The following is a 246844-nucleotide window of genomic DNA, read 5'->3' as shown; positions in this document are numbered from 1 at the left end:
ATGTGGCAACAGCAAGACAGCACTTCCAATTATAAAAATACATTAACATTACCAGTTTTCTTGAGCTCCTCAGTGCTGGCATCATTCTTACATTCAATAGTGTCTTACGTGTTCATTAACTACTCAGCTAAAGATGTCTCTTGATGTAGTTCCTTCAGCATCAGGGTTTAACTTTGCGTGTTCATTCCTATTTCATCAAGCAGCAATACAGTTCCTACACTTTCAGTGTCCTTTGTGGCATACACGTGCTATGCTGCAATTTCAGCAATTATCTCTGACTTGGAGAAATGTTGGTCAAGGTATTATTGAGCCTCTTGTTCAGAGGCAACTCTACCAAAGAGCTTCCTTAAAAAAACTAGCACTGTAACAAAAACATACTTTTGATGATAAACAACACACCTTAAAATATGAAAGCATGAATTTTACATGGAGTAGGGAGAACTTGCAAAGTGACACATAATGGATGGAGGAATCAAATCCTGAATAAAGACTGCAGAAGTGGACAGTGGCTCACTCACAAAGTTTTACAGACATAGCAGGCCTGAGTGCAGATGCAAGAATAAATGGTGGTTTTCTTTGTGAAAATGGAAGGACCAATTCAATGTGGTAATTTGCCTTAAATGGGGGACCCTTTAGGACAAGAAATAAGATTTGAGTACATCTATAATTAGTGAATGAAGTGGATGTATACAACTGCTGGTACTGGTATATAAGTGCTGGTGATTTATTTAATCAAATTGGAGAGCAGGAAAGCTTAAAGCTGCAACCACTACAACATTCGATTGAAGAGTTGGTAGTGGGGGCAGTGGGTGTGAGGAGCTTGAATATACCTGATGCGAGCCTGTTTGCTCAAAAACCTTGCTCCTTGTGCCAAACACAATGTGGGACTTTCGCCAACAATCTGAGAAAAGTCACACTATCTTCACATCAATGGACACCTCCCTTTTTGGGCTTAGAAGCACAGATTCTTACAGACACTTGCCATAGCAGACATTTCACTTTCAGCATGATTTCGTACATCCAAGGCAGTCCCCACCACCCTCCAAAACAGCTTATATACCTCAGTGCACACATTATGACCTCCAAATGGGAACCCCCTTTTCTCTCTGCCCAGCATCAGAAGTAGTTTATGTATTTTATGTATATTTCAGTGTGCACTTAGATGTAACTCCCAATACATATGAAAGAGAAGGGTAATGAAACCTAAAGAAGTGTAGACAACAGGAGTATCGACTGTTATTTTATTCAACTTCAAGCGCTGACTTTGCATGGCAAAAAAGCTACTTGCCCAGAAGACAGAGAGATACTGATAACCTGAAGAGGCACATGCACACGTAGCAAAACAAAAGTGAATACAGTTCACTGATCTCTAGGGCCCATCATGCTGCTTTTCATTTACCAACATAATCCATGAAATATGTTAGTACTGCTGTAAATTTATAATTTACTGCATATAGAAAATTATTGCTTTGACTTAATGTAATATTTAATTTAACCTGCTGATTGAAAAGTGTCATTTTGCTTTTTAAAGAAATACAATACTGAAGTGATTTTAAGCAGAGCTGAAGAGCATTTTTAGAAAGCCACTCATGTCACAGTATCCCTTCCGGTCAATCTCGTTCCTGGCAGAAAAATTAGATTCTGCTTCATGTATTATTTTATGTGCCTAGATGATTGAAGTGTGCTGTTTTGCTTTCACTAATAAATACTGAAGCAGATTCCTCCCCTGCAGCCATATAACTCTGGGGTGGTTTTTTTTTTTGTGTTAGATTAGAAACATACGGTAACATTGAGAATGAAAATATATTTAGACAATATATTCTATTTGTGCCAAGAACTTATTTTACATTCACTCAAGCTGTAAGACTATCTGTGGCTTTTGGGTTTAGGGCAATAAGGATGTGTTACCAGGATGCCAAGCTGATGGGCCATTAGTGAGAGCTAAAAGATTCAGACACCACTTGGAATGCCTCGGCAGTTTTGTAAAGAAAAAATATGAAGTGATTCTAATGTTAAAACACACATAACTGTCCAAAACATTTTTTTTCCATCTTAGAAATGTTGGAAAATTTAGATGTTTTTAAATATACAGCATACTGAGAAATTAACATTTATTTCTAGCAGGACTGACTACTGCAATCCATTATTCATTATTCAAATCATTCTTCATGCGTTACACCCCTGCCAAAAATAAGAATCTATATCTACAGGTATATATAATTCACTAAGGCAAGACAACCATGGAAAGCAGATTCACTGAGCCGCCGACAAGTAAAACACCGATGGCGCACGCAGGAAGGAGCCACGCCCACCATTGGACCTTATCCAAGACCATTGGATACGACAATAGCTTGCAGAGCCACGCCCACCAACTCGGACGCAACGACACAGAAGAAACGGCGTCATTTATATTCGTCTGTCGTAGAGGCCACATGCTCCTGCATGTTGATTGTTCATAAAGGCATGTTTCTCGCGGAGGTAAATCGCCATATGCAGCGTGTAAAACGGTTTGCGAGGGGTATCCCATGGGATCTTTAAAACAATCCTTTACAACTGAGGTTAAAACACAATGAAGTAAGCAGTCTTTAAAAACCGAGTTTTCGGTTACGACGCACGACCGCGTGAACCATAGCAAACTGTTTTACACGCTACATACAGCAATTCGCATCCGCGACAAACATGCGTCTTCTTAGATGCTCCTGCAGAAATACAGAAGACGTTTCCCTGCCCACTAACACTCCTTTTTCACCGGCCCGCTTCTACCCTCGCTCTCTAGGCATTCACACTGCCTGCCCATGTGCCCGGACGCAAAAACTCACCGACCACCCAGTTAGCCCCTTTCGTCTGTGCTAGGAGTCCACATGCACGTCTAAGCCACGTTGACTTTTCATTATTCTTTTCGGTTTCGACACCCAACCACGTCCACCATGAAAAACCATGCGAAAGGAACAACGAAGCCCCGCCCAGAAACTCTACCCCTCCTCCCACGTGCTCAGGAATGCACCTCAGACCACTGCCCGCCAAATCAAACAGCTCATCAAACACATACTCACTCATTTTGGTCTGTGCTGCGGTCCAAACCCAGCTGTGAGCCACGTTGACTATTCTTTTGCCCTCCATGGCTACCGCTTCAAATGTATTTCATGGAAACAACACTTCTTTCAATGTTATAGAAATTCCTGCTTCAGGTAACTGTTTGTTTTTGTCAGTCAGGTTTTTTTGGAGAAATGTCATTGACGAAACTGTTGCTCTCAAACTTTGTAACATGGCTGTTAGCTTTATTTGCCAACATTGGGATAACTTCGGTGACGTGATGTCCGTTGTTCTTAGTCACAGAGGCATTGTTAAACAGTCTGCTCAACAATACACTGATTACATGAATAAGTCCGGAGTCTATGGTGGCAAGGCAGAAATTGTGGCAATGTCCCAAATCCTTCCAGCTACTATCAACATTTACTTCCAAGAACGTCCTCATGCCTTTCCTCGAGTTTACAATCCGGCCCAGCGTCTCTTCATATCCCTGCTCTTTAGCGGTCCTTTGGATCATGGGCATTATGTGGTTCTCATGCCTCTCAAATACCCATGTGATTACCTTCTGGTGACATCTTTGTCGGTATGTGCACACCCACTTGCTCACCACACTAATGTGACGTCACCTGCCCACTCTCCTCTTCCTGAAAAACATTTAAAGACACCCTCCCCTGAACACACGCATTCCACGCAGGACTTTCAATGCACCTTTTGTTCCAAAAGCTTCAGAATGCACAGATGTCTGAACGCACATTTGAAAAAACACAACACTAAACGAATGATACAATGTGAACATTGCCAACAATACTTCAAGACAACTTGCGCTCTCAAAAAACAATTACGAACTCATTCCATTCTCACCTTCAATTGCACATTTTGTAACGAGGACTTCACAGGTGAGATGGATCTCCACAACCATATGCAGATCCATTCAACGCAAAGATTTGTATGCAAAATTTGCGACATACACTTTCACGCACGCAAATACCTTACTAACCATCTCAAAACACATTCCCTGATGAATTCTTTTCAGTGTCAACACTGCTCCAAAACCTTCAAACGCCAGAAATATCTCAAAGCACATTTACACACCCACTCCACTGAACGAACGCATTCCAAAAAGATCTTTGAATGCACGATTTGTTCAAAAACGTTCCGAGTGCAGAGATTTATCAACATGCATTTAAAAACACACTCCACTGAACGAATTATGCAATGTGAACATTGCCAGCAATGCTTCGACACAACTCATTCCAATTCCCTTCAGTGTCAACACAGCACTAAATCGTTCATGCACAAACATCGCATTCACTTTTCTGCGTCTTTTCAAGAAGATACCGCCTTTCATGTCCAAGATCATAACATTGGCCTACCTACCGCACTATGTGCTTCCTGCAATGCTCTTCATTGGCCAGCAGAGGTCAACAAATCCGGACATTACACTAAGTAAGGTCATGCCGGCAAGGTGTCTTTGCCACCGCTATCCAAGCCCCCTCTTTTATTGAAAGACCTCTTGACTGGCAAGAACCCGTTGTCCCGAAATTACTGTGATCATATCAGGGAATACAACTCTGCTTTAGCTTTCGCGTCAATGGGCGCACACATTGCTCAACCATCTGGACAAGGACCGTATGCTTTCAGAATCCACAGTCAAATTTATCACCAGGTCTCTCCTTTATATAACAATCCTGGCACATCACCACAATTCGGTCAGCCATATATCTTCGATTCTGCTGAGGCTACCAGTCAACGTTTGCAAAAGGAATGTAATAGTGCTTGCAGTGACATTTTGTTGCTTCAACTAGACAACATGGTACGCCAGGTTAATCCCTTCGCAAATTCTTACATGCAAATGCATGGCATTATCACTCACGGTTACTCTGTTACTGCTGTATGAATGGTGTTCATGGAAAATCCAGGTCTGGATATGAGAAGGTATAACGCTCCGTCCTGTCAAACTGATGTTGCTGCTTTGTAGGTGAAGACGGGGAACCTCCTGCATAACGCGACATTTGCATACACTCACCTAAAGGATTATTAGGAACACCATACTAATACGGTGTTTGACCCCCTTTCGCCTTCAGAACTGCCTTAATTCTACATGGCATTGATTCAACAAGGTGCTGAAAGCATTCTTTAGAAATGTTGGCCCATATCGATAGGATAGCATCTTGCAGTTGATGGAGATTTGTGGGATGCACATCCAGGGCACGAAGCTCCCGTTCCACCACATCCCAAAGATGCTCTATTGGGTTGAGATCTGGTGACTGTGGGGGCCATTTTAGTACAGTGAACTCATTGTCATGTTCAAGAAACCAATTTGAAATGATTCGTGCTTTGTGACATGGTGCATTATCCTGCTGGAAGTAGCCATCAGAGGATGGGTACATGGTGGTCATGAAGGGATGGACTTGGTCAGAAACAATGCTCAGGCAGCCCGTGGCATTTAAACGATGCCCAATTAGCACTAAGGGGCCTAAAGTGTTTCAAGAAACAATCCCCACGCCATTACACCACCACCACCAGCCTACACAGTGGTAACAAGGCATGATGGATCCATGTTCTCATTCTGTTTACGCCACATTCTGACTCTACCATTTGAATGTCTCAACAGAAATCGAGACTCATCAGACCAGGCAACATTTTTCCAGTCTTCAACTGTCCAATTTTGGTGAGCTCGTGCAAATTGTAGCCTCTTTTTCCTATTTGTAGTGGAGATGAGTGGTACCCGGTGGGGTCTTCTGCTGTTGTAGCCCATCCGCCTCAAGGTTGTGCGTGTTGTGGTTTCACAAATGCTTTGCTGCATACCTCGGTTGTAGCGAGTGGTTATTTCAGTCAAAGTTGCTCTTCTATCAGCTTGAATCAGTCGGCCCATTCTCCTCTGACCTCTAGTATCAACAAGGCATTTTCGCCCACAGGACTGCCACATACTGGATGTTTTTCCCTTTTTACACCATTCTTTGTAAACCCTAGAAATGGTTGTGCGTGAAAATCCCAGTAACTGAGCAGACTGTGAAATACTCAGACCGGCCCGTCTGGCACCAACAACCATGCCATGCTCAAAATTGCTTAAATCACCTTTCTTTCCCATTCTGACATTCAGTTTGGAGTTCAGGAGATTGTCTTGACCAGGACCATACCCCTAAATGTATTGAAGCAACTGCCATGTGATTGGTTGATTAGATAATTGCATTAATGAGAAATTGAACAGGTGTTCCTAGTAATCCTTTAGGTGAGTGTATATCCAAGGGGAGATGCTTGCAAGCGTATCTCTGTTCTCAATATGAACTGTGACCCCATGGTTTTCCACTGCTATTCCCTTTCGGAGATCCAGGCTGGCACATACAATTAACCCATGTTGAGTAAAAGTGAACCGCGAAAAGAACGCGAGTCACACAGCTCCAATTTTATGCTTTCAGGCTTGCCATGAGATCTTCATTTAGTGTCTTGCATTCCAGTGGCAAACTCTTCCAGCAATACATCGTCGACGCATCTGTCAGAACAGAAGGCGCGCATCTACATTTCCTTCGCTCACATCAACTAGATTGGTCCGCCAGTTTTCAGTCACGGACGATTGTGTGTTGGTTTGTTCCGTGCATTGTTATAATGTTGCATTTCTTGCTGATTTATTACATTACCGATTTTTCAAATGTTAATTTTCTCTCTGTGCTTAAAAATCATTAAAAAACTGGCCTTATTATGCGATGTATGGTACGCCACGGGTTGGCTAGTGGTTAATAAATCAGACTCAACACATTGTTACCTCATCTCAGGTCCTTTCACTGGCTCCCTGACTGATTTGCCACCTATCCCTCCTCTTCTGTCTTTTTGATGGGCTTTGACTACTTAAAGACTAAAGTCCATCCATCCATTTTCTAACCCGCTGAATCCGAATACAGGGTCATGGGGGTCTGCTGGAGCCAATCCCAGCCAACACAGGGCACAAGGCAGGAACCAATCCTGGGCAGGGTGCCAACCCACCGCAGGACACACACAAACACACCCACACACCAAGCACACACTAGGGCCAATGTAGAATTGCCAATCCACCTAACCTGCATGTCTTTGGAGTGTGGGAGGAAAAGTTGATTTCTTAAATTTATATATAGAGCTTAAAGCAAGCATTTTCCTTCGCAAATTAAATGCCATATTAAAGCACTAGGTAAAAAAATATATTTCATGAGCTATAAAATATTCTGCTCTGTTTAAATTTTAAAGAATATCTGCCTTAGGAGAATAGTGTTCTTTCTGAAATTCAGAAACACAACCAACAGAATACATTCACAAAGACGTGGAACCCTATGGATTGTAAAAGATGTAAAGGAGGCATAAAGCACACTATAGAGGAGCTGTATAGTACTGCTATCAGCAGAGAGAGTGCCCAATAACTTTCACTTCACCAATTTAGGATACTTAGCTTAAAATAAATAAGCTATAGTGCAAATGCTAACACAACTTTACTTTTAGTTAAACAGAAAAAAATGTGGAAAACAGGAACATATCCAAGGTACAATGTTTTCATCAATTTCAGTCTTTTTGCGGTCATTTTGGAAAAGGTTCAGACTTAAGTTCAGACTCTTCCAATTTCTATCTAGTGAGTCCAAAACAAAAAAAGGTTAATGTATGCATGACGTAACATGTAGATCAGGGGTGGCGAACTCCAGGCCTCGACTGCCGCAGTGGCTGCAGGTTTTCATTCTTATCATCTTCTTAATTAGTGACCAGTTTTTGCTGCTGATGACTCCTTTTAATTAACTTGACTCAGGCCCCATAGTTGTTTCTTTTTCTTTAATTAACAGCCAAACGATAATGAGACACAAAACAAGCCGCCACCTGACCAGCGCTCCTGTGCCCATTACACAATATCTGAAGTTAAACAGAGGTTATGGTCTTGGTAACTGATCTCTCAGGTCACCAAAACATTTTGATGGTGCTCTTAGAAAGAACAGAAAAACAACAGTTTTTGAAATGTGTGCTGTGGCAGAATGAGAGCAGCAACAAGCCATGGAATTAAATAACAGGTTTAATTAACAGCAAGAATTGGCCTCTCATTAAGAAAATGGTTAGACTGAAATAGATTGGAGTTTAAAGCCCCAGTTTAGCTGGTCATCTATTAGCTCGTTTCACATCTCATTTCTGCTTGGCTGTTATTTAATGAAGAAAGGAATCAATTCAGAGGGCTGAATTCTTCTAACAAGGCTATTAAAGTGATGGGGAAAAAGTTAATTAGCAGTGAAAACTGGTCACTGATTAGGAAAAGGATTATAATGAAAACTAGTAGCCACTGCGGCACTTCAGGCCTGGAGTTTGCCACCCCTGATGTAGATGAATTTAGGGACCTAGTTAACTGATATAAAAATTGGAATGTTTTATATTTCTTTTTTTGGTTGCATCAAAGAGTCAGTTATCACATATTTGTTTATATTCAAAAACAACAGAATGTAATGCCACATGATAGTAGACTTCATTAAACAATAATTTGCAATGTCATGTAGTTAAAAACGGAGCAAAAATAGGCTTATGGAGGCTCAATATCTTTCAGACAAAGAAGATCCCATTTCAAGTGATGTGAAAATTACATCAATTGATATGCTGCTAATTTTTGTGGAAGATCTGTGACTAATTGAAGTTTTTTCCCCCCAACAACAAAAGTGATCCCAAAAAGATAAAAACTTCAATAACAGCTATGTAGTGCAGCAAATACAATCCCCATTTTCTCAACCTTTGTAATAATACCAAACCACTTAGTTAAACTAAAATAGATAATACACCCAAATTATAAGAAAAAATAAAATGAGTGTGACAAAAATACCATTAACTGCTTAAGTAACAGTCCATCTTGCATACATAGGTGACTCCCTGACATTGCAGTTATATGGTGGAAGAGATTTTAAATGCAAAGTTACCAGAGGGATGCACATTTTTTGGCTAAAATAATTTATATGTAGGACATTTATTTCCAAAACTTCCAATCAAACAATGATGACAAGGCTAAGAGGTTGGATCTTACAGCATCAGATTCAAAACTGGAACCAGCCCTGGATTGGGCACACTAACACACATTCAGCCCCATTAGTTTATTTTAAACCAACATTTACTATAACAGTCTTTATATTATGAATGAAAACCAGAGTCACCAGAAAGAACATGCATGGTGAGAGCTTTCTAAATCAACAGAAAAGACACACTGAATGAAAAATCAAACTAGGGCCCAAACATTGGTGGTGGTCATCTTACCTGCTATACCTTGTACCTCAGTGAAGTGATGAGGCTAATGCTGTAGCTACTAATGTTAAATCTTTGCTTTTCCTAAGCTTTAGAAATTCTTCAGCTGTACAGAATAATAGTATTGGATTATCTGCAGTTTGATGTCTAAAAAAATAGCCAGCAAAATAGCTACATGGACATCCAAAACCACTCAGCTCAATTGAATGCTCTCTACGAAAAATAAAATAATAAGAAAACAAATATTTCCTCCAACTTCAGTGGACCTCAGCTTTCATCTAAGATTTTTAGTGAGCATGCAATGTAGAGGGATATTGTGTTTTTCAGAGATTTGATTTTGAATAGAAACACATTAAAACCATCCTGAAATCATAAGCCAAATAAAACATGTCATGTAAGACTTCAACTTTACCATCCATTAGGAACTTGCTGGCAGCATTGGGCACAAGCTCAAAAACAAATTCCTTAACACGAATGAGAGAAAGTCAGCATTGTGTGTCAGTGTGCTTTCCTTTCCAAAGCTGTGCAAGGAGTTACTAAAATTGGAAGGGGTCTAAAACTCTGCTGATAACTTAACACTGGAGCTTCAGCAGGAAATTTGTTTATTTTAGAAACCAAGACATAACCCTTTAGTAAAACTCCCAAAGTAGACTAACTAGGAAGTGATTCAGGTCATGTATGGACTTCCCAGGCTCATACACATGGTTTATGCCATCACAGAGGATACCTCCTTGTTAAATACAGTAACATATGTGCATTTTTTTCATGAGGAGTCTAATTGTTATAGAAATATCTGTAAGGAGTCCAGCTTGCTGTGATTCTTGCATTGAACAAATACCAGGCCAAAGGATATATTTTACAGGAATTTGATTTCCTTTACTGGTTTATTAATAGAATTAAGTAAATAAATTAATATTGCTATATTAGGGCGGCACAATGGTGCAGTGGTAGCTTTGCTGCCTCGCAGTTAGGAGATCCAGGTTCGCTTCCTGGGTCCTCCCTGGGTGGAGTCTGCAGTTCTCTCCGGGTATTCCGGTTTCCTCCCACAGTCCAAAGACATGCAGGTTAGGTGCATTGGCAATTCTACATTGGCCCTAGTGTGTGCTTGGTGTGTGGGTGTGTTTGTGTGTGTCCTGCGGTGGGTTGGCACCCTGCCCAGGATTGGTTCCTGCCTTGTGCCCTGTGTTGGCTGGGATTGGCTCCAGCAGACCCCCATGACCCTGTATTCGGATTCAGCGGGTTAGAAAATGGATGGATGGACTTTAGTCTTTAAGTAGTCAAAGCCCATCAAAAAGACAGAAGAGGAGGGATAGGTGGCAAATCAGTCAGGGAGCCAGTGAAAGGACCTGAGATGAGGTAACAATGTGTTGAGTCTGATTTATTAACCACTAGCCAACCCGTGGCGTACCATACATCGCATAATAAGGCCAGTTTTTTAATGATTTTTAAGCACAGAGAGAAAATTAACATTTGAAAAATCGGTAATGTAATAAATCAGCAAGAAATGCAACATTATAACAATGCACGGAACAAACCAACACACAATCGTCCGTGACTGAAAACTGGCGGACCAATCTAGTTGATGTGAGCGAAGGAAATGTAGATGCGCGCCTTCTGTTCTGACAGATGCGTCGACGATGTATTGCTGGAAGAGTTTGCCACTGGAATGCAAGACACTAAATGAAGATCTCATGGCAAGCCTGAAAGCATAAAATTGGAGCTGTGTGACTCGCGTTCTTTTCGCGGTTCACTTTTACTCAACATGGGTTAATTGTATGTGCCAGCCTGGATCTCCGAAAGGGAATAGCAGTGGAAAAACCATGGGGTCACAGTTCATATTGAGAACAGAGATACGCTTGCAAGCATCTCCCCTTGGATATACACTCACCTAAAGGATTACTAGGAACACCTGTTCAATTTCTCATTAATGCAATTATCTAATCAACCAATCACATGGCAGTTGCTTCAATACATTTAGGGGTATGGTCCTGGTCAAGACAATCTCCTGAACTCCAAACTGAATGTCAGAATGGGAAAGAAAGGTGATTTAAGCAATTTTGAGCATGGCTTCTAAATTTTCCCTGGTGTGTGCGTGCCCTACAGTGGGCTGGCGCCCTGCCTGGGGTTTGTTTCATACCTTGCACCCTGTGTTGGCTGGGATTGGCTCCAGCAGACCCCTGTAATCCTGTAGTTAGGATATAGCGGGGTGGATATATTAAAAAAATACTCTTGAATTAATATATTTTAGTATTTATACACATTTCTTCTTCCAATTCTTTATTATTCTCAACACTTTAAATCACAGAAAATAGACGGGAACAGGTGGCACCAAGGATGTTATTTTCCATTTTAGGACACATACAGTCACTCTCACTCCTTTATAACAGGGTGGTTGAAGGATGCCAGCTAACCTAACTTACAGTTCACGTGTTTGGGATATTAGAGGACAATGAAGAACATGCAAACAAACAGAGGCAGGGCCAGATACTGAACATGGGCTCCAGATAGATATACAGACAACTTCTTCTGTGCTTCCTTATCAGTGCCATCTTTCAAAACTCAACACCTGACAAGGTAAAAGTTGACAATGTAAAAGTTAACAAATAATGTGTTGCTAGCTGTGAAAATAAATTCTTCCATGTTGGAGTTTCAGGATATTGATGATCAGGTTGCCAAATATGTAAAAATACCACACAGTTGGCAATGTAAGAATTACACCTTTGAGTTGGAGTGCATAAATTCAACAATCAAAACTGTTAAACAAATATAACAGTTTCCAACATTTTAAACTGTATGTATTAAAATTAGGAATGAAAGGGAATTTACTCATAAAACTGTTTGCTGGCATAAGGACATTAACAGCATGTAATAGCTTATCTATTCTCTGGGCTACTCATTAGTTTTATAGGGAAAAAAAGTTACATTTAAACCAATTGTAATGTTTACCTCCAACAGCACTTCAGTCATGCAGGGGAAACTAAACAGTGTATCTGATGTTTTGTGATAGTTCATCCCACACAGAGTGACATTATGTGGAACATCATGAAGACCTGGGTATAGAGGATGCTTGGAAAGACATCCCACTGGATGAGCGACACTGAGATTTTACGGAGAACTATATAAAACAATTTCCTGCAGGTCATCTGTTATGGCAAAATTAAGGACTTACCAAAGCTGCAGAGGCAGATAAGATTGCATTTAAACCACTAAACGAGGTTCAAGATACTGATTAAGGAAAAATTAGAACTATAAAGTCATGTCAGATATGGGTACATTTACTAAACAGGATCACTCCTTGGAATTATTAATATTTTAAAAAATTCGTAGTACATTCCAGGCCTCAAGAGCGGACAGTGAAAGAAAATTCTGTCTAAAGAACAATATAAAAACAAAATATAGATGCAGAGTAATTGGAAAATTTGATGAGAAATTTAAAAATTTTGCACAGATTTAATGTTCATTGAGCTTATAACTTACTGAGAACATAAAAGGTCAAAAGTGAAACTGAATATGCAGTGAAAATTTTGAATTTTTTTTTATAAAAAAAAACACGATTCAGTTATCTTTGATATTTAACATAAATATGCAATACAGTAAATTATGTGACCCCTGACCCCCCTACACACACACACACAGAAATTCATTACCAAGACTGGCAATCAAAACGTGTTCATTTTGAGCATACAAAAAAAAGTGAACACAGCAGGCCTATTGATAGAAGGGAACATTATGTAGAGTACGCTATACCATAGGGCCATCTTAACGCATGGGCACACTGGGCAGTAGCCCAGGAGCCCGATGCTAATCTATGTATGTTGTGACTTGCTGAATGGTTGTGTAGGTAGGGGCCCCAGTGCGCTGCTTTGTCCGGGGGCCTATAATGCTTTTAAGACGGACCTTCTACACCACAGTTCTTTAGGTCCAAAACATTCAAAAAAAGTCAACAAGAAAAATAATGTGAAATGTAGGGAAAATATAAAAAATGACCCTTTAAACAATTTGGTGCCATATAACACTGCGTGATGGGAGATTAAAATTAGGGTTTGACACTAAGAACTATGAGCCGAAAGCTATTTTTATTTTGATTTTTGTGTTAAAGGCTACACAAAAGATCGAATGTTTCCAGCCTTGCTTTGCGCAGTAGATGTTGCATAAAACAACAAAAATGGCGAGTTCGAGTATCCGAAATTTTTGTAAGTATATGTATCCAAACTAAATGGATAATGTGACGTGCCATAGGGTCTTTCCCCAACAACAGAAGGTTAAAGATACCACATGGTTATGGATCTGGCTCGTATGATGAAGTAACAGATGAATCAAGAAACGGCAGGACACCAACTTAAGACGGGGCAGCTGTAAATATTAAGGAACTGGATAGCGAGCGGTCCCTTAATCACGCACCTAGAAATAAGTCTCCCCATTTCAATGAAAAAGACGTCCTAAATAAAACGCCACTTGACGGTTTTCAGCTAGGGGTTTATCACTATCGTGCGCTGCCTGTGTGCTGAAGACAAACCGCCTCCTTCAGCTTTAACTTTTTCAAGAAGGCAGGTCTCTTCTGCTAAAGTTACAGGCACCGCTAAATTAACGCTTGTTGATTGTTCTATTGTACTAGAAAATAAAGATCAACCCTGAACACAACACTTCAGAATTTGTTCATACAAACTATGTAATAAAATTCCACACCGTTTTAACCCTAATTAGTCAAAGTATTTTGCATTAGCAAAGCTAAGTCTCGAATTGCGTGTTATTTATAGGTTCCTGGAGTGGAATAAATGTCGATCAAAGTCGACTTCAGCGAATCATGCTGTCGCTAACGCACAATAATTTAAAGTTAATTTGTCTGATTATTAGTGATCTGGAGTTATCTATCAAACTTAATTTCAACCAATGTCTTTGCGGACCCTTGGTCGAGGTCCCGCCTGCTTCACGGTTCCGCCTACTTACAGAAGTTCCTTTCGTCGGGATTCACGGGGATTCAAATAGATTTAATTTCGTCATTTTCGTCATTCTCCGTCAGTTCCACCTTCGGCGGAAGCGGTGCTTAGAGTGAAAAGGTCTCAGGAGATACGACTGTTGTTTTTATTTTCTGCGCGGCGGCGAACTGACGAATTTACGGTTTGGCATAATCTGAACTGTGAATGGGTCAGAATAGCGGGTATTAGGGGATAGTGATGGGATGAGGGAAGCCTCACGAAGCACTGAAAAATGTAAATCAATTTTGTCAGAAATAGTCTTGAGCCTTCGAAGCACTTACCTATCTAGTGACATCTCCTGGTCATTTGTATTAACGTTACTCAAAAAGTTCAATGACGTCTGCTAGATAGACTTTATTCTTTTCGCAGTTACGGATTGACAAGGAAGAGAATGATTCGTCATCGGATTCCAATGTCTGATGCCTAAAAAATATAACTAACGCCTACAGGTGGAATGTACCATACGACAAACAAGAATTTGAATAAAACAAAAAAACTTCTCGGTTATGGAGACCCAGCTGTTTTAATAAAATCGTCCCCTTTTACATGTTATCAGTATTCTTGCTCCTTTTATTATTATTATTATTATTACCACTCATCTTTTCTTGAGATCATATTTAATCGATCGTCGTTCAGGGTTCCACTGTCCCAATATTATAGGTGTAAAAAAATCAAAAGGTGCTTCAACATTTCTTCTCAAATATTTCCATTGTTGTGACTTATTTAAATAAGTGCTTAACCCTCTACTTTGCCTTAAAACAGGCGAGCATATTTGAGAAAGCAGATGAACAGACGTTATTATTTAATCAATCAATGAGATATTTCAAATATTGAAGCTTTGTATTGGTAATATTTAAAATGAACAAGTTTGCCACGAAGACGCATTACCATCACCACCACTTATGCTGGTTGCTTTTTGTATTGTGCGTGTAGTGCAAATATACACCACCGTATTCTTACTAATATAGACAGGTTTTCTAAAGCAGCTCGTATCTATCCTGCTTAAAATGATCCCTATAACCACAGATTTAATGCACCTATTTACTGTATTCTGAACTATTTAAATTACCATGCTATTCCACTTCGCTATTGTCTGATTGTGGACCAAAACCTATTTCTCATTTTTTTAATATTTTTTTTTTTGTTACAAAATAGAAATAATACTTAAGATGGGGATATCAGGACTTGGCTGATCGTCACGTCTGAAAGAATATATGTGGTTTAGTATTAGTGACAGAGATATTATTCCATTGGTGGGTTTTCTCGGAGCACACAAAGGTCAAGTGCTACTAGCTGATTATTCTCTGAAAAGGGTTTGTTTTTATCCAAACTTCAGAAAAACAGATCTTAAACATCCTGACTGCAATCGTGATGTCACATGTTGGCACTTCTTTTGGTCATGTGGCAGCAATAGGTGCACTATTGCGAACAACAAAAGAGCCACTGCCACTGGAAGTAACAGAAAATGGCGATGACCATGCTCCTAATGACAACATAAAATGCTGACATGGAAATGTCACAAACAAAAACAAGGTTTAATCCACAAAATATTCTGGAACAATTACTGGGAGATGTCCAGAATACTAAAATCACCAGGTCAGAGATACATTGGTCTTTTTAAGATTATAAAATAAATAGGGCTAATAACATGCATACTGATTTGCTATGAGTTATTTTCTCCTGCTCCTCTTGCATTGATAGTGTTACCTCCCACCCCATCCATCCATCCATCCTTCCATTATCCAACCCGCTATGTCCTAACTACAGGGTCACGGGGGTCTGCTGTAATCCCAGCTAACACAGGGCACAAGGCAGGAAACAAACCTTGAGCAGGGCGCCAGCTCACCGCAAGGCGCACACACACAAACTCCCACACACCAAGCACACACCAGGGCCAATTTAGAATCGCCAATGCACCTAACCTGCATGTCTTTGGACTGTGGGAGGAAATCCTCCCACCCTAATCATTTTAAATCTCTGCTACTATGACACATTGCTAGAAGACTGTGACACAATGTTATCCATCTTATTTAAGAGTGACCTACATGCCTAGTGATTGTTTGATGTTTATTTCAAAGGGATGAACTTTTGCTTGTCAGTCAATTTCTTGTCAAGGTTCTTTTTGACTTTTAGTTTTGAATTTCTTTTATTTACTATTTCAAGTTTGATTAGCCACTTTGTTTTCATTATTAATTTCTAAACCTTTTTGAATCAGCCTCTCCTCTGCCTACACTATTTCTATTTTTATACTCAAAAATGACCTTTGGCTTACTGTAGTAATAAAACTGACTGTCCCAGTCAACATTTATTAAGAGGTCAAATTGGTCAGGACAATTTTCATTTGTCTAATTATTCATTTGTAATGTTTTCCAAGACTCCATGCAAGTCAATCAGCTCATCACTGCCTGGCTCTTCTTCCTCTGCTTCCTATCTTGCAGATGACCCCGAGATTTCTCACCTACTTTGCAACCACAAATTCACCTCCTGTGCAGTGGACCGCAGCTCATTATATTTCCTTTAGTCCACCTCACCTTCTTTGATTTTTCTAATGATTTTTTAAAGCTATACTGCATTAAGATACATTTCCAGCAAACATCATAATGTCTCATGCAACCCCTATCCCATAGATGCCATGTAAATCAACTGCTACTGAGAGTTACTATCCTGTTTCCTTTCTGTCATTTCAAACAATGATACTGTAGCATGTTGTTCATAAACAACTCACCTTCTCCTTCCCCCCCTTGTTGTCAATAAATCGTAATATCTTCTTTAATTTAGTTTACCCAAAGACAACTCCCCAAGGCTGTTCTATTTTCAGTTATAAATACTCTTGGCCCAGTTCAAGGAGCTTCTCTTTCCATTACTCTTATTCTTTTTGTTCTTTTATCAGCTTTTAATATACTTGATCACTCTTGGCTTATCTGTTCCTTCCTTAAAAAGGGAATTACAGTTTCTGCAATGGACTTTCAGAAGGTCTACCTTTCAGACCAGTCCCACAGTGTATTATGGTCTGACTTGCTATCGTGTCCTTTCTCAATGCATGTGCATCAAAAACTAGTACATGGTCCTCTTGTCTCCTTTGTCTACATTTGTTCTCTAGACATTCTTATTTCTTCACATGATGTTTCTTACCACTTCTATGTCAGTGATGCAAAGATCATTTATTTCCTTTTATTTCATTCTATCGACTCACAGGTTCCAGCCCAAATCTCCATCCCCTTCTCTGTTGTCTGATCATAAATGAATTAACATCTTAAATTAAAGCATTCCAAGTCTGAGATCTTCTACTTGCCTCTCATTTTACAATCCACACATCCTTCTCTAGACATTTTTTCTGAAATAACTCTGTCACTATAGGGTTCTTTCAGAAACCTTGATGTGACCAGATCTGTTTCCTTCTCCTTCAATCAATGTTTTCATTGACCACCCAGATCTTTCATTTCCTTCTTAATATCATTTTTATGATTTGACTTTTCGTTAAAGTCTTTGCAACTCAACACATTATTCGGGCTTTTGCTCTTTTCTCGGTCAAACTATTGTAACTTTCTTAGCAACTGCTTTCATATCTCTCCAGCACCTCCCAAATGCAGCTATTTGACTGATACATTCAGTTTCTCATTTCTTCCATAATACTCTTCTGATTTGCAAGTAAGAATTGAATCTTTGCACATGACAATAAACTTGAACTTGCTCTGCTCCCTTCACTGAATTCAAGTTTCAGCAAAAAAACAGTTCAAAACACATGCCTTTCCCTGGATGGCCCTGCTACTGAACACCTTCAGTCTCAAGTTTGTCTATATGGCCTCACAAGAAGACTTTGTTCTGTTTTAGCTTGTTTAACTGTCCCTTCTCATGCCAAATATGCTAAAACTGGACAATGCTTCTTATTTGTTGCTCTCAAACTGTGGAATAAGTATCTTGTGACCATCCAAAGTTTCCAAATCTGCTGATATTTAGTAATAACATGCTAAAATGTCTTGAGACTGCTTTTTAACCTGTAGTTTCCTGTCACTCAAAATGTATTTATAGTGGTATGTACTTGTACAGCACATCTGATAACGGTGTTTGCTACAAGAACAATAATAACATAGGTCGAGTAATTGGGTAAGGGCATCTAAATCAACAATACTAATTAGAACGTTAGAACACAGGAATAACATTTGGCAAGAGCAGGCCATTCACCCCAACAAAGCTAACCAATCTTATACACTTAATTCCTACAAAATAATGTCAAGTCGAGTGTCCCTAAAGTACTACAGTTCTTGGTAATTTATTGCATGTGTCTGTAGATCTTTGTGTGAAGAAAAGTTTCCTAAAGTTTGTGTAAACTTTACCTTTAACAAGTTCCCACTGTGCCCCTAAACTAATTTCTGCATACTAATTTACTATTATTTTTAAAATACTTCAATCATGTTAATCTCCATTTGCTTAAATTGAAAAAGTTCAAAGTTTCCACATATAACTCATACCCTGTAGTTCTCTAATCTGACTAGTTGCTATTCTCAGGACTTTTTCCAGTGCTGTCTTTTTGACATTTTTTGTATCCCAGAGACCAAAACATTAACCAGTACTCCAAGTGATGCCTCTCTATTGCAATACAAAGCTTAAGCATAGCCTGCTTTGACTTGTAATCTCCTCATTATACTATAAAACCTAACATTGTTAGTCTTCTTAATTGCTTCTGAATGCTTCCTGGAAGTTGACAGTGACAAGTCCACTATGTTTCTTAGGTCCTTCTTATACGTATGTGGTAGTTTAAAATTTCAGACCTTCCATTGTGTATTAAAATCTGACACTTTACTTTCCAGGTATAATACCTTACATTAACCCAATTCTGACAAGGTTCCTCTCACCAAACCCATCTGCTTTCTATATTTTAGCCAATTCTGCACCCATCTCTCTGCATGCTGAACTCCCACTTCTTTTAGTTTGATGATCAACCTCTCACATGGGATGTTATGAAATGCTTCCTGATAAAAGATAAAAAATATCATACGCACCAATCTGATCATATCATTTTGCTTCTTCCACACAGAATTAAAGTATATAAGTAAAATACAACCTCCCCCATAAAAACTCATGCTGACTCTACCCTAAAACTTGCCATGTGCTGTTCCATCTTCTCCTTAATAATTCCTTCTACTTATTTACCTGTGATACATGCTAAGCTTATTGACCTATAGCTAATTGGATCTGCCTGATCATCCTTTAATATAATGGAATCATATTTGCTATTTTCCAGCCCATGAAAGTTCCCCTGTGCTCAGTAACTTTCTAAAAATATGTGTCAAGGATTTATATATATACTCAAAAGCCTACTTAAGCACTCGAGGACAAACGTTACCTAATCCTGGTGATTTGTTAGGCTTTAGCCTATTAATCTGAGCAGTACTTCTCCCGCTACAATTTCCAAATCACTCGGTACCTCCTTAGCAGCCCTTTTTATGGCTGGGAGGTTATCCACTCCCTCACATGAGAAAATTTCAGAAAAATGCAAGTTTGGAACATTTGTTATTTCACTGCCTATATTTTTTAATTCCCCTTACCATTCCTGATACACATCACCTCCTCCCTGACTGTTCTTGTATAACTAAAATACTGCTAAAATCTCTTTGAGTCATCCTTCTTCCCCTTTATCTTTAATATTTCTCTCCCTTTATCTCTTACTCTTACACTGTTTTTTCTTATGTGAGATTCTCAGAAGATCCAGATAGACGATATGTATATTAGCAACACTGAGGTGGAAGACAATCATTCAGCATGTCGAAAAACACATTTATCTTACATCTGATTTAGCTATTCTAATCCAATCACGGCAAAAAAGTCCTATCATACATTTTTTAACTAATAGAATTCTAAATGTTGTTCTCTTTATTCTTTCTGAAATGTGCCAGAAACAAACCTCTAGTATCATTTTTTTCTAATCCACCATTTTAGCCTAAGGTTTATTTTTAATATATTAAGCTTTGACTATTTTTTTCCAGGTTGGTTTTGCCCCCTTCTACTACTGGTATCCACGATGAAGACCAGTAAGAAATGCATTGGGCATCACTGAATAAAAAAAAAGAGGCGCACAAAATTAATGGAGAAAGCAACTGCAAACTGCTTACATTAAAGGCCAGAAGCACAATACAACTCGGAAAGAGTAAACAGACTGCTGGGCAAGAATTCGTATTTTGTCAACTGACTTGTTTTGACCCCGTCCAAATTGCTCTTTCATCGTTGAATCACCCACCCTTCTGTTTAAAGGTCTTCAAGCTCGTCCGTTAGTCTGAAATGCTGCATCTAATTCCCGAGTGCAATGCGTAATATAGGGCGCCTTCATCGTGTAGCTTTTTTTATGTTATTCATATACACGTTTAAAAAAGGCACTACTATCATGGTAAATAAGTTCCTAGGAGCATATGGCCCTTGTTACAAAAAGGCTAAAAAAGCTTAAGAGCTCTTTAATCCATTTTAGACAATTGTCGGCAGAGGCAAAGCGACGCGAATTTCATTCCGCCCACCTCAAAAATGTCCACTTAGAAGAAAGGGATAAGGTGATTGACAGCAGTGGTTTCCAATGCTTGCGCCTTTTCCTGGTGAATGTTCCCGATAGCAGATGGCCCTTCGCACAGTGCCAGCTGCTACGGTGGTGTTCGCATACACCGTTAAGAGCAAAACCGGGCATACTATAGTGAATGCGTCTTTTCCCAAGTAACAGTTTCATTGTAGTCTTCGTCTTTATGAGGTGAGGCATTGCTTTTTTTTATTCACCTTATGATTCTACGCGATTTCCAGTTAAATTACTGGTGGTTCTGAAGAGCTGCAGCGCCGCAGGAGATGCTACGATTTAGCATGTTAATAAAACCGTTGTTGTGTAGCTGTTTGTATTAACTAATATGGCCTGCATTGCTTGGTCAAGAATTGGCTCTTTTTCAATTGTATTTTCTCAGTGGCTTTTTCGTTGCAGAAGCAGCTATAATGTTGCTTATGTACAGTTTTATTTCTGTGATTTTCCCTACCTTTTACTTAAATTTCCTTTGGTCGGCTTTGGCAGCGCATCGCTGCCAACTGTATCATCTGAGGGAGTCTCAGCTCAATTGCATATCATCGGGGAGAGCTTGAGCAACTTCCTGTATGTTGTCGTTGTCTTGTGGTTATGGGGGGGTTGGGTGGGAGTAGTGGTGAGAACGGATTGTCAGTTACGTTCGTGTGTATTTGTTTTTAAGGAGACTGGGCTTTGGTGAGCTACTTCATGCTTGAGTTTGGGAATGGTGTGCAAGGGTGCGTGCCTGTGACAACGTACATTTGCTGCTGTGCAGTTATGCCAGTGTAAAGTTCACCGTGGGAATTGCCCGTTTTAAAGTCCCACTCATAGCACACGCTGCTTGGAATGTTGTTGGCTTTTATAAAGAGCGTTTTTAAGCTTAATTCTTTCTGAGCAGTGGTGAAATAAATACGATATTTACCAAAATGTGGCTTATAATGAAATGCATAGACTATGTAATGAAATGCATACACCATATACTGTACTTAGATTTTGTCTCATACTTTATATATGTATATATTTTATAGTGAGTGTAACAGAGTTGTTTAAAATTGCTCAGTTTGCTAGATATTGTCAAACTGGTAGTATCCTACACAAGGCCGTTACCAACCTGTGACTTTGTAAAAATTGTGCGTATTGAATTTTATTACACTATGCTTACACTAAATTTGCAGTGTCTCCATTTCATGGTGAGTTGTATGCCATTTATTTTAGAGTGTGTAGGCCTTTCAGCATATAATCTATGCACTTCAGTAGACAGTTTTTCAGTATAAAGTGTATGCATTTATATGGAGTGCAGTCACCTCAGTGTATTGTATTATGTTTTGCCTTTCGGTATACAGTATGTTAAAATACAGTATATTAGTTTCACTATAGTGTTTGAATTTTAGAAGAGAATGTGTTTTAGTATTCTGTTTATGCATTTCAGTGAATTGTATATACAGGTATAATATTAAAAACGATTTATGCCTTTAACATCGTGTATCAGTTTTAGCATGCAGTTTATGTGTTTCAGCATTCAATATTAAGAATGATTTGTTATTTAAGACAGTAACAAATTATTTATGTCTTAAACAGCACTTTTTTTGGCAGCTACTATGAGGGAACCCCAAATTCTACACTTCTGTTTACCCACAGTTAACCGTTACTTGGTAATTTCTGAACATTTCCTTCAATGCAGCTTTGAGCTTGCAGTTCCAGGCTTCACACAAGTGTGGCCCAGTTCCTTCTTATTTGCTCCATTCCTATCACTGGTTTACACTACACTCGAAAATGTTTTCAGAGCTAAGGGCAGCCCCCCACATTTCAGAGAAAGAAACATTGTAGCTTTAGGTTTGGAGTTAAGTACTCAGATTTGACTGATTTTGTTGTGGAGTTATTGTTACTGTTAATATGGGGTTAACATTTTCACTCCTAACAATTTTAAGGCTTGGGAGCATTTTATATTTGTTGTAGGAATATTGGGTTGTCAGTCTCCAGTTTATGGAGAATTATCTATGGGTCTTTCAAACAGAAAGCTGGGACTGCCACCAAAAGGAAGACATGTAGAAAGTAAGTAAAAAGAGAATGCACCTATGAGTAGCACCCAGAAAAGTTACTGAAACAATATTGCCATATGCAGCTGATCACAACAGTTAATTAAATCGACCTGTACACATGTATAATCAATTGTACATTTAGTAGTTCATTCGGACATGGTACAAGTTGGACTGTCAAAAATGATCACATGTAGAATAACAATTTTTATAAAAGTAAGAGATAAGGATTAAAAGGAAGGTAAACTGAATAAATATCTAACTGTACTGATGCAAACGGGAGCTGGTCAGTTCACCTTCCTTTTGTGAATATCATGTTTTTCTGTCCTTTTTTCCCCATTTTAATGCTTATCTTTTGTTTTTATAAAAAAATGTTTTCTGTATGTAGGGCTTTGTTTCGACAGTTTTAAGCAAGTTGTTGCAGACTCGCATTAGAAGATTCTTGAAAAAGCAACCAATAAAATTCTGAAATGTTTTTTTCCTGATCAACTTACAGCGGTGATTCATATTCAGTCTAGAATGTGATATGTGTGTCCTGGCCTTCTTTATCTGCAACGGAAACATTTTTACATCATCCAGTAGACTTTGTGGGATCCCAATACTCAGGTGAAGATTTTTTTGTTTTATGTTCATTCTCCAGATCCACAGTCTACTGGGTGGCTTTGGCATTATTCTTTTTCAGACTTTATGGGTAGTGATTGGTATCTTGAGACATTTTTCCCTGCGGTATGACATGATCTGTTTGTAGTCAGTTTAACTCTATGTGATTAATGTAATGGTAGGGCTATTTTTCGGTTTCTGTTATCCATATTTTTTATTGAGATCAGTTGTATAAAGAACCATGCACTTATTGGTATATAGTAGTGTTTTGATGGGATTCTGATTTCCAATATCCCATAATTATCTTTTAAGTAATAGTGAGTCATTATTATTGTTTATTCTCCTGTATGCCATTGCCGTTATGATATTTACATCCTGTCTTGGAGTCCTTTTTCCTTGTAAGTGGTGAGTCTTCATCGCTAATATTTTGACTGCTGTGTATCATTAGGTGTTCTTTTTTCATATGTGATCATTTTGACTGCCCAAGTTATACATATGCAACTGATAACTTTCTTGTAAGCTAAATTGAAAACTGAAGTAAGTTCAAAATTCTTTTGATTTTGTTAGAATTCTGAGAGAAAATGCCAAAAAATATTACTTATTTTATACATATCAGATCATCTCTCCTAGTGGATCAACTTAATGTTATTCACAAGTTTTTAAGTTAAAAAATGAACAACATAACAACAACAACATTTATTTATATAGCATCACATACAAATGATGTAGCTCAAAGTGTGTTACAAGATGAAGAAAGAAAGAAAAATATGTATAAAAATAAAATTAAAATACTATTACTGTTATTAACATTATTACTATTACAATAGGGCACAAAGCAACAAATAATATATTGCTGGTGCAAATTTGATTTCAACATTTTAGCGATTACTCTTATCACTCCTGATTTTGTATTAAGAATGGTTAAAATAAAACCTCTGTTTGGTCATGGCCCTTGGGAAAAGTCTAGAGCAAAGCTAGTTGGTTAGCTGATCTGATTTTTGTAATACACCACCCTATAGCCAGTGGTACATTACACAGTTTCCATTCTGAAGGTGTGTCAGACTAGATGACTTCAGCTGCCGATCTCATCACCTGAGTATATCAGATAGCACAATAAGAATTCTCAGGGCATGACATATTACATAACTCAGTAGTAATTCTTCATCACAGTTTCACATTTCCAAAGTATTACAAGCTGAAAACTTTTTTGACAGCCAATAATATGCCATGTGCCAAAGCCGGTGCTTTATGAATGCTTTCAAGATACTGTGATGGTATTCTGTCATGGTACATAAAACACGAGACATCAGACAAATAAGCCTCCCTTTTGTTTGTGAGGTCCAAAATGTAAACTTTCCGAATTCCTTGTAGCTGCATTAAATGTATTTTACTACTGTGCCGGCAGTAATTGGTTGTTAACTCTAGCATGTGCAAAGAGCCTACCCCAAGGAGTTGCTGGGACAGTCACCCTACACACTAATGGTGGTTGCTCACTTGACTTACAAAGATAATCTAACAGGTAGCCTGCCACTGACAATTGCTGCAAAAATCATGTAATATGACAGGGTGTTAAGTAAAGTCAGTGAGGGCATGTTTCTGAGGATAACAGGGGCTGAATACACAGTATAGTAAAAAATCATATTTTTGGCAGTAGGTTTGACCCAAATTACCTTAAATTGATATTTTATTATGAGTAGACATTTTGAGAGCAATAAAAAAGTTAAAACCTTTTATTGGTGATATGGTCAACACTTAAAAGTAATACTGAACAATTAAATGCATTTTTATCACTTTTGTAATAAGTCATTTATGCGATAAACATATCGACTACATTAAGCGTATAGCTGCGATAAAATTAATCTGCACTTAAACAAGTAACTGAACTACAAACTAAAAAGCTGTTAGTGGATTTATTTTTATGCTACTGACGCTCCCTGCAAATAATTGCGTCATATGCGTAAGAGGAGAAGCTCAGTGTCTGTACACTCGTTTACAGTGAAAGCAGCAACATCATGAATATACCTTAAGACCAGAAATTTAGGCAGAAAAGCAGAAGATTTGGTCCCTAAACAAAGTAGCAAATCTTTCATATGGCAGTAATTTAGCTTCAAACAGGGAAACCACTTACTGACTCAGGTAATTTGTAAATTATATCACGCAGAAGTGGCTTTTTTGAGAGGAAGCACAACAAACCTGCTCCATCAACACACAATCATAAAGAACAGTACAAAGAGTGCTGTTCACAAATATGTGCAAGCATCATGGTTAGAATGAAGACAAAGTTTGGACCACCTTTAAAGCAGCCATTAATTTCCAAGCATTTTGAGTGCATGTCACATGGGAATGATATTGAGGGGCTCAGTCACTGCATTACATACTATATTAACTTTTGTGTCGACACTGTGGTGCCCTCAGAGACAAGGCATTGGAAAATGATGTAGACAAGGCATTGGAAAATGATGTAGACAAAGCTGAAGCCCTGAATCAAACTTTAAAAATAAATTTTCCTTCCCACTACCACCTTCTTCCAAGGACTAGTTCCCATATATTAACTACATCAACAACTCCTACCACATCAACTAGAATGGCCAGTGACGACTATACCTCTGACCATCAGTATGGCCTTGTCCATAAATGAAGACCAAGTGAACAGACAACTGAGGAAGGTAAACATAGGAAAAGCAGCGGGATGAGATGGAGTCAGTCCTTATAAAGTTTGTTGGGTGCTGACGAACTTTGTGGTATCCTCTGTCACCTGTTCAGTCAGTCTCTAAGGACCAGAGAGTGCCGCTGATGTGGCAAACAGTTTGCATAGTTCCTGTTCTAGAAAAGGCATGCACCTTTTCACTCAGTGGCTACAGACCATGAGTATCTTTGAGTGGCTGGTCGTGGACTATATCAGTCCTCTTGTAGTGGACCACCTGGACCCACTGCAGTTTGCCTAGCAGACAAAAATTGGAGTAGAAGATGCAATTATCTGTCTGCTGCCAAGGCTTGTTCTCACCTGGACAAAGCTGGCAGAACTGTAAGCTTAATGCTTTTTGATTTCTCTAGTGCCTTCAATATTATTCAGCCACCATTGTTAAGGGGTAGCTTCAGAGATATGCAGGTGGATGAGCCTATGGTATCTCGGATAATGGACTATCTGTTAATAACACTGCAGTTTGTGAAATTCGAGGACTGTGTTTCTGATATGGATGTGAGCCACACTGGAGCACCACAAGGAACTATCCTGTCTCCTTTTCTCTTTACTCTGTGCACCTCATACTATAAACATAGCATAGCTAATTAAAAAGGCAGGCTCAGTTATGGGATACACTCTAGAACCCTTGGTGGTAGTAGTGAAGAACAGAATTAAAACAAAACTGAGTACCATTATGAACAATGCTGTACATCCTCTCTCTGACATACTAATACTGACTACTTTCTGCCAATGAATCATTCAGCTTAAGTGTGTCAGGAATTTGCTGCTGCAGCAATACTCCTGCATAAATGCCTCACTGTTACAGTGACTGCGAAGTAAGAAGTTTTCTTTGTTTATAATTTTCTTCCTTTTTAGTTATTTTGACGTGTATTCAGGCCATAATATGTGTCTATCTATCTGATGCATTTCCGTAAAAAGCCAAATTATCACTGCAGACAAAGTTCTATCTAATCTATTCTAATCATACAAGTCTGGGTCCCGGCCTCAAAAAGATATAACACAGGCCATTACACACTACCTGCCTTAGGACTTAATGCCAATAAATACTGCCCAAAAAAAGGTTTTGTATACCTTATCAACAAACTTGATCAATGATACTAAATTTAATTTTGTATGCATTTACCCAAGTCGCCATCCTGGAGATGTATGAGCAGTGTTGCAAATGGTTGCTGGAAGCAGTGAAAGACATTGAATTTTTTGCATGCTGTATTGATGTTTGGTCAAACAAGGCAATGGGTCCTACATGATCCTGACAATTCACTTCATTGACTTCATCAGCAATAAAAAAATGTTATTACCTGTTACAAAAACGTGTAAACAACAAAAAGTCAACATAAATACATTAGGAAAAGTATGCCTAGTGTCCAGTGCTGTAGTGATGCAGATTTAGTAGATGTCCTTCATGTGGTATGTTTTGAGACAGTCACCAATGCCTGATGTCTTAGAGGGGACAGCAGAAGCATGTTTCTTTGTGCACTATTATAATATTTATTCTGTTGCTTGAGCATGAGAGGGTAGAATGTCAGTGCCTGAACCACACAATCGATGCTGGCATTTGGGTTAATGTAGGCTACCACAGCACATGGCTTAGTGACTTCCACATTTCCTCTAAAGTGAACGACAATTGCTGCATTGTGACTAGTTCTTAAGGGTCTAACATCTTTCTTGTCATTCTACTTGATTACAATCATTTTGCCTTTTACCATGCACTTACTTGTACCACAGGGAACCTCCAGGTGATCAAATTTTCAAGACATATCATGGCTGTCTGGTCTTATAGTGCCATATGCATCAGCTCCACTTTCCATGTTAACATCCGATGAACAATTCACACTGTCATCTCTATCTCTTGATTCAACTAATGATTCAGTTTCAGTTTTTTCTAAAACTGCCTTTATCGCTTCTTGTTTACACTCCATTGAGTTTTGGTAGAGTTACTTCAACATGGCAAAATATTAATGATTTATTGCAGCATAATGTTAATAAATCCACTAAATGGCAGGAGAATACTCTCCCAACATTTATTCGGGTTTAGCGTTTTAAAGCAGATCCTTGCATGTCACTCCAACTCTGACTCTGGATTGACCATATTTATGCAGAATTCTGAACCTGAGCCACAATTGATGTTAATGCGAAATTAGTAACATGACTTGTTACTGAGCACTGTTTTGGGAAGCAAAATCCGAATTTGTTATGAAGGAATAAAACCTTTTATTTTTTGAATAGTGTATTTGTGCATTTATGCAAACATTGTATGTTTTTAAAACTTTATTAATCGGTGAATCAAAGTGGTTATTCAACTAAATAATCAATAAGTTTCAACGCCTAGAGAATTACTATAGCCAACTGTGATAAAGAAGGCTTGTATACTTTTAATAATAAAGAAAAAATTGTTTCCTGCTATACTCAGAACTTTAACTGTCTCAAAAATAAGTAAGCATTCTTGGCCATTACAAATGTGTTGACATCCCAAATCAGCATTCTAGAGGTTTTGGTGCCCAGAAACGTATAATTTTCCATTGCCTTTGGGACTTGGCCATTGATAAGTAAAAAAGAGTGTGATCTTTTACTTCACTTAATTATCAACAGCTTTTATAGATCCAATGCCGATTGGTGGAGGCTGATGTATTAACTTCATACACATGTATTCTTATGTCAGCAAGAAGGGAGTGCAACACATATTTACTTGTTGCCATAGTGATGTGAAACATGAAGCATGCACACAATACATGTAAATGGTTGAAAAAAGTGAGACACGTTTAATTGTACCTTCTCTGGGTCTTTGTTAGACAGAAAAGCCAATCAATATACAGGGGCACTTAGAAAAGCTTATATGAAAACTAGCTGTGACATTTTTAGTTTCTCTTTTACATCAGGGACAGTTAAAGAAATGCTAAACGATTTGGAAATTAAAGAGATACAAGTGCTGCTACAATCAAAGTTTACAGATATGTGCAAAATCAGCTAAAGCAGAGAAAACAAAGGGTTGTGTTCTACCAAATGAGGTAATGTTAATAAAAATTATGTTCCTTAGGAATCAGTCCTGGGGTCATTTTTCTTTTTAGTTTATATAAATTATTTTCTTAAAAATGTGAATAGTAAGCTGGTTAAGTTAGTAGATGAAAAAATAGGTGGAATGATGGATACCCAGTCAGATGAATCATGACTGATGGACCCGGACTGAGTTTGAGACCTAAAACATTTTAGATGAGAACAAGCCATTTAGCCCAACAAATCTTACCATTTCTAATCCATTAATTTTTACAAAATAACACTGAGTTACGCTTTGAAGTTCCCCAATGTCTACCAGGCTACTTGGTGACCTGTTCCATATGTCAGTGCTGCTCTGTGTGAAGAAAAACTTTTCTGTAAAATTTATCTTTAACAGTTTTCCAATTGTTTCCACTTGTTGATGAATAACTCATTTTAAAACAATAACTTGGATCCACAATACTAATTCCTTTTCATTTGCTAAAATTGAAAATGTTTGTCTCCTTCAATCTTTTCTACCAGAGGTCATATCTTGCAGTCCTAGAATTTGCCTAATTGCTGTTCTCAAGACTTTTGTTTTTGCAGTACACAGTACTCCAAGGGAGTCCTCACTAGTGAGTTACATAACTTAAACCTACTCCACAAATTGTGCTATGAAATCTAATATCCTATTACCCTCCTTCTGCACACTGTCTGGGTATAGATAGTAACAAGTCCAGAACCACTCCTATGGTCCTTCTCATGTCTACTTTCAAGATTCAAATCTTTCTTTGTGTATTCAGACCTACACTTTACATCATATGTATAATATTTTACATTTACTTATATTAAATTTCACCTAACACAAATTTGCCCTAGTCTGGACTCTGTCATTCTTCTTCTGTAATTATTTGTTTTTATTTTAGATTATCTGCCATTCCCCCTACAGTAGGTTTAACGATCTGGCTTAACCATCATCTGAAGACTTAACTAGCTTGCACTATATATTCATATCAAGTTCATTTATTATTGGGCAGATACATAGCAGATACAATTTAAAGAAAATAAAGAAAGGTCTTGGCTTATAGGGTCTTACAAATGGCAACTCTGCAGAAATGAATAAGCCCAAAACACCACAAAAATTTCTTTTCAGCTGAATTTGAATTAGTTTTAATCTAGTGATTAAAACTGGGTTAATTTTAATCAAAATGATTATTAGTAATTTAAAGAACAGTAATATTTCTTCACTGTTATTTAATTAACACATATGATATTTTATTCTGTAAAATATGTAACAAAGCATTATTTTTTGCCAGTTTTTCGATTTAGGGCCAATTTCTGTTCCAATTTACAAACAAAACGCATTATGAGTTAGTCTAATTCCTGCAGATGTTTGAGGCCTACTCATAATTGTAAATTGTTACACAAAATAAAAACCTGATATGGTTACACAATGACACTTTATTTTTAACAGTATTTTTTATATGGTAGTTTAGCTTTAAACAGTATTCTTTACTTAACCATTCAAGCAAGTCAATGTATGCCACAATTGTGGAAAAATGTCTCATATTTCAATAATACCTGACATCCTTTAAAAACAAGTCAATGCAGACTGTTTTCCTGTGTAGTTCCTAGTTAGTGGAATGAGCTACCTGGATCCATCTGTAATGCTGACTACCTTAATGTATTTATGAAGAAATTGAAAACCCATCTGTTTGGTGACTATGTGTCAAATTGATTAAAAAGGTCAAAGTTTATTTCAGGTTGTTGTTATTGTTAAATATCTCAGGTGTCATTGCCTCCACATGTTGCATTTAATTTTGTAACAGGCCAGTAGGGAAGAGGCAGCCAGTTGGCTGAGGTCTCCAGGACTCTGACTGTGTCTGAATCGTCTCTGACTCATTTTCTACAGCATGGCCACAATTCTTCAATTAACTGATCAATATCAGATATTAGAACATTAGAACAATCTAGATGAGAGTAGGCCATTCAGCTCAACAAAGCTAGCCAGTCCTATCTATTTAATTCTTCTAAAATAACATCAAGTCTAGTTTTGTAAATCCCTAAAGTCATACAGTCTACCACACTACTCTGTATCTTATTCCATGTTTCTATGGTTCTCTGAGTAAAGAAATACTTCTTAATGTTTGTGTAAGATTTACAAATTTCCAACTGTGTCCCTATAGACTTGATGAACTCATTTAAAAAAAAACAGTCTCTATCCATTTTGCTAATTCTCTTCATAATTTAAACACTTCAGTAATGTCTCCTCTTAATCTTTTTTTGCATACATTGAGAAGGCTTAGCTCTTTTCCTCATAATTCATCCCCTGAAGCCCTGGAATGAGCCTAGTTGCTCTCCTCTGGACCTTATCTAGTGCTACCATATCTTTTTCACAGCCTGGAGACCAAAACTGTATACAGTACTCCAGATGAGGCCTCACCAATGCATTATATTGATATATTGTTGTTTTTCATTTATGTTAATTAGTTTCTATTGTAATTTTGATGAGTTTTCTCAATATTTTGGTGATTTTTCTCAATATTTTGAAATCTCTTCTGAAACATTTTATAAATGCTTGATTTAACCCTTTGATTCATACAATCTCATCAATATGATTATTCTAGCAGTCCCTGCAACATGTGCCTGCATTAAATCATTCTTGTTTATATCTATTAGTGGGTTCTATTAGAACTATTTTAAACTTGTTTACAAAACAGGGGGAAATCACAACCAAGTTAAATTTAACAGAACATTATTTATTCAAACCTCATAACTGAACACAAGAAGAAACTATTCAAAACTACATAAATTAAACTGTACTATTTGTGCATAATGTTTGTGACTACAGGTCAATTCACTGTAACAAACACTGCAGAACAATGCCAGTCACATCACATTACATTAATGGTAATATGATGATAACCCACAATGTTAAAACAACAGCTTGATGTGACAGAACAAGCTATATTACTTTCAGTCTTGCCATTGTCATCATTTTCTACTGTCCATTATAAGGGCCTAACGTTTTTAGCATCTGAAGCAATGCAAAAGAACAATTCACATGATTTTCACTGCCTTCCCATCAAATGCCCTGCGTCTCCCCTTCCCAGCAGGGCTCTCACTTCTGGTTTCAATTGCCTGAACTATCTCAGGCATCATGCATCTCGTTCTGGGGACAGTGACAGGTACACCTGTCACACTGTAACGCAGATGTCCTAAGGTGAGCTCAGAGAGTAAAGAAACCTCCCATAGAGTAGAAAGGCAAAAGCTCTCTCTTTGCCTACTTGTAGTGCTCTGCGCATACTAAGCATCCATTGTTTTGAGTTGATCTCATGCTGAAGTGCAACTGAAATCCTTTCTGTTTTCTTCTTGAAACCTAGAAGAAAAAATAAAGTTCACCTGCACCAAAAAAAAAATAGCATAGGCTGGTTACCCGCCCAACTGGATTGTGACAGCACAGAAGTGTAGCAGCCTTTCACGAACATGCATGATTTAGAGAGAAGAGTAGTGTAACAGTAGTGTAGCATACCAGGTATGCACAGGCCGTTATTCAGGTCAGCAGGGTTATGATGATAGATAAGCAGGCCATTATACTGGCCTTTCGGGTGTATACCACTATGCAGCTGGCCCAAAAACCAGCCTGTTGGGTTCAAAGGGTTAAAAAACATATGTGGCAATTTGTGCTCGATGTGCACAATATAATCATTTACTAAATTCTACGTAGAATAAACCGCAATGCATCAAGTAATTTTGATACATCTCCTAGCCCTAATTGCATTTTTTTTCTAAGGTGGTAATCATAGTTGATTACTTGTTTTCTGTTTTGTATGTTGTATATACCCCATTTTTTGACACCACTGATACTGTTTAACTATCCTATAGTCTCATCTAATAAGGGCTAAAAAAGAACATCGGAATATTGTTTTGTATTTCCTGTGCTTGTTTAAAATAATAGTCTTTTTGTTTTGCTGTGATGTTGTATGGTGACATGATTAATGTGTTCATAATTATGAAAGGAATTAGTATTGAGTCTGTTACTTTGATGAGTATGAAATGAGTTAAACAAGAACACAGGGACACAGTGGGAAAGGGTAGATTTTGCAAACATATTTGGAAGTTTTTCTTTACACAGAAATCCATAGACATATGGAATAAGTTACCAAGTAGTGTGGTTAACTGTAGGACTTTAGGGACCTTTAAAACTCAACTTGTTATTTTGGAGGAAGTGGATAGGCCTTGCAGGCTTTGTTGAGTCCAATGGCCTGTTCTCATTTAAGTCATTGTTATGTTCTAATAAATCGCTGCATTATTAAAGCAAGCCATGTATTGGGGAATATTATTTTTAAAAGTAACTTAGTTACATTTACTTATTACCTAGAGACAAACAAAGTAAATATGTTTAAGATAACATAAAAATAGTAACACGGAAATAACATAGTAAATAAAAAAAATAAGACAGTAAATATCTTATTTTAATATGTGATGTGTTACCAACAATGTATTCCATTTCTGTTTTCTTTTTCTCTTTTAGTATGAAAAATTGAACATTTCACTGGCCAGAATTTGTTATTGACTCCTATATCCATATAGGAACCTTCATGAAACTGACCAGAAACACAATCACATCTGATAATTTTCTTGTGTTTTATAAATATGTTTACTAATTATTGTGTGGTAAAGTAAATAGCATCCATTACCATTTTCTATTGTCAAACACAAGACCCTGAAGTTACACACTATGAGCACTTGCCGCAGTGCCACCACATCACACTATTTCAAAATAATTATAGCAAATAACTACAGTAGATTAAAACTAAACAGATACTTTATTGTTAGGTTTTTGTTATGCTGGTAATACACTCACACTGCATTATATATGTGCTCAAAAGGTACAAACATGTTCGGTCTGATTGACATGCCACAATGTCTATGTTCACACTAAATGTGTTCATGGCCACAACGACCGATTTTACCTGTTCAAAAAAAAAAAGGATAGCCATAGGCTTTCAAATGTCAACAAAGAGAAGAGCTGCATTCCTGGCTTCTGCCGTAATTTGCTCTGAAATTATAAAGAAAACAAAAAAGAGTAACTGGACACATGGATATTTGAGGGATGAATGATATGGTCTTTCTATTTTATAGAGAATATTAGAAGTATGTAGTCCATGTAATTTACCACTGCCTGAGTTTATTCCAGGTTTATTACTGGTTCTTCTAGTAAAGGTTTCGTAAAATGCTTTTGTCATTGGCCATTTAGTTGTATGTTTGTTGTGATATGATATTTAGATTTTTGAAATCAAACATGTGAAAATAATCATTGCAATGGCAATACCCAATGTGCAAAATACTGTGATGCACAATAAAACTTTATAGTGATATCAGAAAATCAGTTTGTGGAACTGCTCACACTTCAAGACACCTGAGTGGAACTTCTGATATTACAAAAATTCTTGCAATTGTTCGGCAGTTCAATTATGAGATGCAATCAGGCATCACAACTTCTCTCATACTGCATGTGAAACAATGGCAGATGAAGCTGTAATTTGGGCTGACTCAGAAAATCATTTAGTGACTGCAAATCATAACTTAAAATTGTTCTAAAGTCGCACAGTAAATGCCCAGTATCAATGGATTGCATGCAGCACACTCTTTTCTGCTTGCCTGTACAAATGTTGCCCTGTGATGGACTAGTGCACCATGTTTTCTTCGGGCTTACTCTCAGTGCTGCAGCAATAATTATTGCCTTATTGTGATCCTAAAGTGGTTAGATTACATTTATCCCTCAACACGTGCAGAATTAAATGTGTACCTATAATTTTTACATCAGCTCTTCTTACTTGATTCTAAGCTACTCATTAATTTAACTTCTTCCTTGCTAGCCGTCACAAAATGATCAGATCACACACTGGCACCATGTTACACAACGGCACGTAACATCATTCTTATAAGCTTTCATAGTAACACTTATTAGCTTTTTCTTAAGTTTACATTTTTTTTTAAGACAGGAGTCCCATGAGACCTGGCCTAACACTTAGAATGTATGGGATATAATTTTGTTGCTGTGGGCAGAGCTGAATTTGTTCTTCTGCTTTAGCAGGTGTGCTAAAAACTTTAACATGCAGGCAGGAGTGAGATTAATAAAAATCAGTCCTTTGTACCCCTAGACTGAAGATTGCCAAGAAACTGTATTAACCCAAGTTATCAGAATTTAAAATATAAAATAATCATTAATATTGTGTTGTTGCAAGTCCTACTTACTAAGATAATTACATTTCAGAACTTCAAATACATTTGGCTCATTATTTTAATATAAAATAAACACATTTTTTTCCGAGAGATGGACAGACAGACACGCACGCACGCAGGCAGGCAGGCCAACACGAGAGACGGACAGACACGCATGCACGCAGGCAGGCCCACACGAGAGACGGACAGACACGCATGCGCGCACGCACACACACACATACACACACACAGGCAGGCAGGCCCACGCGAGAGACAGGCAGACACGCACGCGCGCACGCAGGCAGGAAGGCCCACGCGAGAGACGGACAGACACACCCGCCCACCAGAGAGACACACTCACACACACACAGGCAGGCCCGCATGGGGGACAGACACGCACGCACACACACACGCAAGCCCGCGACAGAGACGGACACACAGGCGCACGTGTGCATTGTTGCAATGTTACTTTTCTTGGTTGTTTATTAGATTACGGATTTTTCAAATGTTCATTTTTTTCCCTGTGCTTAAAACTCATTAAAAAAGGTGTTTTTAGCGAGCGGGTCGTAAGGCTATAGCGCGAACTGTTGCAGTGTTAGTTTTCTCTGTTGTTCAAGGTTTTCTTAGTGTTATTCAATGTTTTTACATTTAGTTTAATATTACGCTGTGCATTCAATGGTTTAATCAACTATATTTGTGTTTAAAATCTTAAATATATATTTATATATATATATTTACATACAGTTCATACGGTCTGGAACAGATTAATTGTATTTACATACAATCCTATGGGGGAAATTACTTCGGTTCCACTGTATTATTTTCCGACAAAATTACAGGCATTTTACGGAAATAGAAACCAGTATTACTGAGAGAAAATTAAAGGCACACAATACAGTGACACATATTACAGCCACATACAAGGTCCCTTGCCATTTAGTATAGACTGTTCATTCAAATGTTTATGCACTACTGTTCTAGCGCCCGTTATTGTAACGGGCTTAATGTCTAGTAGTACATAATTAAAGGTTTGTTATTTCAAAAATGTTTCTTATGCCAAAACAAATACTGTATGTGAATAATGCAAAGAAATAATGAAGTCTTATATTTATACATCTTATAACGGTATTGTTTTCATAATGAGCAATTTCTCAACTATTTCCTTCTTCGGGTGCACAGTAGAGTCCACCACTGTATGCATCATATCGTGGTATGCCACCCTCTTAGTTCATGAGTGTAAACCACTGTTGAGGCTGGTAATGGGGGCAGAGAATATTACAGACAACCAACTGCCTACCAACATATATAATGCACACTGCCTTAGATATATACTTGTGTGTATGTGTGTTGTGTCCTTTGTTTGTATGGTATTATTGTCATGTCTGTATTGCAGACATGCAAGTAAGAATTTCATTGTACTATGCGCACATGACAATAAACTTGAACTGAGTTGAACTGAATATGACAAGATAATTTTCTCCTGGTGTTAATTGGACTACAGAATGACCAAAATAAGAAATACGTTAATCTTTAACTGCAACAAGATTCTTCTCCTACTGGGCTGCACTGACGTGTAACATACTGCATGACCTGTCTTTCAGCTGTAAGCCATTTTCTTTAATTAATATGTTTGAGTTACTAGTTTATGCTGTGCAGTCTTCCTTGAGATTTATTTTAATTTTAAATTCTGAATATTGTGGACCACATCTTTGAATTTTTATCAGTGTGCATATAATGTTTGCACAAAATCTCACATTTAATGCATCCTTATGACTACCATTGTATTTATCCTTATACACAGTTCTCTTTGTCACATACTGTAAGTGTACAACTATTGAGTGTTGCAGTGATTCTTGGAACTTATGTTTAACTCTGTTTAATTTTTGTTGTTTCTTCTTCAGACTTGCCAACTCATATGACTGAGGTGAAATGTCCTGTGGGTGTCTTGTTTGCCATTCTCCTCCATGGTAAGTCATTGTGCATGAATTTAAAATCCATTAGTGTTCCGGTCAGTCATGTGTATTTCTGGGGGTTGTGAAAACATTGCAGTGTCTTAAATCATAAATTACAATGTAGGAGAGACTGGCATTATTGATTTTGCAAGGCTGGAACCCAAATCCTGGCTTAATGAACTGCTGTCAGACACTCTTATTACCAGCTAAAAGTCTCAGTTTGCCTGTACGAGCCTCCATTTGGAATGCAGCATCTGCAGCCTTTTCTGATAAGACGATTTATACCAGACTATGTAATAGCCCAGGGCATCTCTCTCTAAGTCACGAAATGGACTATGTTCTAAACAAAGGACCATAAATTCAGGATAAAGTAACATTGATGGACAGAACTTTGCACCAGTGGTCATCCAAGTAGATGGACTTATGTGCATCTAAGAAGCCAATGACAAGACCTCTGTTCCTAGCTATAAAAACCCTTGGCCATAATTTGGCTGCCCATGACAGAACCCATAGCTGGTAGGGTGTGGCTGCAACAAAGGTTGTAGCAATCCCTTTTCTCCAAAGGTAAACTGTACTAGACTAAATGTGTAAAATACTTGTTTTTTGTTTGGACAAGCTTGCCATTAGACCTAATTTGCTGAAGGACAGCAAGGACAGGAAAAAAAGGGAGAAAAATACATAAACCATACGTTTCCCATGGTAGCAACGGTCATGATCATCAGTTGACTTAGCAGGCATAACTTTGCTAGTCACTGAGGACGGCGTGTGTTTAAACACTTAAAGAGAAACTGCAGTACTATCCAAGAAGGTTTGTCTAAAGGCAATAAAGAAGACGTCCTCTACAAAGGAAAGAAAGTGCGCTGAAAAATCCTTCTATGTGTCTGCAGAAAGCCAACCAGGAAAGGAACAAACCATAACTCACCTCAAACCATAAGTGCATTTTGAACAAGAACTATTAATTGTAATTTAATATATAGGACAAAACTAGCTAATGTTCTATGGTATTTGGTGTAACTTATCTTTAGATAACAACCTTGTGAAGGATACATTCTGGCTATTATGAGTTTCTCAACCTAAATCCAGTAAAAAAGGGCAGAATAGCCCGTCTGCAAACACACACACACTCATGCATGCACACAACAAAAGAGAGGGTTCAGTGTGGAGGGAGATGGCCCTAAGCCAGAGCATAATCTAGCTGCTGTGATTAAATGAATACCACTTGCAGGCAATATAAAATTCATAATTAGCAGGGAACTTATTCCTCTTAACCACATGAATTGAAAAATCAGGATTCATAAGTTGTGTGCCTTTTTCTATAAGAGAGGGAAGTTCAATCTAGCCAAGAGATAGATTTAAAAAGTTATGTGTCTATTTCTATAGGACCGAAAAAGTTAAACTAAGATTTTGTAACGTTTTATGTTGTTTGTTAGTGTCTTTTGTCTATTGTGAACTTTGAACTCTGGACATAGACAGACACAACATCAGATGTCCCCAAAGACATCCTCTTCACAACACAGCACAAACACAGTGCCCAAAAACTCACAGTTCTTTTCCACTCCTTTCTCTCTTCCTTTTCTTCTGCTGCCTTCACTCCTCCTGTCGCAGGCTCCGTCCTCTGCCTCCCAACTCCAGGTGCTTCCTGATGATCTTCCGGCAGCACTTTCTGGTGTGGCGGAAGTGCTGCCTTTGCAGCCAGAAGCACTCTGGGCATGCCTGGAATCTCTTCCAGCAGCACTTCTTGGTGTGGCAAAAGTGCTGCCATCCAGGGCTCCATAATAGTCCAGGCGCCCCCTGGCGGGGGCCACTGGCCTCAACAGGGATGAGCTTCCAAGCTCTGATCCCTCAGCCCTTATGTAGACCAGGGCAGCTGCCCTCTCATGATCCAGGGGAGGTATTGTCCCTCTCCTGGTCCTTCCAGGTGTCCTCTCTGGGCAGGATCTTTAGCTGTCCGCCACAGTATATATCTATATATCCATCTTGTGTTAACCTTTTGTTATAAATTAATTGCATTATTTTGCTTATCTAAACAAGCCTGTCTGGGTTATGTGTGAAAGTAAGTCTACAACCATGCTTCAAGTAACAACAGAGAAAATGTAAGTGTTAATATAGACTTTCGCTGATTTATACACCTTGTTCATAAATTGTACAGATCTCATCATATTTTTGGCATTCCAACCAGAAGGTGAAACAGAGATCCAACACCCCATTACCTACATTAATGTGCCGTCCCTGGGGCAGGCAAGCTGAAAATTCATTTTCACTTTTTCCCACTACAGTAATAATAGAAAGTGATTCAGTTCAAATGGTGCAAGCAATATTGCAATAGTCTAGCATTTGCGCACCGTATTAATTTAGCAGTTTCAAAAGTATCTGTGAGGTCAAGGAACAGAAGCATAAAAGGTACAACCATCATCATCATTTTTTTTGAAGAAAATAACGTTCCACATGATCAAGTCTAACTTATACAACAAAGAAAATCATTACATACAATCAGGTCAAACTTACTCAATCTGTGAGCATCAGTCTTTCACTAGGCTATATGTTTTGGGAATACATACATGCTGTATATATCAAACAGCCTAGGTGTTATAATCACTCCTAATCTAATAATAGCAGTATTTGTTGTACACCTAGATGACATTAAACTGCATCAGCATAAATTGACTGTATTAGCCTGTACCACACTATTAGCACGCAGACTTATCTTGCTCAACTGGAATAATCCCAACACAACTTCTATAACTCAGTGGGTGGATGACATTCTATATTTTCTTAGATTAGAAAAAAATAATATTTTCTCTTAAAGGATATGTTCAAATTTTTTTTTTTACTAGATGACAATAATTTTTTTGTATTATTTTAGAATAAGCATGTTAGGTCTGTGATTCACTCTCTTATGTTATTGTTTAAAAAAGACAGAAAAGGTTTTTCCTTTTTTTCTAGTGTCTCTATTCTTTTTCTCTTTCTTTTGGGCGAGTGTTTGTTGTGATGTGAAATTTTGCATACAAGTTGATAAATATTTTGTATGTCTTTATCTGTAACTTAGACAAAGTAATGTAATATTAGTGTTACATTATAGATAATAACAGCAATGGTTTGATGGTTTAAGAACCCCTTCCCCCTTTTAGGAATGAGTCTCTTTGTAATTTTACAACAGGGTTGGGGGAACTACCTCAAACAAGTTTGGATAATATTTCTTTGCTAAAGTCTCTCAGTCAGCCCCCACAGGAAAGCCAGACTGCCTAACTGCCAAGCTTTACCTTAACATATGGTTTGAAGGGCAGGTGTGAAGGATGGTCTGAAGTATGGCTGTTTGGAACTGACTTGTATCAAAAGCCTTTAAGTACCATGACGCCCTATTGACACTAGGGGTTGGACAGAAAACCTATGCATTTGCTTGCTTTACCTCGCTATCTCTCTCTTACCAAACTGATGAAAGACCATTACACACCGTGAACTGAGAAGGACAATACAATGAAGAGCACAGCTCGGCAGCCATATTGAGACAGGCATGCGACCTGTTCTAAAGAAAGCTGACCACAAATGATGCCTTAACTTGAGACATTTTAAGTAACTAACAAGTCTGTGTGCTACCTGAAACTACACATCACCATTTATTAGGTTGTATGGTTGCCAATATTCAAATGTACTTTGTATATTGTTATTATTTATGAATATTATGAATAATACATTGTTTAAATTGTAACTTAACTCCTGCTTGTCTTTTACTACACCTAAGTGCCTGAGGTTATACATGTAGAAGGGAAGGTGGGGAGAAATTATATACTACAATACCTTATAAACAGTGGTAAGTCTGTGAGATTTGAGGCATTCTGACAAAGGCTACATATTAATAATACAAAAGGGGAAAGTAGAGTAAAATATTACTCTACCAAGACAAAACAGTGTTGAATCTTACTTTGCTTTCTTTTGCTTTTTTGTAGTTCTTTTTTTTTGTTTTTATTTTTGTGTTTCAGTTGTATCTGTTAATGCTATTATTATTTGTTTGATTGAGTACAATTCCATTGTAATGCTTTGATTTTTGAAAACACAAAGTTAAAACAAAATACTGTATAATAGACCCATTTCAAACTAATTAACATAAACAGATCCTAACAATTTACATATGTCAATATTATAGTTTAGATATTTCAGTATATACCATATTGCAAATTTTAACATTTAACAATTAAGTCAAGCATGTGGCTTGATTTTGGGTTTTATTATACATAGAACAGTGAGGAAATAACTTCTTATGAAATGTACGGTTTACAAGCATTGTCCTATTATTAAAACAAAGACTTCTGGGGACAAAGCCACCTAGAACCGTCTTTCTAACTCCAGCTGACAGGAATGCTTCATTTCTGATTTACAGTATATAGAATTTAGAATACTCCACAAAAACAAACTAATTGTAATCAAAAGGAAAGTACAAAAGAAAGATACCTCAGTTGACATGTCTTGTCAAAATGGTCTATAGAGAAGAGCCACCAGCAAATGAAAAGGCTAATGCTCAAAAATAAAAGGTAAAAGGATGCAAAGCACTATGCTTAACTAAACTTATTAGTTTTGCTTCTATATGAAAGTTCAATTCATTGAATATTTTTTATCTATCAGGTTATGATTTCAGCTTTAACATTAGTCAAATAAAAGGGTAATAATTCACTGTAATATATTGCAATATTAAATAATTACATGCATTATTTTAAAACAAAGATTTGCAACATATTATTATCTTAACTGAATTATGTAGATACTGTGGTACTGTTTGGACCCTTGCAACATCCCATACTTAGTGCTCCTTGGGGAATGCTCTCTGAGTGAGACAAATACATATTTGAAGTTGATCAGCATTATTAAATATTTATTAGTAGTTTGATTATATGACTTTCATTGATAGAACATGGATGTGGGAATGGTTGCTTCTTTGTCAATAGGATGTCATTGATTTGTTATTTATTGATTTATTAGTCATTAGCAGGCATTTCTCTAATTTATCAGCTTAGTATATTCAGTATAATTGGAAAATGCTGCATACTAATCACTTGAAACATTCTTTACCTTTTAAGAACAAGTACTGGGAACACTGAATCCTTGGAAAGATACGAACACAGACATGCAAGCACTTTCTTCCTGTGCATCCAACGGTTTCTGCAAATGTAAGGATTTGTAAAATTGTTGTACAGACAATATAACCCTAGAAGCTAATTTGGAAAGTAGACCAAAAGGTTGTAAGTTCAATCCCAGCTCTTAACTCACTGTGTAAACATGAGCATTTAAAAATATATTCGCTAAGCATAAGTGGTGGCTTGTTAAAAAAATTTGGGCAGAGGCACAGTTTTTGGTATTGGCTTTCACATCTATTTATTATATAGTGCCTTTCACATATACTGTATATTCCACATGCTTTCATGGTCCTCATCAAGATGTCTATGTATATCTTGGCCTGTCCAGTAGCAGACCCATAGGACAAATCCAGGCTAAAATGTATTATACTATTTCCATCATGTTGCCCAATCTGAAACCAGCTTTCCATTTGTACTGTGCTCCAAACCTTCAGTTCGTGACATTCACAGTCCCCTTATTCTTCCCATAACTTGCCCTACAGATCTGGAAAGGAACAGGTTTCACCTGCCACCCAAATTATATACTACATCTGTCTCTAAATTGTCCAATCCACTGCCAACGTGCCCAGTTCCCTAACTCTGCCAAAACTCACGCCATAATGTCCATATCCCCACTTCTTTAATCTTCCAATAACATGGACATCCATCTGTCCTATGACATATGCATAGCGTCCAATCCAAATCTAAGTCCAAACCAAATTTTATTCTGCCTCTGCCAATAGAGTTCCCAGTCCCAGGCCATTTCTGCTGTATTCCATAAATCCACATCATACTGTACAATCACTACTCTTGCATTTACCACACCCACAGAGTCATTCCCTCCATAATGTTATTCTATAATTGCTTGCCAGTCTGCCCGGTCCAATGAAAATGTGTGCCAGGCTTGCCATTGAAGCATAACTGCTGAGCATGCTGTTAATATGAACTTGATTTTTATGGAAAGGTACAATAAACATGTAACACATTGTTTTGTGCTTGTTTGTTTTATTCTTTTTTTTGGTGGAAATAAAAGGTTTAAGATCAAGTTTAGAGAAAGGCTGCAGTAACACATTGTGTCTATTATTGTGTCACATAAGTGATAATAATATTTTGGGGATTATAATATTTAAGCAAATAACATGTATTGCCATTAACTCACACCACAAACCATCTCAGTTCACAGATGTACACTGTGGTAACTACCATCTTGTAGTGTGGTCCATATATTCATGTTCATGAAATCTTCTCAGGATACATACACGTTTGCCTCCTGAAGACTGTTTCTGAACTGCCAAATAGGCATTTGAGGCTTTTTCGTTGCTGTAATGAGGATTCTTCTGCTGCCAGCAGTGAAGGTCTTCCTTGGCCTACCAGTCCCTTTACGATTATTGAGCTCACCAGTACATTCTTTCTTCTTAAAGATATTACAAGCAGTTGATTTAGGTCATCCTAAGGTTTTACCAATGTCTCTAATGGTTGTATTATTGGTTTTCAGCCTCATAATGTCCTATTTGATTTTCATTGGCACAGTTTTTGTCCTGATGTTGAACAATAGCAACCTCATACTCCAAACGGTAGAAGAAAGCCTAGGTATCTTATGCCTGCACTAATGAAGCAATGAAACACACCTGAGAAATCACAAACACGTGTGACGCCAATCGTACCAAACATTGTGGTGCACTGAAGTGGGAGGACAATGTAGAACAAGTGTTGTCATTTCTACATGGTGTGACCAAAATGTATGCAGATACCCTTAAATTAAAAGTCTGCATCGTGTATTTTAATCACATCTGAATTATATGATTTTTAATTTTAAACTGTGGAGTGGAGGAGGAAATGAAGGAAAAAATTATCATTATCTCAGACATTATGGAGGGCACTATATATACATTCTTTGCTTGATTCAGAGTGTGTGGCTACAATATTTAATGCTTTTCTTATTTTCTCATACTAGTTATACTTCATACCCATTGAAAGAACATGCAAGAACCCACAAACGCTTATCAATGTAGACATTTTGAGACTGACTTAAAAACATGAGATTTTTCTATTTATACTGCAGGTCTGTAAGGAAAGTAACAACTGTAACAGCAGGCTCAGGACCAGTTTACTGAGGTAGGAATCCTTATTTATCATTGTCTTTGAATCACTTAGCTCTTGAAAATTATAAGTATTATCCTGGAAATATCTGTATATTTTTTATGCAAGTGATATACACTGGGAAACGCAAAATGTGTATATTTGGTTCTATGAATCAAAATGGTTCTGTCATGTGCAACAGCATAATTTATCCTTCTCGTGACATACTTCTCCATGGTAACAGCTGCTCTTAACTGCTGGTTGTTGTAGACTTGTTTTTAACATTCATATGGTTCTTGTCTTTCACTACTTTAATTGCCCTTAGAGCTTGTGTCACTGATCTAAAAATATTCTTGCTTTTTATCATGGCTTCTTGCAGTTCTCTGTTCAGTAAATATAATTTCTTACATTGCAGTGGATGAAATTATGTCCTAGAAGATTAGTTTGTCTATTGGTCAATGGCATTATTTCATTTTTATATCACTGTGTTTGCATAGGGACTGAGTATTGTCTCATAATTCATATTTATCTGATATAAAATGGTGGCAAAAATTAAAAGAAGAATAACCTCTGAGCCTAAATGTAACTAAAAAATGCATTTTCAGCTGTTTTCGAAAGTGGTAATTTTCCTAATATTAACTTAGCTGCAGTAGTTCAAACTCAATTTACTATATACTGTATGCTTTAATGAGAAGTAGGAAAAATAGCTCTTTAATTTTTAATTCATATTGCAGGTTTTCTGTTAATTTCTGATGATATTTTGTTAGTGACAAATGCAGGATTGAGAAATGTTAGTTCAGCGGCTCTCTACATATAAACAATGTATGTTAGGGTTATGCCATGGTTTTATGTGTCCAAAACTAACAATTACAGATCAAATTGTCATATTTCACACACCTGAAGAAGTTGATGGGGGCCATAGAAATAAACTGTCAACATTCTTGTTTTTGCCATAAAGAGAAAAGAGGAAAAGACTTTAAAACACTATTTCAAGTAGCATCATACTAATAATATATTGTAAACAGAAGTACTATTAGCTGAAGTACCCAGCATTACTATGGCATTTGTATAATGGTTTAAAGTAAGAAAGAAAATATTTGTATATCTTTTAAATGTTGACACTTTTCTCATTACTGGCTGAAATGCAAGTATCCCATCCACATTTATACTACCTGTCAAATCAATTTTTGTAATTTCATGAGTCAAGAATGTATTCTTTTTATGTGTGATTGTATTCCATAATTGCAGTAACTGCTTGCTGGGTTGGAACCATGAACAATACTTCTTTGTATTTACTGGATTACTGTGCTTTCACAAATAGATGTTTAATCCCATATTAATAAACCGAAGGCTTATTTAATAAATAAAACATTGATATAGTATATAAGCTTGGCTAAACTACCAGTTTTTTGTGTTGTTCCCCCTATTGAAACCTTTATGCATGCTAAAAGTTTTGAAACTCCATTACTTAACACTCTATATGTTAAATTTAATTAACTGTAATACACATGCTAAAGTTCATGGAAATCCACTAAGCTGTTTTTTAGTAATGCATTGTTTTTGTGGTGTTTGCCCTCCTTTTATAACTCCACAGTGAAATTCTTGAAACCCCATGAAGCCTATATTTTAAACTGCAGGAGCAATAATGTAAATACACAATTTTGCAAAAATAGACAGAGCTGTTTTGGAGTCATACATGATTTTTGTGTTGGTCCCACTTCACAATTACTCCATTCCACCACCATTGTTTTCATTGAATCACAGGTTAAGAATATAGCCTACATTATAAGCAGGGCTAAACTTAAACAGTGCCAATTTCATTTACATAGTCTAAATCTGTTGGGCATGAAGATGCAGTTTTGGCTTTGCAACATTTCAGAAACTTGGGAGTACTTCCGGTGTCACATCTTTGTGACCTGGGAATACTTACATGTAAGATTGGGACCCTATACACAAGGAACAACATTCCCTGCAGCACCACTGGTGTACTCCAACTCCCAAAATGCCTTGTGGGAATCCATGGAACCGTGGCAACCCAGGGGGGCTGCCTACTAAAGATTCGGGGGAGGCAGTGCCCTTCATAAGCAACCTCCCCCTGTCCTGCCATTTTGGGGGAGTCCCGGTCACCTCTTACAATATATATATATATATATATACACACACACATACTATCCCACTCTTGGTTCCTGAACTATAGGGTTATTTTCTTTTTTTCTGTCGAACCTAAAGAGATGGTTATAGAACCTGTTCTAATTGCCACAATGAGAAAAGGCTCAACTTGATCGCTTCACTCACTACGAGTGGATACATGTTCAAACATAGACAGTTTCTTACCTTTGAAAAATATCGGAGTGCAAGAGTGAACAGTTAGTTAACATCAAGTTTCTTGTGAAACTAAATACATTTGCAATGGAAACTTTTCAATTACTGACTGAGGTTTACCATGAAAAATGGAAACCAACTATCGATTGGGCTCAAAGAGGTTCTGGCTAACCATGAGGCGACTCAGAAAGGGAAGGCAAGAATAAACCCAGGCTGTTCTCAGCAAGGGTGGAGAAGTGTTGACCTAGACTGATAATGTTGTCTAGTGGTGGAAGGGAACACTTTGAGGAACTCCTGGACCCAATGGACAACACCCTCTTTGGAGGAGTCAGAGCCAGAAGCTTATGGGGGATCAATGCCCATTTCCCTGAGGGAGGTCACTGAGGTAGTTAAGCAACTCCAGAGTGGTAAGGCCTCTGTGTTGGTGGAGATCCACCCAGAAATGCTAAAGGCTCTGGATATTGTTGGACTGTCATGGCTGACATGCTTGTTCAATCCTGTGTGGCCACTGGGAGCTGTGCCTCTGGGGTGGTAGACTGGGGTGGTGGTCACCATTTTTAAAAGGGGGACAGGAGGATGTGCCTCAACTATTGGGGGAAATCGCACTCCTCAGCCTCCCTAAGAAAGCTTATACCTTGGTCCTAAAAAGCAGAGTCTGCCCTGTCATGGAACCTCAGTTCCAGGAGGAGCAATGTGGATTCCGTCCAGGTTTTGGAATGGTGGACCAGCTCTTTATCCTCATGATGATTCTGGAGGGAGCATGAAAGTATGTCCAGTCGGTCTATCAGTGTTTTGTAGACTTAGAGAAGGCGTATGACTGTGTTCCTCTGGAGATGCTGTGAGGATTTCTGGAAGAGTATGGGGTTCTGGGACCCCTAATAAGGGCTATTCGGTCCCTGTTTAATCACAGTTAGAGCTGTGTCTGCATACTTGGAAAAACATCAGCACCATTTCCTGTGTGTGTGGGACTTTACCAGGGCTGTACTTTGTCTCCTGTTCTGTTTGTGGTTTTCATGGACATGATATCAAGGTGCAGTCGGGGAGGGGAGGGTATCCAATTTGGTGAGCTTAGAATCGTGTCACTGCTTTTTGGACATGATGCGGTTCTGTTGGCTTCATCGGACTGCGAACACTAGCACGCATTGGGACAGTTTGCGACCAAATGTTAAGCAGCAGGTATGAGGATCAAAACTTTCAAATCCGAGGTCATGTTCCTCAGTAGGAAAAGTTGAATTGTCCTCTCCGAGTGGGAGGCGAGTTACTGCTTCAAATGAAGGAGTTTAAATAACTCAGGGTCTTGTTCATGGGTGAGGGGAAAGGGATGGTAAAACTTACAGATGGATTGGGGTGGTGAACACAGTTATACTGATCTGTAGTGGGGAAGAAGGAGCAGAGTCAGAAGGCAAAATTCTCGATTTACCAGTTGATCTACATCCCTACCCTCACCTATGGTTATAGAAAATTTAAATTTAAGGATCAATGTGCTTTCAATCATTAGCTTTAGAATTATTAAAAACTTTTGTTTATATTTTATTTTAAATACCTTAAAAGCTCTCATTTCTATGTCAGTGTAAAGGCTGTTTTAGAGTTTGCAAGTGGCCTGTCTTCCTTTCTTGCTGCTAAGTTTAAAACATCAGTAAGATAATGAAAGTCAAGGACACTGTGCACTCTAAGAGAGCTTAATAGCCCATTGTCTTAAAATACAACGGCTCAGAACTAAATAGGCCGCTATTTTAGAAAATATAGAGAGAGAATTTAAATCTATGTATGAGTATTTTTATATCAATACTTTTAATCAAGTTAAAATAAAATGTGTTATATTAGCTAGCTTTAAGTCATATAGATGTTAATTATTAAAAGCTGAGCTAAGAAAACTACCTGTGTTTCTCTACTCAAGGCTCTTGCTCTGTCTGCCAGGTTGGGCAGTAGCATGAGGTGATGACAAACCAAGGATAGTGTATTCTGTAAGAAAACTTAGCACCATTGTTTCAGAAGATGCAACTGCCTAAGAACAGCATTGAGGGATGCTTCTGTAACAAAAAACTATTCTTTAAAGGTAACCCAGTATCTTAGTTGTTGGTCCTTCTGTTTCCAACTTAGTAGTAACAACTGTTTGATAAACAAATTTCAGTCACTTGCATGGGGTAAGGAGTAGTCTTTTCAAGTGTTGGTCAATTGATGGACTAAGTGCCAGGTGATGGGCATTAGATAATGGTGGGCTGGAACATTAGGTAATGGTGGAACCAGAACCAGAAGCCGGAGAGTATTTTGCATGAATGATAAGAATTGTAATATAAATAAACTCTCGCCAAACTGCTGGCTTTCACTTCATTGAGCTGAGTCGGCTTTGTGCAATTTGCAGGAAATTCTTATTCTGATTGCTCAGCCAGAGGCTCAGTGTTTCTTTTTCTAAAGAAGGATTTCTCCATGACATGGTCATGAGCTTTGGGTAATGACTGAAAGAATGAGATCTCTTAATTTTTCCTTTTTTTAGTTGGCAGAGTTTACATTTTGAGATTCCAGTGTGAATAGCCTAGTCAGTGCTAGCTTATATTGTTCAGCATCATTCATAAAAGGCAGCAGCATTTCCCTTTATCAGCTATCATTTTTATGTGGTGATTGTCGTATTCATCATGCAGAACATTAAATCATTTGTTGAGGTTTCTAGTCTTCTAGCAGTTAATGTTTAATGCCTCCTAGGTGTGAAGGTATCTGGCATAGAGGCTAAATTGGACCATCTAGTTGATGATAATGCTGTATGTCAACACTAATGATATTTATTTACAGAAATCTGAAACATTAAAGGGAACTGCATATCTCTTTGCACCAAAGCAAAAAGAAAATGTTGGACATTAATTGTGTCTGGCTCCTTATATAGAGTGGATGTGATTTTATAGTAGACTAGCAAAATACCCGCGCTTCACAGCGGAGAAGTAGTGTGTTAAAGAAGTTATGAAAAAGAAAAGGAAATATTTAAAAAATAACGTAACATGATTGTAAATGTAATTGTTTTGTGACTGTTATGAGTGTTGCTGTCATCAAGGATTTGATTATCATTATTTCTTTCAATCAGGTTCGTATTTGGAGGATGTGTTGTGTTCAAGTTACATTCCGTGTTTGTCAACCGTTGTAAAGATAACAGGTTTCATTCATCGAAGTGTTCACTACCCAAATCTAAGTTAATCTAAGTTAAGTTGTGGATTTGCCTGCGAATATTTAGCGGCAGCGTGTCTATGAACTTAATTTAAACTTAAGCTTTACACCTTGCTTTCCTATTGATATGTTTACAAAGGCTTGTTCACCTTCAGAGGGTTGTTCCTTTCTTACTGCATCAATAAACAGCTCGTCTTCCTCTTTATCTTAGACATCATACACTGCATGCACGGGTTTACCTTTCCCAGTCCTGCAAACTTCAGCGAAGTGGTTCAATTTAGCACATTTTTTACACTGTCTTCCTTTAGCTGGACATTGATTTTTTCCACCATGTGCTTTGTTTCCGCAGTAGCTGCACTTATGAATATGCTTGTATGCTTCACTCGCTTCATATTCTTTTGATGCCTTCTCAATTGTGTAATGCGTTTTGTGTTCAGAGCTCTTTGGAGCTCTTGCTTGTTGTCTGCGTACTGCGTTCACAGTCAGTTCACATAAGCCGCTCAGAGTACATGCATTGAAGGTTCTCAGCTGTGCTTGTGCTATCTCGTGCGATCTTGTTATGTCCAGGGCTTTATTTAATGTTAGTTCAGACCCGGCACTTAAAAGTTTCTCTCACACTTTCACTGAGTTTGTGCCAAGCACTAGTCTATCCCTGACCATCTCATCTTCATTTGCATAAGCGCAGTCCTTCACCAGCAATTTTAACTCCATTACAAAGTGATCAAAAGTCTTGTTTATACCCTGCGTCTTCTCATTAAACTTGTATCTCGCGAATATCGTATTTATCTTAGGCATGACAAACGTCTCAAAACGCTCATAATAAGTTTTCAGTACCTTGGCTTCCTCCTGGGTGAGAGTCCATTTGTTAAAAATGTCTCTTACTTTTTCCCCAGTCCACAGGAGCAGGTAGATGCATTTCTTACTCTCGTCTTTGCCTTTTAGCGGGCCAGAAAACATCAGCCCCACGTGCTGTCAGAACTTTTTCCATTTTCCCGGCAGATTAAGAGAATCCCAGTCAATTCGTGGCGACGGAACTCCAACAAAATCCATGACTGTCCTCTATTCTGACACCATGTCTTGTTTTCACAAATTGTGAAAAATGAAATGATGGCGAGACTTCCTTTTAAAGTATGCAGGGGAACTTTATTTATTACAGCTCTTACATTCACAGCATCCGTGCTCTAAATTAACTTCCATAATAGTAACCCTGAGGTCCCTTTTTCTGGTGCCTTCCTGATGACACAGGTGCCTAAACCATGCCTGATAAAAATACATTTCAATGACATATAAATATTACAGTGATCACCTCGATAGACATCTCACCACCCAAATCGCTACTCGTGAATCTAAGATGTTTAACAGGCATTCCCAGTATTAACTTTTTGATTTGCCTGTGAACATTTAGCAGCAGCGTGTCTATTGGATTGCTGCTGACGGACGGCCTTATATGGGCAGGCACTCAATTACGTGCGAGGCATGGGTATGGGGTATTGTAATATAGGGAGGCAGCCAACTACGTGGGAGGTGTGGTGATGGGGGATGCAACTCCGCCTCACACGGTGACCGAGCTTCAAGCTATGGCCGTATATATGTACGTAAGTAGGATTCAGTTATGACCGTTATGCGTAGAATTTCGAAATGAAACCTGCTTAACATTTGTAAGTAAGCTGTAAGGAATGAGCCTGCCAAATTTCAGCCTTCTATCTACATGGGAAGTTGGAGAATTCGTGATGAGTGAGTGAGTGAGCGAGTCAGTCAGTCAGTCAGTCAGTGAGGGCTTTGCCTTTTATTAGTATAGATTGTCTTCCCATCATGGATGGCTAGAGACCTGGTTGGCAAATAAAAGCATAGCCTTTGTGAACAGTTGGGATGATTTTTGGGAAAGACCTGCATTTTTCAAGACAGATGATTTTCATAATAAACTGGAGAGGATCTTTCGTTTTATCCCATAATATGGCAGCAAAACTGCCAAGCTGACTGTTTAGACCTCCATCAGGTGTCAGTCTTGTGATCTTAAATCACAGACTGTTGTTTATCCCACCTGTTTCTATTCTATAGCTGTTATCCAGAATCTCTGATGTGAGGCATCTAATAAATGTAGTCATGATACAGACTTTAAATTGTTTAATAACCAAAAATAAGGAGCATAATTACACCAAAAGATAAAACTAGATCCTACACCAAGTTACCCGTAATAGTAACATAATTCAAATTAAAACAAAAAATACATCACCAATTTAGAAACATCTTTGCAGTTTTAAATGCTTCTCATTAAACATTAAGTCTCTTGGAAATAAAGCTGCTTTGGTAAATGATACTATATTAAGTACAAAATCTCTGTTTTCTCAGTGAAACCTGGCTTAGGAAATCCGACACTGTTCCCATAGTTGAGGCATTACCTAATGGACATACATTCTTTCATAAATCTAGAGACACTGGTTGAGGAGGTGGCCTTGGAATAATATATTGTGACAAAATGCAAACTGCTTCTAAAAATTAAGGTGAATTATACACCCTTTGAGGCACTCGTTTTAAATATTAAAAGATTCTAGCACAATTGGAGTGCTACTCTACAGATCACCATATTCCTTGTTCATGACTGAATTTGCCAGTCTTTTATGTGATGTAGCTATAAATTAGGATCGTGTAGTGCTGATGGGGGATTTTAATTTACACATTGATGTGGAAACTGACTTTTTCCAAATATTTTATTTATTTGTTAAACTCAGTAGGATTTTGTCTGATTATCAACAGTCTAACTCATAATTATAACTATACATTAGATCTAATTATAACTAAAACAGGTGAAATTCATAATTTTAAATTACTCTATTAAATTATTTCTAATCACAGCTTAATTACATTTGATTTTGTTCTGTCCTTGCCAACACTCACAGATTAAAACAAAGATGATGTGACATCTAGATTGTAACTCTGCTTCAAATTTTGTGGATTTGTTGAGTAAGTCATGTGTAATCATGGAAAACAATATAGATAACCTAACATCAAATTATAATATGATCTTGAGAGACGCTCTGGATACAGTAGCTCCCCTTAAAACAAAGGTGATTAAAGCACATAGAAACTCATCCTGGTTTAATGAAAGTACTCAAGCTCTTAAAATATAGTGTCAAAAACTGGAACATAGATGGCAAGCACCAGAGCTGCAGGTTTTTCAAATTGCATAAACAGAGAATGTTAAAAATAAGAAAAGCTCTCTTTAAAGCCTGCTTTGAGTAATATTCTAAAATAACACACAGCAGCAAAAATAATCCTTGTGTACTATGTGTAAAATCAAAAATATGCATCTCAGCATCGCATACTAGTTTGGTAAACCCTGTCTTGCCTTGCATAAACCACTTGAGAAATTTTAATCTTGTAACAGATTACTGCTACTTGTGTACTGGACCCCATCCCCACCACACTTCATAAATCCTGCCTTAATGCCATAATCCCAACTGTTACAACAGTAATAAATACATCCCTTGATATTGGCTTTCTGCCAGACACTTTTAAAATCGCTTCCGTAGCCCCAATGTTAAGTCTTGTCTTCATGCTGACAGTCTTAACAATTTAAGTCCTATTTCTAACTTGCCTTTTCTATCAAAAGTTCTTGAGCATGTTGTGGCCTCCCAACTCACCAATTACTTAACTTCTACTAAATTGATGGAACCCTTTCAGTCTGGTTTCAGAGCACAGCACTGCTGGGAAGCTGCTTTGCTTCGGGTAACTAATGATTTGCTAATGGCAGCAGACTCTGGACAAACCAGCATTTTAATTCTTTTACTCCTCAGTGCAGGATCTGACACTGTCCAACATGACATTCTACTGTCCAGAATGGAGAACATTCTGGATATCTCTGTCGCTGTCCTCTAGTTGTTTAAGTTCTATCTGACTCGGTTTATCAGTCTTTGCAACAGCAGATCCAGTTTAGTGTGCCAGTCACACAAGGAGTTTCTTAGGGCTCTGTACTCGGCTCTCTGCTCTTCTGTATCTACATGCTTCTCCATGGCCATGTTATTTGAAGCTTTGGACTAGTTTATTATAATTATGCAGATGATACTCAACTCTATTTCCATGTTAAAAGTGAATCTTAATCAGAGCTTTCTCAGCTCACAACTTGCTTCCCTGAAATTAAAACCTGGGTGGAGCATAACTCTAAAATTAAATTGCAATAAAACTGAACTCCTGCAAATTGGCACTAAAGCACAATTTAAGAAAATTAGCTCTTTATCAGTATTGGAGACAATCTCATCAGACCTTCTTCAAATGCAAGGAATCATGGTGTCATTTTTGATTCTCCTCCTGTTCTTATTCCGACCACATAAGCCACGTTAAGAAACTTTATTACTTCCAGTTCTGTAACATATCCCATGTTCACTCGTTCCTCTCCTTTTCTAATACTGAGATGGCTGGCCATGCTTTTATCACATCACACATCGAAAATTGTAACTCCCTACTGACAGGTAGGTGCCCTATCAAATCTTATATCACAGCTCCAGTTGATTCAAAACTCTGCTGCAGACGTCCTTTCATGAACCAGTAACAGTGAGCATATAACCCCCTTCCTGCTTTGCCTTCACTGTCTCTCTGTGTCTTACAGAACTGAATATAAAATACTATTAATAACCTACAAAACTATAAATGGCCTTGCACCAGACTACATCAGTGAACGTGTCCATCGCTATACTCCTGTTCGTCCACTAAGGTCCTTTGATTCTGGCAATTTTGTTATGCCTCACACTAACCTGCAGTCTATGGGTGACAGGACCTTTAGCTGTTTAACACTCAGACTTTGGAATGATCTCTGTAAATTCATTTGATTAGCTGACTTAATTAGTTCTTTTTAAAAATAACTTCATTTACTTATTTAGCTGATGCCTTTATCCTAAGCTACTTACAACATTTGAGATATAATTGGTTACATTTCTTTTCCTAATTGGAGCACATGCATTTGCTCAGGCTCGCACACTGTCAGTGGGGGGGGATTTGAACCTACAACCTCAGGGTGTGAGGTCCACTGTCTTAACCACTGCACCACACTGCCTGCCCTTAACTTAAAGCTCATCTGTTCAGGAAGGTGTTCACTAATATTCTGCCCCTTCTTTCAATTTACGTTTCTGTCCTGATGCTGAGGGTAATTTGTGTGTGTTGTGAGCATTATCACACAAATTATTTTATTTGTTCAGGCTTTTCGTCTATTATTGAATTTAGTATTTTACTTAGGTTTATTGTGTTTTATTCTATTTAAAACTCTGTATATACTATATTCATCTGTTTTACTGTTATATGCAGAAAATATTATATCCAATATTACATATACCCTGTGTTCTTTCTGAGACTCCATGAAGCACCATGAGCATGGGAAATTTGCTGAGTAAAAGTTTATTATTATTATTATTATTATTATTTATTATTAGTATTATTATTAACAGAATGGGGAGTCTTAATTTTAATTTACAAAATGAAACCTACTTCTTGTTCCACTGTAATAATGTTGTCTGATTTATGTTGTTTGACACCATTGACCATTCCATTTTACTACACAGGCTGTATAATGACATTGGGCTTACAGGCACTGTCCTTGCCTGGTTTAGTTCTTCTTTATCAAATCAATTTCCGCACGTACAGAGATATGGTGACAGTACTCCATCATTATACACAGAAATGAGATATGGTGTCCTGCAGGGCTCAGTACTAGGATCTTTACTGTTTTTACTCTACTGTACATGCTTCTTGTGGGAATTATCATTAGTAAACATAACGTTAAGTTTCACTTGTACGCAGGTGACACACAGTTATACCTTTCTTTTGTCCAAATGCCATTTCTCCAATGTTGTCCTTAATTTGATGTGTTAGTGAGTTAAAGGAGTGGATGGATGAGAAGTACTTGTCTTTGAACACAGATAAAACAAAAATCTTAATTATTGGAATGATGCTGATAGCAACAATATTTTGTCATTATTTAACTCAGCTGGAATTGCCTTTAGTTTTACTGAATCAGCCCATAATCTAAACGTTATCTTTAACAATAGCATATTGTTTAATGCCCACATTACAAAACTATGAAAAACATGTTTTGTTTCTTAAAAATGTTGGAAAATTAAGGTGTTCTAATTATGCAGGATACAGAGAAATTAATCCATGTGTTTTTTTCAAGTACATTTGAGTACCGCTTTCATTTAATTCAAAATGCTGCTGCAAGAAGTATTAAACAAACAAGAAAGTAGGCTTACTTATCTCAGCTTATCACAATTTACAAACAAGAGTGCACAATAAGATCTCAAGATGACAGACTGCCTGTGTTTCCAAGGATTAACAAAATAATAGTGGGAGGTTGAACTTTTAGCTACAGGGTCCTGAAGCTGTGGAATAGTCTGCCCGCTACTATAAGAGATGCCCCTTCAGTCTCAGTTTTTAAATCCCAGCTGAAGAGTTCCTGCTTCAGTTTAGTATGCCATGAGTAGAGCAGCTGATTAGCTGTGCATACTGCATCTCTGTTAGTCATTAGTACTAAAATGTAAGTAATACAATGTTTGAAAACAGTGATTAACCCTCCCCTATTCTCTTTCACTCTTCGGTATCCTCATGTGGTACTTGGTGCCACTGCTCTACTGCCATGTTGTTTGCCTTCCTATGGAAAAGGTACTTTTATCAGATTGGCTGGCCCAGCGCTGACTAAGCTGTAGAATGGGCATTAGTGGAGCGGCGGCTAGTTTGCAGAGATCTCTAGGACTACAATTAGCTGATGGTGTTGTTTTCACATGTTGATTAATTTCTACTTCTTTTCATGTATTATGCGCACAAGATGCATATGGCTCACCAGGCTGTCACTGGTGACTCTTATACCATTTGCAAGACTTACAATATTACAGTATGTAAAATTGGCTTTAGTAGTACATTAAAAAGCTAACATCAGTTAAATTATTCAAATAACTGTTTTTCTTATCCACTCAGTGGCATTTTAATGTTATTTCAGCATTCCCTTTGGAAAGCAAAAATCTGTCACCATTCTGTTAGCAGTACTGGCTGCAGGCTATTTACTATACTCGTTGGATGTAGCATAGCCTTTGTGTATGGCTTTTGTGAGTAGTGAGTAACTTACAATGAAATACGGTGGTTGTGTTAAAAGGTTGTGTCCCAGAAGTAGTCCAAATTGTAAAATACAGATTTTCTTAATTGGGCTGGCCTTTTTAATTGACATCTTATTGTACCTGAATACACAACTTTGAACTGCAAATGACTGAATCCTGGTAACATGCAACATGTGATGCAATTATGCTAAAACAAAATAGCAGCTTTGTATATATCTGATAAAGAACACATTAGTTTCCATAATTGAGAGCAACCACAGAAAACACAGAACTGAAGAAGTATTACAGGTACAGTGGAATTGTGAAGGGGTTGATGGATCTGAGGCCTGAATTTCAGTGGTGATTCCAGAATGGGATGGAATGCAAGGAGGTTTTCAGTTTTATTGGTAAACCCCTTTCATGCAACTGTATCCTCCCTCAGCAACGTCATCCCTCACCTCTGTCCTGCTGATTGTGCCGTATTAGAAGATGATATTGTCAGGCTACTGTTGAATGCCATTTGGAAAGCAAATGCAATTGTTGGTCACATTTGGAGCACTGTCTGTGAAAGACTTTTCTAGCATGAAAGCATGTGCAAAACCATGTTGTTTCCAGCACATATAATCAGTATTTTCTATAATAAACATGGTAAACAAGCATAGGAACAAGTTGACAAATGCATACACAAACTAACAAGAATTGTCACAATAGATTACAAATGCAACATTGTAAATGTCAAGCAGATGCTTTAAGGTGGGCCTATTTATGGTCTGACCTGTATTGAGTGTTACATTAGCATATTATATAAGTAAACAAATAAATACCTAATGGCAATAACAATGTCATTTACATGGTATTTAATTTGTTGTAACCCAAAAAACCTACATCCAACATCTCCAAATTGTACTTGAAGAATACTCATTTTCTATGCAACTGTTTCCCTGTGTCTGTCCGTTAATCTCCAGCTCAATCACACATAAAAATCACAGATTTTTCTCTTGCATTTTAATCATCTATATCAAGATTTGCTTATTCTGCACTGTATTTGCTTAATCTATACCGTACTGTTTCTTCCTCTAATCTACTCTTTTGTGAAAAATACTTAGTAGACAAAGAAGAGTTTTGAGCCATCATTATATATGAACTCCTGGATGGATGTACTTTATTTACATCTGGCCAGGTGTAACATGACTGGTTAGTCGTAGAAGAACAGTTCCTTCATTTACATAACATTTAAATATATTTAAATTTACTTCAGTCAGCATGCACATAAATAGTATGATCTAGTTTTTTAAATTCCCAAAATAGTTAAACGTATTAAAAGACCCCAAAGATTCAAACTCTGTGAGCATAATTATCCTTCCAGCATAGCAGACTTTTCCTTCGCCCACATTTAAAAGACCAGTGCACCATTATAATCCACTAAACTGGCTCATTTCCTCTTTACCCATTGACTTGAACGAATTACGCAGAGTTCTGCACAGTTTGCAAACATTTCTGTGATTTTTTCAAACTCGAAACGAAGCAAATTCAGCAAGGTTTGCTCATCACTATCACTTATTCATTTTTTTTGTCCTGCTCTGTTTTTCATCATTCTTCTATAGATTGCCCTCTTGCTTTCTTTGTTAAGAACTTTGTGATAGTGTACACATTAAAATGGTATGTATAAAAAAGATTAATTAGTGCTGCAGTGATCATGCAATTGCTTCAAGAGTCCAGCATAACGGGTTTAAATACAGTTCCTGGTCACTGTCTGCGTCTGTGGGAGTGTTCCTATACAAGCCAGCTTAATTGTCAGCTCTACATTGGCCCTGTGAGTTTGAGTACATAAAGGGTTCGTGTGATGGACTGATATTGTCCAGGGCTGCCCAAGCTTGCCAGGATATGCTTTGTCTCGTGATTTAAATTAGTTTAAGAGGCTATGTTACATATGTAGATTTTTAATGAATCTGTGTGAATGGTGTTAAACTGCTTGTGAGGGATTTTCTACGAATGAATTCTATGTTGTCTTAGCACCTGTTTTTCAAAAAAATGAAATGACAGACTTAATTTGGGCCTTGTCTGACAAAATATGAATATGTGGCAGGTAGAAAGGTAATTGGCAAAGTTGCATACTTCTTATTCATTTAACATTTCCTTATACATACAGCACAGTCAACTGGTTTGCATTGCCTCTAGAGCCTAAATGGGGAGAAGTTTAATATGGGCAATACCAAAAGCTAATAAGTGCTGCCAGGTTCTTTAATTATGTTAGCAAACAAAGGCAAAAAAAACTTTGGCACCTTGAATGATTCAATAGAGATACACTGACTGTAAGAAAAAGAAAGGAGTTAGTTGTGGGTGCGTTTTGAGACAAATGCAAAGACTATAATGTTAAGTACATAACAAAGTGTGAGTAAAGTAGATTTATAAATGATCCAAACTTAAGCACTGCTTTGAATAGACAGATCATTTTAAATACAATCATTAATTAAAGCAGTTTTAAACAAAATAAGAACTTATTCTAAGTGGCGTACGTTGACTACCAGATGTATATGGCATTGATCAAATAAATCTTGCTAGCAAACATTGCATTTAAAAATAGCAGATTGGCATCATGCTGCAAATTTGATGGAAAGAAATGTGATAAACACATCACATAAAGGTGCAGAACATTCATTCTGTATGTGTGATACTTCTTTTCGGTTTTCAGCTTCATTTAGTTTGGAGGAAGATGCTACCTAATTTCAACTGTGGCAACATGAACTCAGATCATTGCTGTAGAACTGAGTGTCTTTGTTTCAGTTAAATGGCAGAATTAATTCTTTGTAATCAACTCAGTCATTGAAAATACTATTTTTCTTTTAACAGCAAAATAGCAAAAGCTGGTGGATGCATTGTAGTGATGAATAGTTAAAAGTAAAGAAACAATGATTCCCTATTGTCAGTGGTTGACTTCAGAAGAGAAGGAAAGTAAAGAGAAGGGCTCCATTGTACGTAGGCAGGCGACTAGCCAATCAGGGAAAAATAGTAAGAAATTAACCAGCAGTGGATATTCAGTAAGTGAGTTTTTCTTAGTATGAAGGAAAAAATGAGTAATAAAATGTGCTAGATTGAACAGTTGTTAGCAGTCAGGAAAGCACAGCAGTTAAGAGGACAACAGCATAAAGGTTCATTAATATTAAGGAATACAAATGTTTGAGTGGAGAACTTTTATGTTAGAAATAAGAGGGATACAAAGTTAGGGGAACAGAAAAGTTAAGCTAACCTCATAGAAGGAGCAGTGCTTTAATCTAGTTTTTTGGCTTGAGCATTTAAATTAAATCCTTTAATTTTAATTAAAAAAGAGTTGAGCAATTTTAGTAACACAAAGTCGCATTTTAATAATGAGCCCCATTGCAAGTGCAGTACAATGCAAGTCCTGTTGGATGTTGGACTCTTTAGAGGATGGCTTGGAGAAGCCAGTCTTCTATGAGGGCCACATGTGCAGGAGATGCCAGCTGATCCAGTAGTTCGAGCTCAAGTTTGCTGAACTAGAGAAGGAGTCAACTCGCCCTCGTTGTAGCTGAAAATTGGTAGACCTGGCCCAGATGTCCTTTAGAAAGATAGTGTGCACCCCTAAGGTGGTTCAGGAGGAGATTCCAGACCAGGAAGTTATAAAGAGGTGGGTCATGGTCACAAGTCGCAAGGTAAACGGTGCACACTATTTGGGGGCATCAACACCAGTACTGGAAGCATCAAACCACTTTCAGGTTTATGTGGAGCTGGATGGTGTCTTTGAAAATTCTGAGGTGGTAGGCAGGCATGAGGAGCCCCAACGAACCACCTCAACATTAGTTCTCAGAAAGAGAGAGGTAGTGATAGATGGGGACTCAGTCATTGGGGTGATTGAAGTGCAGGTTTCCTCCAGAAACAGAGAGTCTTGTATGGTTCCTTCTGGGTGCAAAAGTGGGACACCTCTCTGGAAGAGCTAATAGGCTCTTAAAGTGGTTGGATCTAGTTGTCATTGTCCATGTTAGAAAAATGGCATATATGAGGACAGTCTGTCAGTTCTGCAATCCAAATTTAAAGAGTTAGAGAGTTAGGTGTCAGGCTGAGGAGCAGAACTGACAAGATAGTCTACACCGAAGTTCTGCCTGTGTCATTCACCAGTCCATGTAAGACTGAGGAGATTAGAAAGCTTAACACGTGGCTCAAATATCAATGTAGAGTAGAAGGGTAAGGTTTATAGGGCATTGGGACTCTGTTTGGACCTATTACATCTGAACCAATGTGTTGAGGAGGAGCATGAGTAGGTAAGTTAAGCATTGTTTAAACTAAGATGTTGTTGGGCAAGGAGTTTAGGACAGGGCAGGTTTAGAACTGTACATGAAAACAAAAAAATGAATAAAGATAAAAATTGAAAGTAATATAAAATGAGTAAAACATTAAAATTGTCTTTATGCTAGTACCATCAAAAATAAAACAAGTAAGCTGGAGTTGTATATAGCGGAATGTAATTAATGATATTATAGCAATATCAGAAACCTGACTAAATTAAAAAAAGATGGGGATGATAATAATATACAGGGATATACAGTTTTTGGAATGATAGACAGAACAGAAAAGAAGGTGGGGTTGCGTTTTTTGTTAAACAGGATTTAAACACAAGACCTCTTCAATTGGTCCTATGAGCCCTGCCTTAGTGGGGACATCTGGCTTCGTTTGGAAAGCATTTGGGAAAGAGGCCTTTTTAAGAGTGTGTTAAATGCAGATAGCATTAATAATATTAAAAAAGCAAGTTTACAGGAGAGTATTATGGTCATGGGGGACTTTAACTACTTGAATATTAACTGGAATAACCTTGTAAATAGCGGAGTAAAAGAGCAGGAGTTTTTAGAAGTAATCAGTGACTGTTTTTAAAACAGTATTTTAAAGCACCAAGGCACAGGGGAAGCCAGTCTGAATTTAGTATTTTGTAATAAGAAGGATAGAACTGAGACTGTAGAGGCAATTGAACCATGGGGTCAAGTGACTATAATATGATACACTTTTTCAGTGTTTTGGAAAGGGAAATTTTTAGCAGCTGTGGCAAAGTCTAAGGATTATAGACTGGGATAAGCTTTTAATTGTGGAGACAATCGAGGAGCAGTGGGACAGGTTTAAGAACATTTTAACATTTTACTTATAATGCAGGATTGGCACATGCCTAAATTTGGAATTTGTAGGAAATTAAAAAAAAACTCTCCAATCAGTTAATAGAGAGTTGAAAAAGAAACTGCAAAGTAAAAACAGCTCCTGTGTATACATAGCTAAAATGTATAAGACTAATAACCCCAATGTGAATCGTTGGCCGCATAAGAACATGAGGGAAATGATTGAGAAGGATATTAGGGAGGCTTAAAGGCACTTAGAGAGGAATATACCACATAAGAGATTCTTTCAGTATTTTAGTAGTGAAAGAACAATCAAAGAGGAAGTGAAGTGCAACAGGAATAGTAAAGGGGAATTAAAAAGAATAGAGAGTGAAATAACAGATACTGTAAACTTGCATTTTTCTGAGGTCTTCACATATGAGGAAGTAGGTAAACGTCCTGTGGTAAAATGGACTTCTGAGGAGGTACTGAGTGATTTGCAAATTGTAGAGGGAAAAGTGCTGCTTAAATTAATTGGCTTTAACTCAGACAAATCATCAGGAAAACATAATATTTATCCTCAAGTAAGGAGGTTAGCGAGTATATATATATATATATATATATATATATATATATATATATATATATATATATATATATATATATATATTATGAGGTGCCAAACAGGCAAATACATTGATTTTCTGAATATATAAAGTCGGTGTCAGAATATATAAAGTCAAAACTTGAATATATAAAGTCAATCCCGAATATATAAAGTCAAAACTTGATTATACAAAGTCACTGTCGAAATATATAAAGTCAAAACTTGAATATATAAAGTCAGCGCTGGAATATATAAAGTCATTCCCGAATATATAAAGTCAAAAACTGAGTATATAAAGTCAGCGTTGGAATATATAAAGTCAAAACTTGAATATATAAAGACAGCATCGGAATATATAAAGTCAGCGCTGGAATATCCATCCATTTCCCAACCCGTTGAATCTGACCACAGGGTCACGGGGGTCTGCTGGAGCCAATCCCAGCCAACACTGGGCGCAAGGCAGGAACCAATCCTGGGCAGGGCACATGCATCATTTTCAAAACATTAACCAAACAGTGTTTTTTTAATTTATTTTTCTGAGTACGTTTTTGTTAACTTATTTCAGTTTTTTTAGTTTACTAAAAATGTGCCTGAGTCGTTTCAATCAATATATTTTGACTTTGACTTTATATATTCAGGAATGATTTTATATACCCCGATGTTGACTTTATATAATCAGGAATTACTATAAATTCAGACGCTGACTTTATATATTCAGGTTTTGACTTTATATATTCCAGCGCTGACTTTATATATTCAAGTTTTGACTTTATGTATTCAGAAACAAGTTTTGACTTTATATATTCAAGTTTTGACTTTATATATTCAAGTTTTGACTTTATATATCCCGGCAGTGACTTTATATATTCAAGTTTTGACTTTATATATTCGGGAATGACTATATATTCTGACGCCGACTTTATATATTCAGAAAATCAATGTATTTGCCTGTTTGGCACCCCATAATATATATATATATATATATATATATATATATATATATATATATATATATATATATATATATATATATATATATATATATATATATATATATATATATATTTATAAACCCTTGACGCATATTTTAGGAAGTCACTGTCCACTCTGGAAATTTTGAAAGACTAGAAAATGGCAAATATCATCCCATTATACAAAAGAGCAACCTAGCAGATCTAAGCATCTATAGGCCTGTAAGCTTTAAGTGCAACACAGATAAATTAATAGGAATCAGTAAGTTAAGAATTAAGCAACTCAAGGCAAGAAGAGGAGTTTTACTGATAGATAGATAGATAAATAGATAGATAGATAGATAGATAGATAGATAGATAGATAGATAGATAGATAGATAGATAGATAGATAGATACTTTATTAATCCCAAGGGGAAATTCACATAATCCAGCAACAGTATACCGATACAAAGAAACAATATTAAATTAAATAGTAATAAAAATGAAAAAAATTTAAATAAAATTAATGTTAGCATTTACTCCCCCGGGTGGAATTGAAGAGTCACATAGTGTGGGGGAGAAATGATCTCCTCAGTCTGTCAGTGGAGCAGGACAGTGACAAAAGTCTGTCACTGAAGCTACTCCTCTGCCTGGAAATGACACTGTTAAGTGGATGCAGTGGATTCTTCATGATTGACAGGAGTTTGCTTAGTGCCTGTCGCTCTGCCACAGATGTTAAACTGTCCAACTTTAATCCTACAATAGAGCCTGCCTTCTTAACAAGTTTGTCCAGGTGTGAGGCGTCTTTCATCTTTATGCTGCCACCCCAGCACACCACCGCGTAGAAGAAGGTGCTCACCACACCACACATCTTACTGCAGATGTTGAAGGATGCCAACCTTCTCAGAAAGTATAGTCTGCTCTGACCTTTCTTACATAGAGCATCAGTATTGGCAGTCCAGTCCAGTTTGTCATACAGCTGCACTCCCAGATATTTAAAGGTCTGCACCCTCTGCACACAGACACCTCTGATGATCACAGGGTCCATGAGGGGCCTAGGCCTCCTAAAATCCACCACCAACTTTCACTAACTTTCTGTACTCCTCCTCCTGCCCACTCCTGATGCAGCCCACAATAGCAGTGTCATCAGCGAACTTTTGCACGTGGCAGGACTCCAAGTCATATTGGAAGTCTGATGTATATAGATTGAACAGGACCGGAGAAAGTACAGTCCCCTGCGGCGCCCCTGTATTGCTGCACACAATGTCAGACCTGCAGTTCCCAAGACGCACATATTGAGGTCTGTCTGTAAGATAGTCCACAATCCATGCCACCAGGTGTGAGTCTACTCCCATCTCAGTCAGCTTGTCTCTAAGGAGCAGAGGTTGGATGGTGTTGAAGGCCTAGAGAAGTCCAAAACATAATTCTTACAGCACCACTGCCTCTGTCCAGGTGGGAGAGGGATCGGTGAAGCATATAGATGATGGCATCCTCCGCTCCCACCTTCTCCTGGTATGCAAACTGCAGAGGGTCGAGGGCGTGGCGGACCTGTGGCCTCAGGTGGTGAAGCAGCAGCCGCTCCATGGTCTTCATCAGATGTGACGTCAGAGCAACAGGCCGGAAGTCATTCAGCTCACTAGGACGTGATACCTTTGGGACAGGGTGATACAAGATGTTTTCCAAAGCCTTGGGACTCTCCCCTGTTCCAGGCTCAGGTTGAAGATGCGCTGTAGAGGACTCCCCAGTTCCAACGCACAGGCCTTCAGCAATCGTGGCGATACACCATCTGGACCCGCTGCTTTGCTGGCACAAAGTCTTTTCAGCTCTCTGCTCACCTGGGCTGCTGTAATTGTGGGTGGGGATGTCTCACCTATGCTGGTATCAGCAGAAGGATGGTTGGAGGATGCAGTACTCGAGGTGAGAGTGGGTTACTGTGAGCAAACCTATTAAAGAAGTTGTTCATTTGGTTTGCTCTCTCCACGTCTGTCTCGATGGCGGCACCCGCTTCGAGCTGCAGCCAGTGATAATCTTCATCCCATCCCACACTTCCTTCATGCTGTTGTTCTGCAACTTCTGCTCCAGCTTTCTCCTGTACTGCTCTTTCGCAGCCCTGAGCTGGACTCGGAGTTCCTTCTGCACGCCTTGAGCTCATGCTGATCACCACCTTTAAAAGCCCTTTTCTTCTGGTTCAAAAGGCCCTTGATGTCACTTGTAATCCATGGCTTGTTGTTAGCATAGCAGCATACTGTTCTTACTGGAACTACAATGTCCATACAGAAGTTGATGTAATCAGTTGTGCATTCAACAGCCTCTTCAATGTTCTCACTATGTGACCCAAGCAATATATCCCAGTCTGTAGTTCCAAAGCAGTCTCTCAGAGCCTGCTCTGCCTCAGGGACCACTTCCTGAATGAGCGTGTAGTTGTAGGTAGCCCTCACTCTTGGTTTGTATTGAGGCTGAAGCAGAACCAGGTTATGATCTGCTTTCCCAAGCGCAGGCAGCGGTGTGGCGCTGTACGCGTCTTTAACGCTTGCATACAGTAGGTCGATAGTCCTGTTTCCCCGAGTGTTACAATCCACATACTGGGAGAAGGCAGGTAATGTTTTGTCCAGCGTTACATGGTTAAAGTCTCCAGCGATTAGCACAAGTGCCTCAGGGTGCTGCGTTTGTAACTTAGCAACTGCGAATGGATGATGTCACTCGCCATCTCCCCGTTCGCTTGAGGAGTGATGTAAACAATAACAACAATCACGTGTCCAAACTCTCTGGGCAAGTAATAGGGGCAGACTTACGGCCAACAGTTCGATGTCCCTGCAGCAAGTGGAGATTTTAACGTTTACATGTCCTGAGTTGCACCACTTTGTATTGACATAGAGAGCGAGTCCTCCTCCTTTCTTCTTTCCACAGGTACTTGCGTCTCTGTCCGCTCTAACTGTGCTAAACCCGGGTAGCTCCACGTTAGCATCTGGGATGATAGACGTTAGCCACGTTTCACTAAAACACAGCAAGCTGCATTCTCTGTAGGTTCTGACATTTTTCACCAGCACAGCCAGTTCGTCGATCTTATTTGGTAGTGAGTTTACATTTCCCAGGATCACAGAAGGCACCGACGGTTTATAACGCCATTTTCTCTCAAGTTGTCTCGATTTAATCTTATCTTTTATCTTTGCGCCAGCTCGACTGCCCCGATATCAACTACTTACCTCGTCAGGTAAATAAGGAACCACACCGGCATAAGCATTTCTTCTCAGTGCTTTAAGCTGAATACTTGAATAGGCGATTCTCGGAGTGTAAAATCCATGTCAAATAGTAAAATAGTAAAAAGTGTCCAGGGAGCAATTCCACATAAAAGAAAGTGGTAGAAGTGATCAGTGAAATAGAGAAAAATAGAGATAAAAAGGTAAAAAGATAAAGTCATATATGGAGCTGCTGGAAAGGCTGCCACTCGGATGCGGCGCCGGAAATAGAACATATACTGGACAGTCAGCATGGGTTCAGAAGAGGGAGGTCATGTTTTACGAACATGCTGGAATTCTATGAGGAAGCAACAAAAGGATATGATCAAAGTGGATCATATGATATTATTTATCTTGACTTTGAAAAAGCATTTGATAAAGTGCCACATAAGAGGTTGGGCATGAAGCTAAAACTATGAGCTCAGAGTGTTAATTTGTAGATGGGTACAAAATGGGCTCACACGCAGGAATCAGGAGGTTTTGGTGTGAGTAACCCTATCAGAATTGGCCGATGTTTAGAGTAGTGTTCCACAGGGGAAAGTGCTAGAGTCACTATTATTTTTAATAAATGCAAATGATATGGAAAATAATTCAAGTAACAAGCTGGTTAAGTTTGCAGATGATATCCAGCTAGGTGGATTAGCAAATAATCTAGAATCCATTGAGTTCATCACAGGAAGAGTTGAACAGCATACATGCTTGGGCAGATTTGTGGTAGATGTAATTTAATGTAAGTAAATGTAAAGTATTACATGTAGGAAGTAAAAAATTAGTTTTGAATACACAATGTGAAGTCTGAAAATCAAAAGTACACCTTATGTGAAGGATTTAGGAGTTGTAGTGTATTCGACACTGTCAACTGCCAGACATTGTTCAGAAGCCATTAAGAATGCAACCAGAATGTTATATTAAATAACAAGATGTGCAGAGTGCCTGTACAAGTCCAAGGAGTTTATGCTCAAGCTGTATAATGCATTAGTGAGGCCTCATCTTGAGTACTGTGTACAGTTTTGGACTCCAGGCTACAAAAATGACATAGCAGCATTGGAAATGTCCAGACAAGAGTGACTAGGCTGATTCCAGGGCTACAGGGGATGAACTATGTGTAAAAATTAAAATAGCTGAACCTTTTAAGTTTAAGCAAAAGAAGATTAAAAGAAGACATGACTGAAGTGTTTAAATTATGAAGGGAATTGAATTGCGACTGTTATTTGAAAATGAGTTCATCAAGAACACGGGAACATGCAGAACATCCAGAATTGCCTTCGGGTTTGTACCCGATGCTGCCAGTATAGGCCATGTGTACTGACAAACCTGCAGTGAAGTAAATACAATACAATACAATACAATTTATTTTTGTATAGCCCAAAATCACACAAGGAGTGCCGCAATGGGCTTTAACAGACCCTGTCTTTTGACAGCCCCCCCAGCCTTGACTCTCTAAGAAGACAAGGAACAACTCCCAAAAAAAGCTCCAGTAGGGAAAAAATGGAAGAAACCTCGTGAAAGGCAGCTCTAAGAGAGACCCCTTTCCAGGTAGGTTGGGCGTGCAGTTGGTATCAAAAGGAAGGGGGTCAATACAATACAATACACAGAACACAACAGAACAAATCCTCAGTACAGTACAAAAATAACATTATTTAGAAGTACGTAGCAGAATTTAACAATGGATGACATCACATAATATGATTTGGATTTGTTTATAGTCCTGGAGACCTCATCCATCAAGCTGCCTCCCCCATTTGGCCATTACACAGCTGAAACTGAAAAGTGCTGGGCCGGCCAACCCGATGAAACGACCTCTCTTTCCCATGATTCCAGCGATCCTCCATCAGGGATGACTTTACCATAAGCACACAACAACTTGGCAGGTGGGCCATGGCACCAAGTGCCACATTTGAGTACCGAGAAGAGAAACAGAGTAGGTGAGAGTTAGTATCAAATTATAACTATCATGTTACTTATGTTTTAGTGCTAATGACAGACAACAGAGATGCAGTCTGTACAGTAAATCAGCAGCTCTAGTCATGATATGCCATACTGAAGTAGTGAGTCTTCAGCCGGGATTTAAAAGCTGAGACCGAAGGGGCAACTCTTATTGTAGCAGGCAGACCATTCTGCAGTTTAGGGGCCCTGTAACTAAAAGCTCAACCTCTCACTGTTATTTTATTAATCCTTGGAATCATAAGCCGACCGGCATCTTGAGATATTAATGTGTGCTCTGGTTTGTAAGTCATGATAAGTTTAGACGAGTAACCCGGACTATGGCCATTTGATGCTTTATATGTTAAAAGGAGGATTTAGAAATCTGCCCTAAACTTAACCGGGAGCCAGTGTAAGGATTTAAGAACTGGAGTTATATGTTTGTATTTTCTTGTTCTTGTGATAATTCTTGCAGCAGCATTTTTAATTAACTGGAGGCTGTATAAAGAACAGTTTGAACATCCAGTGAACACCTTACTGCAGTAGTCAATCCTACTAGAAATAAATGTATGAATTAATTTCTCAGAATCCTGTTTATTTAGAAAGCACCTTAATTTCCTAACATTTAGAGCAAATGAGTTTAGAATTTATGGATTGATTGATTGATTGATTATTAGTATAAAGAAACTAGTGAGAAATAATTTGTCTGTTATGGCCTAGAGAGTTTCAAAGCATAAAGTCCAGAAAAATACTCAAAATGCCTACTAGAGGGGGAAACTGCCAACCCCAGCTAGTCACACAAAAAGAGTAGCAAAGTAACTTTACAAATAAAAGATTTATTTTCAGAAAGTGCTCTGTTGAACAGTGAAGCTTCAACGAGCACAAAAGGCACATCTGAAAATGCCTGAAATAGTGAAGCCAACACAAGGGAAAAACATTCAGAATACAAAAGAAAAAAAATCCAGAATAGAAAGTTAAAAACAGAGTTCAGGTTTAAAAAAATCCAGTAAATCACAAAAAAGCTCAATAACAATAATCAAAAGAGAAAGTCACCGCAACTAAGCTGTGAAACATCATATTTAACTTCTGAATACTGTATAAAGGACAAAGTAATGTCAGTACACTTTGGTACATACTGAAATTGATGTGAGGGCCCAAAGTAATTTTCTAGCCTATGACAAAAAAGTGGTCAATGGTGTCAAAGGTTGCGCTTAGATGTAAGATATGATTTAAATAAACACATAAAGAAATAAGTAATAAAAAAACATTTACTGTATTTAATGACACTTTTGATTATTCATGATTAATTTTTAATTTGGTTATTTACCGTCACATTTCACAATTAATTTATTTTATTTTTACATATTATTTATATAGTGTCCTTACATTTTGTTTGAAACATTTCTCCATAGCTCCCAAGATGTAATGCATGCTTGCAGTGTGCTATGCTTCTGCTCAGACTTTTAGAAGTGATCTAACTCCACATTTGGATTCCTCACCTAGTCAGTGTATGTGTGAAGTTTGCATGTTTATGTGTTTATATGGGTTTTCTCTTACTGCTCCAATTTCTGCCCACATTCCAAAGATGTGGTTAGCTGGTGACTTAGGTTAATCTGAATTGAGTGCAGTTCATGGTTATTATAGTTTTGCTGTTTTATATTAGTTTTTATTTCTATATTTTTACTAACCTTACTTGGAAATTCAGTTTAGTTTTATTTTTCTTTCATCGTGTAGTTTTAGTTTTTATTTAGTTTTTATTTCACAAAGACATTTCTATTTTATTTTTATATCTTATTAGTTTCAGTTTTAGTTTTAGTAATTATGGTATGGCTAAAGAGCTACTATGGAGTTTATTTTTGTGTCACAATCAGACACAACTGTACACTTAACAGATTTGAATGAGTTTAATGTTAGTGGAAGCTTACTACACTACATCATTTACTGTCTGGTTTTGTTTTTGTCTAGTAAAAACAAGCATTATCAAAACCAGATTCCGAATATGAACAATTTTATACAATTTTATAATTTAAAAAAATATTTTCTGTGTCATTTGTGCTGAACAACTGTGCGATGATTTTTGGCACTTTTTAACTTTTTTTCCTTCTATTGACCAGAATGGGACAAATTGTAATTAAATTTAGGTGAATTTTAAGGTTTGAGGGTTTTTTTACTCTAAATATCTATACCATGCAACATTTCCTGCTCCAAGACAATGTCCTTATAGTTCATGCCTTCAATATTGCATTGAAGAATGTCTGATTCCACAGAGGCACATACCATTTTTTGACAGAATGTTTGCCTCCTGCAAGCCTGAAAAGATATCAAAAATCAGGAAACAGATTCTATTCTGTTCTAACAGGTGTGATCATGAAAATCACGGGGGCTTAGGAAGAACAGGGGTCGTAGGCTTGAATCAGTGTGCAGACCCCACTTAGCTATATTAAGGGAAACCAAGAAAAACAAGCATTTAGTGTCAAGGTTAGGGTAGTGAGACTTGAATAGCCCATTATAAGAACAGTAAATCCTTAATGAGCAGAGTAAGAGCAGGTAATAAGAGTGTGGACAGCCAGAAAATGAAGGGACAGCAACTGAGACATAAGAACAATATATACATTATCTAAACCTATTTATTTATCCAGAGCAGGATGGCAGGAAACCTGGAGCCTACCCCAGCAGGTTTGGATGCAAGGCAGGAAAAATCCCTGGTATGCAGTATGTATGATATGGCTGATGTTAAGAACAAAAAGAATATGATATTTCAACTATCTATTTTGAGAAAGAGAAATTGAAAAAAGGGGGACAAATATTTTAAAACATAATTCTGTTACTGGATTACTTTCACAATATCAGGTATTTTGAGCAGTGAATATAAACTAAAAAAAAGATAAATTAATAAATATAGGATAAGTACAAAAACACATTAGTATGTTTAGTTTTCAGCAGTTGGCAGACTCTCTTCACCTACCTACTTGTAGTTCAGTAGAAACATTGCAAACTCAGGAATTTTACAATGCTTGTATCGCTTCGTTGTTAAATGACTTTTTTAAAGCAGAAGTGATTGGTCAGCAACAATATGCTGATCTTGTATGATGACCTAGACAGTCTCTCAATCAGTGCTGCTTTATTTTCAGAAAGGATTTCTACCGTGCGAAGTGGCAGGTGAATTACTGTCAACAAAATGCAGGCACCTGAGAAATAAACTGAAACGTTATTTATGATTTTTATGTCCATACGGTAAAGGTTTTGTTGACCAGCACATTATGATTTCAGGCGTTTAAATTACATCTTGATATACAACAAGCGCAAAGAAAGGCGGTGCAGTAAATCGCTTTCTATTTCACACGCTTAATGCGCCCGTAGTCAGCTTGTTCTGTCACCGCAAATGCTGTGTGAACACCCATCCTCCGCGACCAGCCGCTGTTCACTGGATGAATATATGTGTGCGGCTTGTAGTGGATTACTTTCTGTTTTAGAGTTAAAAGTTGCAAGAGTTAAAGACTAATGGTAAGAATATTCATTAAGAAATGAAAATTAAATATATTTTTAGTAATTATTATATTATTTCAGTTAGTCTTTCCATCTACTTCTATATTTTCATTTAGTTTTAGTTTTTCATTTCAGGTTTGTTCATTATTTTATTTCAGTTTATGAAAATATTTTTTTAATAGCAGTTTCAGTTTTAATTTTAGTTTTCCTTAACTATAATAACCTTGGTGCAGTTGCATACATATACGTTTCTCAGGATACACTGGCATAGATGAACTAATTAAGAAGGCATGCTCAGTTATGGGATGTACTCTGGACTTGCTAGGGTTAGAAGCAGAAGAGAGAAAGAGGGCAAAACTAATGGCCATTATGAATATTACTGCACATCCTCTCCATTACACACTTTCATTATGTACTTTTACCCAACAAATCATTCAACAGAAGTGTGTTTTGAAGCACTAATTGGTAATCTGTATACCCACAGCAATATGCCTTTATAATGCTTCACTGTGGCTGCACTCTTATTACTCTTATGCATGTTTGGGGGATTTTATTGTTTGTTATACTATATCTGTATTTCTTGAAAACAAATAATCATCTATCAAGTTTAGTTTATTAAAAAAAAGGATTGAATTATCACAAGTATTTATACTTACATTTATGCCATCCTTTCAGTGTAATAATAATAGTAAAACTATTTATACTTACATTTATGCCCTCCTTTATCTGTAATAATAATAGTAAAAGTAATTTCTTTACATTTATATAGCACTTTTCTCACTACTCAAAGCACTCCCCACACAGGGAGAACCCTGGACATTAACCCATGATCTCTTTACTGCGAGGCAGCGGCGCTACCACGACTCCACCCTGTGTGGATAGTTGCATTGATGGTAAAAGGAAGGAACAAGTGCCATTTTAAAAGATGTGTGTAACCAGAAAACAAATATGTTTTGTGAATTGTTTATCAATTATTCAAATGATTTTTAACATTCCTTTGTGCATCTCCATATTACTTTTGGCTAACTATTGTTTAAATTTGTATTGAATAGCACCAAAGCTTTTTGAAAACCAAAAAGGAAAGAAAATTTTGATCATTTGCAGTAATTTCAGGAACATTCCTAGTTCCTATCACATTGGATGAAAAAACATCTCAGAAGGGAAAGTGTGTGTTGTATTGTTAGTTAATATATTCTTGTTATTGTTGCCTCTGCAGGTAGTTTTTTTTGGGTGAAACCTCTCCCCAATCTCTTGGTCGCTTTGTAAATCACAGTGATGCCGCCTCCATCTGACATTGTGAAAGTGGCTATCGAATGGCCAGGCGCTAATGCCCAGCTAATTGAGATTGATCAGGTGAGTGTGGTTTACCAGTCTCTTACTCTACTGTGAGTTTTGTTTAGTATCCTCATGGAATTGCTGTGTCAGTAATGATATAGGATGGCTTTCATAATGATGTATGTTTCTGTTTTCTTTATTACACTTCCTTTAATATTTATATACTGTATCTTTAAAAATAACAAAAAAAAACAAACACTCCAGATGGACAAGAGTAAAAAAAAAACAATTTGCTAGGGTCCAAAGGCCAAGAGACCACCCGGCACCCACTAGACATTAAACCTAACAAGTTATCTAAGTCAATCCTTATAGCTTTCATGCTTCACATGCAAGAATTAGATGATGATGGGCATGTGGACATCTGGCCTTCAATCCATCAATGTAGTGACTGCATGATGTTTTGATCAGGTGGTGGTGGGGCTGGTCGCCATCACAGAAAACCAGAAAAACAACAGCAATGTAAGTAGATCTTAGTGCGGATTGTGAAGCCATGATTAAAATGATAATTCAATGCACATATAGCTTGACAGAGATGCACTAAAATGTAGGCATGACAAAGCCATGTTAAAATAATGCGTTTTTAGGAGTTATTTAAAATGCTCCTCCATATTAGCCTGGCAAATTTCTATTGGTAAAATATTCTGGATTTTATGTGCATAACAGCAGAAGTCTACCTCACCACTTTTTTTAAGTTTAGCTCTTGGAATTATACAGTAAGCAGACACTCATTCGAAGATTAAGGTTACGACTTGGAGTGTAAGGTGACAGGCATTCCAAAATACAGGATGGAACTAGCTTATTTAAGGCTTTGTAAACGGTTAGCAGTATTTTTAAAGTCAATTCTAAATGGCACGGGTAACCAATGTAGTTACATCAAAACTGGAGAGATGTGCTCAGATTTTTTTTTCCTAGTTAAGATTCTGGCAGCTGCATTCTGCACTAGTTGCAATTGATTAATGTTTTTTTTGGGTAGTCCTGAGAGGACTGTGTTACAGTCATTTAATCGACTAAAACAAAAGCATGAACTAACTTTTCAGGATCTTGTAGAGTTATAAGGGGTCTAACTTTTGCTTTATTCCTTAAGTGAACAAAATGATGTCCTGGTAATCTGATTAATATGTGATTTAAAATTTAGGTCAGAAACAATAATTAACCCGAAATTCTTTACCTCTGTGTTGCCTTTTATGCCTAATGGATCAAGTTCATTTCTAATACCCTGACTATATCCATTTTTTCCAATAACTAAGACTTTTATTTTCTCTTTATTTAGTTTGAGAAAATTACTACTCATCCATTCTTAAACACATGTAAGACATTCGGTCAGGGTCTTCAGGTGCTATTGATAAATACAGTTATGTGTTCCCCTTAAATAAATTTAAACACATTTAACAAAATTAATCAAACAATCTACAATGATCTAACAAAAATTAAAACATTAAAAATTTGCCACCCAACACCAGTAAGTAGCAAAGGATCATTCAGTCCCACTCCAACTGTTTCTCCACCATGCTACCACCTGGCCTTAAATAGCTGGCACATTCCCCATTTAAAATACTCCTGGGTCTTGGTGCCCCTGGGCTACATTTTGATTGATAACTATTTGTATGTTGCGCTCTTTGATGTTTTGAGCCGAGCACTGCTGCTGCACTGGCTGTTATGGGCTTAGCAGCTTTTTCATATTCACACACACAAGTGTTTTTCAGGTGTTTAAAAAGATTAGTGATGGTTCCACCTTTAGACACCACAGCATGACAATATAATTTGTAGATTATTATTTCTTAAGTCAGAAACTCTGAAACCAAGCCAATTCCAAATAACTGAGGACCCTTATTATGAAGATATGACATTTTCCCTTTTTTTAAAAAAAAAAAACAATTCTGTGATTTTTTTTTGTTACTTTAAAGGTATTCTCGAAAATATAATTGTTTTCTGTTCTAGGAAACAAAATTATTTACTTCTCTACACGACAGGAGCTAAGGCAAACAAACAAGCAATGGTATAGGAGAGCAAAAACAAGCTCTGATTTTCAGTTCTCTGTGTTCTCTCTCAAGGGAAAAAAAATATGCACTCCAAACTGAGTTCATGCATATGCAAAAGCATGTTAATTAGTTAACTTTATAAATTCTCCATTGTAGATCAAGCTGATCGGCTTCTACATGTGATCAGATGTAATCATTCTGATTAATTCAGCATAAAACAGCTATTCCTGGAGCATTCCAGTACTTGGAAGTTCAACTGAAAGCAAACAAATCATCATGAATGGAAGGCACTGTCAAAAGATCTCAGGGATAGAGTTGTGAAGAGGCACAAGTCAGGAGATGGATACAAAAAATTTCAAAGGCTTTATTAGTTCCTAGGAGCACAGTAAATTCAATAATCAAGAAGTGGAAAGTGTTTGGTACTACTAGGACCCTTCCCGAATCAGCCCATCCATCCAAACTGGATGGAAAAGCAAGGAGGGAACTGGTAAGAGAGGATACCAAGAGACTTATGGCAACTTTGAAGCAGTTACAGGAATTTTTGGCAAACAGTGGTCATTGTGTTCACAACCATATCAAATGCTCCACAGATGTGGCTTATATGGGAGGGTTGCAAGAAAAAAGCCATTCCTCAAGAAAGGCCACATTAAGTCTCGATTGAGCTTTTCCAAAATTGCTAAACCGTATATGTGGCGGAAAGACAATACAGTTTCTCATCCAAAAGCCATATTTTCTTTTCTTTTTATGTAATATGGAATAATATGATAATATTTGCCATTCTCCAGTTCTTTCTAATATCCCCCTGAGGGTAGTGACTTCCTAAAAATATGCAACAAAGGTTTATACAATATATTTACTCATTAACCTTTTTAAGTACTCGAAGATAAATATTATCTGGTCCTGGTTCCAACTTATTTAATCTAACCATTACTTCTCCCACTACAATTTTCAAATCACTCGGAACCTTCTTAGTAGTCCCTGTTACCACTAGAAGGATATCCACTTTCTCACATGTGAAGACCTCAGAAAAATGGGAGTTAAGATACTCTATTTCATCCATCCATTCATTATCCAACCCGCTATATCCTAACTACAGGGTCATGTGGGTCTGCTGGAGCCAATCCCAGCCAACACAGGGTGCAAGGCAGGAAACAAACCCCGGCAGGGCGCCAGCCCACCACAGATTCTCTATTTCACTCTCTGTTTATTTTAATTTCCCTTTACTATTCCACACATGCTTCACCTCCTCTGTGACTGTTCTTTTACTATTAAAATAATGAAAGAATCTCTTTGGGTCATCTTTCGCCTTATCTGTAATATTACTCTCTAACTGCCTTTTAGCTTCCCTAGTATACTTCTTAATGGTTTTCTTCATGCTCTCATATGTCCTATAATTTGCATTGGTTATTATTAGTCTTATGCACCTGTTTATTTTCTATGCAGCTTCTTTTTACACACCTTATTAACCCACTGCAGAGCTTTTTTTAAAATTTCCTACTAATTCCAATTTTTTGGATGTACCTAACCTGCATAAAACATTTTTAAACCTGTTCCACTGTTCCTTGGCTATCTCCATAGTTAAAAGCTTATTTCGGTTTTAGGCTTTGCTGCATCTGTTCAATATTTGCCCCACCAAACATAAACTTAACAGTTTTAGTCTTTGCATGTGCACTCTTGCATAACACTAAGAATTATGTTATATTATGGTTACTTGACCCTAGTGGTCCAATCACTTCTACGCCCTCAATTCTATCATGATTATTACAAAATGCTAAATCTAGACAGGCTTCTGCCTGGGTCTGTGTTTTAACATGGTGTGTTAAAAAACAGTTGCTGATTATGCCTATAAATATGCCTGCACTTGTACTCTGCTATTTGCAAGGTTAATCCAGTTAATATTTAGATAGTTAAAGTCCCCCTTGATTGTAATGTCCTCCTATAAACTTTCCTCTTTAATATTACTAAAATGATGTGCATTAGAATTACTGTCTGCATTGGGGTGTGTATATAACACTCTTGAAATAAGGCCTCTTTCCCTAATGCTTCCCAGATGAATCCTCACTAAGATGTGACTCATCATCCAACTGAATAAGACATGCATTCAAATTCTGTTTGATGCAAAAGGCTGCCCCCTCCTTTTCTGTTCTATCTGTCCTTCCCGAAAGTGTGTACCTTCATATTATACTCATCACCATCTTTGCTGTTTATACATGTTTCTGTTATTGCTTTAATATTATAATTATGCTCAGCTACCTACAACTTCAACTTACCTATTTTATTTTTCATACTTTTAGCATTAAGGCAAGCTATTTTTACAGCAGTGACTCTGCCTGCTACACCATTGTGCATATTCACTGCATATTTACAACAAATCTATGTGACTTTCCTGTATATTTTGAATTGTATGGCAACTTAAATAATACAGCAAATCTGCCTTTAATGTACTTACCAGTTATTTTAAAAAATCCCCTTCCTCATCCACTCATTTACTTTATGATAATTTTCAAAATTTGCCGTGTGTACCTAGGTTGATAGACAATTGGATTTCGTTTGCTTTGAAAGCCGCAAAGAATGGAAAGATTCAGACATTGTTTTTAGCAACAGATGATGGCGCTTTCTTTCTTGTAAACCTTTTTCGTCCTTGTTTTTTTATAGAAAAAGTTTCTTCCTTCAACTGTTTTCTTTCTTCTTTCCTTTCAGAAAAAGCCCCTTTCTTCAATTATCCGAGAAGTCTGTGATGGGTAAGGACAGTTCATGACTCTTGCTTAATTTTTTCTAAGTAGTGTATTTGACTGTTGGTTTATCTGCTCCTCAGGATTCCTATCCACATAATTATCATAGACTGTGACCCATTGCAATCAACATTGTACTGTACTTATTAGAGCAGAGATACAGAAATGATAAACTAACCTTGAATTCAGAAAATGATAGCTGAGTCCCTGCAAAAACAGTTTTCATTTTTACCTCCATTTATTCATACATTATCTGTAGCTGCTGTGTCTAATTCAGGGTTGCTGATGATGGACCTGAACCCTACATCATCATGTTGATGCAGATCCTGAATTATTGGTTAATGATTTTGAAAGGGAAAGTTAATTTGTTTACCCAAGTATATTGTAATTAATGTGTTATGTAATGGACCATCTTAACAAAAATAGGAAAATTCTGCAGGTTTTAGAAGCCAATGTGTGTAAAACTTTTAAATAGGTTAAACCCTACAAAGCTTCCAGCCCAGGCAGTATGCTATCCTGTGAAGGTATGCAATACCCAACTTTTACGGGTGTACAACTTCACCTTGTCTCTGTCTTTATGCATGGTGCCACAGTGTTTTAAAAAAAATACAGTTGTGTTTGTGCCAAAGAAATATGCAGTTTCTTGCCTGAATGACTATCGGCCCATTGTGTTAACCTCCATGGTGATGAAGTGTCTGGAGATTTGTTATGATCCAAGTTAACCACATACCAGCATAACAAATCTCTAGATGATTTCATCTTCCTTCTCCTCCACACTGCTCAGGGTCATCTGGAAAGGAAACCACCTATGTCAGGATATTGTTCATTGACTATAGCTCTGCCTTCAACAATATTGTGCTTTCCAACCTTGTACTACATCTCGGACACCTTGGTGTGAGCAGCTCCTTCTGTGGCTGGGTGTTTGACTTCCTGACAAATAGGCAAAAATAACTCCTCCATGCTGTTTGTGAACTCCAATGTTCTTCAAGGCTGCTCTCTGTGCCCACTGCTACACAGTCTATTTACCTACAGTATGACTGTGTAGCAAAGCATAAGGGCAACAGCAACATCAAGAATTCAGGCAACACCACTGTGATTGGCCTTATTTCATTAATGATGAGGTTTACTACAGGCAGGAGGTAAAAGACATGAGGGTAAGGTACTATAATAGCAACCTCTCCCTGAATCTCAACAAAACAAAGGAGATTATTGTTGACTTCAGAAAGAATAAAGGCAGTCACACTCCACTCCACATCCACGGCTCACCTGTGCAGCAACTTCTGGTTCCTGGGTGTCCGTATCACCAACTGACTTTCATAGTATGACAGCACCATCTGTATACTGATAATGTTTCAGCAAAGGCTCTTGTTCCTGAGGAGGCTAAAGGGTTTTGTGGTCAATATCAAAACCCTAATCAGCTTGTAATGTTGCACTGCTGAAAATATCCCAACAGTATGCAGCATGGTATAGCTAGGGAATCTGAAATGCCAGGATAACAAACTCCTCCGAAGGACTATCCCTACAGCTTCTACAAATTTGGGGCTGACCTTTCATAGCTTCATACCATTTACTCAAACAGATGTCTGAGGAGAGATGACTCTATCATCTTTGATGACAGCCATCCAACTCTTCTCCTCTTTTCATTTCTGCCTTCTAGAAATTGCTACCAGAGCCTAACCACTTGCTTAACAAACATCAGGGACAGCTTTTCCCCCTACCAGGTCACTGAACTCCCAGTAATCTTATCATATCTGCCTTGAACTGTGTACTATATCTATCTGATGTTTTATTCTGTTACTTTTATTTATTCATGCATCACTTCAGCTGTGCAACAAGAAATTCACTGTGATCATTTGGATGAACTGTCAGTGAAGCGGCAATGAGCCAGTAAAATAGTTTCATTACCAAAATGGCATGCTTCCAAAATAAAGAGAATTTTTCACAATTTTTCAAAAAGATTATAAATTGTTGAATATTACGATTAAACTTGAGTCAGATCACTTTAGAAAATGATTTATACTAGGCTGTTGACAAACATTTAAATTTTTCATTTCCTGATAGGGAAGCAGCTGTGATCATATTGAAGACAGACAGAAAGTCAGTGTATTTTGTCAAATGACAATATTCACTTTTTCAGCGTTCAGTTTTAGCATTTTATACTGTATTTTAATGTATGCCAATTGATGCATTAATCACATTTTACCAAAGCAAAACTAAATATGCTGCTTTCCAAGAATTAAATCACTGACTAAATATTATAATTATGTTTTTTCCTTGAAGATTTATTTGTTGCCATTTGACTTTCTCTTTAGCTTGTTTCACACTGCAAAATGATTAATAATGTATGTTCTTGATATACTGTAGATATAGATGTACTGAGTCTCAAAGTAGTTGAGTTTGATGAAGCTGGATCTTTGAAGTGTTCCCCCACTATGTTTCAGAGAAAATTAGCCTATTTTGGGAGCAATGTTAATGATTTCCTTTTTATTACAATGCTAATGAATTTTATTCATATCTTTTAAAAGTTGAAACTGAATCAAGAAAATTTTTGTAAACCTTGTCTAAACAACAAAGTAGCTATGGAATGTAATGTTTCTCTCATAACATTTTCATTACCTTTGTGTTTTTCCCCCTTCAATAGTATATAAACCCATTTTTAGCACGCAATTGGTGTAAAATAAAATGTTCCTTTCTTGTGCAACTAAGAGTTACTTCGGAATAGTATTCATATAAAATAGGATAGCATTAGAAATTTCTATGTGTCTTTTAAAAAAGGTGGAGCAATGTTAAATAGATAACTTTTGAACTGCCTGTGTTTCCAATATAATGAATGTTGTTGAAAATGGACAGATTTTAGTTATATAAAAAGTATTTGAATATTGTCCAATAATATTGTTAAAAAGGTAAAAAGTACTTATCAATATATTAATAAAATATCACAATGAAAAATATGTAATTGTTGCACTTCGTCAGATTCCTCCACCAATAGATGGATGGTACAGTCTAATATGCTTGTCATTCTTTTTTATTCTTTTATTCATGCATTTACTGGAAATTCTTCATCAAGAATGGCATTGCAGAGACTGAGAGGTCCTTTGAGACCCACAATTAAATCTTTTAAGTTTGCCCATGACTGCAAAGTATGTAGGTTGCCATTGTAACTTTTAAAGTTGGAAAAGAAACCTTAAATTGCATAGATACAAGGTTATGTAGGAAGAAGAAAACTTTCTATTGTTAAAAACATGTTTATTAATTGTTTAAAAACAGATCAGCAGCAGTGTGATTTAAAAATGTGTGGAGTTAAACTACTGTGTAATTACATGATCCATAATAATAACACCTGCTATATAAATGCCAAGAGTAAGTCTTAAAAATCCGCACCCAAAACAATCAACATAAGTAAAATCTATATTCCAAAATTGTAAAACAAGATACAAAATAACTAAGCTAAAAGTGTGTGGAAATGTAAACGTATGGATATGAAAATAAGTGAGGATAGGTGTTTGTTATTCAGCACACCAGTCACACAGTCTGTCTCATCACTTTCAGCTGTGTTGCCCTTTTTATAATATGTGGCACTTTTAAAGTATGTTTCTTATGTGGATGGGTGAATAATTTCATTTACAGTCTAAAAAGTACTAGTGTGCCAAGGTAGATGCCTCTTCTGATTCTCTAATATACAAATTAAAATTCAGTGCTCGAGGGCAAAAAATCAAAACAAAATAAGCAGCCTTCTTAGCCAGGAGAAAAAGGCTTTAACTCTTCAGAGCAGGTCTGTCACTGTGTGTTCTGCCCTTTGACTAAGTCCAGGTCCATATAAGACACCAACATCATTAGGTGTCTGACCTTTATAGCACTGCTGCTAGGAGGAATAGGGTTATTTTCCCCCAAGGGGCATCTTCTTCCAACTGCAGCAGAAGAGAAAAAAAGACATGGCTGTTAGCGACAGTGACTCCTCTCGCCCCAATGGGGTATTGCATACCTGTGATGAGCCAGGAGGATATTCCGCTGATGTACATGTGTGACACCTAACAGATAAGATTGTCTCCTGCTTTTGAAGATGGTTTTGGCAGATTTGGGTAATGAGTATTTAACTTTTATATTATTTTCACTTTCTTATTCATATTTAATAACCATTTTTATTTATGTAACATTTTGGTGTTTACCATGACGCCATTTGTTTTTCTTTGGGAACTATAATTATATGATGTTGTCTTCAAGATGCAAAAGTTTGGTTTCTAAAGGTTTGCTGATAATATAAAAAACATCTTCAATGGCATAGTGACATCCAAGGTTGTCTGTAAAGCAAGAGATAGGTCTTTGTTAGTGTTTGCTTTCTGACCATCTGTTTAGTTTACTAACCTTGAAATTAGCTCTGTGTTTTTGATTTGTCCCAAGTGTTGTGTTTTTTTTTTTTTACTTCCTGGTGTTGTCTTTCACTAGCCTTTTTGACTATGTTAGTCTCCCCAACCTTTCTAAATCTCAAGCCCTCTCGTGGCTTGTCACTTTCCACAAGTTGTGGCAGAACAGTCCTGGTTTAGTAATCTGATATCAAAATTAAAGAAACTCAAGTATATTACCAGAAAGGCAGCCAAAGTTAGTAGACTGGATGTAACTGCTAAAAAAAATGTGAGTCTTGGAACCACCTGCTGCACCTAAAAATATGTTAGCTATGTATTGGCCTTATTTTAGGAGTGGCGTTATAGACCCTCCAATGCAGACAGTAATTTCAGTACACATCTTTTTAATAATGTTAAAAAGGCAAGTTTACAGCAGGCTATTATAGTCATGGGAGACTTTTAACTACCCAAATATTAAATGGGCTGTCTTTGGAAATAGTGGAGTAAAACAGCAGAATTTTTTGCATAGTCCGTGACTGCTTTTTAACCCAGCATGTTAATGCACCAACACTTGGAGGAGCCTGTCTAGATTTAGTATTTTGTAATAACCAAGTTAGAATTTAGGGTGTAGAGATGATTGAACTGTTATAATCAAGAGACCATAATATAACACTATTCTCTGTTTTTGAAAAGCATGAATGCAAAGACTTAAACTGTTAAGTTTAACTTTGGTAGGGCAAATATTGAACAGATGTGGCAAAGTCTAAAAAAGATACTAGGATAAGCTTTTAAGTGTGGATATAATTGAGGAACAGTGGAATAGATTAGAAAAGGTGTTACACATAATGCATGACCGGTACATCTCAAAAGTTGTAATTAATATGAAATTAAACAAAACTCATTTGGTAAGTAAGGAGAATATAACCCTAAAGTATTTAATAGTATCTATACTAATTAAAGGCAAAGCCCTCACTGACTGACTGACTGACTGACTCACTCACTCATCACTGATTCTCCAACTTCCTGTGTAGGTAGAAGGCTGAAATTTGGCAGGCTCATTCCTTACAGCTTACTTACAAAAGGTAAGCAGGTTTCATTTTGAAATTCTACGCATAACGGTCATAACTGAATCCTACTTACGTACATATATACGGCCATAGCCTGCAACTCGGTCGCTGTATGAGGCGGAGTTGCGTCCCCCATCACCACGTCTCCCACGTAGTTGGCTGCCTACCTATATTGCGTCCCCCATATAAGGCCGTCGGTCAGCAGCAATCAAATAGACACGCTGCCGCTAAATATTCGCAGGCAAATCAAAAAGTTAATGCCGGGAATGCCTGTTAAACATCTTAGATTCACGAGTAGCGATTTGGGTGGTGAGATGTCTATCGAGGTGATCACTGTAATATTTACTGTAAATACCCGCATATAGGATGATACCATGTATAGGACGCAGTGGATTTTTGACCCTAAAAACCATGGAAAAACCTGCGTACCTGTTTATAGGATGCATCCTGATTTTGAGTTACTAATTAAAAGCTGCTGCCGCCAGCACCAGTGATTGTATCAATGCGTTTGTGTTAGGCTGGAGTCTCTCTGAACAACAACAAAGAGCGAGAAACATACTAGATGACGAAAATGACGTATCGGTGACGTGAAAATTCAAAATAAAATAATTTACAAATGTTACAATAAGGCATACAGGTGGATGTATTGTAAAATGAGCTTTCAAACGCCGTGTCATTCTCCAAAATCGATACAGTATTAGTGACGCTGCACCTGAAAAATACTTTCATTTGAAATGGTGTGAAATACCAGTGTGGGGGCAATGGCTAATCACGCGCGGACTGTGGCATACCTCGGTAGGTAAAATTGTGGCACTGCTAACTGTCGCTTGAAAACAAACCTTGAAATTCAAATTGGATTCAAACCACTCGTCTCTGTCCCCGTCACACAGCCATCGAAGGCGAAGGAGAGGCACTGACACATGTGCACACGATCATAAAGTCCAATGGACGCTCCCATCTACGCGCCGAGAGCATCACGCATTGAATAACACTGAGAAAACCTTGAACAGCAGAGAAAACTAGCACTGCAATAGTTTGCGCTATAGTGCTAGGAACCGCTCGCTAAAAACACTTTTTTTTAATCAGTTTTAAGCACAGGGAAAAAAATGAACATTTGAAAAATTCGTAATTTAATAAACCACCAAGAAAAGTAACATTGCCTCAATGCACACTATGAACCGATCACTGTAAACAGAACTGAAAACAAAAACGAGCCTTTTCTACCTTATGCATCCAGTCCTCCCTCTCTCGCTCTCTCTTTTGCGAGCCTTAGGCGCCTGTGTGTGCCTCTCTCTAGCGCGCGCCTGTGTGTGTGTGTGCCTCTCTCTCGCGCGCCTCTGTGTGTGTGTGTGTCGCGCTCTCTCTCTCTTGTTCGCTCGCGCTCTCTCTCTCTTGCTCGCTCGCGCTCTCTCTCTCTTGCTCGCTCGCTCTCTCTCTCTTGCTGCTCGCTCTCCCTCTCTTGCTGCGCGCGCTCTCCCTCTCTTGCTCGCTCGCGCTCTCCCTCTCTTGCTCGCTCGCTCGCTGCACAGGAAATGCACAGGGAGAAACTGAACATGTACAAACCGAAAGACAACCTGTATCCATGTATAAGACACACCTGGGTTTTTAGGCCTACTTCTTAAGATAAAAAAATAGGTCCTATATGCGGGTATTTACGATATATATCATTGAAATGCATTATTTTCAGGCATGGTTTAGGCACCTATGTCATCAGAAAGGCACCAGAAAAGGGGACCTCAAGGTTACTATTATGGAAGTTAATTTAGAGCATGATACCATGAATGTAAGAACTGTAATAAATAAAGCATAGTTTAAAAGAAAGTCTCACCATCATTTAATTTTTCACAATTTGTGAAAACAAGACATGGTGTCAGAATAGAGGACAGTCATAGATTTTGTTGGAGTTCCTTCGCCACAAACTGACTGGGATTCTCTTAACCTGCCGGGAGAATGGAATAAGTTCCGACAGCACATGGAGCTGATGTTTTCTGGCCCGCTAAATGGCAAAGACGAGAGTGAGAAATGCAGCTACCTGCTCCTGTGGACTGGGGAAAAAGGAAGAGACATTTTTAACACATGGACTCTCACCCAGGAGGAAGCCAAGGTACTGAAAACTTACTATAACCGTTTTGAGGCGTTTGTCATGCCTAAGACGAATACGATATTCACGAGATATAAGTTTAATGAGAATATGCAGGGTATAAATGAGACTTTTGATCACTTTGTAACAGAGTTAAAATTGCTGGTGAAGTACTGTGCTTATGCAGACAAAGATGAGATGGTCAGAGATAGAATAGTGTTTGGCACAAACACAAACATTCTGTCGCAGCGAAAGTGCGACAGAAACTTTTAAGTGCCGGGTCTGAGCTAACATTAAATAAAGCCGTGGACATCACAAGATCGCACGAAGACACAAGCACAGCTGAGAACCTTCAATGCATGTACTTCGAGCGGCTCACGTGAACTGACTGTGAACGCAGTACGCAGACAACAAGGAAGAGCTCCAAAGAGCGCTGAACAAAAAACACATTACACAATTGAGAAGGCAGCAAAAGAATATGAAATGAGTGAAGCATACAAGCATATTCATAAGTGCAGCTACTGCGGAAACAATGTGGTAAATTGAAACACTTCGCTAAAGTTTGCAGGACTGGGAAATGTAAACCCGTGCATGCAGTGTGTGATGTCTCAGATAAAGAGGAAGACGAGCTATTTATTGATGCAGTAAGAAAGGAACAACCCTCTGAAGCTGAACAAGCCTTTGTAGACATATCAATAGGAAAGCAAGGTGTAAAGCATAAGTTTAAATTGAGTTCATAGATACACTGCCGCTAAATATTCGCAGGCAAATCCACAGCTTAATACCGGGAATGCCTGTTAAACATCTTAGATTCACGAGTACCGATTTGGGTAGTGAACACTTCGTTGAATTAAACCTATTATCTTTATAACGGTTGACAAACACGCAATGTAACTTGAACACAACACATTGTCCAAATATGAACCTGATTCAATGAAATAATGATAATCAAATCCTTCCTTCATACTATATGCGTCAGTGTATTGTGTGCCTGTAATTTTCTCTGACAGTAATACTGGCTTTGATGTCCATAATATGACTTTAATTTTCTCTGACAACAGTGGACAATCAGCAGAGTGTCCCCAGCAACTGATGTAATGTGTGGCGTGCAGTTGATAATTGTGACTGTGTCATCTCCCCAGCAAGTACTGTGCAGTTCCCCAGCAAGTATTTAAATCTGTGCTGCCGTGTAGCTGATTATTGTATGTGTGGTGTCTCCCCAGCAACGGATTTTCTGTTCGCGGCCACGACTACCTAATCAGCAGTCTCCCCAGCAATGATATCTTTTATTTGCTTATCCCGGCTAGGCCATTCACTGTGTGCCCAGCTTCCAGTGTGTGTGTGCGTTCACAGTGCCGTGCGCATGGGCGGGGCACCGTGCGATGTGCATTGCGGCCCCGAGCATGCACACTTCACCAGAAGACAGACACACACACGGACACCTGGACACACACAGGGCTTTTATTAAAGAGGATAACTGGGAAAATTTCTATTGTGTTCTTTTTAAAAACAGAGACCACCACCTCAGTTCGAAGTAGTATGTTAGACAAAACTTTCACATAATATCTAGATATTTTAGCATTTCCAGCTGGATCTTGTGCACTCCTGTCTTTTTAATCCCTGGAGTGACCTCATTCACAGACAATGACCCAACCCCAAATGCTTCTGTCATATTCTGTAGGAGGAAGTTAGGTGCTTCCACTGGGTTTTGTAGTTCATTATAGTGCTCTTTCCACTTCTGACTGATATCCCAAGTTGACATATTTTTTTTCCAATTCTTGCATAGAAAAGCCTGGGTAAAATATCACCTACCCTTTCTAGACTTCTCATGATTTGCCAGAATCGCTTAAGGTCATGTCAAAGTCATTCTCCACAAGCTTACTAAACTCCTTCCAAAAACAAGATTTCACTTTGTGTGCTGCTGTGGCTGCCTTCTTTTTGGCCTTCTGATACCTCTAAGTCTTGCTAGCATTGCATGGAAGGCCACCTTCTGCAGCTGGACAGTTTCTCTTACTACTCATGGTTATCTTTGGGTTGCTGTTATGACGTACTCTATATCTTTTTGTTAAACTCGGCTAGTTTTCTTCAATTTGGTGCAGATGACTTAATTAATTACCCACCTATTGAGTTGAATCTTTCTTCACCAACAGAACTGTGGAGCATTGGTGAAGAAAGATTCACGGATCTTGACTTTGCTGATGATGCTATGATCTTCGCGGAGTCAATGGAGGCTCTGATCGGGGCGCTCGAGAGACTGAGCAAGGAGTCTGAATGTCTGGGCTTGCGAATGTCCTAGATAAAAACGAAGATCCAGGCTTTTAATGACCTCATTCTTGGGCACAGCCATCAGCAGTGTGTCTGTTTTCGGAGAGAGTGTTGACCTTGTCGAGAGGTTTACTTACCTTGGCAGTGACATTCATGTCTCTGGTTACTCTTCCTATGAAGTCAGTAGACGGATTGGGAGAGCATGGGGAGGTCATGAGGTTGCTGGAAAGGGGTGTGTGGCACTCCCGATATCTATGCAAAAGGATGAAAGTACAAGTCTTTAGAGTCCTGGTGCTTCCTGTCTTGCTATATGGTTGTGAGACATGGACGCTATCCAGTGACCTGAAACGAAGACTGGACTCCTTTGGTACTGTGTCTCTCCGGAAAATCCTTGGGTACCATTGGTTTGACTTTGTGTCGAATAAGCGGTTGCTCATGGAGTCCCAGATGAGGCACATTACCTGCATTGTTAGGGAGCGTCAGTTACAGCACTACGGCCATGTGGCGCGTTTCCCAGAGGGTGATCCGACTGGTAAAATCCTCATTGTTGGGGACCCGAGTGGCTGGACCAGGCCAAGGGGTCACCCACGTAACACCTGGCTGCAGCAGATAGAGGGTGATTTGCAGAGGGTGGGACTGGACCGCGCGTCTGCCTGGGGGGTTGCCAACAGGGATCTCTCATTGTTTCGTCGTGTAGTGGCTGCCGCAACACACTGTACCAGTGCATGCTCCCCAACTTGACTAGACGATTTGAGTTGCCCAATGTTATTAAATCACCTGGGTTGTGGGTGGGCTGTAAGTTATAAAAAGAAGCTTGTTTGGGTTTTAGGGTAGATAGAGAGTGTGAGAGGAGAAGGATTTGGGTTTCATAGAACAAAGTATGGAGGGTTAGGGTGGGATGGCCTGGCTTTGGGTTTTTGTTTCTTATTGCTTATTAAAGAAATGTAATTGTTGTAAGCTAGCCATCTATGTGACAAATGTGGATAGTGTGTATTTAGCTGTGTAAACTTTATTTAGCTAGATAGCTAAATTAGTGTTGTCCTCCTGCCTTGTTTCTGTTTTGTGTGTAACGTCCTCCATATTTTGTGGAGGTTTTTCTTTTTGACAATAAATGGAGAGTGTTTTTATTTCGTTGTTTTAGTTTTTTCTGTGTTTTGTCTTCCTCTCTCCCTCTCACTTGTATACGTCCTATTTATATACCCCTAGACCTTTTGGTAGGCCATAACATATATATATATATGATATAGCGGGTTGGATAATGGATGGATGGATAACATATATATCATATGTCATCATAAACACAATAATCTTTTGGCTACAACCACTTCCAGATGCTTGCACTGCTGAGATTTTTAATGCTGTCCAAACGGGCTCTATATTCCTGACCTTTTCCAAGATATAGGAGAATCACTTTTTTGGAGGTGGAAATTAAAAGAATTCTGAGCACATGCACATTCTTATTGTTCCCAGCACAGCCTCACACTGCCTTTTTGGGTCTTCCAGATTTGTCTAGAAAGTGTTCCATTCACCTAGGCTTGCTTATCACCTAGTGATGATGAATCAACAGTGTATGAAAGTGGCGTTTGCTATTTTCATAGAAATTAATTAACTATTCATTGCCTGGATTTACATGAGGAACTCCATTTCTCCCTATCATGTAGTTAATGCATTCACATAATTATTTTTTATATTTTGATTTTTTTATGGATTCCACCAAATTGAAATCATGGAAGCCATAATATGAAAAGATGGCAGCACATGACTTAAAACTTTTTAATTTTTTCAAATACTCATGACTCCATAAGGCTTATTTGCTTTTTGAATTCTGATTTAGGGTTCTTGCTTTGACTTTTTGCAAAGTTGCTTTTTGACTAAGATTGTTGGTTCTCTTGACTGATTTAAGCTTCAGTTTCTTCAAACCTGCTGTTACAACCTTAGCTTGCTGTTAGGTGATTCTTTTGCCATATCTCTTTTTGACATGTTCAAGAACAATCCACATCCCAAAAGCATGTTTACCTTGTCAGGGTGTAAGGATATCTGGAATATTTTCACTGTTGTCTGTCACAACATTAACTCTGCACTTAATCCTTAACACATGCATGTCCACAAAGCTGTTTTAGGCTGAGCCTGACTGAGATATATCTGTCTCTTGACCACAAATCAGTAACTAGCACACACATTCTAAGTTAGGGTCCCAGTATTCTGTCTATTCTGCACATTGTTCTAATCAGTTTAATTAGAACCTTCATGAAGATTAGTTGTGGATAGCCCTTTGCCCAGATCTTCATCGTAGATCTGTTTGCCAGAGATAATCTTAACTGGAGGGTTTATCTCAAGATTACACAGCTATAACATGTCCTATTTCCAACATCAGTGGCCTCAAGGCAGTAGTAGCTGCTATCCATAATACTTAGATTATTCCACTAAAAGTTTGGTGAAGAATACCTGGAGTCAAATGCTGTAACAGTTCAGTAAGCTTTTGTAACATTATTATTTGGTAACACTAAAACATAGTGTTTTCCTATATATGCTTTCCCTACAGCTGGTCTCTTTCGGGTTCTGATCAGTTTGCTCTGCGTTATGCGGATGGCCCACAGCTGTACATCACTGAACAGGTGAGTCCAGGGGATTGCTTGTTCATTAAGACGTGAGAGGTTGTCTATCAACAATTTTACAAAAATAATCAAATGATTCCACTTCACATTGATGGTTTGGCATCTGAGATAATCCAGTTGTAAACCTGAATTCTCTGTATTGGCTAAGGTTAAACAATATGGTGAACTTCCCAGAGAAAACCTTTATAGTTTCATTTTATGTTGTTTAGTTTTGTTTTGAGAAATCCACGTTTCTTTTTGCAGTTTAGCAGAAAATATTACAGTGCTAGATAACTTTAATACGTTATTTCTTGTTTTGAGTCTAAGTATTTTTTCATTGTTCTAGATGTACAGTTAAGTACTTTGCTCACAAATATGAAATACACTGATATTTTATATAACTTGCTTTTGATTCCACTAGTAGTTATCAAAGTTTAACAAGCAAGCAAGTTTGATTCTAGGAATATGATTTTCTCTTCAGTTAAAATTTATCAAAGAAAAACCAAGAAGAGGATGCTGTTACTGTACATTATCATCGACTTTTTATGTATATTTTAGTATTTTCCTAGGATATTCAATTTAGGGTCATAAAATACCGATTTCTAAGCTACCCTGAAAATTCCTAAAAAGGTGCATTTTTAAATACCTAGCTTGTACATTAAGATCTTAATCAAACAGATGCGAAACTACGTGTACCAGCCATTTAGATCAGTATGTGCCACTTATTTCAGAACTTCATTTTGGCAGCTGATGTTGCCAGTCCACAAATATTACACAAGATATGTACTGGTGATTCGTTTGACAGGCTAATCATCAGTTGTTAAAATAAAGAAAAAGTCTTCAGTGTAAATTTGTGGATTTTCTGGGTGTATAAACATAAGCATGTCACATTGACACTAAATTAACACCTGCTGAAATACTGGCATGTGCCTTGAGGGTGTGAAAGCAGGCAGATACAGCTAGCTTTTCTCAGACATTAGAAATTATAGGATAATCATATTTAGGCACTATCTCAGCATTCAAAAGATTACATACTCTTATGATACTTCAGTTTTGCAGGTTTCTTTCTGTAATTATATAATATTGCTATTTTCTGAGTTTTAAGTCATTTGGATATTATGATTATATTATTTCATTATTAGTGTAATGTTAATGTTTTATGTGTACCTAAAATTATACTGATTTGCTAAGGGGTAATTATGTGCTACTGTCATAACAGTTGGAAGCCCCATTATGATTCCTTTTTTGTCTATTGGTCCAGCACCATGTCATCTTCTTTGTCTGCCGTTTTTTCTTCAAGCCATGACTTGTACTGTTTACTGGGATAAAAATATATTACTGTAATGTCTAAAAATTTTTAATCATTCTATTTTTTTCCTTGCTGCAATGTTTTTAGTTACTTTGAATACTGAGACATTTGAAAATGTGTGAACTGTTAAATACTGAATTATTCTGTCCACCATTGTCATATATTAAAATGTATGCAATTTGAAAATGATAAATTAAAAAGGGGTTTTAAATTTAAAGTTTACATCTGGATCTGTCCTACACATTATCTCACTGATATTGTGCCTTTTGCCTTATGGGTGGTGTGCCCATCTTTCCTTTATTATTATGGTGGTTCTAATCATTTTATGTGAACCATTATGGAAATCTGTTTTTCTGTCAAAATGTATTCTGCCTGTACCCTTATACTAAATCGAGCAGAGGTATTCATGTCAGAAGAATGTGCATCATGTCTGAAGACGTGCATTACTTTTGCTCCGAGGATTCTGGGGTAATAAAATCCCTCCACCAGATCAACATCAGATTTTTCAAAGAGCAGACGCTACAGGTGGGTGTGACTATAATGACTAATTTCTAGCTGGGTGCCATACAGTTGAAGTCTGTACTGATAGGTTAGAGTTGTGATTAAGCACAACAGTTAGCCAGATCCTGATCTGTGTAATGAACATTAGTTACATTTTTTTGTTAATTATGTAATGTCCATTTCAAACATTATTTTCGTATACATTATAAGATAATCAAAAGACAATGATAAAGAGTTGAGGTACCACCCCAGTAACCCCATATAACTGGATATCAAGCAAATAGGAAAAACAAGCAAATAACTGGCAAAGATGGCAGAGCTTCCAGTTTTTAGACCATCTGGCAGAAGGGGCAGGTCCGGGTGGACTGACACCAAAAGAGACATCAGATATGTTCTGGCCATCAATCATCTACTCTGCAGAGTGAAGAAGAGAGAAAGGCATTAAGACACAGCGCCAGCTCCAGATGTGGCGGCAGAATTACAGTCGGTAGAGCCCTTCAGATGTGCCGTTTGCGCATGCACTTGACATAGTGATTGCTGATAAGAATAACTGTTACTATAGCATTTTTGGCCAAAATCCAATTATAACTTTACTGGCATACCAGATCTTAAGCTGAATGTTCTATAAGTTTAGGTGAACAGAGGTCCTGAACTGTCAACTGACTTAGCTTGGACATGCAATAAGAATGAGCTGAAAAGATTATGGAAGAATGTTGTAGTGCAACACACTCTTCATTAAAGGGGGATGAGTGTCAATGACATAGCGTCTGAATAGACCTTATTCAGGATCTCATTAGTAGAATTGTTAATAGTTGGCAGGTAGTTGGTGTTTATTATGACAACATGCCTGGAGTTTTTTGGTCAAAAACCAAAAGAATTGTCTTTTTAATTAGTCAATCAAAGAACAGAGCTGTGCTGAGAACAGCAACTACAAAATCATGCCTGTACTTTCTCAAAAGCAATGAGCACAAATGCAACAATGGCCACTTATTTTTTTTTAATAATGCTTTTAAGTCTGCTCGGTGACTTTACTAGCAGCTCTTTTTATATTTATGACTAGTCATGTTGAACCTGTGTTTCAGAACCGCAGTGAGATAAAGAATGGGACTATCCTTCGTCTGGCAATTTCACCTGTGAGTATAATTTGCTATAAGGTACAGACATTATCAGATTACTTGAGCTCACATGGTTTGTTGGCAAATATGGTGGTTACGTTCTTTGCATGCATGATAAGGATCAAACCACATTAAAGATGTTGGTTAGACAGTAGAAATAGCAGTCTGCATTAGTCTCTTTTTTCAAAATGCACGCAGACGCATTTTCATGTGCTGTTATGTTTTATTTACTGTATCTTGCTGATTTTAATGTTTTTAAGTTTTATATGTGTACTTCTCCCTTTGGGTTTGTGAATCTAGCTTGCTGCTCCATACTGTGTGTTGCTTTGGGTGAGTGAGGATAGGGTGGCAGTGTTTCCCCAATTAATGTTTTGTTAATGTATGTGACTCTGAGAATGTGGTTGCATCATCCAAAGTCAGGTATATTGACCTTTTATGTGTCTAATGTATGCCATGACATGGCCGTGCCGATACTGTGAAAAGTCTCTAGCTCTGCAGGTTACCCTGCATGGAGGCCCCTTTATGTGCAGTGCAGATCGTGGCGTATGAATAGCCCCATGACTGTGTCCTCCCCTTGCAGGCGCGTGCAGCCCGACAACTCTTGGAGAGGGTGCAGTCTCATGGAATGGACGCTCGACTGGAGGCACTGAAGGAGCTCGCTAAGCTGTCGGCGGACATTACGTTCGCCACTGAATTCATTAACATAGAGGGCATCGCGGTGCTGGCGCGGCTAGTCGAAAGTGGCACGCAGTGAGTTGTGGTGTGCAGTTGTTTTGGGATGGGGTGATTTGTTTAAGATCCTCAAAAGAAAGAATCGCCTTGAGCATATTTAAAAAAAAAAAATAGGTGAAAGTTAATTCCAGGCTGTCACCTATTTTTGCATTTGTAGAAGTACACTTACACATAACCTAGCTTAAACTTTAATATTATAACATTAGCTTGAAAAAAAGAACATTAAGTCTAATTTACTTACAGACAGGGGTGCACATTTTATGAAGTCAAATATTGTAAATATAGTTGAGTAATTTTAGCTTTACATTTAATGTTTTAAATCAGTGAATAATTAAATGCTGGAATATACATCACTATTAGGCATATATTATGTAAAAAAGGGGAAGGGAACCAATAGATTTGCTAGCCTAAATTTAAATGATTGTATATTTTAGTCAACTCTACTTTATTTTAGCAAATATTGAATAGCTGGTACATCAAAAAGCTTGATCAGATTTTAATTTATAATTATTATAGTTACAGAAAATTGCCCATTAATATTATCAAGTATAGAAAACAGGAATGTCCTAAAACAATCAAGTGAAAAAAATGAGATGCATGTATAAATTTTGTATTGAGAGAAAGAAAAATAAAATAGTAGTCTACATACAGTATTCTAAAAGGAAAGCATATACTGTAGATATTTGTTTTCTTTGGAAAATGTCTATGTTTGATTTTATTCGCTAAACATAGTATTGTTAAATACATAAACTTAAAGCAAATTACAATGGCTATTCTGAGTAAAGTATACACTTTCTCTGGTTTTATGAATTTAATATACTTTATTAATCTCTGAGGAGAAATTGTCTTTTTGCATGACCTTTGGGGGTCAGAGCACAGGGTCAGCCATTATACAGTGCCCCTGGAGCAAATTTCAGCTTACAGGCCTTGTTCAAGGGCCCAAGGGAGTAGGATCCCTTCTGACAGTAAAAGGATTTGGACCGACAACCTTCTAAATACCAGTGCAGCTCCTTAGCCCCAGAGCCACCGATGTGGTCTCCAGGGTGGCTGCATTTCTATAAAAAAAAATAACATTAGTGAAAATTTCTTCCATCAGAATCAAGCATTTGTTAATACCATTAAGTTTCAGTTTAATAAATTGTGAACTTTAATTTTCGAATTTAATCATGGGGTGCATAGGAGGAGCAACAGCTGGTACAAAGCACCAGTCCATCACAGGGTGAGCATGCAGAAACACACACTAGGGATGATTTAGTAATGGCAATTCCCTATGTTGGGATGTCTTGGACTGTGGGAAGAAACCAGAGTACCCAGAGGAAACCAACAAGGACATGTAAACTGTACATAGGTGGTTTGGTGTGAACCCTGGACTCCTAGTTGTGAAGCTGCCCACTGAAGAACATCTATTTATGAAACATTTGTAAGACAGTAAAAGTAAGAAAGGTAATGTCCAAATTAATAAACAAATGTGGAATGGTCAGATGACCAGGGAAGAGAGGAAACAGAAACTCTGGGCAGCAAGGATAGACAAGAAAAGAAACTTCATGGGTTTCCAAGGCCAAAACACCTCCTAGTCCCTTTTTAAATGTGTCAACAATTATTAATAACAACAATGCAAACAACTTCTTAATCATCATTCAAGGTGGAACACATACTGTGTATAAAAGAAGACAAAGTAGAAAATAGTACTACTTTGAACAGGATTAAGTAAATTGCACAATATAAATAAAAACGTTATACATTAGTTGAGTGGTTGTGGCGAGTATATTAATACTACTAAATAATGCATTGCTAAAATAGCATTTTACCTTCAAACCTGATTATTGTTGCAACATCATCAAACATCAACATCACCAAATTCCAAAAATAAATGTTTATGCTATTTTTTGGTTTGGGCAGTTTTGGTAAAGTACTTTAAATTTATAAGATAAGGATCTTATGTTGCCTTTTCCATTTAAAATAAAATCAATACCATAACTTTTTTAGAGGTGATTTACTTGTGGCTTTTCAAGGTTGAAATCCTGTTTCTACAGACTAAGACATTGCAGCAGGGGCAGCCATAAGTTGCGAAGATTAGAATTTCTTACTAGAATTTCTTTGAAATGTCAAGGATGAGCAAAAGCACAAAGTATACATTTCAATGGAATTCTTAGTTTATACTTTTACTGCTTCCTTACTAGTTGACTATTTTACCCATATTTCCCCAAATGTTTTTGTTTCCAGTTTAGCCTTCTCTGATATAAATAAAATTATACTAAATTAACTTAGTAACCTTCACATTCTCCTGCTGACTATGTGCAGTATTAGGTCATATAAGTAATCAGTTTTTGATAGTGGCATCTACTATAAAAGACCATGAAATGTACAATTTTTAAAAGTGTGCTGCTCTTTCAGGGACTGGGAATTTCCTTTACCAAGTACTACTAGGGTGGTTTGTCAGATTATTAAGCAAATGAGTTTTCCTGTGGTTCTTTTACACTAAATACTGTTACAAACTGGTTTACAATATATATGATATTTTATAAAACAAATCAAATAGTTTTGCAAGACAATACATCAAAATTTAAAATGAAGGCAATAATGTCAGTTTCAGAGTGAAATTAAGACATTATTATGGGTAATGGTGGTTTGAGATCTCCGTAAACTCATTCCTTTTGTTTTATAGCATTATTTTAACATACAGTATTAGGATGTATCCATCATCTTCCCCTATTTCATTCTCTGAATGTTGCTTTGCTTGAGAGTATGTGAGTGTGTGAATGGTGTGTTCTTTTTGCAGCTTTGGGGAGATGCTGGCTTTTACTCTGACGGCTTTTCTGGAATTAATGGACCATGGGATTGTGTCCTGGGACCTCATTTCATTTTCCTTCATAAAACAGGTGAGATGTTGGGTCTTGTTCAGTGAGTATTGTGGATGCACCATATTTTGAACTAACTTTTGGGTCTGAGATTGTGGCACATTGATATTAAAATGTCATTGCCTGTTTGTTGCCTATTGCCAATACTAAACATAAAACGTTTATTTCAAAGAGAGTCTTGTGTGACTTGAACTGGGAAGTTATATCAAAGTAAAAGCACACTGCAGGATTAATTAGGGGTTTTCCTCTTATACAGTGTAAAAATGCTTCTACCTTTTCAAAAAGACGTACATAGGGTCAACGTCTGACATTATAATGATAGACCTGTGCCAAAGGAATTAAATAAACTTTTGCTGATGAGTTTGGATATACCAAGTTTATTGATGCTTAGTGGCCTTGCTTTGCCTTAAAAAACAGTTGATGAGAATTAATAAATAGAGCTCAGACCAAAACAGAGCAGCCATTGAAACTGTTAATTCAAACTTTCTTCTATAGGAAATATTTTTTTCCTACACAAAAGAAAGCTTCTCTTTTGAAGCATTTTCAAAAGACTAAAATTATTGATGTCATTAGTTTTAAATTTACTGCATCAACATATTGTAAATGGATTTGGTCGATACAAGCATCTGAGTTTGATAGGGCTAGATTTCTGGAGGTCGAAAACTGTGTTGTCATTGACATAGCAATATAAACAGCTGCCATTTTGAAATTTCCATTGTCCAACATGGTGGACTCCTTATTTTGGGCATATTTTCTGTAGTTTATTTTATAGCTACGGCTTTGTTTTGCTCTCTCACTTGGTTATTGATAAGCTCTGTTAGTTTTGGTTCTTAGAAATCTTAATAATTAATAGTTTGTACTGGTTGTGCCTTACATGCCCACTTCTGATCCTTGTATAACTAACCTCCCTGTATTCCCAGAACAATGGTACATTTAGAGTATGGTAAGGTTATATAAGCAGTCTGAATAAATTAACTACTGTACTCCATTTCTGTCCATTTGTGAAACTGTTTACTTCACTGCACTGTCACAGGGCAATGGAGCTTTTTTCAGGAAGCATAAACCACAAGGGAGGAACCAACTGTGTGATGAACACAGGTGATTCAATATTAATCCATCACAGAAAAAACACACTCCTATAAACTCAACAATCAGTTTAAAAGTTGCCAGTTAACAATAATCTCACTGGGACATGAAAAGAAACAGACTACCCAGAGAAAACAAGAAGAATATGTAGATTTCACACACATTTACTGATAGTCAAATGTATTCCCCTGATTCTGTGAGACAGCCATGTTAACATTTATGTGACACCCATTTGATTTTCATCAATATCTTATCAGTAGATAGTGTCTTATTAAAGAAACATTTGCATTTTATGTTGTTTAATGCAATGAACCAGCAATTAATTAGTTTTATGTGTTGTAATAGAGAGTACCACAGGGTGTCATTTGATCCCAGAATAAAGTGCCCAAAATAAGAAAAATTGTATAAAATATGTACAAAGAATGGAAAAAAAGCTTTATGAAATAAATTAACAAAATGAGATTATAAAGTTAAACTATCAAGCAGAACACACAGTTCTATAGCTCTATTGGAATATCATGTACACCACAGAGAGTAAAAGGAAGAGAAAGTAATAGTAATAGACATGGGAGGTGAGAGCAAAGTGGTTTTGGTGCCATCACAATGTAGTTTGGGGGTTGTCAGCATGGCGACCTACAATGACAGACAGGGGTTCCAACCTACATAGGAAGGCCCAGTATTTCAGTTGTTTCGTTGTTAATTTGAGTTTACCAGTTACTTGTGAGATTTTAGGAAAATAAAGAAAATATTTGCCTTAGCACTTCTGTATTACAACTGGCATTTAAAACTTAAAGTCTGAATTAGGGTAAGCCACTGTAATTTAGACTGTTTATAAGAAATGTAATGATTTATTTCATGAGAAGTATACAGTATAATAAACAAGAATATCTTAATCAAATATCTAAAATATTAAAATGTGTGCTTCAATTTAAATGTTTAAAGTGTAAACCTTCTCGATTCTAAGACAAATGTAGTGGACTAAATCTTAAGTAAGGGATCAAAAATAAAAAAAAATAACATCATATTTGAAATCACTGAGCTTAAAATATTCCCCCTCATGCTTATGCTTAAAATTTGTAATTTTTAACCTTCTCGAAGATGCTCTTAGAGGGCTAGAACCATTGGTAAAGAATTAAATATCAAAAATATTATCATATTCATAATCAGCAACCTCAAAATTTTGTGAAGTGAAGTAACTTTGACCCCTCATATCCTATTATGGAGTAATTTTGGGGTCAGTTGATGTGGCATGTGCAACTTCAAGTCCTTTTGATCAGTTTTGCTGAAGACAATTATTGGTTTACAGTATATCATAAGGGTGTAATTAAACCCAAAAAGTACATTTTGCATAACTAGACATCAAGGTGCATCGAAAGGTTTATCATATTTGAGGGTTTTTCTGTTAATGAGGAATGCTCCATTCAAAGGCCATGTGGTAGCAAACACCAAGCTAGACTGAAGATAAGCTGAGAGCTGTCTATAGACACAAGATGCTATGCTACTTAGGCTGTAATGGTATATTTGTCACACTCATTTTATTTCTGCTTATTATTTTGTGTATATTGTCTATAATTTTTAACTGTTTTAAAGTGAAACTCTTTCTCCTGCTTGTTCTTTTACTCCATCGAATTGCTTGAGAGTGTAGATAAAGAAGGAAAGGGGGGAGGAAGTGAAAAATACAGTAACTGACCATAGAGTGTTGGGGGTTTGGAATATGAGGCATTTTGGTAAAGTCTACACAATAAAGAGTATAAAGTGGAAAACAGGGTCTCCTAGGACCCTATACGACAAAACAACCATCAAAGAGGAATTCCACAGAGTTACTGGTAGAGCAATCATATGTAAACAAGTGAGGCATTTCTGAGCGATAATAACTGGTAATAGACTGGCTGGTGGAACCAGCTGCCACCTACAGCCCTTCTGTGGAGCCCCTCGCTTTTTAAATAAATGCTTCTGAAGACTCTCCTCTTTAGCAGATACCAACTATCTTGTTAATGCAGCTTCAATTTGGCATTATGTAATGGAATAAGGCAACTATTTTACTTCTACACTGTAATGTAGTTCATTTGGCTGATGGCTTTTATGAATGAAGCGCACAAGTACCGTATTTCCCCAACGAAAGGCCGCAGCTTATACATTAATTTTACAAAATGAGTATTGGGTGCCGGCTTGCTTAAATGGGGCAGCCTATGTAAAAACATTCGATAACAGTATAATTCAGTGCACAAAAAGACAACATACTCAAATGATTCATTGAATTTAAATTTACTTGTTACTTCAAAAAATCAGATAGTGACGATGCTCATAGATACAGTTAAAATAACTAAGTCCACAGTTTGAAAAAATATGAATTATGAATTGTCCAGTAGACAAAAAAATGATGTCAATTAATAATGACGCCATCATAAGTTCAGTGATTACTTGGCGCTGCTGCATCTAGCCTCTTCTTCACAGGTTTGTTGCTGCAATGTAAGAATTACATTTTTTCAAGGCTTTATTACATTACATCCTAGTATATAATACAAGCTAGTAAAAAAGCAAAATTTAACAGAAATAAAAGGAACAAACGTTTATTGTTGGCTGGGAAAAGACAAGTTTTTAATTTTCGTTTGAACGACTGGAGGATGGGGGTACTGCAGTACAGCAATGTCAATCATCTGTCTACACGTAAATTCTTCATAATAAAATTAGCAACACTGAAATTAGGCTTACCTTTCTTCAAATCCTTCAAAATCAGATCCGTAATCATTGTCATCGCTGCCAAACAACTCGATTGTGACCTGTGCTTCTTTGCTGTTGCTGATGTCGGACACGCTTTGTCACTGGTATCACTCACAGATATTGCAGAAGTTGCTTGTGCTGCTGGTAGGCTTGTAGGTGGAGATAGGATTCTGGCTTTGCGAAAACCATTCTGTATGCTTTCTGGTTTCACGTTGTTCCATGCCGAAATAATCCATTCACGAGCTTGACTGTACGTCGCACGTCGCTGCCGGCCAGATGGAATGAATGTATGCTCACCATCCGTCATCCATTTCTTCCACTTGATACTTACAAGACACTTAAATGCATGATTGACAGCAATATCAAGTGGCTGCAGTTTGCATGTAAGTCCACCAGGTACTACAGCGACATGACCACCAACCTTGTTCACTGCCTTCTGAACACTATCCATAAGATGAGCAGACATAGAGTCGAAAATTAGCAAGGACTTCTTCTTGTTAAAAAATCCAGCTCCAGGCTGCCTTCTGTAGCATTTGTCCACCCGTTCCACCATAACCTCTTCATTCATCCAGCCCTTGTTCACTGAGACCCCAGTACCCTTGAGTAGTTTTTCCTGTGGAATTGTCACCCTCTTAAAAATCACGAATGGCTTCAGCTTTTTGCCACTTGCCGTGCAAGCTAGAACAACCATAAAACTTGTCCGCTCGTGACTTGTGGTAGTTACTGATATGGTCTTTTTACTAACCTTATTGACAGTGCGTGTTGATGGAATATTCATCTGCATCGGGACCTCGTCCATGTTGATGACGTCATCCAGTGTTAGTTTCAGTGTCTCGATTTACTTGCTGACAAACTCTCTAAAACTGTCAAGTTTCTTCTCCCAGTCGTCTAGCAGTCTCCGTCCCACAGTCGTTCTGACTTGGATAGATAGATCATTTTGTTTCATGAAGCAAGAAACCCAATTATGACCCCCTTTGAAGCCTACAATTGCCATTTCAGTAACCATTCCTCGTGCCTTCAATTTGATGACTATTGTCGAAACTATCCAATTGTTCTCACACTGCGCGAGAATCCAATCTTTAAGTTGCCTCTCCAAGTTTGGCCATTTTGCTTCAATTGTATGCCTTGCACGCCTACGTGGTGGAAGCGCACGCAGAGCTTCCTCATCTTTCCGCCAGTTTCTCACTTGTTTTTCATCTAATTCAAAGTGGCATCCAACTGCACGATTGCCGTTTTCTCTGGCGAAAGCAACAACCTGGAGCTTAAATTCTGCAGCATAGGACTTGCGTTGCGGCATGATCTCAATAAGTGCAAAATGTTATCGATTTAATTGTTCATGCTCCACTATAATGTCACTATATAGTTGCAAATGCCTACAGGGGTGTGCCAAATTAGATGCTTTTACTTCAGATTGGTAAATTCAGTAACACTGCGGCTAATAACATGGAGCGGCTTATCTTTGAGTTTTAAAATATAAATGAGCATTTTCTCCGGCTTACAGAATGGGGCGGCCTCCAGTGTGGGGCAGCTTTTCGTTGGGGATTTACAGTATATATATCAAATACTCTGTACAATTATCATTTTGCCCTCTTATCTATTCTTAAAATAATATGACATGCCTCACATATAATTACTGTTCAAATGTGAAGGCAAATATCCTGGATCTCAAATTTGGACAAGGTAGGTAAGTTACCATTCAAAGAGTGGACACTGTGAGTTTTCTGTTGCAGATTTGTACATGACAGGAATTAACCTTTGGTTGCTTTTGGCATGTAATTACCGGACAATTCATGGTTCTGTGCAGATAGGATAACTTTCAACATTTATTACGGTAACGACTAGAACAACTCTATGTATACTGAACACTTAATGTTACTTTTTTGCTATCATTCATATTACAAATACAGAATATAATGCTTACTTCAAGTTGAATAATATCATCAGGGATATATTTTGCAACAGTTTTAACACACAAAGTTTACACGGATTCCACTGATTACCTGTTACTCTGTCAGTGATACTCCTCTACACCTTTTCCTTTGCAACTACGGATGTATTGCATTTCTTTGGAAGGATTTGCTGATAATCTTCATGCACTGCCACCAGCATCTCTTGCTCTGCTGGTGTAAAGATTGTAGTCCATGATTGATTGGCTCTTCAATGTTTGATTGGTAAGGACTTGCAAATTTTGCCAAGAGCAATGTGTTAATGCAGACAACCTATCCAAAACTGTGTAAACTGATTGAAATCCAAATGTTGTGGAACTGGGTAGTCCACTGGTGCAAAATCACATTATAGCAAGATGGAATTCATTCTGAGATCCATGGATTATCTAATTTCTCTCTGCAACAGCCCCCAGAAGCACGCTTCTAGTTCACTTCACACCACAGGCGAACTGTCTCAGGCATCCTTTTCACACTCTTCCCGTGTGGCATGTCTTCCATGTTGTGGAGGGTGATGATGGGACGTTGTGCTGAGTGATTGGGTGCCTTTTTTAGTACAGTCAGTCAATATAACTCTGCCTGCAGCAGTGGTGTGTGTTATTTTTTGGTTAATTAATGTGTAATGTAACATGTACTCAAAGGGAGCAGTTTCTAATTTCTAGTTTGTTGAGGATATCAAACGCTGCAAAGAAGTCAATAGAAAGAGAAAGAACAAGAATACAGATTTGTTGGTAATATGGTTTTAATCAGTATGAAGAAATTGACATGATTTACATGATACATTAATGACATTTGTTTTCTATCTGTGCTTCCACCTGCTTAATTAGCTAAGCCCACCATAAAGGCAAACACATGTTTTTTTTTAGATAATCTGCAGTAGGCCAGGTTACATAGTGTTCCTTGGGACATAACTCTTTTCATGATTTCACATGTACCCAACATGCTGTTTTATTTTTTGTGTAGTATACTATACTTGTAAATTGAATCATGTGACCACTTCCACAAAATTTAACCAATTAAGTATTAAGGCAATAAACACATCTCTTATCTTGATAAATATTATCTTTAGTTTAGGTAGTATCTTAGGTGGTAATATAATTACCTTTAAGTCTTCATATTTCCCTCCGTCTTATAGTTTTTTCTTTAGCTGTTTTTAAACTTGTAGCACATCATGTTACTTAATCTTTCATATACTGAATAAATTGTATTTACAATACTTTGTACCTTTATACTATACATGTCTGGGCTTTGTATAGTTCTTACTTCTTAGTACTTCCTGTATACAAATCTGGCAGGGATACATTTCCAAGGCCCAACCGGTATCTGCCAGTAGTAACAGAAATCGTTTTTTATACTGGTCAATAATTAAAGATGCCATTATATTGTAATCTTAATAGCACATTGACATTGTAAACTTTTTTTTCTACAGATCACAGTTACTGCAAAATTAAGGGGTTGTCGATATGCAATGTATAAAAAGGCTAGTCGTTCATTTGTATCAAATTGAACTATTATAATGCTTCAATGTCATGCTCTTCAGAGTCACTTAATTGTTGCCTTAGAGTTACTTCAAAAAGTAGCAGTATGAATTATAACTCAAACAGGAAAGTACAAACATATAACTCCAATTATGGAAAGACTATGTTCAAATCTTGCTTTAGAAATATACATTCAAAGTGGGTTAGCACTATATTGATAAACTGAATCTATAAATTTCTATACTTCAGGGTATACAGGATTAGAAGGTGCAGATGTTCAAAAACGTACTATGTTATATAAAGCTACTGTAAAAAGAGGAATCTTTAGCTATATGGCCCTTAAAGTCAAGAATGGGTAATTTGACAGCATTAGAGATGCCTTAACATTATCTGCATTTACATTTAAAACAGTAGACCTTTGACTTAAGCATAACATCTGTTATTGCTGCTGTTGGAGAGGTTGTTCATGTTGCCTTTTAACAATTCTGGCAATATGTGTATTACTAAATCTTTTCGATTCTTTTATTTTTCTTCAAATCAAGTTGTGAAGCTTGAAATCACTTCCATTTTTATTCACTTGTTCCCAGTTTCATTGGAATGAGAGTACAATATGTCATAATTTGTAACACGGACTTTGCTGCCATAGTCGTGTGTATTCACCTGTGCTGTGGTGAGGAATGTCAGATGACTAAATGGCCAAGGACAGATGGATCCTTTGCAGACTGTCTATCCAAAATGCATATGAAAATATGCATATGTACAGTGGTGTGAAAAACTATTTGCCCCCTTCCTGATTTCTTATTCTTTTGCATGTTTGTCACACAAAATGTTTCTGATCATCAAACACATTTAACCATTGGTCAAATATAACACAAAATGCAGTTTTTAAATGATGGTTTTTATTATTTTGGGAAAAAAAAAATCCAAACCTACATGGCCCTGTGTGAAAAAGTAATTGCCCCCTTGTTAAAAAATCACCTAACTGTGGTGTATCACACCTGCATTCAATTTCCGTAGCCACCCCCAGGCCTGATTACTGCCACACCTGTTTCAATCAACAAATCACTTAAATAGGAGCTGCCAGACACAGAGAAGTAGACCAAAAGCATCTCAAAAGCTAGACATCATGCCAAGATCCAAAGAAATTCAGGAACAAATGAGAACAGAAGTAATTGAGATCTATCAGTCTGGTAAAGGTTATAAAGCCATTTCTAAAGCTTTGGGACTCCAGCGAACCACAGTGAGAGCCGTTATCCACAAATGGCAAAAACATGGAACAGTGGTGAACCTTCCCAGGAGTGGCTGGCCGACCAAAATTACCCAAGGCGCAGAGACGACTCATCCAAGAGGTCACAAAGACCCCAGGACAACGTCTAAAGAACTGCAGGCCTCACTTGCCTCAATTAAGGTCAGTGTTCACGACTCCACCATAGAGAGAGACTGGGCAAAACGGCCTGCATGGCAGATTTCAAGACGCAAACCACTGTTAAGCAAAAGAACATTAGGGCTCGTCTCAATTTTGCTAAGAAACATCTCAATGATTGCCAAGACTTTTGGGAAAATACCTTGTGGACTGATGAGACAAAAGTTGAACTTTTTGGAAGGCAAATGTCCCGTTACATCTGGTGTAAAAGGAACACAGCATTTCAGAAAAAGAACATTATACCAACAGTAAAATATGGTGGTGGTAGTGTGATGGTCTGGGGTTGTTTTGCTGCTTCAGGACTTAGAAGGCTTGCTGTGATAGATGGAACCATGAATTCTACTGTCTACCAAAAAATCCTGAAGGAGAATGTCCGGCCATCTGTTCGTCACCTGAAGCTGAAGCGATCTTGGGTGCTGCAACAGGACAATGACCCAAAACACACCAGCAAATCCACCTCTGAATGGCTGAAGAAAAACAAAATGAAGACTTTGTAATGGCCTAGTCAAAGTCCTGACCTGAATCCAATTGAGATGCTATGGCATGACCTTAAAAAGGTGGTTCATGCTAGAAAACCCTCAAATAAAGCTGAAATACAACAATTCTGCAAAGATGAGTGGGCCAAAATTTCTCCAGAGCGCTGTAAAAGACTCATTGCAAGTTATCGCAAACGCTTGATTGCAGTTATTGCTGCTAAGGGTGGCCCAACCAGTTATAAGGTTCAGGGGGCAATTACTTTTTCACACAGGGGCATGTAGGTTTGGATTTTTTTTTCTCCCTAAATAATAAAAAACACCATTTAAAAACTTCATTTTGTGTTTACTTGTGTTATATTTGACTAATGGTTAAATGTGTTTGATGATCAGAAACATTTTGTGTGACAAACATGCAAAAGAATAAGAAATCAGTAAGGGGGCAAATAGTTTTTCACACCACCTGTATATGCTATAAAAAAAAAAGGATTACTTGGATTTTGAAAGGAGTGAGTACAAAGCTTTATGTGCATGGATCAACACACAGTCAAAACTTAAAGCCATTTTTCAGTTGGGTTCTGCGCAAGAAAAGGAACATATGTGGTACTGAGAATTAATTTTCAAACAGCTCTATGTCTGCAATATTGCCCTTTGCTGTTCAATATATTAAATATAATGGTTGCCTTATAAAATATGCCAAACCTGATTCATTGAGGAGAAAACAAATATATGTAGCCTTCATTCAAATAAAAATACAAAATCAACATTACACAGTGATGTTACTGTATATACTCAGGAGGCTGCATTCTGTCCAACCTATGCTGCTAGAGCATTTAAATAATGATGTTATCATAAAGAAATACCCATGTACACCTTTGCACCCACTTCTGGCAGAAAAACCTGCTATAGTGTGATAGGTAGAAGTAGCAGTGCTGCCCAATGTGGTATCAGTATGAGAAGTAGCATCTTCACGTGTACAGAGTACAATGAAATTCTTGCTTGCATATCTTAGCAACATGGGTGCTAGATGAATTCCTACTATTATAGAAATCAATCAGCCTTCTGCCACTGGCCAGCAGCCAGCAACCCTTCAGCTTATTTTAAATGGATCACAGAAGTGGGTTCCTAATTAAGGAAGGAAGTATTCAGTTAACCTTTATATACCATGCCCAGATAGCCAATTATAAAAGGAGTTTAAAATGCCCATCCCTAGAATGAAGAACAGTGTTTTCACCAAGGGTATGCTGAGCAAGAAAACTTTACCATATTACTTTGCTGTGATGAAAATGTTAGATGATATAACATATAAAAATACATATTTGGTTAAACATAAGCAATTACAGTAACATAAACAGATCCTAAGGTTGTTTATATTCTAATTGGGATATAGCAGATTGCATGACACTGTTCCTGAAAGAAACCTTTTACTAGCACACCATTTTTGTAATGAATCATGCTATATTTATATTTTTAAGACAGAACAAAAATAGGAGTGGAGGATGTAGGAAAGCAAAATCGGTCACAGGTATCATTTATAGTGAAGAAGAGAGCTTTCCTTTTTACATAGGGTTATATAACAGAAAGCATTGTATTGAAAAGGAATTTGGAGATATTGGTCAGCCAGGGATCCTAATGTATCTGCCATTACTGGCTTTGTCAAAGTAAAAAATGGCACAAGACGGACAAATGAGAGAGAGACTTTTCAATCAGACCCAGCCATCCAAAGTAAATGTTTTAGTGTAAATCCAGCCCAGGCTATAATATAAGTGTTAATGCAAAGTGTAGATCACCAAACTTTTAAATCAATTTCCCTGTTAATCAAAATAAAAATGACATGAATACATTCTAAATCCTTTTTTCAGATTTCTGAAAAAATAGTGTGGAGAAATCACAATCTGAATATCTCTAACACACACCCTACTCCAGCCAGCCTTGATCTGGATGAATGGATTTGTAACACCCTTCCTCTCTCTGACAGCTGTTAGCTGTTTTGGCATTGGCCTGTTTTCCCACAGTCAGGATGATCCCTGACCCCTCCTTCACTATTGTTGCCAGAGCATAGCCTAAGGGGCCCTTCTGTCACCTAGCAACCCAGGGAGTAGTGCAGAAACATTGACCGGCACTAACCCCATGGACTTGTATCCATTTTTTAATTGTAAATACCTAGGAAAAATCTTAACGAAACAACCAATTATGAGCATCTAATATGCCTTTGCAAAAAATTTAATTCTTACACTATAAAAAATGTTCTCATGTGTTGTTCTGTCAAGATTAAAAAACAATTTAGTAGTGGTATTAGAAAAACATGTTGGAAGGAGAGGAAAAACTTTCATCTTTTCCCACTCAAATCTTTGGATCTCCACTCCACTCAACTTTATAAAAAAAAAAAAACCAGGAGACTACTCATTCCCATGGAGATCAGGAACAGCTATATAAACATGCTGCAGATGGCCCTTCAAAACTTGCAGGTTGGAGTATATTCATATAAGATAAGATTTTTAAATAATCTAAAATCATAGTTTAAAATGAATGGTTACCTATTATTGTTGCCACTTTTTCAAAAAGCCTTCACCCCACAATCCATTATGCCCTAAGGGTTTTTTGCCATTATTGAGCCTAAATTGCATACCCAGAAATAAATGGCTATTTTCTGCTTATGTAATGAAGGAGCTGCAAGTGGCTGAAGAGTATTGAGTACAACACTCCAAGTTTTTTAAAAAAGAAAGCATTTATACAGTATAATTAGGAACCTTTGATTACCAATATCAACTAAATAAAACATAGAAAAATATGGAACTTCTCTTCAAAAAAATTAACTTTACAGTACATAACTAATGGAGTGTAAAGAAGACCTGTAACACACAGTATATTTGCTGTCTATTACCTGCAGCATGCATAAATAGATAGATAGATAGATAATGTCAGTAGCATAATTAAACATATATATCCATAGTCTAATTAAAATACAATGTTAAAATGGTATAAAATAGTATAAAATACTATAATTCTATTAAGAGCTCCTGAGATGTCTAGTGTTTGTTTGCATAAAATCTTGCACGTGCCAATTTCAGTTTAAGGCTGTCTTTCTCTTTTCTACAGAGTTGCTGTTTTTTTAAATTTAGACAATTAACCATGCCCAAGCCACAGTTTTAGTGATGTCTGCTTTTTCTGCCCATCTTGATATATAAGGGATTCTGAAGAGCCAGGCTGAGAGTATTATTCAAAGGGCTAAACTATAGTTATTTTTTACTTTTTGCATTTTAGTTGTTTATTGTCACTTTATCACATAATAATACAAATTGTTATTTTTTGCCATGAGGGTATGTTAGAATTCTTATATTTTATTTTTCCTCATTATAGATCTCCAACTATGTCAATCAGCCAATGGTGGATGTGTCAATCCTGCAACGCTCACTAGCCATTCTAGAAAGCATGGTTCTTAACAGCCAAACCCTATATCAAAGAGTAGCACATGAGACTACTGTGGGTCAGCTCATTGCACATCTGCAAGTGTAAGTAGTAATGATGCCACCAGATTGTAGTAGTTAATGGCTACTTTTTAACATTAATCTCCTACAAGTGCAATATTTGTAAACCAGCCAATATGCTTTGGAATAGGTCAGAGCAATTGTACTCCTCATTCATTTTGGAATGTATGGTACTTTTTGTTTTTTATAGTTCAAACCAAGAAATTCAGACCTATGCCATAGCGCTCATCAATGCCCTTTTTCTGAAAGCTCCTGAGGACAGAAGGCAGGCAAGTATTGGACTATCATTTTTGTCTTTACAAAGAGGACTTACCACTGTCCATTTTAATGCTTTATTGAAATCCAATTGTATTGATTTTAGTCCAGATAAATTTATTATTATGTCCATTGTATTACAAAGAGTGTCATATTCAGCCAATCCAGTGCACTGCACAAATGTATGTTACACTTATTGCACCACATAATCATGTGCAAGTGTATCAAAATTTGCTGTCCCATGCAGAATCCGCAATGTGTCAAAGAGAAGAATGGGAGGGTGTGATGGCTTGTGCACTATAGAATCTAATGGTTATTGAAAGGGAGAGTGTGGTTTAGGGGGATTGTTCCACACAGTTTAAATTGTGCCTCACTGCCTTGCTACAAGCAGAAGTTCCCATTTGAACTCTGTAGTGCAGAAGTTCATAATCTTTTTTAATCTGAGGACCAAAATTAGAAAATCAGTTCAATACTGGGACCCAAGAAAAGGACTAGTATCATAATGACAGTGGAGCCATAAAGAGACAAATAACAATGGCTATATATTAAAAAAGTAAATGTTTTATATTTTCTCACATGAATATTACTAAAAGAGAAAAGTGGGAAAGGTATACTCCATCCGCAAAACCTACTTATCTTAATCAGAGTTGCGGGGAAGCTGGTGCCTATCTCAGCAAGCACAGGGCTCAAGGCAGGAACAAACCCTGAACAGTACACTAGTCCATGACAGGGTGAACACACACAGACACACACAAACTCACACTAAGGCCAATTTTGCATTACCAGTCCAACTAACCTGTGCTTCTTCAAACTGTGAAAGGACATTGAAACACTTGGAGGATATATGCCTACACACAGGGAGAACATGCACACATCAAACAAGGAGCACCTGGTGCTTAAACCTAAACCATTTGCATTCAAAACAGGAAAAAGATTCCTGATGTTTATCACTGCCAGTGGAAATGACTAGTATGAGTTTTATTAAAGCTAAAATAAATTCTTAGGGTGCAGTAAAATGGTATAAGGAATTTTAAAAATATAATATGAAAGGTCACTTAGCTTAGTCACTTTACATGTGGTGCTGGATAAAGAATGAAGTAGAGTAGTTCAGAAATTAATCGTTGCAGCTTACTTACTTTGTCTTAAATAACATTGTTTAAAATAACATTTTTAAAATGAGCTCCACCATTAACAATACATTTTTTTAAATCAGCTAGAAAATAGTTTAACATACCCCAGTACCATTTGTTAAGATATACAGTATATATACATACAGTATATATATACAGTATACACACATACATACATATATACATACATATATATACATATATATTGTCACAAAAACGAGACATAAACAGATAAAGATTTGGGGCAGTCTGTGGTTGGTTGGCACCCTGCCCAGGATTGGTTCCTGCCTTGTGCCCTGTGTTGGCTGGAATTGGCTCCAGCAGACCCCCGTGACCCTGTATTCGGATTCAGTGGATTAGAAAATGGATGGATGGATGGTTTGGGGCAGCCACCCGTATAATATGGTATCCCGGCTGCAAAAGTCGTTTTTATCAGATAACCAGCACTGAAGTGCATACCACTGAGTCCAGAACAAGACTGAAGGAAAAGGGAAAAGGGGCAGGCTTTTAAAGGGGAAGACAGGAAGTGAGGTCATAAGGATCGGGCACGTGTTCTTCATTCATCGGATCGAGCCCAGACGTGACGTCAGAGGGGCCGGAGCTGGTAAGGTCTACTTCCATTGGCTCGGTTCCTGAAGTGACGTCAAGAGAGTCAGGTGGAATCTCCCGGGAATGGTCTACAGGAAAGGGAGAAAAAGAGTCAGTGCACTCTGCCACATCCTGGCATGCCTCAGAACTGCTTTCACTCAAGCCCTTTAGCTGCCTCCCATGCGCACGTGTGTGACAATATACATACGTATATATATACATACCTACATATATACATATATACACATATATATGTATATACAGGTACATATATATATACACATATATATATATTCTTAACACCCTGAAAATTGTCACATCCTTCACCTGTTATTTTCATTTTGACATACCAATCTAATGCTGCCGTTCCTGCACCTCACAAGTTTGTCTGTCAGTTCCTCCTCTCCACTCCTTTCTTATACGCACCTTTGCTGTCAGTCTTATCAGACTAACTGTTTAATAGATTGTGAGATGGGAGTTGAGGAAGACTTATTATATTTTCCTGACACAGAGATGAAAATTGTCCATGATATGTAAATGGTATTGTTTCACACATTGACACTATAAAAAATGATAAATAGAAGCAGGCACATCACTCAGCACCAAATTCACACTTGAGCAAACCTTTGTAATTTTACTATACAATCATGTACAACCCTTCACAAACATTCGCAATCCTTAGTTTAAGAAACACTGATCTAATGCATCGAAAGCCTTGGGGGAGAGTTTGTCACCTGCAGAGTCTACTGCACTTTGGAGAGCAGAAGAAGAAAGAACTGAGCACAAGATCTTTCAAAACTACTGTTTACTTCTGTTACCAAAATACCATAAATGCTGGTATGATAACATTTAAAAAAATAAGTTTTTGTGCAACCCTAGGCAGCATAAAAATGTACAATTATCTACACATGATTTTCCACTATATGCAGTATCTTGAAACATACCTCTCACATAAAACCAGTTTGGACCACATAATAGCTAAAAATCTATCATGAACTCCAATTTTCCACATTTCTAGAATCCTGAATTAGTTATTCACTGCTACTGCTTTTAATATTTATCTTCTTAAGATTTTGTATCACAAACACTGCATTGAAAGCAAAAGCAGGACTGATGCACACTGCCATAAATACAAGTGTAACTGACCTAAGGCATTTACAGTAGGATTCTCGTGACCAGTTAATATCACTTACTACAGTTTTGACTTGTGACAAGTAAAGTGCCCAAAGTCTGTAAATTTAACTTTAATGTAACACATATAGATAATCATGTTGTTGTAACTATTACAGCAACGATCACATTGTAAACAGTTAAACCACAAATAGAAAATTTGAAGACAGAATTAAGCCACTGATATGTTTAGGAATTCTTCCCAGGATATGTCTCTTTTGACATTTTGTAGTCATCAGATTTGACTGTTTTTTAGTTGTTATGTATTTGTTTGTCTGTGCTTAGAGATGATCCTGCTGTTTTAAGACTGTTGTGTTTCATTGCTGTTCATTTTGCAACTGTTTGGGTCACTCATTGCTTTTCAGACTTTGTCTAACATTGTGGCTGTATATACTGTAAGTGTGCATTCTTTGTTTTCATTGCCATTTTGCTCTGCTCCCTTCATGTTGAAATATTCAGGAGGAGCCCACTAACCCACTAGACCTGCCGCTCACTGTAAGTAGCCTTCCTTACTCATTACTGCTTGTCAGGAGTACCATATGATCAGCATTGTACTAACAATAAAGGGATCAGCATAGTAGATTTTTGTAATGGAATGGAAAGTTAGAGGGAGTGACTAACTGACAACTAAAACAATAATGCATAATCTGCAATTCCAGGGTCACTTCTTTATATCTTTGAAATATGCAAAAGAAGTAATTCTCTTTGTTCATTTCAAATTCTGTGAACTGCACCAGTGATTCCTACATTTGTATTTGTTCTAGGTCTTGAATACAGTTTAATACTGTATATGGCTTATTTCCTTTTTAACTTCTAGTGTTCTAACTAGGACTTTATGCGTTGTACATGATAAAATCAACCAGCAGTTGAGCAAATGATGTTCCAATGTAAGTTCAAAAACACATGCAGTAGACAAAGGCAATCAAAATGCATGGATTTAAACTTGAAGTTAAAAGCATACTTTTAACATTTGACTACAACTTGAATTCTAAATGTTCTCATAATAGTGTATCACTTTGGAAATTCACTGTTAACTATAAAATGATTGTATCTTACCTTGTTGTTAGTCATTTTGGGACTTCAAGTTATAATGTGCAACCATATAATTGGGTTCATTATTTTGAATAGTTATAAGATGTGACAAATTTTTGAAACTTTCATTTATTAGCCAGAATGTTTCAGATATGTCAAAGGTTTGAACAGGTATGCTGCAGCAGTTATTGTTGTTAGTGAATGATTGAAGCTATGGGCACAATTGTCTTAGGCTATAAGACCTGTTAGTGTGGTTACGTATATTGTGAGTCTGAGATGTATTATCCCTATTGTAGAATTGAGTGGCTCCACACTCCAAATGCCACAGTAGACCATTTACTTGAGTGGGTTTTATCACAGCTTCAGCGTTTACCCATTCCATGCTTCTACTGCATATTCAGTTTCATCTGAATTGGCATGGAGATCAGTGTTACAGGAAATGTTAAGAATCCTCCCACAACCTAACTTGCTATACTCTGAAGAACAGTGACTGCTTTTTCATGTCCAGTGTCTCAAAATTATATCTGTGTTTCCATTTTAGGAAATGGCTAATACCTTAGCACAGAAACATCTACGGTCCATTATACTAAATGTAAGTATGCTCTGACTCCAACAGTGTCACTTGTGTGGTAAGTCAACTCTGTTTTTATAACATTATTCAATATTTTAGAAATGAGAACATTGTTAAGGTGAAGTTGGAGTATATTTAAACAAGCATGATGGAAAATAAAATATGCTGATAAATAAACACAGTTCTTTTCTGATGTTTTCACTAGTAAAGAGATCATTAACAAAATAATAGCTACAGGTGAGCATTCAGGTAAAAACCAAAAACATTATGGATTGAGGAGAGTGATACGCTAAAACATCAAGGCCAAATGCAAATAAATGCCAAAACTAAGAGAGTTTTGTTCATCACAAAGACTGGTGATGATTTATACAGTGGAAAGGATAAACCAAACATTACAAGATGTCATTAAACATTTGTAAGAATGAGGACACATAACTAGTAATCAATCATCCCCTAAAACTGTACTTAGTTTTAACATTTATTTTTAAGAGGTACCTATAAAAAGTGGGAAAATTCCTTAGGATTGAAAGTTAGCCATTGTCACAGCAGTACGTAAAATAATAGTAATGAAAGGTCGGGATCACATTACTCAACTCCTAGTCAGGGGTGATGTCAAACTTGATGACTGAATTTGCTGATCTCCTTGCCCAAAGATGTCAGATTACACGACTAAATATCACAGTTTATGGCAATTTACACACAGCTGTAATGACTTTCCGTCTCAGTTTTACGTTTTAAAAGTATAATGCTGCGTGACAGAGCTGGTGCTGTACAAATGCTTTTTGTTCTGTTGTGGTACATTAAACACAAGACACCAGACAAATGAAACTCTGTTCTGTTTGCATGGTCTAATACTTTCATGTCCTATTTTTCACTTGGCTACATTGTATGCATTGTACTTTCAGGTGAGCACTCATTACTTTTCAGCTCTAACATCCTCAAAAGTCTGGAGTTGCGAGTTAAGATAAAATCAAACTTTGTTGAGCGAGCCACAGAGTGGTTGAACTTTTATTTTATTTTATTTTATTATGCAAGGATAAACTGGTCTCTTTCTAAACAAACAGATAGAATTAATTCTGATACCTACAGTATATGGCATGGTTCAGTACAATATAAAATGTTTTTTATAAAAATTTCAAATGGCAAAAGTGCAGATAAAACAACTCCTCCCAACCCTGCCCTAAGGGAAAAAAGATTACACTGTCTGTAAGAGTCCGTTAGGGAAAAAAGCAAAGAAACACCTCCCTCCACTCATATTTAGGATAAGTGATTTTATTTTAGGGGGATGATTGATTACTAGTTATGTGTCCTCATTCTTACAAATGTTTAATGACATCTTGTAATGTTTGGTTTATCCTTTCCACTGAAAGTTAAAGATTAGCCAAATTAAGAAAGTAAGCTTTCCAGTGAGTAAAGCATAGTGCATCCGTACTCTTCCACCAGGATATCAGTGCTAGCTCAGCTGCTATAGTGCATAGACAGTTCCAAAATACTGTATAGCGTCTTTGAGGGGAGATATACAATCAGTTCACAAAATTAAACTGTATTTGCTGGTGATTTGGGTTTCTTGAAGCTAGGTGAATATTTCTGAAAAGAGTTCCAGGAGACAGAAGATATACAATTAATATTACAAAATCAGATTGCATTGTTTAGATGTGGGTGATAGGAAGCCTTTCACAGTAAATCGTATAAAACAGTTACTGGCCTTGAATCATTGCCAAGGGAGGAGGAGAAATTTTGAAGAGGATAAGAAGGAGTGATAAAAACTGAGGAATGTTAGCAGATTTAAGAACTGATCTTAACTGTAGATGAAAGAAAACGGAGGTGGAATGAATTTTAAAGACTGAGACCAGAGGTTACATTTATAAAACAATGCGTGGACTGAAATCTAAAAATATCAGAGTGGCAAAAATCCAGGGAAATGCATATGCCAAAAAAAATCTGATTTATAAAACTTGAAGTATAATCATTTCTAGGCAATTAATTGCAATTATTTATACATCATTAAATGTGTCTTTAAGTTATGGAGATACCTTTAATGTCCAGATGCTTTATAGAACTAGACAGGTAAACTCACTGGTGGAAAGTGCAATGACTACATGAAGAATTTAATATCAAAAGAGAGGACTCTAACCAGATTATCCTAAATCTAGGCTGCATTTCCCAAGAAAGGGAGAATTTCACCCAGGTATAGAGATATTTTATGGAAGGTTTCATGTGCAGATACTGGAGTGATTGAGAGCAAAAGGCTACCATCAGAGGCTCAAGAGCTAGACTGAAGAGTAGAGTGGAGGAGCAACATATATCCCCGGCCCTTATGTACAGTATATGGGAAATGGATGAAAAATGTTCAAGTTAGTATGACCCATAGGAAAAGGTGTGGAGTAAAATAAGCTACAATATTTTAATTTAACAAGAGGAAGTCTTTCACGGCATTAATGTTGGTCCAGAACTTTACATTAAAGTCCTGAATATTCAGTTAACACAAAAAAATCTTCCCCCAACGCCTGCCATTTAAAAATCAATGTCAAACTGCTTAGCTCATACCAGCAGCAGTTAGGTCATGTCTGGTGACCCTTAGTTAGCACACATTTATCAGCTGTATGGAGATCATTAATTGTCTTATCTGTAACTAACTGCCCTTAAATTCCAAGATACTCCTTTAACAAAAACAAAACATGAGTCACTTTATCTTAACATAACTGTATTGACTGCCTGTTGAAATATTTTATAGATATGATATACATAATAAGTACCTATAAAGATATAGACTTGGTTTAAACTTAAAGAAATTAACTAGTATGACACTATTTAACATACATGAAACCCAGTTCATTACTTGTTAAACAACAGCATATATTTTCCTAGTGATAGGATTTAAAGTTAACAGAGCAGAATGCAAACCCAGAATAGACTCATATGTCCATGTAAATGCAATACAAATTGAGCATATATTCTTCCACATTCTCCCCCTTTTTGAAAATTAAAATGCATAACCCCATGTCCCAAAAGTAGAAGTAAACCACTCTGCTAATTCTTTTCTGAAAAGAACACCATTGTTTGAACCTCCGACTCCACATGTTATATCTTGCATATAAACAGTTATATCTGTAATATTAGAAGAAGCATCTAGAATGCACATACAACACTGGGAAGCTACAGCAGCACACGTTACTCCTTGAGAGGATAATATCATGTCCAATGCCATGTGATTTTTAAGAACAAAAAGTCCTCATGGCCACTTGTTCAGCAATTAGTTCTTGGAGTAAACAAGCAGTTAAACTGCTTATTAGACCTCCTGGAAGTAGTAACGAAGGACAGAACTAAACAAACATGAGTGCCCTTATGAACAATGTTGCACATTCTCTTTCTGTCACACTAGCAGCCAATGTATTACTAGGCAGAAATGTGTCAAGAAACACTACTGGGGCTCCTTTATACCAACAGTAATACGTCTGCATAATGCCTCCTTGGGACCAAGTCATGGAATTTCTGTCTTATTAATTTTATTGATTTATAGACATTCTGATGTGTATTCAGACCAAAGTGTGTATTGTAGGACAAAGTGTGTATTATCCATTCTGCTATGCTTTCATGACACTCCTGGCCTGTTAGAAAAGCACATTTAACAATGATGCAGGCATCCAGCTGCACAAAACCCCCACTTGCATTCCAGATTAAGTGACTGAACTCCAGCTTGTACCAGGATCTACCTGGACTTCATCTGATAAAAAAGGTGTAAATTAGAGTTGACCTGACATGTATCCAGAAGCAACTCTGCAGACCTCATGAGATGCAAAATAAATCCAAGCAAGGACAAAGATGAACAGAATAACCTACCTATTAGAAGGTACTGATTTTGTAACTGGAATTAGCTTCATTAACACCACATGCACCCGATCTCTTGAAGTGTGGAAGAAGAATGTCCTTCTGGGATATTCGCTGGAAACTCACTGAACTCCCAGGGAATTCTCTCAAAGAGGAACAACTCTCCAGAATGTATTTCTAAAATATTCTATCAAACTAAAAGCTGTGAGCCTCTTACTTAGGAGAGTCAAATTCAACAAACTCTTTATTTTTGCTGGGTCCAGTCTGTCCAGCCAAAGCTGTGTGCCAGCAATCTGACAAGGCTGAGAAGCTAGGACTTCAAGAAGAGAACTCTTGGGCCAGAATGAGTAACAACAAAGCATTAACTCCACACAACATCATACATAAACTTCAAGGACTAGGTATCAAGAAAGGCAAGGTAAATAAAGCAGGAGCTTTGCTGAAATAATGGATTAATCACACATTATTATGGCATGCTGCTGAGTGGCTGTGTTCTTGATTATTAATCATCAAAATTCCTACAATGCTTTTATCTATTTAAGGAGGTTCTGTAAAAAGCCAAATTTCCCCCTGGGGACAAATAAAGTTCTGTCTATCTATCTATCTAAACAGAAGTAAGTGACACGCATTAATATTTTATCCTAATGTACAGTAATAGATTATATGCTATATTAGCCTCTGAGGCATAATTAGAAAGTGTTTAGATGGATCTGGCCATCTCAAACGCTACTGTCTTGATGTTTTACAGGTGCCACAGAGAGATTTTACTTGTACTCTTGTAAATAGAGAATGCTTTACTGCTTAGCCCAGGTCTTTTAGATTGTTATTGCTCCTTGACATGTCACTCTGTAGTTTAAGTTTCTTATATTTATGATCAACTTTTGCTAGAATAATATAGCTTGCCATAGTGACTCTGATCAGATATACCTTTTGAGCTATACAGTCATATTGATTTTATGAAAGGTGTCTATGCCTCCTTTTCTCTCTCCTAGTGAGAGTAGACTACATGGAACTCAATCCAAACTCCATTGAAGGCTTTCTCCATGTCCCCTCACTAAAACGTCTCTTTGAATTACTGTACTTAGTCCTTTTCTCCATTGCAGTGCCCTTATCAAAGGAGTATTAAAGAAAGCTGGCATCAATAGACAGGGCTGAGAGACTACAATCCTACGCAAACAGTATTAGTAGTTCAATGCATGGAATCTTTAGGAAGTTGTTAGCATTTTCACTTGGAGTCTACTCATTTCCTAAATAAGTACGGGTCTGAGTTTTTATGGGTTTTTATGCACATCTTTTCCCATATAGGCTTGTAAATGTGAGCTTCCATTATGCTTTGCTAACCAGTGTGAAAGAATGTCTATTCTAAGCTATTCTCTCCTAAGATGAGCTAGAGAAAGTACGTCTTATCTTGAATAAAACCACTATTATCAGATGAGATGGCTAAATTAATTGCAAAATATTCATTTGCACGTAACTTTTACATTTAAAGAATATATTTCCAGTTCTCTAAGCTAGGTTCTGTAGTTTGGTTTGAGTGTGAAACACTGATGTAGGCTTACAAGCTTTTAGGTGAAAAAAATCTTTTTGCCATGCCAAATAAAACAGGAGTAATAGCAAATCATTAAGCGTGGATTAAAACACATATTGAATGTCATCAATGAAACAGCCATACATTCATATAGGAGCTGGACATAAGCTAACTTACCATCACTACGTTTACATTCACCCAGACACAAGTGCCATAAAGTGCTATAATGTGTGGAGAAGCTGATTCATGACAAAACACTTTTGCTAAAATTTACATTTACTGAAGCTAATAAGATAAATTGATTTGACTTTTGTAAAATTCATTGTTACAAACTAGGCTGGAGGACCAGGCGGTGCACAATGCAATATAAATGCATCAGCAATGTGGTAGGAGATGCTTTTTTAGTGGGAAGCTGTCCATTCATATGCTGTATGTTGTTTTAGTTTCCAGTGCTATCCATTAAATATTCTCACAGACAAATTTAGCCTGTTTGTCATGGAAACTGCTGCACTTTAATTTTATTTTCAAGCCAAGTTCGCTCCCACACACTTGATCTTTCACATGCTATTAGGCATGTCTTCAGAGCTGCTGCCCAATTTCTATTATGGTCAATTTATAGGCTTAATGTTATAAAAGAAAAACATCTCTCATTTAGATTTGACTGTTTTTATTTTGTTTATCTGTGTGTAGCATGTAATTCGTGGAAATCGACCAATCAAAGCAGAGATGGCTCATCAATTGTATGTGTTGCAAGTGTTGACTTTTAATCTCTTGGAGGAGAGGATGATGACCAAAATGGATCCCAGTGACCAGGTAATGTACCTAAGAACATATGATGTAATTTTATGCACTTTTCACTATTGTTTAATTATTTTCCTGGTTATTTTGCTTTATTGTGTACTCTTTGATGAGTAATTATGGAGTAGATAGATTAACAATACTTTTTGTTACATTTTTTTTTTGTTCCATTTCATACACTATCATCCAGATTATGGGCAGCGGTGTTGTGCAGTGGTAAGGTCTGTCAGTTTGTGCATCCATTGTCCTGGGTGCATATCTCACATCCCCAAAATGGTATTGGTTAGGTTAATTGGCAGTTCCAGAGTCTAGTTTGAATGTGTGTATGTGCATAAGTTGCCTCTGTGACTGGCAGGGGTTGTTCCTTTGTATACATGTTAGACTAACTTATGATTTTAAATTGACCCAGTGTGCATTTGTGGTGGGCTGGTGCCCTGTCTAAGCCTGGTTCCTGTCTTGCCTTGGACTCCTGTGAAACAGAATTGAATTAAGCAAGCTTAAGAATGTTTGCTCATGTCTGACCATGTTCTATTTGTATTCATTAGAGCTTTGAATTAAGCAAGTTTAAGAATGTTTCGTCATGTCTGACCATGTTCTATTTTTATTCATTAGAGCTTTTTCCAGAGGTGGTGTTCTTTAAAAATATTTTAGCAAATGCATGCGCTTAGGATGTTATGAACATACAACTGGATGACTTGACATGTGGATTATATGACTCAAGTAATGAGAGATTTTTTTCATGGATGGTTTTAACACTGTTTACTGTTGTCAAGCGTTGGTCACTATAGATGCCTATTATATCAGAATTTTGTTATCTCCATTCTGCATGAAAATATGGACTTAAAATTTTTTTCAGGCATCACTACAAACTATATTAGGTAACCAATATATATAAAAGAATCTGAACTTTCTGGCAGAGTATTAATTTAAAGCAAGCATTTTTTAATGTATTACTCATTTTATTTTAGCTGTTCAATTTTGGGATAGAAATGTATATGTTACCTTGCATGTGTTCTTACACTACTGTGTGTTTGTTCATGTAAAGTAATACATCTGACCAGTCGTAAAATCCCAGTTCCCCAATCATTACTTGTATCTATACTAATAAAAGGCAAAGCCCTCACTGACTGACTCACTCACTGACTGTCTGACTGACTCACTCACTGACTGGCTGACTCACGCATCACTAATTCTCCAACTTCCCGTGTAGGTAGAAAGCTGAAATTTGGCTGGCTCATTCCTTACAGCTTACTTACAAAAGTTGGGCAGGTTTCATTTCAAAATTCTACGCGCAACGGTCGTAACTGGAACATTCTTTCGTCCATATATACAGCTATAGCCTGCAGCTCGGTCACTTCTGTTTCCAGCGATCTGTTAGTAGCGTGCATTGTTGCAATATTATTTTTCTTGGTGGTTTATTAAATTACGGATTGTTTTCAAGTGTTCATTTTTCCCCTGTGCTTAAAACTCATTAAAAAAAGTGTTTTTAGCCAGCGGTTGGTAGCGCTATAGCGCGAACTATTGCAGTGTTAGTTTTTTCTGTTGTTCAAGGTTTTCTCAGTGTTATTCAATGTTTTTACATTTAGTTTACTATTACGCTGTGCATTCTATGGTATACAGTAATCCCTCCTCGATTGCGGGTGTTGCTTTCCAGAACCCCCCGCGATAGGTGAAAATCCGCGAAGTAGAATCCATATGTTTGTATGATTATTTTTATATATTTTAAGCCCTTAGAAACTCTCCCACACTGTTTATAAATATTCTCCGCACAGTTATACAGTAAACCCTTGTTTATCGCGGTTAATCCGCTCCAGACAGATAAATGAATTTCCACGAAGTAGGATTCTTTATTTATAAATCTAATATTTTCGCAGTTAGAGCATAGAAAACCTGTTTACGACCTTCTAAATACGTTTTTTAACATTATTAGAGCCCTCTAGACATGAAATAACACCCTTTAGTCAAAAGTTTAAACTGTGCTCCATGACAAGACAGAGATGACAGTTCTTTCTCACAATTAAAAGAATGCAAACATATCCTCCTCTTCAAAGTGCGTGTAAGGAGCGAAGAATGTCAGAGAGAGAGTAAAGTAAACAATGAAAAATCAACAGGGCTGTTGCGCTTTTAAGTATGCAAGCACCGCGATAAAGCAGCGGCAATGATAGGATCAATGCGAAGGTAGCCTTTCAGCATTTTTTACAGGAGCGTCCTTATCTTCTAAGCAAACAGCCTCTGTGCAAAAGCCCCTCTGCTCACATCTCCTCCGTCAAGCACAGAGAACGCCAGAGAGAGAGAGAGAGAGAGATTAAAGCAAACAATCAAAAATCAATAAGTGTGCTTTTGGACGCACCTCGATAAAGCGGCATTTCTTAGAGGAGCGTCCGTATCCACTAGGCAAACAGCTTCTGTGCAAACAGCACCTCTGCTCACACCCCCTCCGTCAGGCGCAGAGAATGTCAGAGAGGGTGAGATAGAGGCAGAGACAAGCAAACAATCGAGCACCGCGCAGGAGGCATATCTTATAGCATCGAGGAGTTTTAGTTAATATGTAATACGTGCTCTGATTGGGTAGCTTCTAAGCCATCCGCCAATAGCGTCCCTTGTATGAAATCAACTGGGCAAACAAACTGAGGAAGCATGTACCATAAATTAAAAGACCCATTGTCCGCAGAAATAGGCGAATCAGCGAAAAATCCACAATATACATTTACATATGCTTACATATAAAATCCGCGATAGAGCAAAACCGCGAAAGTCAAAGCGCGATACAGCAAGGGATCACTGTAATTATATTTGTGCTTAAAAACAAAAAAAATATATATTTACATACAGTTCATATGGTCTGGAACGGATTAATTGTATTTACATACAATCCTATGGGGGGAAATTGCTTCAGTTCACGACCAAATCAGTTTACCTCCAAATACGAACCTGATTGAAAGAAATAATGATGATCAAATCCTTGATGACAGCAACACTCATAACAGTCACAAAACAATTACATTGACAATCATGTTACATTATTTTTAAAATGTTTCCTTTTCTTTTTCATAACTTCTTTAACACACTACTTTTCCGCTGCGAAGCGCAGGTATTTTGCTAGTTCTTGATAAATCTGTAAAGAGCTTGTAATGAAACTTTGTATATATGAATAGGGAATGCATAATGAAAATTCGTTAAAAAGAAAAACTAGGCTAAAAGTTGATGGGTGGATGTTCATTTACTTTATATTATTTTTATTTTGCTGTAAGAGCTCTGTAAATGTATTAACCAAATTAATGGAATTCATCTTTAAAAGTCTGTGCCAATGTGGATTGTGGCAGCAGGCCAGTCAAGAGATGCTTTGTATTCTACCCATCATGTAGTAGTTGGATAAGTCTTTGTCATATATAGCACTTTAAATATCAATTAAATTAAGTCAGATTGTTGCCAGGTCTGGAATGCATAATTTCCTACAACCAAAAGATTGATTATTCCTAGTTAAAGGGACAATCCCAATTCATAAAAATGGCGAGTAAAGTTTTTCACCACTCTAAATACCACACCCCACTTTTTAGCTATACAGTGGAACCTCAGTTCACGACCATAATTTGTTCCAGAACTTTGGTCGTAAACCGAGTTGGTCGTGAACCGAAGCAGTTTCCCCCATAGGATTGTATGTAAATACAATTAATCCGTTCCAGACCGTACAAACTGTATGTAAATATGTAAAAATATGTAAAGATTAAGCACAAATATAGTTAACTAGCAAAATACCCGCGCTTCGCAGCGGAGAAGTAGTGTGTTAAAGAAGCAATGAAAAGAAAAGGAAACATTTTGAAAATAACGTAACATGATTGTCAATGTAATTGTTTTGTCACTGTTGTGAGTGATGAGTGTTGTTGTCATATATATATATATATTTACACACACACACATAAACATATATATATATACATATCTATACATATACACATATATATACATATATATATCTACATATATACACATACATATACACACACACATAAATACATACACACATACATATATACACACAAATACATATATATATATACATACACACACACATATATAAACATATATATACATATACATACATATCTACATATATACACACACAGCTATTTCAGATCAGTGCAATACGCTGCTTGTTAAAACGGATAACTCCGCTCTTACGCAAGTCTGCGTGGATATTATGAACTATCGTATTTGTTCAAGTTCTATTTAAATTTTAAATAGAAGGAATTTTTATTTAGTCGACAGAAATATCTTTGGTAGGAATGGTAAAAACAGACAGGAATATTATTCGTGAATAAATCAACTCAAACCTTAAACAACTTATAATATTTTGCTCTCCATAAAAATTTATCCTGTCTAAATTATACAAGTTAGAAATAAAGTAAACGTTAAAAGAACAAACATTCACATTTCTTTACTCTTATGTAATTTTATATAAAAATAAACTTAGATTTTAAATATCCCAAAAGATTTTGCTCTCCATAAAAATATATCCTGTCAAAATGATACAAATTCAAATATGAACATGCTGCATAACAAAACCTAGAAATATAAATGAAATGTGTTCTTTCAGCAATAACAAATCAAATCATTCAGTTTCTTTGCTCATATGTCATTTTAGAGCTGGACGCCTGGCATCTTTTTTTGGCCACAGGTTCGTTTATGTTTGGTGTGAGGTTCTGTGTTGTGGAGATTCTCAGGATGGATTGCAGGTGCTCATCAGTGAGGCGACTCCTGTGTGCTGTTTTGTTAGTCTTTATCACTGAGAAGAGCTTCTCACACAGATATGTGCTACCAAACATGCACAAGGTTCGAGCCGCATGTAGACGGACTTTTTGTTCTTCAAAGTCACCAAAGCGCCGTGCAAACTCAGTGCGCTCAGTTTATCAGCAAAGTGCGATTTGGGAACACCGTAGTGACGACTTGGTTTAACATTACTTGGCAACAGGGAAAGTGGGGCAAGTGCACTGGTGCATTTGTGTCTCCCATAAAAGCAGCTTCACTTGAAATCACTTTGTGATTGTGCACGGGTTAAAACGTCCGCTGAAGTGTCAGATTCTTATTTAATTATGCTGCTTTCTGTATCTTCTGCATTGCATTCAGGTTAACCTGATGTTTTGTCTCATAGTGCCGTCTTAGATTAAATTCTGTAATTACAGCCACATTAGCTCCACAAATGAGACACACGGGTTTAGTAAACATATACTCAGCCTCCCATCGGTTTTTAAAGGCTCTATTTTCAGAATCAACTTTTCTCTTCAGCATCGTGTGAGCTAGCTTCGCAATAACTTGATTAACTCGGTAAGTGTTCGGAAGGCAGCTGAAGCGCTGCATTATGGGATCTGTAGTTTATTGTGTTACCAGCGCTTCATATACCCGGCTTTAATAACAATAATACAGTATATAAAATGATCTCGGGCGGATATAATTACGCGGTCGGATGTGGCCCGCCCTTGAGTTTGACACATATGGACTAAATAGAACTTGAAAAGATATATTTTTCAAATGTGATCGCAATTCAGATAGAGTTGACGCGCACTACAGCCTGCATGCCTCAATAAGTCATCCTTCCTCGCTCTTACTTTTTACCGCTCATCTAATGAATACACTGAGTATGGCTTTACCAAAACAATCATTGAGGGCTAATAAAGTATCCATTATTCGAGTATGTAGATCGGGTTATATATATATATATATATATATATATACCCGCGTATCGCAGCGGAGAAGTAGTGTGTTAAAAAAGCTATGAAAAAGAAAAGGGAACATTTTAAAAATAACGTAACATGACTGTCAATATACAGTATTTGTTTTGTGAGTGTTACTGAGTGTTGCTGTCATCAAGGATTTGATTATCATTATTTCTTTCAATCAGGTTCGTATTTGTAGGATGTGTTGTATTCAAGTTACATTCCGTGTTTGTCAATCGCTGTAAAGATGACAGGTTTCATTCATCGATTCGTTTCTTACTGCATCAATAAACAGCTCGCCTTCTTCTTTATCTGAGACCTGACACACTGCATGCACGTTTTTTACACTGTCTTCCTTTAGCGGACATTGACTTTTTCCAACGTGTGCTTTGTTTTGGATTTATGAATATGCTTGTATGTATCAAACGCTTCATATTTTTGCTGCCTTTTCAATTGTGTAATTCGGTTTTGTTCAGCTCTTTGGAACTGTTGCTTTTATCTGTGCACGCGCCAGTTCACGTGAGCCTCGGTGTACATGCATCGAAGTTTCCCAGCTGTGCTGGTGCCATCTCGTGCTATGTCCATGGCTGTATTTAATGTTACCTTAGTCCTGGCACTTAAAACTTTCTCTCGCAGTTTCGCTGAGTTTGTACCAAACACCACCCTGACCATCTCATCTTCCTCTGCATAAGCACAGTCCTTAACCCGTGAATATTTAGTGGGAGTTTGCTATTGGATTGCCGCTGACGGACGGCCTTATATGGGCAGGCACTAAATTACAAACGCCAGCGCAGCCTGTCTATGAACTTAATTTAAAGTGTAGGTTTACATCGTGCTTTGTTTCCGAAGTAGCAGAAGTCATGAATATGGTTGTATATGTCACTCGCCGCTTCTTATTGTTTCGCTGCCTTCTCAATTATATAATGCATGTTTTCTTCAGCGCTTTTTAGGTCTTCCTGGTTTTCTATGTACTGCGTGATTACGTGGGAGGCGTGATGATGTCACACGAAACTCCGCCCCCACGGCGTTGAAGCTCATCTCCATTACAGTAAATGGAGAAAAACTGCTTCCAGTTATGACCATTACGCGTAGAATTTCGATATAAAACCTGCCCAACTTTTGTAAGGAAGCTGTAAGGAATGAACCTGCCAAATTTCAGCCTTCCACCCACACGGGAAGTTGGAGAATTAGTGATGAGTCAGTGAGTGAGTGAGTGAGTGAGTGAGTGAGTGAGTGAGTGAGTGAGGGCTTTGCCTTTTATTAGTATAGATTACACCATAGAATGCACAGTGTAATAGTAAACTAATGTAAAAACATTGAATAACACTGACACAAAACACCCAGGCTCCCTGCTCAGCTACACAAGCTGGCTCACGCGCTCTCTCTCTCTCTGTAGCACGAGCGCACACACACACACACACACACACACTCCTATCCCTCCCATCCCTTCCCTGTCAGCTGCACGCTCTCTCTGCGCTTACTGCCGCTCTAATCTCTCTGTAGCACATGCTCGCGCAGCATTTTTTTTTTAAATGAGTTTTAAGCACAGCAGAAAAAAAGGAACATCGACCAAATCCGAAGTGCATTTAAAAACCAACTCACAAGCAACCAAAAAAGTAAGATTGCAGGAGATCACGCTATTAAACTTAAAGCCTGATCGCTGTAAACAAATGTTTTTAAAATGAGTTTTAAGCACAGCAAAAAAAAAGGAACATTTGAAAAAAGAGAAAGGTAACATTGCACCTAATCGTGCTATGAAAAACTCCATCTGCAAACACTTTCATGAGTTTTAAGCACAAGGAAAAAAGCGAACATTTGCAACAAATAGCGTTATGAAATGAAAAATTAACTTTTGAAAAATCCGTAATACAAAAACCACCAAGAAAACTAACCTTGCATGAGTCGAGTTCTGGCATGAAGTTTTTTCCTTCAGGTGTTTTCTCTCTTGTGATTTCATGGGTTTCTGGTGCTTTTAGCTGTTTAGCTGGTGGGAGTGAAAGCCTCATGCAGCCATTCCAAAAACAAAGTTCTTGTGACCCAACCCTTCATGTTTGCTGGCAGTCTGGCTTTGTTTACATTATGCTGCTTGAAAGCACGAGGGTTCTCAAATTGGTAAATGAGTAAACTGGTAAACAGTTTTACCACCTCTTGTAATTTCTTTCTTTACTTCGATTTCATTTTTTTTCAAAATTTTCTTCAAACCACTCTTCACTTGCTTAGAAGCCAATGGAAGAAGAACAATGAACAGAGCTCTTGCAGCAGCGGCTCTCTCTCTCTCTCTCTCTCTTTCTTTCTCTCTCAGGCTGCCTGTGGTGGGGGGGGTGGTGCGCTAGCACGTACAGCCTGCAGATAGGCAGGCAAACATGTGCAGCAATCTCCTCCTCCCCCTCCCCAGCAGGCACGTGCTCGCTCTCTCTCTTTCTCTCAGCTCAGCTCAGGCAGGCAAGGGAAACTGGCTTGTTCGTATACCGAGTGTGTGGTTGTGAACCGAGGCAAAAGTTTGGCAAGCTTTTTGGTCATGAACTGAGTTGTACGTGAACCGGGACGTTCGTGAACCGAGGTTCCACTGTACTGTGCAATTTTTGGTCAAATTTTGTGTTAACAATGGTACATTTTTAAGACTGACCATTTTTTTCTGGGAAACAATCTGTAGTGAAGAATCCAGTATAGCTGATTGACTATAACAGTGTATAAATTGTCCTTTTCTATCTATGAGTAATGTATGTAATAATTTTGCTGTTAAAATAACTATAAAATCAATAAATAGGCAAGGTGGTAGTAATTTTTGAAGTACACATAGGAGGATATGATGCTTGAAGTAGCTCATGTGTAACATGATGAACGGTAATTATGGAACAGCATACTCTTAAAATGAAATGGTGCAATTTCTTTGTAACAGGTCCTTATTATCTTGAACTTGATTTTTCTTTGTTTATTGCCAGGCAACATAGTTGCTAGGAATTTTGTCTTGGTGTTACATCCATTAACATAACAAGGTAAATACAATTAAACAATGCAATGCACAAATAATGGCACATCACAACATTATATAAAGCAGTAGTGAAAAAATATTGCACAAAACTTATACAACAATATGGTTAAACAAAATTGCACTCTCACCCAGTAATATATCAAGTACGTCCTTGTAATCTAAACAGAGAATAAAAAATAAACATAATTAAGATTGGATGAAGAAGTTTAGAAATTACTAAAAGACAGAAAAAGAGGATACTGTGTTTAACCATAGTGACTGCAGTAGTAAAGAAACTGTTTCTAAGTCTAGTAATTCTTGCTTTTGGTCCAGCAAAACCTCCTTGTTGGAAATAACTGAAAGAGATGGTGGCCCTCGTGAGTGAAGTCTTTGATCATATTTCAGGCACATTTCCTTTCCTGTTATGTATACAGGACCTAAATTGAGTCCAGATTCAGGCCTGTATCTTTTCTGCTGTCCAGATAACAATTGTGACCAGATGCATTGTTATACCAGACTATTACAGAGTGAGGAATCTTTCCTAACAGCTCTATAAAACTATTTTTTTTAAAAAGAGCAGTTATGTTTTTATTCCAGTTCAGACAGAAAGTGATAGTTGTGCCAAGAACATTAAATGATCCCATCCTCATCCTGTTTACAGTGACATGATTTATAACTAGTGGTGTAGGAGGTGAGAAATGTCTAATAAAGTCCACAATCATTTTTAGGGAATTTAAGTAAAAATTATTGAGGGTGCAGCAACTGGCCAACTGCTCTACCTAATTTCAATAATGCATCTCATTCCCATCCATAATCAGACCAATCAGGGTGGTGTCATAAATGCAATTCAGCAGTTTTAACAGAAGGGTCACTGAAAGTTCAGTCATTGATGTAGAGTGAAAAGTATAACAAACAGAACACATCCCTGAATTTGTAGCATCTTTTATTTGGAATGTCAGAGATACAGAGTCAATGTGGCACAGTCCAGATTCATACTGAGAAGTTTGCTATGGAGATGTTCTGATATGGTTGTGTTAAATGCAGACCAGAAACAAATAACAATGTGTCCATTTCCTTTTTGCCAATGCCTCCGTAAATTTTCTTTGCAGGGTCAAAGGGACATTATCTTCGAGTTACGTAGAATTGCCTTTGATGCGGATTCTGATCCAAACAGCAGTACTGAGAAACGAAAGGCCATGTACACCAAGGACTACAAAATGCTGGGATTCACAGTAAGCGTCAAGAGTCGTGGGACTTGAATTAATTAATGTCATGATACTATGTCTACTGGAATTGATTACTGCCTCCTACTACTGGACAATGCAGTGTCTTTCATATTAGTCAACCTGTCAGGAACATTTTAATCTTTAATTTCTGGCATTTTCATTTTGTTGCGTTTTTATCACCTGTTGTTTTGATTGTTTATTGCTGTTGCAATGACATGTGGGAAAGTGAAATGTTAAACAGGCATAGTCGGGCTATAAAAGAAGGCAGTGCACCCAACAATGTTTTAAAAAATGTTTCAAATGAGGGGATCAAACAAGAAACACAAAACATAAAGAAAACCTTTCAGAGAAAGACTTACTGGTATTGACTTGTGCTCCATTTTCTGGACTTGATTTTTGTATTGTCCAGTAAATGTTGAAAGATTAGTAATGATTTCTGTGTACTGACTGTATTTAACATCACAGACAATTCTCCTGACTGCTCCTAGAAGAAAGACCTTAGTATATCTCTACCACTCATGGCAATATTTATACCTTGTGAGCTTCTGTTCATCCTAATGAACATATTAAATCCTAAAACCCTAGCTACTATATGTAACAGAATGTTTTTTGATGTGAAAGCAATCTAAAATTACCTCATAATCTGTTTGTCTCAATTACAGAATCACATAAATCCAGCTATGGATTTCACACAAACTCCACCAGGAATGCTTGCCTTGGATAACATGCTGTATCTTGCCAAAGTACATCAGGACACTTACATTCGGGTAAGAAAACATTAAAAAAGGAGTTAAAACAAAGTTCATATCATACACATAGGGACAGATGAGAACTGTCAGTTACAGTATAAGATAAAAACAAATGTGTTGGTCAAAGTGATTACTAGTTTTATACGTAATTAATCAAACTGATGGAGACCAATTCATTAATGAGTCATACTGATCTTAGGCAATGTTTATGTGTAAAAAAGACAGGACCAGAAAATGAGAACATTAGACAAGATCGGGCCATTCAGCCCAAAAATGTCTGCCAGTCCTATTCACTTAATTCCTCCAAAATAACACAGTCAAGTTTTGAAGATCATTAAAGTCCTCTTGTCAACCACACTACCTGATAACTAATTTCATGTGTCTATGGTTCTCTGTTTGAAGAATAATGTCCTGCCCTTAACAGTTTTCCCCACCATGTCCTCATGCTCTTGTTGAACTCATTTTAAAGTAACAGTCTTGATACACTGTGCCAATTTAGTCTTTATCCACTGTATTAAATCAATTCATAATTTTGAACACTTCAGTTATGATGCTTCAGTATCTCATTTTGCTTGATCTAAAAAGGCTTGGCTGTTTGAATATTTCATCATAACTCCTTCCCTTTAATTTTGGAATCAGCCTAGTCTATCTTCTTCTTTGTAGCGTGGAGACCAAAACTGTACATTTTACTCCAGATGAGGCCTTACCAATGCATTATAAAGAATGAACATTGCCAACTTTGACTTGTACTGTACACATTTTGGTTTATAACTTAACATCCTGTTAGCCATCTCAATGGTATCTGAACACTGTCTGGAAGTTGACAATGACGATTCCTTTACAACTCCTAAATCCTTCTCATAAGGTGTACTTTCAGGTTTTTAGACCTCTCATTGGCCACTAGAGGGCACTGTTGCTCCTCAAACCGAACAGGACAGATACTGAGGACACAAGTTAAAACCACAATGATTTGTTTTATTGCGAGGAAACCCTTCACAATGCTTTCCACCACCACAACCACAAGTAATTAGGCACGCACATGATTCTTTCCATCTCTTTTTCTCCTCCACTCCTCCCAGCAAGCTTTGCCCTCCACCTCCAGACTCTGGCTGCCTGACTGGGTTTGAGGTGGTTCCTTTTATATTGGCCAACCCAGAAGTACTTCTAGCTGTTCCGCCCACGTGGTCTGCCACCACTTCCGAGTTAGGCAAAAACCTTGTCTCATATAAGTCCTCCACAGTACCCCCTGGCGGTGACCACGGCACCCAACAGGGTTGAGATAAAGAACTGCAAGTCCCATATTGCCCTGCAGAATTCCAGGGCACCTCTGTAATCCGGTGAGCTGACATCTAACATCTCTTGGAGTAGTAAAGAAGCTGCCTTCCCGCATCCTTCCATATCCTGGGCATCCCAGCCGGGTTGGGCTGCCAGCCATCGCTTACAGTATTGACATCTATCATCTTACTTCCTACATGTATACTATACATTTACTTACGTTAAATTTCATCTACCACAAATCTGCCCAAGCATGTATGATGTTCAAAACCCTATGTAATGATTTAATGGATTCAGATTATTTTCCAGTTCTACTAACCTGGTGTCATCTGCAAATTTAACCAGCTTGTTATTTATAATCCTATCCAAATCATTTAAATATAGTAAAATAGTAGTGGTCTTAGCACTGACCCCTTTTGGACAACACTTAACATCTAATAAGGTTTCTTTGCACAATGACCCTCTACTTCCTGAATTTTAGCCAGTTCTGTACCCATCTACACACTACATCCTGAATCTCCACTTGTCGATCTTGTCATGTGGTACCTTATCAAATGTTTTGGTCATGATAAATATTATCACATGCAATGCTTTGATTTTATTCTTTTGTTGCTTCCTTATACAATTCTAGCAGTTAGTAAAACACGACCTCCCTCGTATAAACCCATGCTGACTTTTCAGTAAAACTCTCGTTGTTACCATGTGTTGCTGTCTTTTCCTTGATTATTCCTTTCATTAATTTACCTGAGATACATGTTAAGCTTACTTGCCTATAGTTACTTGGATCTGCACAAACAACCTTTGTATATAACAGGACATTATTTGCCATTTTCCAGTCTTTTGGAATTTTTCCAGTGTGCAGTGACACTCAGATATAAATATTATCTGGTCCTGGTGATATGTTTGATTTCAGCCTTCTTAATTTGAGCAGTTCTTCTCCTGCTACAATTTCCAAATCACTTAGTACCTCCTCACTACTCCTTTTAATTTTTGGGAGGTTATCCATATCCTCAAACGTGAAGACATCAGAAAAATGCAAGTTTAGAGCATCTGCTTTTTCATTTTCTGTATATTTTAATTCCCCTTTACTATTCCTGATACACTTCAACTCGTCCTTGACAGTTCTTTTTCTATTACAATATTTTTTAAAAGTCATCTTTTGCCTTATCTACAATATTCCTCTCTAACTGCCTTTCAGCTTCCCTAGTATTGTTCTTAATGTTTACCCTCATGCTTTCATACATCCTGCGATTACCTTTAGAGTTATTAGTCTTATATGCCTTATGCAACTGTATTTTCCTTTGCAGGTTCTTTTTATTGCCTTACTTACCCTCTATGGAGTTTTCTTTTTCTTTTTAATTTCTGACTAGGTTTAATTTTGGCCTGTACCTCTCTTGCATTATGTGTAAAACATTTTTAAACCTATTCCACTGCTCCTTGACTGCTTCCACATTCCAAAGCTTATCCGAGTTTATCCCTTCCATATTTTGCTGCATCTGTTAAAAATTTGCCCTACCAAAGTTAACCTTAACAGTTTTAGTCTTTACATCTGAAATCTTGAAAAACACAGCATTATTTTATATTATGATCCCAAGCAGTTTGCCTCTACTCCCTTAATTTTATGCTGATTATAACAAAATACTAAGTCAGGCTTCTCCCTGCATTGGTGCTTTAACATACTGTGTTAAAAAATAGTCTTTGAACAGTCTATAAATAAGCTATAAACACCTGCTATTGTACAAAGTACTTCACTGTTTCCAAAGTTAGTCCAGTTAATATCCTGGTAGCTAAAGTCCCCCATGACTGTAATATTCCCCTGTAAACTGACCTTTGTAATATTATTAAAAAGATATGTGTTAAAATTATAGAAGTCATCATATATAACCAAGGTACTTATTTAAATTTATTGTTACATTACTTCTGCAATAAGATGTAGAATAGAAGGCATGTTAGACAAATTGTATCTAGCAGATTTAGATTTTTAGAGGTTCCAATCAAGTGCAAAGTCTGAGAAGACAAACTAGAGTTCAAGATCCTTACAGGCAGCCTTAGAATTACTGTTAGTGTAACGCATATACCGGTAGTATATCTTTCAGATTTCTGTTAATTACTCGCACATATGTATGCACTAATACACATGGCCCCATGTAACTCACAGTTAAAATTAATCCTGACTTCACTATACGCTGTGTGGTCATTCTAGTGATTTCAAAGGCAAAACTTAAGGGCAATAAATTGTCAATAGGAATTTTAAATATAGTACAGGGTTAAAAAGTAATTAAAACTTTTAAATGAACCATTTTCATAATGTACCTTTTTATTTTTTCGTAAACTAAGTATACAGAAAGTATTGTAATCGTCCAAAAATTTAATGTCGAGATTTTGATGAATCTTAACGTTTTAGACTTCCCTGACTTTCTCATATACGTAGTGGAATCATCCAAATTCCACATTTTAGACCTCCATGATTCCGAAAATACCATTTTTGGCATTATGTCTGTGTGTGTGTGTAAACATGATAACTTGAGTACACTTTCACATCGATCAACCAAATTTTTCCATACAAGTGGCTCTGAGGCTAAGGATCTGCGCTGGTATCCCGAAGGTTGCCGGTTCGAATCCCTGTCACTACCAAAATAGATCCTACTCTGCTGGGCCCTTGAGCAAGGCCCTTAACTTTCAGTTGCTCCAAGGGTGCTGTACAATGGCTGACGCTGACCCCAAGGGGTATGCGAAAACTAACAATTCCTAATACAAGAAATTGTATAAAGAACAAAAAAAAAGAATTAGGTACAAAATGTAGATTTATATCAACTTTTAGGCCATTTCCACTAATATTTCTAAGTAAAGTGGTACTTTACCTTTTATTCATGCAGCTGCAGAGTCTGATTTATTCAACTTTACTTTTATAATAATTGTTCAATATATTATTGATTTGTTGTTGATGGTACTTTAATGTACATAATATAAAAATGTAATCATTGTCTTGCAGTTTATTCGTCAAATATCCATCCCCATATCTGAGTATACAAGAAAGTCTAGGGAAGACCACTCATGATTTTTTACTTACTGAACATTTTAAAAGATCACCTCAGATTTGACTCTAGGGCTGGATCTCAGTATCCTGATCAGGGCATAGCTTGAATAGATTTGTCGAGAGCCGTCATCCTTCAGTACTATGCATCTTCGGAGAATCCTTGGGTAACGCTGGTTTGACTTTGTGTTGAACAAGCAGTTACTCATGGAGTCCCAAATGAGGCACATTACCTGCATTGTCAAGGAGCGTCAGTTATGGCACTTTGGCCATGTGGCGTGATTCCCCGAGGGTGATCCGGCTCATAGGAACCTAATTGTTGAGGACCGAAGTGGCTGGATCAGGCCAGGGGATGTCCACATAAAACTTGGCTGCAGCAGATAGATGGTCATCATTTCTGGAGGGTGGGACAGGACAGGACCATATGTCTGCCTGGGGGGGTTGCCAACCAGAATCCCAAGCTGTTTCGTCATGTCGTGGGAGAAGAAACACACTGTACCACTGCATGCTCACCAACCTGACCTGACTTGACTGCTTTAGGTTTATAAGAATCAGTGGTGACATTTTTAATCAAAATAAGATTATCTTGAGTTGTAACAATTACCTTTATAGAATTAAAGCTTATTGCCAATGATTGCATCAATATTGGACCAGAATAACCAAAAATTAAAACTCAGACCGTATTAAGGAATTTACTTGTTAAAGGGAAACACAGTATTTCTGCATTATTTTCTTCACATATTAGCCATAAACCATTCACTACTTTCTTAAAACTGAAAATCTGATATAAATGATTAAGCTCAGTACATGAAGAAACAAACAATGTATTGAAGGCTGAAAGTTCACCTTAAAATTAATACCACTTCTCAGGTATTGGGAATGTAGAGAATGTGAAATTATAATTATACGTATTCTCAACACAGTATTGACCAGACTAGAATTTTTTCTTATTTCCAACTGAAGTTTATTATCATTTATGTTGATATGAAATACAACTGATACAATACTCATTTTGTTATTTAGGCTAGCTGGGATATAAGCAGCAATTTTCAAAATATGAGCTTGGGAGAAAAAGTAAAAACTAACTTTGCCATGCGCCATATCAACTTTCAAATGCCACATAACAAAGTCACCGACAATAATAACATTTAAGCTGTGTCCAGTGGAAGAAGAAGGAGACAAACTGGGAAACTGAGAAAGACAGAGCAGTTACTGTTAGTGAAATTCAGAACTGGTGGTGAGAAAATACATGGGACAAGATTTGTGGTGCTGGTGCATTCAGAGGCTGTAGTGAAGTTTTATTGGGTTGAAAAATACCACAGTTGGACTTGTCCTAGATTCAGCTCACACAGGAGGAGAAACTCTTGTGATAGATTTATAAAAAACACTGCAGCCATACCAGAAACTCACTTGCTTTCCTGACAACTTAGATACAGAATGTCTGCCTCAAACAGGGAATTTTGCTTCAGAATAAAATGGCTTTTTCAACAGGTCATAGATTTGTTTATCTATAGCTGCTAGCTTAGAGTAAACTCAATACAACTCAAAGGTGTTCTCGTCAGCATTGACAAAGTCCAAACCAGTCACTCAGCACTCAATAAGTCCATCAGCCAGTATATGCTGATTGCTTTCTATTTTCACTTCTTCTATTTTCAGTAAATGGTAAAAGTGTCCAAATGACTGACATCCTTCCAACTGTAATACAGCAAGATTTTTGTCAATGCTCTATAATTAAAGATGAATCTTCTGAGGTAAAATGGAGTACTAAAACACACAGTCTCCCAGTTCTAAGTCAATATTCCATTAACATCTCATGATGAAATTAGCCAAATAAATTTACACTCATTCTGAGATTTTAAAATCATCAGTTTCAGAATGCTGTCAAAAGCAAGGTGTTTATAATATAACTCAGGGAATAATATGTAGCTGTATCTTCACAAAGGTGACAAAATAGCTTCACAGAGCAGCATATGGCCCCACATCCTTAAAACGTTTCAGCTAACTCTTCTATTCATGTTTACACTGTGTCTGTTTCAACCTGCTGAATACCAGTGACATAGTGCTACAACTTTAAAATCTGAGCCTGTGTGGATCCTTTTAGTATAATTCAGTGTTCAGTGTTGCCCTTGTTGTTTTTTCTTCTATGAAAAGTATCCTGAAATTATAGTTTGCCTTTAGCGCAAAGGGATTTGTTAGAATTTGGCTTAATGTAAAGGAAAGTAAAGCCAATTGAGGTACAGGTTAGAGACACAAAATAGTACAAAAAGATCTAATATATGATGAGACAAATTTACATTTGGTATTTAAGTAAGAACGCTAATAATAGTAGAATTAGAATTATCAGAACAAAACATCACTAACAAAATATTAGTTGACATTAGGGCTGCACCTACTTGTTTCTTCTTTGATTCTTTATTTCACATTTCTCACTCACTTGTACCTGCGGCTGCCATCAACCCAGATGAGTAGTTCAATTCTTTAACCTTTCAAGTAAATAAAATCAAAACAGGAGGTTGCTAGGAATTCATCACTTGCATGTGATTTGAGTGTCAGTGTTACCAGAGACATGAAGCAAAGATTTGCCATTCAAGGCTAATAAGAGGAAAAGTAGTGAAATGACATGTTTTATCTGTCTTGAATAGTAAAGTGCCCTATTCAAACAGCTGATCAGTTTTTCCTTCATGCGATTAATTTACAGAGATTGTCCAATAAGTTTTCAGTTCAACAAATTGATTTTACAGAAACCAAGAACTAACTTTTTATGTTGCATTAAATCAATATGTAAATCCTCCGTTTACTGTTTCCAGATTGTTCTAGAGAACAGCAGCCGTGAGGACAAACACGAGTGCCCATTCGGACGCTGTGCTATTGAATTGACTAAGACACTTTGTGAAATTCTTCAGGTTGGAGAGCTACGTAAGTAATAGTCATATTGGAGGAAAACTAAGGCTTCCTTGTCAAGAATGTTATTGCCCCTCTGTGTCTCCTTACCCAAACCTATTGGTTAGAACAATGGTTAGAATGCACAAATATTAAGATTGTTTACCAGCATGGAGTTTTAATTAATGAGATTCTGCTTTCACATCAGTAAATATGGTAAACTACATATTTATTTATTTAATATATAATGCTGTAAAGCAGTGTTTCCCAAGTGCAGTTTTGGGGGACCCTGCAGCTACAGCTTTTCAGTTCCAAAAGATATCACAATCGGTGCCTCATTCTTAGTTTAAATTGATCTCATTGTTTATTGGACTGTCTTTTTTTATTCTCTTATTCTAAGAAATAGCTATTTTCAACTCATTACTGCTGCCTCTTTAACTTCTTCCAGAGTGGTTTTCTGGCAGGAAAGTGCCACAATAGTCCAGAAGTGCTGCAGAATCAAATTAGTGCTTTTTTGTTGTGAATGCTACTGGCACCCAAGGCTGTATTTAAAAGCATGCTCCAAGAAGGCAAAGCAAAAAACAATAGACTTAACGTGGGATTAGAAAGACATTATGCAAGTTATTTCTTCGTGTTAACTGTTGGAGGCTAAAGGTTGTAGGTCAGCTATGGTATATGTATTTGTTTGGGCTTTTTTATGGAAAACCCTAGTATTTCAATTCATAAAAAAATCAGCAAAATGTATTATATTGACTCTGGAAATATGGTATTATAGTTTCTATCTGGTAGCCTGGTTTGCAGACAGGATCAAGCCTAAAGCCCCTATCAGTAGCGAGTCAGTGAGGTCGAGGTGCAAACTACTGCTTGCGCACCTCTGTACACAACGGTGCCATTATACAGCTCCACCTTCAGTTGTGGAAATTTATACAGACAGGAATCCATCAATGGCTACATCAGTGAAATGATTTGTATCTTCACTGAAGAAAGGAAATAGTGGTATTATAATAATATATTTCATCCTTTATTTTGAAGCTCTGGTTGGGAAATACTGAACAATAAGTTCAAAAATGTACTACAGTGATCCCTCGCTATATCATGCTTCGACTTTCGCAGCTTCACTCTATCGCGATTTTTTTCTCATACACATTTATGTCACTACGCATGCGCTTTCTGAGAACTTTTATGTAAGCCCTACGATAGTTCCTAAACGTGCTGCTTTTTCTAAGCCTTCTGACAATAAAACTAAGCGCTGGAGGAAGATGCTTACTATCCAGGAGAAGGTGAAACTCTTGGATATGATTAAAGATGGCAATACCCTTCAAACGTCTCCTCACGCATATGAAAAGACAGTGCCAGCAACTGCCTATCAAGATGTTCTTCAGCCGCGCACCCAGACACCCTCTGCCTACTCCTAGTACTTCTTCACTGAAGACAACAACGCACCTGCTGAAGATACTGCACCACCTCTGAAGACTGTACTACTGAGGTCGTGCCTTCATAGGTTAGTGGTTGTGTGCAATTAAATGTACAGTACAATAATCTATTATATAAAAGCGTTTGGGATTGTCCGCTTATTACAGACTTACTACTTGCGGCTTGAGGTACAAAGTGACACGATGTGAGCAGAGTTCTGGTGCTCTCATTGTTCCCTTGCTTTTGTGCACGATGCGCTGGAAAAATAGACAAAATTATGTCTCTGGAAATAATTAATGCTGATGGAGTACAAATGCCTCACCGCGTAGTAAATATCAGGGGAGATGGTGCTTGCTTATTCTCATCTATAGCTTATTTAGTGCATGAAACTCCGTCTTTAGCGGTACAGATTCGGGCTGACATTGTACGACTTTGGACAGGCACTTGTGGAGATAAAAAAAAACGTAGGTGTTCGGGAGATGTTATGAATGGGCACTTTGATGTTCTCATTCTCTACACTTACATGCCTGATGTACACATGGAGCGCACAAAAATTGAGGATAAAAGTCGGTCGCCTTAAAAGGCGAGCGCCTAGTAATATGATATTTGTAACGTCTAATATGTCTTATTTTCTCTTATTTTGTCAAATATATTGGGTAATACGAGTGTAATGGTGACTAAAGGATGTTATTTCATGTCTAGAGGGCTCTAATAATGTTAAAAAACGTATTTAGAAGGTCGTAAACAGGTTTTCTATACTCTAACTGCGAAAATATTCGATTTATAGAGTCTGGAACGGATTAACCGTGATAAACGAGGGTTCACTGTATATACATTACAATAAAAGTAACTATATAAAAAGTAGACCTCTTAAATCACAGATGTTTTTCAAGACTTTGAGAAAAAGCATGTTAAAAGAGGTTCTCACGGCTACATTCCGCAAGGTTTTCAACAACACTTTTCAATAATTTTGACCTCCTGATGGTATGTAGCTCATCCTTCCTTACTACATACAAAATACTATATTGTGCTGAGTATTATCCATTGAAGAGGCCATCAAGCATCCCTCAATCAAGGTATTCTTCCTGCGCATTCTCAGACTCAGTATGTTGACCAACTATTGTATGTGGTTGATCTTCCTGACATTGACTGGTTGCCTGATGGATATCTGTTGCTTCCCCATTTGCAGGTTGTGGTCCCATTTCTGGTCCAGGGTATAGGCAACGGAGGTTGGGGTTAAGGTCTGTGTTTTGGTTACAATAATTTTTACAGGACCCTGCCAAGTGATGGCCAGGAAATCTTGCCGACTACACCAATGTAACTACAAGGGGGGCCACTAAGTCCAAAACCACAGACACAATAATACCCAAACACAATTCCAGTTAATCCATTCAGTGTTCAGTGTGGACGATGAATTCTGTTTGAATAGTACCTACAGTATAGAAATAATGTGTGTTAATGTGCTTATGTACCTGCATCAGGGTAATTCATGTCCTTAATACAAACAATTGAGAGAAAACAAATCTTTACCTCATATTTAGTTGAATTATATATATCTGATTATGCAAACTTTTTTCTTTTCTGTGTAGCTAATGAGGGATGCAATGATTACCATCCAATGTTCTTTACTCATGATCGTGCCTGGGAGGAATTCTTCTGTATTTGCATTCAACTTCTCAACAAAACATGGAAGGAGATGAGAGCTACATCTGAGGATTTCAACAAGGTACTTGAGTAGCTTTGGTGGTCCTTGGTGTGTAACATACAGTATGTAAAAAAAGGCTAGAGTAAGGCACGAAATTACCTGGGAACATATTATAACACACCCATTGCTAAATATTGTTTTCTTTTAAGTAAAATCAGCTTCATTGTTTATAAAGAGGGACTGCAGTTAGTTTTGCCTCTTCACAGCACTTAGATCCTGATTCATTTCTATGGTGACTTCTGTGTAGAATCTGTAAGTGCTCCCCATGTTCATAAGGGTTATCTCTAAGACACAGTTCAAATACATGTTGAAAGAATAAAAATTAACCTTTAATTGGTCGATTCAACCTTATGCCTGCTGCTGCCAAGTTATGCTCCATCTCTCTTTGACCCCTGCACTTATGAAATAGTTTTGAAATATGGATGAATAATTGCATGCTGGATCCATCATAAGTACTAAATCAGAGTAAGAAAGAAATGAAATGCTTGATGCTTAAGTACGTATGTCTTTGTATAAACAAATGAGTAAAAAACATTTTGTGACACAAGTGTGTTGGGAAAAACACTTAATTCTTTGTCAACATAGGTGCCTAATATCTAGTTTTTACAAGTCTTTATGTCAAGTCACAAGTTGCAAATTTATCTTTTAAAGGGGGTGTACACCATACCTAAAGGTCCCCTTTTGGTTATTTAATGGCATTTTTCCAGGCATTGTTCTTTAGTAAACCAAAGTTTAGCAAACTGTGTTGGATTATTAAGTGTGCTGCAATATGAGAGGAGAATACTGTTTAGACCTTAAATTTGTTTACCACATTTTTTTTTAATCTGGTTCATAAAACATTATTTTACACTTAAATATATTTGATATGAACATGAAGTTGAAAAATATTACAAAAAAAATCTATGTACAGTATTGTTTTCATAAGAGATATTTTACACATTTGAATTACATTGTATAGGTAAATTATTCATATATTCTCCAGCTGTGCAGTCAACAAGTAAACTATATTCAATGCTAACTTCAAAACTTGCAGAAAATAATCTTTAGTTAACAAATCATGTTTCAGATAGGTAAAATACAACAGAATGAGAACATATAAAATATCCATTTGATGTGATATTGACAAACCTGTTGATTTTGCACAACCATGTTTAGACAGTAAAAAAAAACGATCTCTTAAGTAAATGTCAGGCAGCACATTATTATATTATATTTATACACATTTTTGGGATTAATTAAGTATCTATCTATCTATCTATCTATCTAGATATTATACTCACAATGTAACTATAAGCCTAAAACATAGCCTCTACCCATGGTTAAAAAATTATGCAGCATTTACACAGCTACATGCACGTTTAGTTCACTTAGGTTTATTTTGATATGGGACAACTTCTGCCATGCATAGCTGCAAGTACAGTATAACAGAGTTAAAATAAAAGAAAATATAATATTGTGTAAAATATTCATAGAAACATAAATCATATTCTATATATATGAAGACATTATAAATTATGTTTATAAAACTTTTACACCAGTTAACATATTAAGTCAGCAACAAAGCAAAAGAAAGTGAAAACTTGAATGTATTAACATTCCAGAGAAAATGAACTTGTGGATTCTATGTTAATCAAGCAGAAGAGTACTTCGTTTGTCCAGTTACCAGCCTAGCCACTTCCACAGCATTTTACAGTTGCATATAAAAATCTGAAATAGCAGTGTTTTGATATTTGTTCTTTTTCTAGGTGATGCAAGTTGTGAGAGAACAGATCACACGGGCTTTGGGAATGAAACCAAATTCTCTTGACCAGTTTAAGAGTAAGCTCCGTGGGTTGAGCTACTCTGAGATCCTGAGGCTGAGACAATCTGAACGAATGAGTCAAGATGATTTCCAGTCACCTCCTATTATGTGAGTCTGTTTCCCCAACCGTAAAACCACTTTGTTTTTAATAAATGGCACCAAAAAAGTTCAAATGCTTAAAGTGACATTACAGTTTATACCACGTTTTCTATATTCAACAAAACCTTCAATACACCATATAACAAACAATGTTTTGGAAATGCATTCTTTCTGTTTCTTATAATTAAAGTTATCATAAATGGGCCATGTATGTCTGAATATGACGATATTCCTGTATGATAAAAAGTTTTTTTGCATAAATATACACATAATTTCTTTTTTTTTTTCTTTCTTTATTAATTTTATTGCAATCCATACAAAGCACTCAAGTTTTTACAAAAAGAAAAATTGAGTTAAAATAGATCGATCCCCACGTCTGAGAGAGAGAGCAAGCCAAACGGCATAAAATTTAAGGCTTGTAAACATACCTAAATTAATAAATTCTCTGTGCTTTATGAACTTATTTTAAAATATTACTGATTAGATCCTGACATGTTTTGAAAAAAGTCTGTACGGATCCTCTAACAGAGTATTTGATTTTTTCCAATTTCAAATAATATAACACATCGGTTTCCCACTGACTTAAAAGAGGAGAGTTTGGGTTCTTCCAGTTTATCAGAATAAGTCTGCGTGCCAAAAGTGTAGTGAATGCAATCACAATTTGTTTGTCTTTCTCCACTTTAAACCCCTCTGGAAGAACCCCAAACACAGCTGTTAATGGGTTAGGAGGGATTGTGAGTCCAAGGCTGTCTGAAAGGTAATTCAAAATTTTGGTCCAGAATAATGTTAATGTGGTGCAGGCCCAGAACATGTGACCCATTGAGGCTGGGGCTTGGTTGCAGCGTTCGCAGGTTGGATCATGCCCTGGAAACATTTTGGAGAGTTTTAGTCGAGACAGATGTGCTCGATATATAATTTTGAGTTGTATAATTGTATGCTTTGTGCATATGGAGCTCGAGTGAATTCTCTGCATTGCTACTTTCCACTCCTTTTCTGATATTTTAATTGAGAGATCTTTTTCCCAGTGTCCTCTTGGATCTTTGAAAGGGAGGGATTGTAAAATGATTTTATATATTGTAGAGATGGAGTCTAATTCCTTGAGATTGAGCAATATTTTTTCCAGCATGGATGAGGGTGCAAGATGAGGAAAATCTGGAAGGTTCTGTTTAACAAAGTTCCTGATTTGAAGATAGTGAAAGAAATGTGTAGCTGGAATGTTAAATTTGGAATGTAATTGTTCATAGGATGCAAAGACGTTGTCTATATGAAGATCTCTAAGCAAGTTAATTCCAAATTTTTTCCACATTATTTCTATTTTATATAATAACATTTTTTCATGAGCAGAAGTGCACTGATTGCCTATTTTAACTGAACTTAAAGTAAACATCAGTTAATTGTAATCCACTTATAACTTCTATTTTGGGATATATTATTTTCTCATTAGATTATTTTTTAAACATGGAACAGTTTCCACTTATAAGCATTATATACATTATAAAAGAAGTAGTCTCAACACATGAAAAAAGGTTTGGGGCAGCCATCCGTATATATTGTCCCTGGCTGCAAAAGGGCAAAGAGATAAGCAATGATATGCAACATTTAAAACCGGAAAGCAATTAAAATACTAAGTAACATTGAAAACACAAAACACCATGCAATATTAATATTTCAGATATTCATATTATCATTATGCGCAGTGGTAGCGCTGCTGCCTCGCAGTTAGGAGACCCAGGTTCACTTCCCGGGTCCTCCCTGCGTGGAGTTTGCATGTTCTCCCCGTGTCTGCGTGGGTTTCCTCCGGGCGCTCCGGTTTCCTCCCACAATCCAAAGACATGCAGTTTAAGTGGATTGGCGATTCTAAATTGGCCCTAGTGTGTGCTTGGTGTGTGGGTGTGTTTGTGTGTGTCCTGCGGTGGGTTGGCACCCTGCCCAGGATTGGTTCCTGCCTTGTGCCATGTGTTGGCTGGGATTGGCTCCAGCAAACCCCCGTGACCCTGTATTCGGATTCAGCGGGTTAGAAAATGGATGGATGGATATTATCATTATTATTATATGTACATTTTTTTCTCTGTGATAAAAATGTATCCCTTAACTGAAACAAGTACATAATTATTAATGAATGTATTGAGCCAATGAATAACTGGAACAGAAAAGAGCAGAAGAATAGTTACCATCTACTGGGATTTCAGAGAAGTTATACCTCTGGAGGTTTATTCCAATGTCATTAGAAAAAGGCAAGTCAAGTCTATATGACCTCACCCAAGTAGTTGCCCAGCCTTTCCCTGGCATACACCATCAAATAGTTTGCTTAATTTAATATGGTAGATTACCTTGATTGCATTGTTGTGTATTACCCATAGGTATAATCCAAACCTTCCTTTAAAGAGACTGAAAAACTATCAAACTAATTTACAATACTGCTGCATATACACCACTGAGAGAGTCTATTGCACCCTGAACCATAGTCATGTAAGATAAAACCCACAGTAGGTTATCAAAGAAAGCAAATTCATAGTATGAAAACCTGTATGTGAATTAGGAATTTTAAGAGTGCTTATATGGTTAACTTTTATTTTACAAGACCACACTGCTTTCATTAATGGCAGAATCTTGTTTGTATTTTAATTTTCATTGTCTATTTAATTTAATGAAACAGAAAATTCATCAGTTTGAAAGCATTCAGATATATTATCATCTTTGGACACAGAAAATACTTTTGAATAATTAAATGCCACTAATAATTATAACATTAGAATCATTCTGATGAGAAAAGACAATTCAGCCCAACAAAACTTGCCAGTTCTAACCATCCAACTCCTCAAAAATAATATCAGGTCCAGTTTTGATGGTCCCTACTCTCTACCACACTATTTGGTAATTTAGTCCACTTGTTTCAAGGTTTCTCTGTGAAAAAAAAATTCTAATGTTGTGAAATATTTACCCTGTATGACTTTCTGCCTGGATCCCCATGTTCTTGTTAAAGTACTAATTTTAAAGTAGCAACCTGTCAGATAGTTTAATAATTAAAAAAAGAACTTCAATCATTCTTCATCCTATGTAGGTTTGGCTTTGGCTCAAAAATCAGAGACTCATTTTGACCACTACACTCAAAACCTGATACCCAGGATGACGCCTGTTGTATAAAGTCAAGAGATTTTTGCAGGCAGATTTGATAAAAGATGAGGATGTGCTTTTTCTGTCTATTTTGGCCAAAACAATTGAACCACATACTATGAGCAGGTATAATAATGTGGATGGTGAAGATTTTAGGAGGGGAAACTTACAAGGACAGATGTTGCTTTACTCAAAAATTATGCTTTTAGAAATTTGTAATACAGACAGATCACTTAACAAATGCTTCAGATAATGGGCAAACATCAGATTATATGGTTCAAGAAATATAATATTAATAAATGTATATTATACTCCAAACTCACGTTGGTAGTGCTTGCCAGTCTGCATTTTCACTGTGCCAGGCAAGTATTATTGTAAATATGTAACATCTATAATTTCACAAAGCATTAAAAATTATTAATATAAAACTTAATTTTATTTCAGAGGAGAATGAAGCAGTGTCTTTTAAATGGATTAACATACATATTTTATTAGTCATGTGAAAAACTGAATGCAGTTAGTATGAATATTTTCCCAGAGTTCTCACATATTTTTAGTGTTGTTCAGCATATATAAATACAGTAAGTCCTTTTAAAAATTCATATAATGTAATGATTATTTAAAGGTTAAAAACATTCCAGACCTCCGGCAGTCTTTTTTGGGTAGCAAATGTATGAAAATGAGTTTTTGGCATGAACTGCAAATCTCTCACTTGGTGTCAACTTTGGTTATTTTAGAAAAGGAATTTGCAGTTTCTTCCAATTTTTAGAATATGCTGTGTACACGGTTACCTACAAATGTCATAGTTATATTAAAATCCTGTGCTTCTTGTGATAGACTATATTTAGAAATTGATGAAAAGTATGCTATCCTTTCTGAAACAAAGTTATATCCACAGGGATATCTTTAGCTATTCTATTGCATATGGTAGTCTTTTTTAGGATACAAGTATTCTTTTAAAACACCCAGAGTAATCTAACACCATTTCTTTCTGCTTATTGTTGTGTGATATGTTACACAATAAACAGAAATGAGAAAGGTAGGACTGAATAAATCTGAAAGGGAAAAATAATTGTAATGAAATAAGGCAGAAGTGGCCAACTCTGATCTTGGAGAGCCATAGTGGCTACAGATTTTCATTCTAAGCATTTTTTTAATTAGTGACTAGTTTTTGCTACCAATTAGCTTCATTTAATTTATTTGCTATTTAAGATTCGGAATCTTTAAATCAGGGCTAAGCAGCATTAGTTGTGGAGAGCTGCAGTGGCTTCAGATTTTTGTTCCAACCCAATTGCTTCATTAGAAATCATTTATTTCCGATGAAGCACTTATTGCTCAAGTGACATTTTTCTAGTTCATTTGTCTCACTTCTTAAGATTTTGAACCCTTAATTGCTTATTTTAGTTTTAAACAGCTGTATTCATTGATTTAACTGATTCTTTATTAGCAATAAGATGCAAATGACAAAGGAATTCCTGTACTTTATGTAATCATTGTCAACTCCCTGTGGAGAGAGGACTTTGGGTTTGGGTTGCATACTGCACAGATGAAACACAAGAAGAGAACAGAGAAGATCATCATCACCCAGATGAGACATCTATATTACCACTGAAACTGGCATATATAAGACCCTAGAAGACTGCAGCTTTGCACCCTGGCTTGAAATTACTCATCTTTTTCATTATCTATATCCTTATATAAGTATCTTTCAGTGAGACTTACTTCAATACATTTACTACATTGTGCTATTAATGGTTTTGCTGTGATTTGTTAGTTTTGTTTCATTGCAATAGTGAGTTTATATTGTTTGGCTGGGCCAGTATAGTGTTAAGAGCACCCGGTGTTGGTGATTGTTATACTCACACAAAGGTTAGCAGCTGAAAAGCAGCACAGTGAGTGGGTACCTCCTGGTAAGTGGTACAGGTGTTGAGAGATCCTCAGGTCTGAAGGCAATCATTTCTGAGACTTACCAGGAACGTTTATTGGGTTTATCTACTCTCACCCTTGAAGATTAATACACACACATACATACACATAGCGATCCTATCCAAACCATGTCTTATTTGTTAAAGAACAGACACAGACACAATCATGAATGTAACACTGTGCACTGCATATAAATACTGCAGTTCAAATGCAATACCATTTGTCTTCTCCTTAGCTGATGGGGAGATGAACCACAAGTGTCTGGGAATATATATTTTAATAATGGCCAAATGAAAGAATACTATATTCTTCATCCATACTTTTTTCAAGCTCTACTTTTACCTATTTCTAAGCGCAATGAAAGTTTGTTTAAACTTTTAACAACAATTCATGCCTTTTTTGCTTCAGTTGGTGTACAGATTCAAATAAAAGATTTACAACCTATTTCAACTGCTTGAAAATCTGTGTTTTGCAGACTAAAACATATTGAGCATGCTTAACTGCAGTTCAGTTTTTCAGAGCACCAATTCACTCATATAATGTTTATACATCATGCTTGGCTGACATGAAGCTAGTAATTATTTTAAAATTTGTTTCTTAATTTGAATCAGTTTTGATAAAATACAAATTATTGTATACATATTAAACATGTGCACATATAGCCTAATATTTTTTATGTTATGTTTTTTATGTTTTTTTGTTCAGTACTTCAGTTTAATTTTGAGTTTAAAGTCAAATACATTCAGTCCAAATACATTGTTATATCACATAAATCAAAGTTGTAGCAAAACATTATTACATCTGTAAGGTGGCAACTGCATTTTGGACGTCCACCCATGTATTCTGTTATTCTTCTGCTGTGTTTTTTTATATTCTGTGCAGCTGTCAAATTTTCTATTTTATTTTTGTCAGCATGCAGTCAAATGAACTACCTAACATTTTTACAGTTTCTCTGCTGAATTGTTTAGCACTGATAGCTTTAATTGGACCCTAAAGTAAATTCATTCTTTTTCATGAAGTTGAACAGAGAAACAGTTTCAGACTGGTGTGCAAAATATTAAATAAAAAGTAAAATATTAAATTTGGTGTGTGTTTACCCATGAAAAGAAATCACTACTTTTTAATCACAGAAGCATTTTAGTATAGAAATAAATAATGAAACCAATTTTGTCAAAGCTTGTTTACTTCATACTCAGATTTCATCTCCTTTTTACCATCTCAATTTCACAGAGAACTACGGGAGAGGATCCAGCCTGAGATCCTAGAGCTTATCAAGCAGCAACGTCTAAACAGGTTATGTGAAGGAAGCTGCTTCCGGAAAATAGGGAATAGGAGGAGACAAGGTATATGGAGCTATGGAATATTATTTGGATGCTGTTATTTGTACGTGTGAATGCTATTACTGTATATGTGCGATTCAATGCATACATGAGCCAAGATAAAGTACAATTAAAAGCTGTGTTTATTAATACCTGTAAATAATAAAAAAAGAGTAGAGGACACAGTACTGATCCTTAGGGGATACTTTACTTTTAACATCATCAGTTCTTGAAAGCAGTTCTTGGACCATGAGGAATTATTTTCAGTGTTTAAGTCAATTTTGTACCCGTGTGCCCTCTTGTACTTTGAACTCCCGTTTTCTGTAGTTTGATGAATACCTTCTTATCAGGTGCCCTATCAAACGCTTCCTGAATTTTAAGATAAACAGTACTGTGTGCACAAGTATGTTTTGTTAGCTTGCTTATAAAACTCTAAAACATTACTGAAAAACAGTCTCCCCATGTAAAACCAGAGCTTTAACTTTCCCAGATTCCTAGAAATAAATTAAAGTCATCATTGTAGGACATTCATTCTTCTTCACCCAATCATAAAGCAGAGACAATATGAAAAATGCACACCATTTCATATCCTCTAATAATGATTGAAAAAGAAGAAAAAAAAAACTTCTTTAAAAATATTCCTTTTGTCCTAATTCAGAAGATTTTGCATTCATTTTTGTGAATGACAATGGGAAGGATTTTGCATATTTTACTTTGCACTTTATGATGTCAGAGGTACATGACTGTTCTGTTGTTCCAACAGCAACAGAATCCAAATGAAATCAGATCCACTTGTAATTCCATATTTGCTGATAAGCTTGTTCGTCACACGAGTAATTTTTCTGTAATATGAATTACAATAAATGGCCAGTATTCTTTAACATAAGCCCTGTCACCTTTTTGAAATACAGTATAGGACAATTGCATTAGGAATCGTATCTAATTAATATTATTTTTACAGATTTTTGGCCTCATTATAAAGAACAATTTTTTAGAAAATCATTCTAATGTGTCTGCTATTCCCTTTTCAGTAAACAGTAGTTTATTTTCATCCTTACTTTTCTTAATAGACTTGACCTTTTTACCATTCAGGAAAAATACAAAAAAAGTATTAAGGTTTGCTTTAGCATTTTCTGCAAATCACTTCTGTTACTGTCTTTTTCCATTTCTTAGCTTGAATGAAATTACTCTCTTGAACTCTATTGCTCTAATGTGAGCACTAGAATTATACAGTAATTTTTTTGCTTTTGTAGTTTATTAACTTATCTACTGGCCCATTTTCCTAAATGTATAATTTAAAGATATACTCATCTTTCATTGTCTGTAATAATTTTCTTTAATCCTATCCCACTACTCCATGATTATTTCAATACCTTTCAGCTTGTCTCACTTTGCTTCTTTCTGAATTTTGCTTTAAAGTTTGCTTTCCTAAAATCAAATTTAATGTTTTTAGTTTATATATATATACAAACACAGCATGCTTTGCTAAAACGCGTGGCCAATGCTTGTAGGAAAGGCACAGACCCCTTAAATGGATCATTAGAGTTTGAGAATCTTATGTTCCGATTACCAAAACACTTATTACAATAACTACATTCTGTTAAGTAAATTACTTCTGCTTTATGACTTTGTGTTCATTACTGCAGAATAGTAAACCTAGACAGTCTTACTGAAGTTTTAAAGTACTGCGATACAAATCGGGAGTGGTCTTCCCTAGACTTTCTCATATATTCAGATATGGGGATGGATATTTAAGGAGTAAACCGCAAGACAATGATTATATTTTTATATTCCATCCATCCATTAGCCAACCCGCTAACCCGTAACTACAGGGTCACAGCTTGGAGCCAATCCCAGTCAACAAGCTCCGCAAGGCAGGAAACAAACCCCGGGCAGGGCACGCACCCACACACCAAGGACAATTTAGGATCGCCAATCCACCTAACCTGCATGTCTTTGGACTGTGGAAGGAAACTGGAGCACCCGGAGGAAACCCACGCAGACACATGGAGAACATGCAAACTCCACACAGGGAGGACCCGGGAAGTGAACCCGGGTCTCCTAACTGCAAGACAGCAACATTACCACTGTGCCACTCCTATTTTTTATATTACGTACATTAAAGAACCAACAGCAACAAATCAAATAAATAATCTATTGAACAATAATTATAAAAGTGAAGTTGAATAAATCGAACTCTGCAGCTGCATGAATAAAAGGTAAAGTACCACTTCTGGTTTAGCGGAAATAGCCCAAAAGTTGATAGAAATCTACATTTTGTACCTAATACTTGTATGCAAAATTTGGTTGACCTAAGTGAAAGCGTACTCGAATTATCGTGTTTACATACACACACACAGACATAATTCCAAAAATGGTATTTTCGGACTCAAGGAGGCCTAAAGGAGATATTTCCCCTTGGGATTAATGAAGTATCTATCTATTTATGGCACTTCTAGTATTAAACCAAGGTCATTTTCATCATTTAACTGGTGCTATTTTATCTTCTACCCTATTAGCTAGTAATTTCAAAGTTATATTTTTATGAATAGTTCTGTTCGGTGTTCAGTGTGAGTTTATATACCTGGCCTGCTCTAAAGTTAATGACTCCCTTTTTCTTATATTTTAAGCAGTCATCAGCAGTCATTCACAATACATTTGGTCATAGAGCGTTTCTTTTCTGACATATTCCGCAGTGTTTAAGAAATATAGTGTACAACAGTGTGTGCCTTTATGTCCTATACCAGGATTTAAGCCATTCATTATACTTTTTGTACCATGCCCATTTTCACAAAACAAACACAGATAGCACTTTGAAGAAGACCACCTTGTCAGATATGCTGCAAAGAGCTTAGCAACTAGCTCTTTCAGTTTGTCATGCAGAAAGGTAGTTAGCCCACCAGTATGTCATTGTTCCAATGCGTATAATAACAACACACTGTGTGAGACTCTCTATCACTGATGCAAGCCTACATGTCCAATTCAGGGTAGTATTTTGCGTGAATATCTTTCCATCCATTTAACTTTTTATTATTTAAAGAATACAAAGTATTGACATCAACTGAACAAAACCTTACAATTACTACAGAATGTGAATGAACTTTTAAAAACATTTTTCCTTTTTCCCAATTAAAAGGAAAATCCCCGTTCTGTGGAGTGCCTCAGTCCAGGGTCAGCGTAAATGCTGAACTCTGTTGGTTATGAAATCCAAATTCCATTTGCAGATGGTGACACTAAGTCACAGGTTGAGAATATTGGTGGTCAGCTTTGATGGTAACAGTGTTAAATGATGAGCAGTAGTCTTTATTATCCAAATGTGACATGATGGTATGGAGCATAAGTGAAATGACATCCCCCGTGGTCCTCTTGTAACAATATGAAACTGGAGGTGATCATGACTGACTGTACTGTTCTGTTGAGTGTGTCCCAACACTAATCTCTCAAAGCAGTTCATTATAATTGGAGTGATAGCTTCCGGCCCGTCATTAGAGAGCCCATTTTGCTTTCTTAGACACAGGGATAATGGTTGTACTTTAAAAGTAGATGGGGACCAAATATTTTCTCAACCAGATATTAAAGATGTCACCAAAACATCAACTATATGGTCACTACACCTTTTTAAAACACTGATATTCCATCTGGACCGGATTCCTTATAGACATGAACTTGTTTAAAGGTCCTTATGTTCTTTACAGAAACAAATATGACATTTGGTAAGTTTGTTTTCCTAATAACAAATAATGAAAATGCTCAACCAGGTATTGCTAATTTTCTTCTTAACACGCATTTTTAACCTAAAATAGCCTATAACTAACTGAAGCAGAACTGACCCAGTGTGGGGTGAATAAAATCCAAACTAGCATTTGAATTCTTGGAACAACCTTTCATCCACATCCAACAAGAGAAGCAAAATATGCATTTAGTTCCTACCACCATTCTTGCCTACCAGCTCAGAGTTAATGTCCAGCTCAACCAAGTCTTATAAGGTGCTGGACTCCACAAAGGCAAAGGTTGATGCCCCTGGCCAATATGTACATCATACTCTGCAATTATGTCCAATAATAATTCATCCTGTCTCCATGTAAATGGAGAAGAATTTCCTTCTGTTCAGCTTCTTTTACTAAGAGACGTCTAGGGGTATTCCTCTAATTTAGTATAGTGTTACAGAATAGCTAACACTTTTCAACCAGCTCAGCGACCCTGAAGTTGAAATGTCAGATTAGCTGGCATCTCACACAGATATATACTTTCTGGAAGACAGTTTCCATGAAGTAGGTGAAACTATGCAGTGAAATCCTTACCACCCTATGAAGAATAATATACTGTAAATATAGACTGAATGGAAGATCCTCTATCAGTTGTTGCTATATGTGTCTTGGGCCTTTCTTGCTGTTACTCCAGTTCACTTACAGCCTGTTGTGCAACTTAATTTATTATTAAGAAAGATTTATTAAATTCTTGGCCTTCCTTTGTCTCTATACTTTTTTTTGTCTTTTCCGCTCTCTCTGTGCTCACTTTCTGTCTATGAAGTGTACAGTATGGTTGATCTCATTCACTTTCAGATTAAACTTTCTGTTGCCTTCTCATATGTATTTCCCTTACTACTACAAAGTATGATAAGTTTGCTTATGTAGTACAAATTTCTTATATCTTCTTTCTAGTTTTCCTCTATGACTATACTTTTAAATGACAATGACTTAACTTACTGTTTCGCCAGCTGCCACCTCACTCATGTGCTACTCAGGAATTGCAGGCATCTTCAGTCACAACCAAACACATGTTCACCATTACACCTGTGCAGATGAAAGAAGAGTAAAGTGGTTGTTTAGGAGCGAGTGTTGCAGACAAAGTTTAAATCTGCATGTAACAAGCCCCATCCTGTAATTATGACTATGTCATGTTCTTGCAGCACCCTCTCCATGAATTAGTCCATCATCTAAACACTAACATCCAGTTGTAAGTTTTGACAGCAGGCCTTTCTGTGTATGCTTTCTAGTAGATCTAATTTAACTTTTTCTATTTTCTTTACAGAAAAATTTTGGTTCTGCCGTTTGTCACTAAACCATAAGGTTCTTCATTATGGTGACCTGGAAGAACCACCACAGGGAGAAGTTCCCTTTGAATCATTGTCTGAAAAAAGTAAGTGAACAACTAAAAAAAAATCTTATAAACCTCCACTACAGCAAGACTTAAAAGTTTAAGGTTAAAAATGCTTTCCAGGCATATTTTATTTTTTTGTCACTGTTGAAACTTTGATTCTCTGTCCAGTTCCAGTTGCAGATATCAAATCAGTAGTAACTGGGAAGGACTGTCCTCATATGAAAGAGAAGAGTGCTCTTAAGCAGAACAAGGTAATTTCACACTTCATTTTACTGTCAAAGGAGGAGGTGCATATAGGATCTTGGAAAATATGCCAGGATACAACAGGATTGCAGTTATCCTTAGCACAAGATTATTCTGCAGACAAACTAGGATTTATAGGAGAAGCATGCATTAGGGATTGTGTTTACAGATGCATTTGATATACGTATATAACCAGTCCATCATTAGACTATTGTAAGTTTTGAAAGCAGGCCTTTCTGTGTATCCTTTTTAATAGATCTAATTTTACTCTATTTTCTTCACAGAAAAATTGTGACTCTGCCGTCTGTCACTAAGCCATAAGGTTCTTCAACCTGTAGGGAGACCCCACTGGTGCACAGAAAAAGATGTGCTCTATTTACATTGTCAAAGTGAATATATAAATTATTTAAATTGACCTAGACATGCTTTCATAAAGGCAAAATTATACTATAGTTTTTTTAGTTGTAACACATTGAAACAAGTACGCATAAGACTGAAATTTAGTTTTAGCACAAAAATCTCAAGCAAACAGAATACAGAATGAACAGAAAAAAATCCACAAATAGATTCATATTTAATTCAAGAGTAAAGAAGCAAAACTGAGACATCTAGCAGAAATAGAAACAATAATAAAAATGCTAATGATATGACAACAGTGACTGACATTTCCATATAATTTGAAAGGCTAGGCAATGTAATTGTGTGGTCAGTTGCAGAAAATGCAGCACTTAAATCTAGAATTATAGCATCTGGGACACTTCCTGTAAAAACGGGGAAAACGGACCAAAAAAAAAATAGTCAAATAGATGTAAATCGTAATAAGAGTAAACAACATGGGAAGATTATGTCACCAAAACCAAAATGTGAACGAAAACACTTTGTCAAAAAATAATGTTTGGGATAATTACCAATGGTCAAAAAATGTAAATTCCTTTAGGAGTTATCCAGATGCTTTGATTGTGCCTGTTCTGCCATGTTTTCCTAGCAGTATCATGACATCAGAAGCGATGCAAATATGGCCATACCAGTAGTAAACAGATATCCATAAAATACTTTTGCTTAAGAAAAACAAACTTAATAAACAATAATCAGAAAACATGAAATGAGTACAAAATAACCTGGATAATCTGAACATCATCAATAGATATCAGTAACTAGCCATGTTACCTGTCAAAGACAGGCAATAGAATACATTTAAAAATGTTTGATATCTCTTTTTCTACATGTACCTTTGGGGCCATTGACTGGTATCCTCGTGTGTCTGAAACTCTCTTAACCATCACTCCTGGTCTTTAGTACATTTCCATAAAGCCTGTTTCTCAGACTTTGTCATTTTGAGGCATATTGCTCTCCTCCTGTCTGCTTTTACACTTCTTGTCTTTGAAGGTGTGCCTCTCATGCCTTTACTCCTCCTTGCGTGTCTCGCACTTGCACTTCCTCTTACAATTACATCACCAAACCCAAACTGACCAATCAGATTGCTTGGAAGAGCTAGACACACACACACACACACAGATTAGCGTTTTAATATGTATTAGATTATGTATGTTTTTAATTACTCTTATGTTAAAGATTGGCAATGTTTTTCAGTAGATTTTGTCATGGAGAATGGTGGTAGAATTTACTATGTGGAAAATAAATATTGCAAACCCTCAAAATTAAGAAACGCTTACTCTACCCTTTCTTGTAGGAGGTGCTAGAACTTGCTTTTTCTATTCTCCACGACCCAGATGAGGCTTTGAATTTCATTGCACCAAACAAGTATGAGGTAATAGTTTAAAATAAGGTTCAACATCAACACATTTTTATTATTATTTCCTTCAGTAAATGGGAAACAGCAGCCCACAAGTCAAAATTTTGTCTTGGGTCATCTTCTGATATGACTCCTCTGATCTTAAGTTGATCAAAGGTAAAGTACAACAGTGCACTGCAGATAAAAAAAAAACAAAAACTGAACTGCTTGTGATATTCATTCATTCTGCTTTCCACATGTTATTAAAATTGACAGTGCAGTGTGGCTACTTTAGCATTTTATTTAATTTTTTCAAGTTGTCCAGAGAACCTGTTTGACATAAATTGTGCTGCGCTGTATAAGCATTAACATTCCATTTCTTCTCTGCCATGTCCTCTGTAGTACTGTATCTGGACTGATGGACTAAGTGCACTTCTGGGCCGAGAGATGAGCAGTGAGCTGACTCGCAGTGACCTTGATACTCTTCTTAGTATGGAGATGAAACTTCGACTTCTTGACCTAGAAAACATTCAGATCCCTGAAGCACCTCCTCCAATCCCAAAGGAGCCAAGCACCTATAATTTTGTTTACCACTATGGCTGACATGACACAAAGAGCAGGTGAATAGTAAGATTTAAATTAGTACAGTGATGGTCAGGAAGAGGCTATCCAGTATTGTGCCCTCTGTAAATGACTAATACCACACAGAAGTTGCCTCTCCCCAGGTGCCTGCAGGGACAGCATTTTACTGTGGCTCCATCAACCCAGGATTCAGTACAGAAGCTGAAGTCCTTGTAAATCTGTTAAAGATTGCTCAGTCTGCTTTTTGTCCTGTGTCAGAAGGTATGCACAAGCATTGTAATGTGTAAAAGCAGGGGAAGTTCTGATATGTAATCAATTTCGTAGTTTCCCTAATCCAAATGAGAATTCACATTTTCAATGGCTAATGGGCTATGAAGGTTCATGTTGAAGTGCAAATGTGAAAGTAAACTGGGGATTATAACAACTATGGTGCGAATAAAGAATGTGAAAAATGTCATGGAAATAAAAAATGCAGAAAGCCTGATATTTACTGAGGAACCATTTTATGCCATTTGTCTGCCTCCACACTGCCAGATATTATTTTCTTATGACTTGGGGACAAATAAAGTATAATCTATCTACATGAAAAAGCAAAGCAGTACATTGTGGGATGTGCTGCCCAGAGCTTTAGCTTTCCATTTCATTTTTGACATTTAATGAGTTTCCAAAGATATAGCAGACAGTTTATGATTAAACATGTGTGACTGAAAGCAGTGCTTGAAATTTCTTATTGGGTATTTGATTTGGGAGCTGCAGTTCTTTGTTGGCTCGTGATTGGAGTTGTAAAGTGCCAATGAGAGATTTCTTTTCTTTCAGTTTTTTATTGATAATGCATGCTACCAATGAAATCGTTAATTTGTTACGTGGCTATTTAATTTATGCCATTGAGTTTTAATTAAAGGCTTAGTTTCCCACATACTTGTGCTGCAACTGATGAAATGCTTTCTGCATAAAGGTGGTGTTCTTCTGTTTCTTGAATGAGGATTTGTGGCACCTGTCAAAGCTTCTGTTTTTTGTAAATTGAACTAGATACGTGGCACACATTATATTTATATGGTTTTTCACTTGATTTTTAATACAGCATCTTTAGCACCCATTAAAACCAAAATCTCTAATGTAATTCACATTATGAGATTTGTAGAAGCAGTTTTACCTTAACCTTTTCTACACATTTTGTGAACTGGCTTGTATGGAATCTGATTATATTCTAGAAGGTTCTAATTCTTCCTGTTGAGGAGAATGTGCTTCTCTCAAACCAGTTAATTCATAACTTTTATATTGAAATCTAAAAGAGTTCAATACAAAGTTCCTTTTGCAATTTCTGTTTATATACAACAATAAAATATTCACTTCCACTGCTTTTACAATTTTTACTTATCCTATGAACAGTTTTCTAAAGTAGCTTCTTTGTGCAACTTGGCCTTCAGCTACATTACCACAGAGAAGAGAAGTGTAAGTTGCAAGTTAATATGAATTATTAAAAGTGTGTATTTGCTCAGATTTGACAGTGTTCAGTTTTGGGAGAATAAATTCTGCTTAACTTGGAAATTGTACAAAACTGTTGAGTTTTAGTTGTAAAATGCATATGCAAAAATGAGAGAAAAGGATAATTATTTAGCAGAATCAAAGATTGATACATTAACAAGAATTTACTACAAAATATGCTTTTTGTGGCAAAGCAAAGAATATTCATGACAACAATGGACGAAATGCCTGTTCATCACAGGGCACACTCACACTGGGCAAGTACCTGTAAATAATCCACATAAACATAGGAAGAACGCACAAACTCCACACAGACACTAGCCAGGCTGGGATTGTTAATACAGGATTGCTGACCTGTAAATACACATCGCTGACTACTTTATCACACTTCCATTCAATAAATACACGACATATGAAAAATGAGTGGTCACGTCTGTAAAAAATAACATTCAATTGATATTATAATTGGTCCATTTCTTGTACTGGATGATATGAGAAAATTGAGAACACTAAACGTCACAGTTGTTTCTGTACTGTGGCTGGAGCAACAGTCAGAATGATAATTCTCCCATTTGTTGAAGTTTTTTTTTTTTGGAAAGACAGAATTATCAAGTTGACATTTGTTTTCCTAAGCTTGAATAAGAACAGTACATTTAATAATGATGGATTATTTAAAAAAATGTAGTCTCTAGGCTATTTTATCAATAAACATTTATCAGTGGAGACATGAAAGGATTAATAAATGACCAAAGATATGTCAGTTATTTTCATTTTGAACTCATTAGACGGTACTGGGAGTTTTTAGGCAATCTAGTACAACAATGGATTTAAGGTACAAGGCATTTTTTTGTAAATTAATACTAACATTCTGTTATTCACTTAATGTTACTAAAGTGTAATGCACAAAGAGTAAATTGTAGTTGCTTAGTGGTACTACATTTGGAGGCCGACTTCCAAGTCAGCATAGAAATTTCATGAAATCGTTTCTACTGTTAGGGGAATTCACCTGATATGTCTAAGTAAAGTATGTGCTAGCTGTTCTCTTGAAAAAGCATTCTACCCATCCATTTTCCAACCCGCACAGGACACACACACACAAACACACACTAGGGCCAATTTAGAATTGCCAAGCCACCTAACCTGCATGTCTTTGGAAGGAAACCCACACAGACACGGGGAGAACATGCAAACTCCACGCAGGGAGGACCCGGGAAGTGAACCCAGATTTCCTAACTGCAAGGCAGCAGCGCTACCACTGCGCCACCATGCCGTCCTACTCTACATTCTATTTATTTTTATTAATCAAAATAATAGCTAAAGCTTGAACTGTAGAAGGGATTTCCATACTATTTAGTTTAACTAAAGCAGGCATCTACAGTTTACGAAGTGGTTTTAGAATTCAGGAGTGTCTATGATATTATTATACTTTGATGAATGCTTTGTGAGACCAGAATGACATTACAGAACACAATTATAATCCACTCAAAACTAGTTCAGTTCCTCCTTTCCCCTTGACTTGAATGCACTTTGCAGAGTTTGGCAAAGTTCCTAAACATTTCCATGATTTTGCCACACTCTTTACCACTGTTGAAGACAGCAAAATGTGGTTATTGCCCTTTAATACAGGCACACCTGGAAAATGTGACTCTAATTTTAGATCCAACTATTGTCTTTATCGAGAGGTAGAATGTGGATTTACACAAATAAGAGGTAAAAGTCCAAGTGAAAATAGGACTACATAATATAACATTTTTTGGCCACATTTTGGGATAACAAAACATTTCCTCCAGTTTCAATGAAAACAAACTCTTGTAAAATTTCAGCATTCTGAAAAAAAATAATTCGAATTTGTTGCACTGACTTTGTTGCACTGCTGGTTAGAAATTTTGTATACTGTAAATTAAAATGCACAGTCTAAGTGATGCTGACTGTAGACTACATCTGTTCTACACAAGATGGCCAGTTTGTTGGGCACTCATGCCTTATAGCACACTGCTCCTGTATTTGACCTCGGGAATGTCACGTGAAGTTATGAGTTTAGCTGAAGTGTGGCACGATGATGCCCGAGTATGTTGACTCCCATACTATAGTTGTGAAAAATCCACTGTTAGTGAATCTCCACCCCAGATTTCTTTTCTACTGCATCTAGCAATTGACAGTTAAACTAATGACCTGGTGATTAGGGCTTCCAGTAAATGAAGTTGAATTAATGGACTCATTTCAGGACTTTCCTGGCTTTATCACATGAAGTGTTACCCTGCTGAGAGGAAAAAAAAACACACAGATGTGGCCATCAAGAGATCTGAAATTAAAATGTTACTGTCCTCCTTCTGTAAAAGGATGCCCCAAATCCCATGTCTTAAAAGGACACTATGTGCCATATAACAACACCCATACTATTATATTACTACCCCTGCAATCATCATCTGCCTGCGTTGTTGACAACTGGCAGGATGGCCATACAGCAAATATTAGTCCGCCCTACAGCAGGATTCACAAAACCAGGCAAAACATTTTTCCAGTCATCCAATGTTAAATATTTGTGCATTTAAGTCTATATAACATTAGGTGACTTTTGCAGTGATTTTCAGTCGTAGACTTCATTTATATAATCTTAGAGATTCAGAGGTAGTCGGCACTGCTTTCCCATGACGCTTATCAATGAAGGTGACCTATCCAGCAATTCACTACAAGTAGTCTGCAACTTGTTAAGGTAAAATGAAACAGGTTTGACTTTGTCTTTAGTCAGAGGGGCAGGCTGTGTGTGCTGGAGAGCTGACAACCCCTGAATGCTCATGCGGAAGTACCATGCATAGGATGTAACAACAGGGAATAAGGAACACGGGTGTTTTGATCGTCACAAACAGTCTGTCTGATGTTTTGTGTTTTACAAAAAATGAAATAAAAACCCTAGACTGCTACTCAACATGGCGCAGCTGTTTAGCCCTCGTACCGGACAGGCTTCATCAGGCAGCATGTTATCATCTGTCAAAAAAGAGGCGAGCACAGCTGCACTGGGAGGTCACTGATTTTGTAGTCATTTACATTGAGGTGGCACTGTGACGTAATTAGTCAGTGCAGTCGGTAAATCTAACATAATCACGACAAAATGTTGCACAGTGTGACGTTGACTTTAGCTTACTGCACTTCCTTGAGTCAGTTAGGTCATCTGCCACCATACCCCAATCGTGACAGGTTATGAGGAATTGACTTTGTTTTTTTTTTTTTTATGGGATTACTCTTTTACTCAACTATCAGTACTGTTAAGTTTTTGTCGAATTTCAGGTTCTTCTCGCGATGCAATATCAATTCTACAAGTTTTCCCCCTCTGCATTGCTACACATACATTACATCGAAGACCAGTCCCCCTTGAAGTTTTGAGTGTGTCAATTGACTTTTTTATCTAATGTATACCCAGGGGTTTGGGGTCCCCATGGAATTTGAGCACACTGCCACCAGTAGGCAGCCATTTAGTGGTGGTCCTCAGCTGCTGAAATGGAATAAAGCTGGTATGCAGTCCCACTTTAAGCACTGGTTAGCTGACTACAGCCCTTCTCTTACTCTGTACAAGTTACGTCTGCCTCCATCACTTTTTGCATGATTGGCGGTTGTACTGCAACATGATTTCTGTTGGCTGATTGTTTTTGTTTTTTGTTGGCCTTTTCATTAAACACCTATTACAGTGCTGAGCACAAAAATTACAGCATGGATAACAGTGCGGTGCCCTGAATTGTGTCAAGTTCAAACCCAATTAATCTTTATCTCTTAATTGCAAATACAATGTGTATGTAACTGCTTATCTGCTTTTAAATAGCATTATGTGTTGGCGTTACTGACTGAGCAATCAGGCTAATTACACCTAATAAAGAGGCCACTCCATGTAGTTATGGGATTGTAGAAGAAAGAGAGTATGGTGGTTGTTTAATTTGGTGATATTCTTGAAATCTCTTCATTTTTTCTTGCATTGCAGGCAGGCACTGTAGTGACTAAGGTACTGGACTTTAAAGCACAAGGCACAATTCCCACTTCTGTGTGCCCCGAGCCAGTCACGTAACGTGCTTGGGCTCCAAATGTAAAAAAATGCCTGTAAACAGTTTAAACATTACATATATAAGTAGCATTGGATAAAATCATGAGCCGGATATACAGTGATAATCACAAAGCTTAAGACCATGTCACATTTGAGGACTTTTCCAGAGATTTTCAGTCATAGTCTTCATTTATGTAATCTTAGCGAGTCGGTGACAGTCAGTGGCATACTCTTGTTAACCCAGTTCCCTGATGTGACATGACAAGTGACTCTGTCCAGCTAGTCTGCAACTCCCTACAGTAAAATCTAACAGATTTGATTTTGTCTTAAGCCAGAAGTCCAGGCTCGGTGCACAAGAGAGCTGACAACCAATGAATGCTCATCTGGAAGTACAATGAATATAATTCTGTGATGATGAATAAAGAATGTGGGAGTTTTGGACCACACAAATGGAAAGGAAGCTCATCTGTCTGAGGTCTCCAGTTTTACAAAGTTTAAAAAAAAAACAAAAAACAGAAGGTGAGGTTGTGGCCGAGCTCACCATAATCCACTAACCGTATGTAAAGCACTGGCACTGTCAGACAAAGGGGCAAGCAGGACCGTGCTGGAAGGTCGGCACACAGTTGCTAAATGTGACTTGGCCGGAGTCATTTAAATTGGCACGGTCCAGCGACAAACTCAGTAACTGTGGTTGGCAAATTGGACACACTGTACTGACTAGTCACATAATGTGAGATCAGCCTCAGCTAGGTTTGACGGTCTGCCATTCTTCCGATTGCACTTTTGTATAAACTTCTGTTGTTAGACTTAGTCAGGTGAAAGTTCGTTCCAAAAAAAATGCAGTGGCCCTATCAGTAAATACTATTATGTATTTCTTTGTGTTCCCTTAATCTAAGAGAAAGACTCATTCACTGGAGCAGCACTTGCCAGCCGTCCCGAGCCTTAATAATCAGAGGCGTTTAGTCATTAGTGACTGTCGGCTCCACCACTGCATACAGCACGTGGCTGCTGCCATTGCTTGGTTATTCACAATCAAAGTGTAATCAGAAGTTTGGCAGACCGTCATCAGTGGCATATTTGGTATCGGAATATCGGGTACTCAACTCTATCAAGTGTGCCTGCTGTATCCGATCTGGTGAAGGTTTCTAATGGTTAAAAAGGGGTAGAGCTGCTGCCATTGATGAACATGCTGCAGTCGAAATCCTTTTGTTCACTTGTTGATGCTAACACACATATTAAACATTTCTTAAAATAGAATTTTAGTGTTTTACATGGTATTGCAAGAATTAGGAAAAAAGTTTAAAGTAATATAATGAAAAAGGACATTCAAAAGTAATTCACAAATGGCACTTTTATTTTTATTTCTATTCGAGATCCTACTAGGCCTTCTAAGGCGTTATGCCGATTTGCAGAAGGCGTGCCAGCTCACTTTGATCAGAAAACCAATCTCTTCTGGGAAAAGACTTGTCAGATGGCAGAGTTCACTACTTTATTGGTACAGTGGAGTTATCCAAACTGTCTGTTAGGCAACTTGTTGCTAACCTTGATCTAAACACGTATAGTGAAAGAGTTCTTGTAACACTATATTTACTGTAATTGTATAAAAAATGTATACTTTATGTTGCCTTAATGAGACCATTGTAAACAATCGTCTAAATAAATTCAGGGGTTATGTTGTATGAAATGTCTTGTGTTATTCTTTGACTCAAGCCATCTAAAAAGAGAGCAGACAAAATAATTTAAAATAAACATGAAAAAGGAGTTTAACTTTAACATAACTAAAGACCAATTAGAAATGTGGCTACAAAGAGGAGAGTCATACGTGATTGTCAATTAACAGCATGTGTCAGGAAGAAAAGCAGCCTGACGTTACAGGAAGCAACTAATGGGAAGCCAAAGCAGCAGCAGCATCATAGTCAGTGACAATTCTGACAAGAACAATCAAATCAGCCCATCAACCCTATTTATTCAACGTAGTTCTCCAAAATAAGTTAAAGCAGAGTTGTAAATGTCCCCAAAGAAATGGAGTCTAACCACACTACTTGGTCTTTATGAAGAAAACCTAACGTTTCTGCAAAATATACCTTTAGTAAGTTTATAACTGTGTCCCAGTGCTCTTGTTGCACAATTATTAAGTAGCAGCCGGGATCCACTGGTCTAATTCCCTTTATAATTTTAAACACTTCAGTCATGTCACCTCTTAATCTCCTTTTGCTTAAACTAAGAACGTTCAACTCCTTCAAATGCTCCTACCTCTTAGCCCCGGAATCAGCCTAGTCGCTCTTCTCTGGACTTTTTCTAGTGCTGCTGTGTCCTCTTTGTAGTCCAGAGACCAAAACGGAACACAGTACTCCAGACAGGACCTCACTGGTGCAGCATCTGCCTCGAATTGCACTTCTTGCATCGTGATGCATAACTTAACCTCCTACTAGCCTCTTTTTGGATGTTTATAATGAATCTACCGTGGCTCCCAGGTCCTTCTCATAAGTTTTAGACCTCCCATTGTGTATTCAAATCTAACATTGTGTAATATTTAAAATGTACTTACATTAAATTTCATCTGCCACAAATTCGCTCAAGCCTGTAACGATTCGGCATGATCTGCCATTCCACTGACTGTGTTCTGGGAACTTAATCAGCTTGTTGTTTGTCCAAACTTTATTTACAGGAGTGGTCCCCAAACTCAGTCATGGGGACCCCCATGGCTACGGGTTTTTGTTTCAAACACATTCACAATAAGTGATAATACCGGAGAATAACTGATCGTATTTAGTTAGCTGGTCTTTTTTTTTTTCCTCGTCTCTCATTCCACATTCAGGAAAGTACAGCAGTATGATTTATACATTATAAAACATTTTAAAGTACTTCTATTTTTTGCTATAGCTTTAAACGTTTAACTCATTTTTTGTTGTGTTCCTCTTATTTTTTCCCTTATTAGGTTGTCTGCTCCCTTAATTGTATCCTAATAGTGGCAGTTAAAAAAAAAGCAAATGAGACTCCCAGGTGAACAACACTAAATGATGAATGGCTGCAACTGCTTCATTGTCAGCCCCACTAATTAGTCAATAATAGAAAGGCAGAATGGACATCAGGATGAGCATGAATAAAAAGTAAATTATCCACGTATAACTGCTTGATTTTTATTAAAACGTATTAACACGCTTACTTTTATAATTTCTTCATTGACCCCAAAACACAGTGTAACAGATTAGGGCTTTCTCGCCCCCTTGTACCCTCAGACCACACGTCAGACACCAGGTAAAAGTCCAATAATAATATTTATTATAATAATAAAGTGCACAAAGCACGCTCCTCTCCACAATTCTCAATATATAAATAAACAATAACCAATCCTTCAAACTCCCAGACGCTTAGCCACCCTGCCTCCCAACTCAGCCCGCTGTCTGGGAGCTCCCATAATCCTTTTATATTCCCTGACCCGGAGGTGTTCTAATCCCCAGTCCATGTGATCTCCTATCACTTCCGGGTCAGATAAAAAAGTCCTTTTCTTCACCCCGGAAGCATGTCATTCCCCTTGTCCATGTGACTCGGACGTACTTCCAGGGCGTAGGGAAAATAAACACTGTTCCTCCCTGCAGCGTCTCCTAGCGGCCCCCATGGTATCCAGCAGGGCTGTGAATAAAGACTCCACTGTCCATAATGCCCTGCTGGTCTTCGGGGCACCTCCATACTGCAGGGAGGGCTCCACCTGGCCGGGATGAACAGATACTGGGAAATAACAGCTCACTTAATTAGACTACGAGTCCAATTAAAAAGAGATGTTGCTTGGAAGAAAAACCTGCAGCCTCAGGGGGTCCCCAGGACCGAGTTTGGGAACCACTGGTGTACAGTATATTCAAATAGCAGAAGCACCAGCACAGATCCTTTTTAACATCAACTAATCCTAAGAACGTTCCTCTCACCATTGACCTTTGCTTCCGGCGTTTAAGCCAATTTTGGATGTGCATTCTGACAGAGCTGTGAATTCCCACTTCTCTTAATTTGATCACAAGCCTTTCAAACGTGGTAGCGTATCAAAAGCTTTCTTAAAATAAGCAATATCATGTGCACCTCTCTGATTGTATGCGTTTGTTGCTTTTTTGTAGAATCCCCACCATATTCGAGAAACGCAATCTTCCCCATCTAAACCCACGCTGACTGCTCACTATTACGCCAGATTCGATATGTGATGCTTGATCTTTCCCCAAATAACTGCCAATAATAAGATTACTGACCTATCGCTACTTGGATCAGCTCAGTCACCTTTTGTATGTTGCACAACAATTTACTAGTTTACAATCCTTACAAATTTTCTTAGCGTAAAGTAAAATGCATGCCAAGGGTTTATACAGTTAATGTCCAAGCAAACCTCCTTGTTAAATGGTCCTAGCACTTTGATGCTAGCCTTCTCAATGTAAGCAGCAGTACTCCCTCAACAGTTTCTAAATCACCAAGTACGTCCTTAGTAGCAACCGCTGGGACGGAAGGGAGGCATCTTCTTCACCTGTAAAAGCTTCAGAGACACGTGGAGCTCTTGCTGTTCACGGTCGGTATGCTTTAGTGTGAGCCTACTGTTTGTAATGCACTTCACATGTGCACTTGACTTCTGCCTCGACTGTTCTTTTACTACTAAAATACATTATTGGAGGCTTTTAAGAAATGACTAATGTGAAAAATAAATCCAAGCCACTTTAACCATTGATAACACAGCAGCTGCCCGAGGTGTGTGTGTCTTCGTTACATTAGGTCACTCACTTTTATATGGACACATGCAGTACGTCATCCAAAAGTCAAAGTCAAAGTCAAAGTGAACTTTATTGTCATCTCAACCATATACAAGTATACAGATAGACGAAATTGCGAAGCTCAGGGTCCACAGTGTAACAACATGATGTGCAAATAGTAAATTAAAAATAGAATAAAAATTTTAAAATTTATAATTAAAACACAAACAAACAAGACAAGACATTGTGCAAAGATAGGACAAACAAGTAGCAGCAATATTGATGTGTAAGATATGTAATATAATAAGTAAATAAATAATAAATAATAGATATAGATAATACAGAAATTATCAGTGTATGATAATAGTTGTTTAAGACGTGTGTAAACAATGACAGGTCAGAATGTTTCATAAATCCTTAGAGGTCAGTATGAGATTTTCAGTTCTTTGCAGGATAGTGGTTTTCATGTATAAAAGTTCTGTTTTGTAGAGGAGGTTGAGGCCGTGTGGAAGGTCCCAGGGGGCAGCCTGGTGTTAAGGAGTCTAACAGCTTGGGGGTAAAACTCTCCTGCAGCCTCGCAGATTTGGCTTTGATGCTGCAATATCTTCTCTTGGATGGCAGAAGTGTGAAAAGTCCATGTGAGGGGTGTAAGGGGTCCTGCACAATGCTGCAGGCCTTGCGGACACAGCGTTTGTAAAATATGTCTTGTAGTGAAGGGAGAGGCACCCCAATAATGTTCTCTGCTGTCTTCACTATCCTTTGCAGGCGCTTGCGGTCGGATATGTTGCAGTTGCCATACCAGACAGTGATGCAGCTGGTCAGGACACTCTCTATGATGCCTCTGTAGAACATGGTGAGGATGGAAGGGGAAGACGTGCTTGATTCAGCCGCCTCAGGAAGTGTAGTCTCTGCTGGGCTTTCTTGATTAGTGATGAGGTGTTATGTGTCCACGTAAGTTCCTCAGTTAAGTGCACACCGAGGAACTTGGTACTCCTAACAATCTCCACATCTAAACCGTTGATGCTGAGCGGGATGTGGGCAGGACGTGATTTTCTGAAGTCCACGATTATCTCTTTTGTTTTGTCGACATTGAGAGATAGATTGTTGTCTTCACACCATGCGGACAGCCATTTCACCTCATCTCTGTATGCTCTTTCATCATCCCTGCTTATCAGTCCCAGCACCGTCGTATCATCCGCAAACTTGATGATGTGATTGGTGTTGTGCGTGGCTGTGCAGTCGTGAGTCAGCAGGGTGAAGAGCAGTGGACTAAGCACACAGCCCTGCGGTGCTCCAGTGCTCAGTGTGATGATGCTGGAAGTGTTGTAGCCCATCCGAACTGACTGGGGCCTCTCTGTCAAGAAGTCCAGGATCCAATTGCAGAGGGTGGTGTTTAGGCCCAACCTGCTCAGTTTTACCACCAGCTTTGGAGGGATGATTGTGTTGAAGGCAGAGCTAAAGTCTATGAATAGCATCCTGACATATGTGTCTTTTTATCCAGATGTGTCAGGGAGATGTGAAGGGCAGAGCATATGGCATCCTCAGTTGACCTGTTTGAGCGGTATGCAAACTGAAGAGGGTCAAGGGAGGCAGGGAGATTAGTCTTTATGTGTGACATGACTAACCTTTCGAAGCACTTCATTATGATTGGTGTGAGTGCAACTGGTCGGTAGTCATTCAGGCATGTCACTGATGACTTCTTTGGCACTGGTATGATGGTGGTCGACTTGAAGCATGTTGGGACTGACGACTGGCTCAGAGATGTGTTGAAGATGTCTGTGAGGACACCAGCCAGTTGACTTGCACATTCTTTGAGCACAAGACCAGGTATGTTGTCAGGTCCTGCAGCCTTCCTTGGATTGACTCTGGATAGAGTCCTCCTCACATCTGTTATGGAGAGACAGAGTGCTTGGTCAGTGGAGGGAGGTGTTGCTTTTCTCGCAGGCTCTTTGTTCTGTGCCTCAAACCGTGCAAAGAAGTTGTTCAGCTCATCTGGAAGGGAGGCATCACCATCACTGCTGTGTGGATTGGGCTTGTAGTTTGTAATTGCCTGAACACCCTGCCACATACGACGTGTGTCTCTGGTGCTGCTGAATTGTTTGTTGATCTTCTGCGCGTATGCCCACTTAGCTCTCCTTATAGCACGAGACAGGTTGGCTCTGGTCACCCTAAGGGCGGCCTTGTCTCCAGATCTGAAGGCTGCATTTCTGATCTTGAGCAGCTTGTGCACTTCTCTTGTCATCCATCCCTTATTATTTTGCAGTTTCTTGGAAAGAAAAAAATCAAAAGAAAACAAGTAGTCAGCGTGACAATAAGCACACAATATCTAACACCTTTTCTGTTTCTTAATGTTTTTGACCTTTAGAAAAAGCAATATGCCATTAGAAGGCCTCACTGTGACTGTGACTGCCAATTCAGAAGTCTCTCACTTTGAAGTCATTTTGGTGTGTGTTTAGATCATACGCTGTGTATGTCTGTCTATTTATTTATTTAAAGAGCTTCTTGCAGAAAGCCAAATTTCCCCCTGGGGATGAACAATGTCCTATCTACCTAGCTATTTAAAGAATTCCTAAACATCACATGTTACAACTTATGATAAAAGTCAATATATGAACCAAGGTTAACTGCATTAGTCAGCAAAGAAATCACCTTCAGCACTCAGACCCTAAACCCCAAAACGCTTGAAAAACTTCCCAAACCACATGCTGAAAGAACTTCTTTGTTTGAATATTTCTCTCCGACTACCTTTTAAGATTTCTAATATTTCTAACCGCGACTGTCATGTTCTCATTATCCCTATGGTTAGTGCTGGAGTTCTTTGCCTTCTGCAGTTGTTATTTCTCCATATTTGTCCTCCTTATTTTATTACAGCTTGTACATTTTGCATCAAACTTGTCTGGCACTGTACATAAACTTGAACCACTGCTTCTTAGCTGATCAGACACTTTATGTTTTTTAGGTTAGGTGTCCCTAATTACGCTGTGTTTACCATGTCATTATTACCTGTATACTTACAGAGTAACTAGCTGTGTAACACATTGTAGTGTTGTGGAGTCTTCAGAAAGGCAGTCAGAATGTAAGACTTTATTGCACAGCATAGAAAACAATTGCAGAGCACATAAAGCCTGTCTCAGTTCATGAAATGAGCCCCGAATATATTACAATTCTTATCCCAAAATGGCCCCCCTTCCAGACTAGTTTCCCCAACATCTACTGTATAGAGGTTCCCATGATGTTGTCCCCACTCAGCACCTCTACCCATAACAATCACCTTCTCATAATAATATTCTTGCCCCTGAAGATATCCCCATGACAGTCTTCTTCCCAATAAACCTTCCCATAACAATATTGTTGCTGGCAGGACATATTTGCCATCTGGCGATAAGCATCACCTGATTATCCCTCCCTTCACTCTTACGGCCTAATCCTTAGCTGATAAGATTGATGGCCGTTCAGATGTTAATCAATTCTTAACTTAACAATTAAGTTGAGATCAGAAGGACCCATGTGTGAAAACTGGACAGCCTAGTTATCATTCCATTAATGATGACTTGTTGCACTAGCATCCTATAAGGCCAAGGCTAACATAATAGGCAACTGTGCCAGTGAGTGGCAGCGCCCAGCTTCACTGATAAGAGCCAAGCAGCGAACAACCTTGACACAGTGCTTCACACTTAAGAGAGAGAAGGAAAAAGACAAGCCTGTAACAATTGCTTCTTTAAGCTCACTCATATGTGCTACTATATCTTATTATTATCACTAAGCTGTATAAAGAAACATTGCCATATAAAACTTAAATGCTACTATATAAAAATAATATAAAAGCCCATGAATGCAGACACGAGTGCTGTTAAGTCGTGGCATGCAGCTGCCTGGTGGTCTGACAGGCTTACATCACGGCACATGTTCAGGAAAAAGTCCCTTAACTCTCGATAATCAACTCTTAAGCCCCTTGAGTGTTTAAACTAACTAATATCGTAATACATTGTGTTTTAATTTTATTGCCTAAGGTATTGATGAGCCCTAATGATTCTAAATGCCATTTAATTGCTTATATGTTTTATACGCTAGCTGAAGAGCTTGCCCTTTACTCCCACAGGCAAAGGCCTTGCATGCAGTTTGTTTCGTCTTCTGTCAGTAAGAAGTTCTGCTCCTGCATTTCTCAAAACGAAGTTTGCCGGCTTGCTTCCTCAGAGAGCATGATGACCTCGTCTCACAGCTCGACTCGCACAAATTCAAAACATGGCAAGTGAGAAAGACAGGCAGGCAAGAAGCCCCACTAAAATAAATGGCGTCTATTCTAAACTACGTCAGGGCTAGTATTTTCATATTTAAGCACACTAAAACTAATAATAAGGCATATTGATCCCTGATCAAAAATCTGGACAAGCAGCTCTCTAATTTCAGTGGTGTGAAAAACTATTTGCCCCCTTCCTGATTTCTTATTCTTTTGCATGCTTGTCACACAAAATGTTTCTGATCATCAAACACATTTAACCATTAGTCAAATATAACACAAGTAAACACAAAATGCAGTTTTTAAATGATGGTTTTTATTATTTAGGGAGAAAAAAAAATCCAAACCTACATGGCCCTGTGTGAAAAGTAATTGCCCCTTGTTAAAAATAACCTAACTGTGGTGTATCACACCTGAGTTCAATTTCCGTAGCCACCCCCAGGCCTGATTACTGCCACACCTGTTTCAATCAAGAAATCCCTTCAATAGGAGCTGCCTGACACAGAGAAGTAGACCAAAAGCACCTCAAAAGCTAGACATCATGCCAAGATCCAAAGAAATTCAGGAACAAATGAGAACAGAAGTAATTGAGATCTATCAGTCTGGTAAAGGTTATAAAGCCATTTCTAAAGCTTTGCGACTCCAGCGAACCACAGTGAGAGCCATTATCCACAAATGGCAAAAACATTGAACAGTGGTGAACCTTCCCAGGAGTGGCCAGCCGACCAAAATTACCCCAAGAGTGCAGAGACGACTCATCCGAGAGGTCACAAAAGACCCCAGGACAACGTCTAAAGAACTGCAGGCCTCACTTGCCTCAATTAAGGTCAGCGTTCACGACTCCACCATAAGAAAGAGACTGGGCAAAAACGGCCTGCATGGCAGATTTCCAAGACGCAAACCACTGTTAAGCAAAAAAACATTAGGGCTCGTCTCAATTTTGCTAAGAAACATCTCAATGATTGCCAAGACTTTTGGGAAAATACCTTGTGGACTGATGAGACAAAAGTTGAACTTTTTGGAAGACAAATGTCCCGTTACATCTGGTGTAAAAGGAACACGGCATTTCAGAAAAAGAACATCATACCAACAGTAAAATATGGTGGTGGTAGTGTGATGGTCTGGGGTTGTTTTGCTGCTTCAGGACCTGGAAGGCTTGCTGTGATAGATGGAACCATGAATTCTACTGTCTACCAAAAATCCTGAAGGAGAATGTCCGGCCATCTGTTTGTCAACTCAAGCTGAAGCGATCTTGGGTGCTGCAACAGGACAATGACCCAAAACACACCAGCAAATCCATCTCTGAATGGCTGAAGAAAAACAAAATGAAGACTTTGGAGTGGCCTAGTCAAAGTCCTGACCTGAATCCAATTGAGATGCTATGGCATGACCTTAAAAAGGCGGTTCATGCTAGAAAACCCTCAAATAAAGCTGAATTACAACAATTCTGCAAAGGTGAGTGGGCCAAATTTCCTCCAGAGTGCTGTAAAAGACTCATTGCAAGTTATCACAAACGCTTGATTGCAGTTATTGCTGCTAAGGGTGGCCCAACCAGTTATTAGGTTCAGGGGGCAATTACTTTTTCACACAGGGCCATGTAGGTTTGGATTTTTTCTCCCTAAATAATAAAACCATCATTTAAAAACTGCATTTTGTGTTTACTTGTGTTATATTTGACTAATGGTTAAATGTGTTTGATGATCAGAAACATTTTGTGTGACAAACATGCAAAAGGATAAGAAATCAGGAAGGGGGCAAATAGTTTTTCACACCACTGTAAATTGTGGAATAACAATTACAATTGAGTTACAGCGTTACACTGCATTACACAGTAAGGACAAGGTAATTACACCTAGTTACTCTGTAAGTGTACAGGTAATTACAGGGTAAGTACAGCGTAATTAGGGACACCTAATCGTTTTTTCATGCTTCTGCTCCAAATCTGCTACAGTTAAATTTAACATTTAGTTTATACATATTTACTCTGGACACTAGATTGTACATTTAACCACTTCAAGCCCCTAAATTCTGTTCTGATTTTTACGAAATACCAGATCCAGATAGACTTCTTCTTTCTAGAACGCTGTACTAAAAAGACAGTGTGACAGATAGGGGGCACTATCGCTCCCTTGAACCCTTGTCCAATACGCCAGACACCAGATAAAAGTCCAAATGTTGACTTTATTTATACAGCACAGTGCACAAAGCCCCCACTCCTCTACAATACTCATTAATTCACACTAACAATAAAAAATCCTCCACACTCCCAGACGCGTTGCCCTCCTACCACCCAGCTCAGCTCGCCGTCTGGGAGCTCCCACAATCCTTTTATAGTCCCTGACCCGAAAGTGTTCCAATCCCCAGTCCATGTGATCTTCCATCACTTCTGGGTCAGATCAAGAGTCCTTTTCTTCACCCCGGACGTACGTCATTTCTGCCGTCGCTCTGCCTATGACGCACTTCCGGGTTACAGGGCATATATGACTCTTTGCTCCTCCCTGCAGCTCCCTTTTGTGGCCCCTGGGGTATCCAGCAGGGCTGTGGATGAAAACTCCATTGTCCATAATTCCCTGCTGGTCTTCGGGGCACCTCCATACTGCAGGGAGGGCTCCATCTAGCGACCTGGGAGTATTGGCCGGGATGACAAGACGGCCAAAGACCACAGTATTCCTCCCCTAGCAAAAAAACCCAGGTTTTGAGCGTCCTGTCCCGCGAGAGACATCTTCCTCCAAGGTGATCCAAAAGTCGGGCCTCGGCGATGCAGCTGACACTCCCGTGCAAACCTAGGAGGAACAGTGTAAGAATAAATATTTTGATCCCCTGCCCTCCTAGGACAACCTCTCCACTCGTGGCCCGGCCTGCGGCATTCATAGCACAGCCACTCACTGATTAATCTGGTACATCGGTTAAGAAAACTGTCCCAAGAAGGCCAGGCTCAAAGATAATCACTTCAAGTACCAAATACAGTATGAGCAAACATGATAAAGCAGAGACTGCAAATTGTGACTCACTGACAAGGAGCGATGGGCAATTCACAATGCCACAAAAGTACACCCCTGCCCCAAAGTTGGGCACAGAATTGAATCAGCACCTCAGTAACCCAAATACAACAAAAACTGTACCTTGTGATCTTAGAAAGGCAGACATTTATAGCAAGGCTGTCATTCATAAACAGTCTGCATCAAACCTGGTGCAAGGAGCACAAACTATCAGGCCTTACGTGAACAGAGATAGCCCTGGAGTGGAAAGCACAACAACAATGAGAGAAAACAAAGGAAATGTGGAAATAAATCAATAAATAAATAACCTATGTGAATCAGGAGTGCACTTTCCCTCTGTATGGCTTCTAATAAGTTGAATGGCTGACTGCCAGTTTAAAATACAAGTGTTAGACGAACCATTAATCTGTGCCGCAGATATTTCAGACAAAATAAGATATAAAAGGAGGTTTTCCATAAATCAAAAGCTAATAAGCTAGAAGACTTCCAGCAGGAGGCTAATTAACTAAAGCCAATTTAGCAATAATTGTGCCTAAGAAGAATACCCTTTGCTGAAAATAAGAAAGAGATACAGCAGAAAAGTCCAAAAGAAGGAATAATCGAGGCAATAAAGTTATTTTATAGGAGAGAATAGATGAAAGAAACTAAGAAACATCACCCAAGAAAGCCCTAACTGTGGGAAACTCCTAGAACATGTGTACAGAAGTACCTAGGGACATACAGGAATAAAGGGAACACAAAGGGTCAGCTGATAAACTGATAAACGATATAAACATTTAAATTAAGTTCATTGGTAATTGGGGTTCTTAGATGCTAAGGTGATATTCTTAAAGCTCATATTCCAATCAAGAATAATGAAAGAGGGGCAGTCACATTCCCAAACTAAATTAACAGGTAACGTTTTAAGAGTGACTTTCCGCTAGGTTGTAAATAGAGATATGCTTTGTTTTAGGAGACAGATTGAATGAAGGACAGCAAAGGATGAAAGGGTAAAGAAGAAGACAAGGAAGCACAGTGAGACTTAAGAACAGACCTCATCTGAAGATAAAAGAAAAAGAAGACGATGGAATAGAGAACTCAGACCTTAATAAACTGGAATTTTCAAAGCCCTAAGCCATGAAAGTTGTTGCCCAGCATGGAAATACGGCACTGCCTCCAGGCCGGAAAAGCAATCGGGTTGCCACCAATAAGCAACAGGGCCCAAATTTAGTGAAAACTGTCTCGATTTCCGAGAGACAAAAGGGAGAATTGAGAGAGATCTGGGGAAAACCAATTTGACTTCAGTTGGGAGTCAGGATATGGGAATATTGGGAGGTTCCCACCAGCACCAAACTGATCTTAGTGTAAATGCCTAATGATACATCTCCAAATTTGGAAAGGCTACACCCCCCATCTAACTTAGCACGAATTAAGGTGGAATGTCTAATGGAAAGTTTTTTACCATTCCAAAGAGGGTAACAAAATTAAATCGGGGGGCAATGTTCGTTTTAATAATAACCAATCGGGACCTGAACGATTGGGGCAAAGAGGACCAGGAGAAGAGAGAGACGTTAGCACCCCTGAAGATACGTTTATAATTTAATGAGGTAATGTTATGGAGAGACACAGAGACAGACAGTTAGGAGTACATGCTGATATAGCACATTGCTGCACCCACCACACAACAAACCAACTCAGGATCCAGATTAGGACCCGAGTGCAGCCATGCGATGGGTGACACCTCAGCACCACACAGGTTCAGATGGAGTGGACCAGTGTGAGGTTTTTTATGGTGGCTGGAGGGCCTGTTCTGCCACCAACCCCCAGGTTTTTCCCTGCAGGTTGGAGGGCCTACATGCAGGGATGGATGCAGATTAACGTCTTCAGGGAAAAGGAGAAATATCAATCCATAAGTATTTAATAGATTTTGAAAGTGGGAGAAGAAGAAGAGCATGACTGATTAATGGACAAATTAAGAGGAAGAAAAGCTGACTTGAACCAGTTAGCTTTATTACCAGATACAGGCTCATAGAAGTCAAATATGGTAAGGACATATGAGAGATCAGAGGGGGCATCACCAAGAAAAAGCAGAATATCATTGGCATAAAGTGAAACTTTGTGAGGAGTACCATGCAAGATTATGGGGGAAATTAGGTGTGAATCACAAATACCAATAGTCAGGGGCTCGAGAGAAAGAATGAGCAGTGTGGTCAGTACATCTAATAACATCACCAACAGTCTCAAACACAGGAATCATTTCAGGTACCTGACATTCAGTCCAGACTTACACTAGCAGTGAAGGTTACACAGATAAACCAGTGCAACTGAGCAGACAGCACTGGTGCAGTGGAGACTGGTGCAGAACAACAACAACTAGAAGCCAACATGGCTTCCTATAGCAGCTTGCAAGTGATGTCCATCACAGTTTGAAAGGAAGATGTTGGAACATACAAAATAAAGAAGAAGCAGACAAAATGATTTCAAGAGAAAATGAAAGGTCCTACTAGTGAGTGTGGTAAGGTGAGGTCCGCGGCTGATTGCCATTTTAAATAAATACTTGCCATACTCGTGGCTTTAAAGAAGGTGGGCGTGGTAGCGCGGCGAGAGGTGTTCCAGTGCGTGACACGGGCGCTCCCACACTTCAGTGCACAGGTGCGGAATCACCCGTGCCCATAATTGATGCCAGGAACTGCTAATCATCACGCTTGTGCCACATCCAAATTTTAAAAGGGAGGAGCACAAGTGTGAGAGAAAAGAAAGGAAGAAGAAAAAGAGAAGGAGGTAGAAAGAGAGAGAGAGGGAGAGTTAGTGAGTGAGTGAGCGAGCAGGCAGGCTCGTCAGAGTGAATGCAGACAGCTGGGAGGAGAGCCCTGGAAAGAGAGTATGGCGGGTATTTGGGGGCAGTCAGAAGCAGTCGCTGGAGCTGAGCAGATCCGAGGAGCAGGAGCGACCAGGAAGGTGAGCGGCTCGCTGTGTGAGGCCAGGTTTATACAGGGTGGGGCATAAAGATCCCCCACATTTGTAGTTGGGGTAGAGCGGTGGGGTAGGTCTCATTCGGTAGGTTAGGATCTAACGTTTTCAGTACCCATCATGAGTTGGACCAGTGAACATCGGAGCTTTGTTGTTAAAGTGTATTATTAGAACTAGCATTCTGTGATAGTGACACAGTGAGAGTTCTGTAAACGCTTCACGCTCGGTTGAAATACATCTGTACCAGATCGGAAAACGATTTTGCTATGGATTACTAACCTTCGGGCAACTGGGTCCACACTGAAAAGAAAATCGCCTGGTAGACTTAGGACAGAACACATATGGTTTCAACAGAACGGGACCACAGCTCACACAGCATGACGTTCCCTCGGAGTGTTCCCTGGGCATTTGATCTCTTTAAGGGGATACATGGGGTGCCCGGCACAGTCACCAGATTTAAGCCGGTGTGACTTTTTCCTTTAGGGATACTCAAGGAAAATGTTTTCAAACATCATCCTCGATCTGTTGAGGATTTGAAGGAAAGGATCAGACCGGAAATCCACCTGAGATGACCCGGACAGTGGAAACCCACCAGGAAAGCATGCAAACTCCAGGCAGGGAACACTAGCGACGTGACTCCCTGCGAGGCAGCAGCACTACTGCTTAGCCACCGTGCCACCCTCAGATGTATAGTTACTGTATTAACAATATTAATTATTTAAATGAAGTTAACGACTTATCTGTAAAATGTAACATACATACTTTACTGCATTTCATCATGAAAGTGATATCAAGTGTAAATCTAAGGATTTGAAATGTGCAGAGAGCTGGAATGTCATAAATTGAATGTGTTCTGTGTGGCGATCTATTGCTGTTTGCCGCTGCTGTCAGGTCAGGAGGAAGCCCCAGAAGCAGGTAGCGATTAACAACAGGGTCGGTTTTAAGATGACATTTACAACGGTCTGCTTTAATAATAAAGTAAACTATGAAGTTAAAGTGGACATTTCGAGATTAAAGCCGAAATTTACACTTTAATCACAAAATACACCTTTTCATCACGTCCTAAATGTTTTTCTCTGTGGCTCAAAAACGCTGCTGTACATTCTGATGATGTTGTGAAGGTGCAAAAAAAAAAAATAAAAAAGACAACACAATCGATCGTATGTGAGACTTTTAAAATGTGTCGTGTCATTACGATCGGGAATATGCGACGCTTGAATATAAAAGCACCACAAATACATCTGTATGTCGGCATTTGGCTTCACCACATCGAACCACTGATCAAACGTTGAAGCGTGGAGATCGATCTCAGAGGATCCTCAAAGCAGCTTTCTGTAACATGCTGATAGTATTCACTTGCAGAGCCACAGCAGCCTACGTCACCGCAGGTCTAGATCCGCTATATCAGGACTGACTTCGGAAAATTACATTTTGGAAGGTTTCGGACGGTCTCGGCAAGTAAGTTGTCGGAAGATGACTTTTAGAAAACAGTACATCAAACCAAACAATATGCGTCATTGTGAAGTTCGGAGGGTATCTGCCATCACGTCGTGTCATACATCAAACTAAACAATGCAGATCATTTCTTCGAAATACACCGTTAACATTTACAATGTGTTCGGGTCTGTGGAAACCATTTAACTCCGGGGTCCTCCGTCACGGTCCTGGAGGGCCACAGTGGCTACTGGTTTTCATTGCAGCCAGTGTCCTAATTAGAACTCAGTCCTTGCTGATAATGATAGTTGGTGTTTAACTCTATGCCTTATTAGTGTCTTTATTCATCAAAGACACATTTGAATGGCTTTGTAGATCAGAGGTCCTCAGGTACAGTCCTGGAGGTCTGCTATGGCTGCAGGTTTTCACTTTAACCAATTTCTTAATTAGAACCCTTTTATTTACTACTAAAGCAATACATTTTTTGGGCTTAATTTTAGTTCTCTTGCCTGTTGCCATTGAGTATTATTTTAGATTTTAGCAGCTGCATTTAAGTTTTAATTGTTGCCTGTTTTCTTAATCGGACATTAGTTAATAATGAGATGCAGATAACCAATAAACCAGCAGCTCTCCAGCTAACGTGCTTACCATGAAGTATCTGTGACAAGAAATGTTTAGAAATGAACAAGAAGGGAATTGGAAGGACCGTTAAGTTTAAATCTGTTCTGGTCCACAAAACATATGGATAACGTTCTTACAGAAGGAAACTCTACAGTGCAATTCAGATTGCTCTTGGATGAATGCAAGCATTAACAAGCTAAACAGTTCAATACCAAGTTTCTTTATCAGCATGGACTGCTTTCTAATTGGGAAACTAGTGGGAATAAAAACCTGCAGCCACTGCGGCCCTCCAGGACTGTGACTGAGGACCCCTGATTTAACACCTTGACAAAATTAAAATCATTAAGAATTGTTCTAATTGAAAATAGTTTTTCATTTACATTCATCAACACAATAAACAATACAATTACAATGTTTACACCATGTTAGATTTCAGTAAAACGTTAATAAGATTTGTGATTATATATTGTTTAAATGTACGATTCATGTGTGCAATATTGTTCTAAATCAATTGAAAATGGAAATTTTAGCTAATCTAAAATTTTTAAACACTACGGGGCTTTGTCTCCTGCTCGCTGTGCTCGCCAACCCCTGTTTTTGTTTTTCCGGATACACACTTTAAGATTATTTCTTTCTTTGAATTGCTGCTATTTCATTAGTTTCACTTTTATTTCAGAACTTCTGTAAAAACAATTTTTGGAATCTTTCGAGTCCCAATGTACTGAAGAATCTTTTAAATGAGGTCTGTGAGACTTGTGTTTAATGACTTTGTACCGTAATTCAGGATAGGATTCTCAGTTTGAAATTTCAGCACAGACAAAACGATCCACATCATCAGCAGTTAATAATTTTTTTTGCAAAGTAACCAATAAATGCATGTGAGGAAATTCTCTTGACTTAAACTTCAAAGCCTTACAATATTTACATACTTCTGACATATCACCCGTGTCCATATATTTGATCTCTATTCGTCTTTTTGTTATTTCTCCGTGTAATAATTTCTCTTTGTTTGCGCTAAGGTGATCTTTACTTTCTTTGTTTTGACTGTCGTTTTTTGCTGCTTTCATATTCTGTATCTTGCTCTGCATGCGTTTCACGCCTACGTTTTTCTTGAGTCTTTTGAATTCCACTGTTTTCATTATCTCTAACCTGCTCTGCATGTGTTTAGCCCCCTTGTTTTTTAACCTCTTTATGACATTTTATTTTGTTTTCGACTCTTTGTCTTTTATTTCTGAACTTGCTTTATCCTGCTTTTGTTTCAATGACACCTGGTCCGTGGTGATTATTTTCCCTTTTTCGAGTAATAATTTCTGTTTGTTTGAGCTACTCCGATCTTTACTTTCTTTTTTTTATACTTTCTAATTTTCCTACTTTTATATTCTTCAACTTTCTCCACATGTGTGAAGAACGCCAACGTTTTTCTTTTTTGAGCCTTTTGAATTCCACCGCTTTCATAATCTCTAACCTGCTCTGCCTGTGTATAGCGCCAACGCTTTTGAACATCTTTATGAAGTTCTACTTTGTCTTTTAATTCCGAGCCCGATTGGAAGAGCTTTGTTTCAATTCCACTTGTTACGGGCTGATAATTACTTTCCTAATTTTCTGAATTTGCCCCTAGATTATTTTTTCTTTTTTTCTCTTTTTCTCTCTGACGCTTTTGAATCTCTTTTCTCCGTGCTGCTTTTTCTTCGCTTGGTCGCCGACGTTTAATTTATAACGTATTATCCTTATAAGCTTTATATGCGCTGAGACCCTGGATCCATATGTGCTCAAATCCTTCACACGACTGAATGTTTTGCTGCCCGTTGTCTGTAAGTAGGGTGCGTCTTGCAAGAATCTCATGTTGTACGTCCCGCGAGACGGTCCAGGGTCAATCTCTTGGCACAAAGTCTCATGTTTAAGGTCCCCACGAGACGCTCCATGGCCATTCTCTTTCATCTCGCGGGTCTTTTAAGTGTCTTCTCTCGTATCATCTCCTAGTCATTCCCTCCCACAGGATTTTTTTTTTTAATAGAGAGACTTTTAAAAGAGCCTTTAGGAAGCACTAAGTGAGCATTAAAAATATTAACATAAGAAGAACTAATATCAATATTTCAAAATGAGCAGCAGACACAAGACTTGCAGTTTAATTTTTTTTATTTTCAAAAACTACCCCCTGCCATCAAAAGAAAGCAGAAAAATCAAAGTGTTCTAAACTAAAATCAACAGAACATTAATGCACAATACATCTAACATAATTAAGATAGCAACAGACCACACAAATTATACTGCTTCCTTAAATCTGCAGTTTACTTTAAGATTCATTTTATGCTGACATTCCTGAGTGAAAAGTTCCATGTCATCCTTAAACTGAAAAATAAATAAAAAGGGTTCTTTTGCCAAAATTACATCTTCAGTATGGATGGCATCGATGAAGTCCTGGAGAGCTTGGCTTTGGTCCTCCTCCTCCTCCTCCATCTCCAGAAAATGGGGCTCAGGCACGGCACCTCTGAGGAAAATGCAGGAAGATTTAGACTTGTTAACTAATGCACCAAATTCTGAATATTTACGTTGGGCAAAGGATTTAAATTGCTCAATTTTCTTAAAAGCGACATCATTTGCACTACTTCAAGTCAAGTCAAGTTGAGGAGCATGCACTGGTACAGTGTGTTGCCGCACCTACTATACGTCGAAACAGCTTGAAATCCGGTTTGCAACACCCCAGGCAGACATATGGTCCAGTCCCACTCTCCAGAAATGACCCTCTTACTGCCGCAGCCAGGTGTTACATGGGTGACCCCTTGGCCTGGTCCAGCCACTCGGGTCTCCAACAATGAAGATCTTACTAGCTGGATCACCCTCGGGGAAACGCGCCACATGGCTGTAGTGCTGTAACTGACGCTCCCTAACAATGCAGGTAATGTGCCTCATTTGGGACTCCATGAACAACTAACTGCTCATTCGACACAAAGTCAAACCAACGGTACCATATAGCAAGACAGGAAGCACCAGAACTCTAAAGACTTGGACCTTCTTCTTTTTGCACAGATATCGGGAGCGCCACACACCCCTTTCCAGCGACCTCATGACCCCCCATGCTCTCCCAATCTCTACTGACTACACAGTCACCAGAGATATGAATGTCACTGCCAAGGTAAGTAAAAGTCAACACTCTCTTCGCAGACAGACACACTGCTGATGCCTGTGCCCAAGAGGTCATTAAAAGGCCTGGATCTTCGTTTTTATCCAGGACACTCGCAAGCACAGACACCCAGACTCCTCACTCAGTCTCTCGAGTGCCCCGATCAGAGCCTCTATTGACTCTGCGAAGATCACAGCATCATCAGCAAAGTCAAGATCAGTGAATCTTTCTTCACCAACAGATGTCCCACAGTCGTTGGACCCCACGACCTTGCCCAACACCCAGTTCATACAAGAGTAGGAGCAAGAACACACTCCTGATGAACCCCAGAATCAACTGGGAAAAACGCAGGGGTCCCGCCTCCACTCTGCACAGCACTCACAGTACCAGTGTACAGGCCGGCCATGATATCCAGCAACCTCGAGGGGATCCCACGAACCCTCAGGATGTCCCACAGGGCAGTCAAACGCTTTGCGAAAATCAACAAAGGTTGCAAAGAAACTCTACTGATATTCACATTTGCGCTCTATGAGGACCCTCAGTGCCTGGATGCAGTCAATGGTAGACTTCTTAGGCGTAAAACCAGACTGTTCCGGTCACTGATAGGTGAGCAAGTGATCATGGATCCTATTGAGGACGACCCTAGCAAGGACCTTACCCGGCACCGAGAGCAGTGTTATTCCCCTGTAGTTGCTGCAATCCAGGCGATCACCCTTCCCTTTCCAGACAGAGACAAGTCCCGCTTTCCAGTTAGTTGGGATGATGCCAGTATCTCAAATGGAAGGAAAGATTGCTTGCAATGCCAGGAGGACAGCCTTACCACCAGCCTGGAGAAGTTCACCCTGGATACCACAGATCCCTGCAGCCTTTCCCCGCTTCAGCTGGTTCACCACCTGTGCAATCTCATTGAGACTGGGTGGTTCAAAGCCAATCAGAGGATCAGCCTCAAGAACCGTGGACCCAGAGATATCCAACGTCCTAACCGGAGGATCAGCTTTGAACAACTGCTCAAAGTAGGCAGCTCAGCGGGTCACAACTGCAGTGTCATCCGTAAGGACCGTTCCATCAGCTGCCCTGACTGCGACTCTCCCGAGGAACAGATTCAGATGTGCGTAATGCTTTGATTCCTCTGTAAGCAGGACGTGAGTCGCTAGACCACAGATGGTGTGTCACTTGCTCACAGATTCCTCTAACAAACGCCTCTTCATCTGCCCTCGGAGCCCTCGCAGCCATCCCTCTCAGTTCCCAGTGCAGACCAGAGTTGCCATTGAGCCGTGCGCTGCGCTCCTCTCCATGATATCCAGGGTGCCCTGCGAAATGAAACACCTCCTGCCAGGAACACCAATAATAACACCACCACAACCGTCCTTGTGTGAGGAACTTTCAGATTTGGGTACGACTGCCGATCCTAACGTGATGTGGGAGACCTTTCGTGACAAGACCCTGACACTACTTCACTAGCTAAAAAAAGAAGAAATTTATTATTAAGTGGCATAGAATCTCCACCTTATCCCTAGATTACCTTCTCATTAAAGAAAGTAACCTTCACTTCTTAACCGAACAGGAATACAGTATGTGTATTGATTGTTTCATGAAAACGTCTTCCCACTCAAAAAAAAAAAGAAAAAAAAAGAGAAAAGATTTAAAAGTTAAATAAAAACTATGTTAACATTCATTAGGAAATGAATGGATTGATGGATGAATCCAATTCATAAATATAATATACAACAAACAATAAAACGGAACTTAAAAGATCTTAATTTATGTTAAAATATCATCTTAAAGAACTGGGAATTTTTCATTCATCAGTAAAACAGACTGAACTTTGGGCAAAAATTATCATAATTTGATGACAATACAACATTAAGTGTTGATCCTCCCTAGTTTTTACGAGACAAACTGAACAGCAACGTAAACAGTGTTGCAGTCATTCACAATTAGCTCACCAGCCAAAGAACGATTACAATACACATACACGTAATGTTACGTTTACTTTTCAACCGGTTTTGAAAAACATTTTGCAAAACGTACAGTTTTTATAAATGTGATTGAAAACAATAGTAACAATAATAGCAACAATACCATGCTGTTTTCTGCCATCTTTTGTTTGTGCTTGTGCCTAGAAAAGGAGACTTGTGTTTGAGAAATGGAGGCGTTGTGTTCGCCTCACCTAGCAATGGTGGCGTATGGTGCTGTGGTTCTGCAAGTGGATGCTACTTGTCACATGTAGACAGTAAACAAAGACTCTGACATCACATTCCAACTTTTATCACACTGCACCCCCTAACTTTTTGCCGGTACTGCCACTCGCGCATGTGTTGTATTAATGGCGTGGCGACAATGATGCATACGTGTTCTGAGTGTAAAGTATAAACGAGCCCTAAGACCGTGAAGGCAGCGGGGGGTCAAGGAGGCTGTGGTGATGGGAGAGCTTCAGCATGAGCGCCCTGGCCGTTGGGGTCCCGAGTCTCGGTTTGGCAAGGGAGCCTGTACGCGGCCTGGGACAGAAGGCTACTGGACCAATGGAAGGTCAGCTGCACCTGCTGATAGGGTGATCCCTCTACTGCAAGGGCCCTCACGGTGAAGAAGAGGAGACGCCAAGTAAAAGGAAAGGCACCAGGTTTGTTGTTTTTTTTAAAAATACTGTTCCTGTTAGTATTTTAACCTTGTTTTTAATGATTTATTGGATTTTTAAACTTCATTTTTTAACATGGTTATGGATTATTTATTTATTAACTTTGGAGCATTGCACTCTCTTTTTGGACACAGTTTTGATCTATACTAATAAAAGGCAAAGCCCTCACTGACTGACTGACTGACTCACTCACTCATCACAAATTCTCCAACTTCCCATGTAGATAGAAGGCTGAAATTTGGCAGGCTACATTCCTTACAGCTTACTTACAAAAGTTAAGCAGGTTTCATTTAGAAATTCTACGCTTAACGGTCATAACTGAATCCTACTTACATACATATATACGGCCATAGCCTGCAGCTCGGTCGCCGTGTGAGGCGGAGTTGCGTCCCCCATCACCACGCCTCCTACATAATTGAGTGCCTGCCCATATAAGGCCGCCTGTCAGCAGCAATCCAAACTGTGAGAAAACAGTAAAAAGGAGTTGTGTCAGACGTCGTGCTACATTTTCTGATGCAGCTAGATGAAAACAATTTTGTAATGCTGCCGCCAAATACTCGCAGAAAAATCAAAAAGTTAATACCGGGAATGCCTGTTAAACATCTTAGATTCACGAGTAGCGATTTGGGTGGTGAGATGTCTATCGAGGTGATCACTGTAATATTTATATGTCATTGAAATTTATTATCAGGCATGGTTTAGGCGCCTATGTCATCAGGAAGGCACCAGAAAAAGGGAACTCAAGGTTACTATTATGGAAGTTAATTTAGAGCACAGATGCCGTGAATGTAAGAGCTGTAATAAATAAAGTTCCCCAGCATACTTTAAAAGAAAGTCTCACCATCATTTCATTTTTCACAATTTTTGAGGAAAAAGGAAGAGACATTTTTAACACATGGGCTCTCACCCAGGAGGAAGCCAAGGTACTGAAAACATATTATGACCGTTTTGAGGTGTTTGTCATGTCTAAGACGAATACGATATTCGCGAGATACAAGTTTAATGAGAAGACGCAGGGTATAAACAAGACTTTTAATCACTTTGTAATGGAGTTAAAATTGCTGGTGAAGGACTGTGCTTATGCAAACGAAGATGAGATGGTCAGGGATAGAATAGTGCTTGGCACAAACTCAGCGAAAGTGCGAGAGAAACTTTTAAGTGCCGGGTCTGAGCTGACATTAAATAAAGCTGTGGACATCACAAGATCGCACGAGATAGCACAGCTGAGAACCTTCGATGCATGTACTCCGAGTGGCTCACGTGAACTGACTGTGAACGCAGTAAACAGACAACAAGCAAGAACTCCAAAGAGCGCTGAACAAAAAACACATTACACAATTGAGAAGGCAGCAAAAGAATATGAAGCGAGTGACGCATACAAGCATATTCATAAGTGCAGCTACTGCGGAAACAAAGCACACGGTGGAAAAGTCAATGTCCAGCTAAAGGAAGACAGTGTAAAAAATGTGGTAAATTGAACCACTTCGCTAAATTTTGTAGGACTGGGAAAGGTAAACCCGTGCATGCAGTGTGTGATGTCTAAGATAAAGAGGAAGACGAGCTATTTATTGATGCAGTAAGAAAGGAACAACCCTCTGAATCTGAACAAGCCTTTGTAAACATATCAATAAGAAAGGAAGGTGTAAAGCATAAGTTTAAATTAAGTTCATAAACCCACTGCCGCTAAATATTCGCAGGCAAATCCACAACTTAATACCGGGAATGCCTGTTAAAACATCTCAGATTCATGAGTACCGATTTGGGTAGTGAACACTTCGATGAATTAAACCTGTTATCTTTACAATGGTTGACAGAAACAGAATGTAACTTGAACACAACACGTCCTTCAAACAAACCTGATTGAAAGAAATAATGATAATCAAATCCTTGATGACAGCAACACTCATAACACTCACAAAATAATTACATTGACAATCATGTTACGTTATTTTTAAAATGTTTCCTTTTCCTTTTAATAACTTCTTTAACACACTACCTCGCCACTGTGAAGCGCGGGTATTTTGCTAGTTATTTAATAATAGCACTGCACACTTTACACCTTCCCTTTGCTCCATGTGTGATTTGTCCTCATCTGCCAGCTCATTCGGTTACGTTATCAACCGTGTCGGGTTCAAGAGGCTTCCCAAATCTAGAAGAGGAGCGGGTCCCGCACAGTCACAGTGACCACTAGGCATATAATGTTAAAGAAATGTATTACCTTAAAAAAAAAAAAAAAATCAGAAATACAGTAGAATCTCTGGTCATGAATGTTTCCGAACACATACAAATTGGGTTACGATCAAAAGGTTCACCAAACTTTTGCATCTGTTCACGACCACACGCTCCGGTGGCGAACAAAAACACTGGCGGCCAGTTTCCCTTCCGGTTCATACGAACTAATGATTTCCGCACATGTCTCTATCTTTAAGTTGTTCTCGGTCAGACGTACGTGCATTCGCTGTGAACTCTTTGTGCTCTATTTCGCGTGCTTTTGCATTAATTTTGCAGTTAACCATGGCATCTAAGCAGATACTGGCAGATACAGTCGAGTATCTCACTAGTTACTGTCTGTCTTCAGATGGTATATTTTTTTTGTGTGGAAGCAGCTCTTAAAAGTTAAAAAGTAATATTAATTTGGATTAATATAGACACAAAACCTGTAGTGGGCTGATGCCCTGCCCGGGTTTGTTTCCTGCCTTGCACCCTGTGTTGGCTGGGATTTACTCCAGCAGATCCCTGTGACCCTGTAGTTAGGATATAGCGGGTTGGATAATGGATGGATGGAAGGATAGACAAAAAACAGAGTAACCTATAACCTATGGGGCCTCCATTGTAGCAGCTCTATTCAATAAGGGCGCACACAGAAAGGCGAGCTTCAAAAGGGCGACCTCAATTGGGCGCGGCGAATAAAGGCGTTCGTATATAATTTAGTTCAAATGGCTCTGGAATATGTGAAGAGCAACATTTTGCAGATCTACTCGTAGTCGAACTGCAACCCCATTGGTCTTTAACAGCACCAGCTATGTAGGGAACCAGTGTGCTTGATGTGTGGTGGTCTCGTAGAGACTAAAAGTTTTTGTTTAAGTTTAAATGTGGTCGTAATGAAAAACTCATCCCTCAATTATGAAGTATTTTACAAATAGCATTATCCCTACCTGCTTAACGCTTATACATTCCTGGCTCATTCAGTTTCACATAACAAAGCCACATGTCTTCACTAAGATGGGGCTCATCATCCAACTGAAGAGGACTTGCATTTAAAATCTGTTTTGACATAAAAAGAAACCTACCTCCTTTTCTGTTCTGTATATCCTTCCTAAACACCATGAGTGGTCAAATCAACCATCTGGTATATCCTTAAAAAGAAGGAACACACTGGTGAGGTAAGCAACACCAGAAGGCCTGGATAATCATCAAAGACAACTGCGCTAGATGATCGCATTTTTTTTTGGTCAAGAAAAAACAATTCCCAATCTTTAACATACCACATCATCTATGAAACACTGTGGAGGCAGTGTTATGGCAGGGCATGTGTGCCTGCCAATGGAAGAGGGTCACTGGTGTTTACTGATGACACAACTACTGACAAAAGTTGAAGGATGATTCCTAAAGTGTACTGCACAGGGCTATACTGTCTGCTCAGATTCCGACAAATCCTACAAAACTGATAGGATGATGCTTCACAGTTGTTGTGGGGTGAAATTTTGCATATAACTTGATAAATATGTTGTATGTCTTTATAAGTCAGACAAAGCAAATGTAATATTAGTGTTATTTCACTGATATACTTTCATGTCTAATCCAAGAGTCTTTAGGACTGACTCAGGAAGTGAGTTTTATGACAGGGGTCAGGGGATGTGCCTAAAACCAGTTTGGCAAGTGATTCTCGCAAGGCGCTCTCAATCAACCCCCAGGGGAAAGCCAAACTACCCAGCTGGTAAGCTTCACTCAACAAATGGTTTTTGGGAGTAGGTGTGAAAATAGGCCTACTAAGTAACTGGGGTCGGGGGGGATGTGTCACACTATTGGTCTAGCATTGGCTGTTTGGTTTTAAATCAGAAGCCATTCTGTATCACAACACCCTATTGGCTGTAGGATTTGAACAGAGAATGCAGAAATTCAGATGCTTTATCCCTCCGTCTCTCTCTCTCTCTCTCTCTCTCACACCATTGCCATGAAAAGGACAACACAATGAAAAGCACAGCTCAGCAGCCATATTGAGACAGGCATGCAGCCTGTTCTGAAGAAAGCTAGAAATGACGCTCAACTAGAGACATTTAAAGTAACTACAAGTCTGTGTGCCACCTCAAACGGCACGGTACCATTTATCAGGTTGTATGGTTGCCAATATCCACTTGTACTTTATTATTATTTTATGAATATTACTAATGATCCATTATTTAAATTTAACGTAACTCCTACTTATCTTTTACTCTATGTAATTGCCTGAAGTTGTAGAAGGGAAGGTGTGGAGAAGTTATAAAGTACAATACCTTATACACACTGGTAAGTCTATGGGTTTTGAGGCATTGTGACAAATGTTACACATTAAAGAATACAAAAGGGTAAGTAATATAGAACTGTAATGAAGACAAAACAACAGTACAGATGGATAATGAACCAAAACATACTGTGACAGCAAACCTAATGCTTTTCAAGGCAAAGTAGTAGAATATTTTTCATTGACCATGTCAATCAACTGATCTCACCCCAAACTGGACATGCGCTTCACTTGCTGAAGACCGAACTGAAGGCAGAAAGTCCAGCAAACAAGCAGCACCTGAAGACACCTGAAGGCCTAGCAAAACAACAGTAGGGTGGAAACCCAGAACTTGGTGATGGCCATGGGATCTAGACGGTCTTTTCTAAATGGCTTATACAATATTTTTGTTAAACACCTTAACTTAAAACTGCAAGTCTACACTTCAATCACATCTTAATATTGCTTCATTTCAAATCCATTGTGGTGGTGAACAGATCCAAAATCATGAAAATGATATCACTGTCCAAATACTTATAGACCTAACTATATGTTGTTTAACATATCCAGATATAAATACTATGAAACTCTGATCTCTCTTCTCATATTTATCTTTTGATCTCACACACACGTCTTCAGTGCACAGCAGAAAAAAATTAATTGGCCTTGCTGTTCCAATACTTTTTGAGGGTACTATAGCTCCTAGCTGATAGAACAAACTGCCCACCTCCATCTGAACTGCCACCTACCTCAATGTGCTTACCAAGCATTGGGGTCAGTGTTAGGGCTGCTGCTATTTTTAATATATATATATATATATATATATATATATATATATATATATATATATATATATATATATATATATATATATATATATATATATATATATATATATATATAATAAACGATTTAGATAGGAATAGAAGTAACAAGCTGGTTAAGTCAGCAGATGATACCAAGATAGTTGGATTAGCAGATAATTTGGAATCCGTTATATCATTACAGAATGGATAGCCTTGGATAGCATACAGGCTTGGTCTGATTTGTGGCAGATGAAATTTAATGTCAGTAAATGTAAAGTATTACACATAGGAAGTAAAAATATTAGGTTTGAATACACAATGGACAGTCTGAAAATCAAGAGTACACCTCATGAGAAGAATTTAGGAGTCATAGTGGACTCTAAGCTATCAACTTCCTGACAGTGTTTAGAAGCCATTAAGAAGGCTAACAGAATGTTAGGTTATATTGCATGATGTGTGGAGTACAAGTCCAAGGAGGTTATGCTCAACCTTCATAACGTACTGGTGAGGCCTCATCTTGAGTACTGTGTGCAGTTTTGGTCTCCAGGCTACAAAAACGACATAGCAGCGTTAGAAAAGGTCCAGAGAAGAGCGACTAGGCTGATTCCAGGGCTACACAGAGCCAAACAGTTTAAGCAAAAGAAGATTAAGAGGTGACATGATTGAAGTGTTTAACATTATGAAGGGAATTAGTACAGTGGATCGAGACTTATTTTAAAATGAGTTCATCAAGAACACGGGGACACAGTTGGCAACTTCTTAAGGGTAAATTTCGCACAAACATTAGGAAGTTTTTCTTTACACAAAGAACCATATAAACACAGAATAAGCTACCAAGTAGTGTGGTGGACAGTAAGACGTAAGGGATTTTCAAAACTCGACTTCTTGGAAGAAATAAGTGGATAGGACTGGCGACCTTTGTTGGGCTGAATGGCCTGTTCTCGTCTAGAGTGTTCTAATGTTCTAATAAATCTACTGTTCTGTCAAAGGATTAATGTTTTCTGCTCTATTGTTATCTGTCATATTGTTAACGGATATTATTTGGTTATGCTAGCTTTATAGCTCTTCACTTGTGGTGACCAGCCTTTGTAACCTGTCCTACACTACATTTCTTCAAAACAGCCTATACTGATGTTACTCAATTTTGTAGACCTTTGGCTAAAACATCGGGTAAGCAAATAAATCTAAGTGAATAGTCATGACAAGCCAAAGGGATTCCATCCCATTGACACAGTGCATATTTAGAGTCAAAAACATTCACACTATCTTGCATCAGATGGTAGGGAGAAACTGCAACATCTTTGAAGAAACCACATAAACGTTTAGTGAACAGGTTAACTTCACACAAAAATACTCTATTGTTTTTCTATTTCCTCAAGCAGTTTACCAACATGCTGGATCATCAATCAATTAAATCAATGCCTTTTCATCTATGCGTTAAACTAAACTGTAAAGATTTTTTTTAAGAACTGACTGTATTTATAAGCCATACTTTTGGGATAATCTGAGATGGTCTAGGAAGTAAGTGTTTCTATCCAGTCTAATAAATGTAAAGAATATAAGTCAGTTTGCTGTCTCTCTTTAGCTGAATATTAAAAAACACTCAACAACTAGGGATGAATTTAATACTTATTTTATGTAAACAGATAACCTAAAAGGCACTTCCTTTTCAACATTTTATATAACTCAATGTTTTTAACATGACACTATGTATAACTGATTTTTTAATTTCAATTATGAATTGAAAGGCAATTAATTAATTTATCATCCTATCAATAAGTAAAAAACATTTGTGTTCCTCAAACACTCAGTTTGCCAACTTCTAAAATGTAATACTGAAACCCAGAATTTGAGAAATAAGGATTTGACTCAGAAAATTAAGAAAGTGAGAAATACAAAAAAAAACAAAACTTACCAATGCAATTTATTGTACATATGCCATTAAACAACAGACAAAGGTCTTTAAAAACAAAGACAGCATAATATTATGCACAGATATTTCAAACCCCAATCACCTTCACAGCCCTAATTAGATGAAGCTGTTGGAGATGAGACATCAAACAAAAGGCACTCCTACAGTCCTAGGAAGAGGTCACCCTGTGGAATGACACATGCCATATATACACCTAACCAAGCAACCAGTTCGGACCAGTGTACTGACAGCAAAACTTTAACTGCAAGCAAATCAACTCCATGAGAGTTTGAGAAACAGCTATAGGCTGAAAGCAGACCACTCAAAGAGATGATATGCCCTACCAATAGCATTAAAATCAAACTACACTGAATGTACATTTTAAAAGCAGAAGTGCTACCCTAAATAAAATCTCTATCACTGACAAATTTACAAATACAGTTCCATATGCACTTTCAAAAATGATCAAGTGATGAACCACTGTTTAAGTGCTTTCCTGTAATGGGACATTTCTCCATAGGATATCAACTGCTTTTTCTGGAGCTAATTTAGACCATTTGAATATCTGCAGCATGCTGTAGTTATCTGTGAAGTATTTCTCTTTCTTGTTCATCATCGTCGTCATCCTCTTCGTTGGCCTCATCCCTCTCCTCACGCAGTAGAGGAAGTTCCAGATCTTTGTTACTCTCTTTCGGCACTTGCAGTCTATGTGCAGATTTACCTACAAATAAACGATAAGGAAGGGTGCTTCTGTAAGAAACATTTATATTATTCAGCCTTGTCCTTCTTCCTATCTCTCTTCCTAAACACTCAAAAAGCTGCAGCTGTCTGTTGTTTAAGTATATACAAATAGTTAGGGACTTGTATGCAACACTTTAAAATGTATCTTATGTAACTGCCATGGTTTTATATACTTGCTTACAGTTTTTGACAAAGGACACCATCACACAGCCTCCTACCGACCACACTCACTTGTCTTGTGTATATTATACACAAAATGACTAGGGCGTACACTGACACTCATGCACATCTACAACAAATCAGTGGTCTAGCACAACATAACTACATCATTATTATATCCAGAGAGCACGCACCCCTTACCTTTTGATCCAAGGCTTTTCAGGCTTACGTGCAGAGAGATGCCAGACAAGCAGACTGCAAATCCTAGCCAGTTCAACGTGCTCATCTCATCCCCCATGAGGTGGGAAGCAAGGAGAAGAGTACAAATTTCCTGAAAAGACCAAAGTTTTTTGTTAAGTAGATAACATGTTATCACAAGACTATACATATTGATAGGACATGAAGTTCAATCAGAAATCAAGAAAGTAAATGCAGTCTCTTTATTTACTTTTACTCTGTATTTCAATCATTCTGTATGATTAACAGACCTGTGTGGTGATGACCGTATGCAGAATAATGTTTATTTAAAAACATCCTACAAAGAAACTAAAACCCATTTACTGCTGTGAGGGACAGTCATTCTATATGCTAGCTGAAGTTTCTATTTAGCAAAATAACACAGAAACTTAACTACCTCAATTGTGCTTTTTTCATATATAGTCCCCTTTATTTTTTCAGTAGAAGTATCAAGCAGATACTCAGCCCATCAGGGCGTGGGCAAGCAGCCAAAAGACATAGTATTTTGCATTATCAGAAAAAAGAGGTAAGAATTAGGAAAAAAAAAAAAAGTTTCCTATGTAGAAGTATGTGTGTTATATACACTCACTCATGTACCCATACAACTTTAAAAATTGAACGAAGAATGCAAAATTGCATAAAAAGTTGCTTAAAAGAATAAACATTAAGGTCACATGAAAAAGTAAGTGCACCGTATTGTTTTTTTTTCTTTTTTTAACATATGGATGTATCAGTAGATAAAGGTGATACACTACATTTTATAGGCCAATCTATAATTTAAATAAACAAATTAAATTTTTGCATGTGGAAAAAGTAAAATTTCCCAACTCAAATATCTTAAGTTAGAATAAGGTGTGAACGATTAGAACATTATACAGGATGTGAAATTTAGTTTGGTTTGTTCTGGAATTTTGTGTTATCACCTTCCCTAGATTAAATGAGCTCTCCACAGCCTATATAAAGAAGGCTATTCTGTAGGTACCCAAGAATCTGGGAATGGACTACAAAAAGATCTGAAAAACAATCAGAAATCAACTACTGCACTGTCTGGAAGATCACCTATGAGTGGAGAAGAATTCAAACAACTGGCATCCTGTCCAGAACAGGGTGCCATAGCAAGTTAAGCCTGAGAGCAGAATTCTCTAAGAACCCCAGGAAATACAGGTAGCACTTGCATAAAGGGCCAGGGCAGCTCTTCATCACAGACTCTAGAATAAATTCTTCATTATACCAGTGGATACTTGAGGATAATGTGAGGCAGCCAATCACAAGATTGAAGCTCAAAATGTAAGTGGACCTTGCAATATGATAGTGACCCTAAACATACCAGTACATATACCAAGGAATGATTGGGAAAAATTTAATAAATAAACAAATGGAGGGTTCTGGAATAGGGCTTTGTGATACGACTTAAATAAATAAATTAATATTTTAATAAATGTATGTGTGTATATATATATATATATATATATATATATATATATATATATATATATATAATTTTCCCTAAATTATAGTTTGATAAGTTTCATAGGACTATATAAGAACAAAATATATTATGTACTTCATATAATATAAAAATTTTATTTTTGTAAACAGTCTATTCATTTCCTTTTCAGGAAAAGGAAACCTGGTGATGGAATTAGGAAATACAGGAGAGTATACAGGTGCCAGTCATAAAATTAGAATATCATGACAAAGTTGATTTATTTCAGTAATTCCATTCAAAAAGTGAAACTTGTATATTAGATTCATTCATTACACACAAACTGATGTATTTCAAATGTGTATTTCTTTTAATTTTGATGATTATAACTGACAACTAATTAAAGTCCCAAATTCAGTATCTCGGAAAATTAGAATATCAATTAAGACCAATGGAAAAAAGGATTTTTAGAAATGTTGGCCAACTGAAAGGTATGAACATGAAAAGTATGAGCATGTACAGCACTCAATATTTAGTTGGGGCTCCTTTGGCCTGGATTACTGCAGCAATGCGGCGTGGCATGGAGTCGATCAGTCTGTGGCACTGCTCAGGTGTTATGAGAGCCCATGTTGCTCTGATAGTGGCCTTCAGCTCTTCTGAATTGTTGGGTCTGGCGTATTGCATCTTCCTCTTCACAATACCCCATAGATTTTCTATGGGGTTAAGGTCAGGCGAGTTTGCTGGCCAATCAAGAACAGGGATACCATGGTCCTTAAACCAGGTACTGGTAGCTTTGGCACTGTGCAGGTGCCAGGTCCTGTTGGAAAATGAAATCTGCATCTCCATAAAGTTTGTCAGCAGCAGGAAGCATGAAGTGCTCTAAAACTTCCTGGTAGACGGCTGCGTTGACCTTGGACCTCAGAAAACACAATGGACCAACACCAGCAGATGACATGGCACCCCAAACCATCACTGACTGTGGAAACTTTACACTGGACCTCAAGCAACGTGGATTCTGTGCCTCTCCTCTCTTCCTCCAGACTCTGGGACCTTGATTTCCAAAGGAAATGCAAAATTTACTTTCATCAGAGAACATAACTTTGGACCACTCAGCAGCAGTCCAGTCAAGACGCTTCTGACGATGTCTCTTGTTCAAGAGTGACTTGACACAAGGAATGTATCGGCTGAAACCCATGTCTTGCATACGTCTGAGCGTGGTGGTTCTTGAAGCACTGACTCCAGCTGCAGTCCACTCTTTGTGAATCTCCCCCACAGTTTTGAATGGGTTTTGTTTCACAATCCTCTCCAGGGTGCGGTTATCCCTATTGCTTGTACACTTTTTTCTACCACATCTTGTCCTTCCCTTCGCCTCTCTATTAATGTGCTTGGACACAGAGCTCTGTGAACAGCCAGCCTCTTTAGCAATGGCCTTTTGTGTCTTGCCATCCTTTGTGCAAGGTGTCAATGGTCGTCTTTTGGACAAATGTAAAGCCAGCAGTCTTCCTTATGATTGTGTAGCCTACAGAACTAGACTGAGAGACCATTTAAAGGCTTTTGCAGGTGTTTTGAGTTAATTAGCTGATTAGATTGTGGCACCAGGTGTCTTCAATATTGAACCTTTTCACAATATTTTAATTTTCCGAGATACTGAATTTGGGACTTTCATTAGTTGTCAGTTATAATCATCAAAATTAAAAGAAATAAACATTTGAAATACATCAGTCTGTGTGTAATGAATGAATCTAATATACAAGTTTCACTTTTTGAAATGAATTACTGAAATAAATCAACTGTCATGATATTATAATTTATGACCGGCACCTGTACAGACGAAGAGGATGGCAAAGAAGAAGTGGGATAGTCAGAGAGATGCAGAAAGTAGACAAGAGTACAAGGAGATAAGGTGCAAGGTGAAGAGAGAGGTGGCGAAAGGCTAAAGAAAAGACGTATGATAAGTTGTATGAGAGGTTGGATACTAAGGAGTGAGAAAAGGACCTGTACTGATTAGATAGACAGGGGGACCGAGCTGGAAAAGATGTGCAGCAGGTTAGGATGATAAAGGATAAAGATGGAAATGTACTCACAAGCGTGGAGAGTGTGTTGAGCAGATGGAAAGAGTACTTTGACAGGCTGATGAATGATAAGAATTAGAGAGAGAGGTTGGATGATGTAGAGATGCAACGGATTAGCAAGGTGGAAGTAAGAAAAGCTATGAAGAGGATGAAAAATGGAAAGTCTGTTGGTTCAGATGACATACCTATGGAAGCATGGAGGTGTTTAGGAGAGATGGCAGTGGAGTTTTTAACCAGATTGTTTAATGGAATGTTGGAAAGTGAGAGGATGCCTGAGAAGTGGAGAAGAAGTGTACTGGTGCCGATATTTAAGAATAAGGGGGATGTGCAGGACTGCAGTAACTACAGGGGAATAAATTTGATGAGCCACAGCATCAAGATATGGGAAAGAGTAGTGGAAGCTAGGTTAAGAAGTGAGGTGATGATTATGGAGTAGCAGTATGGTTTCATGCCAAGAAAGAGCACCACAGATGCAATGTTTGCTCTGAGGATGTTGATGGAGAAGTTTAGAGAAGGCCAGAAGGAGTTGCATTGAGTCTTTGTGGACCTGAAAAAACCAAATGACAGGGTGCCTCAAGAGGAACTGTGGTATTGTATGAGGAAATCGGGTGCGGCAGAGACGTACGTAAGTGTTGTACAGGATATGTACGAGGGAAATGTAACAGTTGTGAGGTCTGCGGTAGGAGTGATTGATGCATTTAAGTTGGAGGTGGGATTACATTAGGCCTCTGAGCCATTTCTTATTTGCAATGGTGGCTGGAGCTGGAGGTGGCTGAATTAAAGATACTAAGATTTGCACTGGGTTTGACAAGGATGTATAGGATTAGAAATGAGTATATAAGAGGGTCAGCTCAATTGGTTTATGGATGTGGTAAGAAAGGACATGCAGGTGATGAGTGTAACAGAGCAAGATGCAGAGGACAGAAAGAAGATGATCCGCTGTGGCAACCCATAACAGGAGCAGCCGAATGAAGAAGAAGAAGAAGAAGAAACAGTCTATTCATTTACTCTCTCACTCACACACAAATCTTTTAGTTATATAGAAATTTAATATATATTTTTGGTATTGCATTACATTGGTCAATTTACATCCTCTCTCTCACACACACATATATGACCTCCATTGTTATCAGTTAATCAGGCCTTAGATATAAATACAATGGGTACAATATTCAAAATGAAATAAAATTCAACCTGCATTGGGAATGGTGTTGGTGCTTTTCTGAGTGTGCGTACACAGCTCTCACTGTGATAAAGGGTATTCAGTCCCTGCATAAAGGGCCCCGGAACCTAATGTTCTCCAAGCACACTCCACAGAATCCCTTGAGGAACACAGTAATATGCCTTCTCCAAGTCAACAAAACACATGTAGACAGGTTTGGTGTACTCTCATTGTCATTTTCCACCATTTCTCAGCAGTATTCCATAAATATTGATTAATAATTGTCATAATCACAGCATTTACAGTAAAATTCCTGGTGAGCCACATGACCTTGGTTAGAAGTTTAAATGCAATCACATTGGCCTTGGTTGCTTTGAGAAGTTTTTCACATTTTGCATTCTTAATAGATGACCTACAGAAATTTGTGTAAATAGTCCATAGCAAAGTCCTAACACCACTCATTGGGGGAATGTCTTTCCAAACATCGCTCATACCCAGAGCCTCAGAATGAGCCACACAATATCACTATAAGTGTGATAAGGACTGTCAAATGATGCACCATCCAAGGTAAACATTACCATCTGGTTTAAATTTAAAATTGTTTTCCATATAAAACTGTTAAATAGCTCAAAAAAAGAAACTGTCATATGATGTTAATTTTTGTATGCCAGCAAACACAGTTAAAAATTTTTAAATATTTTTCGTTTTTCAATTATGAAAGTCCGTTGGGCTGATTTTCTGATTTCATTTAACACAACGAATTTGATTGTTGAATTTATGCATTAGATGAACTCAAAGGAGCGATTCTTACTTTGCCAACTATCTGGTATTTTCACATATTTGATAACATGATCATGAATACTTCAACCACCAACACAGAAGAATGAACTTTTACAGTCAGCAGAATGTTATTCACTAAAACGTTTACCTCACCATTTGGGCTGCAACCACTGGAGATTCTGATGTGCTGACATCATCTTTACAAATTGAACTGGAAGAAATGCAAAATGTGTTGAGCTACATGACAGTTAACACTAGAATTACAGGAGCTTACGAAAAACTCGTAGATCTGGCCCACCTTAAATCCCATTGCACCTAACCATCAGCATGTTTTGTCCTGTAAATGTGCCAATAAAGACAATCAGCAAGCAGCCTGCTATTCCATACCACCACCGCTGGAGAATGCACAATGTTCTCCCAGCTCATGCCTTGTTTGATTATCTGGGAGTGAAGTGCTGGAGTTTTAGAGTGGAAATAATAGATTGTTATGTAGGAAGGACGGTCCTTGCATGTGTGTGAACTGCTAACATTCGAATCTGATGATTGTATATAGCACTGAACTGACCTCTCTGTACTATTCTTTCATCTGCATGTCCGGAAGTACAAAAGAAACTCCACCATACAGCAATGTGGAGACTGGCAAGATCGGGAAAAAACCAAACAAAAAAAAAGACACACACAAAACAGTCACTGATTACAACCGCAAGATGTTATGTGAATGAATATGAATAATATGAAAAATGTTGCATCCGTGCCAAAATGCTTTCCGAAATGTACTATACAGGTCATAAAATGAATAATTCCAAATATCATATATACCTATATGTCTGTTTTTTTGTTTTTTTTACATCATAGATAATAAGGTGCATACTAATTCAGCGTGAGCAGGAACACTCAATAAAACTGAATAAAAAAAATAAAAAAATCAAGCAACTGTGAGATACGAAGGCGGCAGATTCACCAGCGTTTGTGTGTCAGCTTTTATAACTCCAGATCAGAGAATGTCCCGTTCCATTGCCTCAAAACAACACTCACATCTACAGTTACTCCCAGTTTCAAATAAAAACTAACAGCGTCAGATCCCTAGGGTGGTAGTATGTATCGTGATCGTGACCGAGAGAATAAAAGTGGAAAAAAAACTTTTACAAGTCCTATAAATGTACAGCATCTATTACAGACGCAAACCAAATGTATGTGTGTACTGTATGATATTAGCAATAAGAGCAACTCACTACTGAAAATGGCAAATATGGAAAATGGCAGTCGGGATCAAACCGGGGACTCTTGATTACAAGTCAGCAAATCTTACCACTACGCCACGGAAGCCGTTGTATCGTCCTTGAACCTTCTGTGAAAGTGTTTATTTGATTTTGGACTTCAGGCACATATTATATAGTTTATGCCAACATTTTGTCATTTGCTACTAAAATATAAAAAAGTTTCTGTTTTAACAATGTGTTTACACAGATTATTATAGAAATGGAACACACATGAAATGCATGCGTTTCAAATAATGATGTATTATTTCCACTCTAAAATTCCAGCACTTCACTCCCAGATAATCAATCAAGGAATGAGCTGGGAGAACATTGTGCATGTTCTTCAGCAGTGGGGGATGGGATACCAGGCTGCTTGCTGCTTGTCTTAATCAGCACATTTACAGGACAAAAGACGCTGACGGAGAGATGTGAACGGATTTAAGGTGGGCCGGATCTGTGTGTTTTTCATTGGCTCTGGTAATTTTAGTGTTAATTAAAACAGGAATTTTTCTCCTAAAAACATGGTTTGACGCTAAGGAGCTGTGTGGTAATTTTAAAGATTTTTTGCCTTTTAGGTGCACAGGAGCAAAAAATATTTTGATTTTTTTGGTGAGAAACTTGGAAAGTAAATTGTTACTTGTACTTGTTTTTGCTACTGTATTCAAAAGCTAGCATCAGCGAGTTAAGGCAGGGCAGAAAGCGGAAGCTGAAACAAGCAAGTCTGTAAGTAAATTACTGCCATTGTAGCATTAAATAACTTAAAGTAACAGTGATTCCTAAATGGGAAGAGGTAAAGAACCACTGGGTGGAGCACTATTTAGTACATGAAAACTGATGTCTTAGCACTAGTAGAATGTGAGGAAATTCATCTTCATTTGTTAGAAAGAAATCACTTATTTTAAGGACAGGTAGGTGACCGACTTCAAAGCAGTAAGGAGGGGCTCCACAACATATAAAAGATGTTCAATAAGAGAGTTTTCAGAATAAGAAGGAAGCAGTCTGAAAAAAAATTACTTGATAGAAAAGTTTTTAGCGTCCAGCAAAGCAAAATTAACACAGAGACAGCATAAGCATCCATTAATAGGAAGAAATACACATGTGGACAAAATTGTTGGTACCCTTCAGTCAATGAAAGAAAAACTCCCAATGGTCACAGAAATAACTTTAATCTGACAAAAGTAATAATAAATAAAAATTCTATGAAATTTAACCAATGAAAGTCAGACATTGATTTTCAACCATGCTTCAACAGAATTATTTAAAAAAATAAACTCATGAAACAGGCCTGGACAAAAAAGATGGTACCCCTAACATAATATTTTGTTGCACAACCTTTTGAGGCAATCACTGCAATCAAACGATTCCTGTAACTGTCAATGAGACTTCTGCACTTCTCAGCAGGTATTTTGGCCCACTCCTCATGAGCAAACTGCTCCAGTTGTCTCAGGTTTGAAGGGTGCCTTTTCCAGATGCCTTTTCCAGATGCAGCAAAGCAGCCCCAGAACATAACAGAGCCTCCTCCATGTTTCACAGAAGGGACAGTGTTCTTTTCTTGATATGCTTCATTTTTCCGTCTGTGAACATAGAGCTGATGTGCCTTGGCAAAAAGTTCAATTTTTGTCTCATCTGTCCATAGGACATTCTCCCAGAATCTTTGTGGCTTGTCCACATGTAGTTTGGCAAATTCCAGTCTGGCTTTTTTATGATTTGTTTTCAACAATGGTGTCCTCCTTGGTCGTCTCCCATGAAGTCCACTTTGGCTCAAACAACGACGGATGGTGCGATCTGACACTGATGTTCCTTGAGCTTGAAGTTCACCTTGGATCTCTTTAGAAGTTTTTCTGGGCGCTTTTGTTACCATTTTGTTACCATTGACTTTTATTAGTTAAATTTCATGGAATTTTTATTTATTATTACTTTTGTCAGATTAAAGTTATTTCTGTGACCATTGTGAGTTTTTCTTTCATTGACTGAAGGGTACCAACAATTTTGTCCACGTGTGTATATATGGTGCAAGTGGAACACTCAAAAGGAAGGAAGTGAATAAGTGGAGAACAAACATAAATCAGACAGGGCAAAACTTCAGAGAAAGACATACAGCATGGAGTTTAGGTGGAGAGTGTTATCAATTTGGGTTCCACCACTGGTTCCTACTTTACATAAAATTTTTTGGACTTATAGTTTTAATGTGGCCATGGTGGAGCTAACTATAGCTGTCACTATCTTGTCCATCAAGTCTTTTCTACATTGTTTAACTTAGTACTTTCCTTATAAACATTCATGCTGACATTTTAGTAAGCAACTTTGAGAACAAAGTACTTAAATATCATTATAATTAAGATGTTCATATCTTCATTGGTAAAAATGTAAAGACTCACAGAGTCTCAGTTTAAAAAAAAACATAGCAGAGACAATATATTTTCAGACCCCCAGGAACAAAAGGAAACAAAGCTGGGAAACAATCAGTTTTTGTTTTGCATTTAACAAGTTTGACCAATTAGCTACGATTTTGTCTGTGTGGGCAGTGTGCCGTATACCGATGTGACTTCATGTCATTTTGGGAAAGCAAGTGTCACTTTTTTTTTTTTTTTGGAAAGGTGCAGCATTTGTCACTATTTAGTAACAGTAACAGCACTTTATCATTTGGAATTGCAAAGCAAACAAAAAATTAAAATGTCAAAAAATACTTTAAAACAACACATGCAGTTCACATATGTGCAGGTAGCAAGCAGACTATTTAACTTAAGTGCAATTGAACTGGAATAATGAATCTGAAATCTAAGCTAATTTAACAGCTTTAGTTTACACTGCAAATCTCTTTAAGCAAGAGGCAGGAAATGTGTCTGATGCCAAGTTCAGCCTAAACAGATTAGAACTCGTAATTGTGTAACAGTAAATCACTGAGGGAGTTCCTAAGATTCACTCTGTAATTTTACTTACCTTGAAAATACCAGCAATAGAGAGTGTTAGACCAGATGTTTTAGAAACAAGTAAAAACTCTGAAAAACCCAGTCCAAATGCCAATGCACCACCAAGTGACAACAAGACAATGGTGTGTAGAAGGTGAGACATATCACTAACACGGAATAACTTCTCTGATGTGGACAAACTGAGACCTGAATGGAGACAGGAAAGGTTTTATTTAGTGAATCTTACTCTCTCCCCAAATATAGTAAACTATGTGTTTAAAATGCATTACATTTCTCATGAAAATCAACAAAATCTAAATTTTATATATATAATGCCCATAACAAAAGCTGCAATGGGGTGCATTTAAGTGATTAGAGTGAGAAAACATAGAACAGCAAGCATGTTGAAGCAGTGATGTATGTTTACTCTTAAGGTTTGCAAATCATTTGAAATAATAATGCAAGGATACCTTCATTAAAAAAGAAGAGTGGGAAGAGACCCAAGAACATCAGAGGCTGCAGATGGTACATTGTATCCACAGGGTTCTGTAAACCTTAAGAAGGGCAGCAAAAAACAGACACTTAATGTAAGAATCTTGATCAGCACTACCTTAACTTACTGGTCTACATAATTTAAAAAATACTGATGGTAACCCAAGTATTGATTTTACTCAGATTTGTTGGTTACCTCAGACTGCTACCTTCCACTTTTTGTGTGCTTTTTTAGTAGTGAGATGTATTTTTATCATGTCTTTTCATCCACATTGATTCACATCTTCATTGGTCTTCTTCAAATATAGTGCCTCTCCTCCTAGGCTCCATGTACCCAAATACAGTGGTGTGAAAACCTATTTGCCCCCTTCCTGATTTCTTATTCTTTTGCATGTTTGTCACACAAAATGTTTCTACTGTATTCCAACTATAAGTCCACAATAAGTATTTGCTTGATTAGTCTGTATCTTATGACTAGTGTCATCTCAGAAAGTAAATTCTACTTTCTAATTAAATTATTTAATCACATATTTTAAAAACAACAAAAACAGTGAACATATTTATTTCTAAATACGTTATTTTAAATATCCAAAATATAATCCTTATTGCTAAAAATGCAAACTAAGAAATCAGCCAATTCATTTTTAAATTTCAACATTTATGCAAGATAAAAAAAATTTTTAAATACAACTTACCAAGCTCAGCTTTCTGCATTAATATCTGAGTAAGAGTCCAGCGGATACCACCCAAGAAGGAAGCCAGTAACACAAGAAGAAAGCCTTCCAGATTGAACTGAGTTGACTCAAAGGTAAACATGAAAAGACCTCCAGCTATAAGAAGCACCACCACTATTAGGCAAGGTTTCTAGTCACAAGAAATGGAAAACACACAGCAGATGATTACATTATACAAGAAGAAGATAATTACACTGCATGTCATTTAACAGGTTTACTTTATTTTTTATTTAAGAGGATACACTTGAATAAGAATGTCTACTTATTATCTAGAACAAAACAAACCCAGAATTATAATTATGATGCAGGGAGAGAAGACATAATATAATAGAAACATTTCTGGCAACCTTTCATTTAATAAAGAATATACATGTAGAGCTTTACAGTATGACTTTATGATACCTAGTTTTAGTGTATGGTACTTGAATGTGCAAGACTGGTATGGATAGACTTTGAATGGTTTCTGTAATTTGCCATCTCTTTTTACACCTAGACACTTGAACAATTGATGATGTTGTTCTGAACTTTTCACCCCAACAGCCACATCAACACTTTTTATCATACAATATACCGTAGTATGAATTTGCAAATTGCACGTCCACTTTTCAAATTCAACCTCTCTCTATAACTGTTTAAAGCCTATATATAAATGTGTTTTACATATACTGTACATTCAGTATACAGTTCTGTGCATCTTAATGACAAATACCTTAGAAATTTCATACAGACATTTTAGTGTCACAAAAGTAACTAATACCTAACTAAATACATACTAAAGGTAGATATACATAAACATATACATGTAAATTAATTGCACAAGTTTACACAGATCACTATGACTGATTAGTCTTTAACGGAAGCTTTGCAAAAAGGTGACTAAATGTAACAAAATGGACAATTCTGGGCAAACCCAGGGCACATTATAAGAATTGAATGTAAGCACTGGGATCTATTGCTGACAAAGGACTTAACTGGTGATTAGACAAATTGTCAGGTTGTGGGAGTATTGTAGCTATCTTAGTTCTGTGTCTAGGTGTAAAGTACTATATTTGTTGTTCCAGAGAATTTATTTCTTTACTAACATGAAAACCTACAAATTGTGACTAGTCCAAAATTTTATAGAAAATATTTAAAACTACATAGCTATAGACCAAAAATATAATACTCAGTTATAAATGATTTTCATGATGCAAATTGTCAAAGGCAAATGTTAGGCACCTGCAAATCTAATGGGGATGGATTTACCAGGGATGGTAAGTAGGACACCACCAGAGGACGACTCTGACTACAAAGAATACTCCTAAGGTCAACTCTACACAGACACTTAGTCCACTCTTCATGTTATTAACATCATTTAACACTCCATCAATCTGTCAAGTGTTCATTCTTCATCCGCGAGTAACTAAAATACACCAGGGTGAACAAAACCCAAGCAATACTTCACTTTTTACTCTTCCCTTTTCTCCTTCAGAAAACATCAGTCAAATGGGGTTACTATATGCTTGCAGCATTATCACTTCTTATTACTTACTTGAATTAATTTCATATTGACAAATATTAGGTGAACAGGAATTGTCAAAGTAAGCTTGGACTCAATGGCATATTCTTACCCAAACTATTTTCTTCCCCAAAATATACCTACTTTAGAGTCGAATATATATCAGCTTCTAGTTTAAGTTGCATTTTGTATGTCCTGATTAAATTTCCTGTCACATTTATTTAAACATCTCAGGTTCCCATTAGGGGTTTTTTAGGGTGTTGAATTAATTTCTTCTAGATATTTATAAATTTGTTTTAAAGGTGATAAAATATTTTTAGCATCTCACCACGACAACATCCTAAATATAATAGATGTTGCCATTTTGTGGATATTTTAACAATGGTGTAACTTCAAAGGTGCAATTGAATAAAGGTTATCCAAGATTGTAGATCACAGCAAAACAAAATATGCATGTGTGTTTAAGATCATAGGTGTGAAAATTACGTATTGTTCCTACGACAAGTTTCAAATTACAGTATAAAGCCTTAAAATTGTCAAGGCCCTACTTTAGCTTAACTTATAATTACTTATAAACCATAGTGCAAACAGAGATCTCAAGATGCTGGCCTACTTAAGGTCCCTATGATTAATAAAATAACAGTGGGAGACAGAGGTTTTAGTTGCAGGGCCCCAAAGCTGTAGAATGATCTGCCTGCTAATATTATAGATGTCCCTTTAGTTGCAGCTGGTAAACGCAGGCTGAAGACTCATTTTTTTGGTCTAGCATACTATGATTAGAACTGTTGATTAGCTGTGCATACTGCATGTCTGTGTATTTGTAATAGGCCTTCTAAAACATAATACTTAAAAACCGTTAATAACCCTACTCTAATGTTGTAATGATGAGGCATTGGCTGTTAATGCTCTAATGCTAAGCTGCTCTCCTGTGTATTGAAAAGTCATCTCAAATAAAGGAGCACTAGAATCATTAGATGGAAGTATTCTCTCATAAGACTGGACAGCCAGCAGACTCCACTAAAGAATGCCCAGGAAGGGGTAGGTGACTAGTTGGCCAGGGTCTCCAGGACTGTGACTCTGTTCGACTTTGTCTTTTACAATTTTAATCTTCTCCACTGCCAACTGGCCATAGATCATAAATTAATGGTTAGATTTCCATTTATAATAATCAGTTTCTACTATTTTTTTCATCTTTAAAAAAAAAAAAAATCTGTATCATTATATGTACTAATTCTGTACTTAATAATTATTATAATTTATACAGTACTTGTATTTTACTGGAGATTTTTTTTCCCCCCACAGCACTCTGTGCCTGCACTCAGTGAAGAGTGCTATACAAAAATAAGCTGTATTTCATTGTGTTTTCTGTTTTAGCTGCTTTATGTCTTCTTAACCAAATGCCAATTAACAATGACATGCAAATGACAGAAACCAGCAGCTCACCACCTAACTCAGTGGTTCTCAGGTTCAGTCCTAGGGGCACACTACAGTTGTAGGTTTTTGTTTTAAATGACAAATTCATGAAACAATGAGATAAATTAGAGGGGAAAAGGCAAACTGATTGTGAAACTGGGTGGAACAAAATCGTGCAGGCAAAGCACACCCCACACCACTAAAGTTAAAAAAAAAAAAAACGAATCCAACATGGTCCAGTTTACAATTGAGTGTACTCACCCATGAATATTGGTTTAAAAAAATACTTAGAAAGAAAAGGAAGAGAAAAAAGTGAAGAATGAACAACTACTGGATTGCTTGATGTTATACTATCTTTATATTTGAGGTTATAATGGACCAGAATTTTAGTATTTTGCACATGTGATAATTGTAATGCGGAAGATGGATAACACACGCCTTAAATGAAGCATGTTTTCTTTTCATTATATCAATATCTATTTTATTTATGTTTAGAAATTTTTTCAACAAAAAATAAAATGTAATCTATACAGTCCTTAATTTGTATGTGTTCTTCTAATTTTACATGAGACTAAATAGTCGCTCCAAGAATATAAAATGTTATTTTGTAGATTATGCCAAAGGCTCCCGTTATTCATAAGATACACCTAGGTCTGAGCCAGCACGACAAAAATTACTCGTTTATAAAGAGCCAAATTGTTACTTCTCCTTATATACATACTATACATATACACTTGGAAAAGTACAGATGATTTTCTAATACCAGGCATTTTCTTACTTTTAACACAAATTTAATATAGCAGTTGAAAAAGTGAAATCAACAATGATGACAGAACTAAGATTTCAACAACAACATGGATTTTATTGGTGTTTGATGTACATATACAAAAAAGGCTATTTAAACATGGCTTATCACTTTTCATTTTAGTTATGACAAACACAAGCTGTGCAAGTACACAAAACTGCTAGCATTATATTACAAAGCAAAAATATACAAAATAAAAGGCACTTTAACTGGATTTTTTTTAAATGGCTGGCTTACTAATAGCCTGTTTCATGATGCAAGAACAAATAATTAATATGGACAAATAATTTTCATATTTTTACAATATATAGTTTATGATTTGGCACCTAGCACAAATAAGAAAATAATTATTTTATTGTTGCTGTTAAAGTCTCTGTAAGAATGTAATGTTCTTGCTATATATTAAGTAACTTGTAGATGCAATAAACTAGAATTCCTGAAGCTTACAATTTTTTTTTTTGTTGTCTCTGACCTCCATAAATTATCCTGACAAGCTCCAGGAAGCTCGTAGCTCCTTATCACTGTGCTAGTAGCCCACTTTTATTTTGCAAATATGTGATTTAGCAAAATGCAGTCTGCTACACACTGCTCCCCCCACCCCATACAGTCAGTTGCCCTGCTGCAATCTTCATAGCTGAAGTATGTGTTGAAGGGTTTATCTGAAGGGTTTATCTGGCGATGTGTTTGTAAGGAATTATACAGGTAATGAAATAGCGTGATTTGAAATATATACATTTCATGTGTGTTCCGTGTCTACAAAGATCTGCGTAAATATAGAGTGACAGAGGAAAAAGGCAAGAAATGCTGAACACATGGCTAAAACAGAAAATGTTTTCATATGTTATAGTGATCATGACATAATTTTGACGTGAAGTGCAGGATGTGTGAAGCCCTAATATCTAAAAAACACTTTCACACTATTCAAGAATAAAACAGAGAAAAAGAAATTGCTCAATTGACATGTGCATTTCATTTTCAACCAGTTAAAGTGGTAACACTGCTCTATCACAGATCTGCGCAGTGAATAAGCTACCATTTAGCAATGGCAAGGTAAAAGATTCAGATCTCACGACTTCTCTGTATTTAGCACTTTGAGTAGTGAGCTGCAATTATCACTATTACCATACAACAAAAACATACATTTGATGAGAATCTGTAACATCCTGCGTAAATTTATGGTACTTGTAAAAGATGTTATTTTTTTCTCACACACGGACATTCATATCAACATGTTATTTGAACAATGTTTTTTATTTAGTTTTATTCTTGGATTCTCGAATAAAAAAAATCGTTCAAATGACATGTTGATGTGAATGCCCACGTGCAAGGAAAAGTAACATCCACCATAGACACTGCTCTGTAAATAATTGGGTGTGTTTGTGTGTCTGCTTTCATCCCTACAGCATTATCTTTTACAAGTACCACAAATTTACACCAGCTCTTACAGACTCAAATCAAATGTATGTTTTTATTACGAATAATTTCATAGGCTTCAGGGATTCTAGTGTTAAATGTTAACACAGGCCTTACTGGGAATTTCTTTTTCCAAAAAGAGTGGCATGAAAGGGCTTGTGAACCCATTTGTAAGTTATTAGTTTAAACAGGTTATGTTTGTCTATTACTGTGACTTTGTTGTTAAGGTAGAATAATTAAGGTAGATATACGGGTAATTCCAAAGGTTTCACAAACTTTTTCTTGTAACTGTATCTTAATCTTACAAAATTCATGGACTAACTTTCCTGGGGATCTTGACAATTCCTGGGATAGGATTCATGTGTTAGAGGAGTTAACACAAAATAATAAAATAAAATCTTTCTACCTACATAACAGAAAACACACACTGAAGTGCACTGGAGGATTCAAGAAATGGGAGACACAGAGAAGTTTGATCAATCATACAGTGGCTCACTGGAATCTTGAGCAAACAAACTGTTTTCAAAGCAAACGTGCTATGATCATTAAAGAAAAAAAACGCAGCTAAAATACTTGGATAAACAGGCTACAAGTCATCCTAAAAATTTCAATTGTATTTATTTGCAAAATATCTTTACTTCTTAAAGGATTATTGCAGTAGCTATTATGTTTGTTATCTCCTCCCCAACAACCCCCCGTACTCCCCAATATGACATTAGCAAAACCCTCTGTTTGCAATGGTAACTATGCTTAGGAAAAATGGAAGTTAACAAACTTACAGGTTCCTCCAGTTTGAAGATTAATGAAAAGAACAGAATAAATAAAACTGCAGAAGATTTAGTCATTGTATATCTGAAACAACAGGAAAAAAAACATTAAGACTCATTCTGTAAGACAGTGGTACATGGTTACCGGTGGACAGAGGACTTCCTGTTCTTTCTTAATGTAAACCTCTTCTGCTACATGTGGCATCAGTGCATCAACTCTAACTATGCTGATTCCAAGGTTCAGGAGACAGATTTTGAGGAAAGATTAAAAGAGCTCAGCCTTTTTAGTTTAAGTAACAGAAGATTTAAGAAAAGACATGATTGAAGTGTTTAAAATTATGAAGGGAATTAGTACAGTGGATCAAGACTATTATTTTAAAATGAGTTTAGGAACATGGGGACACATCTGGAAACTTAAGGATACATTTCACAGAAATTTACACAGAGAACCATACACGCATGGAATAAGCTAACAAATAGTGAGGCAGACAGTACGATTTGAGGGACTTTCAAAACTAGACTTGATGTTATTTTAGAATTTTTAAGTGGATAACACTGGCAATTTTTTTCTGGACTGAATGGGCCTGTTCTCATCTAGATTGTTTTAACATTCATATAGCACTGGACTGCTGTGATGTTCTTGGTTGTGTGAAGCTGCTGCTTGGAAAAAGGCAAAATGACTGTGATCAAATTGAAAAGACATAAAAGAAGTCATCCTGATAAGCTCTGTTCAAAGAGCAGCAACTGCCAATGTCTGTGTGGTGATAATGTGGAAGTCACTAAGCTTTGCACTGTGTTAGTCTACCATAACACAAGGCAAGTACTGATGTGCAGATCAGGCAGTGACATTTTACCCTCTCACTCGCAAGCAACAGAAAAAATACTAGAAAAAACAAAAAAAACAATTCTGGCGGTGCACTGGTGACTGTTTTGAAAAATACCACATTAAGGACGTGTACAAAATTTACATCAGAAAAGCAGTGGACACTAGACATACCTTTCCTACTGTAATCATGCTGACAATTTAAATCAACAATTGTTAAACATGTAACATTTTTTATTGTTAAAAAAGGTTTTTGGCTTGCTTTTTCAAGGGGTAAACGCACAAGGAGGTTAATAAGTGATATTGTTTACAGATGTTTCAAAACTAAGAGTAAGAAGGAATTTAAACAACACTAAGACAAATTTAAAGCATGTCTTCACCAATTGGACATTATCTGAATTTTAACCCTATCTACTTAAACCATGCATTACTGACATATGTTATGTCTCCTGTGTAGAACAAACTTACACAAACACAGCCATTTATATCATATCATTTACAACATTACAAATAACAGCTGGCCAAATAACATTCATACCTTATGAGCGGGGTAAGACAACTCCAACACAGTAAAAACATACAATTGCATTTAAACCTCTTCTCATACCATCCACATAGAAAGGGTAAAGCTTTATCTTTTAACAATATGTGCAACTCCAAAAATACATTTTATGTGTAATATTAAATATCACATTTATGAGATACTCACAAGGAAATTGTAATAAAAAGGAAGCTCCAATTAGACAAGCCAATATCCAAAGCAGTAGCCAGTGCTGTTGGACACAAGAATACAAATGAGATAATAGCATGGGAAATAATAAAGCAGCAATACCATTAAACAAAAACTTTTTTCTTAAGCAATAAGAAATAAAGACTTCTGAATTTATTCATTTGTTTTTTCTTACACTCTTAAATCTTAATTTAATCTCAACTTTTTAATCTCAATTTGCCTAAAAGATTTCAAATTGTGGATCCCTGTAGTGTTTTCCCCACCATCTGATAAGAACAGTAGCTTCCTACGCCTTACTTCTATGTGCTACTCCATTGCTGGGCATACTTACTCACACACTTCAACACTGACAACAACTAAATATATGCAGCATAAAAAGAAAGCTAACGGCTGGTATATTTTGTTTAGATTCTGAAATCATCTTTGGGTCTTTGTAATAAACTGAAATCTGAATTAGAACCAGATCATCCATTCATAATTACAGTAGCAGTGGTGTGCCATTTTCAGTGTGAGGTCCAAGTTTGAGATTTGACATTTCAAATGGAAAGTCACTGTATCTTTGGTCTTGCAGCTAATTCACCACATTACGTTTGAAGGAGTGACTTCTTATGCCAGAGTTACTTATGTTTGGCTCGACATCCTTAATCTAGGGCACGTGGCTTAAATGAGGGAAAACAGGAAAATGTGACATGTTACAAGCTTTTAAAAGCAAATCATCTACAGTGAATGAACTATATTCTAGGGCTAATACATAACACTACATCAAGCTCTCATCATAGCATTTTATATTTTACAAATATTGAAAGAATATTGCTTGAATAGGAGACATCCAAACTATTCTGTATCTTCAGACTGGGATCACGGACACTGCAGTGTTTCTAGAAACAAGATCAACATGTAGCAGCTCTAGTACTGTGTTCCTCAGTATGTTCAACTCAACCTCTAATGTCATAAAGCATTTCTTGTGGGGAATGTATGCAAACTTTGAAAACTTGACTAGCTTGTTTAGTTAAGCCAGTTTGGCTGTTTATGATTCATCTTCAGGTTCTACAGACAAACCTTTATTCAGAGAAAAACAGAAACAGACAACAGGTTGCAATCATACTCAGAATCCAGGTCACAAATTCAAACGCTAAATATATATTTTTAAATCACTCATAATTTATGTTTGGAATGTTTGGAATATGCTCCTGTTCAAAAGAATTAGAACATCTCAGTTTCTCCAGTTTTTCTTCAAATGTAATCAGTTGAAATGCAATAAATTACCTAAAATGATGAAAAGGTAAGCAGTAAATTTAAACCTCTGGCCGTTTAAAGTGTAGGTTAACAAAAAAAAATTCAGAATATTACAAATGGGCGTTCTTCGGGGAACAATGAATAGGTTAAAAAACTACAGATGTTCTACAGCAATTAAAGTAAATTAAGCCTTGCAAGTTGAGGCAAACAATTTGCACAGGTATTGTGCCTTCTGTTGATTACTTAAAATCCCTCTGTCTTAAAGCAGAGTTGGAACAGACTGTGTTACTACAGCTTCTGAAGCACTAGTTGGGCAATATTCTAAAGAATCTGTGCTGCAGGTTTGACAGGGGAGAGGCAGTAAGAAAGACATTTCTTAAAGGACAAAATAGAGCCTTGAAGTACCAGCTGTGGTTACTGCAGACTGGACAAAGTGTTCTCTTCACAGCAGAAACCGAAACTTGCTTTTTTTCAAACACTGTTAAGCTGTGCTTGAAGCTGTTGTGCTGTGAGGTGCCCTTCAAACAAGATGGTGACCCTCAGATGCTTCTCTTCTGACTGAGTTGTGACTTTGGGTCTGCCAGATCTCTTCGTATCAGAGTTTCTTCCAATCTCCAATTGCCTTTGGATTGTGTAGGACATCGAACTCACTGATATTTAAGGTTTTTTTTTTTTGTGATTTCCCTAAAATATATTCATTTTATTTAATTGTTGTTGATTAATTGGAAAATCCTACTTTTCTGTGTTCTTTTAAATGAAGGAAGAACTATGTAAAATGGTAAATGCATTAACTAAAAAAATAAAATTTGAAATAATTAACCCCCCCCCAAAAAAAAAACACACACACACACACACAAATATAATGGACCAAAACAGTGACATTTTCCAAGGGAGGGGGAAATAACAGCTACCTCTGCTGCTGTATCAGGATTCTGTGAGAAACACCATACTCAAGAATAATTGATCCAATATCAACAACACACTTTTAAAACAAGAAACAAAACAATAATAGTGGATCAGTCATCTCAAGACATCCAATATGTCCAGTTATGCAAAAAAAATGAATTTTCATTATAACCAAAAGGCATAATATGAGTGTTAAAAAAAAAAAAAAATGTCAAATAATGCTAAAGGAAGCTAGTCAGTGTATGGCTGCTTTCTTCTTAATTACTGGGATTTAAATACAATGGGTGTGTAATGGAAGGATATTTCTCTGTAAAAAGCAAAGGTAAAATAAAGAGAGGAAGGGAACCAGGAGAGCAGATGGGCGTTGGTCGCTCCAGCGCAAAGCCAGCTGCAAAGACTAATGTTTTGGGAAAAACAGCCGGGAATGTTCTAAAGATACAGCCAAGGCTATGTAAGGAGTTGTTTTTCACTTCGAGAGGCTTTTTTCACATGTGTTGTGATGTGGGATTTTGCATATAACTTGATAAATGTTTTGTATGCCTTTATTTATAATTTAGGCAAACCAATGTAATTTAGAGGTATTCATGTTTGCCTTCCCCCCACCCCCCTTTTTACAACTGTCTCTTTGTAATTTTATGACAGGATTTGGGGGGATGTCTTAAACCAGTTTTCCCCCACACAAAGCCAGGTTAGCTTAACATATGGTCTTGGGGGGTTGAGGTGTTAAAATGTACTATTTCTCCCATTGGTCTGAGATATGGCTGTTTGGAATTGGCTTGTCTCAGAGGCCTTTAAGTGCCATGATGTCCTATTGGTTCTAGGAATTGGAGAGAACATCTATAAATGTACTTGCTCAACCACATTCTCTCTCTCTAACCAACATATGATGAAGAAGCATCTCTCTTGCTAACCTGTGATGATGAAGACAACACAATGAAGAGCACAGTTCAGCAGCCATATTGAACAGACATGTGGCTGAAAGCTGAGCACCAACGATGCCTTAACTAGAGACATTTTAAGTAACTACAAGTCTGTGTGCTACCTGAATTACACATCACCATTTTATCAGGTTGTATGGTTGCCAATATTCAAATGTACTTTGCATTTTGTTATTATTTATGAATATTATCAGTAATACATTACTTTATGTGTAACTTAACTACTGCTTGTCTTTTTACTACATCTAATTGCCTGAGGTTATAGATATAGAAGGGATGGTGGGGATAAGTTATATACAGTGGTAAGTCTGTGAGATTAGGCATTCTAAGGCTACATATTAATAATACAATCGGGGAATGTAGAGCAATATATATTACTCTACCAAGATAAAACAACATGTAAGCATATTACTGTGTCTTCTAGTACTAGGCACTGCCTCAGTCAGGGCCAAGTAGAAGAAAAACAATACCGTGTCCCGTGGAAGGGTGTGTACTGAAACTGACCACTTCTGTATACACTGCTTGCACGTAAGCCGCTTTTGGGGCAAGGACACTCAATTAGTATATAAGGGAAGGTTCCGCCCTCAGTTTCTTTGGAAGCTCAACCATGGGGAATGTGTGCACCGCCGGTACTTTGACTAGGCTAACGAGTTGATCCTCTGACGAGACTGACAAGTGGGCTCCCTCAGTCTACTGGTCTAGGATGATGGTTCTGGGTCTTTTGATATTACTGTAGGCATAAGTTTGTGTCTTTTGATATTACTGTAAGCATAAGTTTGTTTCTTTTAATATTTTACTGTAAGCATATATTTGTTTCTATAATCTATTGTTACTGCATTATACTATTCATATGTATTTATATGTTATAATTGAATAAGTACATTTTACTGAAGTATCTGACCTCTTCTCTCTGATTTTTGCCCACTTACTCTAAAGAACCCCTTGAACCATTTTTCCAAATTAAAACAGGGTGTACAGTCTAAAATAAGAAGTTTCACAAAATACACATTCTTGAACAAATTTAATATTGTTTTTATTTTAAGCAGGAGTACAGACAAAGTCAAGCTGTATATGCTATGACTCCTTAACATTTTCATCTGGTTAAAGACATGTCAGCCTAAATAAAAAATATTTTTAGCTGTGTGCTTTGATTATATTTTGGCTGTTCTTCTGGAACATATACACAAAGTAAAGCCTGACTATTTTCAACTACATTCAATATTTTCAAGCCAAGTACATCAATAATTGTACTGCAACATTAAATTATAGATAAAATTAAAAAAATCACCACTTAAAAACTCTTTCAATCCAGGAAATCCCATTGTAGATTCTATAGTACAGAACTCCAGTGGCTGCAGGTTTTCATTTCAGCCACTTTATTTAATAACAAATTGCAGGTAATGGAACAAACTTCTTTGCCTTAATTTTTATTAATTTTTTTTTTTCCAGATTCATAACCCTTGTTTCTTTGTCCATAAACAGCAGTCAAACAATGATGAGATGCTAAACACACCAACGTGTGACTTAGGATCTCCAACTCAGTTTCCTGGAAGGGCCCTATTATTGTTACAAACAATTTCTTAATCAGAATGAGTGAAATTTCAGGCTCATCAACTCTTACTTTCCATCTCTCTTATAGCACAGGTTTGGTTTTTTTAGTCTATTAATTTGCCTCTGTATTTTCTTGTTATGAATCAACATCTTAAAGTTGTATTGAGTACGGTCATAATTCCAAACTGATTTTTTAATGTATTTGTTTGTCTTTCAGAATTAATTCTGATTATATAGTGCACACGTCTGTTGTAACTGAAATACTGTTAGTATAACTGTTTCTAACTTGACTTATTGGTTGATTACATTGTTTTAAGAGAATATACATCACCAGCAACCTTATAAATAAAGTGTCATTTCACCTGCACATACAGTCATATAAAAAGGTTTGGGAACCCCTCTTAATTCTTTGGATTTTTGCTCTTCATTGGTTGAGCTTTCAAAGTAGCAACTTCCTTTCAATATATGACATGCCTTATGGAAACAGTAGTATTCCAGCAGTGACATTAAATTTATTGGATTAACAGAAAATATGCAATATGCATCATAACAAAATCAGACAGGTGCATAAATTTGGGCACACCAACAGATATTACATCATTACTTAGTTGAGCTTCCTTTTGCAAATATAACAGCCTATAGACATCTCCTATAGCCTTTGATGAGTGTCTGGATGCAGGAATTTTTGACCATTCTTCCATACAAAATATCTCCAGTACAGTTAAATTTGATGGCTGCCGAGCATAGACAGCCTGCTTCAAATCACTCCATAGATTTTCGATGATATTCAAGTCAGGGGACTGTGACGGCGATTCCAGAACATTGTACTTCTCCCTCTGCATGAATACCTTTGTAGATTTTGAACTGTGTTTTGGGCCATCGTCTTGTTTGAATATCCAACACATGCGTAACTTCAACTTTTTAACTGATACTTGAGCATTATCCTGAAGAATTTGTTGATATTGGGTTGAATTAATCCAACCATCGACTTTAACAAGGGCCCCAGTCCCTGAACTAGCCACACAGCATGATGGAACCTCCACCAAGTGTGACAGTAGGTAGCAGGTGTTTTTCTTGGAATGCGGTGTTCTTCTTCCGCCAAGCAAAGCGGTTTGTTATGATCAAATAACTCAATTTTTGTCTCAACAGTCCAAAGCACTTTGTTTCAAAATGAATCTGGCTTGTCTGAATGAGGATTTGCATACAACAAGCGACTCTGTTTGTGGTGTGAGTGCAGAAACGGCTTCTTTCTCATCACCCTGCCATATATTTTTTATTTGTGCAAATTGCGCTGAACTGTAGAACGATGTACAGATACACTATCTGCAGTAAGATGTTCTTGCAGGTCTTTGGAAGTGATCTGTGGGTTGTCTGTAACCATTCACACAATCCTGCGCATTTGCCGCTCCTGTATTTTTCTTGGCCTGCCAGACCTGGGTTTAACAGCAACTGTGCCTGTGGCCTTCCATTTCCTGATTATATTCCTTACAGTTGAAAGTGACAGTTTACACCTCTGAGATACGGTAGGTTCTTGTAGCCTTCCCCTAAACCATGATACTGAACAATCTTTGTTTTTAGATCTTTTGAGAGTTGCTTTGAGGATCCCATGCTGTCACTCTTCAAAGGAGAGTGAAAGGGAAACACAATTTGCAATTGACCACCTTAAATACCTTTTTTTAATGATTGGACAAACCTGTCTATGAAGTTCAAGGCTTAACGAGCTAATCCAACCAATTTGATGTTGCAAGTAATCAGTATTGAGCAGTTACATGTATTCAAATCAGCAAAATTACAAGGGTACCCAAATTTACACAGTTTTTCACATTTGATTTAATTTCATACTAAACTAAATACTGCTTCTCTAAAAATCTTTGTTTGGAAAACACCCCAGTACTCAGATATTCCTAGGAAATGAAAGGCATACCAATGTTATCTTTTTTGTTGAAAGTAGAGTAAATTATTATGCAGGCCGAGAGGGGTTCCCAAACTTTTTCATATGACTGTAGTTGGTGGGTTTTCAGGTTTTTTCATTCCTTCATTCAAAGCTGTTTTTTTTTGGCAAGTATGTCTGTCTTTTTACCACTATACGTGCTCCTCTAGTGAGTTTTTCAACATCCTATTGGTGTTGTTTTAAGTCAGACAAAACGCTATACCCGTTTTGTTTAAATGTCTGCTTATGTGCACAATGTAACATTCTCTTCATTGATTCAGCATGAACCATGAGCCAAAATTCCGCTGCAAGCCCACTAGCAAACCAATCTTCCTAGCCTCACTCAAGCTGGGCACCTCTGGGCTAAACATAAGGGACCCAAGCTGGTGGAGCAGCAGGACAGGTATCAAAGAAACAGCTGACTAATGTGCAACGAGAATGAACTTCAGTTTGATCAATACCGGGGGCAAACTTTTAAATGGCTGCTGACCAATGTCAGCTAAGCCATCATGGTGTTCACAACCCACAAAATGAAGCGCAAATTTGGCTAGGTCTCCAACAGCCTGGCCACAAGCAATAAAAACACCATGGAGTTCTATGGCTGGCTCTTTATTAAGGTGTAAGCAGGCATTCATTGGTGATCTAAAAAATTGGGACGGACAAACCCCATTCCACATGACAAAGGCAAGAGGCTTGTTGGCTTGGGAACTTATGGAGGGAGACCTGATGTTCAAGGCCCTCTATGATGCCACAGATCAGAAAGAAGAAGTGTGTAGCATCTACAGGGGGACTGAGATTCAACAACTGTTTTTGCCCAAACCGCAGTAGGAATGACTGGACCAGGTCCTGTTCACCAGGGGCAAAGATAGAAAGCTTGCACTGACTAGCAATCTGCACCTCAGGAGGCATCAACCCAGTGGACGCAACCTCCACCATTGCCCAAAGCCTTCTTTCAGCACCCATTTTCCTGTGGGTGTCCTACAAGCTCATGTGCTGGGCATGCAGCAGCCACAGGCTGATGGAATCCAGCCTGTACAAGACAAAACTCACTTTTCACACATTTCTGTAGACATCCACTTATAAGCTCATGCTACACATATCACAGAAAACTCTTGAATGTGCACTGGTACAAGTTATATTATTAGCTACTATAACCTGTACATGTGACAGTAATAACCCTTTAATACACTGAAAAATATTGATAAACAAAAAATCTTTTATACACCAAACATTTTTATTCTTTTTTCTATATATTCTGGAGTGTTTTGTAAAGCCAGTTGTTTAAGAACTGATGGGGAATGACTATTACTACTTCCCTTTATGTTGAAAATTTGAAGCTTTATTAGTCTGAACTTCTCCAAATTCCATGCTACCAGTATAGAATTACCAATTCTAAAATACCAAATAATGTCTGATAGCACAAGAACAGAATGTGAATTTCCCCTTGGGATTAATAAAGTATCTATCTATCTAGATTAGAGCCATCAAACTGCAAACATAAAACAGTTAAAAAACAAAATCATAAGAGCACTTGGAAAAGCAAGGCAATGTTAAAGCAGCTCATAAGAAAAAACAACAAGAAATGCACTCACCAGTCGGAGCCACTTTAATCATGTAATCTCTCCACGTGAATAAAACACGGGCTTTTCCTGTCCAACAATGCATAAACACTCTGGTGATAGCTGATAAGATGAAGATCATCATCAGGTGAACCAGGGTCATAAAAAGTGGAAAATGAAAGTCCTATAAAATATAAATGCAAGGCATGCAAATAACTAAAATGAAAACTAATTAGAATAAAATTAAGTTCTTGCTCATGTAAATGTAAAACAACTTTGCATAAATTAACGAGGGGTGTAATTTAACAGCTTCATTGTTATTGACAAGAAACAAGTTATTTTTTGTGTAGCCCAAATCACTCAAAGAATGTCTTAATGGGCCTTAACAGGCCATGTTTTTGACAGATCTACAGCCTTGACTCTGTAAGAAGACATGGAAAAACTCCCAAGAAGAAAAAAAAATCCTTGTAGGAAAAAAAGGAAGAAATCTTGAGAAGGGTAATTCAGAGAGAGAACCCCTGTCCAGGTAGGTTGGGCGGACAATGGCTGTCAAAATATGGATTAAATAAAATGCAAAAAACAGAATACAAGTAAAAGGAAAATCAGCAACGGGGGACCTAAATGTACTGAAGTGTTGACGTCATCCTTGCAAACTAAAGAAAAGCGGCTGAGAGGTTGTGTTTTCTGTGACTTGAGTTAGTTAAAAAAAAAAAACATTTTGCTCCTAAAAACCTTGAGCTATGGTTGCGGCTAAGAAGCTACAGTTGTGCTTGAAAGTTTGTGAACCCTTTAAAATTTTCTATATTTCTGCATAAATATAACCTAAAACATCATCAGATTTTCACTCAAGTCCTAAAAGTAGATAAAGAGAAACCAGTTAAACAAATGAGACAAAATTATAATACTCATTTATTTATTAAGGAAAATGATTGAATAGTACATATTTGTCAGTGGCAAAAGTATGTGAACCTCTGCTTTCAGTATCTGGTGTGACCCGCCTTTGCAGCAATAACTGCAACTAAACGTTTCCGGTAACTTTTGATCATTCCTGCACACTGGCTTGGAGGAATTATAGCCCATTCCTCCGTACAGAACAGCTTCAACTCTGGGATGTTGGTGGGTTTCCTCACATTAACTGCTCGCTTCAGGTCCTTCCACAACATTTCGAATGGATTAAGGTCAGGACTTAGACTTGGCCATTCCAAAACATTAACTTTATTCTTCTTTAACCATTCTTTGGTAGAACGACTTGTGTGCTTTAGGGTCGTTGTCTTGCTGCAAGACCCACCTTCTCTTGAGATTCATTTCTTGGACAGATGTCCCGACATTTTCCTTTAGAATTCTCCGATATAATTCAGAATTCATTGCTCCATCAACGAAGGCAAGCTGTCCTGGCCTAGATGCAACAAAACAGGCCCAAACCATGATACTACCACCACCATGTTTCACAGGTGCCTTCTGGTTTGTCCACGTGATCTTTAGCAAACTGCAGATGAGCAGCAATGTTTTTTTTGTAGAGCAGCGGCTTTCTCCTTGGAACCCTGCCATGCACACTATTGTTTTTCAGTGTTTTCCTGATGGTGAACTCATAAACATGAACATTAGCCAATGTGAGAGAGGCCTTCAGTTGCTTAGAAGTTACCCTGGGGTCCTTTGTGACCTCACCAACTATTACACACCTTTCTCTTGGAGTGATCTTTGTTGGTCGACCACTCCTGGGAAGGGTAACAATGGTCTTGAATTTCCTCCATTTGCACACAATCTGTCTGACTGTGGATTGGTGGAGTCCAGACTCTTTAGAGATGGTTTTGTAACCTTTGCCAGACTGATGAGCATCAACAACTCGTTTTCTGAGGTCCTCAGAAATCTCCTTTGTTCGTGCCATGATACACTTCCACAAACGTGTTGTAAAGAGCAGACTTTGATAGATCCCTGTTCTTTAAATAACACAGGGTGCCCACTCACACCTGATTGTCATCCCATTGATTGAAAACACCTGGCTCGAATTTCACCTTCAAACTAACTGCTAATCCTAGAGGTTCACATACTTTTGCCACTCACAAATATGTAATATTCGATCACTTTCCTTAATAAATAAATGACCAAGTATAATATTTTTGTCTCATTTGTTTAACTGGTTTCTCTTTATCTACGTTTAGGACTTGAGTGAAAATCTGATGATGTTTTAGGTCATACTTATGCAGAAATATAGAAAATTCTAAAGGGTTCACAAACTTTCAAGCACAACTATATGTGGGTATTTTAATGCTGTTTTTTTCTGTTTAGCAGGGTTTTTGGCTTTTTTTTTTTTCGCCCACACAGAAGCAAAAGTGGCTGACTGTTCAGGAAGCAGCATTTGGAAAGGTTACTTGTACTTGCTCTTATTTGTATTCAAACTACCATCAGAGAGGCAGGGCAGTAAGCAGCAGTAGCGGACACCTGCATCTCTATAAATAAGTAACTGGTATCAAAGAGACAAATAATTAAAAGTAACATAAACAATGATTCCAGCAGCTTATTTCAAAGGAGGCAGGCAACTAGCATTTCGGAGCTGATCAGGCACAAGTGGCTGTAGAAGCAGACAAGGCAGTAAGAAATTAACTAGCAATGGACATTCTGTAAGCATGCTTTTCTACATTGAACAGTTCTTAGCAGTCAGGAAAGCAAAGCAGTTTGAAGGGCGACAGTGTAAGGGTTCATTATAACAAAGGAATACAAACTTTGTGAGTGAAGAGCTTTAAGAAAGTTATAAGAGAGCACACAAAGAAAAGTAAAGTTAACCTCATAATAGGACAAACAGCAGGCAGTCGAGAGGGAGAATATTACAGAAGCGTAAGGGTATAAAATAATTGTGGCAGTCCTTTAACCTTTTTTTTTTTTGCTTAAATTATTTTTAGGTATACCATTTAAGTTAAATCATTTACTTGTAATATATAAAAAAGTTGAATCATTTTAGTAATCCAAAGTCAAATTTTAATAATGAGGCCACTGCAATGCAAGTCCTAATAGGCTTTTTAGAGGATGGCTTGGAGCAGCGACTTTTCTATAAAGTTACATCTGCATGGGGATGCCAGCTGATCCAGCACCTGGAGCTCAGGGTCGCTGAACTGGAGGAGAAGTTGGCTGGCCTGCGTGGTAGCAAAGAATTGGTGGACCTGGGCTCAGGTGTCCTTTAGAGAGACAGTGTACACTCCTAAGGTAGCATGGGAGGAGATTCCAGACCAGGCAGGTAGAGGTAGGTGGGTTATGGTCACAAGGCACAAGGTAAAGGGTGCACATTGTTCAGGGGCATCAACTCCAGAAATGGAAGTGTCAAACCGTTTTAAGATCCTTGTGGAACTGGACGGTGTCTCTGGAGATTTTGAGGTGGTAAGCAGGCATGTGGAGCCCCAACGGGCCACATCAAAACCAGTTCCCAGAAAGAGAGAGGTAGTGATAGTTCTAGACTCAATCATTAGGGAGATTGAAATGGAAGTCTACTCCAGGGACAGAGTCTCACACAGTGTATTACTATTTGCGTGCAAAAATGGGAGACCTCCCTGGAAGGGTTGATAGGCTCTTAGCCAGAGTGGGAATCCAGTTTTCATTGTTCATGTTGGAACAAATGACATTCAGTCTATGCAATATATCAAGTGCCATGATATAAACAATATTATTTAATGCATCATTTGAAAATAAAATTATTGCGATATATTAATATTCATTTAATCTGACAACAGGAACCCATGACGTCAACAGCAGCACAGTTAGCGAGGCAACTTTACACAGAGAAACATAGTGAAAAGCACTGCTGTAGATCTGTGGTGTGTGAGGAAATTAGTTCTAACTTTACTTAGTGTTAACGTATCATTTTATATAGCACTTTAAACAAGTATTGTTACAAAGCAGCTTTAAAAATATAACATAAAAAAGAACAAATGATATATATACACCATACAGGACACCGCAGTCGGAATCGCTAGCGCAAGCTACAGCTGGTTAAACAGCACGTTTTATAACCAGATATAATAGCTTTATAACTAGCTGCCTGTGTACTTTGTGAAATGTTTGTGCAACATGTTTGAGCAGTTTAATCCCCTAGTTTTCATGTAAGCATGCCTGTATCATCTCCTCCTTGTTGTTTTGTTCCCTGGTTTCCCCAGTAAAACTAGTGTTGCTGCTCCATTGTTTACCTTCCCCACCTGTCTTCGGACATGTTTATATGCATTTCTTGCGATAATGTGTATTTTATTTATGCCTGTGCTATTATAAAGTGGATCATATAAAGTTATTACTATGCAATTAGATTCAAATAATTGAATATAAGAACAATATAACTGCTTGACTTTTTGAGTAAAACTGGATAGGAAAAAATATTGATGCATATCTTATATTAACATTTGGTCCAAAAATAAAATTAGTTGAAACACTAAATTTCAGACATAAGGGTAGTCTGTCAGTTCTGCAATCCAAACTTCAAGATGTGAGTGACAGACTGGAAGTAGTCTTCCACAAAGTTCTGTCTGTGCCATGCGGCCATCCAGGTAAAACTGAGATTAGAAGGTTTAATGCGTGGCTCAAATCTTGGGTATAGGGCAGAAGGGTATAGGTTTATGGGGCATTGGGAATTCTTTTGGAACAAATGGGAGCTGTTCCACCGCGACGGGTTTTATCTGAACCAGAGGGTCACCAATGTGTTGTGGAGGCTTATGAGTAGGTTAGTCGAGGCTTGTTTAAACTAGGGTATGGGGGGCAGGGAGTCTAGGACCGGAAAGGTTTAGAGCTGTACATGAAGGGACAAACAATATAGTAAAAATAAAAATGCATAACAATGCGAATTCTAACCCAACATTTAAATGCAAAAGTAAAATGAATAACACATTAAAAATAGCTTGCCTCAATGCTAGAAGTATCAACAATAAAACGAGTGAGTTAGAGTTGTATATAGAGATGCAGAGTTATGATATTATAGCAATAGCTCAAGCCTGGTTTAATAACAAAGACGGAGATGAGCATAACATAGAGGGATACACATTTTTAGAAAGGATAGACAAAACAGAAAAGGAAATTAAATGCAAGTCCTCTTTAATTAGACAATGAGCCTCATCTTAGTGAGGACACATGGCTTCATCTGGAAAGCATTAGGAAAACAGGCCTTATTTTTGGAGTATGCCATGAACCACCAAATGTACACACTAATTTCAATGTACATCTTTTTAGCGATATTAAAATGTAAGTTTACGGGGGAATATTATATAGAAATGCTCCGATCAATTGTCTGCCTAACTAAATCAGCCAATTTTCACTATCGGTGATGGGTAAATTGGCCGATCAAAAAAAAAAATCTTTTCAGCAGCTACATTTCTAAGCCTTATGGTATGTTAGTTGTAGTGCTCCTTTATGTAAGGTATTACAGTAGTTTTTTGGGGTTTTTTTGCAGTAAACTTCATGCAGTGCAAAGAGCGAGCAGCAAGTTGAATATTATTAGTGGAGTAATTACCTGAGAAAAAGGAATCAGAGAAGTCATCCTGTGCAATTAGATAAACGGCAAGAAAAGCTACTTTAAAGAATTCAGACCTTTTTATTTTGTTCTTTATACTGAAACGGATACCATTTGAGTTTGGACAGCAAACTTGTAGTTTACATTTTCAGTTGGAAAAAAGAAAGACGAATTTGAAATTGCTGCCTAGTAAACAATAGGCTTGTTATCACAACATCAAAATCTGTCTTTTGGTTATAACCTTGTTTAGCATGTTAGCCTTGTGCGTTCTTAATAAACAACTTATGAACATTTGCAGCTTTTTACAAGATTTGTACGGAGCTTTTTTGTTGCCGTGTGTCATACAGCATAGGTTTTGGTAAGAAACAAGTACAAAATAATTAAAACGGAAATCCATATTTATAATTACACCTCAAGAATTATGAATGTCTAGCTGATACACAGAAGAAAAAACCTGTATATAGTAAATGTATATTTATAACAGTAAACAAAAGCTGCAGTGCAATTAATTATTAAAAATGATTAAAGCATATCAGTTCATGTATATTTGCACTCATGTTTTTGCTAGAGAAATGGTGAAAACTACTTTTTTAATTAAGCCTTGTTTCAGATAGGTACATTACAGAAAAAATTAAATATGACAGCTAGAAATTGAGATTTCCTTTATGCTATTTGTATTATGGATACATATTTTTGTATATTTTTACAGTTAAATTATTCATTTTAAGGAAATGTGATTTTTTTAGTATTTTATGGTCATTGAACAATAAACATATTGAATTTAACTTTCTTACTAAAACATTAGCAGTTAACACGTGTTCTGTAGTTTAATTATAAATATTTACTTTAATATACGACATAAGGCATCTACGTGTGTGGTTATGCAGGAGCTTTGAGTAACATTTTCTAAAGGGATAAAGGAGGGAAAAAAAATTGGTATCGGTATCTAAATCAACCAATCAAGTAACATGAAACTGGTGATCAGTATCGGCATTACAAAACCTGATCGGAGCATCCTATTACATTTCTAAAAATAGCAGCGGTCCTAGCGCTGACCCCTGTGGAACAACACTCTTAACATCATGACACACATAAGATTAGTCGCTCCATCCTACATTTCGGAATGCCTGTCACCTTACACTCCAAACCGTAACCTTAGATCTTCAAGTGAGTGTCTGCTTATAACACTCCTCTTCTTGCTATGTGTTGCTCAATCGTATTCTTAAGAATCCCTTCCATTAAATCACCTGTGACACATGTTAAACCTACTGGTCTGTAGTTGCTTGGATCTGTCCGGTTACCCATCTTATATAACAGGATAATATTTGCCATTTTCCAGTCCTTCAGAATTTCCCCAGTACAGAGTGACTTCCTAAAAATGTGTGTCAGGGGTTTATGCAAATACTCGCTAACCTCCTTAATAACTCAAGGGTAAATATTATCTGGTCCTGGTAATTTGATGGCTTTCAGCCAATTTAATCTATTCTCCCTGTGTACAAATTTCCAAATCATCCAGTACCTCCTTAGTAGTCCTTTTTACCAGTGGGAGATATCCACTTCCTCACATGTGAAAACCTCAAAAAATGCAAGTTTAGAGAATCTGATATTTCATGGTCTGTATTTTTAATCATCTTTAACTATTCCTGATGCACTTAATCTCCTCTTTGACTGCTCTTTCACTACTAAAATACTGAAAGATTCTCTTTGGGTCATGTTTTGCCTCATCAGCTATGTTCCACTCTAACTGCCTTATAGCCTCTCTAATATCCTTTTTAATGGTTGACCTGATGTTCTCATATGCCCTATGATTCACACTGGAGTCAGTCTTATACTCCTTATATAACTGTTTTAGCCCTTATAGCTTCTTTTTGAACTCCTTATTAACCCACTGCAGAGTTTTTTTTCAATTTCCTACTAATTCCAAATTTAGGCATGTACTTGTCCTGCATTATGTTTAAAACATTTTAAACCTGTTTCATTGCTTGTAAGCTTATCCCAGTCTATACTCCTTAGACTTTTACACATCTGCTCAAAGCTTGCCCTACCAAAGTTAAACACTTATACTCTTTACATCCACACTCTTCCAAAATACTGACAACTGTATTATATTATGGTCACTTAACCCTAATGGTTCAATCCCTGTTACATATTCAATTCAAGTCTGACTATTACAAAACAATAAACTTAGACAGGCTTCATCCCACATTGGTGTTTAAACATACTGCGTTAAAAAAACAGCCTGCAATTACTTCTAAAAACTGCTGCTCTTATACTCCACTGTCTGCAAGATTATCCTAGTATATTTATTAATATTCTGGGACTTAAAATCCTCGCCGCACTTAGGTCCCAATCCAGGTGGTTCAGTGTGTGGTGGATGCAGCAACATAGTATCAGCACATGTGCCCAACCTCTCTCTCTGAAGTCCCCCATGAATATAATAACCTCCTAAAATTTGTCTTTTTAATATTACTAAAAAAGATGTGTATTGAAATTATTGTCCGCATTGGCTGATCTATGGGCAGAACGGTGGCGCAGTGGTAACGCTGCTGTCTCACAGTAAGGAGACCTCTGTCCAGAGGGGGCTGGGCAGTCTCATGGCCTGGAACCCCTGCAGATTTTATTTTTTCTCTCCATCCGTCTGGAGTTTTTTTTTTTTCTGTCCTCCCTGGCCATCAGACCTTACTCTTATTCTATGTTAATTAGTGTTGTCTTATTTTAATTCTTACTTTGTCTTTTTTTTTTTTTCCTCTTTTCTTCATCATGTAAAGCGCTTTGAGCTACATTATTTGTATGAAAATGTGCTATATAAATAAATGTTGTTGTTGTTGTGGGTTCGCTTACCGGGTCCTCCCTGCGTGGAGTTTGCATGTTCTCCCTGTGTCTGCGAGGGTTTCCTCCAGGTTGCCTCCCACAGTCCAAAGACATGCAGGTTAGGTGCATTGGTGATCCTAAATTGTACCTAGTGTGTGTGTATGCCCTGCGGTGGGCTGGCGCCCTGCCCGGGGTTTGTTTCCTGCCTTGTGCCATGTGTTAGCTGGGATTGGCTCCAGCAGACCCCCGTGACCCTGCACACTCCAAAAATAAGGCCTCTTTCACTAATGCTTTCCAGACAAACCCACGTGTCCTCACTAATGTGGGGCTCATTGTCCCATTTGACATAAACAGCACCCCATCTGCTTTTCTGTTATGTCTATCCTCCCTAAAAAAAATTGTTCATTTTATACTCATCTCCATCTTTGTTTTATGCATTTCTCTGTTATTACTATAACATCATAATTATGTTCTGATAAAAACAATTCCAACTCACTTGTTTTATTTTTAATAATTATTGCATTAAAGCAAGCTATTTTTAATGTGTTACTCATTTTGCATTTAAACTTTGGGTTAGAATTTACATTACTATGAATTTTTATTTTCACACTACTGCTTTTTCCTTCATGTACAGTTCTAAACCTGGCCGATCCTAAACACTTTGACCCACCATAATGTGGTTTAAACAATCCTTGACTAACCTAATCATACATCTCCCCAACATATTGGTGCCCCTCTGGTTCAGAAATAATCCTTCACGGCAGAACAGGTCCCATCTGTTCCAGTCCCAATGCCCCATAAACCTATAGCCTTTTACCTTGCACCAAGATTTGAGCCAGGCATTAAGCCTTCTAATCTCCTCAGTATTACCTGGACTGCCATGTGGCAGAGGCAGAACTTCGGAGAGGAATACCTTGTCAGTTCTGCTTCTCAGTCTGGCAGCTAACTATTTAAATTTGGATTGCAAAACTGACTGACTACCCTTAAGTATGTCATTTGTTCCAACTTGAACAATGACAACTGGATCCACCCCCACTCTGGCCAAGAGCCTATCAACAGAGAAAGCAACACACCGTGCAAGAATCTCCATCTCTGGAGCAAACCTGAGCTTCAATCACACTAAATTGAGTTCCCAACAATCACTACCTCTCTCTTTCTGGAAACTGGTTTTGTGGTGGCCCGTTGGGGTTCCTCATTCCTACGTACCACCTCAGAATCTTTAGAGACACCATCTGGCTCCACAAGGACCTGAACAAGGTTTGACACTTTCAATTCTGGGGTTGATGCACCAGACAGTGTGCACCCTTTACCTTGCACCTTATGACCATGACCCATCTATCTCAACCTGTCTGGTCTAGAATCTCCTCCTGCGCCACCTTAGGGGTGCTCTCTCTCTCTCTCTCTCTCTCTAAAGGACACCTAGACCAGGCATGCCAGTTCTCTACTAAAACTCTGGCCAGCCAGCTCCTCCTCCAGTTCAGCGACCCTGAGATCAAGTTGATGGATCATTTGGCATCTCCTGCCCTTGTAGAAGACTGGCTCCTGCAAATCACTCTCTAAAATGTCCAAATATTCAATAGGACTTCCATTGCACTGACCTCATTAATAAAATTTGACTTTGAATTTATTAAAGTATTTTTTAATTTAAAACATTTACTTTAAGTGGTGAAACAAAAAAACAAAAAAGAGAAAAAAGAAAAAGATTAAAGATCTGCTAAAGTTATTTTATACCTTCTGACCTCTTAACTCCCTTAACTTAACTTATATTTTCCCCCTCAACTGCCTGATGTTTGTTTGTCCTTCTATGAGATTAACTTTACTTTTCTTTGTGTGCTCCTCTTATTCCTTATTTAAAAGCTCTCCACTCGCACTACTTGTATTCCTTCGTATTAATGAAACCTTGCAATGTCCCACTAAGAACCGTTCAGCCACAGCCTAAAATAATATATATATATATATATATATATATATATAAAAACCTTCTAAAGGGAAACAGTTTTAAAAATTCCAGTAGCTTCTTAGCAGCAACCAAAATGCAAAGTTTTTAGGAGCTAAATGCATTTTTAATTAACTCTCACACCATAGAAAACAAAAACTCAGTCGCTTCTCCTTTTTTTTGCAATGATGACTTCAGCAAGTCTCAACGGTGCAATCTGAGTATATAATCAAAAAACCTGTAAAGAATTTTAAACCGTGTCCAATGATAACCATCTTGAATCAGATATCATATTTGACAAATAATATAAATATTCACAAACTCTGTAACCAGTCTGTAATCATGCCATTTTTCAGGCATTTTCGGTAATACATTAATTTAAAAACTTTTCATATTTCACACATTACTGTTTATTACTAACTTCCAAGAATAAAGAAAACCTATATTTTGTGCAATTTTCAAGAACAAAGAAAAGCACAAAGGAAAAATCTAATTTGCATACACTGTACAGACATATGGAAAACAAAGAAAAATGAGATATTACACATTATTAAACTATATACAATGCATTTCAGAGAATAAGGCAAAGGTTTAAGTAAATAGTTATAATGAATACAGTAAAACATAATATGAAAGCTCTCATCCAACTGCTGGTCACTACAGGTTTCTACAAAACAGTACTAAGGAAAACACGTGCAAAAAATTACATTGATAATCATAACCGTAAAAAAGTATTGCGTACAATTGTACTGTCCAGGACAGCACTATTTTGTTTATGACATTTAGCTTGGCATGCTATTTGCTTTCAAGTACCCCTCAACTGCACTGCTTTCTTATTATTACTTTCTCCATCATCTTACTTCAGAAACCCTACTTCCTTCCACGGTACCTCACCAGCACAGGACACACTTTTAAAATGCAAGCTGTGTCAGCAAAACAATCCGAGGACCAGGAAGACTTACCTTCATGAGCCACTTATTGTAAAAAGTAATCCCAATGGAAAAACAATAATAGAAAAGCACCAATCCTACTGTCCTCAGCCCCCTGCATATGAAATGGAGCAGGAGCGCCATGGTGCCGTCTTTACCGCACCGTGCATAGGTGGAATGCGTACTGCCCAAGTGTAGGGCTCCACGTCACAACCGTACAAAGGTCTTTATGCAGAGCTGCTTATCAATCTACAGGAGACGGCCACGGATGTTCCAAATTTTGACTAGCTGCTCAGAAATGCCCGGCTGACACAAAGTCACTCCCAAACCTAAAATTCACCGTAGACTGCCACCGTGCGTTTTTGAATTTCCTGCAGTTGAAGCAACAGGCTTTCAGCACAGAGCGTTCTCATCCTCCAGAGTCCGACAAGCAGAACACATCAGGATAGAAAAAACAGCCTCGGTGTGATTCATTGAGATGCTATTCTCCGCGTTCAGTAAAATAACGCCCTTCATATTTAAAGTTGCTAGACTTTATCCGTCTCAAAACGCAAACGAACGTAATCAGGATTCCACTTCTATTGCTGTGAAGTGTAAAACTTCTGAAAAATGACTAAATAAACGAAAGTTACTATCGTATGCTATAACTACACAAATCGCTGGAAACAGCATGCATAAAGCAGGAAAGCCGGCAAATAAACAGGTATCCGTCGCCTTCAGTAGACGTTAATCCGGTAGTTTGCCCTCACTTCCAAGATGCATTGCGGCCATCCTGCACCCAGTGACTGACCTCTTTTACACTTCCGCGTTTATAAACTCAGAAGTAGTAATGGGCGGAGTTAAGGTTCTTTTTATTTATTTATTTATTTTACAACAATGTATTTATTCACAATTATATAAATGCAATATTACAAATATAAGAATACAGATTAACAACCTATTATAAGACATGACAATTGAATTTTGGCTGGGGATTGGGGATTCACAGACACGTATAAGAAAAAGAAAAATACAGTACATTGATAAGAGTTCACAGAATCAACTTAATGATTTGAAGTAAGGAATATGTTTTACAGCTTTACTGTTTACTGGCTTTGCCTTTTTTATAGCCATAAAGAGGATTATACATCACGAGAGAACAATCTAAAATTAATAATAATAATAATAATAATTCATTACATTTATATAGCGCTTTTCTCACAAAGCGCTCTCCACGCGGGGAGAACCCGGGATGTTTACCCATGATCTCCCTACTGCGAGGTGTTTATGAATATGATATTTAGCCCAGAGACAAAGAAGTTTTAAGGCATTGTCCAAATCAGCCTCACTTCTCTGAGTATCCAAAATAAACGTTTTCTTCAGAAATCAGTATGTGTTTATAGACACAAACAAACAACAACAACAGTGCAGCAACTTATGACAAAAAAACATTTGAGTGGGCACAGCTATGAAATAAATGATCAGTGGTTTCATCTTCTTTTTTGCAAAATGTGTGCAAGCGAAACACATTGTTACAAAATTAACTTGGCCTTATGTTACAAGATTAAACTTCCTTAACTTTATTGGGAACAAGAAATGTATTTGAGACAATTCACATATTACTTAAGTTTGACAACTTTCCATTTAACACAAGCTTTTGAGATGCTATGATCCAAAAGTAAATCTCTTCTGATAAAATAATTATTACATTTCTTGTCCACAATATTAACACTACAACTGATTAAAAGTTGTGGAGTGTAATTGGGCAAAGTGCCATACCACAGGTGGGCTTTGAACAACATTCTCAATCTAGCAGGAATTCTCCTTGTCACCTTTACATAAACTTTTAAAGAAACATCTGCCCCGGTTACAACTACAAAATCATCGAAAGTGTAAAGATTTCCCAGCTCATTTAGAAGGCTAGAAACATGAAAAATTGTTCTGGTCAGCCACTCTTTTAGGAATGTTGCCTGACAGTATTTACTCATTATTCCAAATTGTGCAAGTGTTCAGAGAAAAATTATGTTTAAATGCAAAGAATCAAGTGCTTGTTTGTGTTGGAAAGCTTGATTAGGAGTTTACTACTTTTGAAATTACAAGACGGCAAAAAGTGTAGAGCATCACAATGTTCAAATACCAAATTTAATATCCAATACCAAGGAACAGCTGTCCCAGACAGAAACCTTTTAATCTCAAAATTTAATTTGAAGGCTTGATTAATTATCTGAAATTCCAAGGCATTAAGGCCACCATCACTGTAACTTTTTAAGAAAGTATTCCTCTTAATATATTCAGCCTTATTCTTTCAAATAAACGTAAACAACAGAATTGCACATTCTCTTATCAACATACAGTGATAGTGCAGGGTATACTAAATGTAATAGACCCTCAGCCTCTGTCAGTAAAACTGTTACATAAATGGTAAGATCTCTCTGCAGCCAACAAATAGGAGTGAAGAATCACAAAGCAATAAAATATTTGAAGCAATTGTAAAGTAGAGGGAGATCAGTGGAATGATGAGGATGCAAGGAGTAGAGTTGGCGAAGGTGGATGAGTTTAAATACTTGGGGTCAACATTACAGAGTAATGGGGATTGTGGAAGAGAGGTGAAAAAGAGAGTGCTGGCAGGGTGGAATGGGTGGAGAAGAGTGTCAGGAGTAATTTGTGACAGACGGGTATCAGCAAGGGTGAAAGGGAAGTTCTACAGGATGATAGTGAGACCAGCTATGTTATATGGGTTAGAGATGGTGGTACTGACCAGAAAGCAGGAGACAGAGCTGGAGGTAGCAGAGTTAAAGATGCTAAGATTTGCACTGTGTGTGACGAGGATGGATAGGATTAGAAATGAGTACATTAGAGGGTCAGCTCAAGTTGGACGGATGGGAGACAAAGTCAGAGAGGCAAGATTGCACTGGTTTGGACATGTGCAGAGGAGAGATGCTGAGTATATTGGGAGAAGGATGTTAAGGATAGAGCAGCCAGGTAAAAGGAAAAGAGGAAGGCCTAAGAGAAGATTTATGGATGTGATGAGAGAGGACATGTAGGAGGTGGGTGTGACAGAGCAAGATGCAGAAGACAGGACGATACGGAACAAGATAAATAAAGAATGGTACCAAAACATCCTTCGAGAGCAACTTCTCCCAACAATCCAAGAACAGTTTGGTGACAAACATTGCCTTTTCGTGCATGATGGAGCACCGTGCCATAAGACAAAAGTGATAATGAAGTGGCTCGGGGAACAAAACATCAAAATTTTGGGTCCATGGCCAGGAAACTCCCCAGACCTAAATCCCATTGAGAACTTGTGGTCAATCCTCAAGAGGCGGGAGGACAAACAAAAACCCACAAAGTTTGACAAACTTCAAGCATTGATCATGCAAGAATGGGCTGCCTTCAGTCAGGATTTGGCCCAGAAGTTGATTGACAGCATGCCAAGGCGAATTGCAGAGGTCTTGAAAAAGAAGGCAGACACTGCAAATATTTACTTTTTGCATAAACTTAATGTAATTGTCAATAAAAGCCTTTAAAACTAATGAAATGCTTGTAATTATACTCCAGTGTACCATAGAAACATCTGACAAAAAGATCTAAAAACACTGAAGCAGCAAATGTTGTGAAAACCAATACTTGTGTCATTGTCAAAAGTTTTGGCCACAGCTGTACACAGGTGTGAGTATTTTTAAATGGTGTCCAGTCAATTCAGTTTGTCGCTGGGGGACTACAATCAAGTTCTAGACACAACTCAAGGAGGATTAAAGCAAACAGGATGAACTGACCACCATTTTTTATTGCAACAGCAAAGGGTCTGTATACTAATATAAATGAGATCTATCAGTGGTTGATCTTTAATAAACTTGCAAATCTTACTGAAAATTTGATTTCACTTTGTTACTATTTGCTATTAAATGTAGGTTGATCCATTTAAAATTAAATCTGCAATATAATAAAATGTGCTGATATGTGCACGGGGTCTGAAAACAAACTGAATGCACTATATATGGCCATCTGGAGACATAGTGTACAACTTTAGACATCTATTATGGCCAGGCACTTTGTACTATTTGAAAGGTTTTGTGGGAGTATCTTTATTACTGTCTTCAATAGCATAAAAAAACAAAACAATTGCATTAGTAATTTCATTGTACACAACACATTGTCCAAATGTTCTTCAGGCCCTTTCCACATGCGTGAGTGTGCTGGCATCAGTCTTGCATCATACAGTGTGATTGCCACAGGGGATAGATGGGCGTCCCAGAGCATGAATCCTTACCACTATAAAACATAATGGAAGAAAAGGCTTTCTCACTGCAACGGAACAGGAATCCTTACCTGGCAGATAGGCATTTATGCTGGAAAGACCGAGAGAGACAACAGCAGGTGGGTTCTGTATCCCCTAATACAACTGGCGCAGATTCCTTGAGATTCACTTCCTTTTATCATTTCTTCAGGTCATCATGGAATCTGCTGGAATCCTGAAGTACAGCCCTGTTTGTTTCCATGGGTGCCACCAGGGGTCACTATTTTGTAGGACTCCCATCTGACCTGGATATGCTTTCGATGGACCATGTCTTGGCCCCAGAAGTACTCTCAGGTCAAAGAAAAGATAAAAATAGCCCCTTCACCCAGGGGACAGGGGAGTCAGAATCAGGAGGTGGTGGACAAGGCTTGCAGGCAGAAGAGTAGAGGAAGAGGATTGTATTTCTGGTCTGGTTATACTTTGATCATGCTTACCTGTTGTCAAAGTAGTATTATTAATGAAAGGGTCAATATTTGAACCCGTGACTGTTTGGGTGTGGTTGTATCTGGGGTTTGGGGCTCTGGGGCACCCCCTCCTGGTTACAATTCATAGATTTGGTTGTGTCATGGCCACATTTGCATTGTCTGTTTGACTTAGTGGAATGCACAGAACAGTCAAGTAACTCCATCAAATCAGGATTTCTTGACCACTGTTATTATTTCTATTGGTTTTGTTAATGGCAAACCTGAGCTATACAGCTGCTGTCTCTGATACCTGAATAAAAAGCATGTGGGAGTATAGGTAGGAGCCCACCCTAGAAGAGATGCTAACACATTTCTGGGCACATTTCTGCACAATCTGACTCAATCTGCATTTCTGACTCAATCTGGGCTAACTCACAGATTATGGAGGAATATTTCGGACAAAATTAAATAAATAAATAAATGCGTAAATAAATACAGTACTGTGACATGTACATGACAAATTTATTCATTAAGACTTCATTTCATTATACATTTATTTATTAAGGCTTCATTTCATGATACATTTATTTATTTATGTTCACATTTCACAATACTTTTATTTATTTGCGCATTTATTTATTTATTTCATTTTGTCCGAAATAGTCCTCCATAACAGATGTCTTCATGTTTTTGGTATGTAGAACAAAAAGCAGAGTACCAGCTAAAAAAAAATCCCCCATGTAAAGGGAGAACACGCAAACTACACATATACTGTTTTTTGGTCCTGTGGGTTTCAATTCTAATACTCTGCTGTGGCAAGGCAGTAGTACTAAGCACTAAGCACCATACAGCTCGGCGTTCTAGGGTTTTTAATCCAAAGCACCTTTTCACTTCATACAGTACTAGTCATCCCCTGCGGCTTCGCCCGTGTATTAGTGAAACAGAATATGCAAATCAATATAAATAGCCCTTAAGCTCAGCCTTCTGTGAAAAGATAATGGGAAAAGCACGGGGGAAAATATAAGAATTTCAGGGAATACCAAGTGGAGGCAAAGGAAAAACATACTATTTGTTGGTTTTAAACAGTGGTATTAATAAATAAAAGGAAGTTGATCGAGTGACAGAGTGTCGGAGAAACTCAAAAGCTCAAGTTCACAGTCGCACAGTGCCCGAAATAAAAAAGAAGTTGTCACATATCAAAGTCGCCATGAAAAGGCGAGTCATAGCCCACCATCTGAGTGTCATATGAAAGCTAATTAGGGTACAGAGAAAAAAAATAAGCACACGGTAGAAAAAAAGCACAAAATGTCAACTTTAATCTCAAAATTTCCACTTTAATCACATAGTTTATTTTGTCATTAAAGTAGAACATCATAAACTTCATCTTAAAATCTTTTAATTTACTAGTTTCTTAAATCCCATCGTAACTAAAGTAGCACGTTAAATGCTTTGTTTTGTATATGGTCTTCTATGTGCTCTATGTGTGTGAATCACTGCCTGCTTCCACGCTTTCTTTTTCTCTGACAGGACACAGAATCCATTACATTATAATATTACAGCTCTCTGAATAATTAAAATACTGAGATGTATACATGATATCTTTTTCATGATGATAGGAATGAAAGCATGTTATTAAACATGGGAACACGATGGCGCAGTGATTGTGAGCGACCTTCGATGAAATTATTGCAGCAGTACTGTCTCTTTCAAATGTACTAACCTCCAATTCTTGTCCTTACTTTTCTATCTCCAAAAACCCAATCGCCACACAATCAGCTCTGTAATAGACGTTAAGCCATCTGTAAACTTACAATGACAATTCTTCAAAAGTTTTAAGGAACATTGAAATATCTTAATAGTATGTGTCTAATTATTCTATCCATCTATCCTTCCAGTGTCGCGCCAGCCCAGCAAGAATACAGCACAAGGTAGGATCAATCTAGCTAGCTAGAGCTGAGATACCATGTCCTCACATGTTTAATTATCAACAATACAGATTATTTAAATTAAGTTAAAGTTTTACCTGTATAATATAATCAACATATTTTGCTGCATTTCATCTTAAAAATGATATCGCCATCATATGTAAATATGCACTTTATAAAGTGGTGCAGGTTGTGCAATATTATAACTGAAGTGCAAGCTTACAGTGAGGTGATTGTACTTATAAATACAAACAGTTCTACAAGGAGCACTTGATGGACTGATTGACTGTGTTTAAAGTTCTTGAGATGAAACTGTTTCTGAACCGTGAGGTCCGTACGGGAAAATCTCTGAAGCGTTTTGCCGTGGCTGAGGCAGCGTGTGCTTGATGCTGTATCCCGATAATTCTCTTTCCGATCAGCTGCTGCTGTGATTCCCCACTCAGATACAGTGATATAAATACTCCGAGTGCTGCAGTGAGAGTAATATGGAAAAAGGTGATCCGCTGTGGCCATCCCTAACGGGAGCAGCTGAAAGAAGAAAAAGAAGAAGAAGAAGAAGGTGCAGTGAGAGTAACAACGCTAAAGCAGTTATGGTATTTGGAATACTATGGCTATTTCCATTCCATTATATTGTTACAAGTTAATTACAATCAGATGCATTACACTAATAAACAATATGCGGTTAGTTTCAGTGTATTTATAAAGCCGCGTCAAGAAAATAAGGAGTAACCACACAGGAACAGTAGCACTGCTTTGACGCTGGGGGCCGCCAGTCTGCAAAACCGAGCGCAGAACTTGTGTACAACAGGGTTTGAGGTACCGTGGAAATGTGTGTGGCTTAACGTAGCTTAAATGTAGGTTTAATACATCGCGATTTGAATGTGAAAACGTTCGTACGCAACATTTCTGTGTGTATGCACCGTTTATACATGAGGCCTCTGGAGATTTTGAACCAACACCCCGTCCTGAATTGGTTCCTGTCTTGAACCTGATGCTGCTGTGATATGCTGCAGGTCTCCATGATCCTAAAATTGGATTAAGCCATTTCAAAAATAAATTTGTTTAAAATATATTTCTACTTTCATTCACATTTTAAGATTTTATGAACATTCCTGATATTTTAATATTGACATCCAGGAGTTTCCAAAGCTGAATTATTCAGCAAGTGTATGTAGAGAGGGCATTGGTGGAAAGTGTTATGGGTGGTCTGGTGTGGTATTCAGTAGCCCAAAACCCAGTGGTTTAAACCTTGCTGGTTGTCCCCATTTCTGGGATGGTTTTACTTTTCACATTCCTTACTTTTCATGTAACATCACAAAATTGTGTATCACAATACTCTAAATTGGCTCCATGTGAGTAAGTGGGATAGCTAACATGTCAACTTTTGCAAATTCTAAGAGGATGACAAGCACTATCAGTGGTATGGTAGCCAGTTATTATTGCTGCTGCCTCACAGTTCCGAAGTCCTTGGTTTTGAACGTCATGCCTGGTTGTTGTCCGTGTTGTTTGCACAGTCTTCTAGTGTCTGCACTTCCTCAACCATATGTGGGTTGGGATAAACGACAGCTCTAAATTGGCTCCATTTGAATGAGTGTGGATGTATGTAAAAGAAAATCATACTGCATGCATTTGTTAAATGCTTATGACTATGCCTGCCTGTTTAACTAAGACATTCTCACTCATTTGTGCTAGCATATCAATATAGAAATGAGATCATATCACATTTTAGCAAAAATTATGATTACAATATGACATTGTAATAAGAAATTACATTATCCATCCATCCATCCATCTATTTTCCAACCCGCTGAGTCCGAACACATGGTCACGGGGGTCTGCTGGAGCCAATCCCAGCCAACACAGGGCACAAGGCCTGAACCAATAAGAAATCCCATTCACTGAATCAGACTTTTATCTATTTAGGGATCTTTAGATAATAGATGATCATATTATTTATCGTACCATTAAAGATCATACTGTTTATCTGTTTTCTGATTGGAATAAATTTAAGTACCTCTTGACTGGGCTAAATAAATGAACCTAATTTGATCTCGTATTGATTATTGTAATTCTATCCTTTCTGGTCTCCCTCACAAACTCCTTTACAAACTCCAGTTGGTTCAGAATGCTGCAGCTCGAATTATTACCAGAACCCCTTCCGTAGAACACATTACTCCTGTCCTTCAACAGCTTCACTGGCTCCCTATTACATATCGCATTGATTTTAACATTCTGCTTATTACGTACAAGACCCTTCATAATCTGGCACCTCCTTATCTTTCTGATCTTCTTTACATCTTGTCAAGGATGCCAGGGGTGATGACCCGGCCGGGACGCCTTCAGGGACCGTAAGTGGGCGTGCGCCCATCTGGGATCACGTGGGGGCCTCCATCCTGTTTGCTTTGGGGGCCACGGGAAGAGGGCTTAGAAGCCCAACCCTGTAGGGACCTGGGGACCCTGGACCTCAGCGCTTCTGCCACACCAGGAAGTGCTGGGGGGAAGAAAAAATGGACACCAGGAGAGCTTCCGGTAGAACAGATGGCATTTCCGCCACACTGGGGCGTGTCCAGGGGGGAATGCCTGGGAATCACCTGGAGCTCATCCGGGATCATATAAAAGGGGCCATCTCCCTTTATTCAAGGCTGGAGTCGGGTGGAAGCAGGACGAGGCAGAAGAGAGTGTGGGGGCGGCCCGAAGAGAAGGCATTGTGTGGCCAGGACTGTGTTGGTGTTTGTGTGGCACTTAAAAACTGTGTAAATATTGTATATAATAAAAGTGGGGTGGTGATTAACAACATGTCCACCTGTCTGTGTCCAGGCCGGGTCCACAATCTCCATTCCTTATCGTAACCTTAGATCTTCTTCCTCTATCAAGCTTATTGCACCTTCTGCTTGCCTAACTACTATGGGGTTTAGAGCTTTCAGTCGAGTGGCCCTTCGCCTCTCTCCCACAAGATATCGACTCTCTTCCTTCCTTTAAATCTCATCTTAAAACACATCTTTTTCAGCTTGCTTATTCTGTCTGATCATTTTAGCTGATAAATTTAAATTTAATTTTATTATTGTATTTATTCCGGTTTTATTGTTCTGTAATATTTTATTAATTTTATGTTGTGACTGTTGTTATTAATGTGCTCTGCAAGGAGTCCTTGTGTGCCTTGAAAGCTGCCTATAAATAAAATAAATTACTATTATTATTACTAATTTATTTAAGAACATTGTTTTGTCATTGTAGCCAGTCTTCATCATGCTGCCCTGAGCATTGCACATGGTAGGCCGTTTCAATAAAGGATATTCATTTTGAATTCATTGTTAACTGCATCTCACAACTCCTTTTTATTTTCAGAGTGATTTTGGGTGATGGACCTTTTGACCTTATCTTGGGTTGATTCCATCCTTGTGCCTGATGTTTCCATGAAATGCTCTAGCCAAATAACCTGGAATTGGATTAAGCAGATTTGAAAATGGAAAGATGAATAAAAGGCACTACAATATGCAGACATAGCTTATTCAGAGGGCACACTTGAGAGGTAGCCTTGTCAAGAAAGTGGTATTATAAAGAACCTCCATATACCAAATTAATCAATATTTCTGTGCTTTTTGGCAGCATTTCAGTCTCAAAGACACAAGTGTAATTGGTTTATATTTTGTTTATATTATTTGTAACCAGATTCTTTCAATACAGCTATTACAGTAGGATAGCAGTGGGTGTAATGTAGTAGTCATTTGTGAGAATTGACCACTGCTTGTCTTCATCATGCTCACCCTCACAATTGACAGAATCTGAAAATTAGCCTGTGAAAGTTAGCATGTGCATGCAAGCACACGGATCAGTCCAAGATTTGAAGGCAGGACTGTAGAGCACAAAACACTCTTTGTTACTGTAACTAGTAAATCAAAAACCTGTTGAGGTTTATTGCAGTTTTAGATGTATTGTTACATTAACGGTCATTTTTGTGTTTCTTACTGTAGTTACTAAAAAGGACTGGATGAAGATAAGAAAGCACATGTCTCCAAGAAGACAGAGTAAGAGGTTCAAGGAGACAGAAGGGCCGAGGGTCTTGGGTTAGTGGGTCATATTCATTACAGTACACCAATATTCAGCCAGCATTTGTTCATGTCTTGTATCTCACATTTTTGGATCACACTCTGGCTCCCCACAACCCTATGTGGGAAAAATACAAACAACTCTTGAATTTGATTTATATAATAAATGCATTTAATTTTTCAAATTATTTTAATATAGCATTCTCTAATAGGCTCCAAAGCCTACTCTGGTACTCTAACATTACATCCTGCTCCTCTCATTCGTGTGCATGTAAAACTACTGATATACTGTACATGGAATTGGCACACCTTTTTGAAAAAAAAAAGTTATTTTCTTACAAACTATTTTTTTCATACTTGTTATATATCATTATCAAATCTGAAACTTGTTTTTAACAAAAGTAATACTTTTGTCAGAGTAATTGTAGAACTTTCTCTCTGTAATATGACCTGATAAAGTGGGATAAAAATTCAGAATAGGCAGCACTCCTGGGTGCAAAGTGGGAAACAGCCTTAGAAAGGGGGTCATTCCATCATAGTGACCACTCACACACACACACACATATTGCAGTACAGTTTTGGAAGCACCAGTTAACCTAACACACACATCTTTGGGAATGTGAGAAGAAAATTCCCTGTTAAATGCTATTAAAATGTTAAACTCTTTAAAGGTAGTAAGTGATGGAGGAGTGCAGAAGCTCTGATTTTAAAAAATAAAGTAAGCAGTGCTCATATGCTTTTGATCTTATTTTCTATAAAGTGTTCCCACCTTAATTTTTCCATATCCAAGTCCAGAAACACAGAATTCACTTGCCATGAACAAAGCCGGCACCATCCTGTAAATAATAAAACACGTGATGGTTGCTCAGTCGGAGTTCTGATTTCCTGCCACCACAAAGCACAAAAAAGGGGAGCAGCCCTCAAAAACACAGGAAAGAGTCAAATCTGCCCGCTTTCCAGGTCTCGGCCTAGTGAATTGGTCTTATCACCAGGCAGCATCACCATCAACTCAGATGCCTGCACAGGCCCAAAAATAGACTTAAGGTCTCTAAACATGAAAAAGAATCCCAAATTTCCTTAACACAGTGACTGCTGAATCATTTATTACCAGGATGCTACAGCATTGGTCTATGCATATATGCTAAATAATGAACTCTATTAAAATTTGCAAAAATGGAAAGAAACTGTTAATTACTTTAATACAACTAAAAATCTACATTTGAAAGAGAGCCCTAGAAGCATGGCAACTTTGCAAAGTGTAGGCTCACAAGCACGTGCCGTGAATATAATGCATTTCTTTTCACTGTCCACACTTGTTACACCCAACACATGTGGTAGCTGGTGGCTGTTTGTGCTCAGTGGACAGCAGCATGTCCATATAGTGCTGTCCTGAGAGCTGGGACAAGTTGGATGCCTTGTGATGAAGAAATGTCTTCCTGGCAGCAATCCACATCAGTGCCAGAGCCTAACAGGTTCCACATCATCCAACTAACTGTCAGTCTCTTTATCAATGTCATTATCAGCAAAATGTTTATCTTGCAACAAATCTAGCAGTTTCAAAATGTCAGCAGCTTTATGCCTTTTCTGTTGTGACCTAACTACAGACTGTCTATAAAGCATTTTATGTAGTGAGAAAGGAGCTATAATAATAATAGGGGGGCACAGTAGCACAGTGGGTAGCGCTGCTGCCTCGCAGTTAGGAGACCTGGGTTCACTTCCCAGGTCCTCCCTGCGTGGAGTTTGCATGTTCTCCCCGTGTCTGCGTGGGTTTCCTCCGGGTACTCCAGTTTCCTTCCACAGTCCAAAGATATGCAGGTTAGGTGCACTGGCGATTCTAAATGTCCCTGGTGTGTGTGTGTGCGCCCTGCGGTGCGCTGTCGCCCTGCCAGGGTTTTGTTTCCTTCCTTGTGCCCTGTGTTGGCTGGGATTGGCTCCAGCAGACTCCTGTGACCCTGTAGTTAGAATATAGCGGAATGGATAATAATAATAATAATAATAATTATTATTATTATTCATTTTTCTTAGGGAGTAATAAAGTGTACAAAATACAGTACCTGCAAAAAAAAGATATTGTGCCTAAAAAAATAATTCTGTAGCTATCCACTAGATGGCAGCACTATAGTAGCTAAGTGTGACACGGCAGCAAGCTGGCTTTTCTCTATAGTGGCAGTATACTGAGCTGCATTTTATACTGTACGTCATGCCTCGGTGAAGTACGTACAACGTAACTCATACTAATGTGTTAAAACAGGAAACAACTGAAACCAGTGGTCCCAAATAAAAACAAAAGCAAAATTCCTTAATTATTAGGGAATTTATTAAAGCATTAAAAATAGCACAGAAATGCTTTTTTTCCGAAAAGGGAAAAAAAACTTATAAAAGTGGTTCAAAGCCAGCAACTCCACACAAAAGGCACAGCACCAAACAAAAGCAGAAAATTAACAAGAACAATTACTGGCTGGGGCCGCTGTGAAAGCTTTATTGAGTCAGATGATCTCCACACCTATTAGCTTGTTTCACCCATCCCTCATTTTAATTGAACCAAGATCTCTTTACTGGGTAGTTTACTGAACAAAGGTGAATATGCTGTCATGTTAATGTGGTTATTCGGAAATGTGACATGAATACTTATTTGTAACATTTTAAAACAGAGGATAAAGGCCAGGGTTCAAATGTTTTTGTGCTGTTAGTTTTGTTTCCAAGGTTGTACACAGGCCTGTCTGCTACAGGTCATAATGTCATGGTGGCCAGCCTATGCAAGGCTGAGCTGTATTTACAGTACGTTAGAGTTTGCAGTTTGTTTGAAATAAAGGGAAGACTTATTGGAATGAGAAGATTGGTGAGCAATCAAATTATTTTTTTGGCTTTTTATTTTTTGGACCTTCTGCTTATTCTTTGATTTTTGTACAGTATTTGTCTGTCCCCTTGCTTTGGTTGCTGTTCTACTATAAGTGTAGTAATCCTCAATTCTCTGACTGATTTTCAGGATCACTCTTTAAACTTCACACCACTCACAAAAGTACAGCAATCCCACACTGCTGAGATGCCTCTGTAATTCAATTACTTTTATGTAAAGAAAAGTCTTAACACATTCTTTCTTTGGTCTTTGGATTTACAAAGCACTAATGACAACACTAAAATGGGTTCTACCTAGGTTTATCTATTATTCAGTTACTGCATTGTAACTGTAAAGACCTTAATAAAGGCTTTGTTCTTGTTACACCGCTATAAATTACTAATTGATGCACAATAGCAAGTCCTTCAAGTATTTAAAGTGTTACTGAATTAATGACAAAAAGTCTCTAGAAATTATACAATGTTTAGTGCTGATGATCCTGCCTGTGTTACAGACCTTCTGCTGTATGGTAAAACAACTACCATGATGTTGCTTTAAATATTTAATATCACAGGAATAAAGAAAGATCATTGTCTAAAGAACAGTATGGTAAAGAAAACCCCAAAGAAATCATATAAGAAGATGCTAAAAAGCAGCAGGAAAGGGTGAATTGACAGGTGGATGTTTCTGTTTTGACATACCCCATGGCCGTTGTCATCTGTTGGCAGATATTTTGCTCAGTATAAGTTTGTGCCATCAAATCACAATGTGCAGATCATTTTTGGATGGCGGTGCCTCCTTGGCGCACTCTAATGTATAAACTCCAGCAGGGTTAGCATTCCCGATACACCCGTGCCACTCATCTAGAAGGATTCACAGCTACAGACACATCATTTGTACTTTCTGCCTACCTGATTTTTAATTCATTGTCAACATTTGTGAGGCTGTCAGTCAGTTAAGCAGTCAGTTATCTGGGGATCATAGGAGTACCTGAAGAAAGTGGCCACTCAGGTATTAAATATTATATCACATAAATGTGTAGAAAGTAGTATTGATTGTATTCTTGATTGATCTAGGCTTCATTTATTACAAAGTGGTTTATAAAATCATAACATTAAAATTTTGCATATTTCCATAAACCTTTTACGACTTTAAGGTTAGAATAGAATAGATTGTTCCAGCTGGTAAAATGCCACACCATAAGTAGTCTATCAAAATAGGGTTTACTCTTTTCATTAGGAGCAGCTTTTCCACAATTCTCCTTTGAGTTCTCTCTTTAAAGTTCCAAGCATTTACCTCATTTTTAAAAGCAAAGTGCTTTAAGCAATACACGTGCATGAACGAGGCCATATTTACCTAATTTACTAACTTACCAGAATAACTGGAAACTGAAGCCATTGTCAGTACCGTACAAAGGCAATGCGACTGCTTCTGAGCCAGCAGATGGCACACAAGTGCCAAACAGGGATAGGTTTTGCTGCTATGTCAGCTTGTCCAGCTCCATTTCCTGGTAAATAACTTAACATGACTGTATATTGATTCACCATTGATGTCAATGTCTCTCATTGTTAAAAGCTCCTGGTAATTGAGCTATTGGACGTGCTTAGGATCAATAAAATGGTAGTCCTCATGGATTCTGTTCTTGCTATTTT

General features: G+C 37.7%; 2 protein-coding genes across 7 annotated transcripts; one reads left to right on the top strand and one right to left on the bottom strand.

Moving 5' to 3' along the window:
• Positions 1 to 20833: 20833 nt before the first annotated feature.
• On the top strand, positions 20834 to 176700 carry elmo2 (engulfment and cell motility 2). Of its 6 annotated transcripts, none has more exons than XM_039776595.1 (26): positions 20834 to 20961; positions 37200 to 37265; positions 42320 to 42409; positions 44418 to 44470; positions 73495 to 73631; positions 78293 to 78333; positions 90619 to 90691; positions 93563 to 93613; positions 94176 to 94345; positions 97107 to 97206; positions 109670 to 109821; positions 109988 to 110066; positions 113400 to 113435; positions 114514 to 114564; positions 120590 to 120712; positions 130489 to 130611; positions 131268 to 131372; positions 138471 to 138579; positions 141546 to 141682; positions 143407 to 143570; positions 149832 to 149944; positions 154952 to 155059; positions 155189 to 155271; positions 156954 to 157031; positions 157398 to 157615; positions 176005 to 176700. In XM_039776595.1, exons 5-25 carry the CDS (start codon positions 73554 to 73556, stop codon positions 157596 to 157598), a joined length of 2175 nt encoding a protein of 724 aa, XP_039632529.1. In that variant the 5' UTR covers positions 20834 to 20961; positions 37200 to 37265; positions 42320 to 42409; positions 44418 to 44470; positions 73495 to 73553; the 3' UTR covers positions 157599 to 157615; positions 176005 to 176700. The 6 variants fall into 6 exon arrangements, with proteins under 6 accessions (XP_039632529.1, XP_039632528.1, XP_039632526.1 ...); XM_039776594.1 differs by lacking the exon at positions 176005 to 176700 and adding an exon at positions 157721 to 158061; XM_039776592.1 differs by lacking the exon at positions 176005 to 176700 and having other exon boundaries at positions 157398 to 158061.
• Positions 176701 to 193001: 16301 nt separating this feature from the next.
• slc35c2 (solute carrier family 35 member C2) lies at positions 193002 to 232469 on the bottom strand. Its single transcript, XM_039735210.1, has 9 exons — positions 231739 to 232469; positions 220584 to 220734; positions 212410 to 212473; positions 210890 to 210962; positions 204943 to 205111; positions 204226 to 204309; positions 203787 to 203962; positions 194112 to 194241; positions 193002 to 193731 (listed from the first exon to the last, which is right to left on the bottom strand). Exons 1-9 carry the CDS (start codon positions 231847 to 231849, stop codon positions 193592 to 193594), a joined length of 1098 nt encoding a protein of 365 aa, XP_039591144.1. The 5' UTR covers positions 231850 to 232469; the 3' UTR covers positions 193002 to 193591.
• Between the last annotated feature and the right edge of the window lie 14375 nt (positions 232470 to 246844).

This window comes from Polypterus senegalus, chromosome 14 (genome assembly GCF_016835505.1).
Source record: "Polypterus senegalus isolate Bchr_013 chromosome 14, ASM1683550v1, whole genome shotgun sequence".
Classification (NCBI taxonomy): Eukaryota; Metazoa; Chordata; class Cladistia; order Polypteriformes; family Polypteridae; genus Polypterus; species Polypterus senegalus.
Note: the sequence above shows the minus strand (reverse complement) of the source record. Positions and strands in the feature narration are given on the sequence as shown.

Excerpts from the sequence above, each read along its gene's own strand:
- elmo2 (XM_039776595.1), top strand. The coding sequence starts at position 73,554 with ATGCCGCCTCCATCTGACATTGTGAAAGTGGCTATCGAATGGCCAGGC. Across the intron at positions 114,565-120,589 it reads TACGGTCCATTATACTAAAT|CATGTAATTCGTGGAAATCG; the intron begins GTAAGTATGCTC and ends ATCTGTGTGTAG. Across the intron at positions 155,060-155,188 it reads TGAATCATTGTCTGAAAAAA|TTCCAGTTGCAGATATCAAA; the intron begins GTAAGTGAACAA and ends TTCTCTGTCCAG.
- slc35c2 (XM_039735210.1), bottom strand. The coding sequence starts at position 231,849 with ATGGCGCTCCTGCTCCATTTCATATGCAGGGGGCTGAGGACAGTAGGA. Across the intron at positions 212,474-220,583 it reads GATTAAAGTGGCTCCGACTG|CACTGGCTACTGCTTTGGAT; the intron begins GTGAGTGCATTT and ends TGTGTCCAACAG. Across the intron at positions 210,963-212,409 it reads CTTTTTATTACAATTTCCTT|ATATACAATGACTAAATCTT; the intron begins GTGAGTATCTCA and ends CTGTTGTTTCAG.